Consider the following 288,358-nt stretch of genomic DNA (forward strand, 5'->3'; position numbering starts at 1 on the left):
TCGTGCTGAAGATGCCCTCTCGGTGAGCGCATATTTCACCCCTCATCTTTTAAGAGGTTCAATACATACAAGCATTTGTCTAGCAAACCAGATTTTTTTTCAAGGCAATTTTCCACGTCTCAGTAATTTCTCTCGTCGTATTCGAGTGCTGATTGCCGTGTTATAGTTTGTTAACGAAGCTTTCCCTCAAGTCTAAATATTTTAAGGCAGTTTTCCTAGCCTCTAAAGCCGCTCGAGTTCGCTCTTCTCCTTGAGCGGCCATTTTTCCTATAAAGTATGCCTTCCAACTACTCCGCCCTTAAACTGGCTCTCTCAACTACTACACGCAGAGACAAAGCAACAGCGCGCGCATTAGATCCCATAGATGAGATGAATATTTACAATTAGTATTAGGGTTATAATTATATTCGAGTGCTGATTGCCGTGCTATCGTTTGCTAACGAAGCTTTCCCTCAAGTCTAAATATTTTAAGGCAGTTTGTCGTGTGCGTATCATGGCTACGCACGCTTATATCGCATTCCGTTTCTCTACCACGGGTGCGCTTTAAAACCACGGCGCTGCAGTTTTTTGCTTTTCTCTTCTTTCTTCTTCTCCCCCCTTAAACTGGCTCTCTTAACTGTACTACACGCAGAGACAAAGAAACAGCGCGCGCATGCGATTCCATAGATGAGATGAATATATATATATATATATATATATATATATGTATATAGAAAACTATCAGTCATAGCTCTCGTAGTATAGCCCTCTGGGCCGTTTCCTTTTTTTTTTTTTTTTCGAAAGTAGTCCTATTAGGGTTATTATAATTACACGAAGGTATTTCGCCCTCATCAGCAGCAGTCCTTGGTATAGGTATTCTGGCGGCTAGCTTCCCACGCTATGCGTGCCGCCATCGCACCTGGTTGAGCTTTTCCTAGACGCTAGAATTATGCTTTGTCCGCGCAACCTTGAGCGATCGGAAAGCGCGTTTCCCCCTCTTGGCCGGCGGAGAGAGAGCTTCGTTCCGGCCGCGAAGCTCTCCACATCTCTGTAAGGTGCCTTGGGGATGTCTCGTGCTGAAGATGCCCTCTCGGTGAGCGCATATTTCACCCCTCATCTTTTAAGAGGTTCAATACATACAAGGATTTGTCTAGCAAACCAGATTTTTTTTCAAGGCAATTTTCCACGTCTCAGTAATTTCTCTCGTCGTATTCGAGTGCTGATTGCCGTGTTATAGTTTGTTAACGAAGCTTTCCCTCAAGTCTAAATATTTTAAGGCAGTTTTCCTAGCCTCTAAAGCCGCTCGAGTTCGCTCTTCTCCTTGAGCGGCCATTTTTCCTATAAAGTATGCCTTCCAACTACTCCGCCCTTAAACTGGCTCTCTCAACTACTACACGCAGAGACAAAGCAACAGCGCGCGCATTAGATCCCATAGATGAGATGAATATTTACAATTAGTATTAGGGTTATAATTATATTCGAGTGCTGATTGCCGTGCTATCGTTTGCTAACGAAGCTTTCCCTCAAGTCTAAATATTTTAAGGCAGTTTGTCGTGTGCGTATCATGGCTACGCGCGCTTATATCGCATTCCGTTTCTCTACCACGGGTGCGCTTTAAAACCACGGCGCTGCAGTTTTTTGCTTTTCTCTTCTTTCTTCTTCTCCGCCCTTAAACTGGCTCTCTTAACTGTACTACACGCAGAGACAAAGAAACAGCGCGCGCATGCGATTCCATAGATGAGATGAATATATATATATATATATATAGAAAACTATCAGTCATAGCTCTCGTAGTATAGCCCTCTGGGCCGTTTCCTTTTTTTTTTTTTTTCGAAAGTAGTCCTATTAGGGTTATTATAATTACACGAAGGTATTTCGCCCTCATCAGCAGCAGTCCTTGGTATAGTTATTCTGGCGGCTAGCTTCCCACGCTATGCGTGCCGCCATCGCTCCTGGTTAAGCTTTTCCTAGACGCTAGAATTATGCTTTGTCCGCGCAACCTTGAGCGATCGGAAAGCGCGTTTCCCCCTCTTGGCCGGCGGAGAGAGAGCTTCGTTCCGGCCGCGAAGCTCTCCACATCTCTGTAAGGTGCCTTGGGGATGTCTCGTGCTGAAGATGCCCTCTCGGTGAGCGCATATTTCACCCCTCATCTTTTAAGAGGTTCAATACATACAAGCATTTGTCTAGCAAACCAGATTTTTTTTTTCAAGGCAATTTTCCACGTCTCAGTAATTTCTCTCGTCGTATTCGAGTGCTGATTGCCGTGTTATAGTTTGTTAACTAAGCTTTCCCTCAAGTCTAAATATTTTAAGGCAGTTTTCCTAGCCTCTAAAGCCGCTCGAGTTCGCTCTTCTCCTTGAGCGGCCATTTTTCCTATAAAGTATGCCTTCCAACTACTCCGCCCTTAAACTGGCTCTCTCAACTACTACACGCAGAGACAAAGCAACAGCGCGCGCATTAGATCCCATAGATGAGATGAATATTTACTATTAGTATTAGGGTTATAATTATATTCGAGTGCTGATTGCCGTGCTATCGTTTGCTAACGAAGCTTTCCCTCAAGTCTAAATATTTTAAGGCAGTTTGTCGTGTGCGTATCATGGCTACGCACGCTTATATCGCATTCCGTTTCTCTACCACGGGTGCGCTTTAAAACCACGGCGCTGCAGTTTTTTGCTTTTCTCTTCTTTCTTCTTCTCCGCCCTTAAACTGGCTCTCTTAACTGTACTACACGCAGAGACAAAGAAACAGCGCGCGCATGCGATTCCATAGATGAGATGAATATATATATATATATATATAGAAAACTATCAGTCATAGCTCTCGTAGTATAGCCCTCTGGGCCGTTTCCTTTCTTTTTTTTTTTTTCGAAAGTAGTCCTATTAGGGTTATTATAATTACACGAAGGTATTTCGCCCTCATCAGCAGCAGTCCTTGGTATAGTTATTCTGGCGGCTAGCTTCCCACGCTATGCGTGCCGCCATCGCACCTGGTTAAGCTTTTCCTAGACGCTAGAATTATGCTTTGTCCGCGCAACCTTGAGCGATCGGAAAGCGCGTTTCCCCCTCTTGGCCGGCGGAGAGAGAGCTTCGTTCCGGCCGCGAAGCTCTCCACATCTCTGTAAGGTGCCTTGGGGATGTCTCGTGCTGAAGATGCCCTCTCGGTGAGCGCATATTTCACCCCTCATCTTTTAAGAGGTTCAATACATACAAGCATTTGTCTAGCAAACCAGATATTTTTTCAAGGCAATTTTCCACGTCTCAGTAATTTCTCTCGTCGTATTCGAGTGCTGATTGCCGTGTTATAGTTTGTTAACGAAGCTTTCCCTCAAGTCTAAATATTTTAAGGCAGTTTTCCTAGCCTCTAAAGCCGCTCGAGTTCGCTCTTCTCCTTGAGCGGCCATTTTTCCTATAAAGTATGCCTTCCAACTACTCCGCCCTTAAACTGGCTCTCTCAACTACTACACGCAGAGACAAAGCAACAGCGCGCGCATTAGATCCCATAGATGAGATGAATATTTACAATTAGTATTAGGGTTATAATTATATTCGAGTGCTGATTGCCGTGCTATCGTTTGCTAACGAAGCTTTCCCTCAAGTCTAAATATTTTAAGGCAGTTTGTCGTGTGCGTATCATGGCTACGCACGCTTATATCGCATTCCGTTTCTCTACCACGGGTGCGCTTTAAAACCACGGCGCTGCAGTTTTTTGCTTTTCTCTTCTTTCTTCTTCTCCGCCCTTAAACTGGCTCTCTTAACTGTACTACACGCAGAGACAAAGAAACAGCGCGCGCATGCGATTCCATAGATGAGATGAATATATATATATATATATATAGAAAACTATCAGTCATAGCTCTCGTAGTATAGCCCTCTGGGCCGTTTCCCTTTTTTTTTTTTTCGAAAGTAGTCCTATTAGGGTTATTATAATTACACGAAGGTATTTCGCCCTCATCAGCAGTAGTCCTTGGTATAGTTATTCTGGCGGCTAGCTTCCCACGCTATGCGTGCCGCCATCGCACCTGGTTAAGCTTTTCCTAGACGCTAGAATTATGCTTTGTCCGCGCAACCTTGAGCGATCGGAAAGCGCGTTTCCCCCTCTTGGCCGGCGGAGAGAGAGCTTCGTTCCGGCCGCGAAGCTCTCCACATCTCTGTAAGGTGCCTTGGGGATGTCTCGTGCTGAAGATGCCCTCTCGGTGAGCGCATATTTCACCCCTCATCTTTTAAGAGGTTCAATACATACAAGCATTTGTCTAGCAAACCAGATTTTTTTTCAAGGCAATTTTCCACGTCTCAGTAATTTCTCTCGTCGTATTCGAGTGCTGATTGCCGTGTTATAGTTTGTTAACGAAGCTTTCCCTCAAGTCTAAATATTTTAAGGCAGTTTTCCTAGCCTCTAAAGCCGCTCGAGTTCGCTCTTCTCCTTGAGCGGCCATTTTTCCTATAATGTATGCCTTCCAACTACTCCGCCCTTAAACTGGCTCTCTCAACTACTACACGCAGAGACAAAGCAACAGCGCGCGCATTAGATCCCATAGATGAGATGAATATTTACAATTAGTATTAGGGTTATATTTATATTCGAGTGCTGATTGCCGTGCTATCGTTTGCTAACGAAGCTTTCCCTCAAGTCTAAATATTTTAAGGCAGTTTGTCGTGTGCGTATCATGGCTACGCACGCTTATATCGCATTCCGTTTCTCTACCACGGGTGCGCTTTAAAACCACGGCGCTGCAGTTTTTTGCTTTTCTCTTCTTTCTTCTTCTCCGCCCTTAAACTGGCTCTCTTAACTGTACTACACGCAGAGACAAAGAAACAGCGCGTGCATGCGATTCCATAGATGAGATGAATATATATATATATATATAGAAAACTATCAGTCATAGCTCTCGTAGTATAGCCCTCTGGGCCGTTTCCTTTTTTTTTTTTTTTTCGAAAGTAGTCCTATTAGGGTTATTATAATTACACAAAGGTATTTCGCCCTCATCAGCAGCAGTCCTTGGTATAGTTATTCTGGCGGCTAGCTTCCCACGCTATGCGTGCCGCCATCGCACCTGGTTAAGCTTTTCCTAGACGCTAGAATTATGCTTTGTCCGCGCAACCTTGAGCGATCGGAAAGCGCGTTTCCCCCTCTTGGCCGGCGGAGAGAGAGCTTCGTTCCGGCCGCGAAGCTCTCCACATCTCTGTAAGGTGCCTTGGGGATGTCTCGTGCTGAAGATGCCCTCTCGGTGAGCGCATATTTCACCCCTCATCTTTTAAGAGGTTCAATACATACAAGCATTTGTCTAGCAAACCAGATTTTTTTTCAAGGCAATTTTCCACGTCTCAGTAATTTCTCTCGTCGTATTCGAGTGCTGATTGCCGTGTTATAGTTTGTTAACGAAGCTTTCCCTCAAGTCTAAATATTTTAAGGCAGTTTTCGTAGCCTCTAAAGCCGCTCGAGTTCGCTCTTCTCCTTGAGCGGCCATTTTTCCTATAAAGTATGCCTTCCAACTACTCCGCCCTTAAACTGGCTCTCTCAACTACTACACGCAGAGACAAAGCAACAGCGCGCGCATTAGATCCCATAGATGAGATGAATATTTACAATTAGTATTAGGGTTATAATTATATTCGAGTGCTGATTGCCGTGCTATCGTTTGCTAACGAAGCTTTCCCTCAAGTCTAAATATTTTAAGGCAGTTTGTCGTGTGCGTATCATGGCTACGCACGCTTATATCGCATTCCGTTTCTCTACCACGGGTGCGCTTTAAAACCACGGCGCTGCAGTTTTTTGCTTTTCTCTTCTTTCTTCTTCTCCGCCCTTAAACTGGCTCTCTTAACTGTACTACACGCAGAGACAAAGAAACAGCGCGCGCATGCGATTCCATAGATGAGATGAATATATATATATATATATATATATATATATAGAAAACTATCAGTCATAGCTCTCGTAGTATAGCCCTCTGGGCCGTTTCCTTTTTTTTTTTTTTTTTCGAAAGTAGTCCTATTAGGGTTATTATAATTACACGAAGGTATTTCGCCCTCATCAGCAGCAGTCCTTGGTATAGTTATTCTGGCGGCTAGCTTCCCACGCTATGCGTGCCGCCATCGCACCTGGTTAAGCTTTTCCTAGACGCTAGAATTATGCTTTGTCCGCGCAACCTTGAGCGATCGGAAAGCGCGTTTCCCCCTCTTGGCCGGCGGAGAGAGAGCTTCGTTCCGGCCGCGAAGCTCTCCACATCTCTGTAAGGTGCCTTGGGGATGTCTCGTGCTGAAGATGCCCTCTCGGTGAGCGCATATTTCACCCCTCATCTTTTAAGAGGTTCAATACATACAAGCATTTGTCTAGCAAACCAGATTTTTTTTCAAGGCAATTTTCCACGTCTCAGTAATTTCTCTCGTCGTATTCGAGTGCTCATTGCCGTGTTATAGTTTGTTAACGAAGCTTTCCCTCAAGTCTAAATATTTTAAGGCAGTTTTCCTAGCGTCTAAAGCCGCTCGAGTTCGCTCTTCTCCTTGAGCGGCCGTTTTTCCTATAAAGTATGCCTTCCAACTACTCCGCCCTTAAACTGGCTCTCTCAACTACTACACGCAGAGACAAAGCAACAGCGCGCGCATTAGATCCCATAGATGAGATGAATATTTACAATTAGTATTAGGGTTATAATTATATTCGAGTGCTGATTGCCGTGCTATCGTTTGCTAACGAAGCTTTCCCTCAAGTCTAAATATTTTAAGGCAGTTTGTCGTGTGCGTATCATGGCTACGCACGCTTATATCGCATTCCGTTTCTCTACCACGGGTGCGCTTTAAAACCACGGCGCTGCAGTTTTTTGCTTTTCTCTTCTTTCTTCTTCTCCGCCCTTAAACTGGCTCTCTTAACTGTACTACACGCAGAGACAAAGAAACAGCGCGCGCATGCGATTCCATAGATGAGATGAATATATATATATATATATAGAAAACTATCAGTCATAGCTCTCGTAGTATAGCCCTCTGGGCCGTTTCCTTTTTTTTTTTTTTTTTCGAAAGTAGTCCTATTAGGGTTATTATAATTACACGAAGGTATTTCGCCCTCATCAGCAGCAGTCCTTGGTATAGTTATTCTGGCGGCTAGCTTCCCACGCTATGCGTGCCGCCATCGCACCTGGTTAAGCTTTTCCTAGACGCTAGAATAATGCTTTGTCCGCGCAACCTTGAGCGATCGGAAAGCGCGTTTCCCCCTCTTGGCCGGCGGAGAGAGAGCTTCGTTCCGGCCGCGAAGCTCTCCACATCTCTGTAAGGTGCCTTGGGGATGTCTCGTGCTGAAGATGCCCTCTCGGTGAGCGCATATTTCACCCCTCATCTTTTAAGAGGTTCAATACATACAAGCATTTGTCTAGCAAACCAGATTTTTTTTCAAGGCAATTTTCCACGTCTCAGTAATTTCTCTCGTCGTATTCGAGTGCTGATTGCCGTGTTATAGTTTGTTAACGAAGCTTTCCCTCAAGTCTAAATATTTTAAGGCAGTTTTCCTAGCCTCTAAAGCCGCTCGAGTTCGCTCTTCTCCTTGAGCGGCCATTTTTCCTATAATGTATGCCTTCCAACTACTCCGCCCTTAAACTGGCTCTCTCAACTACTACACGCAGAGACAAAGCAACAGCGCGCGCATTAGATCCCATAGATGAGATGAATATTTACAATTAGTATTAGGGTTATATTTATATTCGAGTGCTGATTGCCGTGCTATCGTTTGCTAACGAAGCTTTCCCTCAAGTCTAAATATTTTAAGGCAGTTTGTCGTGTGCGTATCATGGCTACGCACGCTTATATCGCATTCCGTTTCTCTACCACGGGTGCGCTTTAAAACCACGGCGCTGCAGTTTTTTGCTTTTCTCTTCTTTCTTCTTCTCCGCCCTTAAACTGGCTCTCTTAACTGTACTACACGCAGAGACAAAGAAACAGCGCGTGCATGCGATTCCATAGATGAGATGAATATATATATATATATATAGAAAACTATCAGTCATAGCTCTCGTAGTATAGCCCTCTGGGCCGTTTCCTTTTTTTTTTTTTTTTCGAAAGTAGTCCTATTAGGGTTATTATAATTACACAAAGGTATTTCGCCCTCATCAGCAGCAGTCCTTGGTATAGTTATTCTGGCGGCTAGCTTCCCACGCTATGCGTGCCGCCATCGCACCTGGTTAAGCTTTTCCTAGACGCTAGAATTATGCTTTGTCCGCGCAACCTTGAGCGATCGGAAAGCGCGTTTCCCCCTCTTGGCCGGCGGAGAGAGAGCTTCGTTCCGGCCGCGAAGCTCTCCACATCTCTGTAAGGTGCCTTGGGGATGTCTCGTGCTGAAGATGCCCTCTCGGTGAGCGCATATTTCACCCCTCATCTTTTAAGAGGTTCAATACATACAAGCATTTGTCTAGCAAACCAGATTTTTTTTCAAGGCAATTTTCCACGTCTCAGTAATTTCTCTCGTCGTATTCGAGTGCTGATTGCCGTGTTATAGTTTGTTAACGAAGCTTTCCCTCAAGTCTAAATATTTTAAGGCAGTTTTCCTAGCCTCTAAAGCCGCTCGAGTTCGCTCTTCTCCTTGAGCGGCCATTTTTCCTATAAAGTATGCCTTCCAACTACTCCGCCCTTAAACTGGCTCTCTCAACTACTACACGCAGAGACAAAGCAACAGCGCGCGCATTAGATCCCATAGATGAGATGAATATTTACAATTAGTATTAGGGTTATAATTATATTCGAGTGCTGATTGCCGTGCTATCGTTTGCTAACGAAGCTTTCCCTCAAGTCTAAATATTTTAAGGCAGTTTGTCGTGTGCGTATCATGGCTACGCACGCTTATATCGCATTCCGTTTCTCTACCACGGGTGCGCTTTAAAACCACGGCGCTGCAGTTTTTTGCTTTTCTCTTCTTTCTTCTTCTCCGCCCTTAAACTGGCTCTCTTAACTGTACTACACGCAGAGACAAAGAAACAGCGCGCGCATGCGATTCCATAGATGAGATGAATATATATATATATATATAGAAAACTATCAGTCATAGCTCTCGTAGTATAGCCCTCTGGGCCGTTTCCTATTTTTTTTTTTCGAAAGTAGTCCTATTAGGGTTATTATAATTACACGAAGGTATTTCGCCCTCATCAGCAGCAGTCCTTGGTATAGTTATTCTGGCGGCTAGCTTCCCACGCTATGCGTGCCGCCATCGCACCTGGTTAAGCTTTTCCTACACGCTAGAATTATGCTTTGTCCGCGCAACCTTGAGCGATCGGAAAGCGCGTTTCCCCCTCTTGGCCGGCGGAGAGAGAGCTTCGTTCCGGCCGCGAAGCTCTCCACATCTCTGTAAGGTGCCTTGGGGATGTCTCGTGCTGAAGATGCCCTCTCGGTGAGCGCATATTTCACCCCTCATCTTTTAAGAGGTTCAATACATACAAGCATTTGTCTAGCAAACCAGATTTTTTTTCAAGGCAATTTTCCACGTCTCAGTAATTTCTCTCGTCGTATTCGAGTGCTGATTGCCGTGTTATAGTTTGTTAACGAAGCTTTCCCTCAAGTCTAAATATTTTAAGGCAGTTTTCCTAGCCTCTTAAGCCGCTCGAGTTCGCTCTTCTCCTTGAGCGGCCATTTTTCCTATAAAGTATGCCTTCCAACTACTCCGCCCTTAAACTGGCTCTCTCAACTACTACACGCAGAGACAAAGCAACAGCGCGCGCATTAGATCCAATAGATGAGATGAATATTTACAATTAGTATTAGGGTTATAATTATATTCGAGTGCTGATTGCCGTGCTATCGTTTGCTAACGAAGCTTTCCCTCAAGTCTAAATATTTTAAGGCAGTTTGTCGTGTGCGTATCATGGCTACGCACGCTTATATCGCATTCCGTTTCTCTACCACGGGTGCGCTTTAAAACCACAGCGCTGCAGTTTTTTGCTTTTCTCTTCTTTCTTCTTCTCCGAACTTAAACTGGCTCTCTTAACTGTACTACACGCAGAGACAAAGAAACAGCGCGCGCATGCGATTCCATAGATGAGATGAATATATATATATATATATAGAAAACTATCAGTCATAGCTCTCGTAGTATAGCCCTCTGGGCCGTTTCCTTTTTTTTTTTTTTTTCGAAAGTAGTCCTATTAGGGTTATTATAATTACACGAAGGTATTTCGCCCTCATCAGCAGCAGTCCTTGGTATAGTTATTCTGGCGGCTAGCTTCCCACGCTATGCGTGCCGCCATCGCACCTGGTTAAGCTTTTCCTAGACGCTAGAATAATGCTTTGTCCGCGCAACCTTGAGCGATCGGAAAGCGCGTTTCCCCCTCTTGGCCGGCGGAGAGAGAGCTTCGTTCCGGCCGCGAAGCTCTCCACATCTCTGTAAGGTGCCTTGGGGATGTCTCGTGCTGAAGATGCCCTCTCGGTGAGCGCATATTTCACCCCTCATCTTTTAAGAGGTTCAATACATACAAGCATTTGTCTAGCAAACCAGATTTTTTTTCAAGGCAATTTTCCACGTCTCAGTAATTTCTCTCGTCGTATTCGAGTGCTGATTGCCGTGTTATAGTTTGTTAACGAAGCTTTCCCTCAAGTCTAAATATTTTAAGGCAGTTTTCCTAGCCTCTAAAGCCGCTCGAGTTCGCTCTTCTCCTTGAGCGGCCATTTTTCCTATAATGTATGCCTTCCAACTACTCCGCCCTTAAACTGGCTCTCTCAACTACTACACGCAGAGACAAAGCAACAGCGCGCGCATTAGATCCCATAGATGAGATGAATATTTACAATTAGTATTAGGGTTATATTTATATTCGAGTGCTGATTGCCGTGCTATCGTTTGCTAACGAAGCTTTCCCTCAAGTCTAAATATTTTAAGGCAGTTTGTCGTGTGCGTATCATGGCTACGCACGCTTATATCGCATTCCGTTTCTCTACCACGGGTGCGCTTTAAAACCACGGCGCTGCAGTTTTTTGCTTTTCTCTTCTTTCTTCTTCTCCGCCCTTAAACTGGCTCTCTTAACTGTACTACACGCAGAGACAAAGAAACAGCGCGTGCATGCGATTCCATAGATGAGATGAATATATATATATATATATAGAAAACTATCAGTCATAGCTCTCGTAGTATAGCCCTCTGGGCCGTTTCCTTTTTTTTTTTTTTTCGAAAGTAGTCCTATTAGGGTTATTATAATTACACAAAGGTATTTCGCCCTCATCAGCAGCAGTCCTTGGTATAGTTATTCTGGCGGCTAGCTTCCCACGCTATGCGTGCCGCCATCGCACCTGGTTAAGCTTTTCCTAGACGCTAGAATTATGCTTTGTCCGCGCAACCTTGAGCGATCGGAAAGCGCGTTTCCCCCTCTTGGCCGGCGGAGAGAGAGCTTCGTTCCGGCCGCGAAGCTCTCCACATCTCTGTAAGGTGCCTTGGGGATGTCTCGTGCTGAAGATGCCCTCTCGGTGAGCGCATATTTCACCCCTCATCTTTTAAGAGGTTCAATACATACAAGCATTTGTCTAGCAAACCAGATTTTTTTTCAAGGCAATTTTCCACGTCTCAGTAATTTCTCTCGTCGTATTCGAGTGCTGATTGCCGTGTTATAGTTTGTTAACGAAGCTTTCCCTCAAGTCTAAATATTTTAAGGCAGTTTTCCTAGCCTCTAAAGCCGCTCGAGTTCGCTCTTCTCCTTGAGCGGCCATTTTTCCTATAAAGTATGCCTTCCAACTACTCCGCCCTTAAACTGGCTCTCTCAACTACTACACGCAGAGACAAAGCAACAGCGCGCGCATTAGATCCCATAGATGAGATGAATATTTACAATTAGTATTAGGGTTATAATTATATTCGAGTGCTGATTGCCGTGCTATCGTTTGCTAACGAAGCTTTCCCTCAAGTCTAAATATTTTAAGGCAGTTTGTCGTGTGCGTATCATGGCTACGCACGCTTATATCGCATTCCGTTTCTCTACCACGGGTGCGCTTTAAAACCACGGCGCTGCAGTTTTTTGCTTTTCTCTTCTTTCTTCTTCTCCGCCCTTAAACTGGCTCTCTTAACTGTACTACACGCAGAGACAAAGAAACAGCGCGCGCATGCGATTCCATAGATGAGATGAATATATATATATATATATATAGAAAACTATCAGTCATAGCTCTCGTAGTATAGCCCTCTGGGCCGTTTCCTATTTTTTTTTTCGAAAGTAGTCCTATTAGGGTTATTATAATTACACGAAGGTATTTCGCCCTCATCAGCAGCAGTCCTTGGTATAGTTATTCTGGCGGCTAGCTTCCCACGCTATGCGTGCCGCCATCGCACCTGGTTAAGCTTTTCCTACACGCTAGAATTATGCTTTGTCCGCGCAACCTTGAGCGATCGGAAAGCGCGTTTCCCCCTCTTGGCCGGCGGAGAGAGAGCTTCGTTCCGGCCGCGAAGCTCTCCACATCTCTGTAAGGTGCCTTGGGGATGTCTCGTGCTGAAGATGCCCTCTCGGTGAGCGCATATTTCACCCCTCATCTTTTAAGAGGTTCAATACATACAAGCATTTGTCTAGCAAACCAGATTTTTTTTCAAGGCAATTTTCCACGTCTCAGTAATTTCTCTCGTCGTATTCGAGTGCTGATTGCCGTGTTATAGTTTGTTAACGAAGCTTTCCCTCAAGTCTAAATATTTTAAGGCAGTTTTCCTAGCCTCTTAAGCCGCTCGAGTTCGCTCTTCTCCTTGAGCGGCCATTTTTCCTATAAAGTATGCCTTCCAACTACTCCGCCCTTAAACTGGCTCTCTCAACTACTACACGCAGAGACAAAGCAACAGCGCGCGCATTAGATCCAATAGATGAGATGAATATTTACAATTAGTATTAGGGTTATAATTATATTCGAGTGCTGATTGCCGTGCTATCGTTTGCTAACGAAGCTTTCCCTCAAGTCTAAATATTTTAAGGCAGTTTGTCGTGTGCGTATCATGGCTACGCACGCTTATATCGCATTCCGTTTCTCTACCACGGGTGCGCTTTAAAACCACGGCGCTGCAGTTTTTTGCTTTTCTCTTCTTTCTTCTTCTCCGAACTTAAACTGGCTCTCTTAACTGTACTACACGCAGAGACAAAGAAACAGCGCGCGCATGCGATTCCATAGATGAGATGAATATATATATATATATATAGAAAACTATCAGTCATAGCTCTCGTAGTATAGCCCTCTGGGCCGTTTCCTTTTTTTTTTTTTTTTTCGAAAGTAGTCCTATTAGGGTTATTATAATTACACGAAGGTATTTCGCCCTCATCAGCAGCAGTCCTTGGTATAGTTATTCTGGCGGCTAGCTTCCCACGCTATGCGTGCCACCATCGCACCTGGTTAAGCTTTTCCTAGACGCTAGAATTATGCTTTGTCCGCGCAACCTTGAGCGATCGGAAAGCGCGTTTCCCCCTCTTGGCCGGCGGAGAGAGAGCTTCGTTCCGGCCGCGAAGCTCTCCACATCTCTGTAAGGTGCCTTGGGGATGTCTCGTGCTGAAGATGCCCTCTCGGTGAGCGCATATTTCACCCCTCATCTTTTAAGAGGTTCAATACATACAAGCATTTGTCTAGCAAACCAGATTTTTTTTCAAGGCAATTTTCCACGTCTCAGTAATTTCTCTCGTCGTATTCGAGTGCTGATTGCCGTGTTATAGTTTGTTAACGAAGCTTTCCCTCAAGTCTAAATATTTTAAGGCAGTTTTCCTAGCCTCTAAAGCCGCTCGAGTTCGCTCTTCTCCTTGAGCGGCCATTTTTCCTATAAAGTATGCCTTCCAACTACTCCGCCCTTAAACTGGCTCTCTCAACTACTACACGCAGAGACAAAGCAACAGCGCGCGCATTAGATCCCATAGATGAGATGAATATTTACAATTAGTATTAGGGTTATAATTATATTCGAGTGCTGATTGCCGTGCTATCGTTTGCTAACGAAGCTTTCCCTCAAGTCTAAATATTTTAAGGCAGTTTGTCGTGTGCGTATCATGGCTACGCACGCTTATATCGCATTCCGTTTCTCTACCACGGGTGCGCTTTAAAACCACGGCGCTGCAGTTTTTTGCTTTTCTCTTCTTTCTTCTTCTCCGCCCTTAAACTGGCTCTCTTAACTGTACTACACGCAGAGACAAAGAAACAGCGCGCGCATGCGATTCCATAGATGAGATGAATATATATATATATATATAGAAAACTATCAGTCATAGCTCTCGTAGTATAGCCCTCTGGGCCGTTTCCTTTTTTTTTTTTTTTCGAATGTAGTCCTATTAGGGTTGTTATAATTACACGAAGGTATTTCGCCCTCATCAGCAGCAGTCCTTGGTATAGTTATTCTGGCGGCTAGCTTCCCACGCTATGCGTGCCGCCATCGCACCTGGTTAAGCTTTTCCTAGACGCTAGAATTATGCTTTGTCCGCGCAACCTTGAGCGATCGGAAAGCGCGTTTCCCCCTCTTGGCCGGCGGAGAGAGAGCTTCGTTCCGGCCGCGAAGCTCTCCACATCTCTGTAAGGTGCCTTGGGGATGTCTCGTGCTGAAGATGCCCTCTCGGTGAGCGCATATTTCACCCCTCATTTTTTAAGAGGTTCAATACATACAAGCATTTGTCTAGCAAACCAGATTTTTTTTCAAGGCAATTTTCCACGTCTCAGTAATTTCTCTCGTCGTATTCGAGTGCTGATTGCCGTGTTATAGTTTGTTAACGAAGCTTTCCCTCAAGTCTAAATATTTTAAGGCAGTTTTCCTAGCCTCTTAAGCCGCTCGAGTTCGCTCTTCTCCTTGAGCGGCCATTTTTCCTATAAAGTATGCCTTCCAACTACTCCGCCCTTAAACTGGCTCTCTCAACTACTACACGCAGAGACAAAGCAACAGCGCGCGCATTAGATCCAATAGATGAGATGAATATTTACAATTAGTATTAGGGTTATAATTATATTCGAGTGCTGATTGCCGTGCTATCGTTTGCTAACGAAACTTTCCCTCAAGTCTAAATATTTTAAGGCAGTTTGTCGTGTGCGTATCATGGCTACGCACGCTTATATCGCATTCCGTTTCTCTACCACGGGTGCGCTTTAAAACCACGGCGCTGCAGTTTTTTGCTTTTCTCTTCTTTCTTCTTCTCCGAACTTAAACTGGCTCTCTTAACTGTACTACACGCAGAGACAAAGAAACAGCGCGCGCATGCGATTCCATAGATGAGATGAATATATATATATATATATATAGAAAACTATCAGTCATAGCTCTCGTAGTATAGCCCTCTGGGCCGTTTCCTTTTTTTTTTTTTTTTTTCGAAAGTAGTCCTATTAGGGTTATTATAATTACACGAAGGTATTTCGCCCTCATCAGCAGCAGTCCTTGGTATAGTTATTCTGGCGGCTAGCTTCCCACGCTATGCGTGCCACCATCGCACCTGGTTAAGCTTTTCCTAGACGCTAGAATTATGCTTTGTCCGCGCAACCTTGAGCGATCGGAAAGCGCGTTTCCCCCTCTTGGCCGGCGGAGAGAGAGCTTCGTTCCGGCCGCGAAGCTCTCCACATCTCTGTAAGGTGCCTTGGGGATGTCTCGTGCTGAAGATGCCCTCTCGGTGAGCGCATATTTCACCCCTCATCTTTTAAGAGGTTCAATACATACAAGCATTTGTCTAGCAAACCAGATTTTTTTTCAAGGCAATTTTCCACGTCTCAGTAATTTCTCTCGTCGTATTCGAGTGCTGATTGCCGTGTTATAGTTTGTTAACGAAGCTTTCCCTCAAGTCTAAATATTTTAAGGCAGTTTTCCTAGCCTCTAAAGCCGCTCGAGTTCGCTCTTCTCCTTGAGCGGCCATTTTTCCTATAAAGTATGCCTTCCAACTACTCCGCCCTTAAACTGGCTCTCTCAACTACTACACGCAGAGACAAAGCAACAGCGCGCGCATTAGATCCCATAGATGAGATGAATATTTACAATTAGTATTAGGGTTATAATTATATTCGAGTGCTGATTGCCGTGCTATCGTTTGCTAACGAAGCTTTCCCTCAAGTCTAAATATTTTAAGGCAGTTTGTCGTGTGCGTATCATGGCTACGCACGCTTATATCGCATTCCGTTTCTCTACCACGGGTGCGCTTTAAAACCACGGCGCTGCAGTTTTTTGCTTTTCTCTTCTTTCTTCTTCTCCGCCCTTAAACTGGCTCTCTTAACTGTACTACACGCAGAGACAAAGAAACAGCGCGCGCATGCGATTCCATAGATGAGATGAATATATATATATATATATAGAAAACTATCAGTCATAGCTCTCGTAGTATAGCCCTCTGGGCCGTTTCCTTTTTTTTTTTTTTTCGAATGTAGTCCTATTAGGGTTGTTATAATTACACGAAGGTATTTCGCCCTCATCAGCAGCAGTCCTTGGTATAGTTATTCTGGCGGCTAGCTTCCCACGCTATGCGTGCCGCCATCGCACCTGGTTAAGCTTTTCCTAGACGCTAGAATTATGCTTTGTCCGCGCAACCTTGAGCGATCGGAAAGCGCGTTTCCCCCTCTTGGCCGGCGGAGAGAGAGCTTCGTTCCGGCCGCGAAGCTCTCCACATCTCTGTAAGGTGCCTTGGGGATGTCTCGTGCTGAAGATGCCCTCTCGGTGAGCGCATATTTCACCCCTCATTTTTTAAGAGGTTCAATACATACAAGCATTTGTCTAGCAAACCAGATTTTTTTTCAAGGCAATTTTCCACGTCTCAGTAATTTCTCTCGTCGTATTCGAGTGCTGATTGCCGTGTTATAGTTTGTTAACGAAGCTTTCCCTCAAGTCTAAATATTTTAAGGCAGTTTTCCTAGCCTCTTAAGCCGCTCGAGTTCGCTCTTCTCCTTGAGCGGCCATTTTTCCTATAAAGTATGCCTTCCAACTACTCCGCCCTTAAACTGGCTCTCTCAACTACTACACGCAGAGACAAAGCAACAGCGCGCGCATTAGATCCCATGGATGAGATGAATATTTACAATTAGTATTAGGGTTATAATTATATTCGAGTGCTGATTGCCGTGCTATCGTTTGCTAACGAAGCTTTCCCTCAAGTCTAAATATTTTAAGGCAGTTTGTCGTGTGCGTATCATGGCTACGCACGCTTATATCGCATTCCGTTTCTCTACCACGGGTGCGCTTTAAAACCACGGCGCTGCAGTTTTTTGCTTTTCTCTTCTTTCTTCTTCTCCGCCCTTAAACTGGCTCTCTTAACTGTACTACACGCAGAGACAAAGAAACAGCGCGCGCATGCGATTCCATAGATGAGATGAATATATATATATATATATAGAAAACTATCAGTCATAGCTCTCGTAGTATAACCCTCTGGGCCGTTTCCTTTTTTTTTTTTTTTTTCGAAAGTAGTCCTATTAGGGTTATTATAATTACACGAAGGTATTTCGCCCTCATCAGCAGCAGTCCTTGGTATAGTTATTCTGGCGGCTAGCTTCCCACGCTATGCGTGCCGCCATCGCACCTGGTTAAGCTTTTCCTAGACGCTAGAATTATGCTTTGTCCGCGCAACCTTGAGCGATCGGAAAGCGCGTTTCCCCCTCTTGGCCGGCGGAGAGAGAGCTTCGTTCCGGCCGCGAAGCTCTCCACATCTCTGTAAGGTGCCTTGGGGATGTCTCGTGCTGAAGATGCCCTCTCGGTGAGCGCATATTTCACCCCTCATCTTTTAAGAGGTTCAATACATACAAGCATTTGTCTAGCAAACCAGATTTTTTTTCAAGGCAATTTTCCACGTCTCAGTAATTTCTCTCGTCGTATTCGAGTGCTGATTGCCGTGTTATAGTTTGTTAACGAAGCTTTCCCTCAAGTCTAAATATTTTAAGGCAGTTTTCCTAGCCTCTAAAGCCGCTCGAGTTCGCTCTTCTCCTTGAGCGGCCATTTTTCCTATAAAGTATGCCTTCCAACTACTCCGCCCTTAAACTGGCTCTCTCAACTACTACACGCAGAGACAAAGCAACAGCGCGCGCATTAGATCCCATAGATGAGATGAATATTTACAATTAGTATTAGGGTTATAATTATATTCGAGTGCTGATTGCCGTGCTATCGTTTGCTAACGAAGCTTTCCCTCAAGTCTAAATATTTTAAGGCAGTTTGTCGTGTGCGTATCATGGCTACGCACGCTTATATCGCATTCCGTTTCTCTACCACGGGTGCGCTTTAAAACCACGGCGCTGCAGTTTTTTGCTTTTCTCTTCTTTCTTCTTCTCCCCCCTTAAACTGGCTCTCTTAACTGTACTACACGCAGAGACAAAGAAACAGCGCGCGCATGCGATTCCATAGATGAGATGAATATATATATATATATATATATATATATATATATATATATATATATATATATATATATATAGAAAACTATCAGTCATAGCTCTCGTAGTATAGCCCTCTGGGCCGTTTCCTTTTTTTTTTTTTTTTCGAAAGTAGTCCTATTAGGGTTATTATAATTACACGAAGGTATTTCGCCCTCATCAGCAGCAGTCCTTGGTATAGTTATTCTGGCGGCTAGCTTCCCACGCTATGCGTGCCGCCATCGCACCTGGTTGAGCTTTTCCTAGACGCTAGAATTATGCTTTGTCCGCGCAACCTTGAGCGATCGGAAAGCGCGTTTCCCCCTCTTGGCCGGCGGAGAGAGAGCTTCGTTCCGGCCGCGAAGCTCTCCACATCTCTGTAAGGTGCCTTGGGGATGTCTCGTGCTGAAGATGCCCTCTCGGTGAGCGCATATTTCACCCCTCATCTTTTAAGAGGTTCAATACATACAAGGATTTGTCTAGCAAACCAGATTTTTTTTCAAGGCAATTTTCCACGTCTCAGTAATTTCTCTCGTCGTATTCGAGTGCTGATTGCCGTGTTATAGTTTGTTAACGAAGCTTTCCCTCAAGTCTAAATATTTTAAGGCAGTTTTCCTAGCCTCTAAAGCCGCTCGAGTTCGCTCTTCTCCTTGAGCGGCCATTTTTCCTATAAAGTATGCCTTCCAACTACTCCGCCCTTAAACTGGCTCTCTCAACTACTACACGCAGAGACAAAGCAACAGCGCGCGCATTAGATCCCATAGATGAGATGAATATTTACAATTAGTATTAGGGTTATAATTATATTCGAGTGCTGATTGCCGTGCTATCGTTTGCTAACGAAGCTTTCCCTCAAGTCTAAATATTTTAAGGCAGTTTGTCGTGTGCGTATCATGGCTACGCGCGCTTATATCGCATTCCGTTTCTCTACCACGGGTGCGCTTTAAAACCACGGCGCTGCAGTTTTTTGCTTTTCTCTTCTTTCTTCTTCTCCGCCCTTAAACTGGCTCTCTTAACTGTACTACACGCAGAGACAAAGAAACAGCGCGCGCATGCGATTCCATAGATGAGATGAATATATATATATATATATATAGAAAACTATCAGTCATAGCTCTCGTAGTATAGCCCTCTGGGCCGTTTCCTTTTTTTTTTTTTTTCGAAAGTAGTCCTATTAGGGTTATTATAATTACACGAAGGTATTTCGCCCTCATCAGCAGCAGTCCTTGGTATAGTTATTCTGGCGGCTAGCTTCCCACGCTATGCGTGCCGCCATCGCTCCTGGTTAAGCTTTTCCTAGACGCTAGAATTATGCTTTGTCCGCGCAACCTTGAGCGATCGGAAAGCGCGTTTCCCCCTCTTGGCCGGCGGAGAGAGAGCTTCGTTCCGGCCGCGAAGCTCTCCACATCTCTGTAAGGTGCCTTGGGGATGTCTCGTGCTGAAGATGCCCTCTCGGTGAGCGCATATTTCACCCCTCATCTTTTAAGAGGTTCAATACATACAAGCATTTGTCTAGCAAACCAGATTTTTTTTTTCAAGGCAATTTTCCACGTCTCAGTAATTTCTCTCGTCGTATTCGAGTGCTGATTGCCGTGTTATAGTTTGTTAACTAAGCTTTCCCTCAAGTCTAAATATTTTAAGGCAGTTTTCCTAGCCTCTAAAGCCGCTCGAGTTCGCTCTTCTCCTTGAGCGGCCATTTTTCCTATAAAGTATGCCTTCCAACTACTCCGCCCTTAAACTGGCTCTCTCAACTACTACACGCAGAGACAAAGCAACAGCGCGCGCATTAGATCCCATAGATGAGATGAATATTTACTATTAGTATTAGGGTTATAATTATATTCGAGTGCTGATTGCCGTGCTATCGTTTGCTAACGAAGCTTTCCCTCAAGTCTAAATATTTTAAGGCAGTTTGTCGTGTGCGTATCATGGCTACGCACGCTTATATCGCATTCCGTTTCTCTACCACGGGTGCGCTTTAAAACCACGGCGCTGCAGTTTTTTGCTTTTCTCTTCTTTCTTCTTCTCCGCCCTTAAACTGGCTCTCTTAACTGTACTACACGCAGAGACAAAGAAACAGCGCGCGCATGCGATTCCATAGATGAGATGAATATATATATATATATATATAGAAAACTATCAGTCATAGCTCTCGTAGTATAGCCCTCTGGGCCGTTTCCTTTCTTTTTTTTTTTTTTCGAAAGTAGTCCTATTAGGGTTATTATAATTACACGAAGGTATTTCGCCCTCATCAGCAGCAGTCCTTGGTATAGTTATTCTGGCGGCTAGCTTCCCACGCTATGCGTGCCGCCATCGCACCTGGTTAAGCTTTTCCTAGACGCTAGAATTATGCTTTGTCCGCGCAACCTTGAGCGATCGGAAAGCGCGTTTCCCCCTCTTGGCCGGCGGAGAGAGAGCTTCGTTCCGGCCGCGAAGCTCTCCACATCTCTGTAAGGTGCCTTGGGGATGTCTCGTGCTGAAGATGCCCTCTCGGTGAGCGCATATTTCACCCCTCATCTTTTAAGAGGTTCAATACATACAAGCATTTGTCTAGCAAACCAGATATTTTTTCAAGGCAATTTTCCACGTCTCAGTAATTTCTCTCGTCGTATTCGAGTGCTGATTGCCGTGTTATAGTTTGTTAACGAAGCTTTCCCTCAAGTCTAAATATTTTAAGGCAGTTTTCCTAGCCTCTAAAGCCGCTCGAGTTCGCTCTTCTCCTTGAGCGGCCATTTTTCCTATAAAGTATGCCTTCCAACTACTCCGCCCTTAAACTGGCTCTCTCAACTACTACACGCAGAGACAAAGCAACAGCGCGCGCATTAGATCCCATAGATGAGATGAATATTTACAATTAGTATTAGGGTTATAATTATATTCGAGTGCTGATTGCCGTGCTATCGTTTGCTAACGAAGCTTTCCCTCAAGTCTAAATATTTTAAGGCAGTTTGTCGTGTGCGTATCATGGCTACGCACGCTTATATCGCATTCCGTTTCTCTACCACGGGTGCGCTTTAAAACCACGGCGCTGCAGTTTTTTGCTTTTCTCTTCTTTCTTCTTCTCCGCCCTTAAACTGGCTCTCTTAACTGTACTACACGCAGAGACAAAGAAACAGCGCGCGCATGCGATTCCATAGATGAGATGAATATATATATATATATATAGAAAACTATCAGTCATAGCTCTCGTAGTATAGCCCTCTGGGCCGTTTCCTTTTTTTTTTTTTTCGAAAGTAGTCCTATTAGGGTTATTATAATTACACGAAGGTATTTCGCCCTCATCAGCAGCAGTCCTTGGTATAGTTATTCTGGCGGCTAGCTTCCCACGCTATGCGTGCCGCCATCGCACCTGGTTAAGCTTTTCCTAGACGCTAGAATTATGCTTTGTCCGCGCAACCTTGAGCGATCGGAAAGCGCGTTTCCCCCTCTTGGCCGGCGGAGAGAGAGCTTCGTTCCGGCCGCGAAGCTCTCCACATCTCTGTAAGGTGCCTTGGGGATGTCTCGTGCTGAAGATGCCCTCTCGGTGAGCGCATATTTCACCCCTCATCTTTTAAGAGGTTCAATACATACAAGCATTTGTCTAGCAAACCAGATTTTTTTTCAAGGCAATTTTCCACGTCTCAGTAATTTCTCTCGTCGTATTCGAGTGCTGATTGCCGTGTTATAGTTTGTTAACGAAGCTTTCCCTCAAGTCTAAATATTTTAAGGCAGTTTTCCTAGCCTCTAAAGCCGCTCGAGTTCGCTCTTCTCCTTGAGCGGCCATTTTTCCCATTAGCATGTGCCATAGCGCAATTTGGCCATAAATTGCCCTTGCGCCATGAGACACCACACAACATCATTAAAACTTAATAGATCAAAGTGGTTAAATCCTGTTGACAGCAAGGGAGGAGAGTAGCATATCGACAGGTGCACTTATTTATCGGGCGTTGTTTATTATATTGTCACTACCACGTGACAATATAAAGAGACGGTGGCAATAAGCACGGTGACTACCGAACGCTCCTTGATCGCAATGTGTTTCTTAATGCTGTGACTGCCTAATGTATTGCTAGATTGCACAGACAATCTTATTCCAGATACTTTACATGAGAGCTTTAATGCATTCTTTTCTTCCGGGCAACAAGTTCCTTTGTCTGACAATTGAGCAGTCTAGATTCGAGCACTTCGCAATGAAGAAAACTGAATTCATGAAAGGAGATTGACGGCGCTTAAGTAGACAGAAGGAAAATGCCAGAGCACTCTGCAGCATAACTGCTCTTTCTTTCGTGCTTTACTAGCGCACAGGTTGAAGTCATCATATAAATGACGGCCTCTTAAAAGGTGTAGAAAACGTCGTGATTTTTTTCATGAGCTAATGTTCCTTGTGTAAAAGTTCAAAAGAGTTCTAAACAAAAATATCGAAGCTACCTATTTTACCCAGATATTGAAATGACAGCCCAAATGCAGAAACCATCAAGGCTGTCATTTGTGCTTAATTTAGGAGCACAAATGCTGATGTAGATTTATGCTGTGCTTAATTTTATGAGCACTGCTGATGTAGTCATTTCGCCACTGTTTGTCTTAATTTCTAAAATATTTGTTTCGAAATATGTCATTCCAAATGCTAATGCCTTTAAAAGTCTTCGTGTATAGATGCGTTTCTTCCTAACCCGTATTGCAAACAGTGGTTGCCAGAATACGATTCTGCAAAGCAGCTTTGAGCTACAAGTTGTGTTCTGGTTCGTGTGAGATTTCATCCGTGCCCACTTCCATTTCCGTGCACTAATGCAGTTGAATAGCAAATTGCTCACACTGGACTGGGTTACGTTCCTCGAATTCAATGAATAGGTACTATTATACTGAGGCCTCACTGTGTCAACAAGACATTACAGAAAAGCAAGCTGCGCTTCCGTGGTTCCAAAGTGAAATGCAAAAAAAAAATATTTCATGGAGAGCGCCATTCGCATTTCATAAGGAATATACGTGTTGAAGTTTGTAGCACCCGTGAGAGCATAAATCAATTAGTGGTTAGACGGACGCTTTAAGCTTCCTGTTACCTATACCTTACGATTTGTTTGCTATTAAAGCAACCTAGAGCAAGGGTGCCCAGCAAAATAAACGTAGGGTGTTATGATGCTAGGCTACATTAAAAACAGTCTACAGGGGTGTTGGAAGGGCGTAGGCCTCTTTGTTTCTAGTGAGCACGGAAGGCATATTCGGCAGTACACCCCTTATATTACTGCTATTGAGAACGATCGACGTGTAACTCTTGGGTGTGCCGGAAGGTTACAGTTCGGCTACCACATACGCCGTCTAATAGCCCAATTTGAAGCTTCAACATGTACGCACAACATATGTACGTCTGTATCACATTAACTATTAGTATTTGAGGATGTATACTGACAAAGCTGTCTTCACTACGAAAATGCAACCTAGAAAAATTATTACTTTGGAGCATGTGTACCGAAAGCAATGATTCTCACGATTTCTATATTTGTATAACATGCAACATCGACCGTCAAGACGTATGCTGCATATTCAGATAAACTGTAAATATATTTATAACCTGCTGGAATACAGAGTACAAGACATAGTTAAATCACAACAAGCCAAACATGCGAGATCACAAACACGTTTGTAAGTAGAAGAGCATTTAAATTTCTCATATTAGTATGTTGAGGATAGGAGCTGATCAAAGCTGTCCTTATTAAAGGATAAAATATATAGCAGCACAGAAAGAGGCTACGTTTGCCTTAATGTGTTTTGCGCCACCTAAGGAAATAAATTTTCAGTATTAAAATGCAAGAACGAATGTTCTGATGCTTTGAAAAAAGAGGGGGAACTTATTGCAAATGTCAATTAGGGAAGCATATGAAATGCAGAGCAAGAATACTACACGAACCACACCTGTTATTTTTTACACCAATATCATGGCAAAGTAAAACAAAAATTTTGTTTGAAATGTCCATGTAAAAGTTCACTGGCTAACATCTTTGATAAAGTGAAACAATAATTTGCTAATGTAAACTAACTTTAATGAAGGTTTGGGCCATGTGAACTATTTTAAATCTTCACTTTTCAACAAGATTACTTGAGCAAGAAAATTATGCAGAATTTTTTGTGCCTCATAAATTTTTTATGCGAAAGGAATATTCTCTGGGATAAAGGCTCTGCGTAGAAAATTTTCCAATTACAATTCCGTGTTTTGTTTTACTTCTTGTAATGCGAAGACACTGGTCTGTTATACATACGTCGTTGGAAATGGATCCTTTTCTTACTCTAAAGCACAATTGTGAAATAATGCACATTTACTACTTACAGATGCTAAGTGCAGTATCAATGGGGGCCTCATAAAGAAACACTGTTCATTATAGCATACTGCTGACCACAACATGTGGATGAAGTGTTTTATAATATATGGCGACTTTCTAAATTATTTGCGCTTACATGCGGTAATGCAAGATTATTGCTTGTTTGACATCATCATCGTTATCAGTATCATCATCATCATCATCAGCCTGGTTACGCCCACTGCAGGGCAAATGCCTCTCCCATACTTTTCCAACTACCCCAGTCATGTACTAAGTGTGGCCATGTTTTCCCTGCAAACTTCCTAATCTCCTCCGGCCACTTTACTATCTGCCACCCCCTGCTACGCTTCCCTTCCCTTCCCAGGGTAAACGCTAAAAACGTTTACCCTGCGTAGAAATATTCGTAAGCCCTGGATTACACCCGCACTGCGCAGCAAGATTAACTACAAGAACTCGCTTTACCATAGTTTTGTTAAAACAAAAGATCCGATTCTTCATAAGAAATATAAGACATATCGAAATAAGCTAAGCACAGATATTAGAACGAGCAGATCTCGTTACCTTTACTCTGAATTCGAGAGTTGTCTATACAGAAGTGATCAACTGTGGAAAAAACTAAATACCTTTATAAGGCCTAGAAAATCGACACCAGGTATCTGGAAATTGTCATTGGATGGCAGAGAAGTAAGCGGCAACGCACCTGCCAGTTCCTTTAAGGACCACTTCCTTCAGTATTCTGATTTTGGAGTACTCAATGAGTCATCGACTTCATGCCTGCTCACAACCAATGTTGCGCTTTTCTCAGTCCAGTAACCGGATCCAAGGTGATGTCAGTTTTTTCCTCTCTTAAAAATAGTCCAAGCTGTGACGCAGAACTAATGCAAATTCGTCCAATAATATATGTTCATGACATTCTGTGTCCCTTATAACGTCATCTGCTTGTCGAGCGCCTTATTTCTGAAAAGAATGCAAATTGCAAATTGACTGTACTGTTCAAAAAAGGTGATGCGAATGACATGGGTAATTATTGACCAATTTTTGTACTACCCAGATTCTCTAAGGGATTGGAGAAAATTATCCATATTCCAATGTCCAGATTCCTTCATAAACACAATTTAATCTCACCTGCACAGTTTGGATTCAGCAAAAAGAAATCTACGGAAATGGCGTTACTTGAACATGGATGGATGCAAAACTTTAATGAGGGTCCTGAGGTACGCGACTCAGCGCGCTGCGGGCCGCTCCCACGTTGGGACGGTCAGGCCATGCCCGACCGCCGCATCGTGGGCCCTCTGGACAGCCCATAGTTGCGCCCCGGCATCGGGGCTCTTGATAGTGGAGAGCCACTTGTCCTCATTCATTTGTTCTGTGCCTCGTAACGAGGGGCAACGCCAGAGCATATGATCTAGGCTAGCGATGGCATTGCAGTGCCTGCAAGAATCAGTGGCATAGGTGTCGGGATAAAGCTTGTGGAATAAAGCTGGACTGGGATACGAGTGTGTTTGCAATAATCTGAGGGTCAATGCCTGCGCTCTATTTAACTTCTTGTGTGGAAGGGGAAAGTCTCTCCTGCCGAGATAAAAGTGCTGCGCAATATCATTGTATGTGGTCGGTTGATCTCTGTTCTCCACCACTGCGGGCCGGCGTTGGAGTTCTCCATGGTCGCGGAAAGCGAGACCTCGCGCCTTGGAGTGGGCCAGCTCGTTGAGGTTTGTGGGGCCTCCCATGATGGATCCCATGTGAGCGGGGAACCACGTGAGGGTGTGGGTAGCGATGCTTTTGCCGTCGAGGATGCGACAGGCATCCTTACACACAGCGCCAACGCTGAAGGCGTGGATGGCTGCCCTGGAGTCGCTGAAGATATGGGCATGTTTGTCGTCCAAGAGGGCCAAGGCAATGGCCACTTGCTCGGCCGCACGCGACGACGTGCTTCGTACCGAAGCGGCGTTAACGGTCGAACTCCTGTGGTTGATCGACACTACTGTGAAATTGTTGCTGTTGCCATACTGAACAGAAAGAATTTATTTTATCACATTTTGAAAAACAAATCTAGTACTGGGTATTTATGTGGATTTCTCTAAAGCCTTTGACTGTATTCATCACTGTACACTACTTAAAAAACTTCAAATTTATCAAATACACGGACATTTCCTGCAACTAATTCAGTCATACCTAAGTCACCGGCAACAGTTTGTAAAAATTGAATCATATAAATCTGACTTAAGCTCTATAATTGGGGTGTTCCCCAAGGGATCATTCTGGGTTCACTGCTCTTTATCAACGACCTTAGAAATATTTGTACAAAATCAAAATATATTTTATATGCGGATGACGCCAGTATGTTTATAACAGCTCCCGATTGTAATCAACTGGTAAGTGCAGCAAACTTCCTCCTTATAAACCTGAAAAAATGCTCAAAAGCAAACCAGCTGAAAATCAATAACAATAAAACAAAATCTGTTATATTTAGGCCGAAATTGAACCAGTTCAACGCTCCAGCAAACTCAACGTATGGGGGCGAACCACTACAAATGACTGATCACATTAAAATCGTTGGCGTAACTTGTTCCGATAATATGCTTTCGGATAACCACATTGACACTGTTTTGACAAAATTAACTCGTGCAGTTGGCGTCCTATCTCGCCTAAGAACATACCTGCCATTCAAGGTGTAACTTCTTCTCTATAATTCGCTTTTTTGCTCTCGTCTATATTACTGTTTATTGGTTTGGGGCACAACTACTCAAACTAACTTACGGAAACTTTTTGTCATGCAAAAAAAATGGTTAACTGCTTTATGACTTACCATATAACAGCGATACACACAGTTTTTTTTTTCAAAAAACAAACATTATACCAGTAAAAAATATTTATGTCTATAAGCTAACACTAGCCTTCAAACGCGAAGTATTTGAAAATAGAACGTTTCTATGCGACTTATCATTACTAAAAAGAACATTTCCATACACATTACCCGGCACAAAGAAAAATTGAATGTTACAACCCCTCGGGCTAACTACTCTACAGAAAAACTGTCCTTGACCCTGCCCAATCTCCTGAATAATTACAACAAAACTACCACTGATATTTTAAAAATAACTAATGCTGCAATACGGCAACACTATGTATAAGTTATCTAGTCTTTATTTATTTACAATACCCCTAAAGGCCCTCGAAGGAGGGTATTACATAGGGGGGGGGGGGGGGGGGGGGGGCTACAAGAAAAGCAAGTGTACATTCAGGTACAGCATACATAAAAAGAAAAACACTTACAAGACATGTGTTTTTGTTTTTGTTCAACAAGTCAGTGTAGTCAACATAAGGAACTAAAAAAAAAGAAAAAAAAAACGTTACATAAAAACGTCAGGAGCAAGCAGCAACTCACAAAGCATAAAAATTATCAGGGAAACACACTTAATAAGGAAACGCAACATTTTAGCAGCTTCTCACAGTAGTGCAAATTGTTTCCTTAAATTTGGCTATGTCAGTTTCCATGGCTATGTATGAGGGTAAATCGTTCCAATCGATGATAGTGCGTGGTACGAAGGATTGAGCGAAAGTTAATGACCGACACAAAATGCGTTTCACTTTGTTAGGGTGATCGCGGCGAGGAAAGATAATCGATGATCGATGATGATGTATTGGATGATTTTTGTGTTCATTCCCAGTGCCCATTTCGGTGCCTATGTATGTTTTCGATGTTCTTTCCTGTAACCTTTTTACTGCCGCCTTGTAGAGGGGGCTGCGGGCCCCTGTTAAGCTGCCGTTTGTTCGTGCAGCTTTTACCTGCAGCCTCCTCCATCTTTCTTGATGGGAAATAAACATTATTATTATTATTATTATTATTATTATTATTATTATTATTATTATTATTATTATTATTATTATTATTATTATTATTATTATTATTATTAGAAGAAGATCCAAGACCAGGCGAAAGCCGCCATGCAGTGCCCCCAAGACAATTGCAAAGTATAATTAGACACGAACTGAGGAAAGCATCAGGACGTGTGAACCTCCGTCACGGTTCGGGTCACACCATAATTCATGAACATCTCGGTTATTGGCTCTTGTGTTGTGAATGGATGCCCAAGATTTTGAACCACCGCCAGAAGACGGAGAGGTTTGGCGTTGCTTTGACTGATATGATCTGGTGTTACAATGAGGGTGACGACTTCTTGTCTGCAATCATCAGCGCGGAAGAATTGTGGTGCCACTATTACGAGCCTGAAATACGACGCCAATGATTACAGTGGAAACATTCCCCAGAGAAAGCAAATGCCGTCATTCCCGCGGGAAAGGTGTTGTATACTTTTTGGTTTCGAACGTCAGGGGCCATTACTGATCGAATTTTCTAAACCTGGAGAGACTATCATATCGTTTCCGGTATTGTAAAACGACGCATCAGCTGCATGTCGCAATAAAGAATACACGACGTGGAAAATTGACGAATTGAGTCATCTTGCTCCACAACAATGCCCGTCCTCGCGTCGCTGATGTGTTTAACATAAAACTGGCAATGTTCACGTAGGAAACGCTGCAAAATCCGCCATATTCCAAATTTTCGAGCACATGAAACAGCTGAAGGGAACCAGATTTGTGTAGGACGATGACGTGAGAGAGTCAGTCACAGACTTTTTGAAGCAGCACCCCAAGGAGTTTTATCAGGAGGGAATCACGCTAATGGTTAGCCAGTGGGACAAATGTCTAAATGCTCATCGAGAATACTTTTAAATAAAGTATCTGTTTGTCATATATTCGCATTGTCTCACTTTCATTTGACTCGCCCTCGTATATTTTGAAAACTCCGGCTTTTATATGCGCTCTCTGTTGCGACTATAATTTCGGCGCATATAATCACAATACACGACAGGTCACAGCTGCTCCTGCGCCATACATTGTAACAAAGCACAGCTTGACTGAGATTTTTCCCTGGTCGTTGCATATGTACAAAAGTGTAAACTAGGTTCCTGAATGTCAGAGAAAGAGAGAGAGAGAGAGAGAGAGAGATGCAAATGAGAGAAAGGAAAGAGGTTAACAAAGTTGCATTAAAATATTGGTCCTCTACTTGTTCATGCCATGGGCTTTATATTTTTCACATCAGTGGCATGCACTGCTTTACTGCATTCAAACTAATACAGTTCTAACGTTCGTGTGATATGCTTACTAAATATGCAGAAAACATGTAAGCATTGATATCCGTTATTTCGTGCCCAATTTTTGCGACCATACTAGTAGATTCTTTTATGAAAAAATACATATTTTGCTTGCCTTGACAGTTCGTAGCGTTCAAGAATCTGTTTGGAGAATCTTTGGCAACAGTAATGCAGTTATTATTAATGTATTTGATTCCTTGGCAAATTCTATAAGGAGGAGAGAGAGCTGCAACGTGACCCTCCCCCCGAACGACATTTTTATAGCTACGCCACTGAAATGGGGATTATACATACATACAGAGGGAGGTCCCACAGTCCGCAGACTGTACAGGGGACCTCTCATTTCAAATGAGTAGGATGTGTAAATAAAAAGCAGTTATATGCAAGCAAGAAGACACCATATTAAGTTGGTCACTAGCTAACGCTGTAAAATATTTAATGACACAAAGTATTTATTAATATAATGATAACGATCACATCGTTTATTGAGTGCAAAAATTTATAAAGGTTTGATTTGAATGTGTAAAAAAGAGAGTATCTTAATGTGACACGGGAATGAGTTTCAAAAGTAGTGTGGCTAAGAAATTAGTGGAAATTTAGCATAATTAGTTCTAGGTTTTGGTAGCAAAGAGCTGTTGGTAGAAGTGAAATGGGTAGACGTGGAATATGGATACTGGCTGTTAGTAAATATAGTCACAGTAGAGAAAGCTTTGCGCAAACCATGCTGGTGAGGAGACAGTACATAGTTTTCACTTATGAATTTGGTTATTTCATTGTCTGTGATATGTTAGATTAAGTTCTAATTTGGTAATGTTAACAATATTAGATAATAAATGGCCACTAGGGCTGTGCCTCCTTTTTAGGTATGAGGACGACACGTGCAGTTAGCCAAACTGTAGGAAAGTAGCAGAAGATAACCAGGAACCAAAGATAAGGAGAAAAGGGGCAAACACTTAGCATATCTGCGCAGAAAAGCTTTCGGTATGTTGTCTTATCTTGGAGATGATCTAGCCTTGAGGTTCAGTAACATCGACATTACACCTGGTTGCGATACAATATCAGGGATCGAGTGATACGGCATGTGGTTAGGCTTTAAACCACAATCGATAGTTGAAAAAAAAAGCGCTGTGAAAATAATGACTGGCCTGCTCCGCGATACGTTGTTTTTTGAAAAAGACAAGGCCATCCTCAACAATTTAGTCTATTGACTTAGTTTTATTGCTTAGAAAAGCCCACGATTTTAGAGGTGTGGTTTGAATTAAATTTGGCAATGTGCGGTGGAAATACCAGGCACTTAGTTTGCCATACTCTTTAACTTAGCTTATTTTGAATTTCGGCAACTGAATGAACTGAAATATGGGAGGCACATCGTTGCCTTAAGCGTTTAACGTTTTTTTATGGTGTAAGGTCTCTCTCGTTATCCAGGGAGTAGTCTTGAAAATATTTGTACTTTCACTGAGGATAAAGTTGCTAATGCTAAGACAGTAAGTGATAATTTCTTTAAATTTATCCCAAAGCACAGTAGCAATGTTATTATGAAAATTATGAAGGTACCGTTCAACATAATCGAAGAAACTTTGGTCGCTAATGCGACCGAAATCTTTACCAGTGGTTGTTTTCTGGTCTACCAAATTGTGATCAGGAATTCTAGGTTCAGTAGAAAGAAAAAAAATTACCTAGTGAACTACATGCAAAAACGACGTCGAGTATGGTGGCTGACGTGCCACAGATGCGCGTTGGAAGATGCGCGTTGGAAGGTTTAGGAAGGTGTAGATTGTAAGAAAAAAGGATGTCATGTAAGTAACCTATATAGGATTTGTTCAAGGTGCAGAAAAGTTCATCCACCAAATCAATGTCTAGCAGGTTAAAGTAGCCTATAAGCAGTACTTTATCTTTGAGAATGACACCACGTGATGAAAAAGATAATGAAAGAATTTTGGGGGCGAGCGAGGTGCCCAATAAACGGCGATTATATGAAATTAGATTAGAACTTTTACTCCCTTTTACTCGACGGGAAAGAAGCTTACTGTGCCGCCTGCGACTAGGAGTTTATTTCATCTTAGCCTACTTCTTCGTAATTCGAATGGCGCACAGTGGCTATTGCATTTGAATAATGTAACATCGCTAACACATGCAACCACCAAGGAATAAGGACGAGACACAAGATGAGACAATCCTTCAAAAGCTAAAACTAGGAACACGAAGAAAAGAAGATGACCGTCAGAAGACCGACAAGCCTTTGGTTGTGCTGTACCTGCGCAATACTTCTCACAACCTCAAGAAGGCGGCCAAGACGCATGGGGTGTCCGTTGTTTTTCGGCACCGAACAAGTCGGCACAGTTATGCCCACGCATTGCAAATGCAAAGAAAGAGGTTGTCAGGTAAAACATGACAAGCCATTCGTGAAGTGTTCCACAGGAGTGGTCTATGCTATTCCCTTGAAGTGTGGAAGGCTTTATGTCGGCCAAACCGGCCGCTGCATCAATGACCGCTTGGGAGACCATCCCCGAAATGTAAGTGATTTAAAGGACAAGTACGCACATTCGGTCGCGCAGGTAATTAAATACAGAAGATGTGAGGATTGGTTGGGAGAGACGAAGATTTCCGGTAAGAGTACCGACAAGACGGCGCGCGTCAGTTTGGAAGTGTACCACATAAAGAAATATGGCAGAAATTGCTTAAGCACCCCCTGAGTAGCGCTATTTGCTGGTGAGCTTGAATACTTACAAGGGACCAAATTTTGAATTCGTTGTCTTTTAGTATCTCTTGCCTCTTTCTTTTTTTTCTTTTTTACTGTTTGTGTTGATTGCCTGCGTGTACGTTCATCGATGCGCTGTGTGGTTTTTCCCGATTGTATCGCTCCCTCTCACTTCACCTCTGCCTTTCGCCCTATATAGGGTGTCCATCTTCTGTCAATAAAATTTAGTTGACAGTGAGCGCTTGTGTCTCGTCCTTGTTACTTTGTGGTTACATATGTTAGGGCTGTTCGATTTGTTAAATCAAGTATGCACCAACTCGCCCAGAAAGAAGCTTTAATGAAGTGGCAATTGCAGCAGATGTGGCTTAAAAGAAACAATAAAACATATCCTGTGTGACTGACCAACCTAAAATAACGAGAGGATTGTTCCTCGGGCAGCTTTAGGCGACTTATATGACAGCCATTTCAGAGAAGAGAAGGTCTTGGGATCATGGCATTGTTGTCTGCTCTGTTTGTTGAAATGCGCCAGCCTATATTCGCGCTGGTGATGAACTGAGCGAGGAACGCTCGATTCTGCGAGTAACAGTGCAAAGTGCGAACTTATCTTCCTTCACGTCTTTCAATTCCCTTTCCTCATAGCAGGGTAACCTACCTGGCCTAACCTAGTTTGCCTCACTGCCTTTGCCTTATGACATCTCTCACTCTCTCGCTCACAACAAAAATGGCACATGTAAAAACGGCACGGCTCAGCCAAACAATTGAGGTAATGCGCACAAAATATTGCCGTTGCAATTTTTAGTAAGTTTGCAAATTCAGGTAATTGACTACTGCTAACCGTTGATGTTGCCATTCTCGGCTGAGTAACGAAAGGGGAAAATTGACGTTCTAGAAAAATTTTGGTTACGTGCAATTGGAATGCTTCGTTGCTTCAGGAACAGTAGAGGAATCGAAGAGTTCGTAAAGTAGCAGTGCCTGACGATGAGTCCCGTTTGCTGTTGACGAGTGGCACCGCTGATGTTTCATTCAATTTACAGCGCACAGCGTGTAACACGCTTTGCAACTTTCTTACCGTCGCTGGCATATATGAAACTGAAGCAGACGTTTTGGAACCATGGCAGAGCTAATAAAGTACTCTCGCAAAAAAACAAGGCTCCTTGTACAACGAAGCTAAGAGGAATGATTGCGAAGTGAGCAAGCAGCAGAAATACTTTGTCTCTATTCTACGATATTAAGGAGAGACAGGAAAGCGCTCTTTCCCGACTCTCGTTACACCTTTCTTTGTGTATTATTCGCGGTAAGTTGCCCGTTCGGCAAGCAGCACTGTTGAGTGTGGGCAGCACTTTGAGAAAAGGAGAATATACAGGCAAATAGAAATTAAAGTTTAATCATTTAATTCGTTAAGCATTGAAGCGACAGTTCAGCAAAGGTGAAGAAAGTCCGAGGAATACTTCAGTGTGGTCGGATTCCAGGTTGTCGTGGAGGTGTTTTTTATGTTGTGGCGTACGAAACGGAATGAAAAAAATAACTTGAATCCAGACTCTGGGAATGCAGCCGTGATGCGTCATGCCCGGGCATAAATTTGCGCACTACTAAGTGCGCTTAATCCGGCACTGTGCATGACAGTTCGATGGACAGCGCAAATTTGAAACCTTCGTCATCTCAACGAAAGACGTGTGCAAAAAAATTACGCGGTCTCTTCAGATCTCTCTCAAGAGGTGAAAGGCGAAAGTGTACTCTTCCTCCTCTTATCATTCACCTCTTTCTCATTCACCTCTTCTGTTTCTGGTCTTTCTTTTAGTCATTACTGCTCACTACTAAGCATTTTTAGTCATTTGTAATAAATTGTGGTCAATACAAGCCGTCGTTAGACAGGCTGGTCGTATCATTGTCAATAGTAATCATTACAAGTCGTTTCAGTCACTATTTATTTATTTACTTATTTATTATACCATCAGGGCCAAGGAAATTACAGGGCGGGGTGGGTAGTATAGGTTACAAAGACAATAAATACAATACAGTAAATTTTGTTGGAACATAATTTAAACAAACTCCAAAATAAACAAATGTTGTTAGTGCATCGCGAAATCATTGATTAACTGCGATGGCTGCAATATCGGGAGGGAGGCGGTGAAATTTGACAAATGTTTGGGGTAAGTAGGACTGAAAACAATCTTTAGTATTGCATTTTTTGATGCCAACCTTGTGCTGATGATCAATGCGATGGGAGATGTATTTTGCTGGTGAAAAAAAATCGTCGTGTAGCGTGACGTGATGATATACCTTGTAGAATAGAGTAAGGCGACTGATTTTGCGGCGAGATTTTAGAGGTGGAAGAAAAAGGTTAGTTTTCATGGCTGTGATACTTGCGGTACGGTTGTAATTTGAAAAGACGAAGAGAACGGAGTTATTTTGTATAAGTTCGAGAGAAGACACAAGATTTTCATGCCCAAGGTCCCATTTAGATGACGCGTATTCAAGTTTGGGTCGTGTTAGTGATTTATAAAGTAGGTGTTTAAAGGACGATGGAGCAGCAGAGAAGTTGCGACGTAAATACGCTAGCATGCGATTAGCGTTATTGGCAACGTATTCAGTATGGACATTCCATGGTAAGTTTTGTGATATATGTACGCCTACATATTTATATGAAGGGACGGAATCAAGAGAAATGTCATTAAGACTATAAGAAGGGGAAGTGTTAGAACAGCGAGAAACGCGCATCAACTTACATTTTTTAATATTTAATTCCATTTTCGAAGTTTTGGACCAGTTAGAGATCAAATTAGGATCGGTCTGGAGAGTATTAAGTCGTTGAGGTTACGTATTTCTCGGAAAATTACGCAGTCGTCAGCAAAAAGGTGGCTGGCAGAAGATAGGGTCTTCTGCCAGCCGCCTTTTTACACGGAAGGTCATTAATATAAATTAAAAATAGAAGTGGTCCGAGGACGGATCCTTGTAGTACACAAGATAGCACGTTAGTAAGCGATGAGGGTGCGCTATTAGTGAAAACAGACTGCCAGCGGTTGAGAAGGAAAGATTAAATCCATTTAAAGACATGTGGATCAAGATTAAGATGACCTAATTTATAAAGCAACAATTGATGGCACACTTTTCAGAAGCTTTCGAGAAATCTAAAAAGATTCAATCGTCACCAGATAACTGCTCAAGAATGCAATGTAATTTATCAGTGGCTGACAGTAACTGCGTTTCGCAGGAATAAGTTTGACGGAAACCATGTTACACAGAAGAAAGAAAGAAGAGTTATCATCAAGAAAGGTGGCGATGTTTTGCAGCATGTGCTAGTGAGTGAAATGGGATGATAATTCTGAGGTAAGTGCTTATTACCGGATTTGTGAAGTGGAACCACCTTCCCGATTTTACAGTCATTAGGAAGGCCTGATGAATAGACCGAGTGCTGGGGTGCTATGCAGGATGCGCCGAGTTTCTCGTTCACCCGAGTTTTACCCGAGTTTGCTCGACGGCAGTCAGTGAACGGAGATAGCGTGAAACGCGCAAAGGCTGCAGGCAAAAAAATATGTAGACAAAAAGCCGCGTATGAAAACATGAGCGCACCCTGCGCGGCACGCTGCTTCCACGTTTCAAGCGCAGACGGCTGCACAACGAAACTCGCGAGCGCCGCGTATTGTTATCAACGGATTATCGCAACTTAGCGATACCGTGACTGTCCCGCTGTCTGTCTGCAGACTTGCCGTGAGCCGCTTGCCACGCCTTTCCCGGGCGCGTCAAGGGCGTGCCTCCTCTTTCGGCAACTATCTTTATATCCTCGATCGAATGCGAACAGGGTACATGCGGCGCATTCTTGCACCTACCCTTTCGCTGAAACGAATACGTTAAAATACAACAAATAAAATAACGAACATTTTTATTTCTTTAAGTGTCTGTTTTTTGTTTTGAATGCTAGAAATTTCTGATGACAAACGGAGATCGAGCAAATTATTAAATTTTGCACTTCTTGCCGCGAGTGGCGACAGTGAGGCGAAAGCTTAGAAGCGGATACATTGAAGCGGGTCGCACGCACGAGGCAGTTCATACGGTGAGAAGTCGCCTAGGGGCGCTACAGTGCTATTCTCAATAATGTCAGTGATCACCACTCTTTCTCTATTAGGGGAATAGAAACGCAGCGCCGTGGTACGGCTGTTCATCGCAGGTGCCTTAAGGCCCCCGCTTTACCAACTAAAAGCGATACACTAGTCATAAATACGGGAGCAACGGCTGTCGATGCAAAATGGTGGTCCGTAGTGCCCGTAGTGACGCAGTTTAGTGAAAATGTACCAGTTTATCTTTGTGCGCGAAGGCTCGGCGATGCATTGCGAAGAAGTGCGTGCTTCCCATCGACACAATTCATCGCTTGTCATCGCTTGCCCAGTGAAAGTGCCTCTGAGCGCATGCACGCAGTATTTGAGTGTTTTGTGCGCACCAAGGTGCTTGCGGATTACTTATGCTGGAGCCAGCAGCGATCGCAGAAGGATATCGTAACGACACCGCAGCAATCGCATTTTGGCAGGTAAGGGCTCTTGTGTGCGGCTATGAAATTAGACTTCGAACTGAGGAAGGTGGTGGAACTGTTGAGTGCGCAGTGCTTGTGATGAAGAAATGCCATTGCACTGGGTCTAGAAGAGCGAGCGATTCTCGGACGCTGATCGTGTTTACGACGTTGTGGCTCCGATATATCACCGATGACAGAGCAGCCATCTCAAACGACTGCTGCGATACGCACTCCTCAGCATCGTCGCCACCCTCGGCGCATCGACGCTTTGCAAGCAGCTACAGTGACGTGCCGATAATTATTTACTGTGCGCTACGTCGCCACAATGCAGGCAATGAAACCGTGCTGTGGGGCCATCTCAGCCCGAGAAGCCAGCGACAGTCAACGCTTTGTTTTTGATAGTAGTGCGCAGTACATCACCGATGACAGTGTGTTGTGCGTGTTTTATGTCGGTGGTGAATATTGTTGATGCCTCTCAGCTCGGCACCGCATCGCTGTTGCCGAAAGATAAGTTGGGCGTGGCCCAACCGTGGTGGGTGCGCGCACAAGAGTTACATGCCTCGCGCGGGGCGTGACCTCTGGCTTTGATTGACAGGCGAACTCGTGCTAAACTCGTACATCGCGAAACCCCCTCCGAGTTCAACTCTGGAACATGGCGGCGGCAGCAGCAGCCTGTGTTATTGCAGCCAGCGGCAGCAAGCGTCAGTATGACCGTCTGGACCCGTTCGCGTACATGACCGCCGTGGAGTTTCAGCGTCATTTTGGCCTGTCGAAGACATCAGTGCGCTGGCTGTGTCACGAGCTAGGCGAAGACTCTCGTCTGTGGAGACAGCGTGGCGGGCTTCATTCGCTCACCGTTGAAGAGCAAGTCCTCTGCGCCCTCCGTTTCTACGGGACTGGGAGTTTTCAGGGAAGCGTCGGCGCCGAGCGTTACATTGGACGTCATCAAACTATTGTGAGCCTCTGTGTCAGAGATGTCTGATGCGCTTATTGATGCGGCAGTGCGGAAGCGGTGGCTGCCTTTCCCGAAGACTGCGGCTGAGCGGGCATTTGTAAAAAAACGCTTCTTCGCGGAAACATTACGAACGTAGTCGGGTGTGTCGACGCAACGTACGTAGGAATTAAGGTGCCTTCAATGTCAGCGTTACTGTGATTAGCATTGAAGCAATGTCTAGACGCACCATATTGCCAAATTTGTCACTTCTCTGTAGCCGACTTAAATTTTGTGTTTCCGACGTCACACATGCGGCAGCCTATGATACTGACTTTTTCGCTGGTTGCTGACTTTTTACCGATTGTTCTACTTGTCTCAGGGTGCCTTCCAAATGGCTCACTTTCTTGGGAAAGAGGTTAATTAAGTATAAATAGATAATTGGATATCACAAATTGTGTGAAGTAACCTATGAATGCTAATTTCATAAAAAACTTGGAGTTCTTCATTGGTGAAGTAACTGAGTATGCGCAATGCTGAACTTTGGTCATGCGTAATCTATCGTCCGCACAATGAAACAGCGAGGCATTGCACAATTTGTTGCAGCGCGAGATGTGGATGTTGCGCCAAGCCGGTTGTGCCTATGCATTTGTGGCGAAATGAAAATGCATTAAGAATCTTGGTGTGTTGGCTTGCATGAAGAAAATACTTCAGAGTGTTTGCTCTGTTCACTGTCGATGCATGTGCCAGAGGGTCAATGCATCTTCTTTTTTTTTGGAGGGGGGGGGGGGGGTCGGCGTTATTCTGGATTGATTTTCGTCTCATAATGGGGCTCTAATTCATAAGCAGTAGAACAATGCACTTCCAATGCTCTGCAGAACTCTCTGTACGTGAAGATGTCATGAAGCACCAAGGCAAAATTACATATCGGGAGAAATGTGGTGCAGATGCCAATGAAAAGTGGGTCTTTAACCCACCATGATAAAAATAAATATTGCAGAGCATATAGACCGTTTGTACAGCTTTAGAGCAATGATTACACAAAATGTGATATGCTCAAATGAGTAAACACTTGCCACAATGCCAAAGTAGGATGAGCGACATGCAGCATATATTGGCATTGAACATGTCTCGTAACCGTTATTTTTATTGTAAGCCCTCTCTGTCACACCTTTCCCTCCGGCACTCCCTTTACTGAAATGTGGCACTGTCTTTCCGTTGGTGTCATGATGGTAATGGTAACGGCAGCAGCAAGGCTGGTTAATGCTTGCCCCTTTGATTCGTGTGAGTTTAGTGGTAAAAAATATGGCACGTGCATACATACACCTGTGCTGCAAAATTTAACACTTGTGATTTTTTGGAGAGCTAATTTGTGTTGGGGTATTTCAAAGATGTGCGCCATTGTGGCCTAATAACTAGAGCATTGGTGAGGTTGAAGACTGGGTGTATTGGTATAGAAGCTTGACATTGAATTGCACAACAATTCGACGGGACACAAAGAGAAATACAGACAGCAGAATGCTCTGCTGTATGTGTTACTCTTCTTGGTGTGCCGTTGAATTGTTGTGCGATCCAACTTCAAATAGAGCATTGGGCCTCTTTGGTGCAGGACCGAGGAAGTGTGAGCTATTCGACACCATGCCAGTGCCTTGCCGCACAATTACGGAAGTCTGAAGGTTTGCAAACAAAGCTTTGCTTTCAAATCCACCTGCTCATGTAATACAAGCACTGATTGAAAGAACCATCATACAAAAATAATGGTGAAATGAATGGCCTTTGAAAATTTGTATGTTGACACTAATGACATAATAGGTGCCACAGCAAACTCGACAGTTGTACTGGACAGAGCACTTTGTTTCCTATGTGAAGCACAAGCTTTCATTACATGCTGTGCAGATAACCAAGCTCAGTTTGTTTTCACGTGGTACACAACATTCACTGTAATCTGTTTTTGATTCTAAAGTGCCCAACACCACCTCTTTTTCAAGGATGTCATGGGAATATTTGGTGAGAACTGTTTACAGCCCCTCATAGGAAGTGTGGCCAGCCAGCTTTGCTTGGGTACCTTTATAGATTTCTGTTCCTGATCATTGTGTGCTATCAAGTTGCTAAAGTCTATGCAACCAGTGCAAGGCATTACGTGATCCTATAGTCGGATACAACTTTAGGAGGCCGCAGAACCTGCACTTCAACGGCAGGTGAACGCAAGCCTGCACCAATGGGCACACACTCTACACTGACGTCATGCCGCTGGACGCACTAATACCCGCTCATTGGAGAGGGACTATTTCTTTAGACGTGGGGGCAATCGGCTGCTGCGCTTTGGTCATCTGAGCGGGGCCTCTCCTGTCTTGTGAAGTTCTATCCGACTAGAGGATGCCGCTTTTCATACAACACAAAAGGACAAAGTGTACAATTATTTGGCCTATGAAATGGATACATCGCAAGTGAGCTATGCATGCACTTAAGCTGTGTGAAAATTAGTACATGCAAATATATGACATTGTTAAAGAATATGTGGTATCGAATGTGCATGTAATGGCACGTTTAAATCGGGGAGTGTTGCATTCGTGTGCACAGTCTATAGGTGATAGCATTATTAAGGTCATGCCGTTTCCTGTCTTCTCATTGTGAAATACACACACCGTTCATCTTGTGGCTAATCAATACCCACTGTATTCTTGCACATAGAAAGAACAAACAGCACAATGACGTATATGCTGCATTAGTGTCTTTTTCATTTACACGGTCCAGGTTGTCTTATGTGTTTGCCCATATTGAAGAGACATCAAGTGCATGTTACAAGTGTCCCAATATGCACAGCACAATGTTTACTGCAATAATTTTATTTATGCTCTTGAATAATAAACAAAATAATAAACTGAAAGCTCCCTTATAAGGTGTGTTCTGGGGGCTCGACTGGAAAGCAGTGAGTGCACTGATCCTACTGTTGCAGAGCAGCCCTCTGGACCTTGCCACACTCTCAAGAGTATGTGCCTGGCGCTCGCCTACTGCCACCAGGCGGTTGAGTGCCTCCAGCAGCAGAATGTTTTGCTGCAAAAAAAGTGGATTGTTGGAATGAATCAACCGCATATAAACCATTATTTACAAATAAAAACGCTCATTGCACTATTGGTACTAACTGCCCTTGACTGTGGAAGCCTTTAGTGTATGCATAATAAAACAATTTGTCGGGACAACATTGCTTTATTTTTCATAACGGGTTGTATTTTTCAGAGCCAATTGTAATGTTTATTAGTGTGCCAACAGCTGACGTGTCCTCGAGCCTTCACGAGTCTCTACTGTCAGCACCACAAATCTATTTTTGTTCACTTCAAAATCAATGGCGCTCCCTACAATCCCGTCTTATGCGAGCTGATTGCATCCTATGCCTACAAATATCATATTTTTGTCCCATTACGCAATTTTCTACCATCCTCGGCTTCAGTTCTCTCTCCTTGACATCCATTCTGTCACGCTTATGTAATCACCTGTTATAAATTGGCAACAAGTGATTGAAGATGTGCATGGCCTGCCCACCGATTCCATTTTTTTTTCTTAATCTCAACTAGCATATCAGTTGCTACGGTTTACTACGCCACTGTCTTTCTGCCTTAATGCTATCTCCAACAATTTTTGTTCCTTCGCTTTCTGTACAGTCCTCGACTTCTCAAGTTTCCTTGTTTACCTCCAGGTTTATGTCCCATATTGCATAACCGGTAGAATGCAACGATTCTAAACATTTTTCAAGGATATCGGTAACGTGGCGATCACGATTCGGTAATGCCTCCCATGTGCTGTTCAACCCATGAAATTTTTGTATACGTTTCCTGCTTTATATCAGTACCTGCGATTGATATTTCACCTGGTAAAGATACTCTTCTGTAGATTCTGCGGGCTGAATGTCACTGATGAACTTCTGTCATATCCCTAAGTTAGTGAAGGTTACCTTTATCTTTTCCATATTTTCGCGGGCCCACGTACATGTAAAAGCACGAACACTCATTGGCTCTCAATGCCTTTTTTAAACTGGAGGATATTCAGTTCATTACTACGAAAGTGACTTAATCCGTGCACTATTATTATGCTAAATATGAAACAGTAGAAGTATACTTATCTGCAGTTTTTCGATGCCTCCGTCACTGTGTTGGTTGCGAGATCCATCGTCAGCATCACCTCCTTGTCGCATCGTAGCTATATCGGCTGTCTTCCTTTTGCACACACTATGCAATATTCGTGACACTCGCAGTCACGCAGAGTGGAGGAACTCAGCGCACTCACATAAGCAGCACCGGATAAGTTGTTTGTTCAGGATTGTGCGGTGAACAGTAAGTACGCGTTGCGATCTGTAAAATCGCCTAAGCTATTCGCAGTCTTTCTGGGTGCACGGAAAGATTGCTCACGGAGGAACAGAACTATCCAAGAAATAGTGGTCATCGTCGAGCCCGATCACTACGTCGCGCACTGCAAGCTCGTTGTACGAGTTTGTTTACACTGGGCCTCTTCGATGTTTAGCCGCCATGCTCGCCCGATGAATGTATGTGATGACGCCACCACAGCGTTCCCTCGTGGTATAATGTGAAGCGTACTAAATTACAAATTAGTCGAATACATATTCAGTGTACACGTTGTAAGCTTTAAAATGCTTTTAAACCACGTTAAGCTAACTAATAATATTGTATTAAATGCATTTGTTTTATAACTCACTTGTGCGTGTAATGCACTTGGTGGAACGACAAACAAGTGAAAGAAGGCGCGACCATGCACCGACGGTATGGTACGTGAGCCCCAGTTTGTCGACCGCCCAGAAGGCAACGCCCAAGGAATGATAGCCGCCCAGAGTGAATCTAGATAAACCAATGTTACTGGAGGCTTCTCGAAAGATAAACTGTGTCTCGGTACCATTTGTGCTTTCATCTTGGGGTGCCGCCAGAGCTCGTCAAGATCCCGAGTTTCGCCAAACTCGGCGCATCCTGCATAGCACCCCTGGAACAGTTTTCTTAGTATTGTAACGTGGTGGTGTCGTTGAATAACACAGTAACAATACTGTGAACGACAAAACTAACTTTTATTGGGCGAACCTGTGCCCACAAAACAGGTTACACTTATAGCACAACGATAGCGGCGAACACGGTCGGCGATCGTCGAAAATCTGATCAGCGGGTCCAGCGCGTCGGCTTTTATACAGTAGTCATCGAATGTTCCAGACTAATCGTTGGGACCCGCGTGCCTTCCACAAAGTTCTACACCATTCGCGTCACGCGATGAAATCAGATAACACAAGGTTTGGCGACAACAGACAGTGGATTGAAGCATCGATAACTTTCCAGAAACTTCGGATACATGCAGGCGCGTCCCGCGCTGTGCGATAACATTTGTTAGGCGGCGAAACGTGGTCGCCCGATAAAGATACGTTCACGTGCCAGTATACTATAAGCGCAAGTACTTATTTAGAAATTTAGAACCAATTTCATCACACCCCGGCAATGAATCGTGTTTTAATGACTCAATTAAGTTAGCAACGCCTGGAGCATCAATAGTTATTGGTGGCATAATGGAAAATCTGTAGTGTGGCATATCTGTAAGATCAACTGTCGTGCTCGAGGAAAACCTTTCAATGAATGTTCTATTCAGTATGGTAGCAAAAAGATTATTTGTGGTTAAGTTCCCGGAGGTATGTTTCATTGCAATAAAGGATCGTGTGCAGGGTGTATAGTGCGCCAGAACGTTTTAACATTTGTTTTCAAAATACATGGTAAAGTAGAAGACAAAAAGTTGTTCTTTGCAAGTTTCAGGGTTTTCACGTAGGCGTCGGAAGCAGTCTTGTATGTGGACCATCGCTCAATAGAAGGTGAAAGTTTGCCAAGACGGAACAAACGTTTGTGTTTGTTAGATAGTCGCCTGGTGTATGAAATATACCAGGCTGCTTGAGGGTGAGAGGCGACGACGCGCTTAGAAAATATTTGTGTAATAGTTGGTTTACCTTCGTTTTGAACAGTAGCCAATTTTCTTCGACAGAGCGAATATCGAAATGAACAAGAAAATGATCAATAAATGCAGATAGTTCATTATTAATAGCGGCAAAGTTAGGCCGTTTGTAATCAAGGATGGATTTGTTTTCTTTTATTCGTTTTAGGACGTGGCGTATTAATGGCGAAATTGAGCAGAAGATGATCACTGATACCTGGCAGAGATGTTTGATCTGTAGCTAGTTCTGGATTTGTGGTTACGATTAAATCTAGAGTATTTGCAGTAGTTGTTACAGTCCTTGTGGCTTGCGTTACCAAGTGTGTTAGCGAAAACAATGTGCATAGATCTAAGAAATTTTTAGCTTGTGATAAGAGCGTCGATGAATAAGGCAGATGAGCAGTCCACAAGATACTTGGAGAGTTAAAGTCTCCGAGCTTAAAAAGCGGTGATGTAGGATAGCGTGTGCGAACCAAGTTTATAGCATCATGGAGTTCGTTAGTAAATGTGGACGAATAGGATGGAGGTTGGTATCATACACCAATAATTATTTTCAGATGATCGACGACTACGAAAGCGAAAACTAGTTGCAACTCGCTGCAGATTTTAATGCCTGTAAAAGGAATATCTTCTGAAATGGCAAGCAGAACACCACCACCACGTCTTGCCGTCCTTATCAGAACGATACATGGAGTTACGATGAACGTCGTGGAAGATTTCAGAATAAGGCACGTGCGTTGGGAGCCAGGTTTCTGTTAGTGCAATAATGTGAGGTGCACATGTATCAATGGCGGAAGATAAGTTAGTATGTTTATTAAGAACGCTTCTAACATTGGTGTAAAGGACAGACACAGGAGATAACTTCCCATTGCCCCTCGTGATTTCCTACGAAAGAACTTCCGATGCAGAATCGGTATCTAATCCACTGGCTTCGCCACGCGTGACAATCCCATTGGCAGTGTCTGCGGTCACTGTCCCCTGTCCACCATGTTCGCCACGTATCACGACCTTGCCAACAGTGCCGGTGATTGCGTTGTACATAAAGCATCGGTTATTGAAGTATAGCTTCTTGTATCGTGGTTTAAAAGAGCGAGGGCCAGTGTGGATGCTACCGAATTCAAACAGCTTTTTCGAGCCAAGCGTGTTAGTGATGACTGATAGCGATGCCTGTTAGTGATGCCTTTCGACTCGAATTCATTGCACAATCATTACGCATTCATTACTGGCCATTACTAAGCATTTTTAGTCATTTCTGATCCATTGGGGTCATTGTAAGCCGTCGTTAGACATGGTGGTCTTATTCTAGTCCTCAGTAGACATTACAGGTCATTGGTAGTCATTTTTTTTTTAGTCATTACTATTCAATACTATATATTTCTAGACGGCACCATTGGGTTCTTGGCTTTTCATTCTCGCGATCATGGATGCAAACCTATTGAGGACGAATGCACGATTGCTTCCCATGAGAAGACGCAACTCATCCGTGAAATAACTGAAGCGCAGATGATTTAAAAATTGGGTGATAAAGGTGTTATCTTCCCTTCACTGTCTCTCATACAAAAAGACTAAGTTTCTTGGAGGCGGCATCACATGACACGTAACTATGTTACACGAATGCGCAGTTCATTTTCACGTAAGCGCATGCGCAGTCAACACTGCTCCACATGTATAAAACCGTATATAAACTTAGTTGAAAGTTTGAGCTTGGTGTGTCTTCTTCTCTTACGTTCATGTCGTTTTTTGTTGCGCAATATCACTTGAGTAATTTCTAGTCATTTCTAACCAGTCGTGGTCATTAGAAGTCGTTGTTATGCATACTGGTAATTTCTGAGTCAAATAATAGCCATTGCAAGTCATTAGTAGTCATTATTAGTCATTACTAGTGATTGTTAACATCTACCAATCTCTATCGTAACGTTATCATTCACTAGCTATCACTTTCAATCATTTTTCATTCTTTATTCAGTCTTCACATGGCGTGATGACGCTTCGACGGACCGTCCAGCGGTCAGGTCTGCACAAACTTCACGATGAGCCTAGAAAGGCTTTCGCCTTAATATCTCTTTCAGTTCAACTAAGCGAGGGAGCTTATCTGAAGAACGTGATTTCCTCGGGCTGCTCAGATCTCGTGTGTGGTCTTGACACGCTGTCCTGAATGTGTATGTTGGGGTGCGGTGATGACTACTCGCCTTCTTGATTATGGTTTACGTGCTTCACATGCACTTCTTATATTTTGTTTATTCGTGGCATAGTTTGAACCCCGTGCTTTAGTCGCTGTGTCCATAATCTCAGTGCGATAAAAGGCTATGAATCAAAACTTGAAGTAGGAAAGCAAATACTCTGTCGCTAATATTTATTTATCTTGTGGCAGAGAGAAGTTCTAATTTGCTTTCAAAGGAAACCAATTGCTGTTTGTAGTAGGCTTATAAAAATACCCACAAGCTCGTGAGGTACATTTATTTACAAAACTTGCTACTATCTGAGAATGCTGCTTTTCAGCAAAAGGTGCTTGACTTTGCCCTACATTGCACTGTTAACTAGGGCGAGGAGTAGCCTGGGACTTCGGAGTCCAACATTCCAAATACAGCCCATTTAAATCGCAGATGCTACCGCTGCACCTGCCAACAGGACAATTATATCCCAGGTGGGGTTGCATCTTTCCCGCAGCGTCAGTTGAAATATTCTGCAAAATAAAAACGGAAAAAAGATGCAAAGACAGAGTAGGCATGATCGAATTTCAATATACCTAACGTACCAGATTGCTAAGGAAATGTATTATGAAAATAGCAGACGATGACGATAAAGTACATACACGGACAAGCGCAAACTTTCAACAAAATTTTATCTCAGGCAAAGTCGTGAATGTAAGAACATTACCATGCATGCGCATTGAGGCACCGCCCATTCACCAATAAAAAAAGTGACTAGCCATCCTGGTCCTGCGAGAGGGGATATTCAGCGAAGTTGTTAAAACACACAACTACAACTGCAAGGGGGGAGGGGGAGGTATTCAACGCTGTATGTCTCATATTCCTAATCCGGTGCATTGTTCAGCCATAGGAGAAGGTGCACATGCTGACTTTCCCTGTACATGTACTGCATGGCAATGCAACCAGCGGCAGCACGCCGTCGATGATCTTATTGCCGTATCTTTTTCCTTAGCTGCTTCTCGTAGTCACGATGCCTCTCGGGAGTCCTAACTATGCATGGCCTACCTAGAGGGGTGCTGCAACAACAATGAAATCGGTTGGTAGCCTCTTTATTGTAGGTATGAAAGGCTAGCGACGTCTCACCCCACATCGCAAGCTGCCGTTGCCGCGGCACCTTGTGAATAGCAATCTTTACTTTTAAATGTTTGGGGAGCTCCACGTGCTTTGCAGTGTTAATAATAAGGTTTGGATGCCTGTTTTGTGCTTAATATTTATTGAAACAAAAGCTCTGCTTAACCTTGTATGCGTTACTAATAATGAATACGCTCTTCGCCTCAATCGCTGCAGGTATCTTTTTTTTTTTTTTGTGAGGACGACGTCGCGTAAAATTCCTACCAACTACAGGCTAAGAGCTTCGCTGAAAAACCCGTGAAATACGTGCAAATTAATGATCGCGTCACCACAACCTACCCCTCCACTAACATTACTGGAAACAAAACAAAAAAGTCGACGTGTAGCTTACACACGGAGGCAATATAATACGAATACATCAGCTCACTGGTAGTAGGATTCCTTATTCTTCCGAGAGTCTTGATACCCTGAAGTGGTGGCGCGCTCATGCAAACTGGACAATGAGTAGGCAAATGCGATCCGTTGCACAATAAATTAAGCGGCGCTCCGTTTACCCAAAATATGGAGTTGCGCTTTTGCCTACACATTATAGAGTTAGCATGTGTGGCTCGCGACTCCAAGGGATGAAGATTTTTGGCAGAAGCAAATATTCACCCACCACAGCACTAATGAAAGCATTAGATGTTACCGCTAAAGTTAATGCATGCGTAAGCAATAGGCCTGCTTATTTGTTCGGTAGCAACTAGATGTGCTTGGTGCAGCATATTGCCGTTGACACAATAGCTTTTCACGTTTTGACCAGCGTATTACACAGTGAATTCGACTTGCCTCGTCACGCAAGTGTGGTAATATTCCTATGTTGACAGCTGACTTAAATAAGAGTTTACTAAAAGTGTGGGCTTGTCTTTGCCTGTGCTCACTCCTGCTTGTCTGCTTTATTGGTGCAATAGCTTTTTCCTTAGCGTTATGAGGTAACTAGCCCAAGAACAAGTTTTTAGGCACAGTGTTGCAGAACGCAGGGGGCCACCTATTGGAGATTCACACACGGAAAATTTCACATGCGTCTTTATTCAATTGTGCGGTCTTCGGTAAGATCTTAACGCTCTTTTACTAATGTGTTACAGCGCGGCGATAATAAAAATTAGGATAACTTAAAATCTAAAGCCAACGTAAAATAAATACAATAAGCCACAAAATATATTGTTGAAATTTAGTTCCACAGCTGGTTCAATTACTACTGCATTGCTGCTTTCCTTGTGCAATGAATATATATTATCGACAGCAATGCTACGCGCATACATGATCGTGTAAAGATTGTTCAGTTCTGTTCTCTCACTTCTATTCCCTGTTTCGCGGGACTGGCCGCAACGCTACCAATAACCTTGAGAGTTGTTGTTTTCAGGAGCAGGCACAAGAAAATGCGGCGAATAAAATTTAATCATCATACTAAACTGTGGCTGACTCACACGACGTTGCGGACTGGGTGCTGCTGTTCGCACGCAGCAGTAGCGTTTACCTGAGATGTCCTTTCCTGGTGTCGTTTCTGCAACTAGTTAGAGGGACTCCTTCCTCCCGCGCGCTACCCACCCGCCTAAAAATAATAATAAGCTGATTTATAATTGGAGCCCCCAATGATAAAGAGCCCCTAATGATTGCCGTCTCGCCACAGCACATGCGCCGAGCCCAAACGGCATCGTTGGGTTTGAATTATCGCACGCCCCTGAAATTGAATTTGAAAAATGCGCTGAAATGCCCCAAATCTCTTTCTAGCCGGTTTAATGTCACTGCGAACATTTCAAAAACACGTCAACGCCTCATCAATGAAGATAATGAACTGCCAGATACCCGTTCCATTCTGTAAAACAATATTACATATGGCATCATTTCATGTTTCCCGTTTTTCCTGGTATTTTTTTCATGTTACTTCCGCGTGCGAGAAGGACGCTGCAATCGCGTGGCCCTAACGCAAGTCGGAAGCCCAATTCTGAAGCTACTTCTCGGCAAGGCCAATCACGAACACAAAGCGGTCACATATTTGGGCACCCTAAGCACTAGGCCCGTATTATAAATCTCCCTAATAGTACGTCACGCAATCGAGGAGGCATGAGGTGTATGCTGCTGCTCTAACAGGATTCGGTTTCACCGGGGCTCATCTTGTGACGTCCGACGACTGCCATGAAAGTTCCGTCCATACATCTAAGCACTTCTGGAGACGGAGAGAAAAACAACTTTGTTTGAACAATGAATTTGTTGCACGCCGGTGCACGGCATCCGCTGCACTACGTGTTCATGATTTCACGCAGTGGCTTGAAGCGCGTAGCCCGGTCAGTGGAGAACATCTGCCTGGCTGGGTCCGTAAAGCTCAGCAGGGTCTCACATTCGCCCCAGGTGGTCCGCAGCTCAGGACTCCGTGCAGGAGTGTCCGCCGGGCATTCAAGGAGAATGTCGCCTAGGGCAGCGTGGGGTGGGTGCATTGTGCACAGGAGGGGTGTATGCTCCCCAGTGGATGCGGTGCCTGAATGTAGCGAGTTACGGTTGCCTGCTCTGAGTGGGGAATTTCGATCTGCGATGCGGTGAATTTTCTGTAGTATTGCATAGAGGGTTGCCATGACCTGGTGTAGTGTGTTGTGACTATAAAGATCGGTGATGTGTTATGCTTCATGGAGATGATTTCATTGAGGACACAAGGGGTGGAGGAGGTGATTGTAAAAAGATCTCTAAAAATCGTCTCTTTCCCTTTTCATTGCTGCTTGAATAATCACGCTGTGGGTCGGTTATGTAAGTATAAGTATCTCAGCGTCATTTTTACGCATAACATGTCATAGTCTAATCACATTGACTACATTTATAAAAAAGCACTTAAAAAACATGATTACCGACGCCATACATCATCCAATTCTTTAACAGATACTAGGCTACTAGTACATAAATCACCAATCTGTCCCGTTGTTGACTACGCATCTGGTGTCTGGAACCCTTACATGCAGTATGAGATTAACATGCTAGAATCAATTCAGAAAAAAGCTGCAAGGTTTATATTTCAGCGTTAAGATGGTGACATTTCACCACTCTTCTGCACTTTGCTCCTTGAATTGGATTTAACTTCATTGACGTCGCCGCGTAGCGTCATTGTATTTCCAGCACATAATCGTAAATTCTTCCGTTAGAATTTCCAAAAAGAACTTAAAATTAAAAGAACTTTCAAAAATCACAACTTAAGCAACATGCCCGACTTTGTAACCATTATTAAATTTAAATTAAGCTTTATCCCTCGTTCCATAGAAGAGTGCAATTCTTTACCCGTGTCTACTCGCTCAAGTGCACCCCAAAGCTCTGTATCTGCCATCCAAGGTGTATGGTTTTAGCACATCCTTATCGCTGTATGGTACGTTGTTTTCTAGTATTTTCGCTCTATTAACACACTCCTACTGTAGAGTTTATTGCTATGCAATATGTATAAATAAATAAATAAATAATCATAGAGACAAACAAATACACAAATAAGTAAATAATCTTTTTTTTGTTTTGGTGGGTAATGATGCGATGTATAAGTGCTGACACTCCGCGAGTGTCAAGGTGCCCGACTGTACCGCATGGTAGCAAGGGAGCTCGGCCTAATGTTCTGTGTCCTGTAATAGGCGAAGTTTAGGTATGACAGGGAGTTTATGTTTAGGTATTACGAGTTCCAGCAGCGTGCGCAAGCCCCGAAAACTACGGTAGTCCCATTGGATTTGTGATATGGGGAAGATGAATTATACCGACCCAGCCTGGGGAAAGTGCGAGGATAGGTTGTTGTGGTGGTAGTAAAAGCAGGCCAGGCATGTAGGAGTGGATAATGGAAGTAAAGGGCCCCTCATGAGTCGATTTAGTAATGGTCTCTAGCCTCTGAACGCAAGTTTCAAATTGCCTAAATCTGTGTTCCAGAGTTTTGGGCTAGGCGTGTGAAGCACGTGCCCATCTGTTCTTCAAGGCGCATAGGTAGATTCTCGGCGACAGTTGTGAATTTATCTTCGAGGCATGCCTCTTGAACTACCAATTTAGTCTGATTTGTCTTCCAAGTTCATGAGATGAGGCAGGTAATCTCAGATGGTGTCCGAAGTGCACGTCTTCTTAAGGAGGGAGAGGGCGTTAGGCTGTCGGGGAGGGTTAAAAATTACATTATGCGGTTTGACGTGCCATAATCACAATCTGAGTATGAGGCACGCCGTAGAGGGGGACTCCAGAAATTTTGACTACCTAGGTTTCTTTAACGTACACCTAAATCTAAGTACACGGGTGCTTTCGCATTTCGCCCACATCGATATGCGGCCATCGTGGGCGGAATTTGATCCCGTGATCTCGTCCTTAGCATGTGTGGAGGGTTGTTGGGTTACTTACTCTTCAGTGGGCAAGAGTATTGGTTCCGGTGAGACATGTTGAGTGTGGGAGAGGGTTACAAGGTTGACTGTTAAAAGGGTCGTGAAGTGGATTACCTCATCACGCATGGCCCTGAGCTCCTGGTTAGAGGGATTCGGGGTAGGCGGGATGTGGCTAGTGTATGTTGCGATTGTATTGGGAGTCTTGAACTTGTCGTCCCATATCAGGCGGTCCGAGCTCTTGGAGCTTCCTGATCGTTGCCCGACATCAGGTGGTTCAGTGTGTTTGGCGCCCGCATTGCATCGTGAGGGGTGTTCAATGAGTCACCGGGATTGTGCTTCGCGCTTGGAGTTTGGCTTGGTTGTCGTAGGTGGATGTCGGTACTTGCATTTCTGTATCACAGAAAAATTTGGGTCCTTGTGCGCGTATTCATGTCGGCTCCCTTGGGTGTGACTGGTCTCATCTGGGGCACTTGTCAGGTCTAAGTTGCACACAAACTTCCACGTGGTGACCGATGGCCAAGTAGTTCCTACAGGTCGCGAATTTACGTGTACGGGGCGGCCGTATATACAGTCCTCCGTCACAAAAAAAAATTTTGTCTAACGGCGGCATGAACGAAGGTCATAAGTATGGATCGTGTGGGTCCTGTCCGTCGAGCGTCTATTATAGTTGTAGTCTGTCAGTGTTCTTGAGGGAATGTCGTCTAGCAATGTTCGCAATAACTCACCTGACTCTGCCATTGGGGGGGGGGGGGGGGGGGGGGAGGGTGCAACATATGCCGTCATGGCATGCTCACGGTGGTTGGAGGTGATTTCATAGAGTTGCGCTAGCTTCAGTTGGCCATCTTGGTTCGCCGCTGACATTGTGCATGTGTTATCGACGGGGTGACTCCGAAGTTGCTGAGTAGATGGCTCGGTCCGCGCAGTTGTCTACATGATAGCTGTGAGGAGGAAGTCTGGTTTTGGGCGTCGTCAGGTCAATGCATCCCTGGGAGTGGATAGACAATATTTCCTTTTCTGGGTAGGAGCCTAATTTGCTTGGTCTTTTCTCCAATTGCACGGAACGTGCGCAGCTGCGTCGTGGAGCTGTGTAATGCATTGTTGCGGCGGTCTACCGCGGCTCCCGCGACTGAATCCGCGTCGCCCGCTGAGCAGGATCGGTGTGTGCACATTGGGCCCCGTTTCTGCTTTTGCGGTGGTTCACCTGGGATTTCAGGAATTGGGTCCCCTACCCAGGGCCGTACCAGCGCGTATCCATGATCGTACCGTCACATGAACGCCCATGCTGGCCAAAGTCTTCCACCACTGAATCTTTGTTGTCCGAGAGATTCATCTAGCTCATCGCAAAGCCCCTTGAATGATCTGTGTGCTAAAATGCCTTCGAAACTAAGCCTAGCTCAGTAAAACTTACTGCCGACTTAGTTGGTACACGATAACCGGCGTGACATACATGCCCAATAACTATGGAAGGAAGTTGAGAAGATATCTTTTTCTTTCATGTCTTCCTTCCGTGATTATTGGGTGTCTGCTTCACACCGGTTAAACCTGACTCATGTCGAACGTGTCACCCTTTTGCCTCCCGATGCCGTTGTCGATCGCCAACGCTCGCAAGCAACCCAGCCAAAGGAGGCGTCATTGGTGTCTCTGTCTTGTCATGGCAGCCAGCGCGAGACTAGCAGGCAGCCAAGGTTGCCTTCGCAACCCTCAAGATCATGCTCCCGAACAGGCGCTATTCCCGAGCGAACCACTTCTCCGCTGCTCGGCTTGTAGTGAGCGACGAGTTTGACGACGGGTTCGACGGGTTCAACCTGTGCGACGGCAGCCCAAATTGTAGACGTGCCCACAAGGGATGACGGCGAGAAAGCGCTGGTCAATGGAGTTCGTGAGAGTGAACTGATTCCACAGCAAACCGTTAAATAATACGGCGCCTGGGCTAGCATTGCATACCCGCCTGCTGTCGACTGCAGCGCTCATTTTTGCAGCGGCAGGCAAAAACAACTGCTAGACGACCCTAATCATTGAGTAAGAGTCTCTCAGGGGCATTCAAAACTCGGTGTTGCTGTTTATTTATTTATTCGGAAGAACCTTACAGGCCCTATGGCAGGGCATAAAGTAAGGGGGCATTTTAAACAGTAAAGATATAAAAAGTACAAATTTCCAACAGGAACAGTGCAATAAAAAGATTTCCATGTTATACGATATTGAAGGCGCAGGAAATACAGAGCAATATCTTAATGCACACGAATATTTTTTACCATTACCAGAGCAAAAGGAATAGTGTTCATGAAAATAACATACAACATTACCAAAATGCGCGATCAAATACGCTAGGCTGGGCATTCATGAGCGGTATTAAATGGGTAAAACGTGAGTAGCTGACAGCGGAGCGTGTCGTGGTTAGATATGAATGCTATGTTATCAGGGTTGTCATTCCAGAGACCAATGGCACGAGGTAGTGCAGATGAATTAAAAGCATTTGTTATGCCGCATATGAGCATGAAACTGAACTGATTATGTAATCTGCGTGAAAAAGAGTGGGGTATTTGCAGTTGTAACCGGGTTCGTTTATTAGTAGAAATATTTTGTGGAATAAGCATAGAAGAGCGATGTTGCGGCGGGTATTTAATGGCGGCAGTAGAAGGTATAGTTTAGCTTGTGTAATGCTGGAGTTTATACCGTAGTTACGTAGTATGAACCAGGCTGCTCTATTTTGTATCCTTTCCGTCATATTGATTGGTAATATTGATCAGGGGACCAAATTGAGGAGGCGAATTCTAACTGCGGCAAAATGAATGTTTGGAAAGCGAGTTTTCGATTGTTTGTCGGGTCATTTCACACGTTGCGTCGTGGATAGCCAAGAGAACGTGATGCATTGGACCATGTAGAAGCGATGTGGGGAAGCTATGAAAGATTATCTTAAGAAGGAGACCAAGATACTTGTATGATGAAGTGTGGGAAAGCATAGTGTTATTAGGGTGGTAGAAAAATTTAGAATTTAGACATTTTCGGCTGAAGCAAATCCCCTCGCACTTTGTAAATTTATTGTCATGAGCCATTTGTTACACCAGTTAGCGATAAGGTTAAGATCTGCTTGAAGTGCCAAGTGATCGTCAGTCATGTGAATAGGATTGTATATTATGTAGTCATCGGCAAAGGGCGCATGCAGGAAGTAATCTGGGTGGGTACGTCGTTAATGTAGATTAAGAAGAGTATGGGGCCGAGGACGCTGCCTTGTGGCACACCAGAGCTAACAGAAGAAGGCGGGGAAGAGAAATTGTTAACAACAATAAACTGTTCTCGACAAGAAAGAAAGTTACGAATCCAGGATAATGTTGAAGAGTCAAGTGGCACGGCAGATAACTTAGAAATTAGGCAGCAGTGAGGCACGTGGTCAAAAGCTTTAGAAAAGTCAAGAAAAATACAGTATTCAGATTAACTTTAGAACAACGCAACGGACAAATCCAACTCCGAAGCAACTGTTTTTCATTAATTAGCTGGTTAAATATCATGTCACTTTCTTGTGTGTGACGCCATTAGTGACGTAAGAATCACCGCTTTATAATTCCCTGTGTCCGGGGATTTCGCTTCAGTTGCGCACACGTGCCGGGTCTCCAAAGACTGCGATTCTCTGCTTTGGTGTGCGGTAATCAGTTATTTCGAATGTATTATATTTATTCCAGGCACTTCACTAAGTCATCTTGTAACTAAAGCTATGCTCTGGTATCATATCTATTATCAAAATTATGAATTTTGTGCGCTATTATTTTTTACTATTACCTTTCAAATTTATTTTAATTTGGTCCCCGGTCGTCTGAGTGATTGCTAGTTCTAATTATTCCAGACATTTCAGTGCCTCAGCTTGGAACTAAACTTATGCTGTGATGTCATATCTCTAATCAAACCCATGAATCTTGTACTGTAATTTTTTTCTGTTTTGTTGTGATTTATTGTCAATTTGCTCCATGATCGTCTCAGGAGGTGAGCCGTTAATGCTGCTGAAGGAACAATAGTGTCCCTCGACGCTCGTGCCAATTGTAAGCTGGGAGATATTACCAACGTCTTTAGCATGGTAAACACGTTTTTTATAGAGTTATTATTCCAAAATTTCTTAGTAAGGTGGCTTTGCGAATTCCACTGCAAATCTTTATAACGGTCTATTTACAAATGCTTTTCCACGCCACTAATATATTGGCGCATTCGAGCATGTGAATGTATAACTGATGAGGAGCAAAATATTGTAATGTCGTCAAAATTACGAAACATACAGTACACTCTACGCCGTCTTGCTTGGCAGTCCCCACTTGTGAGCTTGAACAGCTTGGCGCGCATCCCACATGGATCTGTAAAGGAAAAGTCATAGTAATTACGTTTACAAGAATTCAATGACGCCAGCAATAAAGCAACTCTTGTTTCTGCTTTTTCGCATCACTTGGGGCATCAGAATTTTTGTAACCTCATTAGCATTATTGACATATAACCACTTAATAAATGAGGCGAGAAGGCTCTAGTGAGACGCGGAAAATATTCCAGTTGAATCTTGTACTATTATCTCTTCGCGTACTTTAAACAAGCCCTACAAGGTACATTTCAGGCAATCATTACCATTTCCTGCGTGACATTGTTAGCAGTAAACTGTTATTCCTGGCACGTAAATAATTTTCTGGCCTCTCCAAATGGCCATCCTGCAGACACAATTATTCTGCGAATGTCAGCACAGTCAAACATCAGCATGATTGAATTCTGAGACATATAGGACGCTACCAGTATCTTCATATTTTGAGGAGTAATTACTACACGTGAAGGCAGTTTGTCTCAGGGACAAGCAAATTCAATACGAATGTTCAGCAGCACAATAATTCTTTTGGAAGACAGCGAAAAAAAAAGAAACCTATGGAGGCCATGGGCTATTAGAATAGTGCAATGCGATGATTTATTCGTCTTTGCGAACGGCACTGTTGCTCCTTAGCGGTCATTTTCAAGCAGGGACAACACGTGCAGATGAATACATTTCCACTGGGACGCACCTCGCTCAAAAACAACCCATTGCTTTTGATCACGTACATGCCACACATGAAAATGACGATGTGGAGATGACTATGACTTCGGTGCAACGACAAATGAATGGGACGATGGCATGACCAGAATCGCATGATGGCGACTACAATTGCGATGTGACGACGATCGCGTGATGACCATGGAATGAGGACGCTAGAGTTACGACGATGGTGAGACGACACAGTTGTCACGTTGGAAAAAATATGCCCATGGCGCTGCGACAAAGGCAAGAAAATAACGATGTTACGAAGGTAATTTGGAGCTGGACTGAAGAAAATAACATCACGACGGTACCATCACAATTTTACAATGATTACAACAAAAGAATGACGACACTAGCATGACGATGCTTGAATAGGGACGGCGGTAGGTGACAATGAGAATCAATACAACAAAATCATGACAGTGAAAATACCTTGACAGGAGCACGACCACGATGTGCTGACAATTACACGAAGACAGAGGTAGGATAACGGTGAGATGACGACAGCGTGGCGCTGAAACCGGAATGTTCCCTATAATGGCGATGACGGCTTGACGGCGGTGCTGCGAAGACAGGAATAATGGAGCTGGAATGATAAGCAACGATGACAATATTAGGATGAAATGACGAAGCTTTAAGATATTACGGTATGATTACGCTGGCGTGACAGCAATGGTATGAGGCAGCGGGATTGGCGACGAATGTATGACGAAGACAGCGCGTCAACAATGGCATAACGACAATTAGAAGACAAAGGCGGAATGACGACAATGCTATGTTGACAACGCAAACATGACGTCGGCGTGACGACAAGGGGATGACGACAATAGAATCAACACCACAAAGGCACAGCTATAGAACGAGTACGACAGCACGAGGACGATGGATTGACGACAAAGGGCTGATGATGGTGGACAGACGATGAGGGTCCCCGCAGGGGCGTCTGCGTAAGCAGGCGTTTGGTGTGTTGCGCCACCACGTACCCCAGCACACGAGGGTTGGACCCTCCCGCGTGTAGCCGTGCGCGGCTTAGCCGTGTCCGGGGAAAGGGGGATCCTGGAGGTTGAGCCGATGCCGGGTGTTCGGACCTTTAAGGCCCCTCGGCGGAGGCAACACACCTCTTTGGCCTCTGCTTCACGTAGACGGCACCCCCGGACTGACCCACCCGGGGGAAATCGGCAGTCGCCTTTTCCTGTCTCTCTCTTCCTACAACCTTCGTCTTTCCCTTACTTTCCACCTTTCCTGTCTCCTTCTCTCTTCTATTTACTTCCTTCTTCTTGGTGGCAAGGGTTAACCCTGTGTGGCTATCCAACCTTGGGTACACCATATTTGGTTATAGTGGCGGCGTACGACTGGCGTCGTGCAGACTTGTATGCAAGCTCTGCCGCGTCCCCGCGTTGGGCTCCGTGGTGGGCGGTCGGCGCTGTTGCCGAATTTTTATATATCTTCATGGAAACTGGTTTCCCCAAACTTCCTGATCGCCCTCAGAAACGAGGGCGCACCGAAGATGTCTTTAAGTTTTTTGGCAATCGTACACAGAACTTTCCCCGCTTTCATGTCATCCACTCCGATAAGCCTGAGAAGACTGTAAGAATGATCTCACCTTTCATTGTCTCGAAATCTCTGACAGAAGTTTTTGGTCCTGGATACAAAGCATCGAAAATGGCTAGCGGTGATCTTCTCCCAGAGCTCCGCGATCAGAAACAATTTGAAAAACTGTCCAAACTTGTATCTTTTGGGGGTGTTCCAGTCACAGTGACCCCACACCGTACCATGAATACTACCCGTGGCGTTGTATCGGATGCTGATCTGCTTGAATTGTCTGAAGCTGAACTTCTAGAGGGTTGGAACGATCAGAACGTGATCAATGTTAAGAGAATTAAAATAAGACGTGACGGAAAAGAAATCAATACCATGCACCTAATACTTACATTTGGCTCAAGCAACCTACCAGACACTATCGAGACAGGCTATGTGAAAATCCGAGTGAGACCGTACATTCCAAATCCCCTACGATGCTTTAAGTGCCAGCGATTCGGCCACAGCTCACAGAACTGCCGAGGCCGCCAGACATGTGCAAAATGTAGTTCCCGTGACCATGCCTCTGAAACGTGCGAAAACGCTCCACACTGCGTAAACTGTGATGGCGAGCATGCCGCATACTCGCGGTCATGCCCGTCTTGGAAAAAAGAAAAAGAAATAGTCACTATCAAAGTAAAAGAAAACATATCATTCAAAGAGGCACGCAGGCGGGTTGCATACCTTCCTAAGGCCAGCTTTGCCGAAGTGGCGCGTCAGGGGGCAGCGTCACAACGGCCTCCGGCGGCTGTCCGACCCACAAGCAGTGAGTCGGCAGTCACGCCATCTGCCCCCGCGACGGTTGCAGCTAGCGCTGCTCCGTCAACCGAGGAGAAGGAACCATCGACCCCGAAGGAGGGCGCAGCCGAGGCTGCCCCAACTTCCGAGGTTCCTTCCTGCGCTGGCAACGGCCGGCGTAGCCAAATCCCTCTGGGAGCCCCATCGACCTCCGGGCTGGTGGGCGCAGGGGTCTTGCCCTCCAAGGCGGGACTCCCTCTGAAATCTTCCCGCTCTCAAGAGCATGTGTCCGGCGCCTCACAAGAGGCAATGGACACTACACCTATCCTCAAGGCGCACCAAGCGCCTAAGGAGCGGCGAGGCTCCCTCGAACGCTCCAGAAAGGGCAGAACTCCCGTTACAGGGCCTCGAAAGGGCTCTGTAATTTAATCTCTGTAATCTCTATAATCACTACTTCTGTTTCTGTACACACAGCACTTATTGACCTCCAATATGGATACACAAATAATTCAATGGAACGTCAGAGGCCTTCTTAGAAACCTTGACGACGTGCAGGAACTCATCCACAAACACAATCCAAAAGTGCTGTGTCTACAGGAAACACACTTAAAATTTAAACACACAAATTTCCTGCTACAGTATGTTACGTTTCGCAGAGATCGCGATGATGCTCTCGCATCATCGGGCGGTGTTGCCATTGTTATTCAGAAAGGCATAGCGTGTCAACGTTTGCAGCTACAAACGCCCCTTGAGGCAGTGGCGGTTCGTGCTGTTCTCCTCAACAAACTTATCACTGTCTGCTCGCTCTACATACCCCCCCATTACAAATTAACTAAACATGAATTTCAGTCCTTCATAGACGAATTGCCAGAACCTTACGTTGTGCTTGGGGATTTCAATGCGCACAACAGCCTGTGGGGAGACTCTCGTATCGATGCGCGAGGTCGCCTTGTTGAACAGTTCCTTTTTTCGTCCGGTGCGTGCCTGCTGAATAAGAAGACATCCACATATTATTCTCTCGCAAACAGAACATTTTCTTCAATTGACCTCAGCCTAGTTTCCCCTTGTATGCTGTCTGAACTCGAATGGGAAGTCACCAAGAATCCTTACGGAAGCGACCACTTCCCCATACTGCTAAAAACACATAAAGAAAAAGAATGTCTACCACAGGCTCCTAGGTGGAAGATCGATACAGCCGACTGGGAGAAGTTCCGAAACTTAACAAATATCTCATGGAATGACATGTCTTGTTTAGGAATTGATGCTGCTGTGCAGTATCTCACAGCCTTCATTATAGACATGGCATCTAAATGCATATCAGAAGCACATGGCTTGGCATGTAAACGGCGGGTCCCGTGGTGGAACGAAGACTGTAGGATCGCTCGAAAGAAACAAAACAAAGCGTGGGGGTTGCTACGCGCTTCTCCCACTGCAGAGAATCTAGTCAACTTTAAGCAAGTAAAATCCCAAGGCAGGAGAACCCGCCGACTGGCCAGAAGAGAAAGCTGGCAGAAGTATTTATCGAGCATTACCTCGTTTACAGACGAGGCCAAAGTCTGGAACAGGGTAAATAGAATTAGAGGGCGACAAACATATTCACTCCCTCTGGTAAATACACAAGGCGATACACTAGAAGATCAGGCAGACTCACTTGCGGAGCACTTTCAGAGCGTGTCAAGTTCAAACAATTATTCGCAATCTTTTCTCATACATAAAGAAAGAGAAGAACGTAAGCCTTTAACAAGAAAAAGCCGAGAGAATGAGCCTTACAACCGTCCTTTCAGTATTGCCGAATTGAGAGCTGCCTTGAGCGCATGCAAGAGTTCCGCACCAGGATCTGATAGAATCATGTATGAAATGCTCAAAAACTTACACAATGACACGCAACTTACACTACTCACACTTTTCAACACCATCTGGGATGCAGGGTACCTTCCAACCGCGTGGAAGGAAGCCATTGTAGTCCCTGTTTTGAAACAAGGCAAAGACCCTTCCTCAGTGGCAAGTTACCGCCCGATAGCCCTCACAAGTTGCATTTGTAAGGTGTTCGAAAAAATGATAAATCGGCGACTCATTCATTTCCTTGAACAGAGCAAAATGCTTGATCCTTATCAGTGCGGCTTCCGAGAAGGGCGCTCCACAACCGATCATCTCGTGCGTGTTGAAGGGAATATCCGGGACGCATTTATACATAAACAGTTCTTCCTATCGATATTTCTCGATATGGAAAAGGCGTATGACACAACGTGGCGTTACGGAATCTTAAGAGACCTGTCAGAAATGGGCATCCACGGTAATATGTTTATTATAATAAAAAGCTATCTGTCAAATCGTAGCTTCCGGGTAAAAGTCGGCAATGCACTCTCACGTCCTTTTACGCAAGAAACGGGTGTACCCCAAGGAGGCGTGCTCAGCTGCACGCTATTTATCGTGAAGATGAACACGCTTCGTGCTTCACTACCACCCGCCATCTTTTACTCTGTCTACGTGGACGACATTCAAATAGCTTTCAAATCTTGTAACCTCGCAGTCTGCGAGAGACAGGTACAGCATGGCCTGAACAAAGTGTCAATGTGGGCAGACAAGAATGGGTTTAAGATCAACCCTAACAAAAGCTCTTGTGTTCTTTTTACAAGAAAGAGAGGACTTATCCCAGATCCTTGCATAGAACTGCGTGGACAACAGATACCTGTAAACAAAGAACACAAATTTCTAGGTGTCATACTTGACTACAGACTCACCTTCGTCCCCCACATTAAACATCTCAAAGAAAAGTGTCTAAAAACAATGAACATAATCAAACTTCTATCCCAGACTACGTGGGGTAGTGACAGGAAATGCTTAATGAATCTCTATAAAAGCCTCATTCGATCACGACTAGACTATGGCGCCGTGATTTACCACTCTGCCGCCCCGAGCGCACTAAGGATGCTAGACCCAGTCCACCATCTAGGAATCCGACTGGCCACTGGCGCTTTCAGAACGAGTCCCATACAAAGTTTATATGTAGAATCAAATGAGTGGTCACTTCATCTGCAGAGAACATTCATCAGCCATACATATTTTCTGAAAGTCCACTCAAACCCCCAACATCCCTGTTTTAGTACCATTAATGACATGACATGTGCTACACTCTTTCGCAATCGTACGTCCGTAAGACAGCCTTTCTCGCTGCGTGTGAGAGAGCTTAGCGAAGAAATGCACGTTCCACTCCTCGAGCTTCGCCTAATGCATCCAGCCAAGCTGCTACCTCCTTGGGAGTGGCAGCTCATACAATGTGATATATCGTTCGTGGAAGTCACAAAGCATGCCCCAGAGATTGAAATAAAGATGCATTTCCGGGAACTCCAGCACAAATACTCCTGCACGGAGTTCTACACAGACGCATCAAAGTCACACGACGGGGTATCCTATGCAGCCGTCGGCCCATCCTTCTCGGAATCCGACGCACTGCACCCGGAAACTAGTATCTTTACGGCTGAGGCCTACGCACTGCTGTCGGCCGTAAAGCATATAAATAAATCACAACTCCAGAAATCAATTATATATACGGACTCCCTAAGCGTCGTGAAGGCCTTGATGTCACCCTATAGAGACAAAAATCCAGTACTTAATAAACTATATTCCGTCTTGTGTAGAGCGTACATATCTAACCAGCATATCATTATATGCTGGGTGCCTGGCCATAGGAGCATCGAGGGCAACGTTCTGGCGGACGAGATGGCTACGTCTATAGCATCGCAAGCCGTTAACCCTACCGCTGAGGTGCCTGTCACAGATCTGAGGCCTTTCTTGCGAAGGCGGCTGCGTGCCCACTGGCAACGCATGTGGGACGCGGAAAAAGATAATAAGCTCCACCTAATAAAGCCACAGTTAGGACTCTGGCCTTCCGTAACAAAATCACGCCGGACAGATGTCCTATTCTGTCGTCTAAGAATAGGACACACATTTGGCACACATAACTTTTTACTCACCGGAAACGAGCCTCCAACCTGTGGTAGATGCGGGGAGAGGCTGACCGTCCTCCACGTCCTTCTGGAGTGTTGGGCAGCCGAATCTGAAAGAAAGAAACATTTTCCATTAGCATACCGCCAGCACATCCCCCTTCATCCAGTAATGTTACTCGGCCCAGAACCGCTGTTTGACTCCAGCGCAGTCCTGGGCTTCCTGAAAGATGTTGTCTTGCATGTTCTTAGCCCCACATGTTCGTAGCGGGTCCTCTCTTCAGAGGATACCGCTGTGATAGCTCTTTCGTGTAGCACGCGCCTCTAGGCCCTTGTGTTTCAAGGGCTCTGGCGAGGCAGCAGTGCTCCAAGTAATTTTACTATCTTATACATTTTCCATTTTGCATCATTCTCCTACGATGGATTTTAATGGTCATAGTTTTCTTCATAAATCATCGCCATAATTTTATAGCACGTAGATTTTACGCAGTTTACAGCGACTATTTTTAGGCCACTTTACAGCCAAGTCACATCTTCCATAATAAATCAACATTAACACTTGTCATGGCGCTCTTTGGCCAAACCTGGCCCTTGCGCCACTAAACACAACACATCATCATCATCATCAGACGATGAGGGTGTCAAGGTGCTAAACCTCTCGTCCGAGCTTATGTGCATCACTTGGCATCTCGGACCTCCTCGATTGGTGTCATGTCCCATGTTTATCCGCACTCTGTGTGGTACCGGTTTATCGTCCAAAACTATAGCCAAGAGCCTGCAGAAATGGCTATGGCACGAAGATTACGGCGTGATGACGACATTAGTTTCAGTACGACCACATTCGGAAAAGTTCATCGGCCAGACAGCAGGAGCAGCAGAAGAAGCAGCAGCACCAGTAGAAGCAGCGTGAATGAGCTGGCTTAACCCCCACACCTCCACTCGCGCTTCAGCACCGCTTTTGCAAAGTACCGCCAACATTGGATGTGGGCCGCTGTTCCTTGATTCGTCTCTCATAACAGATCCGCTTCCGAAATTTCCATATCCAGGGTTTCTGTTTCCAGTCCTTCCGCTTCCGGGATTTCCATTTCCTGAATGTTCATTTTATTTTAAATAAATACTTTGCTTTTTGAAAATTATGGCAGGAAAACAGCTCAAATTCTTTGTACCGGAATTCACGATTGCACAAGATTTTATCTGATGGCAACAACGACTCTACACCTGGACAAAGAAAATTTTGACAAACTTCGTGCATAAATCGACGCCAAATACCCAAGGAAGCTATAATACTCAAAGCCAACGAAAAAGTGCTAGAATAAAGGTCGGTCAGCCGAAAATCCCTCAATTACTGCTGTCAAAATCTAGGTGTGTAGTCAAAGGGTCATAGAATAGAAGAACACGCACAGAACAGGGAATCACAGCGGCTTCCCGCATGCAACACAAGGAAATAAATTATATTCCTCGGTGCCCCCTCGGTGCAAATAACTGGCGGATCTAAAAACACTAAATATATTTTCTGTTGTTACGAAGTTGGGGGCCTTTGTAACAACACTTGTGACGCCAAAAAATTTGGTATGCTGAGCAAAACGGAAATATTGTCATGAAATCGGTAGAAGAAATCAAGGCATTTCTAGATATCAACCTTCTAATGAGCTATCACGTCCTGTTCGCCCAAAAGTAACTTGAGATGTGGACTGAAAGTTAAAAATACTACCTTCAAGTTTTCCTCCAGTTCTTGGGCATTGGAGTAAAAACCACTGTCTACATCACGTACTTCAAGCTGGAAGCTGACGAGCCCAAAATGGCCACTGTTGGATCGGCCCGCGGGGAAGGCGAAGTGCCAGCCTCTCCTGCCCTTCTGCAATGAATCTCTTCCTGAGGTACACAATATGTCGCCTCGAACAGATCAGGAGGTACACCAAGGCGAGACACGTTTGACGATTACCGGGTTGAAGGATGGCATCTGGACCGCGACCACGACGTTGAGACTAAGGAATTCCTGTGAAGGTGCGTTATGCGCCATTCCGTTGTGGCCGCTGCTAACCATCACAGCCGATCGAAAGACAACCAGGTAATTACTGGGCCATACCAGGAGCGAAGACGCGAAAATGGAGTCAAGCGCGGCACTCCTGTCTTGGAGCAATCCATTCTTTCTCTGGGACAGTGAGTCGTGTGCACCCGGAGATATTTTCTCCCCTGGCGTCCGCGAAGAAAGGCTCTGGAGTGACAGTGCGCACTCTCGCCATCAAGGCAACTACGAGCGCCCCTATGTAGATGTAGGTAGCGTGTTCTGGTGTACTGATGTGCTCTGATGTGTGCTCGCCAGAAAGGTGTAGCCGTCTGACCTGTAGCTCATGCTACTAGAACGAGGTACTGCGCACCATGCTTGTTCTACGTAAGTTTGCTGTTCCTATGTAAATAAACCCTCTCTGCCATTCCTCATCCTCTCGACATCGTGATATTCACGAAAAAAACAACCGTCGTCAAGAAAGCTCGGACCACGTGGGCCCGCTCAGCCTCCGTGTGACGCCCCGGTAGCCAAGGCCAGCTACCGGTTAGGAGACGCACCGGTGGCGTACGCTGGAGAGCGACCCTGTGTTGGCCGTCAGTGGTGTTAGAGTCCCACAGAGGGTTTTGCTAAGCAGTCGCAAAGGATATTGAGGAAATGTTCTGTTCTGAGAGCGGACCACATGTCTTGAGCAGAAATGCATGCGCACAAGACTGTGCGCAAGCGAACAAGCTCCCTCACAGCAAATTGAGAAAGCACCCACTCGAAAGAAGACCACGGATTGTACCAAATCAAAACTCAAAAAACGCGTATTTACCCGTGACAACATTTGCAATGTTCGCTTGTGCCTCACTGCAACAAGAAATTGCTTCTTGGAGTTTTAGAGTGGAGGCATCTAAGAAGACCTCGTAAGTTTTGGACTCCCTTAAATTATATATGGAAAGATTGGATGCGCTTTGTAGACAATCACAAGAAAAAAGACGGGAGAGTGTCTTCTTCCTTGTCCCGTCTTCTTTCTTAGGATCGTCTACAAAGCGCATCCAATATTTCCATATACGTAGAACCAACGTGCCCAACAACGCATTCTGCTAAACTGCACTTCCCTTAAATTAGATAACGACACATATATTCCTGGTGACGCATATAATCTATCAGAAATATAATTTTCAAAAGTGTTTCATCATTTTTTAGGAGGACCTAATGAAGTAACAAGTACATAATTTGTTTGCTTAATGGCTTATGTACATCAGGAGGCTACGGCGGCCACAAGGAACTCGGACGTTCGTTCGGTGCCACTCGGAGCTTCGTTGACGATAAATGGTGTTTTGACTAAGTATCGGGTGATTTCAGGTTTATAAGTAACCTAACTTTAGTCCCTGATTTTTTTTTTGCATTTCTGACGTCAGCCGTCTAACGGTGATGCCGAACAATTCTGGTCACGCGCTATCCACCTGGTCAGTATCCCTGCCACCTAATGAATTACCTTTAGACTTGTTTTTTTGCGGTCGCACCAGCACTATACTGGTGGCGCTCCTGCCTGCCAATAGAGGTTCTGTCAGGCTCATGAACCCGCAAGCGCTCCAGAAGGAACTTAAGACCATGTCTTGTTACTTTCCGTCCACCAGAGACACGTGAGCGTTTGGACGGGGACATAAAGTCACAAGACCAGACCTGCGTTGAAGATCTATTGAAATGCACATCATTTACTTCCAGCCCGGTTGTTTTATTGCCCCACACCTTCCGTGCAGCAAGGGTTTCGTATGGGGCGTGCACTCCCCCTTAAATCCAGATGCAACCCTGGACAAAATTTCCGCAGCAGGCGTCTTTGTTATTTGTTGTTGCACTTGTCTTGTAAATAAACAGATAATTCCAACTGAATCCGTCATTGCAACCTTTGCGGCCGCACATGTACGTCAGAAATAAAGGTGTGGCCTCTTGTCTTCTTTGTAGAATCCCTCGCGTCACGTACAATACAATGCTTGAATAGTCAGCTATTTGAGCACAGCGCAGACGGATGTAAGTTGCATTTTTTTTTGCCGCACCTGTGCAGGTGATCGTCCTTCAAGCGAATGTTCCGCACTATCTCAAAAGTGCTGCCTCTGTGGGGCAACAAATCCTGCAGACTATTCTAACTGATCCGCTCATTCCCAAGAAATACAAATTCTTGAAGTAATAGACCACCGACGATGCTTCCAAAGAGATGCACTTTTAGTTTTTAAAGACAGGGCTTTCGGATACTGTGTTGTTACAGCGCGCAACACTCCAAGCATGCAGAGTAATCTCTCGGAAGCTATGGGAAGCTATGCTGTGGGAAGCTATGGATAATTTGATGTACAGCCTACACGAATGCTTGGCGGAAATCATTACCAATTAGATGATGCAAATAATGCAAGCCGCCAAGCTACGGCTGCCATCTTCAGTACCTAAGCTCCAACCTCGAATCGCCTGCGTCGAAGTAGACACAATTTCTACTTCTATGGGCCAATCGACGGACACTACTACTCGGCCAGTACAACCAGGCGAGAGTGAGTGCTTTCATTCGGTCTTGACGCTGGAGCTCACAAACATATGTGATCCTCAATTTCTATGCTTATAGAAGAGAAATAAAAAAAGATTCAATCATCGCCCATGAATAAAAAATGTATTGTTAAGGCGGCAGTTCTCTATGCAGTACCATCGACAACATTGGACAGACGAAAGTATTATAGAGGAACTGCCGCACAATATTCTCGGATTTAAGATTTGTTTTACCTATCTAATGAACTTCACCCAGATGTTATAATTCAGGAAAATCGGCTGGCTTTCAATAGAGAAAATTTTCATTTAAAAGCTATTCGGTGTTTCTGAGTAGGTGGAAACTCGCGACGTAAATGATTATTGATACTTGTTTCCAGTTAAATTTCGCACGGGACAAAAATTTGTTTTCTAACCAGATTCTCCTACTGCGAAATTTTGGGAACACATTGATGTCTCGCATAACCGTGACCCCTTTTCAATTATAGATGCTTATTTTCCCACAGGTGTGCAAAGTACGCATCATTGGTATCCACCAAGTTGATAGGACTTTGGCTGCTTGTAAAAAGGAAATTATGTTGCAGGGGACTTTAATTCGCATTACTTGTCATGGGGGTAAAACATATTTGTGTGCTAAATGATTATGGGAGTGAACTATTGACAGCCGCCATTCATGTTAGAACACAGGAAATTCCCCATTTACTTGAAGTCAATTTCGTTCAGTGTTAGATTACCATTTTGTAGCGCAGACTTCAATGTTCCGTCACGGTCAGAGGTTGACTTAGCAACCAACAGTGACCATCTTCCTGCGTCATTCGAAATCATTTGCTCAATAACGTCTTTAGAGTGTCAAGCGTGCACATTCGTGAATCACAGTAAATGTCAGACTGTCTTGCAAACAGCTGCATTCAACATCGCCTGTGCCGAAGGAAATGAAACTGTTTCAATGATTTGCTCCGTTCTAGAGGGTTCCGGGAAGCCAGCTGAATTTGTCATCCCTTTGGCGAAAAGCACTGCTTGTCGTTAGCGGAATCATGAATGCACACGTGACTAAGGAAAAAGAAAACCCACTCGCAAAATGACAATGCATCCGCCGCCAAGGTTTGTGAGTGGTGGCGTTCGATAACACTCCCAGGGTTCTACTAGGAAACATAAATATCCAAGAAAGAGCATGGGGAAATGGCGCCGCGGTAGCTCAATTGGTAGAGCATCGCACGCGTAATGCGAAGGTTGTGGGATAATTCACTGCCTGCGTCAAGTTGTTTGTTCATTCACTTTCATTTCCATTAACTTATTTTCTTTATTTCATTTATTAAGCACAAGTAATTACCCCTCTGTCGTCCTTGGTGTCAGCGTTTGTTTGCTTCTTATGATATGACTACTAAAAATCGGTCCCCTCGGTTAACCTCCTTTCTTTTTGGAAAATGCTTTTATTTACTCAATGCCCTACAAATTATAAAAATTATCACCTTCACGCTTATGTACTTAGGTGTGTTGTGTTAACCAAACCAAATATAAATATTGCATAAGACAGTACGAGTATCTGTCGAAATCGGAAATATTGCGTGCTATGTTTGCATTTCTTCCTGCTAGGAAGGTGCTACAAAACCGCTAACATTACGCTTAATAGTTTTTAGATCCCATAGAAAATAAGCGCCTCCCTAGAAGAGATTTCCAAAGGTTTAGAAAATTGATTTGCAGCGAAGCTTACGGCAGTTCATTTTGCACTGACCCTCCGCATGGCTTCGCCACATTTTCATTATACGTGCAGAATTACACGGCGCTATGCTTGCTGAATACAGCGCCTGGCTCTGATGAAGTCAAAGTAGAATGTTAAAAATATACTGTTGCATGAATTCCCTAACGTTCTTTCAGACCTGGTAAATTATTCAATTAAAAATGCGTGGATGTTGTTGCAATGAAAGCTTGCCAAAATAATACGAATGCATATGAAACAAACGTGATAGCACACTTTGGGGAACATTAGGCCCACTGCACTTACATCAAACGTATAAAAAATTATTGAGGAGCTTCAACCATTCCTATGAGGAAATTTGTAAATGATGAAATAATTATTAGTCCCTGTGAGGTTGGTTTCAGGGTGGCCTGGTACATCTGACATTATCATGTGGATTTAGAAAGCCAAATAAAACTCGCACGACGTCATAAGCGATACGCACCTTTAGTCATGTTCGATATTGCTAAAGCATATGATACCGTGGAGCACACTCTTAGAATAAATTAGTTAACTTCGTCTGGAGTTCCCGGCTACATAGGATCGAGGATTGAGTCAATTTTATGTGAAATTGGATTATATTGCTACAAAAGCGGCTTTCCTTCTTCTTCATATAAACCAACAAGAGGAGTACCGCAAGGCACAGTCCTTTCCACGATGTTCTTTAATATGGTTGTGAGCACAACTCGCCGCATGAACAAGCAACTACTTACCTTTATGCAGACAATATTGCATTTTTCGCATTTGCAAGCGACATCCACATTGTATATCGACGACTACAAAGTTACCTTTGTGCCCCGGATAGGTAGTTAGATATTAATCAGTTTTTATTCAATGCCAGGAAATGTGCCATTCTTGTTTTTCCAATACATGGCCTTGTGCACCTCTCATTCTCTTACCACCTTAAAGACATACCCCAGGTAGAGTCTGTAAAATAATTTGCAGTGATTTATAACGCCTCTGTCAACAGGCACCCACACATATATCGTGTGACTGCAGAAAGTATGGCATTTTTTCTAATTATATTAGGTTAGTCCACATTATATCCAAGACGGCATATTACAAGATCAGCTGCGGAGCCTTGAAACAATATCGTAATTGTGACTAATGCTTCACAATGTGAAGAAAAGCCAGGTGTCGGTATATTTTCCCTAATACTTGATTGGACGTTTTCTCTTCTGCTGTGATATTTTATGCTCATTGTTCTGGTCTCATTCGTGGCAGAAGTGCCGGCTCTAGGCAAACTAAGCCCACCAGTTACATCCGTCATGATAGTCGCTGATTCGTAATCATTTTTCTCATCCCTTACTCCTTCTCGTGACTCTGCTGTAACGAGGACGTTTCATTCGTTGTTTCCTCGATACTTTAGAAGTGTGCGGTTAATTTAGATGCCTTGCCCTAAAGCTATAACGATAAACGAAATTGCAGATTCTCCAGCCAAGGCATGAATAAGCTGCCTGATTCTCCCATATTGTCTTTTGACTCCTCATGTCACAGCTGCTAGATTTTGCAGGAGTGCCATATGCAGGCAGTGTCAGGATCCGCCATAACTATGTAGAATACTGACATCTTCTATACTCTTCGCACCGAGATTTTTGCCAAACACAAAGAATTGGTTAATAAAGGAAAAATCAGACATCCACCCGTTCGTAGCAACCTGTCCTTTTCTTTATTAATTACTTCTCTCCGCCTTGCGGGTTTCCGCAGAACTGTTACGACAAAAATTGGCGATCATCACGAGGCTGCGCTTTCGTATACCTACGTCAAATGTCTGTCTACACAGGTCTGGTCTGGTCCACTTACAAGTATGCCCATCCTGGGACGAAGCGGAGACAATATGACTATTCTCGTTGTGTTGTAGGCGTTTTCATGCAATACGGAAAAAAATTGCTGGAAATTGCGATTCGCAGTATCGGCCTAGATTTATCGATGCCTGTAATTCAATCTTTTGGAGCGTGTATTACTTATTGTCTTTAGCCACAAAAATGTTTCTTTTGCAATGCTCAATTACCAGATGGAATCTCATCGATTACCATGCTAGACTTATCAACCTTCTCCCCAACATAGTTTCCTTCTATTTATTCATTTATTTATCTATCCTTCATTTCATATTTGAATTCGTGGTTTTCTTGTGATGATTTTCTTTCTCTCAGAAAGATTTTAATTTCTAATTTCGGACGTTCAAATTATTAATTCCCTTGGTTTTATCCACCTAATTTACCCACTCGTTCATGGTATATGTGGGTGTATGTATGTATGCTGAGGACAATAAGAACAACAGCGTTCGAGACAGCGGTGGTGGGGGCTTCGCATTGTAATATTGCCCTCTCATTATTAATTACGTGTGCGAGTATGATCAACAGACTAATATGCGACATTTGTAGGCCCCTATAGTCACGAAAGTTCACTTCGCAAGATTCTTCACGAATGCAAAACTCAGTGCTAAATTTTTTTGTGTTCGTCCTGTCAGTTATATTACGACAGAAGCTGCTCAATACTTTGTAGTAGGCTTGCATAGAAACGATTATTTTATAGCGATAACGCTTCAGGAAATGCATAAGCCATGCAAGAAGATTAAAGTAACGACAGCTCTCTCGCTTCTAGAAAATCACAAAGAAAGATTCTCGGAATAGGTGTGCCTTTGATGCTCCAGTGACTTTACTTGGGATACAAAGGTTTCAACACAGCAGCAGTTCATCTGCATATGTACTTTGAACGGTCCACGAATAAATGTCTTAGAAAAAAGCATGGGTGCATTCTTGTTTTCGACGGAAATATTCCAAGAAAATGACAAAAAGACTCTTGCGCTATGGGCTCTACCCATATACGTGCCGATAAAGTGAATTTTATTGAAATTATGTCCTACATTTTCGTCCTAGAATCATAAAAATAAATACGTTGTAACAAACTGTATTTTTTTCTCTAAAAGTATGCCCGAAACCTGCTGATAAGCGCCTCACGCAATAACTCATTAAAATACCGAGCAATAATGGAATATAATAGTTACACTATGCAATTTATTTAAATGCTATAAGAAGAAGTTCTGTAAAGTTCAAATTTTTTTTATTTGTGTATTCAGCCATCTATTTTCCAATTAATTTATTTTGTATCATATTACATAAACAAAGCACTGAATAGACCTTCTCTCAAAGAAACAATCATTGAACAATCAGAAGACATCACAGACCGGTCTTCCATGGGTACTGAGCAACATTGGGCTGCAGTCAGCTGTAATGCAGAAAAAGCATAGAGATCTAATATTATTATTAGGGTTATTGTCTTTATGTTTTTAGGCAGAACGCCTGCAGGTGCACCGAAAGAAAGGTACACACGAAACTGGTTAAAAAGAAAGAATACAAAATACGGTAAAATACAAAATATGAAAACACGCAGTCAGAGAAGGGAAGTGATAATAGGAGAGTTAATTATAAAGAAAGAAATTTATCACGCATACAATGCATGGTGCGCACAACACAACAGATTTTTGTTAGAAATTACAGTGTGGTTCCCAACAACAGCAGTTGGTAGAAAAATCGCTAAAAATCATTCTACGCCAGTCGTCCAAATATTTGAATGAAACTGGGAATCTATGTCTTCCGTAATAAGAAATAAGAGAAGTGTACTTCATTGCGTCCGCACTCATTCCCGTCTCTAGACATCTGCAAGACGTTGCACTCTTTTTGGCATCCCGCTATCCACGTGTAGGGTAGCAAACTGCACTCAGTCTGCTTAACGTCGCTGGATTTCATTTTTCCTTTCTCTCTTTTTCTCGTTCTTGAGCATCCACTAGAAAATAAATGTCATCCACGTACATTAGCGAGGACCACGTGCTCCAGGCTATCTCGTCGAAGAAGACTCCGATGTCTCCCATTAAAAAAAAGTTCACCGAGGATTACGATACTCCATAATGCGAAATTTGAACGCAGCTCTATTTGTGCTTTCATTTTGCATGTGAATATCTTGTATTATGATTATATAGCTACGCAGTTTATATTAGGAAGAGAATGTTGAGAGTAGTGTGCATTGTTTGCATACAGACGACCCGCACAACTCTGGCGCCATATCGTAGCCGTCTTCGCCCGTCTTGCGCTGCACTACGCTGTTCTCAGCAACATGCTCAACTACGCTCTTCTCAAGAAGACCTAAGGCAGCGTCACATGGAGCCTTATTCGTAGCTGCTCGCCATTGCCCATTGCAGCAGCAGTGGTCCCCGTCACACACGCTGCTACCGCGGACTGACAGCGCCGCTGACGAGCGTAACACTCCCCGCCTCATGCTACCCTGCCCGGATGGCCACGGCAGTGACTGCGTATGGTGTGACCGCGTGGGCCCTATCTTGACTTCTATGTGCGATGAGGCAGGGTACCGCGAATGCCGATAGCTTTACGGGCGCTGTTTTCTCGCCGCGTGGTTAGGATTGAAGCGAGAGACCCCAGGCCATTCTTATTCTTCTGTTATTTCAGTCTCATGATCCGGATCTGCGGTCACTATCTGCCCTAAGTAGATGTATTCTCTTACCACTTCCAGTGCTTCGCTACCTATCGTAAACTGCTGTTCTCTTCCCAGACGGCCAAACATTAGTTTTCTGCTGAGCAATTTTTAGACCCACACTTCTGCTTTGCCAGACTAGGTCACTGAGCATGCATTGGAATTGGTCCCTTGAGTTACTAAGCAAGGCAATATCATCAGCGAATCGCAAGTTACTAAAATATTCTTCATTAACTCTTATCCCGAATTCTTACCAATCCAGGTCTCTGAATACCTCCTGTAAACACGCTGTGAATAGCATTGGCGAGATCGTATCTCCCTGTCTGACGCCCATCTTTATTGGGATTTTGTTGCTTTCTTTATGGAGGGCTACGGTGGCTGTGGAGCCACTATACATATCTTTCAGTATTTTTACATACAGCTCGTCTACACCCTTATTCCGTAATGCCTGCATGACTGCAGAGGTTTCGAGTGAATCAAACGGTTTCTCGTAATCAATGAAAGCTATATATAAGGGTTGGTTATATTAAGCACATTTCTCTATCACCTGACTGATAGTGTGAATATGGTCTATTTTTGAGTAGCCTTTACGGAATCCTGCCTGGTCCTTTGGTTGACAGAAATCCAAACTGTTCCTGATTCTATTTGGGATTACCTTAGTAAATACTTTGTAGGCAACGTACTGTAAGCTGATCGGTCTATAATTTGTCAAGTCTTTGGCGTCCCCTTTCTTATGCATTAGGGTTATTGTTGTTGTTGTTGTTTTATTTCTATTCTTGCCATACAAATTATCAGACACTGACTGAACCCATAGCCAAAGGCTAGTGTGGGGTTCAGATACAAAAATACACGATGGCAATGACACAACACTTGTGTAAAATAGAAAGCCCAAAATCACGGCGAAAGACCAGAGTACACTATACAATGAGGAGAAAATAATACAATATGCATTTTATAGGAGAATGAATAAAGATCTGTAATGAACAACACTGTACAACAAACACAAACCGTGAACGACTATCATATAAGGCTCAAAAAGTATGTTCTTAATGCTTTATTAGTTTCGTGGGACTGTTTTATTTCTGGGGGTAAAGCATTCCAAACCTTGGCTCCTGAAAACTGCACCAATCTTTCACTGTAGATGTTATTATTCGGTGGCAGATTAAAGTTACTATGTGTGAGGTTTCTCGTGAGTCGAGAAGGAGAGCGAAACAGGGAGGCATTGAAAGGTTGGTTATATTTTACTATGTTGTTTACACACAGCGCTATCTTTAAAGACCGCAAAAGATCGAAAGGAAGGATATTTAATAACTGGAAAATTGGTTTATTGGTTCAGTATACTTGCTTTGTGTTATAATTCGGACGGCCCGTTTTTGTAATCGCCGGATAGGATCAAGGTAAGTGTTGTATGTTAAACCCCATGATTCTACACAGTATGTTAGATGACTGTTAATAAGGGTAAAATAAAGGGTACGCAGTGTATGTGTGTAAAAATAATCACGGGCCTGTAATAAGGCATAACAGCCAGAAGCCAACTTTGAACAGACTGCGCTAATCTGATTTTTCCAGTGAAGATGTTCATCTAGAATGACACCAAGATACTTAAATGAGTGTGTTCGCTCTAGTGAGTGGCCGTTAATGGAAATGTCAATTTGGAAGCTGTCAATGACTTTTGCTCGTGAACTAAATACCATATATTTGGTTTTGGTTGAATTAATCGTTAGCTTGTTGGTAAAAAACCAGCGTGTAATTTTTTCCAATTCAGCGTTTGTCTTTGCTTCTAGATCCTCATGGTTGTCTGCTGTCACTATGATCGCAGTGTCATCAGCATACATTAAAATATCACAGCAACTTAGGACCTTCGGCAAATCATTCAAGTATAACGAAAATAACATGGGCCCTAAAACGGATCCTTGAGGAACCCCGGTCTGTAAATATTTAAGTGATGATATGATGTTATTGATAACTACAGCTTGTTGACGGTTTTCGATGTAACTGGAAAGTAAGCTGTAGGCTTCACCGCGAAATCCATAGTGGTTTAATTTGTTGAGCATAATAGCGTGATCCACAGTATCAAACGCTTTCTTTAAATCAACAAATACAACAGCGGCCAGTTTGTTTTCATGTAATGCTGTGTTAATTAATTGAGTCAGGCTTAGGACTGCAGATGCCGTTGAATGATGTTTTCGAAATCCATGTTGCTGTTGACAGAGTAGGTTATATTTTTCTAAGAATTTGCAAATATTACTGGATAAAATCTTTTCGTAAATATTATTAATAACACTTAGGACAGAAATGGGTCTGTAGCTTGACGGGTTGGATCGGTCTCCATCTTTGTATACTGGGACAACTTTGGCAATCTTTAGTACAGAGGGGTACTTTGCACATTTTAATGAATGATTAAAAAGTTTGCATAAGATGGGGACCAAGATATCAGTGTTTTCCTTAAGTATGCGTGGGTAAATACCGTCCAGTCCGGCAGATTTATTGCCTGGTAAGCTGAGAATAATGGATGTAATTTCCTGGGGTTCGATTTCAAACATTACAAAAGTATTGAGAACTGTATTGGATGCAGCATTTTGTTGTGATTCGGGAAGTTGAGCAGCTAATGATGGGCCGATATTGGTGAAAAAGGAATTAAATCTTTCTGTAGTATTGTGATCTATTTCTTCTGGGAGAACACGGAGGAAACTGGCTTTGCCAGCAACTTCGTTTATTATTTTCCAGACCTTTTGTGAATTGCCAGAAGCCTGTTCAACGAGACGCATGTAATATGATTTTTTTCGTGCCCTCATCATCGACACGGATCTATTGCGCAGATTCTTAAATTGTTTGGAATAGTAAACATTATCCTTGTGTTGCTTCCACTTACGGTACCATGAATCCTTCTCTTTTAGAACGGCGAGGATTGGCTCAGTCATCCAAGGGCATAGTGGTGCTTCGTAAGAGCGAACACTAATATTTCTGCTGCAGGTAGTAACCATTTGCGAAAGCGTGTCTATTAGGTTACTAAACTCTGTATCGACGTCATCATGGTATATTACACTGGGGTCAATGGCCAATAGATTTTCTCGCAGTAGGGCATAATCTATTTTAGATACATACTTCTTAATCTCACGCTCTGGTTTTATGTCAATGTCAGCAGCAACAAAAAGTGGGAGGTGATCGGAGATGGGTTCGCTGTAAACCCCAGCGCGTATCCCAGTCGGTATATTTGTTAATGCATGATCAATAATAGATGAAGAAGAGGTAGTTACACGCGTCGGTGTATTAATCATATTTCGGAAATTGTACGATGTTAACAGGTTCATGTAATCTTTGTGGCATTCAGCACTTGTATCAATGTTAAAATCGCCAACAATAATTATGCCTTCCGAGTGTGTAGAAAGCGTTTCAAGAATTCCTTCGAGTTTATCAAGAAAGGAGGAAAGGCACGAATTTGGTGGACGGTAAATAACTCCAACAGTGAATGAATGGGGCAGTTTTATGAACAGTGTTTCTATGTCTGCATGACTGAGGGGGACTGGCGCCAAAGACGAGAAAGGTAGACCATTTTTGAGAAAAAGGCAACACCACCACCGCGGTTTTTTGATTCTCTCGGATGAGATATCATAACATAGCCAGGAAGCATAACTTTCTCATCTTCTTGCAGCCAGGTTTCTGTAAGTGCTACAATATCAAAAGATTGGGTATATCTTGTCAAGGAAGCCACTAGAAGGTTCAGGTTCTTCCTCAGACTGCGGATATTAGAGTAAAATATTGATGTGTTTTTGTCGCTGCTTAACAGGTCATCTTCATCTATGGCCAAAGACATTGTAAGAGTGTACAAGTACTAAAACACAAGAGCATTGGTAATCAAACAATTTTTCCCAGGTCATCTTCACAGGTTATGTGCATTACCCTCGAGCTTTCCGTTTTTCTCATCAAGATTTTGCCTTCAGAGACCCATGCGAACTTCCAGCCTCTGGCACGCTTTATGCCAATAGCTTTGCCGAGCAAAACCTTTTTTTCTGGACATAAATGTTCGTTGACAAAAACGGGATCGTTCTCTGGGAAGCCAAGCACGGAAGTATTTAGCCTGTTCTTTTTCGCAGCTTGCAATATTTTGTCACGTGGGGACCTTGACTTAAACTTCACAATTACATTGGGAGGTCCCTTCGACTTGGTTGGAACACGATGTACAGCGTCGATTTCCTCAGGAGAAAGCTTAACTTGTAGATAAGAAGTTATCTGTGTCATCATGCTACCGATGTTAGCGTTCTTCCAAGATTCCGGTACGCTCGAGGTCTTCGAGCACTTTACTGCTTTACATGCCTTGTAATCGGTTTTCGCACTTGTCCCAAACAGTATAGGCCCTTATGAACCCTTATTGGTAATTATCGACCTCATCGGATTTGATACAACCCCGCATCGACTCTTGCCATCCTTTATCTTTCGTTATCAACCTCTAGCGGACTGAATCCGACTCTTATTTGTATTGATCAATCTTATCGGAATCGCTCTGACCCTTATGAACTCTTGTCTGTCCTTATCAATCTTATATCACATGATCCGACCCTTTTCACTTTTATATGTCCTTATCAGCATTATCAGATATTATCTGACCCTTATCAACACTTATAGAACTTAATCAGACTATTATCAACCTTCATCACTTCTTACAAATTCATGGAGTCCTTATCTGGCTGTGTTCTCGTCCACACAGACAACGCGGTAAAACGCCTTCATGGGGTACAGATATATTCCCCGTCTTCAAGTGTGGGTGTTGAGCCCAATGGGTAAGACACTCGGCTTTAAGTGTCACGTGTCATGAAAGGTTTTCCTCAATAAGTCGACACAGAAATGCTTACGAATTTATAACATTTTACAACTCTCAGGTTTCTGGAGAGACTAAAACTTTACTCTGTAAGCGTCTGACAACTGTCGCGTGCTTCACTTTTAAGCCTTAATGACTGGGAAACAAACAAGACCCCTGATTTTTGCTTTCCCGAGTGCGATGTGTGGAAAACAAATGCTGATGGCACGTGCTTGTGACCGAAAACGTGTTCTGAGAGTTCTTGTACCACAGATTGCTTCTCTGCTGCTTAGATCGATGCGGATAAACAACAGCCATTTTACTAGCTCATGGCACGACGATGATTGTGTGTAGCGTTCGATGTCGTCGGAGGCCCGACTTCATTGATTTGGGTGTGTGCGGGGAAAATAAAGATGATATTTTGCAGAAGGAGCTTATCATATGGAAGAGCGGAAGAGCTGCTTGTGACTATATCGAGAATATTGGAACAACGCACGTTCATCTGGACTTTTTAATACAAACTGTGCACGTTCTTTACATCAGAATTCAGTCGCACGCATGAAAGCTCGTGCCAGTGCTTGTGAGGATGGTTGCTGGATTATTATTTGTACCTGAGTCGCATTTTCGTAGCTCACACCTGAAGTCAAAAATCAAACTGCCACCGCTGCTTGCTTTTCAAGGTATTTTTCAAAGTACTTGCTCTTTCCTAACAGTGTGGTTCTCCCGTTACATTATCAGGAAGCTGTGTACCTTCCAGTTAAAGATATTTAGATGAATAAAAACACGATGATGAAGGTCACCGGAAATGACGAAGCCGCCATTTAAGACCCACAACAAACAGGCTTTACTTAAAGCATCAAGGGCAAGCAAACTGAAAACACACAAGAAAGAGAGTTGAAGTGCATGCAAGTGTTTAGGGTACACGAAGATTATTAGGTACACGTTTAGGGTACACGTAGACACGATGTAGAGCCAGGACAATTAGCAGGCGAACAGAAGATTGGAGCGCGTCCTGGTGACGGAGCTCGGCACAGCGTCGATCCTTGTGTACGTTGGCCGCGGCTGGACAGCCCTGTCTACGTTCACTAGCCGGAACTTGACTGATGTATTGGAGGCGCTGGAAAGGGCCGGCTGGACGACCTGACAGCGTTGCCAGCTGGAGCCTTCGGTTGGGACGAGATGAGGCGTCTGCGTCCAGGTGGGAGCGTGTCGCAAACACAAGCTCAGAAGTCGAGTAGTCGTTACCCTCGCGCCCCGGACGCTATCTTGAATATCCCGCCGCATCTTCAACGATCGCCGGCTTCTCCCCGAAGCCCTTTGGCTTATTGTGCGCCTAAACGTAGATGGCCCTTCTGTGAGAAATTGGCGAGATTACGTTTGAAGCCGCGAGGCAAATGGAGCGCTGGAGGAAAACGGCGCCTGGAGGTGGAGTAGAGGATCGCCGCGTTCATGCCCTTTCCGTTTGTCCTTCGACAGCTCGGTGCTCGCTATGCATGTTCGCTGCGTCCACAAGCTTGCGCGAAGCCCGCATTCACGTAGTGGAACGTCACTGTGACTTTTTATACTCCGTGTGGAGGCTGCTGATTCGTTTGGATTCTCATGTATCCTCGTGCTGCAGCTTCGTGACAAATTTGTCCTCGAAAAATTTTTGTTGATGCACACACGCCAGCATTCTCCGCTGTCGACGTCGTCTTCGCAGTGTAGACTTCGCAACGCAACCGCGCGCATCATGACAGGGTTGTAGTATTGAGTACCTTACAGGAATACTCTAGAACTTGTTCTCTATGCTTGTCACACACCTTTAGTCACTCAATATACTATATTACCCTGCCGGGACGATATTGCCTAAACGAGTTCAAAACACTATATCAATTACGGTACCGCGAAAAGATCGTTACAAAAGCAAGCGTACTTTTGTTTTCAGTCAACTGCTTTCTTTGAACACAGTGTTATTGCCTGTAATAACGAGACTGTTTCTTGGCATATCATTCAGCGGACTGCAAAGTTTTTGTTAAGAAATCTGATACTGCGTGATAGCGCTTCTCTACTTCTCATGAAGACGTACAACTTGATAGGTTTTCCGTTTTCTTATGAGGCAATTGTTGTGAAAAGCATGTGAGGTGGAGCTTGGAAGGACGCTTTATTACTAAGTCAACGCCAATTACTTTGAACGAACAAGTGCGGAACGCAGGGTGCTCTCACTACAACTTTCCTAAACCAGCTCGAATCAAATTTGTTTTATGATAGAGAGGGAAATGCATTCCAACAATTCCCGGAACCTTTTTAAAATCATTACCACACATGCACGAACAGCGAGTTTGATGGTTTTCCGGTGTTTATAATATTGCTTACAATACTATTTAGAGATATATCTTGTGATATCGTTTACGCGAGTTTTTTTTTACGAGAATGATTATAAATAGTTTAGGTAATGTATTTATTACCAAAAAAGAGCATCTGTTACTCAATGAATAGAATACGCGGCTTCTTTATAAAACGTCTTTCGTCTTAGTCTAGCTGATGCTTCTTTACATATGGTTGTGCTATACCTGAAATAAAGCATAACTATTTCACCGTTACCTTACCTATAAAGGAGTAATATTGTCTAAACGTTAATTGCGCTATTCACACCACCCAGTCACCGATGTTCAATGAATGCAATCGAAAAACATGCACTTACCCTGGTTCGGAGACAAATCGGCAAACAGCACTTGAGCAGCTGAAAAAACAGCAAACGTTAGTCGATCGCGAAATGTAAGTTTGCACAATTTAATCAAAAGTTGTGTGGTAACAGAAAATATGGTCCACAGAAACGGGGCATACGTGCACGCGAACTAAACAAGCATGCGCCTTGCTTGTGTTGTCTAATAATCATGTAAATATGCTTGTGAGGAGTGCGGTTTTGTGCACCAATTCTATGTTCTAGGACTTCATGTGTAAGTCCAAGATATGTACAATTCCTGAGCTTTACGAGAACATAAACTTGGTGTAAACGTACACACGCTACGCAATAAAACTGTAACATAGTTAAAGAAACTCTGACCAACTGTGTCTCCTGCTCCATGAGCGACTCTTGCAGCAAAATCAGAAACTAGAAGCTCTACATATACTATACAGCGCATGCTATTACGTTCGTTTTATGCGAGCTATCCCATGCACAGATTTACTTGAATGTTAAGCACCGGCTGCAACTATCTGCTTATTCGCGGTTTGTATGTTGAAGTCGCCTTAAATTTTAGCAGTTGTTGGGCCCAGTGCTCGTCAAAATAGACCATGCGCATGGCTGCGCGTTTAAGGCTTTATATATTTTTTCAGCCACGTTCTTTCAAATGGCGGATACAAGCTTTAAAGCAAGTATGTACTTTGCTCGCAGTATTTTTTTTATTCTGCCGCCAAATTTGACTGTTTCAATCATGATATTATTGCAATAGCAACGATATGGATACTCCAAGCAAAAATAAGACATATGCGTAGGCGCCTCCAGGCTAGATCGCGTAAAGTGCAAGTGCGATAAGGCCGCATCGCGGGCCGATAAGGCCGGCGCACCTTGTGTAGTTTATGTGGCGCATATTGTGCGAGAATAAGCCGAGAAGAATAGGGACAAGGTTGGCTCGATGACCGACGTCTGCCCAAGCGCTCACGCGCCCACTGTTAGAGGTCACGTGATCAAGGAAAAGGGGGGGGCGTGGTAGCTAAATTAGGCGCCTGTTAAGTGAGGCAGTAAGCCTGGAATATGTACAGGTGTACGCTAATGAAGGCCTATTACTTAAATTAGAAGAAAAATGTACAGAAAATAAAACACATTGGAGTGCGTCCGGCAGGCATTACCAAATCCTCACTGGAAGCTAACCACTGTCGTTGAAACGAAAAGTGCACAGCCATTGCACGCTACCTGCGTTAACATATTGGGCATACACATGGTGGTTAACAAAGGTGCTCCAGAACAAGTAAAGGACCACGCAAAGGGTGGTGTAAACTTTGGAGGCTGCTATTTGTTAAGAGGGGCATCGATCACATTAGACATAGCGATAGCCGATATTCCACTTGACATAAGATAAAAAAAAAATGAATCTGGACAGGCTATGTAATGAATAGGGCAGATAACTGGTGGATCATTAGAGTTACAGAATGGGTGCTAAGGGAAGGGAAGCGCAGCCGAGGGCAACACAAAATTAGATGGGGCGCGTGTGTTCTTGCATTGACGTGGCTGAGACGGAGGTGGCGTAGCGCTATCGTGTCCCATGCACCCTAACTTGAAGTAATCGACGGCAGGTGCAACGTTTCGCCGAACCGATGGCTGGTAACTGACTGTGCGCTATCTTCCCACGCACCCTGTGTTAGAGGTCACATAATGTCAAGTTTCCAAAATGCGTTGTAGCGCCACGAAACACGAAGCATTCACTTACCCAAGCTGGTGTGCCATCATGCCAGCTTCTGACAGCGACTCTTAGCGATCATCAATTAATGTATGTTCTCGCATTCCTGCACTCAAGTGACGGCATGCTTGGTAATTTAATTAGCAATCGAATGCCTACACCCTTATTTCGCGTAGTGGTCTAATGCTGTGTTGCCGTTATCTATGCGGAATTATCGTTTTCCGATAATTATCTTTTCAAACGAGATCACCAGCAAGAAGGCTGATGTGAACATGTCGGTTGTAGTAGTGAGTCTTTGTTCGAGCTTGTGATGATACCGTCCTAATGCAAGCAAGTCGCCGAGCGTCTTCTGAGCGACAGATTCTCTTGGCAATCTGGTTCCCTATGATCTGAAGATAGCCGAATGCTAGAACATTTTCTGGAGTGCGATCACAGAGGTTATAAAATGGTGAATGCCAGGTCGCGTATGGTTTGGCAGTGTTATAAGCATATCCCTAGAAAGCCAGTATGTTATTCCATTATTATGATCAGAATAGACATATGTTGATAATATATGGAAGAGGATGCGGTCTTGGCGTTCACTGAGGTGGTTGGTTATAGGCTGGTACGTAGAATCGCGATTATCAGATTCGATTAGGTTTAGGAGGCATTCAACGACATCAGCCATGAAGTGTGTTCATATATAACTAATAGTAACACAAAGAGCTGTTAACTTCAACTCTGGCTTTTAACGCACCAAAACTGAAATTTCATTATAAGGCAGGCTGTAATAGGGCACCCCGTATGGCTGCTACCTCTTATAGTCCGTTGGTGTGCAGTTAAACTTCATGCGCGAATGTTTTTGCATTTAGCCCTCTTTTTGTCTCGTTCTCCGACGTGTCAGCTGTGCGCACGCTTGTCATGTTCGCACAAGGGAGCACGACCATCCATTGCTTCAGCACTTGGAGGAACCGCAACATTCTTCTTCAGCGTGTTTACGTAACGAGGTTAAACTAGTCGATGGAAGCTACTCAAACAGACGCACGATCATGAAACCCTGACAAGCTCCACCTTCAGGGAAGCAAAAAACACAAATTTGGTCACAAGAACTTTCCTCCTCGGTGTCGCAAAATTCCTACAGCTTCGTTGTGTGCATTTCGCTGCGTAGAGAAGTCACGTAAGTAAGGCAATGCAGACTCACACGTCAGTTAAATAGAATATTCGTCATATAACGCGATCAGTGGCGTGTAGCTGTACGGCATTTTCAGTGCAAAGCCGTAGGTTTCTAATGGCGACCGGAACAGAACAGACTCCAGCGGAGCACTACATTTTGCTGCCGATTTTACGAAATGTAGCAATAGAGTTAGTTGGTAACATGTTTTAAGGCAATTCGCAAATGCCGCACGCTTCACAGAAGATGCAGGGCCGGCTCAGACGAGAGCGGCTGTACTAACACCATTTATTTAAAGACGTACTTTCTTTTTCGGCAAGACAACGCACAGAGGTTCTCCTCAAAATTATCGTCTTGCAACTACGTTGTGATTGGTCGCACGATGTAGTTAGCCAGATACGATTGTGCACGCAAAAGGAAGCTAGGCGGTGATTGCGAAAAACGTTACCGTGGCGGCGCCGGTATGTCACTACGAAATGAGACTCATTAATTAGTTCGAAAATACGAGGTAGTAACCAAGGTTAATTCACACGCGTGAATGGTCGACAGCCGGAAAACCGGGGATTTCGCTGCTGGCGATGTCTGCAGCACCTGAAGATGAGTCCTGGAATTGCGCTGCTGCAGCAGACACATGCTTCACGTATTCACCTCCGTTTAAACAATCGAACACGGAGGCCCGTTCTAATTTTGAATTACTCGATGCAGAAAGGAAACCTTTCTGAGGGTTTTCTTTCTACGTTTTTGATAGCTGAATTGGGGTTTGTTACAAAAGTGCGCATAATCAAGCGCGTGCCGCGCGTATCGCCCAATCCTGCACAGGAGCACGTTGGCACCGCGACTGCTTCAACAGTGGGAGAGAACATACGCCCCATACAGCCTCGAAGCAACTTCTACAAGATGAGTGAAGTTTACGGTCTCGAAAGAGAGAGTGAGAGGGCACGCGCCGAAACATCCGCTCAGAACTCGACACACGCCGAGCAGAGCGAGAGGAGGGCGACAGTTCGAGCGTGCGCCAACGGATGAGTCAACTCCCTCCTCGAAGACGTTTCAGTGGCCGCGGCCTACAATACGAAAATGTTAAGATTCCTAGGATTTGTTCATGCTATAGGAGCACTACTCCGTCACAAAGTCGGAGGAATCAGACCGCGCCGTTGAAGAGACGGGACGCGTAGGCCGACCGTCTGCAGAAGAAGCAGATTCCCCGACAAACTAGCCGATGGCTAGTTCCTCGGGCGTCTGCATTTCCGGAAGCATTCAGCGAGATTTGCCCATAGTAGCCCCCAATTACGTCGATGATGTCTGGCTCAAGACCGGCACAGGTGAATGCGAGTGGACACTTGGCATTCCTATTCATTCTGTTCTGTACGCGTTGAACTCTTAGTTCATCTGGCTAATTATTTTCCAGAGCTTTGTTAACGCTCACCGTAATTGCATTGTGATGCGCTTAGCGGAAGTGAACATGTGTGTACGTAACCGCCTTATTTAAAGAAAATATTTTGTTGAGTTTGGACAACTGTGGCCTCTGACTCGGTCTTTGCACCATGCCCGGCTTTCGCTGACGCACCAGCAGGCCTCTCATTGTTTCTACGTGCTTTCGTGGGGTTATTATCGGAAGCTGATAAGCCGTTTTTGAAATGTGGCCCGGCCTTGCCGCCTAGTTCATGGGGTGTTTGACAGGGTGTAAGGCACACTACGGGCTTGCACATTCTGTGCGCAAATACAGAGGGTTTGGGTAGCAAAGGATTTCGCGACTCTACGGGGAAGGGCGTTGGGCCACGGCTGACTTTTGTGTGCCCAGCCCGAGCGAGCATAGAGTGCCTTGTACAAAGCACCTTCCCTACAAACCTGTGTTCTTGGTTGGATAGCCTTCAACTAGTTTGACGAATAGAACGTCGATTTGTCAGAACGCGCGAATGAAGTACGCAGGCCTGAGCCTGTGGCATTGCCAGACCGAGGTCAGTAGATAAGAATGTCTAGCCGGTGCCAGGTGTGTGCCGCCCAATGGAACCTGATGGTGCAACTCTATATCGAGGGCATGCTGAGGACATCGCTCGAGCATAGCTTGATCAAAGTAATGTTGTAAATATATTCTCTACCGAGAAGAGCGTTGTCTTCTTTGGCGGCGACCAAAAAGTGTTCCTTTACGAGCCCCATTCAGCGGACCGAGTGAGCTCACCGTCTCCACACGGACGGGTGAGAGCCGTAAAAAAACAAATTATTGGGTTTGATGGGTCAAAACCACGGTCTGGTTATGAGGCACACCGTGGTGGGGGACTATGAAAATTTGGAACAGCTGAGGTTGTTTAACGTGCAGCTACATCTAAGTACACTGGTGCGTTCGCATTTCGCCCACGAGAAAATGCGGCTGTCATTGCCGAGATTCGACCCCGCGGCATCCTGCTTAGCAGCCCGGCACTAAGCAGCAGCCACTAAGTAATTATGGCGGGTTACAGTGGGAGCCGTATGCAAACCCAGCAGACTGCATGTATTTTACTTGCGGCTACGGTTTCCTGCTTCCACAATGATCGTCTTTAGTCGTGCGACGCTCTCTCTGTAATTTGTATGAGTCCTTGGTTCCTTGCTCCTTTGACAGGCTTCTTGAACCAAACGTAACCGTGCAGCTTCACGCTACCGTATGTGTCTGGTAAACTTGTTCACCTGACACCCCCCCTCCCCTTTATTTTTTTAGGAGCTCAACTCCAAACGTCAGCGAAAAAACAGGCATAACAATATTTGTATTCATTGTGGGAGACTGCAAATGCTTTACGCTCTCTCTACACGAATACGAAATACTTCAGTAAATATGATTTTGTTTAAGTACCTTTTAAAAATTATGCCATCATATGCGACCAATGGTATTTCTCTCCAGCTTAATATCGACATAATTATATTTTGTTGCTGACTAGGGACTCAGGCCTGTCGATCACAGTCTTTAATGCACTCACTGCACCTAGATGTTCTGATTTCTGAATGAGCAAATAAGGGTAAGCGACGGTAGGAAAGAAGGAAACACAAGCACTGTACTTTCGCTCTCTTCTCTGTCTTGTCTCACTCGTCCTATCTGTCCTTTTCGTGGGCAACTCCCAGGCAGTTCAGCAACCGCGGAACCCTGACTAGCCCAATGCCGCACCATCGGTATTTCAGCGCTTAAATCAGTTTCTTTTTTTCATGTTAGAGCAACGTTTCGCCAGCCAGCCAAAGCAACCACCTTTTTCAAGCATTTCTAATACCGAGGCTTCTAAGGAAGGAAGACAAAAAAACATAGAGGAAACTTTTGTGAATTCTATTGCAATGTCGAATCATTATTGTTTATAAAGAAAACAAAAGTGAATGAAAACGCCACTCGCTATAGCTGGGAGACAAACCCAGATCTTGTGCATTTCATGTGCGGTGCTTTACCAAATACGCCATGGGAGGATGGATTCTACCCATCCCTAAATGATAAAACACCTCGTGCTCTGCACAAGATATGGGTAATACCATCTACGGAAAGATATCTTTACATGAACTATCATTGTCGTTTTTCAATCGTTTTCATGTTACGAATAAGCCTTACAATAAATTTTCCCTGTGTGTTCTCTTGCTTAGTTGCCTTTTCATTATATGATCGTGGCTATCCAAATATACAGCCTTTCTAATTCCCTTATTCTGTCGTTGTACGATGAAAACTTTTAGCATACCAGTGGCAATTAACTAAGGTAAGCTCTTAAAACTGAATAAGTCAAGGTTGGTAAATAATTCTCACTACATAGGAAGACAAGAGCACAGAAACAGACGGTGGCCATAAGCACGGTGACGGTGGAACGCTCCTTGATGAAAACGTGTTTCTGGTGCCTCCGACTACCTATATATAACTGATTTATTAGAATGAGCAGACCACCCGCCGTGGTTGCTCAGTGGCTGTGGTGTTAGGCTGCTGAGCACGAGGTCGCGGGATCGAATCCCGGCCACGGCGGCCGCATTTCGATGGGGGCGAAATGCGAAAACACCCGCGTACTTAGATTTAGGTGCACGTTAAAGAACCCCAGGTGGTCAAAATTTCCGGAGTCCCCCACTACGGCGTGCCTCATAATCAGAAAGTGGTTTTGGCACGTAAAACCCCATAATTAAAAAAAAAAAGAATGAGCAGACCATCTTATTATATGAACTCTACATCACAACTTTATTGTGTTTTTATTTCTCGCGGGCAAGAACATTCAATCTCTGACATTTCAGAGGTTTACATTCCTGCACTTCGGAATGAAGAAAAGTACAAATCAATAGGAGGGGAATGAACACGCGTTAGTAGACAGAAGACAAATGACAGAGGACTCTGGCGCACAATTGTCTGCGCGTCATTTCGTGCTTTACGAACGTACATGCACAAAGACGTCAAACGAATGACGTCCTGTTTCGAGTTCTAGAAGTTCTCGTGGTCTTCGTCATCGGCTAACATGCCTTTGTGAAAGTTCAATGAGATCTTAAACAAAATAGTAAGGCTACCTACTGTACCAAGACGCCTGAATATCATACCACAATTGCAAAAAACATCACGGCTGTCATGTGATGAGTGAGTGAGATAATTTTGTCTGGAATACGGCGATTGGGAGACCCGCGCTGGGACCACGTAGATGAAACACTGGGAGCTCTTGCTCTCGTACGGTCTCCGTGATTCGCTGGGCACCCCGAATTTGCCCTTGGTGTACTCAGCTGAGCAGCGCGGCCAACCAACGCTGCCATATATTTTTCGGGGAGACACCCATTTTAACTTGATATACTTTACATGCCCACAACATGTGTTGAAGGGTGGCTCTAGCAGACTTGCATAGCTTACACATATCCATCTCGTATATCTAGGGATAGAAGTAATTTAATTGCACGGGACTCGTATAGATTTCTCTTTGTATTCGTCTCCAAGCAACACACCCCGCTCTGTTCAGTTTAGCGTGAGGCGGCGATAATATTCGCCTCCGATTTTTATAGAAATCGGCATTACCGCTAAATCTTGTCAATCTGTCTTTTTATCTGACATCTCCTCCTCCGCGTTATTTTGACAGATGGAGGTCATTCCTTGCTTAGCTCGGTGAGTAAGATGACCTCGAGCATCGCGGTGGGCTACCTTGTTGGTGTTGATTGCGGGAATGGCTGGAGTCGTATGTGCTTGGAACCAGAGCCTTTGTTCGTCTCTGCGTTACAGAATTTCCCTTCATTGACTCTGATGATACGCTACGCCTCAAGAGAGATCCTGCCCTAAGCACAGTTGTTAATGGCTGCCTGCGAATTGCTAATGATGCGCTGAGCATTCATGGAGGCCAATGCTGGTGCAACGCTGCATCCTTTATTGTGTCGGTCTGTTTGTATTAACGAATACCCTTGTAAGGGGCTTTTTGGTGAGATGTACGACTACTGCCACGTAGCTATTTCTTTGTAGGTATTCAGCCCCGCCTATGAAGGTTGCTCTGTCGTCTGATCCACAGCTCTGGGTCATTTTTTTTTGCTCCCTTCGTGTGTCTACCCTCGTTGTAACCTGAATGCATGTGCTTGGGCATATTTGGTACTAGGATTTGGTCACGAATTTCTCTCGTTATTGTCCCCTTTCCCCGTATACATTGTCGTAATTCATTCCTAGCTTGCGTTGTATATGCCGCCCCATTTAGCTTTTGGTTGGACGTTCTATCTGAGATGTTTGATGTGCTTGTATGAGTTCGTGCAGTCTGTTGTGGAGTCCTAACTTTAGCAAGTACCAACTAGGTCGAAATGAAGTGTTAAAGAAATCCATGTTCGTCTTGTTGGGAAGCCCAAGGCCTAAGATGGCCCTTGCAGAGCGTGACTTATAATCGATTATCTGATGCTTTAGTTGAAGCGTCACATCTTATATCGAAAGGTGCTTTCGAAACTCTATTATTGTATCTAGGTATATGTTATTATCCCATAACAAGTTATCTACTCTATTTAAAATTACTTGCTCCATTAGGAACCGACGCATGATGTTAGAGAGATTGGTCCGAGGTTGTAGACCTCAAGCTTCTTACCAGGTTGTGTAATGAGACTTATCGTCGAGTTATTCCCTTGAGTTGGTGCTTCTCCTTTAATGCAACACTCGTTTACGCATTCTGTTAGTCTGGCGATTGATTTATCAGCGAGGTTCCTGAGTCTTGTTGGTTAAACTGTCCGTTCTAGGGGCTGATTTGGTGTTTACCTTTTGTAGGGCCGAGTGTATTTCGGCCCTACCAGAAATAAGCGGAACATCATGGCCACGGACTGCCTCACCCGCTTCGCTGAAACGAAAGATCTGCCGAAAAGTAGCGCAGGCAAAGTAGCGAAATTCTTCGTCGAGAACATTCCGCTGCGACCGGGCGCCCCAGAAATCTTCATCACCGAGAGACGAACGGCCTTCACAATGAAGCTCACCCAAGCCATTCTGCAGTACAGCCAGACAAGGCACAGGAAGAGAACTGCGTACCACCCACAGACTAATGGTCTTACGGAACACCTGAACAGGACCCTCGCCGACGCGCTAGAAATGTACGTCGACGACAAACACAAGACCGGGGATGCAGTCCTGCTGTAGGTAACCTTCGCTTAGAACACGGCGGTGTAAGAATCAGCAAGATCACGCCGTTAAGTTGGTTTACGGTCGTTACCCGACGACGACTCTCCACGACATCTTTCCGCACGTCGCCGATGAAGAGAATCTTGACGTCGTCACGTATATCCAGCGCGCCGAAGAAGCCCGACAGCTCGCCCGCCTACGGATCAAGAACCAGCAGCGTACCGACAGCCGACACTACAACCTCCGACGACGCTACATCGAGTACCAGCCCGGCGACCATGTTTGGGTTCGGACCCTGATACGCCGACGAGGATTCAGGGAGAAAACATGTCGACGCTATTTCAGACCCTACAAGATCGTCCGACGTCTTGGCGAACTGGACTGTGAGGTCATGCCAGGCGGCATTTCCATTCACAGCGGCGAAGCGCACAATCTGAGACGCACCACGTGGTGCGTCTGAATCCCTTTTACGCGCGCTGACAAACTTCATTATTTTGTTGTTTATTTGCTTCCGGGGGCGGGGGGGGTCGTTTATGACATTCGTTTGTTTGCAGTATCGCGTCGATGCTTTCGAGAGAGGGGTGTTCACACGGTTACTTGATTTTTATCGGGTGGCCCCATTTCACCGCCTAACCAATGTTCTGGCACAGCGCAGGACGGGCCTGCATGCATCGGAACTTTCTAGAATGTCATCGCTGCTTCCATCCGCTGTCTCTCGCCGAATCTTGTGTAATCGATTTCATATGTGCGCGACGCGAACGGCGTAGAACCTTCTGGAAGACACGTGGGTCCCAGCGATTACTCTGGAATATTCGATGGCTGATGCATGAGAAGCCGACGCGCTTGACCGGCTGATCTGATTTGCGACGATTGCCGACTGTGTTCGCCGCTATCGTTGTGCTTTGAGTGTAGTCTATTTTTGAAGGCCACAGGTTCGCCCAATAAAACACTAGTTACGCCATTCACAGTTTTGCGGCTTTCTTCACCTTCACTACCACGTGCCAATACTTACCCACTTCTCAACCGTACAGCTATATAAGATCAGCTTCTCTTAAACGTCTCCCTCCCTTGGTGGCATCCGAAATGAGGCGCTAAAAGTGTTGAGAATATGTAAATGGAATTAAATTAAATTACGATGTTTTACGTGCCAAAACCACTTTCTGATTATGAGGCACGCCGTAGTGGAGGACTCCGGAAATTTAGACAACCTGGGGTTCTTTAACGTGCACCTAAATCTAAGTACACGGGTGTTTTCGCATTTCGCCCCATCTAAATGCGGCCGGCGTGGCCGGGATTCGATCCCGCAACCTCGTGCTCAGCAGCCTAACACCATAGCCGCTGAGCAACCACGGCGGGTTATATGGAAATGGAAGTGCAGAAGTCACGAAAACAAAAAGTCAGTTGTGCTGCAGTATTTAAAAGGTATGGATACACCAGACGTCATAATTCTGAAGGAAACACAAGGGGTCGCAAAGCTAGCAGGATACAAATCATCTGGCTGTGCCGAAGCGGACACCAGGACATTACTTACTCTGGTAAAAAGAAATATAACGTGCGTGCAACACAGCAGAGGTAGGCGCACATGGACAACATTATTTCGGAACTCATCGCGCAAAGGAAGACAAGACATAGCTTATTTATTCTCAACGTTTATAGCAACGTCATGATACATAAACACAAATTCAAGAACCTATTCCAAGAAACGCTCAAACTAGCTTGCGAAAATATGGTAGTTTTGGGAGGAGATTTTAATGCTCCAGACACCACGTGGGCATATTTCATATCAGACCAAAAGGAAGGTACTTATTGAACGGCTCGAAAAAATTAGGCCTCGCATTTGTCACAGACCCTGGTACACGTACCAGAGTAGACCCGTCGCTAAACAGGGACACAACTCCAGACCTAATCTTTACCAAGAAGGTTGAAAAAGCGATGTGGTGCAACACAATTGAAGGCTTGGGTAGAGACCACCACATGCCGCAGTTAAATGCCAGAGAAGGGCTGAATAGACGCAAAGAACAACAGATCAAATTAATAGATTGGAACTAGTTCGTAGAACGCGAGACACTACACAGCAATGATTCATCACAGACATATACCAATGTACTAAGGAACTGAGCGATGACGTCAAAGCTGCCTCAAAAATGCCGCCACCTGAATTTACCTTGAAGATATGCGACAGCAGACTTCTCCACATCTGGGAAGCTAAGCGGTCGCTTCAATATAGACTTAAATGTCAGAAGCATGAGCGACAGTTAGGAAAGTGCATAGCACTCCTCAACAAAGAAATAAAAGAATATGCTAAGCGATTGACGTAGCAACAATGGGACGAGCAATGTAATTCTATGAACGGGCCATTTAGGCACCGGAAAAACCTGGCATATGCTCAGATTCTTGCTTGACCCTGAAAATAACAAGAAAGGCCACAGTCAAGCCAGTAATAAGATAATAGACGCATATGACCTCGCAGAAGAGGAATTTCTCAATGAATTAGAGCAGAAATACATAGCACAGGCACCTCCTTGTAGCCATCCTACCGACAACGGTAATATCGCCCCAAAATTAGATTAGGAACTCACAGAGGGACAAATACGCTCGGGTCTACAAAATATAAACACCAAATCAGCCCCTGGAACGGGCGGTTTAAGCAACAAGACTCTCAGGAACCTCGATAATCAATCAATCAATCGCGATACTAACAGGATACATCAGCTACGAGTGTTGGATTAAGGGAAGAGCACCAGCTCAATGGAAGAAATCGATGGTAATTCTCAATGCCAAACCTCGTAAGAAACTTGAGGTTTACAACCTCGGAATGATCTAACATCCCGCCTCAGAGGTTAATGGAACACGTAATTTTAAACAGAGTACGTAACTTTTTAGAGGATAATAACATATACCTAGATGCAACAATAGAGTTTCGCAAGAACTTTTCGCCATAAGATGCGATGCTTCAAATTAAGCATCAGATAATCGATAATAAGTCGCGCTCTAGAAAGGCCATTTTGGGCTTCGATCTTAAAAAAAGGCTTTTGATAAAGCCAACCATGCAACCATATTGGAAAACATCGAATGAATAGGACTAGGCCAGCGGACCAGGCAATCATCTGCGCCGTAGGGCTTACATCGCCTGAGATCGGCACAGGGGTTGCCGGCACGTCGCAACGCGCTGTAATCCCCCGATGCTGTTCAATCTCGCCTTGTTGGCACTCCCCCCCCCCCCCCCCCCCCCCCCAAAAAAAAAGTTATATGACTCGCTTAATTACTCAATCTACGCAGACGCTATTACTATCTGGGTCTCTGATGCTAGTGACGGATCAATAGAACAACGACTCCAGGCCACAGTATACACCGTCGACGAACAAGGCGAACAACTCGGAGGAATAGGCCTCCCATTCTCTGCAGAAAAATCCGAGCTTCTATTATACCGCTCAGCACATAGGGCAGGACTTCCAAAGAATAGGATAGAAGCGAGGCTCATGAAGAAGTCAAGCTACACGCCACTAACGGACGGAATATCCCCATAGTCAACCAGCTCAAGGTGTTGGTTCTAGTTATCAAGGACAAAGGTAAAATAGGGAGAACATAAGTAAGCTAGACACAAAAAGAACAAACACCATGAGATAAATCAAACTAATTACTAACAAGCACACTATGTGAAAAAAAAGAACTGCAATACGGCTGATACAATCATTCGTAACCAGACAGATCACATACATAGCAGCCTTCCGTCTGAAAAGATCACCATTACGAACCCGAAAAAAGTCATAAAAACAAGCACAGGGATTGCGATCAGTACGAGCACTCATTTGTTACTAAACTTAGGACTCTACAGCTCAGTGGACGAACTCATACAATCACAACAAACGTCTGAGGCGGAACGATTAATTAAAATTTAAACGGAACGACACATACTAGGCAAACTAGTAATGAATTAGCACATTATATATGGGGAAAAGAGGACGATAACGAGAGAAATTCGTGACAAACTGCTAATACCAATGTTAACAAAGAACATGCATCCAGGGGCCCTATAACGTAAAACTATTCCAATATGTTTTTATTCCAATCTCCTGATGTTAAATGTGCGTAACCGCCGACGCAAGCACCGGGTGGTCAACTGCAGGGTTGTCGGGACAGACCAATCAAGCGCTCTCCTCGTTCATAGGAGGTCACTTTTGTTTGCTTAAAAAGCGAATAGCATTACCTACACTGAGCGGCTTGTCTTATATAGTTGACTGACAAGAGGCGAGGAGCACGCTCAAGTGGAGAGGAATTCGATAGGGTGGAGCCACTGCACTGAAAGTCGATAACCGGATGTAGAAGCTGATGGCGGCGTCTGCGATTAGTCCGCTTTCCCTTACTTAGCTTGTGGTGGCTGGTCGAAAATCACGGCGGCATGCAACCGAAGCTTAATATTGACGCTAAAACTGATTCTCAGCTAAGAAGAGTTGGCAGAATGAGGTCGTAAACGTGCCGAAAGGGCTCGAAAACGTTATATGGCCCCGCAAAAAAGATTTATATACGCAAATAAATCCATGCTCTGCGGCAGGTGCGAGTACCCAGCGCCTGAGCGATTGGCGGCAGCCATCTTTTATTCCTTTCAGAACGGATCAGCCTGCGGCTATTGAGACGAAAATTCAGTTTTGCTCAGCATATTAATGCATCTTTAATGCGTACACGTCACTTTGACGAGTTAAGTTTTTACGGTTTTGCGACATCGCGTGACAGGCAGGTGAAGTGGGTGCAGCCCGACAACTTTTGACCAATAGCCAGGGGCTAATGACGAAAAGGCATCGTATCAGAAATAGCTATTTTTGTTTTGTTCAGTGAAATTACGCCTAATAAGTGTGTGCACGTCATATCAGATGGGGAGCTATCGCGGTTTTCGTGACGTCGCGTGACAGACAGGTGAAGTTGGGGTGGTCCAAAAAAGTTTTTCATCAATGGCGCAGGGCTGATTACAGAATTGTAATACAAAGTTTGGAATAGTTTTACGTTATAGCACCCCAGATTACAACGAGAGTAGCCGCAAGAGCAAAGTAGAGAGAAAATTATTCAAATATATGAGTCAGACGACAGATCAAGCTTGGTAGACGCGGCTGAATATCCCCACAGAAATAGCTACCATGCAGATAGCTCCTAGATCACACCAAACACCCCCTTACAAAAGAATACCAAACATTCCCAGACATCAGACAAAGTAGCTATTGCACTATAATTCGTCTCCACGAATGCTCAATACATCATTAGCGATTCCCAAGTGGCCATAAGAAATTATGTTAAGGGTAGCATCTCTCCTGAAGCGTACTACAATACATCAACAGAGTCAAGGAAGCGAAATTCTCGAACGCTGAGAAGGACGCAGGCAACTGCTCTGATCGACAGCGCATACAACTCCAGACATTCCCGCAATCAACCCGAACGGGGTAGAACACCGGGAAACTCGAGGTCTTATTGGCCGATCTGAGCAAGGAGTGACTTCAGACGGTCAGGAGAGCGCGGAGGAGGAAATCTGGAGAGAAAAAGACAGATTAGGAACATTTAGCAATATGAGCCATTTATATCAATATTTGAGGGAAATATTACCTCCGCCGCACGCTGAACAGAGCTGAGGCCGTTGCTTCGAGGCCAATACAAAAACTATACCAGTACCGTGCAATTATACACGCTCTACTCCGAGACATATGAGAGATGTTGTGGGGATATAAAATAAATTGAGTCAAAATGGCAGTCTCCCAGGAAACAACCTTGATCTACTCACCTTTCCCAGCCTGCTTCATTGAAGTGCTACTCGTACAATAGAACTTTTCATAAGAAGAAAGAACAAGGGGATTTGCCATGCTGTATATTTCTATAGCCACGATCATAGAATGAAAGAGACCTTTAAGCGAGATAATGCGCCGGGAAAATTGATTGTCAGGCATATTCGATGCATCAAAACGAGAATGAAAGTTCATGCAAAAGGCTTTATATATTTTTTCAGCCACGTTCTTTCAAATGGCGGATACAAGCTTTAAAGCAAGTATGCACTTTGCTCGCAGTATTTTTGTTATTCTGCCGCCAAATTTGGCTGTTTCAATCATGATATTATTGCAATAGCAACGATATGGATACTCCAAGCAAAAATAAGACATATGCGTAGGCGCCTCCAGGCTAGATCGCGTAAAGTGCAAGTGCGATAAGGCCGCATCGCGGGCCGATAAGGCCCGCGCACCTTGTGTAGTTTATTTGGCGCATATTGTGCGAGAATAAGCCGAGAAGAATAGGGACAAGGTTGGCTCGATGACCGACGTCTGCCCAAGCGCTCACGCGCCCACTGTTAGAGGTCACGTGATCAAGGAAAAGGGGGGGGGGGCGTGGTAGCTAGATTAGGCGCCTGTTAAGTGAGGCAGTAAGCCTGGAATATGTACAGGTGTACGCTAATGAAGGCCTATTACTTAAATTAGAAGGAAAATGTACAGAAAATAAAACACATTGGAGTGCGTCCGGCAGGCATTACCAAATCCTCACTGGAAGCTAACCACTGTCGTTGAAACGAAAAGTGCACAGCTATTGCACGCTACCTGCGTTAACATATTGGGCATACACATGGTGGTTAACAAAGGTGCTCCAGAACAAGTAAAGGACCACGCAAAGGGTGGTGTAAACTTTGGAGGCTGCTATTTGTTAAGAGGGGCATCGATCACATTAGACATAGCGATAGCCGATATTCCACTTGACATAAGATAAAAAAAATGAATCTGGACAGGCTATGTAATGAATAGGGCAGATAACTGGTGGATCATTAGAGTTAGAGAATGGGTGCTGAGGGAAGGGAAGCGCAGCCGAGGGCAACACAAAATTAGATGGGGCGCGTGTGTTCTTGCATTGACGTGGCTGAGAGGGAGGTGGCGTAGCGCTATTGTGTCCCATGCACCCTAAGTTGAAGTAATTGACGGCAGGTGCAACGTTTCGCCGAACCGATGGCTGGTAACTGACTGTGCGCTATCTTCCCACGCACCCTGTGTTAGAGGTCACATAATGTCAAGTTTCCAAAATGCGTTGTAGTGCCACGAAACACGAAGCATTCACTTCCCCAAGCTGGTGTGCCATCATGCCAGCTTCTGACAGCGACTCTTAGCGATCATCAATTAATTTATGTTCTCGCATTCCTGCACTCAAGTGACGGCATGCTTGGTAATTTGATTAGCAGTCGAATGCCTACAGCCTTATTTCGCGTAGTGGTCTAATGCTGTGTTGCCGTTATCTATGCGGCATTATCGTTTTCCGATAATTATCTTTTCAAACGAGATCACCAGCAAGAAGGCTGATGTGAACATGTCGGTTGTAGTAGTGAGTCTTTGTTCGAGCTTGTGATGATACCGTCCTAATGCAAGCAAGTCGCCGAGCGTCTTCTGAGCGACAGATTCTCTTGGAAATCTGGTTCCCTGTGATCTGAAGATAGCCGAATGCTAGAACATTTTCTGGAGTGCGATCACAGAGGTTATAAAATGGTGAATGCCAGGTCGCGTATGGTTTGGCAGTGTTATAAGCATATCCCTAGAAAGCCAGTATGTTATTCCATTATTATGATCAGAATAGACATATGTTGATAATATATGGAAGAGGATGCGGTCTTGGCGTTCACTGAGGTGGTTGGTTATAGGCTGGTACGTAGAATCGCGATTATCAGATTCGATTAGGTTTAGGAGGCATTCAACGACATCAGCCATGAAGTGTGTTCATATATTAACTAATAGTAACACAAAGAGCTGTTAACTTAAACTCTGGCTTTTAACGCACCAAAACTGAAATTTCATTATAAGGCAGGCTGTAATAGGGCACCCCGTATTGCTGCTACCTCTTATAGTCCGTTGGTGTGCAGTTAAACTTCATGCGCGAATGTTTTTGCATTTAGCCCTCTTTTTGTCTCGTTCTCCGACGTGTCAGCTGTGCGCACGCTTGTCATGTTCGCACAAGGGAGCACGACCATCCATTGCTTCAGCACTTGGAGGAACCGCAACATTCTTTTTCAGCGTGTTTACGTAACGAGGTTAAACTAGTCGATGGAAGCTACTCAAACAGACGCACGATCATGAAACCCTGACAAGCTCCACCTTCAGGGAAGCAAAAAACACAAATTTGGTCACAAGAACTATTTCCTCCTCGGTGCCGCAAAATTCCTACAGCTTCGTTGTGTGCATTTCGCTGCGTAGAGAAGTCACGTAAGTAAGGCAATGCAGACTCACACCTCAGTTAAATAGAATATTCGTCATATAACGCGATCAGTGGCGTGTAGCTGTACGGCATTTTCAGTGCAAAGCCGTAGGTTTCTAATGGCGACCGGAACAGAACAGACTCCAGCGTAGCACTACATTTTGCTGCCGATTTTACGAAATGTAGCAATAGAGTTAGTTGGTAACATGTTTTAAGGCAATTCGCAAATGCCGCACGCTTCACAGAAGATGCAGGGCCGGCTCAGACGAGAGCGGCTGTACTAACACCATTTATTTAAAGACGTACTTTCTTTTTCGGCAAGACAACGCACAGAGGTTCTCCTCAAAATTATCGTCTTGCAACTACGTTGTGATTGGTCGCACGATGTAGTTAGCCAGATACGATTGTGCACGCAAAAGGAAGCTAGGCGGTGATTGCGAAAAACGTTACCGTGGCGGCGCCTGTATGTCACTACGAAATGAGACTCATTAATTAGTTCGAAAATACGAGGTAGTAACCAAGGTTAATTCACACGCGTGAATGGTCGACAGCCGGAAAACCGGGGATTTCGCTGCTGACGATGTCTGCAGCACCTGGAGATGAGTCCTGGAATCGCGCTGCTGCAGCAGACATATGCTTCACGTATTCACCTCCGTTTAAACAATCGAACACGGAGGCCTGTTCTAATTTTGAATTACTCGATGCACAAAGGAAACCTTTCTGCAGGGTTTTCTTTCTACGTTTTTGATAGCTGCATTGGGGTTTGTTACAAAAGTGCGCATAATCAAGCGCGTGCCGCGCGTATCGCCCAAGCCTGCACAGGAGCACGTTGGCACCGCGACTGCTTCAACAGTGGGAGAGAACATACGCCCCATACAGCCTCGAAGGAACTTCTACAAGATGAGTGAAGTTTACGGTCTCGAAAGAGAGAGTGAGAGGGCACGCGCCGAAACATCCGCTCAGAACTCGACACACGCCGAGCAGAGCGAGAGGAGGGCGACAGTCCGAGCGTGCGCCAACGGATGAGTCAACTCCCTCCTCGAAGACGTTTCAGTGGCCGCGGCCTACAATACGAAAATGTTAAGATTCCTAGGATTTGTTCATGCTATAGGAGCACTACTCCGTCACAAAGTCGGAGGAATCAGACCGCGCCGTTGAAGAGACGGGACGCGTAGACCGACCGTCTGCAGAAGAAGCAGATTCCCCGACAAACTAGCCGATGGCTAGTTCCTCGGGCGTCTGCATTTCCGGAAGCATTCAGCGAGATTTGCCCATAGTAGCCCCTAATTACGTCGATGATGTCTGGCTCAAGACCGGCTCAGGTGAATGCGAGTGGACACTTGGCATTCCTATTCATTCTGTTCTGTACGCGTTGAACTCTCAGTTCATCTGGTTAATTATTTTCCAGAGCTTTGTTAACGCTCACCGTAATTGCATTGTGATGCGCTTAGCGGAAGTGAACATGTGTGTACGTAACCGCCTTATTTAAAAAAAATATTTTGTTGAGTTTGGACAACTGTGGCCTCTGACTCGGTCTTTGCACCATGACCGGCTTTCGCTGACGCACCAGCAGGCCTCTCATTGTTTCTACGTGCTTTCGTGGGGTTATTATCGGAAGCTGATAAGCCGTTTTTGAAATGTGGCCCGGCCTTGCCGCCTAGTTCATGGGGTGTTTGACAGGGTGTAAGGCACACTACGGGCTTGCTCATTCTGTGCGCAAATACAGAGGGTTTGGGTAGCAAAGGATTTCGCGACTCTACGGGGAAGGGCGTTGGGCCACGGCTGACTTTTGTGTGCCCAGCCCGAGCGAGCATAGAGTGCCTTGTACAAAGCACCTTCCCTACAAACCTGTGTTCTTGGTTGGCTAGCCTTCAACTAGTTTGATGAATAGAAGGTTGATTTGTCAGAACGCGCGAATGAAGTACGCAGGCCTGAGCCTGTGGCATTGCCAGACCGAGGTCAGTAGATAAGAATGTCTAGCCGGTGCCAGGTGTGTGCCGCCCAATGGAACCTGATGGTGCAACTCTATATCGAGGGCATACTGAGGACATCGCTCGAGCATAGCTTGATCAAAGTAATGTTGTAAATATATTCTCTACCGAGAAGAGCGTTGTCTTCTTTGGCGGCGACCAAAAAGTGTTCCTTTACGAGCCCCATTCAGCGGACCGAGTGAGCTCACCGTCTCCACACGGACGGGTGAGAGCCGTAAAAAAACAAATTATTGGGTTTGATGGGTCAAAACCACGGTCTGGTTATGAGGCACACCGTGGTGGGGGACTCTGAAAATTTGGAACAGCTGAGGTTGTTTAACGTGCAGCTACATTTAAGTACACTGGTGCGTTCGCATTTCGCCCACGAGAAAATGCGGCTGTCATTGCCGAGATTCGATCCCGCGGCATCCTGCTTAGCAGCCCGGCACTAAGCAGCAGCCACTAAGCAATTATGGCGGGTTACAGTGGGAGCCGTATGCGAACCCTGCAGACTGCATGTATTTTACTTGCGACTACGGTTTCCTGCTTCCACAATGATCGTCTTTGGTCGTGCGACGCTCTCTCTGTAATTTGCATGAGTCCTTGGTTCCTTGCTCCTTTGACAGGCTTCTTGAACCAAACGTAACCGTGCAGCTTCACGCTACCGTATGTGTCTGGTAAACTTGTTCACCTGACACCCCCCCTCCCCTTTATTTTTTTAGGAGCTCAACTCCAAACGTCAGCGAAAAAACAGGCATAACAATATTTGTATTCATTGTGGGAGACTGCAAATGCTTTACGCTCTCTCTACACGAATACGAAATACTTCAGTAAATATGATTTTGTTTAAGTACCTTTTAAAAATTATACCATCATATGCGACCAATGGTATTTCTCTCCAGCTTAATATCGACATAATTATATTTTGTTGCTGACTAGGGACTCAGGCCAGTCGGTCACAGTCTTTAATGCACTCACTGCACCTAGATGTTCTGATTTCTGAATGAGCAAATAAGGGTAAGCGACGGTAGGAAAGAAGGAAACACAAGCACTGTACTTTCGCGCTCTTCTCTGTCTTGTCTCACTCGTCCTATCTGTCCTTTTCGTGGGCAACTCCCAGGCAGTTCAGCAACCGCGGAACCCTGACTAGCCCAATGCCGCACCATCGGTATTTCAGCGCTTAAATCAGTTTCTTTTTTTCATGTTAGAGCAACGTTTCGCCAGCCAGCCAAAGCAACCACCTTTTTCAAGCATTTCTAATACCGAGGCTTCTAAGGAAGGAAGACAAAAAAACATAGAGGAAACTTTTGTGAATTCTATTGCAATGTCGAATCATTATTGTTTATAAAGAAAACAAAAGTGAATGAAAACGCCACTCGCTATAGCTGGGAGACAAACCCAGATCTTGTGCATTTCATGTGCGGTGCTTTACCAAATACGCCATGGGAGGATGGATTCTACCCATCCCTAAATGATAAAACACCTCGTGCTCTGCACAAGATATGGGTAATACCATCTACGGAAAGATATCTTTACATGAACTATCATTGTCGTTTTTCAATCGTTTTCATGTTACGAATAAGCCTTACAATAAATTTTCCCTGTGTGTTCTCTTGCTTAGTTGCCTTTTCATTATATGATCGTGGCTATCCAAATATACAGCCTTTCTAATTCCCTTATTCTGTCGTTGTACGATGAAAACTTTTAGCATACCAGTGGCAATTAACTAAGGTAAGCTCTTAAAACTGAATAAGTCAAGGTTGGTAAATAATTCTCACTACATAGGAAGACAAGAGCACAGAAACAGACGGTGGCCATAAGCACGGTGACGGTGGAACGCTCCTTGATGAAAACGTGTTTGTGGTGCCTCCGACTACCTATATATAACTGATTTATTAGAATGAGCAGACCACCCGCCGTGGTTGCTCAGTGGCTATGGTGTTAGGCTGCTGAGCACGAGGTCGCGGGATCGAATCCCGGCCACGGCGGCCGCATTTCGATGGGGGCGAAATGCGAAAACACCCGCGTACTTAGATTTAGGTGCACGTTAAAGAACCCCAGGTGGTCAAAATTTCCGGAGTCCCCCACTACGGCGTGCCTCATAATCAGAAAGTGGTTTTGGCACGTAAAACCCCATAATTAAAAAAAAAAAAGAATGAGCAGACCATCTTATTATATGAACTCTACATCACAACTTTATTGTGTTTTTATTTCTCGCGGGCAAGAACATTCAATCTCTGACATTTCAGAGGTTTACATTCCTGCACTTCGGAATGAAGAAAAGTACAAATCAATAGGAGGGGAATGAACACGCGTTAGTAGACAGAAGAGAAATGACAGAGGACTCTGGCGCACAATTGTCTGCGCGTCATTTCGTGCTTTACGAACGTACATGCACAAAGACGTCAAACGAATGACGTCCTGTTTCGAGTTCTAGAAGTTCTCGTGGTCTTCGTCATCGGCTAACGTGCCTTTGTGAAAGTTCAATGAGATCTTAAACAAAATAGTAAAGCTACCTACTGTACCAAGACGCCTGAATATCATACCACAACTGCAAAAAACATCACGGCTGTCATGTGATGAGTGAGTGAGATAATTTTGTCTGGAATACGGCGATTGGGAGACCCGCGCCTGGGACCACGTAGATGAAACACTGGGAGCTCTTGCTCCCGTACGGTCTCCGTGATTCGCTGGGCACCCCGAATTTGCCCTTGGTGTACTCAGCTGAGCAGCGCGGCCAACCAACGCTGCCATATATTTTTCGGGGAGACACCCATTTTACCTTGATATACTTTACATGCCCACAACATGTGTTGAAGGGTGGCTCTAGCAGACTTGCATAGCTTACACATATCCATCTCGTATATCTAGGGATAGAAGTAATTTAATTGCACGGGACTCGTATAGATTTCTCTTTGTATTCGTCTCCAAGCAACACACCCCGCTCTGTTCAGTTTAGCGTGAGGCGGCGATAATATTCGCCTCCGATTTTTATAGAAATCGGCATTACCGCTAAATCTTGTCAATCTGTCTTTTTATCTGACATCTCCTCCTCCGCGGTATTTTGACAGATGGAAGTCATTCCTTGCTTAGCTCGGTGAGTAAGAAGACCTCGAGCATCGCGGTGGGCTACCTTGTTGGTGTTGATTGCGGGAATGGCTGGAGTCGTATGTGCTTGGAACCAGAGCCTTTGTTCGTCTCTGCGTTACAGAATTTCCCTTCATTGACTCTGATGATACGCTACGCCTCAAGAGAGATCCTGCCCTAAGCACAGTTGTTAATGGCTGCCTGCGAATTGCTAATGATGCGCTGAGCATTCATGGAGGCCAATGCTGGTGCAACGCGGCATCCTTTATTGTGTCGGTCTGTTTGTATTAACGAATACCCTTGTAAGGGGCTTTTTGGTGAGATGTACGACTACTGCCACGTAGCCATTTCTTTGTAGGTATTCAGCCCCGCCTATGAAGGTTGCTCTGTCGTCTGATCCACAGCTCTGGGTCATTTTTTTTTGCTCCCTTCGTGTGTCTACCCTCGTTGTAACCTGAATGCATGTGCTTGGGCATATTTGGTACTAGGATTTGGTCACGAATTTCTCTCGTTATTGTCCCCTTTCCCCGTATACATTGTCGTAATTCATTCCTAGCTTGCGTTGTATATGCCGTCCCATTTAGCTTTTGGTTGGACGTTCTATCTGAGATGTTTGATGTGCTTGTATGAGTTCGTGCAGTCTGTTGTGGAGTCCTAACTTTAGCAAGTACCAACTAGGTCGAAATGAAGTGTTAAAGAAATCCATGTTCGTCCTGTTGGGAAGCCCAAGGCCTAAGATGGCCCTTGCAGAGCGTGACTTATAATCGATTATCTGATGCTTTAGTTGAAGCGTCACATCTTATATCGAAAGGTGCTTTCGAAACTCTATTATTGTATCTAGGTATATGTTATTATCCCATAACAAGTTATCTACTCTATTTAAAATTACTTGCTCCATTAGGAACCGACGCATGATGTTAGAGAGATTGGTCCGAGGTTGTAGACCTCAAGCTTCTTACCAGGTTGTGTAATGAGACTTATCGTCGAGTTATTCCCTTGAGTTGGTGCTTCTCCTTTAATGCAACACTCGTTTACGCATTCTGTTAGTCTGGCGATTGATTTATCAGCGAGGTTCCTGAGTCTTGTTGGTTAAACTGTCCGTTCTAGGGGCTGATTTGGTGTTTACCTTTTGTAGGGCCGAGTGTATTTCGGCCCTACCAGAAATAAGCGGAACGTCATGGCCACGGACTGCCTCACCCGCTTCGCTGAAACGAAAGATCTGCCGAAAAGTAGCGCAGGCAAAGTAGCGAAATTCTTCGTCGAGAACATTCCACTGCGACCTGGCGCCCCAGAAATCTTCATCACCGAGAGACGAACGGCCTTCACAATGAAGCTCACCCAAGCCATTCTGCAGTACAGCCAGACAAGGCACAGGAAGAGAACTGCGTACCACCCACAGACTAATGGTCTTACGGAACACCTGAACAGGACCCTCGCCGACGCGCTAGAAATATACGTCGACGACAAACACAAGACCGGGGATGCAGTCCTGCTGTAGGTAACCTTCGCTTAGAACACGGCGGTGTAAGAATCAGCAAGATCACGCCGTTAAGTTGGTTTACGGTCGTTACCCGACGACGACTCTCCACGACATCTTTCCGCACGTCGCTGATGAAGAGAATCTTGACGTCGTCACGTATATCCAGCGCGCCGAAGAAGCCCGCCAGCTCGCCCGCCTACGGATCAAGAACCAGCAGCGTACCGACAGCCGACACTACAACCTCCGACGACGCTACATCGAGTACCAGCCCGGCGACCGTGTTTGGGTTCAGACCCTGATACGCCGACGAGGATTCAGGGAGAAACCATGTCGACGCTATTTCAGACCCTACAAGATCGTCCGACGTCTTGGCGAACTGGACTGTGAGGTCATGCCAGGCGGCATTTCCATTCACAGCGGCGAAGCGCACAATCTGAGACGCACCACGTGGTGCGTCTGAATCCCTTTTACGCGCGCTGACAAACTTCATTATTTTGTTGTTTATTTGCTTCCGGGGGCGGGGGGGGGGGGGGTCGTTTATGACATTCGTTTGTTTGCAGTATCGCGTCGATGCTTTCGAGAGAGGGGTGTTCACACGGTTACTTGATTTTTATCGGGTGGCCCCATTTCACCGCCTAACCAATGTTCTGGCACAGCGCAGGACGGGCCTGCATGCATCGGAACTTTCTAGAATGTCATCGCTGCTTCCATCCGCTGTCTCTCGCCGAATCTTGTGTAATCGATTTCATATGTGCGCGACGCGAACGGCGTAGAACCTTCTGGAAGACACGTGGGTCCCAGCGATTACTCTGGAATATTCGATGGCTGATGCATGAGAAGCCGACGCGCTTGACCGGCTGATCTGATTTGCGACGATTGCCGACTGTGTTCGCCGCTATCGTTGTGCTTTGAGTGTAGTCTATTTTTGAAGGCCACAGGTTCGCCCAATAAAACACTTGTTACGCCATTCACAGTTTTGCGGCTTTCTTCACCTTCACTACCACGTGCCAATACTTACCCACTTCTCAACCGTACAACTATATAAGATCAGCTTCTCTCAAACGTCTCCCTTCCTTGGTGGCATCCGAAATGAGGCGCTAAAAGTGTTGAGAATATGTAAATGGAATTAAATTAAATTACGATGTTTTACGTGCCAAAACCACTTTCTGATTATGAGGCACGCCGTAGTGGAGGACTCCGGAAATTTAGACAACCTGGGGTTCTTTAACGTGCACCTAAATCTAAGTACACGGGTGTTTTCGCATTTCGCCCCATCTAAATGCGGCCGGCGTGGCCGGGATTCGAAACCGCAACCTCGTGCTCAGCAGCCTAACACCATAGCCGCTGAGCAACCACGGCGGGTTATATGGAAATGGAAGTGCAGAAGTCACGAAAACAAAAAGTCAGTTGTGCAGCAGTATTTAAAAGGTATGGATACACCAGACGTCATAATTCTGAAGGAAACACAAGGGGTCGCAAAGCTAGCAGGATACAAATCATCTGGCTATGCCGAAGCGGACACCAGGACATTACTTACTCTGGTAAAAAGAAATATAACGTGCGTGTAACACAGCAGAGGTAGGCGCACATGGACAACATTATTTCGGAACTCATCGCGCAAAGGAAGACAAGACATAGCTTATTTATTCTCAACGTTTATAGCAACGTCATGATACATAAACACAAATTCAAGAACCTATTCCAAGAAACGCTCAAACTAGCTTGCGAAAATATGGTAGTTTTGGGAGGAGATTTTAATGCTCCAGACACCACGTGGGCATATTTCATATCAGACCAAAAGGAAGGTACTTATTGAACGGCTCGAAAAAATTAGGCCTCGCATTTGTCACAGACCCTGGTACACGTACCAGAGTAGACCCGTCGCTAAACAGGGACACAACTCCAGACCTAATCTTTACCAAGAAGGTTGAAAAGGCGATGTGGTGCAACACAATGGAAGGCTTGGGTAGAGACCACCACATACGCAGTTAAATGCCAGAGAAGGGCTGAATACACGCAAAGAACAACAGATCAAATTAATAGATTGGAACTAGTTCGTAGAACGCGAGACACTACACAGCAATGATTCATCACAGACATATACCAATGTACTAAGGAACTGAGCGATGACGTCAAAGCTGCCTCAAAAATGCCGCCACCTGAATTTACCTTGAAGATATGCGACAGCAGACTTCTCCACATCTGGGAAGCTAAGCGGTCGCTTCAATATAGACTTAAAGGTCAGAAGCATGAGCGACAGTTAGGAAAGCGCATAGCACTCCTCAACAAAGAAATAAAAGAATATGCTAAGCGATTGACGTAGCAACAATGGGACGAGCAATGTAATTCTATGAACGGGCCATTTAGGCACCGGAAAAACCTGGCATATGCTCAGATTCTTGCTTGACCCTGAAAATAACAAGAAAGGCCACAGTCAAGCCAGTAATAAGTTAATAGACGCATATGACCTCGCAGAAGAGGAATTTCTCAATGAATTAGAGCAGAAATACATAGCACAGGCACCTCCTTGTAGCCATCCTACCGACAACGGTAATATCGCCCCAAAATTAGATTAGGAACTCACAGAGGGACAAATACGCTCGGGTCTACAAAATATAAACACCAAATCAGCCCCTGGAACGGGCGGTTTAAGCAACAAGACTCTCAGGAACCTCGATAATCAATCAATCAATCGGGATACTAACAGGATACATCAGCTACGAGTGTTGGATTAAGGGAAGAGCACCAGCTCAATGGAAGAAATCGATGGTAACTCTCAATGCCAAACCTCGTAAGAAACTTGAGGTTTACAACCTCGGAATGATCTAACATCCCGCCTCAGAGGTTAATGGAACACGTAATTTTAAACAGAGTACATAACTTTTTAGAGGATAATAACATATACCTAGATGCAACAATAGAGTTTCGCAAGAACTTTTCGCCATAAGGTGCGATGCTTCAAATTAAGCATCAGATAATCGATAATAAGTCGCGCTCTAGAAAGGCCATTTTGGGCTTCGATCTTAAAAAAAGGCTTTTGATAAAGCCAACCATGCAACCATATTGGAAAACATCGAACGAATAGGACTAGGCCAGCGGACCAGGCAATAATCTGCGCCGTAGGGCTTACATCGCCTGAGATCGGCACAGGGGTTGCCGGCACGTCGCAACGCGCTGTAATCCCCCGATGCTGTTCAATCTCGCCTTGTTGGCACTCCCCCCCCCCCCCAAAAAAAAAGTTATATGACTCGCTTAATTACTCAATCTACGCAGACGCTATTACTATCTGGGTCTCTGATGCTAGTGACGGATCAATAGAACAACGACTCCAGGCCACAGTATACACCGTCGACGAACAAGGCGAACAACTCGGAGGAATAGGCCTCCCAGTCTCTGCAGAAAAATCCGAGCTTCTATTATACCGCTCAGCACATAGGGCAGGACTTCCAAAGAATAGGATAGAAGCGAGGCTCATGAAGAAGTCAAGCTACACGCCACTAACGGACGGAATATCCCCATAGTCAACCAGCTCAAGGTGTTGGTTCTAGTTATCAAGGACAAAGGTAAAATAGGGAAAACATAAGTAAGCTAGACACAAAAAGAACAAACACCATGAGATAAATCAAACTAATTACTAACAAGCACACTATGTGAAAAAAAAGAACTGCAATACGGCTGATACAATCATTCGTAACCAGACAGATCACATACATAGCAGCCTTCCGTCTGAAAAGATCACCATTACGAACCCGAAAAAAGTCATAAAAACAAGCACAGGGATTCCGATCAGTACGAGCACTCATTTGTTACTAAACTTAGGACTCTACAGCTCAGTGGACGAACTCATAGAATCACAACAAACGTCTGAGGCGGAACGATTAATTAAAATTTAAACGGAACGACACATACTAGGCAAACTAGTAATGAATTAGCACATTATATATGGGGAAAAGAGGACGATAACGAGAGAAATTCGTGACAAACTGCTAATACCAAAGTTAACAAAGAACATGCATCCAGGGGCCCTATAACGTAAAACTATTCCAATATGTTTTTATTCCAATCTCCTGATGTTAAATGTGCGTTACCGCCGACGCAAGCACCGGGTGGTCACCTGCAGGGTTGTCGGGACAGACCAATCAAGCGCTCTCCTCGTTCATAGGAGGTCACTTTTGTTTGCTTAAAAAGCGAATAGCATTACCTACACTGAGCGGCTTGTCTTATATAGTTGACTGACAAGAGGCGAGGAGCACGCTCAAGTGGAGAGGAATTCGATAGGGCGGAGCCACTGCACAAAAAGTCGATAACCGGATGTAGAAGCTGATGGCGGCGTCTGCGATTAGTCCGCTTTCCCTTACTTAGCTTGTGGTGGCTGGTCGAAAATCACGGCGGCATGCAGCCGAAGCTTAATATTGACGCTAAAACTGATTCTCAGCTAAGAAGAGTTGGCAGAATGAGGTCGTAAACGTGCCGAAAGGGCTCGAAAACGTTATATGGCCCCGCAAAAAAGATTTATATACGCAAATAAATCCATGCTCTGCGGCAGGTGCGAGTACCCAGCGCCTGAGCGATTGGCGGCAGCCATCTTTTATTCCTTTCAGAACGGATCAGCCTGCGGCTATTGAGACGAAAATTCAGTTTTGCTCAGCATATTAATGCATCTTTAATGCGTACACGTCACTTTGACGAGTTAAGTTTTTACGGTTTTGCGACATCGCGTGACAGGCAGGTGAAGTGGGTGCAGCCCGACAACTTTTCACCAATAGCCAGGGGCTAATGACGAAAAGGCATCGTATCAGAAATAGCTATTTTTGTTTTGTTCATTGAAATTACGCCTAATAAGTGTGTGCACGTCATATCAGACGGGGAGCTATCGCGGTTTTCGTGACGTCGCGTGACAGACAGGTGAAGATGGGGTGGTCCAAAAAAGTTTTTCATCAATGGCGCAGGGCTGATTACAGAATTGTAATACAAAGTTTGGAATAGTTTTACGTTATAGCACCCCAGATTACAACGAGAGTAGCCGCAAGAGCAAAGTAGAGAGAAAATTATTCAAATATATGAGTGAGACGACAGAGCAAGCTTGGTAGACGCGGCTGAATATCCCCACAGAAATAGCTACCATGCAGATAGCTCCTAGATCACACCAAAAACCCCCTTACAAAAGAATACCAAACATTCCCAGACATCAGACAAAGTAGCTATTGCACTATAATTCGTCTCCACGAATGCTCAATACATCATTAGCGATTCCCAAGTGGCCATAAGAAATTATGTTAAGGGTAGCATCTCTCCTGAAGCGTACTACAATACATCAACAGAGTCAAGGAAGCGAAATTCTCGAACGCTGAGAAGGACGCAGGCAACTGCTCTGATCGACAGCGCATACAACTCCAGACATTCCCGCATCAACCCGAACGGGGTAGAACACCGGGAAACTCGAGGTCTTATTGGCCGATCTGAGCAAGGAGTGACTTCAGACGGTCAGGAGAGCGCGGAGGAGGAAATCTGGAGAGAAAAAGACAGATTAGGAACATTTAGCAATATGAGCCATTTATATCAATATTTGAGGGAAATATTACCTCCGCCGCACGCTAAACAGAGCTGAGGCCGTTGCTTCGAGGCGAATACAAAAAGAAAACTATACCAGTACCGTGCAATTATACACGCTCTACTCCGAGACATATGAGAGATGTTGTGGGGATATAAAATAAATTGAGTCAAAATGGCAGTCTCCCAGGAAACAACCTTGATCTACTCACCTTTCCCAGCCTGCTTCATTGAAGTGCTACTCGTACAATAGAACTTTTCATAAGAAGAAAGAACAAGGGGATTTGCCATGCTGTATATTTCTATAGCCACGATCATAGAATGAAAGAGACCTTTAAGCGAGATAATGCGCCGGGAAAATTGATTGTCAGGCATATTCGATGCATCAAAACGAGAATGAAAGTTCATGCAAAAGGCTTTATATATTTTTTCAGCCACGTTCTTTCAAATGGCGGATACAAGCTTTAAAGCAAGTATGTACTTTGCTCGCAGTATTTTTGTTATTCTGCCGCCAAATTTGGCTGTTTCAATCATGATATTATTGCAATAGCAACGATATGGATACTCCAAGCAAAAATAAGACATATGCGTAGGCGCCTCCAGGCTAGATCGCGTAAAGTGCAAGTGCGATAAGGCCGCATCGCGGGCCGATAAGGCCCGCGCACCTTGTGTAGTTTATTTGGCGCATATTGTGCGAGAATAAGCCGAGAAGAATAGGGACAAGGTTGGCTCGATGACCGACGTCTGCCCAAGCGCTCACGCGCCCACTGTTAGAGGTCACGTGATCAAGGAAAAGGGGGGGGGGGGGGGGGGGCGTGGTAGCTAGATTAGGCGCCTGTTAAGTGAGGCAGTAAGCCTGGAATATGTACAGGTGTACGCTAATGAAGGCCTATTACTTAAATTAGAAGGAAAATGTACAGAAAATAAAACACATTGGAGTGCGTCCGGCAGGCATTACCAAATCCTCACTGGAAGCTAACCACTGTCGTTGAAACGAAAAGTGCACAGCTATTGCACGCTACCTGCGTTAACATATTGGGCATACACATGGTGGTTAACAAAGGTGCTCCAGAACAAGTAAAGGACCACGCAAAGGGTGGTGTAAACTTTGGAGGCTGCTATTTGTTAAGAGGGGCATCGATCACATTAGACATAGCGATAGCCGATATTCCACTTGACATAAGATAAAAAAAATGAATCTGGACAGGCTATGTAATGAATAGGGCAGATAACTGGTGGATCATTAGAGTTAGAGAATGGGTGCTGAGGGAAGGGAAGCGCAGCCGAGGGCAACACAAAATTAGATGGGGCGCGTGTGTTCTTGCATTGACGTGGCTGAGAGGGAGGTGGCGTAGCGCTATTGTGTCCCATGCACCCTAAGTTGAAGTAATTGACGGCAGGTGCAACGTTTCGCCGAACCGATGGCTGGTAACTGACTGTGCGCTATCTTCCCACGCACCCTGTGTTAGAGGTCACATAATGTCAAGTTTCCAAAATGCGTTGTAGCGCCACGAAACACGAAGCATTCACTTCCCCAAGCTGGTGTGCCATCATGCCAGCTTCTGACAGCGACTCTTAGCGATCATCAATTAATTTATGTTCTCGCATTCCTGCACTCAAGTGACGGCATGCTTGGTAATTTGATTAGCAGTCGAATGCCTACAGCCTTATTTCGCGTAGTGGTCTAATGCTGTGTTGCCGTTATCTATGCGGCATTATCGTTTTCCGATAATTATCTTTTCAAACGAGATCACCAGCAAGAAGGCTGATGTGAACATGTCGGTTTTAGTAGTGAGTCTTTGTTCGAGCTTGTGATGATACCGTCCTAATGCAAGCAAGTCGCCGAGCGTCTTCTGAGCGACAGATTCTCTTGGAAATCTGGTTCCCTGTGATCTGAAGATAGCCGAATGCTAGAACATTTTCTGGAGTGCGATCACAGAGGTTATAAAATGGTGAATGCCAGGTCGCGTATGGTTTGGCAGTGTTATAAGCATATCCCTAGAAAGCCAGTATGTTATTCCATTATTATGATCAGAATAGACATATGTTGATAATATATGGAAGAGGATGCGGTCTTGGCGTTCACTGAGGTGGTTGGTTATAGGCTGGTACGTAGAATCGCGATTATCAGATTCGATTAGGTTTAGGAGGCATTCAACGACATCAGCCATGAAGTGTGTTCATATATTAACTAATAGTAACACAAAGAGCTGTTAACTTAAACTCTGGCTTTTAACGCACCAAAACTGAAATTTCATTATAAGGCAGGCTGTAATAGGGCACCCCGTATTGCTGCTACCTCTTATAGTCCGTTGGTGTGCAGTTAAACTTCATGCGCGAATGTTTTTGCATTTAACCCGCTTTTTGTCTCGTTGTCCGACGTGTCAGCTGTGCGCACGCTTGTCATGTTCGCACAAGGGAGCACGACCATCCATTGCTTCAGCACTTGGAGGAACCGCAACATTCTTCTTCAGCGTGTTTACGTAACGAGGTTAAACTAGTCGATGGAAGCTACTCAAACAGACGCACGATCATGAAACCCTGACAAGCTCCACCTTCAGGGAAGCAAAAAACACAAATTTGGTCACAAGAACTATTTCCTCCTCGGTGTCGCAAAATTCCTACAGCTTCGTTGTGTGCATTTCGCTGCGTAGAGAAGTCACGTAAGTAAGGCAATGCAGACTCACACCTCAGTTAAATAGAATATTCGTCATATAACGCGATCAGTGGCGTGTAGCTGTACGGCATTTTCAGTGCAAAGCCGTAGGTTTCTAATGGCGACCGGAACAGAACAGACTCCAGCGGAGCACTACATCTTGCTGCCGATTTTACGAAATGTAGCAATAGAGTTAGTTGGTAACATGTTTTAAGGCAATTCGCAAATGCCGCACGCTTCACAGAAGATGCAGGGCCGGCTCAGGCGAGAGCGGCTGTACTAACACCATTTATTTAAAGACGTACTTTCTTTTTCGGCAAGACAACGCACAGAGGTTCTCCTCAAAATTATCGTCTTGCAACTACGTTGTGATTGGTCGCACGATGTAGTTAGCCAGATACGATTGTGCACGCAAAAGGAAGCTAGGCGGTGATTGCGAAAAACGTTACTGTGGCGGCGCCGGTATGTCACTACGAAATGAGACTCATTAATTAGTTCGAAAATACGAGGTAGTAACCAAGGTTAATTCACACGCGTGAATGGACGACAGCCGGAAAACCGGGGATTTCGCTGCTGACGATGTCTGCAGCACCTGGAGATGAGTCCTGGAACCGCGCTGCTGCAGCAGACATATGCTTCACGTATTCACCTCCGTTTAAGCAATCGAACACGGAGGCCCGTTCTAATTTTGAATTACTCGATGCACAAAGGAAACCTTTCTGCAGGGTTTTCTTTCTACGTTTTTGATAGCTGCATTGGGGTTTGTTACAAAAGTGCGCATAATCAAGCGCGTGCCGCGCGTATCGCCCAAGCCTGCACAGGAGCACGTTGGCACCGCGACTGCTTCAACAGTGGGAGAGAACATACGCCCCATACAGCCTCGAAGGAACTTCTACAAGATGAGTGAAGTTTACGGTCTCGAAAGAGAGAGTGAGAGGGCACGCGCCGAAACATCCGCTCAGAACTCGACACACGCCGAGCAGAGCGAGAGGAGGGCGACAGTCCGAGCGTGCGCCAACGGATGAGTCAACTCCCTCCTCGAAGACGTTTCAGTGGCCGCGGCCTACAATACGAAAATGTTAAGATTCCTAGGATTTGTTCATGCTATAGGAGCACTACTCCGTCACAAAGTCGGAGGTATCAGACCGCGCCGTTGAAGAGACGGGACGCGTAGACCGACCGTCTGCAGAAGAAGCAGATTCCCCGACAAACTAGCCGATGGCTAGTTCCTCGGGCGTCTGCATTTCCGGAAGCATTCAGCGAGATTTGCCCATAGTAGCCCCTAATTACGTCGATGATGTCTGGCTCAAGACCGGCTCAGGTGAACGCGAGTGGACACTTGGCATTCCTATTCATTCTGTTCTGTACGCGTTGAACTCTCAGTTTATCTGGTTAATTATTTTCCAGAGCTTTGTTAACGCTCACCGTAATTGCATTGTGATGCGCTTAGCGGAAGTGAACAGGTGTGTACGTAACCGCCTTATTTAAAAAAAATATTTTGTTGAGTTTGGACAACTGTGGCCTCTGACTCGGTCTTTGCACCATGCCCGGCTTTCGCTGACGCACCAGCAGGCCTCTCATTGTTTCTACGTGCTTTCGTGGGGTTATTATCGGAAGCTGATAAGCCGTTTTTGAAATGTGGCCCGGCCTTGCCGCCTAGTTCATGGGGTGTTTGACAGGGTGTAAGGCACACTACGGGCTTGCTCATTCTGTGCGCAAATACAGAGGGTTTGGGTAGCAAAGGATTTCGCGACTCTACGGGGAAGGGCATTGGGCCACGGCTGACTTTTGTGTGCCCAGCCCGAGCGAGCATAGAGTGCCTTGTACAAAGCACCTTCCCTACAAACCTGTGTTCTTGGTTGGCTAGCCTTCAACTAGTTTGACGAATAGAAGGTCGATTTGTCAGAACGCGCGAATGAAGTACGCAGGCCTGAGCCTGTGGCATTGCCAGACCGAGGTCAGTAGATAAGAATGTCTAGCCGGTGCCAGGTGTGTGCCGCCCAATGGAACCTGATGGTGCAACTCTATATCGAGGGCATGCTGAGGACATCGCTCGAGCATAGCTTGATCAAAGTAATGTTGTAAATATATTCTCTACCGAGAAGAGCGTTGTCTTCTTTGGCGGCGACCAAAAAGTGTTCCTTTACGAGCCCCATTCAGCGGACCGAGTGAGCTCACCGTCTCCACACGGACGGGTGAGAGCCGTATAAAAACAAATTATTGTGTTTGATGGGTCAAAACCACGGTCTGGTTATGAGGCACACCGTGGTGGGGGACTCTGAAAATTTGGAACAGCTGAGGTTGTTTAACGTGCAGCTACATTTAAGTACACTGGTGCGTTCGCATTTCGCCCACGAGAAAATGCGGCTGTCATTGCCGAGATTCGATCCCGCGGCATCCTGCTTAGCAGCCCGGCACTAAGCAGCAGCCACTAAGCAATTATGGCGGGTTACAGTGGGAGCCGTATGCAAACCCAGCAGACTGCATGTATTTTACTTGCGGCTACGGTTTCCTGCTTCCACAATGATCGTCTTTAGTCGTGCGACGCTCTCTCTGTAATTTGTATGAGTCCTTGGTTCCTTGCTCCTTTGACAGGCTTCTTGAACCAAACGTAACCGTGCAGCTTCACGCTACCGTATGTGTCTGGTAAACTTGTTCACCTGACACCCCCCCTCCCCTTTATTTTTTTAGGAGCTCAACTCCAAACGTCAGCGAAAAAACAGGCATAACAATATTTGTATTCATTGTGGGAGACTGCAAATGCTTTACGCTCTCTCTACACGAATACGAAATACTTCAGTAAATATGATTTTGTTTAAGTACCTTTTAAAAATTATACCATCATATGCGACCAATGGTATTTCTCTCCAGCTTAATATCGACATAATTATATTTTGTTGCTGACTAGGGACTCAGGCCTGTCGGTCACAGTCTTTAATGCACTCACTGCACCTAGATGTTCTGATTTCTAAATGAGCAAATAAGGGTAAGCGACGGTAGGAAAGAAGGAAACACAAGCACTGTACTTTCGCGCTCTTCTCTGTCTTGTCTCACTCGTCCTATCTGTCCTTTTCGTGGGCAACTCCCAGGCAGTTCAGCAACCGCGGAACCCTGACTAGCCCAATGCCGCACCATCGGTATTTCAGCGCTTAAATCAGTTTCTTTTTTTCATGTTAGAGCAACGTTTCGCCAGCCAGCCAAAGCAACCACCTTTTTCAAGCATTTCTAATACCGAGGCTTCTAAGGAAGGAACACAAAAAAACATAGAGGAAACTTTTGTGAATTCTATTGCAATGTCGAATCATTATTGTTTATAAAGAAAACAAAAGTGAATGAAAACGCCACTCGCTATAGCTGGGAGACAAACCCAGATCTTGTGCATTTCATGTGCGGTGCTTTACCAAATACGCCATGGGAGGATGGATTCTACCCATCCCTAAATGATAAAACACCTCGTGCTCTGCACAAGATATGGGTAATACCATCTACGGAAAGATATCTTTACATGAACTATCATTGTCGTTTTTCAATCGTTTTCATGTTACGAATAAGCCTTACAATAAATTTTCCCTGTGTGTTCTCTTGCTTAGTTGCCTTTTCATTATATGATCGTGGCTATCCAAATATACAGCCTTTCTAATTCCCTTATTCTGTCGTTGTACGATGAAAACTTTTAGCATACCAGTGGCAATTAACTAAGGTAAGCTCTTAAAACTGAATAAGTCAAGGTTGGTAAATAATTCTCACTACATAGGAAGACAAGAGCACAGAAACAGACGGTGGCCATAAGCACGGTGACGGTGGAACGCTCCTTGATGAAAACGTGTTTCTGGTGCCTCCGACTACCTATATATAACTGATTTATTAGAATGAGCAGACCACCCGCCGTGGTTGCTCAGTGGCTGTGGTGTTAGGCTGCTGAGCACGAGGTCGCGGGATCGAATCCCGGCCACGGCGGCCGCATTTCGATGGGGGCGAAATGCGAAAACACCCGCGTACTTAGATTTAGGTGCACGTTAAAGAACCCCAGGTGGTCAAAATTTCCGGAGTCCCCCACTACGGCGTGCCTCATAATCAGAAAGTGGTTTTGGCACGTAAAACCCCATAATTAAAAAAAAAAAAAGAATGAGCAGACCATCTTATTATATGAACTCTACATCACAACTTTATTGTGTTTTTATTTCTCGCGGGCAAGAACATTCAATCTCTGACATTTCAGACGTTTACATTCCTGCACTTCGGAATGAAGAAAAGTACAAATCAATAGGAGGGGAATGAACACGCGTTAGTAGACAGAAGACAAATGACAGAGGACTCTGGCGCACAATTGTCTGCGCGTCATTTCGTGCTTTACGAACGTACATGCACAAAGACGTCAAACGAATGACGTCCTGTTTCGAGTTCTAGAAGTTCTCGTGGTCTTCGTCATCGGCTAACATGCCTTTGTGAAAGTTCAATGAGATCTTAAACAAAATAGTAAAGCTACCTACTGTACCAAGACGCCTGAATATCATACCACAACTGCAAAAAACATCACGGCTGTCATGTGATGAGTGAGTGAGATAATTTTGTCTGGAATACGGCGATTGGGAGACCAGCGCTGGGACCACGTAGATGAAACACTGGGAGCTCTTGCTCTCGTACGGTCTCCGTGATTCGCTGGGCACCCCGAATTTGCCCTTGGTGTACTCAGCTGAGCAGCGCGGCCAACCAACGCTGCCATATATTTTTCGGGGAGACACCCATTTTACCTTGATATACTTTACATGCCCACAACATGTGTTGAAGGGTGGCTCTAGCAGACTTGCATAGCTTACACATATCCATCTCGTATATCTAGGGATAGAAGTAATTTAATTGCACGGGACTCGTATAGATTTCTCTTTGTATTCGTCTCCAAGCAACACACCCCGCTCTGTTCAGTTTAGCGTGAGGCGGCGATAATATTCGCCTCCGATTTTTATAGAAATCGGCATTACCGCTAAATCTTGTCAATCTATCTTTTTATCTGACATCTCCTCCTCCGCGTTATTTTGACAGATGGAGGTCATTCCTTGCTTAGCTCGGTGAGTAAGAAGACCTCGAGCATCGCGGTGGGCTACCTTGTTGGTGTTGATTGCGGGAATGGCTGGAGTCGTATGTGCTTGGAACCAGAGCCTTTGTTCGTCTCTGCGTTACAGAATTTCCCTTCATTGACTCTGATGATACGCTACGCCTCAAGAGAGATCCTGCCCTAAGCACAGTTGTTAATGGCTGCCTGCGAATTGCTAATGATGCGCTGAGCATTCATGGAGGCCAATGCTGGTGCAACGCGGCATCCTTTATTGTGTCGGTCTGTTTGTATTAACGAATACCCTTGTAAGGGGCTTTTTGGTGAGATGTACGACTACTGCCACGTAGCCATTTCTTTGTAGGTATTCAGCCCCGCCTATGAAGGTTGCTCTGTCGTCTGATCCACAGCTCTGGGTCATTTTTTTTTGCTCCCTTCGTGTGTCTACCCTCGTTGTAACCTGAATGCATGTGCTTGGGCATATTTGGTACTAGGATTTGGTCACGAATTTCTCTCGTTATTGTCCCCTTTCCCCGTATACATTGTCGTAATTCATTCCTAGCTTGCGTTGTATATGCCGTCCCATTTAGCTTTTGGTTGGACGTTCTATCTGAGATGTTTGATGTGCTTGTATGAGTTCGTGCAGTCTGTTGTGGAGTCCTAACTTTAGCAAGTACCAACTAGGTCGAAATGAAGTGTTAAAGAAATCCATGTTCGTCCTGTTGGGAAGCCCAAGGCCTAAGATGGCCCTTGCAGAGCGTGACTTATAATCGATTATCTGATGCTTTAGTTGAAGCGTCACATCTTATATCGAAAGGTGCTTTCCAAACTCTATTATTGTATCTAGGTATATGTTATTATCCCATAACAAGTTATCTACTCTATTTAAAATTACTTGCTCCATTAGGAACCGACGCATGATGTTAGAGAGATTGGTCCGAGGTTGTAGACCTCAAGCTTCTTACCAGGTTGTGTAATGAGACTTATCGTCGAGTTATTCCCTTGAGTTGGTGCTTCTCCTTTAATGCAACACTCGTTTACGCATTCTGTTAGTCTGGCGATTGATTTATCAGCGAGGTTCCTCAGTGTTGTTGGTTAAACTGTCCGTTCTAGGGGCTGATTTGGTGTTTACCTTTTGTAGGGCCGAGTCTATTTCGGCCCTACCAGAAATAAGCGGAATGTCATGGCCACGGACTGCCTCACCCGCTTCGCTGAAACGAAAGATCTGCCGAAAAGTAGCGCAGGCAAAGTAGCGAAATTCTTCGTCGAGAACATTCCGCTGCGACCTGGCGCCCCAGAAATCTTCATCACCGAGAGACGAACGGCCTTCACAATGAAGCTCACCCAAGCCATTCTGCAGTACAGCCAGACAAGGCACAGGAAGAGAACTGCGTACCACCCACAGACTAATGATCTTACGGAACACCTGAACAGGACCTTCGCCGACGCGCTAGAAATGTACGTCGACGACAAACACAAGACCGGGGATGGAGTCCTGCTGTAGGTAACCTTCGCTTAGAACACGGCGGTGTAAGAATCAGCAAGATCACGCCGTTAAGTTGGTTTACGGTCGTTACCCGACGACGACTCTCCACGACATCTTTCCGCACGTCGCCGATGAAGAGAATCTTGACGTCGTCACGTATATCCAGCGCGCCGAAGAAGCCCGACAGCTCGCCCGCCTACGGATCAAGAACCAGCAGCGTACCGACAGCCGACACTACAACCTCCGACGACGCTACATCGAGTACCAGCCCGGCGACCGTGTTTGGGTTCGGACCCTGATACGCCGACGAGGATTCAGGGAGAAAACATGTCGACGCTATTTCAGACCCTACAAGATCGTCCGACGTCTTGGCGAACTGGACTGTGAGGTCATGCCAGGCGGCATTTCCATTCACAGCGGCGAAGCGCACAATCTGAGACGCACCACGTGGTGCGTCTGAATCCCTTTTACGCGCGCTGACAAACTTCATTATTTTGTTGTTTATTTGCTTCCGGGGGCGGGGGGGGGTCGTTTATGACATTCGTTTGTTTGCAGTATCGCGTCGATGCTTTCGAGAGAGGGGTGTTCACACGGTTACTTGATTTTTATCGGGTGGCCCCATTTCACCGCCTAACCAATGTTCTGGCACAGCGCAGGACGGGCCTGCATGCATCGGAACTTTCTAGAATGTCATCGCTGCTTCCATCCGCTGTCTCTCGCCGAATCTTGTGTAATCGATTTCATATGTGCGCGACGCGAACGGCGTAGAACCTTCTGGAAGACACGTGGGTCCCAGCGATTACTCTGGAATATTCGATGGCTGATGCATGAGAAGCCGACGCGCTTGACCGGCTGATCTGATTTGCGACGATTGCCGACTGTGTTCGCCGCTATCGTTGTGCTTTGAGTGTAGTCTATTTTTGAAGGCCACAGGTTCGCCCAATAAAACACTAGTTACGCCATTCACAGTTTTGCGGCTTTCTTCACCTTCACTACCACGTGCCAATACTTACCCACTTCTCAACCGTACAGCTATATAAGATCAGCTTCTCTCAAACGTCTCCCTCCCTTGGTGGCATCCGAAATGAGGCGCTAAAAGTGTTGAGAATATGTAAATGGAATTAAATTAAATTACGATGTTTTACGTGCCAAAACCACTTTCTGATTATGAGGCACGCCGTAGTGGAGGACTCCGGAAATTTAGACAACCTGGGGTTCTTTAACGTGCACCTAAATCTAAGTACACGGGTGTTTTCGCATTTCGCCCCATCTAAATGCGGCCGGCGTGGCCGGGATTCGATCCCGCAACCTCGTGCTCAGCAGCCTAACACCATAGCCGCTGAGCAACCACGGCGGGTTATATGGAAATGGAAGTGCAGAAGTCACGAAAACAAAAAGTCAGTTGTGCTGCAGTATTTAAAAGGTATGGATACACCAGACGTCATAATTCTGAAGGAAACACAAGGGGTCGCAAAGCTAGCAGGATACAAATCATCTGGCTGTGCCGAAGCGGACACCAGGACATTACTTACTCTGGTAAAAAGAAATATAACGTGCGTGCAACACAGCAGAGGTAGGCGCACATGGACAACATTATTTCGGAACTCATCGCGCAAAGGAAGACAAGACATAGCTTATTTATTCTCAACGTTTATAGCAACGTCATGATACATAAACACAAATTCAAGAACCTATTCCAAGAAACGCTCAAACTAGCTTGCGAAAATATGGTAGTTTTGGGAGGAGATTTTAATGCTCCAGACACCACGTGGGCATATTTCATATCAGACCAAAAGGAAGGTACTTATTGAACGGCTCGAAAAAATTAGGCCTCGCATTTGTCACAGACCCTGGTACACGTACCAGAGTAGACCCGTCGCTAAACAGGGACACAACTCCAGACCTAATCTTTACCAAGAAGGTTGAAAAAGCGATGTGGTGCAACACAATGGAAGGCTTGGGTAGAGACCACCACATGCCGCAGTTAAATGCCAGAGAAGGGCTGACTAGACGCAAAGAACAACAGATCAAATTAATAGATTGGAACTAGTTCGTAGAACGCGAGACACTACACAGCAATGATTCATCACAGACATATACCAATGTACTAAGGAACTGAGCGATGACGTCAAAGCTGCCTCGAAAATGCCGCCACCTGAATTTACCTTGAAGATATGCGACAGCAGACTTCTCCACATCTGGGAAGCTAAGCGGTCGCTTCAATATAGACTTAAAGGTCAGAAGCATGAGCGACAGTTAGGAAAGCGCATAGCACTCCTCAACAAAGAAATAAAAGAATATGCTAAGCGATTGACGTAGCAACAATGGGACGAGCAATGTAATTCTATGAACGGGCCATTTAGGCACCGGAAAAACCTGGCATATGCTCAGATTCTTGCTTGACCCTGAAAATAACAAGAAAGGCCACAGTCAAGCCAGTAATAAGTTAATAGACGCATATGACCTCGCAGAAGAGGAATTTCTCAATGAATTAGAGCAGAAATACATAGCACAGGCACCTCCTTGTAGCCATCCTACCGACAACGGTAATATCGCCCCAAAATTAGATTAGGAACTCACAGAGGGACAAATACGCTCGGGTCTACAAAATATAAACACCAAATCAGCCCCTGGAACGGGCGGTTTAAGCAACAAGACTCTCAGGAACCTCGATAATCAATCAATCAATCGCGATACTAACAGGATACATCAGCTACGAGTGTTGGATTAAGGGAAGAGCACCAGCTCAATGGAAGAAATCGATGGTAACTCTCAATGCCAAACCTCGTAAGAAACTTGAGGTTTACAACCTCGGAATGATCTAACATCCCGCCTCAGAGGTTAATGGAACACGTAATTTTAAACAGAGTACATAACTTTTTAGAGGATAATAACATATACCTAGATGCAACATTAGAGTTTCGCAAGAACTTTTCGCCATAAGATGCGATGCTTCAAATTAAGCATCAGATAATCGATAATAAGTCGCGCTCTAGAAAGGCCATTTTGGGCTTCGATCTTAAAAAAAGGCTTTTGATAAAGCCAACCATGCAACCATATTGGAAAACATCGAATGAATAGGACTAGGCCAGCGGACCAGGCAATCATCTGCGCCGTAGGGCTTACATCGCCTGAGATCGGCACAGGGGTTGCCGGCACGTCGCAACGCGCTGTAATCCCCCGATGCTGTTCAATCTCGCCTTGTTGGCACTCCCCCCCCCCCAAAAAAAAAAAAGTTATATGACTCGCTTAATTACTCAATCTACGCAGACGCTATTACTATCTGGGTCTCTGATGCTAGTGACGGATCAATAGAACAACGACTCCAGGCCACAGTATACACCGTCGACGAACAAGGCGAACAACTCGGAGGAATAGGCCTCCCATTCTCTGCAGAAAAATCCGAGCTTCTATTATACCGCTCAGCACATAGGGCAGGACTTCCAAAGAATAGGATAGAAGCGAGGCTCATGAAGAAGTCAAGCTACACGCCACTAACGGACGGAATATCCCCATAGTCAACCAGCTCAAGGTGTTGGTTCTAGTTATCAAGGACAAAGGTAAAATAGGGAGAACATAAGTAAGCTAGACACAAAAAGAACAAACACCATGAGATAAATCAAACTAATTACTAACAAGCACACTATGTGACAAAAAAGAACTGCAATACGGCTGATACAATCATTCGTAACCAGACAGATCACATACATAGCAGCCTTCCGTCTGAAAAGATCACCATTACGAACCCGAAAAAAGTCATAAAAACAAGCACAGGGATTGCGATCAGTACGAGCACTCATTTGTTACTAAACTTAGGACTCTACAGCTCAGTGGACGAACTCATACAATCACAACAAACGTCTGAGGCGGAACGATTAATTAAAATTTATACGGGACGACACATACTAGGCAAACTAGTAATGAATTAGCACATTATATATGGGGAAAAGAGGACGATAACGAGAGAAATTCGTGACAAACTGCTAATACCAAAGTTAAATAAGAACATGCATCCAGGAGCCCTATAACGTAAAACTATTCCAATATGTTTTTATTCCAATCTCCTGATGTTAAATGTGCGTAACCGCCGACGCAAGCACCGGGTGCTCACCTGCAGGGTTGTCGGGACAGACCAATCAAGCGCTCTCCTCGTTCATAGGAGGTCACTTTTGTTTGCTTAAAAAGCGAATAGCATTACCTACACTGAGCGGCTTGTCTTATATAGTTGACTGACAAGAGGCGAGGAGCACGCTCAAGTGGAGAGGAATTCGATAGGGCGGAGCCACTGCACTGAAAGTCGATAACCGGATGTAGAAGCTGATGGCGGCGTCTGCGATTAGTCCGCTTTCCCTTACTTAGCTTGTGGTGGCTGGTCGAAAATCACGGCGGCATGCAACCGAAGCTTAATATTGACGCTAAAACTGATTCTCAGCTAAGAAGAGTTGGCAGAATGAGGTCGTAAACGTGCCGAAAGGGCTCGAAAACGTTATATGGCCCCGCAAAAAAGATTTATATACGCAAATAAATCCATGCTCTGCGGCAGGTGCGAGTACCCAGCGCCTGAGCGATTGGCGGCAGCCATCTTTTATTCCTTTCACAACGGATCAGCCTGCGGCTATTGAGACGAAAATTCAGTTTTGCTCAGCATATTAATGCATCTTTAATGCGTACACGTCACTTTGACGAGTTAAGTTTTTACGGTTTTGCGACATCGCGTGACAGGCAGGTGAAGTGGGTGCAGCCCGACAACTTTTGACCAATAGCCAGGGGCTAATGACGAAAAGGCATCGTATCAGAAATAGCTATTTTTGTTTTGTTCAGTGAAATTACGCCTAATAAGTGTGTGCACGTCATATCAGATGGGGAGCTATCGCGGTTTTCGTGACGTCGCGTGACAGACAGGTGAAGTTGGGGTGGTCCAAAAAAGTTTTTCATCAATGGCGCAGGGCTGATTACAGAATTGTAATACAAAGTTTGGAATAGTTTTACGTTATAGCACCCCAGATTACAACGAGAGTAGCCGCAAGAGCAAAGAAGAGAGAAAATTATTCAAATATATGAGTGAGACGACAGATCAAGCTTGGTAGACGCGGCTGAATATCCCCACAGAAATAGCTACCATGCAGATAGCTCCTAGATCACACCAAAAACCCCCTTACAAAAGAATACCAAACATTCCCAGACATCAGACAAAGTAGCTATTGCACTATAATTCGTCTCCACGAATGCTCAATACATCATTAGCGATTCCCAAGTGGCCATAAGAAATTATGTTAAGGGTAGCATCTCTCCTGAAGCGTACTACAATACATCAACAGAGTCAAGGAAGCGAAATTCTCGAACGCTGAGAAGGACGCAGGCAACTGCTCTGATCGACAGCGCATACAACTCCAGACATTCCCGCAATCAACCCGAACGGGGTAGAACACCGGGAAACTCGAGGTCTTATTGGCCGATCTGAGCAAGGGGTGACTTCAGACGGTCAGGAGAGCGCGGAGGAGGAAATCTGGAGAGAAAAAGACAGATTAGGAACCTTTAGCAATATGAGCCATTCATATCAATATTTGAGGGAAATATTACCTCCGCCGCACGCTAAACAGAGCTGAGGCCGTTGCTTCGAGGCCAATACAAAAACTATACCAGTACCGTGCAATTATACACGCTCTACTCCGAGGCATATGAGAGATGTTGTGGGGATATAAAATAAATTGAGTCAAAATGGCAGTCTCCCAGGAAACAACCTTGATCTACTCACCTTTCCCAGCCTGCTTCATTGAAGTGCTACTCGTACAATAGAACTTTTCATAAGAAGAAAGAACAAGGGGATTTGCCATGCTGTATATTTCTATAGCCACGATCATAGAATGAAAGAGACCTTTAAGCGAGATAATGCGCCGGGAAAATTGATTGTCAGGCATATTCGATGCATCAAAACGAGAATGAAAGTTCATGCAAAAGGCTTTATATATTTTTTCAGCCACGTTCTTTCAAATGGCGGATACAAGCTTTAAAGCAAGTATGTACTTTGCTCGCAGTATTTTTGTTATTCTGCCGCCAAATTTGGCTGTTTCAATCATGATATTATTGCAATAGCAACGATATGGATACTCCAAGCAAAAATAAGACATATGCGTAGGCGCCTCCAGGCTAGATCGCGTAAAGTGCAAGTGCGATAAGGCCGCATCGCGGGCCGATAAGGCCCGCGCACCTTGTGTAGTTTATTTGGCGCATATTGTGCGAGAATAAGCCGAGAAGAATAGGGACAAGGTTGGCTCGATGACCGACGTCTGCCCAAGCGCTCACGCGCCCACTGTTAGAGGTCACGTGATCAAGGAAAAGGGGGGGGGGGGCGTGGTAGCTAGATTAGGCGCCTGTTAAGTGAGGCAGTAAGCCTGGAATATGTACAGGTGTACGCTAATGAAGGCCTATTACTTAAATTAGAAGGAAAATGTACAGAAAATAAAACACATTGGAGTGCGTCCGGCAGGCATTACCAAATCCTCACTGGAAGCTAACCACTGTCGTTGAAACGAAAAGTGCACAGCTATTGCACGCTACCTGCGTTAACATATTGGGCATACACATGGTGGTTAACAAAGGTGCTCCAGAACAAGTAAAGGACCACGCAAAGGGTGGTGTAAACTTTGGAGGCTGCTATTTGTTAAGAGGGGCATCGATCACATTAGACATAGCGATAGCCGATATTCCACTTGACATAAGATAAAAAAAATGAATCTGGACAGGCTATGTAATGAATAGGGCAGATAACTGGTGGATCATTAGAGTTAGAGAATGGGTGCTAAGGGAAGGGAAGCGCAGCCGAGGGCAACACAAAATTAGATGGGGCGCGTGTGTTCTTGCATTGACGTGGCTGAGAGGGAGGTGGCGTAGCGCTATTGTGTCCCATGCACCCTAAGTTGAAGTAATCGACGGCAGGTGCAACGTTTCGCCGAACCGATGGCTGGTAACTGACTGTGCGCTATCTTCCCACGCACCCTGTGTTAGAGGTCACATAATGTCAAGTTTCCAAAATGCGTTGTAGCGCCACGAAACACGAAGCATTCACTTCCCCAAGCTGGTGTGCCATCATGCCAGCTTCTGACAGCGACTCTTAGAGATCATCAATTAATTTATGTTCTCGCATTCCTGCACTCAAGTGACGGCATGCTTGGTAATTTGATTAGCAGTCGAATGCCTACAGCCTTATTTCGCGTAGTGGTCTAATGCTGTGTTGCCGTTATCTATGCGGCATTATCGTTTTCCGATAATTATCTTTTCAAACGAGATCACCAGCAAGAAGGCTGATGTGAACATGTCGGTTTTAGTAGTGAGTCTTTGTTCGAGCTTGTGATGATACCGTCCTAATGCAAGCAAGTCGCCGAGCGTCTTCTGAGCGACAGATTCTCTTGGCAATCTGGTTCCCTGTGATCTGAAGATAGCCGAATGCTAGAACATTTTCTGGAGTGCGATCACAGAGGTTATAAAATGGTGAATGCCAGGTCGCGTATGGTTTGGCAGTGTTATAAGCATATCCCTAGAAAGCCAGTATGTTATTCCATTATTATGATCAGAATAGACATATGTTGATAATATATGGAAGAGGATGCGGTCTTGGCGTTCACTGAGGTGGTTGGTTATAGGCTGGTACGTAGAATCGCGATTATCAGATTCGATTAGGTTTAGGAGGCATTCAACGACATCAGCCATGAAGTGTGTTCATATATTAACTAATAGTAACACAAAGAGCTGTTAACTTAAACTCTGGCTTTTAACGCACCAAAACTGAAATTTCATTATAAGGCAGGCTGTAATAGGGCACCCCGTATTGCTGCTACCTCTTATAGTCCGTTGGTGTGCAGTTAAACTTCATGCGCGAATGTTTTTGCATTTAGCCCTCTTTTTGTCTCGTTCTCCGACGTGTCAGCTGTGCGCACGCTTGTCATGTTCGCACAAGGGAGCACGACCATCCATTGCTTCAGCACTTGGAGGAACCGCAACATTCTTTTTCAGCGTGTTTACGTAACGAGGTTAAACTAGTCGATGGAAGCTACTCAAACAGACGCACGATCATGAAACCCTGACAAGCTCCACCTTCAGGGAAGCAAAAAACACAAATTTGGTCACAAGAACTATTTCCTCCTCGGTGTCGCAAAATTCCTACAGCTTCGTTGTGTGCATTTCGCTGCGTAGAGAAGTCACGTAAGTAAGGCAATGCAGACTCACACCTCAGTTAAATAGAATATTCGTCATATAACGCGATCAGTGGCGTGTAGCTGTACGGCATTTTCAGTGCAAAGCCGTAGGTTTCTAATGGCGACCGGAACAGAACAGACTCCAGCGGAGCACTACATTTTGCTGCCGATTTTACGAAATGTAGCAATAGAGTTAGTTGGTAACATGTTTTAAGGCTATTCGCAAATGCCGCACGCTTCACAGAAGATGCAGGGCCGGCTCAGACGAAAGCGGCTGTACTAACACCATTTATTTAAAGACGTACTTTCTTTTTCGGCAAGACAACGCACAGAGGTTCTCCTCAAAATTATCGTCTTGCAACTACGTTGTGATTGGTCGCACGATGTAGTTAGCCAGATACGATTGTGCACGCAAAAGGAAGCTAGGCGGTGATTGCGAAAAACGTTACCGTGGCGGCGCCGGTATGTCACCACGAAATGAGACTCATTAATTAGTTCGAAAATACGAGGTAGTAACCAAGGTTAATTCACACGCGTGAATGGTCGGCAGCCGGAAAACCGGGGATTTCGCTGCTGACGATGTCTGCAGCACCTGGAGATGAGTCCTGGAATCGCGCTGCTGCAGCAGACATATGCTTCACGTATTCACCTCCGTTTAAACAATCGAACACGGAGGCCTGTTCTAATTTTGAATTACTCGATGCACAAAGGAAACCTTTCTGCAGGGTTTTCTTTCTACGTTTTTGATAGCTGCATTGGGGTTTGTTACAAAAGTGCGCATAATCAAGCGCGTGCCGCGCGTATCGCCCAAGCCTGCACAGGAGCACGTTGGCACCGCGACTGCTTCAACAGTGGGAGAGAACATACGCCCCATACAGCCTCGAAGGAACTTCTACAAGATGAGTGAAGTTTACGGTCTCGAAAGAGAGAGTGAGAGGGCACGCGCCGAAACATCCGCTCAGAACTCGACACACGCCGAGCAGAGCGAGAGGAGGGCGACAGTCCGACCGTGCGCCAACGGATGAGTCAACTCCCTCCTCGAAGACGTTTCAGTGGCCGCGGCCTACAATACGAAAATGTTAAGATTCCTAGGATTTGTTCATGCTATAGGAGCACTACTCCGTCACAAAGTCGGAGGAATCAGACCGCGCCGTTGAAGAGACGGGACGCGTAGACCGACCGTCTGCAGAAGAAGCAGATTCCCCGACAAACTAGCCGATGGCTAGTTCCTCGGGCGTCTGCATTTCCGGAAGCATTCAGCGAGATTTGCCCATAGTAGCCCCTCATTACGTCGATGATGTCTGGCTCAAGACCGGCTCAGGTGAATGCGAGTGGACACTTGGCATTCCTATTCATTCTGTTTTGTACGCGTTGAACTCTCAGTTCATCTGGATAATTATTTTCCAGAGCTTTGTTAACGCTCACCGTAATTGCATTGTGATGCGCTTAGCGGAAGTGAACATGTGTGTACGTAACCGCCTTATTTAAAAAAAATATTTTGTTGAGTTTGGACAACTGTGGCCTCTGACTCGGTCTTTGCACCATGACCGGCTTTCGCTGACGCACCAGCAGGCCTCTCATTGTTTCTACGTGCTTTCGTGGGGTTATTATCGGAAGCTGATAAGCCGTTTTTGAAATGTGGCCCGGCCTTGCCGCCTAGTTCATGGGGTGTTTGACAGGGTGTAAGGCACACTACGGGCTTGCTCATTCTGTGCGCAAATACAGAGGGTTTGGGTAGCAAAGGATTTCGCGACTCTACGGGGAAGGGCGTTGGGCCACGGCTGACTTTTGTGTGCCCAGCCCGAGCGAACAAAGAGTGCCTTGTACAAAGCACCTTCCCTACAAACCTGTGTTCTTGGTTGGCTAGCCTTCAACTAGTTTGACGAATAGAACGTCGATTTGTCAGAACGCGCGAATGAAGTACGCAGGCCTGAGCCTGTGGCATTGCCAGACCGAGGTCAGTAGATAAGAATGTCTAGCCGGTGCCAGGTGTGTGCCGCCCAATGGAACCTGATGGTGCAACTCTATATCGAGGGCATACTGAGGACATCGCTCGAGCATAGCTTGATCAAAGTAATGTTGTAAATATATTCTCTACCGAAAAGAGCGTTGTCTTCTTTGGCGGCGACCAAAAAGTGTTCCTTTACGAGCCCCATTCAGCGGACCGAGTGAGCTCACCGTCTCCACACGGACGGGTGAGAGCCGTAAAAAAACAAATTATTGGGTTTGATGGGTCAAAACCACGGTCTGGTTATGAGGCACACCGTGGTGGGGGACTCTGAAAATTTGGAACAGCTGAGGTTGTTTAACGTGCAGCTACATTTAAGTACACTGGTGCGTTCGCATTTCGCCCACGAGAAAATGCGGCTGTCATTGCCGAGATTCGATCCCGCGGCATCCTGCTTAGCAGCCCGGCACTAAGCAGCAGCCACTAAGCAATTATGGCGGGTTACAGTGGGAGCCGTATGCGAACCCTGCAGACTGCATGTATTTTACTTGCGACTACGGTTTCCTGCTTCCACAATGATCGTCTTTGGTCGTGCGACGCTCTCTCTGTAATTTGCATGAGTCCTTGGTTCCTTGCTCCTTTGACAGGCTTCTTGAACCAAACGTAACCGTGCAGCTTCACGCTACCGTATGTGTCTGGTAAACTTGTTCACCTGACACCCCCCCTCCCCTTTATTTTTTTAGGAGCTCAACTCCAAACGTCAGCGAAAAAACAGGCATAACAATATTTGTATTCATTGTGGGAGACTGCAAATGCTTTACGCTCTCTCTACACGAATACGAAATACTTCAGTAAATATGATTTTGTTTAAGTACCTTTTAAAAATTATACCATCATATGCGACCAATGGTATTTCTCTCCAGCTTAATATCGACATAATTATATTTTGTTGCTGACTAGGGACTCAGGCCTGTCGGTCACAGTCTTTAATGCACTCACTGCACCTAGATGTTCTGATTTCTGAATGAGCAAATAAGGGTAAGCGACGGTAGGAAAGAAGGAAACACAAGCACTGTACTTTCGCGCTCTTCTCTGTCTTGTCTCACTCGTCCTATCGGTCCTTTTCGTGGGCAACTCCCAGGCAGTTCAGCAACCGCGGAACCCTGACTAGACCAATGCCGCACCATCGGTATTTCAGCGCTTAAATCAGTTTCTTTTTTTCATGTTAGAGCAACGTTTCGCCAGCCAGCCAAAGCAACCACCTTTTTCAAGCATTTCTAATACCGAGGCTTCTAAGGAAGGAAGACAAAAAAACATAGAGGAAACTTTTGTGAATTCTATTGCAATGTCGAATCATTATTGTTTATAAAGAAAACAAAAGTGAATGAAAACGCCACTCGCTATAGCTGGGAGACAAACCCAGATCTTGTGCATTTCATGTGCGGTGCTTTACCAAATACGCCATGGGAGGATGGATTCTACCCATCCCTAAATGATAAAACACCTCGTGCTCTGCACAAGATATGGGTAATACCATCTACGGAAAGATATCTTTACATGAACTATCATTGTCGTTTTTCAATCGTTTTCATGTTACGAATAAGCCTTACAATAAATTTTCCCTGTGTGTTCTCTTGCTTAGTTGCCTTTTCATTATATGATCGTGACTATCCAAATATACAGCCTTTCTAATTCCCTTATTCTGTCGTTGTACGATGAAAACTTTTAGCATACCAGTGGCAATTAACTAAGGTAAGCTCTTAAAACTGAATAAGTCAAGGTTGGTAAATAATTCTCACTACATAGGAAGACAAGAGCACAGAAACAGACGGTGGCCATAAGCACGGTGACGGTGGAACGCTCCTTGATGAAAACGTGTTTCTGGTGCCTCCGACTACCTATATATAACTGATTTATTAGAATGAGCAGACCACCCGCCGTGGTTGCTCAGTGGCTATGGTGTTAGGCTGCTGAGCACGAGGTCGCGGGATCGAATCCCAGCCACGGCGGCCGCATTTCGATGGGGGCGAAATGCGAAAACACCCGCGTACTTAGATTTAGGTGCACGTTAAAGAACCCCAGGTGGTCAAAATTTCCGGAGTCCCCCACTACGGCGTGCCTCATAATCAGAAAGTGGTTTTGGCACGTAAAACCCCATAATTAAAAAAAAAAAGAATGAGCAGACCATCTTATTATATGAACTCTACATCACAACTTTATTGCGTTTTTATTTCTCGCGGGCAAGAACATTCAATCTCTGACATTTCAGAGGTTTACATTCCTGCACTTCGGAATGAAGAAAAGTACAAATCAATAGGAGGGGAATGAACACGCGTTAGTAGACAGAAGAGAAATGACAGAGGACTCTGGCGCACAATTGTCTGCGCGTCATTTCGTGCTTTACGAACGTACATGCACAAAGACGTCAAACGAATGACGTCCTGTTTCGAGTTCTAGAAGTTCTCGTGGTCTTCGTCATCGGCTAACATGCCTTTGTGAAAGTTCAATGAGATCTTAAACAAAATAGTAAAGCTACCTACTGTACCAAGACGCCTGAATATCATACCACAACTGCAAAAAACATCACGGCTGTCATGTGATGAGTGAGTGAGATAATTTTGTCTGGAATACGGCGATTGGGAGACCCGCGCCTGGGACCACGTAGATGAAACACTGGGAGCTCTTGCTCCCGTACGGTCTCCGTGATTCGCTGGGCACCCCGAATTTGCCCTTGGTGTACTCAGCTGAGCAGCGCGGCCAACCAACGCTGCCATATATTTTTCGGGGAGACACCCATTTTACCTTGATATACTTTACATGCCCACAACATGTGTTGAAGGGTGGCTCTAGCAGACTTGCATAGCTTACACATATCCATCTCGTATATCTAGGGATAGAAGTAATTTAATTGCACGGGACTCGTATAGATTTCTCTTTGTATTCGTCTCCAAGCAACACACCCCGCTCTGTTCAGTTTAGCGTGAGGCGGCGATAATATTCGCCTCCGATTTTTATAGAAATCGGCATTACCGCTAAATCTTGTCAATCTGTCTTTTTATCTGACATCTCCTCCTCCGCGGTATTTTGACAGATGGAAGTCATTCCTTGCTTAGCTCGGTGAGTAAGAAGACCTCGAGCATCGCGGTGGGCTACCTTGTTGGTGTTGATTGCGGGAATGGCTGGAGTCGTATGTGCTTGGAACCAGAGCCTTTGTTCGTCTCTGCGTTACAGAATTTCCCTTCATTGACTCTGATGATACGCTACGCCTCAAGAGAGATCCTGCCCTAAGCACAGTTGTTAATGGCTGCCTGCGAATTGCTAATGATGCGCTGAGCATTCATGGAGGCCAATGCTGGTGCAACGCGGCATCCTTTATTGTGTCGGTCTGTTTGTATTAACGAATACCCTTGTAAGGGGCTTTTTGGTGAGATGTACGACTACTGCCACGTAGCCATTTCTTTGTAGGTATTCAGCCCCGCCTATGAAGGTTGCTCTGTCGTCTGATCCACAGCTCTGGGTCATTTTTTTTGCTCCCTTCGTGTGTCTACCCTCGTTGTAACCTGAATGCATGTGCTTGGGCATATTTGGTACTAGGATTTGGTCACGAATTTCTCTCGTTATTGTCCCCTTTCCCCGTATACATTGTCGTAATTCATTCCTAGCTTGCGTTGTATATGCCGTCCCATTTAGCTTTTGGTTGGACGTTCTATCTGAGATGTTTGATGTGCTTGTATGAGTTCGTGCAGTCTGTTGTGGAGTCCTAACTTTAGCAAGTACCAACTAGGTCGAAATGAAGTGTTAAAGAAATCCATGTTCGTCCTGTTGGGAAGCCCAAGGCCTAAGATGGCCCTTGCAGAGCGTGACTTATAATCGATTATCTGATGCTTTAGTTGAAGCGTCACATCTTATATCGAAAGGTGCTTTCGAAACTCTATTATTGTATCTAGGTATATGTTATTATCCCATAACAAGTTATCTACTCTATTTAAAATTACTTGCTCCATTAGGAACCGACGCATGATGTTAGAGAGATTGGTCCGAGGTTGTAGACCTCAAGCTTCTTACCAGGTTGTGTAATGAGACTTATCGTCGAGTTATTCCCTTGAGTTGGTGCTTCTCCTTTAATGCAACACTCGTTTACGCATTCTGTTAGTCTGGCGATTGATTTATCAGCGAGGTTCCTCAGTGTTGTTGGTTAAACTGTCCGTTCTAGGGGCTGATTTGGTGTTTACCTTTTGTAGGGCCGAGTGTATTTCGGCCCTACCAGAAATAAGCGGAATGTCATGGCCACGGACTGCCTCACCCGCTTCGCTGAAACGAAAGATCTGCCGAAAAGTAGCGCAGGCAAAGTAGCGAAATTCTTCGTCGAGAACATTCCGCTGCGACCTGGCGCCCCAGAAATCTTCATCACCGAGAGACGAACGGCCTTCACAATGAAGCTCACCCAAGCCATTCTGCAGTACAGCCAGACAAGGCACAGGAAGAGAACTGCGTACCACCCACAGACTAATGATCTTACGGAACACCTGAACAGGACCCTCGCCGACGCGCTAGAAATGTACGTCGACGACAAACACAAGACCGGGGATGGAGTCCTGCTGTAGGTAACCTTCGCTTAGAACACGGCGGTGTAAGAATCAGCAAGATCACGCCGTTAAGTTGGTTTACGGTCGTTACCCGACGACGACTCTCCACGACATCTTTCCGCACGTCGCCGATGAAGAGAATCTTGACGTCGTCACGTATATCCAGCGCGCCGAAGAAGCCCGACAGCTCGCCCGCCTACGGATCAAGAACCAGCAGCGTACCGACAGCCGACACTACAACCTCCGACGACGCTACATCGAGTACCAGCCCGGCGACCGTGTTTGGGTTCGGACCCTGATACGCCGACGAGGATTCAGGGAGAAAACATGTCGACGCTATTTCAGACCCTACAAGATCGTCCGACGTCTTGGCGAACTGGACTGTGAGGTCATGCCAGGCGGCATTTCCATTCACAGCGGCGAAGCGCACAATCTGAGACGCACCACGTGGTGCGTCTGAATCCCTTTTACGCGCGCTGACAAACTTCATTATTTTGTTGTTTATTTGCTTCCGGGGGCGGGGGGGGGTCGTTTATGACATTCGTTTGTTTGCAGTATCGCGTCGATGCTTTCGAGAGAGGGGTGTTCACACGGTTACTTGATTTTTATCGGGTGGCCCCATTTCACCGCCTAACCAATGTTCTGGCACAGCGCAGGACGGGCCTGCATGCATCGGAACTTTCTAGAATGTCATCGCTGCTTCCATCCGCTGTCTCTCGCCGAATCTTGTGTAATCGATTTCATATGTGCGCGACGCGAACGGCGTAGAACCTTCTGGAAGACACGTGGGTCCCAGCGATTACTCTGGAATATTCGATGGCTGATGCATGAGAAGCCGACGCGCTTGACCGGCTGATCTGATTTGCGACGATTGCCGACTGTGTTCGCCGCTATCGTTGTGCTTTGAGTGTAGTCTATTTTTGAAGGCCACAGGTTCGCCCAATAAAACACTAGTTACGCCATTCACAGTTTTGCGGCTTTCTTCACCTTCACTACCACGTGCCAATACTTACCCACTTCTCAACCGTACAGCTATATAAGATCAGCTTCTCTCAAACGTCTCCCTCCCTTGGTGGCATCCGAAATGAGGCGCTAAAAGTGTTGAGAATATGTAAATGGAATTAAATTAAATTACGATGTTTTACGTGCCAAAACCACTTTCTGATTATGAGGCACGCCGTAGTGGAGGACTCCGGAAATTTAGACAACCTGGGGTTCTTTAACGTGCACCTAAATCTAAGTACACGGGTGTTTTCGCATTTCGCCCCATCTAAATGCGGCCGGCGTGGCCGGGATTCGATCCCGCAACCTCGTGCTCAGCAGCCTAACACCATAGCCGCTGAGCAACCACGGCGGGTTATATGGAAATGGAAGTGCAGAAGTCACGAAAACAAAAAGTCAGTTGTGCTGCAGTATTTAAAAGGTATGGATACACCAGACGTCATAATTCTGAAGGAAACACAAGGGGTCGCAAAGCTAGCAGGATACAAATCATCTGGCTGTGCCGAAGCGGACACCAGGACATTACTTACTCTGGTAAAAAGAAATATAACGTGCGTGCAACACAGCAGAGGTAGGCGCACATGGACAACATTATTTCGGAACTCATCGCGCAAAGGAAGACAAGACATAGCTTATTTATTCTCAACGTTTATAGCAACGTCATGATACATAAACACAAATTCAAGAACCTATTCCAAGAAACGCTCAAACTAGCTTGCGAAAATATGGTAGTTTTGGGAGGAGATTTTAATGCTCCAGACACCACGTGGGCATATTTCATATCAGACCAAAAGGAAGGTACTTATTGAACGGCTCGAAAAAATTAGGCCTCGCATTTGTCACAGACCCTGGTACACGTACCAGAGTAGACCCGTCGCTAAACAGGGACACAACTCCAGACCTAATCTTTACCAAGAAGGTTGAAAAAGCGATGTGGTGCAACACAATGGAAGGCTTGGGTAGAGACCACCACATGCCGCAGTTAAATGCCAGAGAAGGGCTGACTAGACGCAAAGAACAACAGATCAAATTAATAGATTGGAACTAGTTCGTAGAACGCGAGACACTACACAGCAATGATTCATCACAGACATATACCAATGTACTAAGGAACTGAGCGATGACGTCAAAGCTGCCTCGAAAATGCCGCCACCTGAATTTACCTTGAAGATATGCGACAGCAGACTTCTCCACATCTGGGAAGCTAAGCGGTCGCTTCAATATAGACTTAAAGGTCAGAAGCATGAGCGACAGTTAGGAAAGCGCATAGCACTCCTCAACAAAGAAATAAAAGAATATGCTAAGCGATTGACGTAGCAACAATGGGACGAGCAATGTAATTCTATGAACGGGCCATTTAGGCACCGGAAAAACCTGGCATATGCTCAGATTCTTGCTTGACCCTGAAAATAACAAGAAAGGCCACAGTCAAGCCAGTAATAAGTTAATAGACGCATATGACCTCGCAGAAGAGGAATTTCTCAATGAATTAGAGCAGAAATACATAGCACAGGCACCTCCTTGTAGCCATCCTACCGACAACGGTAATATCGCCCCAAAATTAGATTAGGAACTCACAGAGGGACAAATACGCTCGGGTCTACAAAATATAAACACCAAATCAGCCCCTGGAACGGGCGGTTTAAGCAACAAGACTCTCAGGAACCTCGATAATCAATCAATCAATCGCGATACTAACAGGATACATCAGCTACGAGTGTTGGATTAAGGGAAGAGCACCAGCTCAATGGAAGAAATCGATGGTAACTCTCAATGCCAAACCTCGTAAGAAACTTGAGGTTTACAACCTCGGAATGATCTAACATCCCGCCTCAGAGGTTAATGGAACACGTAATTTTAAACAGAGTACATAACTTTTTAGAGGATAATAACATATACCTAGATGCAACATTAGAGTTTCGCAAGAACTTTTCGCCATAAGATGCGATGCTTCAAATTAAGCATCAGATAATCGATAATAAGTCGCGCTCTAGAAAGGCCATTTTGGGCTTCGATCTTAAAAAAAGGCTTTTGATAAAGCCAACCATGCAACCATATTGGAAAACATCGAATGAATAGGACTAGGCCAGCGGACCAGGCAATCATCTGCGCCGTAGGGCTTACATCGCCTGAGATCGGCACAGGGGTTGCCGGCACGTCGCAACGCGCTGTAATCCCCCGATGCTGTTCAATCTCGCCTTGTTGGCACTCCCCCCCCCCCAAAAAAAAAAAGTTATATGACTCGCTTAATTACTCAATCTACGCAGACGCTATTACTATCTGGGTCTCTGATGCTAGTGACGGATCAATAGAACAACGACTCCAGGCCACAGTATACACCGTCGACGAACAAGGCGAACAACTCGGAGGAATAGGCCTCCCATTCTCTGCAGAAAAATCCGAGCTTCTATTATACCGCTCAGCACATAGGGCAGGACTTCCAAAGAATAGGATAGAAGCGAGGCTCATGAAGAAGTCAAGCTACACGCCACTAACGGACGGAATATCCCCATAGTCAACCAGCTCAAGGTGTTGGTTCTAGTTATCAAGGACAAAGGTAAAATAGGGAGAACATAAGTAAGCTAGACACAAAAAGAACAAACACCATGAGATAAATCAAACTAATTACTAACAAGCACACTATGTGACAAAAAAGAACTGCAATACGGCTGATACAATCATTCGTAACCAGACAGATCACATACATAGCAGCCTTCCGTCTGAAAAGATCACCATTACGAACCCGAAAAAAGTCATAAAAACAAGCACAGGGATTGCGATCAGTACGAGCACTCATTTGTTACTAAACTTAGGACTCTACAGCTCAGTGGACGAACTCATACAATCACAACAAACGTCTGAGGCGGAACGATTAATTAAAATTTATACGGGACGACACATACTAGGCAAACTAGTAATGAATTAGCACATTATATATGGGGAAAAGAGGACGATAACGAGAGAAATTCGTGACAAACTGCTAATACCAAAGTTAAATAAGAACATGCATCCAGGAGCCCTATAACGTAAAACTATTCCAATATGTTTTTATTCCAATCTCCTGATGTTAAATGTGCGTAACCGCCGACGCAAGCTCCGGGTGCTCACCTGCAGGGTTGTCGGGACAGACCAATCAAGCGCTCTCCTCGTTCATAGGAGGTCACTTTTGTTTGCTTAAAAAGCGAATAGCATTACCTACACTGAGCGGCTTGTCTTATATAGTTGACTGACAAGAGGCGAGGAGCACGCTCAAGTGGAGAGGAATTCGATAGGGCGGAGCCACTGCACTGAAAGTCGATAACCGGATGTAGAAGCTGATGGCGGCGTCTGCGATTAGTCCGCTTTCCCTTACTTAGCTTGTGGTGGCTGGTCGAAAATCACGGCGGCATGCAACCGAAGCTTAATATTGACGCTAAAACTGATTCTCAGCTAAGAAGAGTTGGCAGAATGAGGTCGTAAACGTGCCGAAAGGGCTCGAAAACGTTATATGGCCCCGCAAAAAAGATTTATATACGCAAATAAATCCATGCTCTGCGGCAGGTGCGAGTACCCAGCGCCTGAGCGATTGGCGGCAGCCATCTTTTATTCCTTTCACAACGGATCAGCCTGCGGCTATTGAGACGAAAATTCAGTTTTGCTCAGCATATTAATGCATCTTTAATGCGTACACGTCACTTTGACGAGTTAAGTTTTTACGGTTTTGCGACATCGCGTGACAGGCAGGTGAAGTGGGTGCAGCCCGACAACTTTTGACCAATAGCCAGGGGCTAATGACGAAAAGGCATCGTATCAGAAATAGCTATTTTTGTTTTGTTCAGTGAAATTACGCCTAATAAGTGTGTGCACGTCATATCAGATGGGGAGCTATCGCGGTTTTCGTGACGTCGCGTGACAGACAGGTGAAGTTGGGGTGGTCCAAAAAAGTTTTTCATCAATGGCGCAGGGCTGATTACAGAATTGTAATACAAAGTTTGGAATAGTTTTACGTTATAGCACCCCAGATTACAACGAGAGTAGCCGCAAGAGCAAAGAAGAGAGAAAATTATTCAAATATATGAGTGAGACGACAGATCAAGCTTGGTAGACGCGGCTGAATATCCCCACAGAAATAGCTACCATGCAGATAGCTCCTAGATCACACCAAAAACCCCCTTACAAAAGAATACCAAACATTCCCAGACATCAGACAAAGTAGCTATTGCACTATAATTCGTCTCCACGAATGCTCAATACATCATTAGCGATTCCCAAGTGGCCATAAGAAATTATGTTAAGGGTAGCATCTCTCCTGAAGCGTACTACAATACATCAACAGAGTCAAGGAAGCGAAATTCTCGAACGCTGAGAAGGACGCAGGCAACTGCTCTGATCGACAGCGCATACAACTCCAGACATTCCCGCAATCAACCCGAACGGGGTAGAACACCGGGAAACTCGAGGTCTTATTGGCCGATCTGAGCAAGGGGTGACTTCAGACGGTCAGGAGAGCGCGGAGGAGGAAATCTGGAGAGAAAAAGACAGATTAGGAACCTTTAGCAATATGAGCCATTCATATCAATATTTGAGGGAAATATTACCTCCGCCGCACGCTAAACAGAGCTGAGGCCGTTGCTTCGAGGCCAATACAAAAACTATACCAGTACCGTGCAATTATACACGCTCTACTCCGAGGCATATGAGAGATGTTGTGGGGATATAAAATAAATTGAGTCAAAATGGCAGTCTCCCAGGAAACAACCTTGATCTACTCACCTTTCCCAGCCTGCTTCATTGAAGTGCTACTCGTACAATAGAACTTTTCATAAGAAGAAAGAACAAGGGGATTTGCCATGCTGTATATTTCTATAGCCACGATCATAGAATGAAAGAGACCTTTAAGCGAGATAATGCGCCGGGAAAATTGATTGTCAGGCATATTCGATGCATCAAAACGAGAATGAAAGTTCATGCAAAAGGCTTTATATATTTTTTCAGCCACGTTCTTTCAAATGGCGGATACAAGCTTTAAAGCAAGTATGTACTTTGCTCGCAGTATTTTTGTTATTCTGCCGCCAAATTTGGCTGTTTCAATCATGATATTATTGCAATAGCAACGATATGGATACTCCAAGCAAAAATAAGACATATGCGTAGGCGCCTCCAGGCTAGATCGCGTAAAGTGCAAGTGCGATAAGGCCGCATCGCGGGCCGATAAGGCCCGCGCACCTTGTGTAGTTTATTTGGCGCATATTGTGCGAGAATAAGCCGAGAAGAATAGGGACAAGGTTGGCTCGATGACCGACGTCTGCCCAAGCGCTCACGCGCCCACTGTTAGAGGTCACGTGATCAAGGAAAAGGGGGGGGGGCGTGGTAGCTAGATTAGGCGCCTGTTAAGTGAGGCAGTAAGCCTGGAATATGTACAGGTGTACGCTAATGAAGGCCTATTACTTAAATTAGAAGGAAAATGTACAGAAAATAAAACACATTGGAGTGCGTCCGGCAGGCATTACCAAATCCTCACTGGAAGCTAACCACTGTCGTTGAAACGAAAAGTGCACAGCTATTGCACGCTACCTGCGTTAACATATTGGGCATACACATGGTGGTTAACAAAGGTGCTCCAGAACAAGTAAAGGACCACGCAAAGGGTGGTGTAAACTTTGGAGGCTGCTATTTGTTAAGAGGGGCATCGATCACATTAGACATAGCGATAGCCGATATTCCACTTGACATAAGATAAAAAAAATGAATCTGGACAGGCTATGTAATGAATAGGGCAGATAACTGGTGGATCATTAGAGTTAGAGAATGGGTGCTAAGGGAAGGGAAGCGCAGCCGAGGGCAACACAAAATTAGATGGGGCGCGTGTGTTCTTGCATTGACGTGGCTGAGAGGGAGGTGGCGTAGCGCTATTGTGTCCCATGCACCCTAAGTTGAAGTAATCGACGGCAGGTGCAACGTTTCGCCGAACCGATGGCTGGTAACTGACTGTGCGCTATCTTCCCACGCACCCTGTGTTAGAGGTCACATAATGTCAAGTTTCCAAAATGCGTTGTAGCGCCACGAAACACGAAGCATTCACTTCCCCAAGCTGGTGTGCCATCATGCCAGCTTCTGACAGCGACTCTTAGAGATCATCAATTAATTTATGTTCTCGCATTCCTGCACTCAAGTGACGGCATGCTTGGTAATTTGATTAGCAGTCGAATGCCTACAGCCTTATTTCGCGTAGTGGTCTAATGCTGTGTTGCCGTTATCTATGCGGCATTATCGTTTTCCGATAATTATCTTTTCAAACGAGATCACCAGCAAGAAGGCTGATGTGAACATGTCGGTTTTAGTAGTGAGTCTTTGTTCGAGCTTGTGATGATACCGTCCTAATGCAAGCAAGTCGCCGAGCGTCTTCTGAGCGACAGATTCTCTTGGCAATCTGGTTCCCTGTGATCTGAAGATAGCCGAATGCTAGAACATTTTCTGGAGTGCGATCACAGAGGTTATAAAATGGTGAATGCCAGGTCGCGTATGGTTTGGCAGTGTTATAAGCATATCCCTAGAAAGCCAGTATGTTATTCCATTATTATGATCAGAATAGACATATGTTGATAATATATGGAAGAGGATGCGGTCTTGGCGTTCACTGAGGTGGTTGGTTATAGGCTGGTACGTAGAATCGCGATTATCAGATTCGATTAGGTTTAGGAGGCATTCAACGACATCAGCCATGAAGTGTGTTCATATATTAACTAATAGTAACACAAAGAGCTGTTAACTTAAACTCTGGCTTTTAACGCACCAAAACTGAAATTTCATTATAAGGCAGGCTGTAATAGGGCACCCCGTATTGCTGCTACCTCTTATAGTCCGTTGGTGTGCAGTTAAACTTCATGCGCGAATGTTTTTGCATTTAGCCCTCTTTTTGTCTCGTTCTCCGACGTGTCAGCTGTGCGCACGCTTGTCATGTTCGCACAAGGGAGCACGACCATCCATTGCTTCAGCACTTGGAGGAACCGCAACATTCTTTTTCAGCGTGTTTACGTAACGAGGTTAAACTAGTCGATGGAAGCTACTCAAACAGACGCACGATCATGAAACCCTGACAAGCTCCACCTTCAGGGAAGCAAAAAACACAAATTTGGTCACAAGAACTATTTCCTCCTCGGTGTCGCAAAATTCCTACAGCTTCGTTGTGTGCATTTCGCTGCGTAGAGAAGTCACGTAAGTAAGGCAATGCAGACTCACACCTCAGTTAAATAGAATATTCGTCATATAACGCGATCAGTGGCGTGTAGCTGTACGGCATTTTCAGTGCAAAGCCGTAGGTTTCTAATGGCGACCGGAACAGAACAGACTCCAGCGGAGCACTACATTTTGCTGCCGATTTTACGAAATGTAGCAATAGAGTTAGTTGGTAACATGTTTTAAGGCTATTCGCAAATGCCGCACGCTTCACAGAAGATGCAGGGCCGGCTCAGACGAAAGCGGCTGTACTAACACCATTTATTTAAAGACGTACTTTCTTTTTCGGCAAGACAACGCACAGAGGTTCTCCTCAAAATTATCGTCTTGCAACTACGTTGTGATTGGTCGCACGATGTAGTTAGCCAGATACGATTGTGCACGCAAAAGGAAGCTAGGCGGTGATTGCGAAAAACGTTACCGTGGCGGCGCCGGTATGTCACCACGAAATGAGACTCATTAATTAGTTCGAAAATACGAGGTAGTAACCAAGGTTAATTCACACGCGTGAATGGTCGGCAGCCGGAAAACCGGGGATTTCGCTGCTGACGATGTCTGCAGCACCTGGAGATGAGTCCTGGAATCGCGCTGCTGCAGCAGACATATGCTTCACGTATTCACCTCCGTTTAAACAATCGAACACGGAGGCCTGTTCTAATTTTGAATTACTCGATGCACAAAGGAAACCTTTCTGCAGGGTTTTCTTTCTACGTTTTTGATAGCTGCATTGGGGTTTGTTACAAAAGTGCGCATAATCAAGCGCGTGCCGCGCGTATCGCCCAAGCCTGCACAGGAGCACGTTGGCACCGCGACTGCTTCAACAGTGGGAGAGACCATACGCCCCATACAGCCTCGAAGGAACTTCTACAAGATGAGTGAAGTTTACGGTCTCGAAAGAGAGAGTGAGAGGGCACGCGCCGAAACATCCGCTCAGAACTCGACACACGCCGAGCAGAGCGAGAGGAGGGCGACAGTCCGACCGTGCGCCAACGGATGAGTCAACTCCCTCCTCGAAGACGTTTCAGTGGCCGCGGCCTACAATACGAAAATGTTAAGATTCCTAGGATTTGTTCATGCTATAGGAGCACTACTCCGTCACAAAGTCGGAGGAATCAGACCGCGCCGTTGAAGAGACGGGACGCGTAGACCGACCGTCTGCAGAAGAAGCAGATTCCCCGACAAACTAGCCGATGGCTAGTTCCTCGGGCGTCTGCATTTCCGGAAGCATTCAGCGAGATTTGCCCATAGTAGCCCCTCATTACGTCGATGATGTCTGGCTCAAGACCGGCTCAGGTGAATGCGAGTGGACACTTGGCATTCCTATTCATTCTGTTTTGTACGCGTTGAACTCTCAGTTCATCTGGATAATTATTTTCCAGAGCTTTGTTAACGCTCACCGTAATTGCATTGTGATGCGCTTAGCGGAAGTGAACATGTGTGTACGTAACCGCCTTATTTAAAAAAAATATTTTGTTGAGTTTGGACAACTGTGGCCTCTGACTCGGTCTTTGCACCATGACCGGCTTTCGCTGACGCACCAGCAGGCCTCTCATTGTTTCTACGTGCTTTCGTGGGGTTATTATCGGAAGCTGATAAGCCGTTTTTGAAATGTGGCCCGGCCTTGCCGCCTAGTTCATGGGGTGTTTGACAGGGTGTAAGGCACACTACGGGCTTGCTCATTCTGTGCGCAAATACAGAGGGTTTGGGTAGCAAAGGATTTCGCGACTCTACGGGGAAGGGCGTTGGGCCACGGCTGACTTTTGTGTGCCCAGCCCGAGCGAACAAAGAGTGCCTTGTACAAAGCACCTTCCCTACAAACCTGTGTTCTTGGTTGGCTAGCCTTCAACTAGTTTGACGAATAGAACGTCGATTTGTCAGAACGCGCGAATGAAGTACGCAGGCCTGAGCCTGTGGCATTGCCAGACCGAGGTCAGTAGATAAGAATGTCTAGCCGGTGCCAGGTGTGTGCCGCCCAATGGAACCTGATGGTGCAACTCTATATCGAGGGCATACTGAGGACATCGCTCGAGCATAGCTTGATCAAAGTAATGTTGTAAATATATTCTCTACCGAAAAGAGCGTTGTCTTCTTTGGCGGCGACCAAAAAGTGTTCCTTTACGAGCCCCATTCAGCGGACCGAGTGAGCTCACCGTCTCCACACGGACGGGTGAGAGCCGTAAAAAAACAAATTATTGGGTTTGATGGGTCAAAACCACGGTCTGGTTATGAGGCACACCGTGGTGGGGGACTCTGAAAATTTGGAACAGCTGAGGTTGTTTAACGTGCAGCTACATTTAAGTACACTGGTGCGTTCGCATTTCGCCCACGAGAAAATGCGGCTGTCATTGCCGAGATTCGATCCCGCGGCATCCTGCTTAGCAGCCCGGCACTAAGCAGCAGCCACTAAGCAATTATGGCGGGTTACAGTGGGAGCCGTATGCGAACCCTGCAGACTGCATGTATTTTACTTGCGACTACGGTTTCCTGCTTCCACAATGATCGTCTTTGGTCGTGCGACGCTCTCTCTGTAATTTGCATGAGTCCTTGGTTCCTTGCTCCTTTGACAGGCTTCTTGAACCAAACGTAACCGTGCAGCTTCACGCTACCGTATGTGCCTGGTAAACTTGTTCACCTGACACCCCCCCTCCCCTTTATTTTTTTAGGAGCTCAACTCCAAACGTCAGCGAAAAAACAGGCATAACAATATTTGTATTCATTGTGGGAGACTGCAAATGCTTTACGCTCTCTCTACACGAATACGAAATACTTCAGTAAATATGATTTTGTTTAAGTACCTTTTAAAAATTATACCATCATATGCGACCAATGGTATTTCTCTCCAGCTTAATATCGACATAATTATATTTTGTTGCTGACTAGGGACTCAGGCCTGTCGGTCACAGTCTTTAATGCACTCACTGCACCTAGATGTTCTGATTTCTGAATGAGCAAATAAGGGTAAGCGACGGTAGGAAAGAAGGAAACACAAGCACTGTACTTTCGCTCTCTTCTCTGTCTTGTCTCACTCGTCCTATCTGTCCTTTTCGTGGGCAACTCCCAGGCAGTTCAGCAACCGCGGAACCCTGACTAGCCCAATGCCGCACCATCGGTATTTCAGCGCTTAAATCAGTTTCTTTTTTTCATGTTAGAGCAACGTTTCGCCAGCCAGCCAAAGCAACCACCTTTTTCAAGCATTTCTAATACCGAGGCTTCTAAGGAAGGAAGACAAAAAAACATAGAGGAAACTTTTGTGAATTCTATTGCAATGTCGAATCATTATTGTTTATAAAGAAAACAAAAGTGAATGAAAACGCCACTCGCTACAGCTGGGAGACAAACCCAGATCTTGTGCATTTCATGTGCGGTGCTTTACCAAATACGCCATGGGAGGATGGATTCTACCCATCCCTAAATGATAAAACACCTCGTGCTCTGCACAAGATATGGGTAATACCATCTACGGAAAGATATCTTTACATGAACTATCATTGTCGTTTTTCAATCGTTTTCATGTTACGAATAAGCCTTACAATAAATTTTCCCTGTGTGTTCTCTTGCTTAGTTGCCTTTTCATTATATGATCGTGGCTATCCAAATATACAGCCTTTCTAATTCCCTTATTCTGTCGTTGTACGATGAAAACTTTTAGCATACCAGTGGCAATTAACTAAGGTAAGCTCTTAAAACTGAATAAGTCAAGGTTGGTAAATAATTCTCACTACATAGGAAGACAAGAGCACAGAAACAGACGGTGGCCATAAGCACGGTGACGGTGGAACGCTCCTTGATGAAAACGTGTTTCTGGTGCCTCCGACTACCTATATATAACTGATTTATTAGAATGAGCAGACCACCCGCCGTGGTTGCTCAGTGGCTGTGGTGTTAGGCTGCTGAGCACGAGGTCGCGGGATCGAGTCCCGGCCACGGCGGCCGCATTTCGATGGGGGCGAAATGCGAAAACACCCGCGTACTTAGATTTAGGTGCACGTTAAAGAACCCCAGGTGGTCAAAATTTCCGGAGTCCCCCACTACGGCGTGCCTCATAATCAGAAAGTGGTTTTGGCACGTAAAACCCCATAATTAAAAAAAAAAAGAATGAGCAGACCATCTTATTATATGAACTCTACATCACAACTTTATTGTGTTTTTATTTCTCGCGGGCAAGAACATTCAATCTCTGACATTTCAGAGGTTTACATTCCTGCACTTCGGAATGAAGAAAAGTACAAATCAATAGGAGGGGAATGAACACGCGTTAGTAGACAGAAGACAAATGACAGAGGACTCTGGCGCACAATTGTCTGCGCGTCATTTCGTGCTTTACGAACGTACATGCACAAAGACGTCAAACGAATGACGTCCTGTTTCGAGTTCTAGAAGTTCTCGTGGTCTTCGTCATCGGCTAACATGCCTTTGTGAAAGTTCAATGAGATCTTAAGCAAAATAGTAAAGCTACCTACTGTACCAAGACGCCTGAATATCATACCACAACTGCAAAAAACATCACGGCTGTCATGTGATGAGTGAGTGAGATAATTTTGTCTGGAATACGGCGATTGGGAGACCCGCGCCTGGGACCACGTAGATGAAACACTGGGAGCTCTTGCTCCCGTACGGTCTCCGTGATTCGCTGGGCACCCCGAATTTGCCCTTGGTGTACTCAGCTGAGCAGCGCGGCCAACCAACGCTGCCATATATTTTTCGGGGAGACACCCATTTTACCTTGATATACTTTACATGCCCACAACATGTGTTGAAGGGTGGCTCTAGCAGACTTGCATAGCTTACACATATCCATCTCGTATATCTAGGGATAGAAGTAATTTAATTGCACGGGACTCGTATAGATTTCTCTTTGTATTCGTCTCCAAGCAACACACCCCGCTCTGTTCAGTTTAGCGTGAGGCGGCGATAATATTCGCCTCCGATTTTTATAGAAATCGGCATTACCGCTAAATCTTGTCAATCTGTCTTTTTATCTGACATCTCCTCCTCCGCGGTATTTTGACAGATGGAAGTCATTCCTTGCTTAGCTCGGTGAGTAAGAAGACCTCGAGCATCGCGGTGGGCTACCTTGTTGGTGTTGATTGCGGGAATGGCTGGAGTCGTATGTGCTTGGAACCAGAGCCTTTGTTCGTCTCTGCGTTACAGAATTTCCCTTCATTGACTCTGATGATACGCTACGCCTCAAGAGAGATCCTGCCCTAAGCACAGTTGTTAATGGCTGCCTGCGAATTGCTAATGATGCGTTGAGCATTCATGGAGGCCAATGCTGGTGCAACGCGGCATCCTTTATTGTGTCGGTCTGTTTGTATTAACGAATACCCTTGTAAGGGGCTTTTTGGTGAGATGTACGACTACTGCCACGTAGCTATTTCTTTGTAGGTATTCAGCCCCGCCTATGAAGGTTGCTCTGTCGTCTGATCCACAGCTCTGGGTCATTTTTTTTTGCTCCCTTCGTGTGTCTACCCTCGTTGTAACCTGAATGCATGTGCTTGGGCATATTTGGTACTAGGATTTGGTCACGAATTTCTCTCGTTATTGTCCCCTTTCCCCGTATACATTGTCGTAATTCATTCCTAGCTTGCGTTGTATATGCCGCCCCATTTAGCTTTTGGTTGGACGTTCTATCTGAGATGTTTGATGTGCTTGTATGAGTTCGTGCAGTCTGTTGTGGAGTCCTAACTTTAGCAAGTACCAACTAGGTCGAAATGAAGTGTTAAAGAAATCCATGTTCGTCCTGTTGGGAAGCCCAAGGCCTAAGATGGCCCTTGCAGAGCGTGACTTATAATCGATTATCTGATGCTTTAGTTGAAGCGTCACATCTTATATCGAAAGGTGCTTTCGAAACTCTATTATTCTATCTAGGTATATGTTATTATCCATAACAAGTTATCTACTCTATTTAAAATTACTTGCTCCATTAGGAACCGACGCATGATGTTAGAGAGATTGGTCCGAGGTTGTAGACCTCAAGCTTCTTACCAGGTTGTGTAATGAGACTTATCGTCGAGTTATTCCCTTGAGTTGGTGCTTCTCCTTTAATGCAACACTCGTTTACGCATTCTGTTAGTCTGGCGATTGATTTATCAGCGAGGTTCCTGAGTCTTGTTGGTTAAACTGTCCGTTCTAGGGGCTGATTTGGTGTTTACCTTTTGTAGGGCCGAGTGTATTTCGGCCCTACCAGAAATAAGCGGAACGTCATGGCCACAGACTGCCTCACCCGCTTCGCTGAAACGAAAGATCTGCCGAAAAGTAGCGCAGGCAAAGTAGCGAAATTCTTCGTCGAGAACATTCCACTGCGACCTGGCGCCCCAGAAATCTTCATCACCGAGAGACGAACGGCCTTCACAATGAAGCTCACCCAAGCCATTCTGCAGTACAGCCAGACAAGGCACAGGAAGAGAACTGCGTACCACCCACAGACTAATGGTCTTACGGAACACCTGAACAGGACCCTCGCCGACGCGCTAGAAATGTACGTCGACGACAAACACAAGACCGGGGATGCAGTCCTGCTGTAGGTAACCTTCGCTTAGAACACGGCGGTGTAAGAATCAGCAAGATCACGCCGTTAAGTTGGTTTACGGTCGTTACCCGACGACGACTCTCCACGACATCTTTCCGCACGTCGCTGATGAAGAGAATCTTGACGTCGTCACGTATATCCAGCGCGCCGAAGAAGCCCGCCAGCTCGCCCGCCTACGGATCAAGAACCAGCAGCGTACCGACAGCCGACACTACAACCTCCGACGACGCTACATCGAGTACCAGCCCGGCGACCGTGTTTGGGTTCGGACCCTGATACGCCGACGAGGATTCAGGGAGAAACCATGTCGACGCTATTTCAGACCCTACAAGATCGTCCGACGTCTTGGCGAACTGGACTGTGAGGTCATGCCAGGCGGCATTTCCATTCACAGCGGCGAAGCGCACAATCTGAGACGCACCACGTGGTGCGTCTGAATCCCTTTTACGCGCGCTGACAAACTTCATTATTTTGTTGTTTATTTGCTTCCGGGGGCGGGGGGGGTCGTTTATGACATTCGTTTGTTTGCAGTATCGCGTCGATGCTTTCGAGAGAGGGGTGTTCACACGGTTACTTGATTTTTATCGGGTGGCCCCATTTCACCGCCTAACCAATGTTCTGGCACAGCGCAGGACGGGCCTGCATGCATCGGAACTTTCTAGAATGTCATCGCTGCTTCCATCCGCTGTCTCTCGCCGAATCTTGTGTAATCGATTTCATATGTGCGCGACGCGAACGGCGTAGAACCTTCTGGAAGACACGTGGGTCCCAGCGATTACTCTGGAATATTCGATGGCTGATGCATGAGAAGCCGACGCGCTTGACCGGCTGATCTGATTATCGACGATTGCCGACTGTGTTCGCCGCTATCGTTGTGCTTTGAGTGTAGTCTATTTTTGAAGGCCACAGGTTCGCCCAATAAAACACTTGTTACGCCATTCACAGTTTTGCGGCTTTCTTCACCTTCACTACCACGTGCCAATACTTACCCACTTCTCAACCGTACAACTATATAAGATCAGCTTCTCTCAAACGTCTCCCTTCCTTGGTGGCATCCGAAATGAGGCGCTAAAAGTGTTGAGAATATGTAAATGGAATTAAATTAAATTACGATGTTTTACGTGCCAAAACCACTTTCTGATTATGAGGCACGCCGTAGTGGAGGACTCCGGAAATTTAGACAACCTGGGGTTCTTTAACGTGCACCTAAATCTAAGTACACGGGTGTTTTCGCATTTCGCCCCATCTAAATGCGGCCGGCGTGGCCGGGATTCGAAACCGCAACCTCGTGCTCAGCAGCCTAACACCATAGCCGCTGAGCAACCACGGCGGGTTATATGGAAATGGAAGTGCAGAAGTCACGAAAACAAAAAGTCAGTTGTGCAGCAGTATTTAAAAGGTATGGATACACCAGACGTCATAATTCTGAAGGAAACACAAGGGGTCGCAAAGCTAGCAGGATACAAATCATCTGGCTATGCCGAAGCGGACACCAGGACATTACTTACTCTGGTAAAAAGAAATATAACGTGCGTGTAACACAGCAGAGGTAGGCGCACATGGACAACATTATTTCGGAACTCATCGCGCAAAGGAAGACAAGACATAGCTTATTTATTCTCAACGTTTATAGCAACGTCATGATACATAAACACAAATTCAAGAACCTATTCCAAGAAACGCTCAAACTAGCTTGCGAAAATATGGTAGTTTTGGGAGGAGATTTTAATGCTCCAGACACCACGTGGGCATATTTCATATCAGACCAAAAGGAAGGTACTTATTGAACGGCTCGAAAAAATTAGGCCTCGCATTTGTCACAGACCCTGGTACACGTACCAGAGTAGACCCGTCGCTAAACAGGGACACAACTCCAGACCTAATCTTTACCAAGAAGGTTGAAAAGGCGATGTGGTGCAACACAATGGAAGGCTTGGGTAGAGACCACCACATACGCAGTTAAATGCCAGAGAAGGGCTGAATAGACGCAAAGAACAACAGATCAAATTAATAGACTGGAACTAGTTCGTAGAACGCGAGACACTACACAGCAATGATTCATCACAGACATATACCAATGTACTAAGGAACTGAGCGATGACGTCAAAGCTGCCTCAAAAATGCCGCCACCTGAATTTACCTTGAAGATATGCGACAGCAGACTTCTCCACATCTGGGAAGCTAAGCGGTCGCTTCAATATAGACTTAAAGGTCAGAAGCATGAGCGACAGTTAGGAAAGCGCATAGCACTCCTCAACAAAGAAATAAAAGAATATGCTAAGCGATTGACGTAGCAACAATGGGACGAGCAATGTAATTCTATGAACGGGCCATTTAGGCACCGGAAAAACCTGGCATATGCTCAGATTCTTGCTTGACCCTGAAAATAACAAGAAAGGCCACAGTCAAGCCAGTAATAAGTTAATAGACGCATATGACCTCGCAGAAGAGGAATTTCTCAATGAATTAGAGCAGAAATACATAGCACAGGCACCTCCTTGTAGCCATCCTACCGACAACGGTAATATCGCCCCAAAATTAGATTAGGAACTCACAGAGGGACAAATACGCTCGGGTCTACAAAATATAAACACCAAATCAGCCCCTGGAACGGGCGGTTTAAGCAACAAGACTCTCAGGAACCTCGATAATCAATCAATCAATCGGGATACTAACAGGATACATCAGCTACGAGTGTTGGATTAAGGGAAGAGCACCAGCTCAATGGAAGAAATCGATGGTAACTCTCAATGCCAAAGCTCGTAAGAAACTTGAGGTTTACAACCTCGGAATGATCTAACATCCCGCCTCAGAGGTTAATGGAACACGTAATTTTAAACAGAGTACATAACTTTTTAGAGGATAATAACATATACCTAGATGCAACAATAGAGTTTCGCAAGAACTTTTCGACATAAGGTGCGATGCTTCAAATTAAGCATCAGATAATCGATAATAAGTCGCGCTCTAGAAAGGCCATTTTGGGCTTCGATCTTAAAAAAAGGCTTTTGATAAAGCCAACCATGCAACCATATTGGAAAACATCGAACGAATAGGACTAGGCCAGCGGACCAGGCAATCATCTGCGCCGTAGGGCTTACATCGCCTGAGATCGGCACAGGGGTTGCCGGCACGTCGCAACGCGCTGTAATCCCCCGATGCTGTTCAATCTCGCCTTGTTGGCACTCCCCCCCCCCCCAAAAAAAAGTTATATGACTCGCTTAATTACTCAATCTACGCAGACGCTATTACTATCTGGGTCTCTGATGCTAGTGACGGATCAATAGAACAACGACTCCAGGCCACAGTATACACCGTCGACGAACAAGGCGAACAACTCGGAGGAATAGGCCTCCCATTCTCTGCAGAAAAATCCGAGCTTCTATTATACCGCTCAGCACATAGGGCAGGACTTCCAAAGAATAGGATAGAAGCGAGGCTCATGAAGAAGTCAAGCTACACGCCACTAACGGACGGAATATCCCCATAGACAACCAGCTCAAGGTGTTGGTTCTAGTTATCAAGGACAAAGGTAAAATAGGGAAAACATAAGTAAGCTAGACACAAAAAGAACAAACACCATGAGATAAATCAAACTAATTACTAACAAGCACACTATGTGAAAAAAAAGAACTGCAATACGGCTGATACAATCATTCGTAACCAGACAGATCACATACATAGCAGCCTTCCGTCTGAAAAGATCACCATTACGAACCCGAAAAAAGTCATAAAAACAAGCACAGGGATTCCGATCAGTACGAGCACTCATTTGTTACTAAACTTAGGACTCTACAGCTCAGTGGACGAACTCATAGAATCACAACAAACGTCTGAGGCGGAACGATTAATTAAAATTTAAACGGAACGACACATACTAGGCAAACTAGTAATGAATTAGCACATTATATATGGGGAAAAGAGGACGATAGCGAGAGAAATTCGTGACAAACTGCTAATACCAAAGTTAACAAAGAACATGCATCCAGGGGCCCTATAACGTAAAACTATTCCAATATGTTTTTATTCCAATCTCCTGATGTTAAGTGTGCGTAACCGCCGACGCAAGCACCGGGTGGTCACCTGCAGGGTTGTCGGGACAGACCAATCAAGCGCTCTCCTCGTTCATAGGAGGTCACTTTTGTTTGCTTAAAAAGCGAATAGCATTACCTACACTGAGCGGCTTGTCTTATATAGTTGACTGACAAGAGGCGAGGAGCACGCTCAAGTGGAGAGGAATTCGATAGGGCGGAGCCACTGCACTGAAAGTCGATAACCGGATGTAGAAGCTGATGGCGGCGTCTGCGATTAGTCCGCTTTCCCTTACTTAGCTTGTGGTGGCTGGTCGAAAATCACGGCGGCATGCAACCGAAGCTTAATATTGACGCTAAAACTGATTCTCAGCTAAGAAGAGTTGGCAGAATGAGGTCGTAAACGTGCCGAAAGGGCTCGAAAACGTTATATGGCCCCGCAAAAAAGATTTATATACGCAAATAAATCCATGCTCTGCGGCAGGTGCGAGTACCCAGCGCCTGAGCGATTGGCGGCAGCCATCTTTTATTCCTTTCAGAACGGATCAGCCTGCGGCTATTGAGACGAAAATTCAGTTTTGCTCACACTGTAAGCAAAAGTTAGCCGACATTGGGGTTTTTGCGGCTCATGAGCTTTGAAGACTACCTTGCACCAGAAAATTACTCTGGCATGAGGCAGTAAAATGCGTTACATTACATCGTTTTACTACCATCTCTGAGAAACGTAGTAAAAGGATGTCATGAGCCGGCTTTACGACGTACGGAGTTTTAGATCACGTGACCAAAAACCATCTATTGAGAGTTTAAAACCACGTGATCTTGAACCAACCTGAAGATCACGTGATTAAATACTACCACTTTACTCCCCAAGGTCTCTATCATTGCAAGCTACGCCCAATCCAGTTAAGCCTATGCTCGGCGACAGGCACGGCCGCGGCAGAAATAGCAAAGATCGATGCCGTGGCGGTGCATCCACCAGCGGAACGGCAGAACGTTGGAAACTTGGAACGTATGTACGTCGCGTAAGAGGTGCCTCAAGTGGACGCGGCTTCCTGCCGGCGCGCCGCCCGTTGCACGACCGACGAGCCAAGCGACTGCATTGCGTCAGTGCGAACTCATCGAAAAATAATGTTCCGATTCCGCTCTGCACGGCGAACCGGCGTGGCCATGCTCGCATTCAGCGACAAAAATCGCCTCAAGAATCGTTCCTGGACCGATCCTCTCTACGGCAGGTAAATATCTTGCCGTTCGCGAGGGATACCGCCATCGGCCGGCAGCCTACAAACGGCGAGTTGTCGCGTCTGCTGCTCCGGCCGGAAGCAAGCGTGTCGGTCAAAGTTCATTGCCAAGCACAAGCCCACTTTTTCATGCTTCTACGAGCTAGAAAACGACTGTCTCTTGTCCACTTTGAAGCTGTGAACGGAATCGTCACGACCCACTGTAGCACAAAATAAACAAAACGTTGGTAAGTTGTAGTGACAGTCAATGGAAAGCCTCACGCACTAGAAATAGATGCGATCATGTCGAGCGGTCTCACCAATTCAAGATGAGGGCATATAATCTCGTAAACACGACAGCTAGCGCTGTAGGAAGCGTGTAGACGAGCGGTGATCATGAATTTGTGCTCAGTAGGCGTCAAAGAAGCCCGTAGGCCATCCACCATTGCAAGCAGACGGAGCTGCACGGACGGCGCGCTGATGGGCTCGTGTTCGCAAGCTAAAGCGGGAGACACACGGTCCGATTCGGTGTCCGATCCGGCGTCCGACTCGCCTGAACGGCAGCCGGAATCGAGGTGTTTTGCCGTGCCGAACCGCCGGATCGGACGTCCGGCGTGCGACAAACCGGGCAAATTTTCATCGTCTGATGTGTCCGACAACCGCACTGACCGCACCGTCGTTTGGCCGCAGCTAATGTGACGTTCTCTGACGTTCCCTCCACGGAGGCGGCGCTGGCAGGCCGGTTTCTCGCCGTCTTTTTTTTTCCTTGCCTGCTGCAGTTTGTTGCCGACACGAAATAGTTACCAGTTCAATAACGTTATCTCGAACGTGTGCTTATTATGCAAAACAGCGCCTAGTACACTAGCACTAAGCTACCGTCGAAATCGGGAGCCGCGACGCGAGGGCCTTTCCGCGGGCAAACAGCACACACCGACCGTCTGAGCGAGGCTGCTCGCTTCGCTTGCACGTTTGCCCTTCGCAACGACTGCGTCGAGTAAACCAATTGTATTTAATTACGGCCTACCTAAGTGCACAGCGTTAATTGTTTTGGCAAAAATAAGCCCTCTTCATCGAGCTCGGGCTGAATCAAGCGCCGTCGGCCGCAGCGTCCGCCTAGCTATGCCAGCCGGCCGTATCGCTGGCTGTCACCGGAGCCGTCAGTGGACAACGCGCCGTCGTGAAGTGTTCTGTCATTTGCAGGGGCATAATTTTATTGACAGTGTTCACGTAAAGCGAAGCAGTGTTGTGCAGAGTTGTTTATATTGCGTTTCTCGACGTGAATATGTACTCAAGCGGGGGGAGGGGGGGGGGGGGGCTGGATCTGGGCGGAGCTTACGCGCCGCTCGACCGTTCGGATACACGCACGTTGGATCGGATGCCAAATCGTACCGCGTGTCCCCTGCTTAAAGCTCGCACATGGTTCGGCGTAAGTCCCTGTATATTCTTTATAAATAAGGAAGCCTACCTAGGCACTGTAAACCCAAGAATTGGGGCCTAAATGCCTGCCCTCCTCCCAGCTACGGCTTCGTTTGAGCGACAAAGTCCGATTTCGAAGGCCGTGCTTTTGTAAACTGCATGCCACTGAAGCGGTTGCGAATCTTGAAGGCGACATCCGCTTCATTTTTTTTAATATATACAGTACATTTTCTTAAACTTCGTATAAAAAATTGCATATTTATACAATGTTAACACTTTTGGACCCAAGAAATTTGTTAAAGTGTCCCTACCGATTGTTGTTAGGAAAAAACACGTAATTTTATCATTTACGATACATTTTTCTAAAAACCGTAGAGTGGCGCAACTGCAGTATTTGTTTGGTCGACATACCACGTTGGTTGTAGTGAATGCACCTTGCAGTAAGGCGGTATTTGAGTTATATTTTAGAAGTGCCTAGACAAAATCTGCTCCTTGTCGTGTGCAGTAACCATCGCAAACCCTCCGGACTTGTGTAACGCCGTTAGTTCGCCGTGTGTTTCGTGCGATCTACCAGTGTCGACAGTGAGTGTCTTACTACAGCGCCCGTCCGAGCTGCCTTTGTTCTGCCGAGCTGCCTGCCCGCGCTCTCGTGAAAAGTCTGGTACTGGAGCTTCGAATCGTAGTGTATGGAAGACTGTTGAAGGTTGTGCTTTTGTGGAGCTGGAGTTCATCGGAAGTTCTACAGTGCTTGCGCCAGAAAAACGTCGGTGCCTCGGTACCTTTGAGACGAAGGACCGTTGGCCAAGTCTTTTTTAAAGGTAAGCAAGTTTGGCCCTTGCGCGCATTCTTGAACTTATGATTTACGTAATGAACGTTGTGTAACTAGCTAGAGCAACGCGCTTTCTGATCGTAGGTTGGCCGTCTTGCTGTGCACATTTAGCAAACAATTTCACGAAGGCTTCCTCTGATGTTACAGCGCACTTGCATTCTGCTGTAAAATATATGCTACCCGCCTTGATTGCTATGCCTGAATGGGCACACAATTATGAAAACACTGAAAGTTGCTGTTCGTTCGGTAGTTTTCTGGCAAGAAGTTATTCGTTATATATGCATTCCCGCAAGTACAGTACATGTGTAATGTATCCGTCGATGTATCATGGGCTTCGCGCGTTGGCACACGATTCCTATGTTTGACGCTTAAGCAGATAGAAGCTTGTATGAAGATTTTTCTATGTATACAGTTTGGTTTGGATGACCACGTCGCGAGAACGTGTGTATTGTTTATGTTCTTGAGTGTCTTCGCGTATTTGTCTTGTATGTTGCAGACCCGACATAGGCCGATATTTCAGTAACGAAGTTTATTTTTAATCGAGACATTTCAGACACCGGCCTTTAAGAAAGACATAGACCAACCAATTCTTACGAACGGGATGCCAGCTCTTGCAATCGTAGGTTATACGGCAGTGCGTAATAAAGTAAGGGCTGCGATTTTGTAGCGATACTTACCCCTCGATTCTATACCACTCTTGTCGCCCACCGCAAACGGCGGGCTGTTCCAGTACGTAGCACGGGCCGGGGCGACGGTCAAACCACTAACGAATAACGAAAAGGAATAGCATCGCTACAAAATCGCGATCTAGCTTTCAGAATGCTTTTCATGTGCTTAATATTTTTGTTTAATCCAATGCGCCACGTTTTACTGCATATTTGAGTTTTGTTTTTGATTGTCCTGGTAGCCTGTTGTTGCTGATTTCGTTCCTTCCTGAAACTTCGCTTGTTACAAAATATCAGTGTAACCTCCTTAGATATAACAAAGAGACATTTGTGCAACCAGACGCAAATTCATGCAGCTGGCTGTGTGAGGCTCTCTTTGCAATTCCACACGACACTGGTAAATCACAAATTCCCAGGTTCACAACACAATAAATTAAACATTTCTTACTTTTGAAGGCTATGCGGATTCTGGAGGCATCCCTACATCAAGCAGGAACCTGCTGCACTGCTGGAAGCTGGACAGCACGACAATAAAGCACGTGATCTGTGTGCTTTCTCAAAGGTGCGTACAAAACTGGCGCTGCCTTTCGAGTTGTAGGATACATTTGTGTAATATGCAATCATTTTACTGTATTGCCATTTTCAGGATTTCTAGTGGCTGATCACGAATTTTATGTTTTGGTGGAGTGCCCTCAGTTTAATGAATTTACCTAAAGTAGCCCCCTCTGAGTTAAATATAATTGGACGCTTGAGTAATTATGCCTTATATACTCCATATAGACTATATTAATCTAGCCAAAATGCCTTTTTAAGAACCATGAATTGAGGTTTAGTGTCTAGAAAAATGCGTTGTACCGCCTAAAGACATGGTTTAGGCAAAAGTGCCTTAAGCAATGCTTTCGCACAAAAGTTGTATCATCAAGAGTTTCATAGAAGCCTGTGTGGTCGGTATGAAACATGACAAAGAAAGACATAGACCAACCAAATACAACATTAAAAGCAATACATTTTGGCTTCCATATGGAAGCCTTGTTCACAATAAGGCTAAAAAAAGTGGAAGTGCATATTTAATTAAGTTTTAGCATAAGATGGGCGTGGGCTCCTTGTTTTCAGATAAACGTGTGTCCTGTTGATTGCATCTCCAGGGAATCCGGGTACAGGCATGGCTTCCAATTTCTTTCCTGGCCGATTATGCTAGACACTATCCAGTCACTACTGTGTTTAGTCATTGCTGCATGCTCTGCCAAAGCATTTGATGCCACTCTTTTCTCATCCACGTAGTTCTGATGTTGGCGTAGCCATTGTTTAAAGTTGCCCATTGCCCTAATGTAGATAGTATTCATATACACATGTTATGTTTCAAAGGTCAGAATTCATGTCAGTAAAATTTTTCATGCGGGTTGTTACTGGGATGGCTACCTCGTTGGTTTAGCATGGCTTGTCACTGGGATTGCTCTCTTGTTTGTTTAGCTTCTTGTCGGGTTCTTATGGATTTGATTTTGTGCACAATGAGATGTTACACACACACCTTGCATATACATGAAAAAAAGGTTTACAGCAGAGATAACATATATGCATGGGCATATATATGTGTCAATAAAATACCCGAGCCTCATTTCTGCCTACAGAAAAAGAAGTTATTTCTCCTCGAGGGCATGACTGCTTCCAATAATGAACCTCCAAGGGAAGGTTTTCTCTAATCCCCATTTTTGATATCTACATGCTTATGTGGCATGTACAAACTGGACGAGTGGTCTAAATTTTAAATTTGAGTAATAATTGCAATAAATAACTCATTTCACCTGTCTTCTAATGACTGAAATTCTATGCTTCTACCTTGCCAAACCTTTTATGAAATTAGTTTGATGAGGCCCAATATACAGGGCTTTCTAAATTGAAGGTATCAGTACCTAATAAAGACTGGGCTATCTGTGAAAATGCTGCTTGTGTATGTGGTTTATTCATTTCTCAGACAAAAGCTTTACACCCAAGTGCAGTCAGTAAATCGAAAACAATTGCGTCTTGTTCAATAGTTCTCGAGCACTTGTGCGTCACTATAGTCGGATACAACTTTAGAAAAAAGGGGAGGCCCCGCCCAGATGACTGAAGCGCGACGTCCGATTGCCTCCGCGACTAAAATAATCCCGCTCAAAAAATCGTGTTTCGGAAACGCGCAATTCTCGGTATAAATAAAGACTTTGATGACTGGTTTAGTAGAGCTCTCATGTGCTACAGCACATGCCAGATCGCGACAGAAAAATAACCCCGTGCCTTCCACAACGCTGCCCGTCGTCTGCTCTTTAGCTTCATTGCAAGTGGCAAAAGTAGAAAGAGCAACTCTGCATGGCATTTGTGCTTGTTTACATGTACACGGTACATTTACTACTCCTGTTCTGAGCTTCAAATGAATCAGTTGCTACTGAACAAGTACTTATATAAAACAATGCATTTATCGCAACCGTTACAAACCCAAGATGCTCAGTGTCAGCGAAAGCACCGTGTTAAAGGTGAGGAGGGAGGTCAAAGCTTCGCATATTTCGGGTGGCAAACTGTCGACACCCTCGTGAAAACGCCCACAAAATGTGGAGAAAAGAAGAAGCAGCACGAAGTAAGACACATGTGCGCTGAGGTCGTGTGCACGATTTCTTTCACCACAACGAGATACCGACGATCGAGAAGATCACTAACGAGTTCTCGAAGCGTATGTGGTGTTGTTTGTGCCCTGGGATTTGCCTGACGGAAGGCCAGTGCTATGGTTTGTCGACCGTGGAGGCAGCATTCATCCCTGCATGGTGCCTGCCTGCTTCGGACACGACTACGTGCACGGCTCGGGTTTCCTCGCGGCTGCACGGCGTCCACGACGGAAGCAGCCACCGGATCACGGACTGCTTTTCGGCCCCTACCCATCCCGGCAGCAATGCAACCCCCCCTCCCCCTCGTTTGTCCGGCGGCGCCCGCACCACAAACGACTCCCGCTGTGTTTGGGACAGTTACCAAAGGAGGGCTGTGTTTCGACCCAGTGCCTTGCAGTTGGTTCCCTTTGTCCTATGCAGGCCATGAAGCTTGACCGGCACACCATTCTGACCGACCGCCAAATCGTCCCGACGCCGCAGCGCGGTTCAAGGAAGCGCCGGCCACCGAGAGCGGCATTAGGACCCCGGAGGCTGCCCGGACCCTCTCTCTCTCGACCTTGTTTCGTCCTTGGGGACTGTCTGGGGGATCTTTGGACTGAGGGGTGTTATTTAGGCAGCTTGCAGCTGCTCTGTTGGTCTCTGTCCTGATAACGACGACAACATGTAAACATTGTATAAAGAATTATTCGCAGAGAAAACTCTCCTCGTCTCTGACTCTGCATGAAGCGAGGTCCAGACCTCCTGCCAGCCACACATACCTCGGCAAACGCAACAATGGATCTCCCATCACTGAAGCGGTGTACTGTGTGTCAAGCACAGCAGCCAAGCATTCTCCCATGGCCTCTCAAATAAATAAGCAGTTCATTTGATGACATATTCCTTTTAATGGAAGCCCGATTCTGAAAAAGCAACGTCCTGCACAGATCATGCTCAATATAAGCGTTGGCATGGAAACGTGCTGAAATGCCGGAAAATCTGAATGCAAATGCAGTTATTAACCCTGAATAACTATGTGGGGTCCAAAATGCTCATTCGGGCATCCACTGTCCAGCTTCACACGAAAAAGCAGTAGTCAACGTGAATGAAATTGACAGCCACTCTTAGCAGCCTGCACGCCAAAGCACATTGTGCTTTGCGTGCAGTTGTGCTGCCCCTACTGTTTTTTCCAGCCCGTTGAGATGAATAATGCCAATGTCAGAAGGCCCAAAATACTCTATTGGGCAGCCACCTATGAGCATGACGGGCCCTGTGATGAAATAACAGTCATCAGGGCACGCTTCAAAGGCACCTTTAGCAGTCTGCACGTCAAAGCCCAGTCAAGCCGTCACCACTGTTGGTGAAACGGCAGCAATCAATGCGAGAATGACAGCCACTGTTGGCAGCTTGCATGCAAACACACATTCATGTGGTGGCATTGTTTATTTTGGTTACCTGGCCTAGGCAAGTAATGCGAATATGACAACAATTATCAAACATCATTAGCTTAGTTAGGCCCAATATACTCAGTCGGGTAGCTATTAATAGCAGTAGTCGAGGGCACGCTTGAAAGGCACCATTAGCAGTCTGCACGTCAAAGCGCAGTCAATCTGTCGCCACTGTTGGTGAAATGGCAGCAATCAATGGAGAATGACAGCCACTGTTGGCAGCTTGCATGCAAACACACATTCATGTGGTGGCATTGTTTATTTTGGTTACCTGGCCCAGGCAAGTAATGCGAATAAGAGAACAATTATCAAACATAATTAGCTTAGTTAGGCCCAATATACCCAGGCGGGTAGCTATTAATAGCAGTAGTCAAGGGCACGTTCAAAAGGCACCATTAGCAGTCTGCATGTCAAACCACGGTCATACCGCAGCCATTGTTGTATTTGTTTATCTGACCGGGCAAGTAACACCAATGTAAGCACAATTATTCACCCTGAATAGCTCTGCTAGCATTGTGCTAAAATATGCTGAGTGAAGTTGAATGTGTTTTATTGAGGCAATTATTTAATTCACAAGCCATCGGCATGTCGATCAACGGCCAGGTTCAGACAATGTCATTTGTGAAGTAAATGGTGAAAGTTGCAAAAGCTCTTAGTGCACTGCTTTGCTGGGCTCCATTCACTGAATAATGTCTTTGCAACGGCGAAAGCGTCAGACAGAAATCACACCCCACTGCATATTGTTATTCGTGCTGAAAATTTTCACCATCATATGTGATAGGCAGTGAAACCGTTTGTTTACTAAGACTGCATGCATGAAAAATTCAACAGCATAGCAAGGTGTTTCACAATATGCAGCCTTTCATGTGCACTTCTGGCTAGCTGCCACATGCACTGACGCATAAACATGAACAGAGGTAAGAGGCAAAGTTACTGTGCAACCCACATGACGCTTTTAAGAAAATGTATCTCTAAACCTTTCTGTTTTGATAGGCGATCAAAATTTGTTTTGAGCAAGTTGGTTAGTCACATTGCAGCAACAGCACAAGAAACAAGGACAGAAAACGCAGCGAGTAGGCAGATTGAGAAGACGAGGTAGACCAACGAGAAAGGTTTTAATGAGATGGAAGAGGCCAGTCGTGCAGTGTACAGGAGTTAGTGCTTTGAATGAGATTGGCTAATGAAAATGTGTAAAGACTTTGCTGAAAGAAAACTAGCAAAAACAAATGCTAATATAAAATAAAAGGACAAATATGAGTAAGTGCAAACACGCATGGAAGCAGGAACGCTGGCAACACAACTTATGCGTGACTGTGCCACAGCACGCATTCTACAGCTTGCGTGAGCGGTGAGCACTGGTGGAAAGAAATCAATCGACGGTGCTATACACAACGCTCGAACACCGCCGTTAGACGCTCGGCTATCTCACTGTTGACAACAATCATTCACGCTAAGTTGACGGCGACAAATCTTTGCATTGGAGGCTTCTTTTGCAAATATTTTCTGTTGAGACGCTCGTAGGTTTGTTTCACGCACGCACGCTTTTCTAATTTCTCCTCAGAATGGTTTTGCTCCATCACTTTACCCCGTCCGACGGAAAATGCAGCGACACGGTACACGAACTCACCCGCAGCTGACAGCAGGCACCAGACTTTGGCAAACTTTTCTTGTCCTAACTTCACTCGGGAGCGAAATAAAAAACATGGAACAAACAGGCAGTATGTGTGTATGCAGCAGTCACCGAGGCATCCTGTTTTCAGGCAAAGCATAGCGAAGCATCAGCAATGCTCGATGCAATGTTTCTTCGCCGGATCACGGCTTAGAATACACGCACGCGGCACAGATGCCGCATCGTAAGCTCGCAGTAATATTTCCGGCATGATAGACAATGACAAACTGTTTGGGAATTCACTGTGACGAGGCATTGACGCGCACAGCTGACGCAACTTGGCCTAGTTCGAAGCTCGGGCGGCCATCTTCTCCGACGGCAGGCCACCGGCCGTCCGGCGCATGACATCAGTCCAGAGTGCGCAACCATTAGTGGATGCTCGTGTGCATCCGCCTCGGAGGAGTAAACGCCCCTGTTTTTCTAAAGTTGTATCCGACTATAATCGAGCACAGCTTGACCCTTGGCCTAATACTAAATCAGGCTTGAAGCTTTCAATGTCTGCTAATCGCTAGAACAGCACCAGATCTCATTCTGTGCCAAGGGGTGGAACGCATTCGCTTAGAGCTAGGCAGATGAATGTCTTTCTTTCGCATTGAAGTTCCCAATACTTTCTAGTCTTAGGTGAAAGTACACAGCTCAGCACAGCGCACGTATGGTATACGTAAGGGTACTTTGTTCTTTAAACCATATCAACGAGAAGCAGCTACTTCCGTTTTTGCAAACCTTACCCTATTTCCTAACCTTTCCTTGATCAAAAGTGTAGAAAATTAATCTGTGCTTGTTCTATTGTTTCACAGGTAGACATCGGCGACGGTGTATATGTTGAAAAGTGCCTGCTGAAGAGGCTGCACCTGGATGCTAACAACTCAGGCTTTCAGTTCGCGGGGGGCCTCCTTAAGGCTCCTTTTACAAAAGAAGAGGTTGAAGGGAGGCGCTACACATGGATGCGCAGCGATTGTTTGTGACATCGTCACTGCTGGCAGGCCTGGCCTGCCTTTTCGCTTCGTTCTGGGTCTTCCACGTTATCTACTCGAAAAGGCCCACAGGGTTTTGACATTTATTGAGCACTGCTTTCTGGATTTGAGCTACACAAAGCTGCAGGTGAAAGCATTGGATTTAGTCAGTATTTACAAGAACTATTGCTAGGCAAAAAAATTTTCAGATGCATATCCTCAAGAAAGTTTCTGGAAAAATTATTTTGCCTAACAAAAGCACTCGTGGGTTCTGTGGCTGGCAGGTTGCCCAAGCCATGTAGCACAGTGCTTGCTTTAAAGGGACACGAAAGGGAAAATTTATTTGAGGTTTATTAAATCATTTTTCTACAACACTGAAAAAACAACTCCCTCCATGAGAATTGGCTTGATAAGCCAGATAACTTGCAAAAATGAAAACTGGTGTCGCCACCACCACCTTATAATTCCTGCACCAGCTCGCTGTGATATGGAATTTGACGGTGTCTGTTCGGGTCTAGCTAATGTTCTACTGGCCAATATTGATGAATTCTGTTGTAAAGGTCTCAAAGAATATACTTAGTTGAAGTATGACTCCACACTGATGTGCGGGCACTGCATAAAACTTGAAAGTTAAATCTTCATTTTCTCATCTATTAATCCGCTTATTGCCACAATGTTCATGAATGCAGTTCTGAAAGATTGTTTTATCAGTCTAAAATGATTTATTGTTTCTCTTTAGTATCTCTGTAATGGACCTTTAGCAACAAAATGTGTGTTAGTTTGCGACAGGTATTCTCAGCGGGGGCAAGAGCGCCAGCAGCATGCTCAGTGATTCTGTACCAACTGATAATTTGAAGGATGTCCTGTGCCACTAGGGTTAGGCCAACATGGCTCTGTGTTAATCACCACAAGTGTATTATGCAAAACTTAATGGCCCAGAAATTGGTAATTCAGGGGGGAGTTGAATTAGCTGTTTATTTTTTTTTCTTTATCATGGACTTCTCACATTACACTTTGTCACAACGCATTCACTTTAAAGTAACTGTGGAAAATAAGGTGGTTTGGTATTCAGACATGCCTTCTGTGTGTAAACAGTGTTAGATGAGCAATACAAAGATACACCATAGATGCTGACTGGCAACATGAAGGGGTTTGAGGGCAGCTACAAATATACATCCTTGTAGTCGTACCTATAGCACTATGTTCAATTTGTCACACAAGCATATGGCATCCATCACAACTGCATGCCTAGAAAGAGACAAGGGCAACACACTCAATTTCCTTTTATTCTATCTAAGAAGCACTACAATATTTAGGCAACGAAATTGACATCTGGCTTGTACCCATAAGTACTGCAATACAGTTGTGCAACATGTTCCTCTTGTGTGGAAAAAGGGCTGCATACGTTTTCTTTGAGCACCAGGGGGAGTGGTATCAGTTAAAGCCCCTCCATCCACGCGCCACTGCCGCTTTCTTAAGTAGCGACAACCTTTGTTGTGCGCCGCCTTTTCCCCTCACATCAAATCCGGTTCCAGCATTTCCAGTTTCAAAGTTTCCGGTTCCGGCGTTACCGCTTCCTGGAGTTGTGCTGCGGGAATTTCCGCTTTGACTGCCGATGGTGAGATGCCCACGCGTGCTTAGCAGAGCTGTGGTAGTCACCATGAGAAGAATGCAAAGGCGACAAGCTGTTGTATTCCGCTGAAGTAGTAATTCGCGGTCGCTGTTTTCTAAATGCACGAAAAATGGCAGTGGTCTCCAAGCGCCCAGGCACTACATTCCACTGTACGTTGTCTCGTGGCACAACCCGTCGCAGGTTGACGCGAAACAGCGAACACGATCAGATCGCTGGTTACAATAGGCGGTGGTACTTGGATGGAATCGCATTCACAGTTTAAACCGCAGCTGGTGCAATTAAAGCCTCTCCATCGACGCGAAAGTAAACAACGTTAAGAAAAACATAGCGTTACTTCCACTCGGAACAGGAAGCTGCAGCTACGGAAGTTCCGCTTGGCGCCGGAAGCTAAGGGGGCGAGTGGCAGAGGAACGTGGAGGAAGAGGGTAGGTGGCGGTACTTAACCTGGTCGGCGGAAACGTGTATGGAGGGGCTTTAGTATCAGTTAATGGCTGTTTTCACATATATGTTTTGTCGTGTGTATTAGCAATCACCACTTTCCTTATCTGAGTGAGGTCATTTTTTAGAAAGTTTGAAAGTTTATAGAACATGTTGCTCATGGTTGTTGCAGTTTTCTTCCTAAATATCCATTCATTGCACTGTGCACACATGTCTTGGGCAACTAGCTGTTTGAAGGTCAGCATGCTATCGATGGGTCTAATGATAATCTCTAGTGCCCTCTCATTTGCTTGTTGCAATACTTAAGAGTTAGATTTTGTATATTGTGTCACTTGTTTATTTTCACTGTACTTTAGTTTCACTACATCTTGAATGTGTTGTGATAGTTTTTCTTTTGCAATGAAAGATATGGTGGGCAGTTGCCAACACTAATGTTTCGCTGGGGCAGTAATGGTCATTAGCAGCAGATGCTAGCTGCCCTTAAGTGCAATGTTTTTATGTTGCATAGTATTGTTCATGATCCATTGAATGCACTGCACGCGCATGTTGTGGACAACTGCCTGTTTGAAGAAATTATCTGCATATTCAGTGGGTCTAATGTGAACATCTCTACTACTGACTTAGCTTCACTACATCTTGAATGTGTTGTGATAGTTTTTATTTTGCCGTGACAGATGTGGTGGGCAGTTGCCGGCACTAATGTGATAGTACGAATGCTTGCTGTATTTACCACATGGTTGTTTCATTTCGTCTGAGGCAGTAGTGGCCGTTAGCAGCAGATGTCATTTGGCCTTAAGTGCAATATTTTTATGTTGCATAGTTTTGTCCATAATCATCCATTGAATGCACTGCAGACCCATGTTCTGGACAACTGCCTGTTTGAAGGAATGATCTGCATATTCAGTGTGTCTAATGTGAACATCTCTAGTACTGCCTGTGTATTTGTGAGTTAGATTTTGTATTGTGTGTCATTTTGTTTTCGCTGTGCTTTAGTTTCACTACATCGTGAATGGGTTGATAGTTTTCCTTTTGCAGTGAGAGATATGATGGGCAGTGGCCGGCACTAATGTGATAGTACGAATGCTTGCTGTATTTACCACATGGTTGTTTCATTTTGTCTGGCGCAGTAATGGCCGTTAGCAGCAGATGCCGTTTGGCCTTAAGTGCAATATTTTTATGTTGCATAGTTATGTTCAAAAAAAAAATTAAATTATGGGGTTTTACGTGCCAAAACCACTTTCTGATTATGAGGCACGCCGTAGTGGAGGACTCCGGAAATTTCGACCACCTGGGGTTCTTTAACGTGTGCCTAAATCTAAGTACGCGGGTGTTTTCGCATTTCGCCCCCATCGAAATGCGGCCGCCGTGGCCGGGATTCGATCCCGCGACCTTGTGCTCAGCAGCCTAACACCATAGCCACTGAGCAACCACGGCGGGTTAGTTATGTTCATACTAATCCATTGGATGCACTGCACACCCATGTTCTGGACAACTGCCTGTTTGAAGGAATGACCTGCATATTCAGTGGGTTTAATGTGAACGTCTCTAGTACTGACTGTATATTTATCAGTTAGATTTTATATTGTATGTTGCTTGTTTTCACTGTACTTTAGTGGGATTGCACATTGAATGTGTTGTGATGTATTTTATTTTGCTATGAGAGATCTAATGGGCAGTTACCAGCCCCCAGTCTGTGTTTTAGTACAAATATTTATTATGCTTATCACAGCATTTTATAAGGCTATAGTTTTGTGATGATTAACTCATGCCTGACTTTTTTTATGAAAAACATGTCACAACTAATAAACAATCACTCATGCTTGGGATCCATGAAATCATCCTTGTAATCTTTCAATTGTCTTCGAAATACTTCCACATCAGGCCCAAGAAACTCCAGAACGCGCTTGAAGAATTACTCTCGGAAAGAACCGAGAAAACCTGATGAACGAGGTAAAAAAATACTCCGAGATCAGCTCCAAGAAACCACAGAATGGGCTTGAAAATTCCTCTCAGGTAGAGCTACGAAACCTTGATAACGAGGTAAGAAAATACCCCGACATCAGTACCAACAAACTCGAGAATAGGCCTGAAAATAACTCCCAGGAATAGCCTAGAAAACTGGATGAATGATGTAAAAAAGTAATCCCACATCACCTCCAACAAACTCCAGAATGGGCTTGAAAAATTACTATCAGATAAAGCTGAGAAAAGTTAATGAAGGAGGTAAAAAAATACTCTCACATCAGACCCAAGAAACTCGCGAATGGGCTTGAAAAATAACTCTCAGGAATAGCCGCTAAAACTTCGTGATGGGAGTAAAAATATAGTAGCACTATCGTCCCTATAAACCTTCCCGCAGATTAAAAAATTACTCTCGTTTCTACATACAAAAAACTTGGTCAGCATGGTAGTAAATTTTTACCTCGACTGGTACGTAGTAAAAAAAACCCAGAAACGGGAATGCGATACAGGACGAGCGGTTTACTCCCGTTTCGCGTTATTTTTGTTTAGTGTGCAGCATATTAATGCATCTTTAATGCGTACACGTCACTTTGACGAGTTAAGTTTTTACGGTTTTGCGACATCGCGTGACAGGCAGGTGAAGTGGGTGCAGCCCGACAACTTTTGACCAATAGCCAGGGGCTAATGACGAAAAGGCATCGTATCAGAAATAGCTATTTTTGTTTCGTTCAGTGAAATTACGCCTAATAAGTGTGTGCACGTCATATCAGATGGGGAGCTATCGCGGTTTTCGTGACGTCGCGTGACAGACAGGTGCAGTTGGGGTGGTCCAAAAAAGTTTTTCATCAATGGCGCAGGGCTGATTACAGAATTGTAATACAAAGCTTGGAATAGTTTTACGTTATAGCACCCCAGATTACAACGAGAGTAGCCGCAAGAGCAAAGTAGAGAGAAAATTATTCAAATATATGAGTGAGACGACAGATCAAGCTTGGTAGACGCGGCTGAATATCCCCACAGAAATAGCTACCATGCAGATAGCTCCTAGATCACACCAAAAACCCCCTTACAAAAGAATACCAAACATTCCCAGACATCAGACAAAGTAGCTATTGCACTATAATTCGTCTCCACGAATGCTCAATACATCATTAGCGATTCCCAAGTGGCCATAAGAAATTATGTTAAGGGTAGCATCTCTCCTGAAGCGTACTACAATACATCAACAGAGTCAAGGAAGCGAAATTCTCGAACGCTGAGAAGGACGCAGGCAACTGCTCTGATCGACAGCGCATACAACTCCAGACATTCCCGCATCAACCCGAACGGGGTAGAACACCGGGAAACTCGAGGTCTTATTGGCCGATCTGAGCAAGGAGTGACTTCAGACGGTCAGGAGAGCGCGGAGGAGGAAATCTGGAGAGAAAAAGACAGATTAGGAACATTTAGCAATATGAGCCATTTATATATATTTGAGGGAAATATTACCTCCGCCGCACGCTAAACAGAGCTGAGGCCGTTGCTTCGAGGCCAATACAAAAACTATACCAGTACCGTGCAATTATACACGCTCTACTCCGAGACATATGAGAGATGTTGTGGGGATATAAAATAAATTGAGTCAAAATGGCAGTCTCCCAGGAAACAACCTTGATCTACTCACCTTTCCCAGCCTGCTTCATTGAAGTGCTACTCGTACAATAGAACTTTTCATAAGAAGAAAGAACAAGGGGATTTGCCATGCTGTATATTTCTATAGCCACGATCATAGAATGAAAGAGACCTTTAAGCGAGATAATGCGCCGGGAAAATTGATTGTCAGGCATATTCGATGCATCAAAACGAGAATGAAAGTTCATGCAAAAGGCTTTATATATTTTTTCAGCCACGTTCTTTCAAATGGCGGATACAAGCTTTAAAGCAAGTATGTACTTTGCTCGCAGTATTTTTGTTATTCTGCCGCCAAATTTGGCTGTTTCAATCATGATATTATTGCAATAGCAACGATATGGATACTCCAAGCAAAAATAAGACATATGCGTAGGCGCCTCCAGGCTAGATCGCGTAAAGTGCAAGTGCGATAAGGCCGCATCGCGGGCCGATAAGGCCCGCGCACCTTGTGTAGTTTATTTGGCGCATATTGTGCGAGAATAAGCCGAGAAGAATAGGGACAAGGTTGGCTCGATGACCGACGTCTGCCCAAGCGCTCACGCGCCCACTGTTAGAGGTCACGTGATCAAGGAAAAGGGGGGGGGGGGGGGCGTGGTAGCTAGATTAGGCGCCTGTTAAGTGAGGCAGTAAGCCTGGAATATGTACAGGTGTACGCTAATGAAGGCCTATTACTTAAATTAGAAGGAAAATGTACAGAAAATAAAACACATTGGAGTGCGTCCGGCAGGCATTACCAAATCCTCACTGGAAGCTAACCACTGTCGTTGAAACGAAAAGTGCACAGCTATTGCACGCTACCTGCGTTAACATATTGGGCATACACATGGTGGTTAACAAAGGTGCTCCAGAACAAGTAAAGGACCACGCAAAGGGTGGTGTAAACTTTGGAGGCTGCTATTTGTTAAGAGGGGCATCGATCACATTAGACATAGCGATAGCCGATATTCCACTTGACATAAGATAAAAAAAATGAATCTGGACAGGCTATGTAATGAATAGGGCAGATAACTGGTGGATCTTTAGAGTTAGAGAATGGGTGCTAAGGGAAGGGAAGCGCAGCCGAGGGCAACACAAAATTAGATGGGGCGCGTGTGTTCTTGCATTGACGTGGCTGAGAGGGAGGTGGCGTAGCGCTATTGTGTACCATGCACCCTAAGTTGAAGTAATCGACGGCAGGTGCAACGTTTCGCCGAACCGATGGCTGGTAACTGACTGTGCGCTATCTTCCCACGCACCCTGTGTTAGAGGTCACATAATGTCAAGTTTCCAAAATGCGTTGTAGCGCCACGAAACACGAAGCATTCACTTCCCCAAGCTGGTGTGCCATCATGCCAGCTTCTGACAGCGACTCTTAGCGATCATCAATTAATTTATGTTCTCGCATTCCTGCACTCAAGTGACGGCATGCTTGGTAATTTGATTAGCAGTCGAATGCCTACAGCCTTATTTCGCGTAGTGGTCTAATGCTGTGTTGCCGTTATCTATGCGGAATTATCGTTTTCCGATAATTATCTTTTCAAACGAGATCACCAGCAAGAAGGCTGATGTGAACATGTCGGTTGTAGTAGTGAGTCTTTGTTCGAGCTTGTGATGATACCGTCCTAATGCAAGCAAGTCGCCGAGCGTCTTCTGAGCGACAGATTCTCTTGGCAATCTGGTTCCCTGTGATCTGAAGATAGCCGAATGCTAGAACATTTTCTGGAGTGCGATCACAGAGGTTATAAAATGGTGAATGCCAGGTCGCGTATGGTTTGGCAGTGTTATAAGCATATCCCTAGAAAGCCAGTATGTTATTCCATTATTATGATCAGAATAGACATATGTTGATAATATATGGAACAGGATGCGGTCTTGGCGTTCACTGAGGTGGTTGGTTATAGGCTGGTACGCAGAATCGCGATTATCAGATTCGATTAGGTTTAGGAGGCATTCAACGACATCAGCCATGAAGTGTGTTCATATATTAACTAATAGTAACACAAAGAGCTGTTAACTTAAACTCTGGCTTTTAACGCACCAAAACTGAAATTTCATTATAAGGCAGGCTGTAATAGGGCACCCCGTATTGCTGCTACCTCTTATAGTCCGTTGGTGTTCAGTTAAACTTCATGCGCGAATGTTTTTGCATTTAGCCCTCTTTTTGTCTCGTTCTCCGACGTGTCAGCTGTGCGCACGCTTGTCATGTTCGCACAAGGGAGCACGACCATCCATTGCTTCAGCACTTGGAGGAACCGCAACATTCTTTTTCAGCGTGTTTACGTAACGAGGTTAAACTAGTCGATGGAAGCTACTCAAACAGACGCACGATCATGAAACCCTGACAAGCTCCACCTTCAGGGAAGCAAAAAACTCAAATTTGGTCACAAGAACTATTTCCTCCTCGGTGTCGCAAAATTCCTACAGCTTCGTTGTGTGCATTTCGCTGCGTAGAGAAGTCACGTAAGTAAGGCAATGCAGACTCACACCTCAGTTAAATAGAATATTCGTCATATAACGCGATCAGTGGCGTGTAGCTGTACGGCATTTTCAGTGCAAAGCCGTAGGTTTCTAATGGCGACCGGAACAGAACAGACTCCAGAGGAGCACTACATTTTGCTGCCGATTTTACGAAATGTAGCAATAGAGTTAGTTGCTAACATGTTTTAAGGCAATTCGCAAATGCCGCACGCTTCACAGAAGATGCAGGGCCGGCTCAGGCGAGAGCGGCTGTACTAACACCATTTATTTAAAGACGTACTTTCTTTTTCGGCAAGACAACGCACAGAGGTTCTCCTCAAAATTATCGTCTTGCAACTACGTTGTGATTGGTCGCACGATGTAGTTAGCCAGATACGATTGTGCACGCAAAAGGAAGCTAGGCGGTGATTGCGAAAAACGTTACTGTGGCGGCGCCGGTATGTCACTACGAAATGAGACTCATTAATTAGTTCGAAAATACGAGGTAGTAACCAAGGTTAATTCACACGCGTGAATGGACGACAGCCGGAAAACCGGGGATTTCGCTGCTGACGATGTCTGCAGCACCTGGAGATGAGTCCTGGAACCGCGCTGCTGCAGCAGACATATGCTTCACGTATTCACCTCCGTTTAAACAATCGAACACGGAGGCCCGTTCTAATTTTGAATTACTCGATGCACAAAGGAAACCTTTCTGCAGGGTTTTCTTTCTACGTTTTTGATAGCTGCATTGGGGTTTGTTACAAAAGTGCGCATAATCAAGCGCGTGCCGCGCGTATCGCCCAAGCCTGCACAGGAGCACGTTGGCACCGCGACTGCTTCAACAGTGGGAGAGAACATACGCCCCATACAGCCTCGAAGGAACTTCTACAAGATGAGTGAAGTTTACGGTCTCGAAAGAGAGAGTGAGAGGGCACGCGCCGAAACATCCGCTCAGAACTCGACACACGCCGAGCAGAGCGAGAGGAGGGCGACAGTCCGACCGTGCGCCAACGGATGAGTCAACTCCCTCCTCGAAGACGTTTCAGTGGCCGCGGCCTAGAATACGAAAATGTTAAGATTCCTAGGATTTCTTCATGCTATAGGAGCACTCCTCCGTCACAAAGTCGGAGGAATCAGACCGCGCCGTTGAAGAGACGGGACGCGTAGACCGACCGTCTGCAGAAGAAGCAGATTCCCCGACAAACTAGCCGGTGGCTAGTTCCTCGGGCGTCTGCATTTCCGGAAGCATTCAGCGAGATTTGCCCATAGTAGCCCCTAATTACGTCGATGATGTCTGGCTCAAGACCGGCTCAGGTGAATGCGAGTGGACACTTGGCATTCCTATTCATTCTGTTCTGTACGCGTTGAACTCTCAGTTCATCTGGTTAATTATTTTCCAGAGCTTTGTTAACGCTCACCGTAATTGCATTGTGATGCGCTTAGCGGAAGTGAACATGTGTGTACGTAACCGCCTTATTTAAAAAAAATATTTTGTTGAGTTTGGACAACTGTGGCCACTGACTCGGTCTTTGCACCATGACCGGCTTTCGCTGACGCACCAGCAGGCCTCTCATTGTTTCTACGTGCTTTCGTGGGGTTATTATCGGAAGCTGATAAGCCGTTTTTGAAATGTGGCCCGGCCTTGCCGCCTAGTTCATGGGGTGTTTGACAGGGTGTAAGGCACACTACGGGCTTGCTCATTCTGTGCGCAAATACAGAGGGTTTGGGTAGCAAAGGATTTCGCGACTCTACGGGGAAGGGCGTTGGGCCACGGCTGACTTTTGTGTGCCCAGCCCGAGCGAGCATAGAGTGCCTTGTACAAAGCACCTTCCCTACAAACCTGTGTTCTTGGTTGGCTAGCCTTCAACTAGTTTGACGAATAGAAGGTCGATTTGTCAGAACGCGCGAATGAAGTACGCAGGCCTGAGCCTGTGGCATTGCCAGACCGAGGTCAGTAGATAAGAATGTCTAGCCGGTGCCAGGTGTGTGCCGCCCAATGGAACCTGATGGTGCAACTCTATATCGAGGGCATACTGAGGACATCGCTCGAGCATAGCTTGATCAAAGTAATGTTGTAAATATATTCTCTACCGAGAAGAGCGTTGTCTTCTTTGGCGGCGACCAAAAAGTGTTCCTTTACGAGCCCCATTCAGCGGACCGAGTGAGCTCACCGTCTCCACACGGACGGGTGAGAGCCGTAAAAAAACAAATTATTCGGTTTGATGGGTCAAAACCACGGTCTGGTTATGAGGCACACCGTGGTGGGGGACTCTGAAAATTTGGAACAGCTGAGGTTGTTTAACGTGCAGCTACATTTAAGTACACTGGTGCGTTCGCATTTCGCCCACGAGAAAATGCGGCTGTCATTGCCGAGATTCGATCCCGCGGCATCCTGCTTAGCAGCCCGGCACTAAGCAGCAGCCACTAAGCAATTATGGCGGGTTACAGTGGGAGCCGTATGCGAACCCTGCAGACTGCATGTATTTTACTTGCGACTACGGTTTCCTGCTTCCACAATGATCGTCTTTGGTCGTGCGACGCTCTCTCTGTAATTTGCATGAGTCCTTGGTTCCTTGCTCCTTTGACAGGCTTCTTGAACCAAACGTAACCGTGCAGCTTCACGCTACCGTATGTGTCTGGTAAACTTGTTCACCTGACACCCTCCCTCCCCTTTATTTTTTTAGGAGCTCAACTCCAAACGTCAGCGAAAAAACAGGCATAACAATATTTGTATTCATTGTGGGAGACTGCAAATGCTTTACGCTCTCTCTACACGAATACGAAATACTTCAGTAAATATGATTTTGTTTAAGTACCTTTTAAAAATTATACCATCGTATGCGACCAATGGTATTTCTCTCCAGCTTAATATCGACATAATTATATTTTGTTGCTGACTAGGGACTCAGGCCTGTCGGTCACAGTCTTTAATGCACTCACTGCACCTAGATGTTCTGATTTCTGAATGAGCAAATAAGGGTAAGCGACGGTAGGAAAGAAGGAAACACAAGCACTGTACTTTCGCGCTCTTCTCTGTCTTGTCTCACTCGTCCTATCTGTCTTTTTCGTGGGCAACTCCCAGGCAGTTCAGCAACCGCGGAACCCTGACTAGCCCAATGCCGCACCATCGGTATTTCAGCGCTTAAATCAGTTTCTTTTTTTCATGTTAGAGCAACGTTTCGCCAGCCAGCCAAAGCAACCACCTTTTTCAAGCATTTCTAATACCGAGGCTTCTAAGGAAGGAAGACAAAAAAACATAGAGGAAACTTTTGTGAATTCTATTGCAATGTCGAATCATTATTGTTTATAAAGAAAACAAAAGTGAATGAAAACGCCACTCGCTATAGCTGGGAGACAAACCCAGATCTTGTGCATTTCATGTGCGGTGCTTTACCAAATACGCCATGGGAGGATGGATTCTACCCATCCCTAAATGATAAAACACCTCGTGCTCTGCACAAGATATGGGTAATACCATCTACGGAAAGATATCTTTACATGAACTATCATTGTCGTTTTTCAATCGTTTTCATGTTACGAATAAGCCTTACAATAAATTTTCCCTGTGTGTTCTCTTGCTTAGTTGCCTTTTCATTATATGATCGTGGCTATCCAAATATACAGCCTTTCTAATTCCCGTATTCTGTCGTTGTACGATGAAAACTTTTAGCATACCAGTGGCAATTAACTAAGGTAAGCTCTTAAAACTGAATAAGTCAAGGTTGGTAAATAATTCTCACTACATAGGAAGACAAGAGCACAGAAACAGACGGTGGCCATAAGCACGGTGACGGTGGAACGCTCCTTGATGAAAACGTGTTTCTGGTGCCTCCGACTACCTATATATAACTGATTTATTAGAATGAGCAGACCACCCGCCGTGGTTGCTCAGTGGCTATGGTGTTAGGCTGCTGAGCACGAGGTCGCGGGATCGAATCCCGGCCACGGCGGCCGCATTTCGATGGGGGCGAAATGCGAAAACACCCGCGTACTTAGATTTAGGTGCACGTTAAAGAACCCCAGGTGGTCAAAAGTTCCGGAGTCCCCCACTACGGCGTGCCTCATAATCAGAAAGTGGTTTTGGCACGTAAAACCCCATAATTAAAAAAAAAAGAATGAGCAGACCATCTTATTATATGAACTCTACATCACAACTTTATTGTGTTTTTATTTCTCGCGGGCAAGAACATTCAATCTCTGACATTTCAGAGGTTTACATTCCTGCACTTCGGAATGAAGAAAAGTACAAATCAATAGGAGGGGAATGAACACGCGTTAGTAGACAGAAGAGAAATGACAGAGGACTCTGGCGCACAATTGTCTGCGCGTCATTTCGTGCTTTACGAACGTACATGCACAAAGACGTCAAACGAATGACGTCCTGTTTCGAGTTCTAGAAGTTCTCGTGGTCTTCGTCATCGGCTAACATGCCTTTGTGAAAGTTCAATGAGATCTTAAACAAAATAGTAAAGCTACCTACTGTACCAAGACGCCTGAATATCATACCACAACTGCAAAAAACATCACGGCTGTCATGTGATGAGTGAGTGAGATAATTTTGTCTGGAATACGGGGATTGGGAGACCCGCGCCTGGGACCACGTAGATGAAACACTGGGAGCTCTTGCTCCCGTACGGTCTCCGTGATTCGCTGGGCACCCCGAATTTGCCCTTGGTGTACTCAGCTGAGCAGCGCGGCCAACCAACGCTGCCATATATTTTTCGGGGAGACACCCATTTTACCTTGATATACTTTACATGCCCACAACATGTGTTGAAGGGTGGCTCTAGCAGACTTGCATAGCTTACACATATCCATCTCGTATATCTAGGGATAGAAGTAATTTAATTGCACGGGACTCGTATAGATTTCTCTTTGTATTCGTCTCCAAGCAACACACCCCGCTCTGTTCAGTTTAGCGTGAGGCGGCGATAATATTCGCCTCCGATTTTTATAGAAATCGGCATTACCGCTAAATCTTGTCAATCTGTCTTTTTATCTGACATCGCCTCCTCCGCGGTATTTTGACAGATGGAAGTCATTCCTTGCTTAGCTCTATGAGTAAGAAGACCTCGAGCATCGCGGTGGGCTACCTTGTTGGTGTTGATTGCGGGAATGGCTGGAGTCGTATGTGCTTGGAACCAGAGCCTTTGTTCGTCTCTGCGTTACAGAATTTCCCTTCATTGACTCTGATGATACGCTACGCCTCAAGAGAGATCCTGCCCTAAGCACAGTTGTTAATGGCTGCCTGCGAATTGCTAATGATGCGCTGAGCATTCATGGAGGCCAATGCTGGTGCAACGCGGCATCCTTTATTGTGTCGGTCTGTTTGTATTAACGAATACCCTTGTAAGGGGCTTTTTGGTGAGATGTACGACTACTGCCACGTAGCTATTTCTTTGTAGGTATTCAGCCCCGCCTATGAAGGTTGCTCTGTCGTCTGATCCACAGCTCTGGGTCATTTTTTTTTGCTCCCTTCGTGTGTCTACCCTCGTTGTAACCTGAATGCATGTGCTTGGGCATATTTGGTACTAGGATTTGGTCACGAATTTCTCTCGTTATTGTCCCCTTTCCCCGTATACATTGTCGTAATTCATTCCTAGCTTGCGTTGTATATGCCGTCCCATTTAGCTTTTGGTTGGACGTTCTATCTGAGATGTTTGATGTGCTTGTATGAGTTCGTGCAGTCTGTTGTGGAGTCCTAACTTTAGCAAGTACCAACTAGGTCGAAATGAAGTGTTAAAGAAATCCATGTTCGTCCTGTTGGGAAGCCCAAGGCCTCAGATGGCCCTTGCAGAGCGTGACTTATAATCGATTATCTTATGCTTTAGTTGAAGCGTCACATCTTATATCGAAAGGTGCTTTCGAAACTCTATTATTGTATCTAGGTATATGTTATTATCCCATAACAAGTTATCTACTCTATTTAAAATTACTTGCTCCATTAGGAACCGACGCATGATGTTAGAGAGATTGGTCCGAGGTTGTAGACCTCAAGCTTCTTACCAGGTTGTGTAATGAGACTTATCGTCGAGTTATTCCCTTGAGTTGGTGCTTCTCCTTTAATGCAACACTCGTTTACGCATTCTGTTAGTCTGGCGATTGATTTATCAGCGAGGTTCCTGAGTCTTGTTGGTTAAACTGTCCGTTCTAGGGGCTGATTTGGTGTTTACCTTTTGTAGGGCCGAGTGTATTTCGGCCCTACCAGAAATAAGCGGAACGTCATGGCAACGGACTGCCTCACCCGCTGCGCTGAAACGAAAGATCTGCCGAAAAGTAGCGCAGGCAAAGTAGCGAAATTCTTCGTCGAGAACATTCCGCTGCGACCTGGCGCCCCAGAAATCTTCATCACCGAGAGAAGAACGGCCTTCACAATGAAGCTCACCCAAGCCATTCTGCAGTACAGCCAGACAAGGCACAGGAAGAGAACTGCGTACCACCCACAGACTAATGGTCTTACGGAACACCTGAACAGGACCCTCGCCGACGCGCTAGAAATGTACGTCGACGACAAACACAAGACCGGGGATGCAGTCCTGCTGTAGGTAACCTTCGCTTAGAACACGGCGGTGTAAGAATCAGCAAGATCACGCCGTTAAGTTGGTTTACGGTCGTTACCCGACGACGACTCTCCACGACATCTTTCCGCACGTCGCCGATGAAGAGAATCTTGACGTCGTCACGTATATCCAGCGCGCCGAAGAAGCCCGACAGCTCGCCCGCCTACGGATCAAGAACCAGCAGCGTATCGACAGCCGACACTACAACCTCCGACGACGCTACATCGAGTACCAGCCCGGCGACCGTGTTTGGGTTCGGACACTGATACGCCGACGAGGATTCAGGGAGAAACCATGTCGACGCTATTTCAGACCCTACAAGATCGTCCGACGTCTTGGCGAACTGGACTGTGAGGTCATGCCAGGCGGCATTTCCATTCACAGCGGCGAAGCGCACAATCTGAGACGCACCACGTGGTGCGTCTGAATCCCTTTTACGCGCGCTGACAAACTTCATTATTTTGTTGTTTATTTGCTTCCGGGGGCGGGGGGGGGGGGGTCGTTTATGACATTCGTTTGTTTGCAGTATCGCGTCGATGCTTTCGAGAGAGGGGTGTTCACACGGTTACTTGATTTTTATCGGGTGGCCCCATTTCACCGCCTAACCAATGTTATGGCACAGCGCAGGACGGGCCTGCATGCATCGGAACTTTCTAGAATGTCATCGCTGCTTCCATCCGCTGTCTCTCGCCGAATCTTGTGTAATCGATTTCATATGTGCGCGACGCGAACGGCGTAGAACCTTCTGGAAGACACGTGGGTCCCAGCGATTACTCTAGAATATTCGATGGCTGATGCATGAGAAGCCGACGCGCTTGACCGGCTGATCTGATTTGCGACGATTGCCGACTGTGTTCGCCGCTATCGTTGTGCTTTGAGTGTAGTCTATTTTTGAAGGCCACAGGTTCGCCCAATAAAACACTAGTTACGCCATTGACAGTTTTGCGGCTTTCTTCACCTTCACTACCACGTGCCAATACTTACCCACTTCTCAACCGTACAACTATATAAGATCAGCTTCTCTCAAACGTCTCCCTCCCTTGGTGGCATCCGAAATGAGGCGCTAAAAGTGTTGAGAATATGTAAATGGAATTAAATTAATTTACGATGTTTCACGTGCCAAAACCACTTTCTGATTATGAGGCACGCCGTAGTGGAGGACTCCGGAAATTTAGACAACCTGGGGTTCTTTAACGTGCACCTAAATCTAAGTACACGGGTGTTTTCGCATTTCGCCCCATCTAAATGCGGCCGGCGTGGCCGGGATTCGATCCCGCAACCTCGTGCTCAGCAGCCTAACACCATAGCCGCTGAGCAACCACGGCGGGTTATATGGAAATGGAAGTGCAGAAGTCACGAAAACAAAAAGTCAGTTGTGCAGCAGTATTTAAAAGGTATGGATACACCAGACGTCATAATTCTGAAGGAAACACAAGGGGTCGCAAAGCTAGCAGGATACAAATCATCTGGCTATGCCGAAGCGGACACCAGGACATTACTTACTCTGGTAAAAAGAAATATAACGTGCGTGTGACACAGCAGAGGTAGGCGCACATGGACAACATTATTTCGGAACTCATCGCGCAAAGGAAGACAAGACATAGCTTATTTATTCTCAACCTTTATAGCAACGTCATGATACATAAACACAAATTCAAGAACCTATTCCAAGAAACGCTCAAACTAGCTTGCGAAAATATGGTAGTTTTGGGAGGAGATTTTAATGCTCCAGACACCACGTGGGCATATTTCATATCAGACCAAAAGGAAGGTACTTATTGAACGGCTCGAAAAAATTAGGCCTCGCATTTGTCACAGACCCTGGTACACGTACCAGAGTAGACCCGTCGCTAAACAGGGACACAACTCCAGACCTAATCTTTACCAAGAAGGTTGAAAAAGCGATGTGGTGCAACACAATGGAAGGCTTGGGTAGAGACCACCACATGCCGCAGTTAAATGCCAGAGAAGGGCTGAATAGACGCAAAGAACAACAGATCAAATTAATAGATTGGAACTAGTTCGTAGAACGCGAGACACTACACAGCAATGATTCATCACAGACATATACCAATGTACTAAGGAACTGAGCGATGACGTCAAAGCTGCCTCAAAAATGCCGCCACCTGAATTTACTTTGAAGATATGCGACAGCAGACTTCTCCACATCTGGGAAGCTAAGCGGTCGCTTCAATATAGACTTAAAGGTCAGCAGCATGAGCGACAGTTAGGAAAGCGCATAGCACTCCTCAACAAAGAAATAAAAGAATATGCTAAGCGATTGACGTAGCAACAATGGGACGAGCAATGTAATTCTATGAACGGGCCATTTAGGCACCGGAAAAACCTGGCATATGCTCAGATTCTTGCTTGACCCTGAAAATAACAAGAAAGGCCACAGTCAAGCCAGTAATAAGTTAATAGACGCATATGACCTCGCAGAAGAGGAATTTCTCAATGAATTAGAGCAGAAATACATAGCACAGGCACCTCCTTGTAGCCATCCTACCGACAACGGTAATATCGCCCCAAAATTAGATTAGGAAGTCACAGAGGGACAAATACGCTCGGGTCTGCAAAATATAAACACCAAATCAGCCCCTGGAACGGGCGGTTTAAGCAACAAGACTCTCAGGAACCTCGATAATCAATCAATCAATCGCGATGCTAACAGGATACATCAGCTACGAGTGTTGGATTAAGGGAAGAGCACCAGCTCAATGGAAGAAATCGATGGTAACTCTCAATGCAAAACCTCGTAAGAAACTTGAGGTTTACAACCTCGGAATGATCTAACATCCCGCCTCAGAGGTTAATGGAACACGTAACTTTAAACAGAGTACATAACTTTTTAGAGGATAATAACATATACCTAGATGCAACAATAGAGTTTCGCAAGAACTTTTCGCCATAAGAAGCGATGCTTCAAATTAAGCATCAGATAATCGATAATAAGTCGCGCTCTAGAAAGGCCATTTTGGGCTTCGATCTTAAAAAAAGGCTTTTGATAAAGCCAACCATGCAACCATATTGGAAAACATCGAACGAATAGGACTAGGCCAGCGGACCAGGCAATCATCTGCGCCGTAGGGCTTACATCGCCTGAGATCGGCACAGGGGTTGCCGGCACGTCGCAACGCGCTGTAATCCCCCGATGCTGTTCAATCTCTCCTCGTTGGCACTCCCCCCCCCCCCCCCAAAAAAAAAAAAAGGTTATATGACTCGCTTTATTACTCAATCTACGCAGACGCTATTACTATCTGGGTCTCTGATGCTAGCGACGGATCAATAGAACAACGACTCCAGGCCACAGTATACACCGTCGACGAACAAGGCGAACAACTCGGAGGAATAGGCCTCCCATTCTCTGCAGAAAAATCCGAGCTTCTATTATACCGCTCAGCACATAGGGCAGGACTTCCAAAGAATAGGATAGAAGCGAGGCTCATGAAGAAGTCAAGCTACACGCCACTAACGGACGGAATATCCCCATAGTCAACCAGCTCAAGGTGTTGGTTCTAGTTATCAAGGACAAAGGTAAAATAGGGAAAACATAAGTAAGCTAGACACAAAAAGAACAAACACCATGAGATAAATCAAACTAATTACTAACAAGCACACTATGTGAAAAAAAAGAACTGCAACACGGCTGATACAATCATTCGTAACCAGACAGATCACATACATAGCAGCCTTCCGTCTGAAAAGATCACCATTACGAACCCGAAAAAAGTCATAAAAACAAGCACAGGGATTCCGATCAGTACGAGCACTTATTTGTTACTAAACTTAGGACTCTACAGCTCAGTGGACGAACTCATAGAATCACAACAGGCAAACTAGTAATGAATTAGGACATTATATATGGGGACAAGAGGACGATAACGAGAGAAATTCGTGACAAACTGCTAATACCAAAGTTAAGAAAGAACATGCATCCAGGGGCCCTATAACGTAAAACCATTCCAATATGTTTTTATTCCAATCTCCTGATGTTAAATGTGCGTAACCGCCGACGCAAGCACCGGGTGGTCACCTGCAGGGTTGTCGGGACAGACCAATCAAGGGCTCTCCTCGTTCATAGGAGGTCACTTTTGTTTGCTTAAAAAGCGAATAGCATTACCTACACTGAGCGGCTTGTCTTATATAGTTGACTGACAAGAGGCGAGGAGCACGCTCAAGTGGAGAGGAATTCGATAGGGCGGAGCCACTGCACTGAAAGTCGATAACCGGATGTAGAAGCTGATGGCGGCGTCTGCGATTAGTCCGCTTTCCCTTAATTAGCTTGTGGTGGCTGGTCGAAAATCACGGCGGCATGCAACCGAAGCTTAAGATTGACGCTAAAACTGATTCTCAGCTAAGAAGAGTTGGCAGAATGAGGTTGTAAACGTGCCGAAAGGGCTCGAAAACGTTATATGGCCCCGCAAAAAAGATTTATATACGCAAATAAATCCATGCTCTGCGGCAGGTGCGAGTACCCAGCGCCTGAGCGATTGGCGGCAGCCATCTTTTATTCCTTTCAGATCGGATCAGCCTGCGGCTATTGAGACGAAAATTCAGTTTTGCTCAGCATAATAATGCATCTTTAATGCGTACACGTCACTTTGACGAGTTAAGTTTTTACGGTTTTGCGACATCGCGTGACAGGCAGGTGAAGTGGGTGCAGCCCGACAACTTTTGACCAATAGCCAGGGGCTAATGACGAAAAGGCATCGTATCAGAAATAGCTATTTTTGTTTTGTTCAGTGAAATTACGCCTAATAAGTGTGTACACGTCATATCAGATGGGGAGCTATCGCGGTTTTCGTGACGTCGCGTGACAGACAGGTGAAGTTGGGGTGGTCCAAAAAAGTTTTTCATCAATGGCGCAGGGCTGATTACAGAATTGTAATACAAAAGTTTGGAATAGTTTTACGTTATAGCACCCCAGATTACAACGAGAGTAGCCGCAAGAGCAAAGTAGAGAGAAAATTATTCAAATATATGGGTGAGACGACAGAGCAAGCTTGGTAGACGCGGCTGAATATCCCCACAGAAATAGCTACCATGCAGATAGCTCCTAGATCACACCAAAAACCCCCTTACAAAAGAATACCAAACATTCCCAGACATCAGACAAAGTAGCTATTGCACTATAATTCGTCTCCACGAATGCTCAATACATCATTAGCGATTCCCAAGTGGTCATAAGAAATTATGTTAAGGGTAGCATCTCTCCTGAAGCGTACTACAATACATCAACAGAGTCAAGGAAGCGAAATTCTCGAACGCTGAGAAGGACGCAGGCAACTGCTCTGATCGACAGCGCATACAACTCCAGACATTCCCGCAATCAACCCGAATGGGGTAGAACACCGGGAAACTCGAGGTCTTATTGGCCGATCTGAGCAAGGAGTGACTTCAGACAGTCAGGAGAGTGCGGAGGAGGAAATCTGGAGAGAAAAAGACAGATTAGGAACATTTAGCAATATGAGCCATTTATATCAATATTGGAGGGAAATATTACCTCCGACGCACGCTAAACAGAGCTGAGGCCGTTGCTTCGAGGCGAATACAAAAAGAAAACTATACCAGTACCGTGCAATTATACACGTTCTACTCCGAGACACATGAGAGATGTTGTGGGGATATAAAATAAATCGAGTCAAAATGGCAGTCTCCCACGAAACAACCTTGATCTACTCACCTTTCCCAGCCTGCTTCATTGAAGTGCTACTCGTACAATAGAACTTTTCATAAGAAGAAAGAACAAGGGGATTTGCCATGCTGTATATTTCTATAGCCACGATCATAGAATGAAAGAGACCTTTAAGCGAGATAATGCGCAGGGAAAATTGATTGTCAGGCATATTCGAAGCATCAAAACGAGAATGAAAGTTCATGTAAAGATATCTTTCCGTAGATAGAATAACCCAGGTTTTGTGCAGAGCACGTGGTATTTCCCCATTTTGGCCTTCGCAGAAGCCATCCCCTTATGGTGTAATTGGTAAAGAGCCGCACATATATCGCCAATCTGGGTTTGGTTCCAAGCTTTGGGAAGTACTGTTCTCGTAGACAATCATTTTCTTTATGAATACTGATAAATATATATTTCATTAGAAATCACAATAGATTCATCTATGCATTCTTTGGCTTCCTCCTTCAGAAGGCTCGGCATTAGTAACACTTAAAAAGGGTGTTTGCTTAAGCTGGTAGTGACACACTACTTGAACATGAACAAAAAGATTATCTTGGGGCGCAGTGCATAGGGAGGAAGAAATAAGGCGGACATACTGGGCACGCTTTCTTGGTTTACAATACATTGCGTGGCAAATAAAGCTTTTTTGCGTTTTTAAACAATACTAGTAGTTTCCCTTGTGGGTTTTACTACAGTAAGGAAAAGGCAATTTGGAGTTAGGCAATGAAAATATTTGTTTGTTCATTTTAATGAAAAGAGTTGGCTCAGACATGCTTTTTTGATGTTAAGGGAACAAGGTAGCCCACACTGATTATTTGCTTAGAGCAAAGCGATTTCCGTAAAAAATAATACAAGATCAGAGGACGAAATTCCAGAGTACGTGATATAATGCCAGCTTGTGTTCCATGGTTGTTGAAGTTTGTGATAGGTACACATAATAACGGCAAATAGGATGATTAAGACACGACAGAGAAAACCGCGACAGAATAGAGTTCGTGTTTCATTTATTCCTATCTTTGTACGGCCTGATGCGCTGTTTCGCAAATCAGAACATCTAGGTGCCACTGAGTAGGCTAAAAACTGTTGCCTACAGGTCTAGTCAGCAGCAAAATATAAATATAAATATAAATTCCGGAGAGAAACACCATTGCTCGCGAGAGATGATATGAACTTTAAAAAGCGTTTAAACATAATATTAGTTACCGCAGTATTTCTTATTCGTGTTGAGAAAGGGTAAAGCGTTTTTGGCCTCTCAAAATAAATACAACTATGAATAAGCGCTGTTTTTTCTGTCTTTGTTGGCTCTGAGTTATTACCCCCCCCCCCCCCCCACCAAAAGAAGAGAGGGGGTCAGTGAAAGCAGATTTACCAGAGAGATACGGCAGCGCGAAGCTGCGCACATAACTTCGGTTCAAGGAGCCTGTCAAAGAAGGATGTGGTCAAGGAGTCGCACAAATTAAAGGGCAAGAGGGTCGCACGACCATAGACCATCATTTCGCAAGCAAGAAACCGTAGCTGCAAGTAAAATACACACAGGCTGGTGGGTCCACATATGACTCCCACTCGAGTGGAGACTGTGAGTTCTCTCGGTCCACCAAATGGTGCTCACAATTGAAAACTGTTTGCTCGCCGCGACAAATGGCAACGTTCTTCTTGGCACAGAATATATTTACAATATTATTTACTCAAGCAACGCGAGGGAGATGCATTCAGTATGCGCTCCATATACAGATGCTCCATCAAGCTCGCCTAGGCGACACACAGCTGCCGCCGGCTAGATTCCTGTCTCCTGGCCTCGGTGCGGTAATGCTACGGGCTCAAGCCTGAGTACCTCACTCTCCTGTCCTGACAAATTGACATTGTACTCGTCAAGCAAATTTAAGGCTAGCGAAGCAAGAGTCAAGAAAGGCGCTTTGTACAAGGCAAAAAAATATGGGGTTTAACGTGCCAAAACCACTTTCTGATTACGAAGCACTCCGCAGTGGAGAACTCCGGAAATTTCGACCACCTTGGGTTCTTTAACCTGCACCTAAATCTAAGTACACGGGTGTTTTCGTATTTCGCCCCCATCGAAATGCGGCCGCCGTGGCCGCGATTCGATCCCGCGACCTCGTGCTCAGCAGCCCAACACCATAGTTGTACAAGGTACTCTATGTTCGCTCAGGTTGGGCACACAGAAGTCACAGGCTTCTGGACGCCCTTCCAGGTAGGGGTCACGAGGACCTTTGGCACGCAACCCCTCTGTGTGTGACGACACGCAACTTGAATTCAGCCATCACAGAAGCTGAGCGAAAACGATGCAGAAAGGCTTCTTCAATTCATCCATTTCCTTTAAATTGCAAGCGGTATCCGAGTTCCATTGTTTCAAGGTAGGGGAATACGTGAAGCCTCCATCTGCTACAGATGCGTTATTCCAGGGTGCATATACAGGTGCTGCCATAGACGTCAGCAGCGAACTCCACGGTGTCCCAGTGCAACCACTCACGCTGGCGCATTAGCCTATGTCACTACCTCATCCTTTTCGAATTTAATAAAAAAACACCTCATGGGCTCTGAGTCGCTTGTTTCATTTCGTAGCCTCAAGGTGCCAACGACCTGGCAAAGCCTTGCCCCTTCTTTCGTCTGTAATCGAATATGTGCGCCGAAAAACAACTATACGCGGAATAAGGATAGCGGCGAACACACTTTTGCATCCTAGAGAATCTCATCAGCGGATCAGGTACAGGGGTCGTGCCCTATTCGTATTTAATTCTGGGTTTTACGTGCCAAAACAATGGTTTGATGATGAGGTACACCATACTGCGGTATTCCAGATTAATTTTTTACCACAAGAGGTTCGTTAACGTACACCCAATGCAGTTGGCATGGGCGTTGTTGCATTTCCACCCATCGAAAAGGAATCTAGCGATCTGATCCTTAGCAGTGTACCTCAAGAGCCTATGAGGCATCTCGGCGGGTAGCACACTATTCGCGTCTAGCTTACAATCTGATTAAGAAGTTCGGCGACAACACCTGCGGCAGATTGAATAGGCTGCTATAATTAATAATTTTCCGATGCATACAGGCGGCATCTTGCGCGGAGCGATAACGCTTAACAATTGTTAGCCGGTGAAATTTGGTTCCCGGAAAAATACAAGTTATACGTGTTAGTATCGTCGTTCGTTTTATAGTACCTAACTAACCAATTGGTTAAACAGCAACTTTAGAGGGATTTTAGCATGGGCGTGAGTTTTGCAGAAGTTTTCGAATTTCGAAAACAATATTGTTAGAAGAATGTGTTCTCAACATCACAGGTGATGTATTTTGCTGTGCCATTAGTATAAAAATTCTAACTTCCATACGACACTCAACATTGGTTGCATATTTTGCATCCGAGTGTATGTCTTCATGAAATATATATGCAATTTACTTGGAAAACTAAGGAAGTGCAGTTTGCTTTTGTGCAATGACCTTGTTGACACACTGGTACTCCAGAAGAATAGTAGCGATTTATTGAATTCCAGAAACGTAACCCAGTCTTGTTTGAACGATTTATTGTTGAAAGGCTTTAGTGCAGGACAATGGTTGTAGGCACGGTTGCAGTCTCATTTCTACCGGAACAAAACTCAGAGTTGAAAAGTTCTTTGCATAATTTGATTTTAGCAACCACTTTTCGGACTAAAGGCCATGTAAAAGAACATCTTTGCCGCTAGAATTTAAAAAGCATTAGCCTTTCCTATTGTTAAAAATAAAATAATCGTTAAAAAATATCTAGGAGGGGGGAAGTTACATCACAAATCCTCCTGGTATCAAGCGCAATAACCCAGACAGTTTTGGTCGTTATTATATGGATATGTATGTATCATCCCCGACAATAAGATTTTTGTGGAATCTGGAACAACAAATGCAGACAAAGACCATAGGTACCCGTATAATTTCCGATTATGCGGCGAGGACCGGCCGACCACAAATAAGACAGGCAGAGCCAAATTCAAGAAGCTCTTCATCGTTAAACAGAGACAAATGCACATAGTCGAACGAGCATGGCAAAGCTAGATGCTACATCAAGACAGGGCAGTCTCGTGGAAGGCCTGGCCTTCCAAACGCAAGGGAATGACGCTCCAGATCAAGAACAAGATCTCCATCGAGCTCCATCCTTATCCTGGTTCGGCTTCAGGACACCGGGGACACGACCCAGATGCAGATCCCGGTCCAGAAGTAGGCTATCCTCTTCAGCAAACCAGACAACCATGGTGAGCTCAGCAGACGTGGACGATGGTGAGCGCCCGGGAGCTGGCAGGGACACTTCGAATAATAATAAAGAGATAAAGGAACTAAAACGCGAGAGCACGCAATTAACGATTATGCTAGCACGTACGAGCGATGAAATAAAAAGTGTCAAGGAAGGACAAAGCCAAATAAATCCGATAATTCCCGCTTCACACTCAAGCACGAACGAGCCAACTGAAATCCTTGGCAAGATGGACCAAGGGGATTACCCACTACACTCAAACGCAAGTCCTAAGACATCCGTGATCAACAAGATAACACGTTGGAAGAATTAGCATTAGCCGATATCGAAAAGACTCTAGTAGAGGCAGAAAAGGAAAATGAAAATCGGGGCGAAGTGATGATCCAAATGGCTAAGGCAATAACAACATATATAACTAGCCAGACATGCTAGAGTCAAACGAATCACGAGGAAAAGTACTGTCCTTTGCTGCATTAGAAGCACTTCAATCTTTACCCACTTCTCAACCACATATTTATATAAGAACAGCTTTTTTCCAACCTCACTTCTCGCTCCCATGGCCACACCCGAAATGAGGCGCTCGAAAGAAGTGTTCAGAATATGGCAATCGAACTGCAGAAGTCGCGAAAATAAAAAGTCAGTTTGCAGCAGTATTTAAAAGACATAGATAGACCAGACGTCATAATTTTGAAGGAAACACAGGAGGTGGCGAAGTTAGCAGGAAACAAATCATTTGGCTAGGCCGAAGCGGAGACCGGGTACTAATCATGCTGGTAAAAAATAAATGTAACGCACGGCAAAGCACAGGATATGTGTGGCGCACATTCGTAATATTGTTTTGGAAGTCATCCGGCGAAAGAAGACTAGACTAGGCTTACTTATTCTCAGCATTTATAGTAACCTCATGCTACATGAACTCAAATTAAAGAACTTATTCCAGATAACACTTGGTATATCTCTATACCAGACCAAAAGGAAGGGGCTCATGCAAGGACTCGCAGAAATTAGGCCTCACGTTTGTCACACACCCCGGCACTCCAACCAGAGTAAGCACGGCGCTAAACAGGGACACATTAAACCTAATATTTAACAAGAATACTGAAAAAGAGACGTGGCGCAATACAATGGACGATTTTAGTAGCGACCACCACATGCCGGAGAGAAACGTCAGAGAAGGGCCGAATATACCCAAGGATCAAATTATTAGACTGGGAACTACTTTGTAGAACGCGAGAAACCACACAGCAACGATCCATCACAGACATAAAACAATGGACTAAGGATCCAAGCAATGACGTTAAAACTGCCACAAAGGTAGCCCCACCTGAATCTAACCTGGAGAAATGCGACAGGAGACTTATCCACATGTGGGAAGCTAAGCAGTCGCTTCAAAATGTCGCTTTAAGTACCGGTGGCGACTGTATGCGTCGTTTGAGCTCTTCAAATGCGTCGGCCTAAGGCGTGTCCCACTTGAAGTTGACATAACACTTAGATGTGCCAACGGCTCAGCCATGAGTTAAAAGTCCTTGACAAAACGCGTGTAGTAGGCACACATGCCAAGGAGTCTACGCACTGTTAACTTGTCGGTGGGCTGCTGGAACTGTGCGATGGCGGCTCTCTTCTGTGGGTCGGGGCGGACTCCCGGTTTTCTGATGACTTGGCTCAGAAACAGAAGCTCATCGTAAGCGGATTGGCACTTTTCCGGCTTCAGAGTGAGCCCTGATGACTTGATGGCCTCTAGTACTGTCGAAAGCCGCCTGAGGTGCTCGTCCAAATTTACGGTGAAGACGACGACGTCATGCAAGTAAACAAGACAGGTCTGCCACATCGATCCTGCTAACACCGATTTCATGACACCGTGTCCAAAAACGCTTTTTTCTTTCTCGATGCTTGTTCCCTACAAACATAGTCGCGCTTAAATCACTGCTCCCATAACTACCCTTGCCTGATGTCGGTGACAATGTTTACTGAACCGCTTTTCGCCCGAATCTTCGCGACCTATTTGGATCGACTTTGCTAACACCTCCACCAGATGTCACGTGGTAGTGACGGTAAAGAAAGCAGCAAATCTGTGAATGGCGAAGATAGGGTTTCATTGGGCGAACCTGGGCCCTCAAAAATAGACTACGCTCAAAGCACAGCGATAGCGGCGAGCACAGTCGGCGATCGTCGAAAATCAGATGAGCCGGTCAAGCGCGTCGGCTTTCTGTACACCAGTTGAATGTTCCAGCGTAATCGCTGGAAACCGCGTGTTTTCCACAAAGTTATACGCCATTCGCGTCGCGCATACATGGAATCAGATTACACAAGGTTTGGGGACAGACAGCGGATGGAACCGTCGATAACATAACAGAAACTTCTGATACATGCAGGCGTGTCCTGCGTTGTGCGATAACATTCGTCAGGCGGTGAAACGTGATAACCTAATAAAGATGAACATGTACACGTGTCATTATTATGGTTGTCCTTGTGCACCAACAGGGAGTCAATTTCCTGGTGACTCATTTGCCTGTAGGATGTCAATATACTCATATTTGTTGGTATTGCCTTAGCCATTTGCTTTATCATTTCGTCCCATTTTTAATGTTTCGTTTGTATTTCTTCTAGAGCCTTTAGGATATTGGCTAGTGCCTAATATACCACCGTATTATCGTGTTTATCACTTCTCTCTTCGGACTTGTGTTTGAGTGGAGTGGGGTTACCCCTTCGTCCATCTGATTGTCCGGCGTTACAGTTGGCTCTCTCCTGCTCGTGCGTGGAACGGGAGTTGCCGGATTTATTTTGCATTTTCCTTCCGTGACACTTTTTATTTCATCACTCGTATGTGCTCCTACGTGCTAGCCTAATCCTCAATATGGTCTTCTCGTGTTTTAGTTCCTTTATCTAGTTAATAATGGCAGTGTCACCGCCACGTCCCGGGCACGCGCCATCGACCACGTCTGACCAACTCAGCGTGGTTGTCTGGTTAGCTGAACAGGATGTCCTAGTTCTGGACCTGAATCTGGATCCGGGTCGTGTCCCCAGTGTTCTGAAGCTGGGTCAGCATGATGATCTGGTCGTATATGGAGACCTTGTTCTCGATGTGAAGCGTAATTCGCTGGCGCTTGGGAGGCCAGGCCTCTCAGGATACTCTGCCCTGTCTTCTCTAGATGTAGCGCCTTCATGTTCTCCTTGTCGTTCTTAAAAAAAAAAAAACCCGAAGAACCGTAAAACCCCCGATTTCCATGCGAACAGTACATGACCCTCACGCGATTGACCCGCTTATCAGATTTTCTAGGGTCCAAAAGTATGTTCGCTGCTATCGTTTTTCCGCCTATTACTTCTTTTGCAGTGCGCAGGTTGGATTGGAGACAGGAGAGGACGTAACGCTGGAATTCCTATAAAGGTTGCCATGTCGGCACAGCGTGTGAATACGAAATGGGTCAAGCGACTCAAGACACATGAGGTGTTCTTTTAAGAACTTCGAAATGAACGAGACAGTGAACGAGGCTAATGCACATGCGTGAGCGCGCGGCAGATGGAAAACCATGGAGTTCGCTGCTGACGGTGGCGACAGCGCTTGGAAATGCATCCTCGAATGCCGCAGCTGTAGGAAACAAATGCTTTGCGTATACCCCTCCCTTCGAACACTGTAAAACAGAGGCTAGTTGTAATTTCGAAGAAATAGATGCGCCAAAGAAACCTTACTGCAGGGTATCCTCTCGGCGTTCGTGACGGCTTAATTGAGTTAGGCTTCGTTACGTGCATTGGGGTTGAGTAGCAAAGGACCTCTGACCCCTACATGTTAGGACATTGGGAAGCGGTTTACTTCTGTGTGTACAACCAGAGCGAGCATAGAAGGCCTTCTACAAAGCACCTTCTGTAGAGTTTGTGTTCTTGATTCTTGGTGGATCAGCCTTAAGCTTGTTTGACGAGTAGAAAAGTCGATTTGTCAGAACGCGAGAGTGAGGTACCCAGGCCTCAGCCCGCGCGCATTGCCACACCGAGGCCAGCAGATAAGAGAGTCTAGCCGATGCCAGGTGTCGGCGCCTCTCATTCTTTGCTCAGCAACCATCCGATATGGAGGTTAGCATTGTTGATCCCGCGAAATACGAGTTTCACTCCGTAATTCGCTTTTTGCACGTCAAAGGGATTCCACGTGTAGATATACATCGTCAGTTGACAGAGGTGTATGACGAGAAATGTGTGTCGGTTCAACACGTCCGCAAATGGTGCAGGGAATTTATGCCGATCGGAAGGAAGTTCACGATGAAGGACGGAGTGGAAGACCGTCAGTCTTGGAGGTGGCAATCGAGATGGCCCAACGGGAAGTGCTTCGAAACAGGAGTATCATCGTCTGTGAACTTGCGCACATTCCTGGGACTCCTTACGGTACAGTGGAAAGTGCTTTTACTGGAAAATTTGGGTATCACAAGTGTTGTGCTCGATGGGTACCGCGGCTATTGGCATCAGACCACAAGGAGAAATTGTTTCCAGTGCAATTTACAGACGTCCGGATTATCATTCTACAGCACAGCATTAACGTGGTGTCATAGATACAGCAATTACCCCCCAAAAAATACCACGTCTGTAATTTCATTCCACTGCACCACAAAATCATGCCGCTACATTTACATCAATATGCGGTACAAATACAGCAGTGTAATTTCATTCAATGGTACCACAATAACAGGTCTCCGCATTTGCAGGAATTGCCCTTAAAAATGCTGGCATCTGTCATTGCATTTCATGGCACCACAATGAGATGCCGTGGTAATTACAGCAATTTCGGCACTTTTGCTGTATAATCCCGAGCTATGCTTTTCCATGAATAGAAACCTGCTACACTTATTAATCATTATTAGAGACTTTCCTTTATACGAAAAGTGCCCTTTATTACCCTTGCCTGAAATCTTTCCTGCGTTACTTTAGAAGGTACCAGTTACATTTTACTTTACTAGTTTTACATTTCATCTGAAACAATAAAAACGAAATTAAAATCACTCTGAAAAAGGTACCTGGCAATAAAAAAAAACTAAGCAACAGCTGATACCACTCTGAAAGTATTTAACTGTACTTGAAGTATATTAGCAATCACTGTAGCTGAAGAAAGAAGTAGGGAAGCATTATGAAAAAGTAAGCAAGGTAAATCGATTAAATATGCAACGAAGGATTGTAATTGTCTAGTGTTTGGCTATAGTACACCATTAGATACCAATACTTTTAATTGGCAACTATGTAACGTATCCTAAAATGCACCGGATCCACGTAGTACAAAAGTGCCTTAGCTCAGTGTTCTTTGAAGAAAATACACAAGAAGAAAGACTTTACTCGCCATCGCTGCCCCTGTAAATGCGCATGTCCAGCGATGCTATTGAAATCCACCACTACAACTGTTGAGGGGGTAGTCAATGCTTTAGTGCTTTAGGTTAATGGTAGTACTGGTAATTTATAGTGATGGGAGTTAAGGCAATTTGGACAGCACGCCGCCACCCATAGCGGTGCCGCAAGAACATTAAAATCAGTTGCTAGGCCGATTATTCTGTATACGAAATGCCACGGACGTCACTCCCCGCGTCGCAAGCTACCGTAGGCGTGGCAGCTTGCGGAGCAGTAACTTTTTCCGGGAATCGTACACGGGGAGCGCGACGTGCTTCGCATTATTAACAGGAGCACCTTATCATCAATTATGTGGTTCAGATGGCGGTTTTTAGCATCGTCTTTACTGAAACGTGCGCTGTTGTGTAAGCTACACATGTGGTTCCGATTGTGTGCGTGATTCCAAAGAATATATGCGCTGTTCGCTTCACTTCCCTGCCTTCACTTTTGCTGACGGACGCGGACACGAAAGCTATGTTTGTCGAGCTGCTCTCGTTACCGAATGAACCTGCATGTCCTAAAAGTGCACCTGCCGGAAATCGGCAAGCTGTCCTGGTGTTCTCCCGCGAGACACGGACGACAAATGCAAGAAATCTCGGAGCCATGCTTCGTGGTACGCACTATATACAAAGCGGAGAAACGCGACTAAGGAAACAATGCTGGCGCATTTACAAAAAATAGAAAAACGGCTCAGTACACTTGTGCCACTCCACTCGAACGATTAATCAATCAGATGACGCCGCCTGCAGCACAACGTGACGTCATAGAGTCACACATCACCAACAACTAGTTCGGCGAACAAGTGTGTTGTAATGCAAATACAATATATTATTTCTACTCTCCCAGCGCCAAGGAATTTTTTTTAACATCGAAGCTGTTAGCCTCTTGTGGGTCGGTAATTTTTTGTGTCTGCGTGCGCGGTGCTTACACAAAAAATGTTGGCCAATCCTGGCGACAATGCAAGGAAGCGGGAAGCGCAATGTGTGCAGCTTGTCCAAGAGGCATCACATAAAGTCCTCAGATAACAACATCACTTGACGAATATGTCATCGCGTGACGTAAAATTTGACGAGATGAGGTCATTGCATTACGTCATCAGATAATATCGTCTTTCGACGATGCTGTTATTCTTGTATATTTCAATTGCAATTCAAATATTTAGTGTCTGCAGTGGTAGTTTACAAATTCTCTGAGGTAAATTACTTTGAAAAAATTGATTATTTCAATAAGACACGCGTTTGGCGAAGGGCCTCATGTATGTGGCACTTCTGAACACATAGGAGCGCGCGCATGACGTACAGTTAACCACAAAATTTTACTGAACACGAGGTCTGAGAAGAAGCTGAATATCTGCGCAGCCTCACAACGCAGCCTAGCATTCGCATTTACAGCCTCTACCAGTGTAAGTTAACAAAATTCTGATTTTCCGTTTTACTGACTACAGTTGCAGGCGGCTCCAAAGTTATAAGTTTTCTGAGATCCCGTGGTCCGTAAACTTTTGCGGTTGACTGTGCGTCGCTGGTGGTGGTGATGCTTGTCTAGCGTCATCTAACGTTGGTCGTGCGTGTCTAATGTCGGGAACAGCTTCACCTCTTGGAGGAGGTTGCAAACAGGAACATACCCAAACCTAAACGCACTAAGCAAGTTGTTTCCCACCCATTATAGAGACATTTGCCCCTGGTGCGGCGCCAAGCACACCTTATATCACATTACATGGGGATGCGTTCGCAATCAACAATTCCTTCAAATAAAAGACCCGATTGCGGAGCAGTTGGAGAGGGTGCTGTCCAGCAGCGACCCCAAAGTCCAGCATGGACTAGTAAGGCACGCTCACCGAGTAGCCACCCTCAGTGGTGCCCTGGAATAGGGGCGTCGACCCTGCGGAGATGGGGAAGAAGACCGTGAAGACGGCCGACCACATCCGCAACCGCTAATTTCTGAGCAATCAGAGCAAATAAAGATTTTCCTACTCCTCCTCGTTGTACATACACTTTCTCAGGTTTGAATGGAGGACGATTTGTTTGCGTTTTTTTCAGTAAGGGGAACTTTCGAAATACACTCAACTCCAAGCGTAGTCACGGAACTTTAGCTGCTCGACAGATGCAGGAGACACAATCCAGACAATGAGCGGAATACTTCGCAGCCAAGAAGCTGCAAACAAACGTCTATGCTCAGCGCTCCTTCGTTTTACACAAACGACGTTACTAAAGGTATATCAACGCGAGTGTCGCCGCAACGGAGTGTCATTTATTCAGGCTCACTTTGCAGCCGCTGATATCGCTGTGAGCCACTAGGCTTAGAACCTATATTCGTCACGACAATTAACGTCTCTACAATTTTGTCGTGTCTAAATGAAAATGCAGCTGGTTGACATCGTTGGCAACGATGAGCAAACACGCACGCAAGCTACGCGAACCACCACGACTCACGATCGCTGTGCTACCCTCCTGTATAGGAGTCAACTTATATCGCGAATCTCGAGTGGTCGGTAAATTAATTACCGTCGTGTCTCAAAGATGGGCGGGTCACTTTTGAAACACCGGGCCCTATCGGAACTGGCTACTTATAAAAGGTCGAGGTGGTCTTTAAGCGCAGTAGCAGAACCAATGAACCAAGAAAAATTGCCGTCAGCCGACATTGTCTGGCCATCACATAAATAAACTCAGCCAACATATTTAACCAAAGCACGTGTAATCACGCAACTGTAACCGGAGATGAGGAATAGTGTGACCCAGTATCTCATGCTACTAAAGCCATATATGCTATGGTGAAAGAAATTTCTATCAATTATGCCAAGATAAACTCCCCTAATCTAACTGAACATTGAAAATTGAAGCTATGCTTTAATAACATCACATTTACATGTTTGACAGGTGGGCCAGTGCATTGATTCACCCTAGCTTATGGAACACGCTTACCTACCGAAACTCCTTCAAAATATAAGCTGCTATATCATATATAATGCCCGTCACACTGGACATTTTAATGTCATTACATGCAAATCACATTCAGTGCAATGAATGCCATTTGTACCGTGGTGGTGCTACTTGGCAAAAATTAATGTCTTTCGGTCATGATATCAATGAGAATCATTGCAAAAAATTTGGTGAGAAAACAGGAGCGAGGTACTTGTAAAATATCTGAAAAGTCAATCTATATATTTTAATCCAAATATGGAGGGTCGCTTCACCAAAATAACACGCACATAAAACTTCTAATTCCAGAATTTCTGGCATAGCCAATAAATTGAAGAGAAACAATATGAGTGACATGGCCGCACTGGAGGACGTTGAGTTGCAGTAGATGAAGCAGTCAGTTGATGTTTGCTTTGCTTTGTGGCAAAGCATACTAATGAGGGCAGGAGGTTCGCCGGTAAAATAGATGCATACAGGTGCCCGATTGCTCACAGTATGGCTGGCTAGTAAACCTACAGCCACCAGACGCCACTGCGGTGGAGAATAAAAACATTTTTTGAAAGCCTGCCGCACAGCTTTTCTCCAGTTAAAATAACAGATGACTTAAACCACTCAAAATAATTACCTCTTTACCTCAATGCTTCTGAAATTATGAAGGCTCAATGTCATATTTAGTCATTAGCCTCGAGTGCGAAGCCGAAGGGTTTTCTCGTATTCATTTGATTGCGGAAGCCATTCGATTATAATGGCATTAAATATCGCTGTGTAGCAACCGAATAATCCATTCGATTCGAATGAAATTAAAATGTCCAGTGTGGTAAGGGTATAACATACTCATGTGTGAGCCACGGGCCATGTTACCGCTATCCATTAATCTTTACAATATTGTATAATTATGTTTGCGAATGATTTCATTAAGTATGCTAGTCGTATTCCCGAGCCTGTGTGAATCAATCACTTTGAAATTAAGGGACGTTCCATTTTTCTGTCAAGTATGGGTGATGTTGCTGCATCAGTGCATGTAGGGTACCAGAAATCGTTTCTACCCGTCAAGTGAGGAGGCACAAGTCCACTGTTACCTTGATTGCCGTCTGTTGTTTATTGAAATTTTTACATTTCACCTATTGTGCAAAGTATGAACGGCGCTGCAGCTTTTCGAAACTGATTCAGCATCAGCTATTTATTTGGAATATGTATTTTGCTCATGCTTCCCATCTCTTTACAGGAATTGCTAAATGAATGTGAGCAGTAGAAGCAAAGCCAAGGTAGGTCTCTCTATCGCAGACTGTTAGAAAAACATTCGAATATGAGGTATATTGCAAGCAATCAGAGCAAGGTGAAATTATTTATTTGCTTCATGACTTTCAATCAAGAGCAGATATAGCAATCAGATTTTCTGTATTCATATAGATACTTAAAAAGAGTAACTGTGCATGGAACAACATATACTACTCCTGAATTCATCTCGAAAGATTGTAACGCATAGTGTTGTGTAATATTTCATTGTCTTTTTCACTATAGAAGTAAACAGTGCACCCACAAAACCTTTGTACTTGGAACAAATGATATGAAGAAATCATTTACACTACTTCAGATGAGTAGACAACTGCATTTGCCTTTAACATAGTGCACAGCCCTCTGCACTGCGAACATGCTAGATATTGACACGTCATACCAAGATTCACATACTGTAACAAGTTTACATTTAGTGCTCTATAGCTTGATATCCAGAGCTGGATTGCTATGATCTTGTAAAATTACCACACACGCCAATTTTCATGGAATAAAACGCCAGATTATTTCAGCCCGATTACAGATATTTTTATTATCAAGCTAGAACATCTCCAAAAGGCCACTTGTTGAAAACGCAAAGAAAACAGAAAATTCCACCATCGCCGTGTAAGGTCATCCAAACGCTTTGTGGGTTCTATCGCAGATGGAGGTAAATCACAGAGATAATGATGAAACACTGTAACTCACTGCAGCACATGGCTGCAAAAACATCGTACACCACCACACATTTCTGGCACACACCACATAGGAGACATGTACGCTGCAGACACAAGTGTTTTCTTTTTCTGAGGAATCTTCGTTAGTCACACGATAAACACAGAAGGCACGGACGACAGGGGCACATTTACCACAACGACACGAAAGCAAATCCGGACGAAAGCGGTGTAACCAGTGCTACATGAGTCATGAACCCTCGTAGATTTGATGCTTTCCGCCTGAACATATACAACACGCACGGCAACATCGAACACTGCAAAATCGTGCTTCCGATACCGCGTCAACAATTCCTGAGGCTACACGTGATGTTGACGACAGCAGAAAGTTATTTAAAACAAAGTGACGATGCAGGTAGCACAGGCAGGAACGCATAACGTCATGAAAAAACTTCGATACAAATGACCGAATTCCAGATCTCGAAGGCCACGCTTTTGCTGGCTGCATAGGCAGAAGTTATTCAACATCGAAAATGCGTTACAAATTTCGCTCTAGGCTGAACTATAGCGGACAATACAGATGCTTCAATGTTTCTTTTTGCCTCGCGACAGCTAAACGTCGTTTGGCGCCACTCGGCACAAAACGAGGGTGTACAGGGGCACTATACCTCAAAACGATTTCAAAATTTTCTATTCCAATTCTGCAATCAGCCTCCGCGATTGGTCAAAAACGTGTTTGGACCATCCCCACTTCACCTGTGTGTCACGCGACGTCACGAAAACAGCGATAGCTCCCCATATGATATGACGCGTACACACTGATTATGTATGATTTGATCGAAGAAGAGAAACAATAGTTATTTTTGATTCGACGCCATTTCGCCACTAGCCCTCGGCTATTGGTCAAACGTTTTCGTGGTGCAGCCATTTCACCTGCCTGTCCCGCGACGTCACAAAACCGCAGAAACTCACCGCGTCAAAGTGACGTGTACGCGTTAAAAATGCATTGTTTGCCGAACAAAACTGAATTTTCTTCTGAATAGCCGCAGGCTGCCCCGTTCGGAAAGGAATTAAAAATGACTGCCGATGATTGCTGAAGCACTGGCTACTTGGACCTGTCAGAGAGGATGACTTTATTTACGTATAATAAAACTTCTTACGTGGCCGTGTAATGCTTTCAAGCACTTTCGGCACGTTTAGGACATCGTTCTGCCAACTCTTCTTTGCTGAGCATCCGTTTTAGCCCCATTCTTAAGATTTCGTTGCATGCCGCAGCGATTGGTGACCAGCCACCACAAGCTGAGTAACGGAAAGTGCACCAATCGCAGGCGCCGGCACTACCTTCTTCATCCTGTTATCGTTATTCGGTGCAGTGGCTCCGCCCCATCGAATCTCTCTCCACTTCAGCGTGCTACTCGAGTCTTGTCAGCCAATTAGATAAGACAAGCCCCTCAGTGTGGGCAATGTTATTCGTTTTTCAAGCGAACAAAAGTGACCTTCTACGAACGAGGAGAGCGTTTCATTGGTCCGTTGAGAGAATCCTGCGAGTGACCGCCCGATGCTTGCGTCGGCTGTTACGCAAATTTGACGTCAGGAGATTAGAATGAAAACATATTGGAATAGTTCTACGTTTAGGGCCCCTGGATCTGAGATCAGGCTGCACGCCCAACCCTTCCAAAACGTTTCGCGACTAATTCGCTTGGAAAGGGTGTACGTGGTGTCACGCCGTGAAAATGCCCGATTCTCAGCGTTCGCAAGCATCAGTACGTCAGACTTCTCGTCTAGGACGCCATGCGCAGGCTTCTCGGCAGTGCCACTAGATGGCACATGATGCCTAGGAAGAAGCGCAAGAGACGGGCCCGCTTGCTTCGTGACGAATCTTTCAGTGTTCGCAAGCAGCGACGCACCATGCATTTCGGAGGACCAGCGCAGCCGGCGCTAAATGGAGCCGATTATTCTTAGGTAAGCGCGAAAGCTGAGTCCCACTGCAGTACACGTCTCATACACAACTCGTTCTGACGGTGGCCATACGTTATGTCGATATATTGATTGAAGGCTACCGCATCACCCTCGAAAGTCATCGTGAGATGGGTTCTGCCGGAATTATTTCGTTATTGTTGAGAGGCCTTTTACCAAGGTTAGTGGCCAAGATGCTCGCTGAAGACCAGCGCACAAAAAGTGGCAGCAACGCAGTGCTTCCAGTCGGCCTCAAAGTGTTTCTGCCAGCAGCGGCACGTACCCAGATCCGGACCTAGTGTGACCATCTGGGCACAACCTAGGTTTACTGAAGGCACTGTGTAGATCTATGCACAGTGCGACATACTCAGCGACGAAGTGCAAGGTTGTTCTGACCGTTTGTCAAACCCTGTGTCCTCCGCACAGGAGCCCTATTTGACCACTGACTAGCTAGTGACCCGGTTTGGTGGGACAATGGTTAGATACAAACATACAGGTACAAACATAGACACAAGCATATATAGCTAACTGGCCAACTGAACGGAAGTAAAGTATCACAAGAATGTTAATGGTAATAAAAGGTACATTCAAGAGTGGCACATAAGCACTCGCACATACACAGTAACAAAGTTGATGCGAAACGGCTTAGCTGACGGGCGCGCATACGTCATGTCACATATGCGTGATTAAAGTCAGCCTGATGACAGGTTTCGAACCGCGCTCCCAATCACAGTAACCAGATGCACTAAAGGTTACACCGAACGACCCAATTTGGCGAAAAATGGTTAGAGACAAAGATTGGCAGAAAGGCAGGCACCCTAAAGTGCGCGAAGTACCCCAAGAATGCTAATCACATCAAAAACAGTTAGCTGCGAAAGGGACGCAGCAAGTGGTGCAACATATCTTACCTTTGAATGATAAATTTAATACGCTTGTTGTGGACTACCAGCAGAAATGCTAGAATCAAATGCTGCGTTATAGAAGTTCGTAATGCTTGACATCTTCGTTGAGTTACGGGCGCACTACTTCACGACCAAGTGTATATGAGAGAACATGAGTCAGCAGGTAGTTTAAACAATAAGAGTGAAATTCAAAACCATCCCTACTCAGCGTTTGAGTCATTTAAAGCATTGGGTTCTTGGATGGCTGGCTCGGAAATTGAAAGTTCGAGATATCAAGAGAAGCAGTAATGCAATTTAAGAGCTTCAACAAGTAAATCGTTCCAAGCTATCCTTATTTTCTAGATGCGAAACCAGCGGTGGTACACCGAGGTTTCGATCAAAGTAAAGAAGCCTCTATAGAACTGGGAGGCTCGGTTTAGCATTTCTGAATGAGTAATTCAGGCACGCAAGATATAAAAGGCTTTTGGATGACGCAAACATTGCAGTCGTTCACATTTTGTGAAAGTGGATGCTTTAAATGGCGTCTTCGATGTGACAGAAGAAAAGCAGTGATTATCAAAAATTTGTCAGCCTTTCAGTACTCGCCAGTGTTATTTGCCATATATCCCGCTATTGTATATAGCTTTATGTTTTTTCATAGCAAACGGACGTAAACAATCTTAATGTCACACAGATCTCGCTAGGCTGGAGAGAGCCTTTTGTGCTTCTGCTATTATTTACTTTGTGTCATTCTTGTTTGCGCTCTACGTAAAAGGTCAGACAGATGTGGCTGTTTCAGCACACACCATTGTTATTCGTCAGATATGCCACTCCTTTTTTTTTCGCTATACATTTCCTTGCGGTACAGCAATGTAAACAATTTAGGCAATGTAAACGTCAAAACGATCTTGCTGGATGGAATGGGCGCTTTGTACGTGTGCGTGCGTCTGTTTGTGCATGTGAAAACTTTTATTTAGATGAGGTCCGGAGGCTCTACATTTAAAGCTAAGGCCTTAGCTTTAACATCCAGAGCGCCCGTAAGGCGCTCTGGATGGCGCTTAGTTGGTCTTCAGACAATGGGCTTTGAAACCTGCTTTACCACTGTTAAATTAAATAAATTATGGGGTTTTATGTGACAAAACCACTTTCTGATATTGAGGCACGCCGTAATGGAGGACTCCGGAAATTTCGACCACCTGGGGATTTTTAACGTGCACCTAAATCTAAGTACACGGGTGTTTTCGCATTCCGCCCGCATCGAAATGTGGCCGCCATGGCCGGGATTTGATCCCGCGACCTCGTACTCAGCAGCCGAACACCATAGCCACTGAGCAACCACGGCGGGTTTTACCACTGTGTCTATTCTTCGACGAGGCTGGGGAGCGTCGCGGGACACCCCGCCAACATATTTCTGATTCCAATGATGCTATTACAATCGTTGCAGTCCATCTTATCTTCCTCTCTGGATATATTTTAATGTGATACGGCGTGGCATATGTACATACATACGTGTTCGCAATAAGCGCAGTTAGACGGCATGGGCCCAGTTCCCTTTGCAATGTGGTAAGGGGAATTGCCTGCGTCCCAGATAGTAATGTTTGCTAATGTCATTGTAACTTATTAAATAATCTCTATATTCGCTGGCTTGATGGTGAACGGCTCGGTTCTGACTGTCACGGTTAGCAAGTCCTGGTGCCAAGTTATGAGCAACCTCATTGAGGTTTACCCGAGTCTTATCCACTTTCCCTATATGCACAGAAAACCATCGGATTTCAGTTCTCATAATCCCATTGTTTTCCAAATGTTTAGCAGCAACTCCAGCTACGTGGCCTTTATCGAAACCCTTTATAGCGGCTTTGAATCATTGTAAAAGCTGGCTCACTTATTACTCCTGATGGCTATTCAGCAATTGCCGCTTGTTCCGCCACTATGACGTCCTCGGTAAAAATTGGGATAGCGTCTTGCACCTTCCCTTGAGAATTTGATACACTTGCCATATATGCGTCTTTACTTCTCAGCGAGGAAGCACCAACTGTAGCTGCCAGTTGGTTCTGCAGCTCTATTTCTTGCAAGAGAGCTTTAGCAGTAGCCTTTCTCCTTTTGATATTGTATTCTGGATGCATGTTTTTGGGGATAGGGTTGATTGTTATCTTATTCTTAACTTTAGTTGTTAATTCTACTTCACTTTACACGCATGCTTATGCTTGTTTTTGTCTCGTGCGTGGGTGCGCTATACCTAAAAGGCCAAGGAAATCTGCCTGACAACAAGAAATACAAGAAATAAAATGTGTGGATCATTTGCCTCAAACTCATTACGCGCTAAGCATTGAGGTATAAATTGGCACTTTTTGTATTTTAGGGCATAGCTAGAACTGCTTGTTAGTCACAGTATTAATGGTGTTATAAGCCTATGGGTTCATAATATTGTGTAAGTACGCTTTATCGCACTTGCTAATTTTATTTATTATAATGCCTTCAAGAAATGCCGCTATTACAGAACATCTGGGTCACTATACAAGAACCGCTAAATATAACGAGATGAATTGTTTCGTCGGAAGGTTTCGCATAAGCCGTTAAAAAGAACATAAGAATAATTGGTGGTACACCATGCTCGTTATTTATTACGTGCTGTTTGAATTAAAATAGCCGATCTTACGAGCGACTTTCTTAACCATTACGATATTCCTCATAATTCCTCCTCTTTTCAATACCATAAATATTGAACAGAATAAAGAATAAGTTCAAACATAATCACGTTTAGTAATAACCGTTAAAGGAGGTATGTTGGATTATCTGCCTCAAATAAATAAAAAGTACATCCACAATACGACGAAACAACTTAATATTTAAAGAACGACATGGTTCTACGCGTACATAGTGTTTGATTACGATGATTTATATTGGATGACCTCTAGATTGCATTGAACAAGAAATAATCATACAGCGAGGAAGATGGCATGAGTGTAAAGCGGTTTCACATATTTCACATGGATATCATGGACTTGCAGTCATTCAAATATATCTACTGTGCTATTTCTTTTAGGCTTGAGAAAATAGGGTTGCCACAACCAGCTTGCTAAACAAAATTTACATGGTCATCATGGATTTGCACAACAATGAGCTAGAAATGTTGGGCGGGCTGGAGAGTGTTTTCTGAAGGTAGACACATCTATGCTTCACGTTATCCCTGATGCAAGTTGTGTGGGATGAGATCAGCAAGACGACGAGGAGATTGATCGTTTGACGGACACGGCAGGATTCATACCCCGGCCGTTCGACGCGCGATTACGACATGCCGATTGTGGCGTTCTACATGAGTGCTTGACGAGCGTGAGTAGGAGGAACACCGATTGCTGCGTTACTTGCGGGTAAGCTCCATACAATTGTACGCGCTTATGGCTGTGTCAGGCGGTCTATGGTAAAATGAAGATGACATTTGATGGCGAAGCAACGCTAGGAGTTCAACTTGTGGCGATCATGTACACGGCGCAACGTCCCACCACTGCTACCTAATGGTAGCTGCTAGAAGAAAATATCTGCGCAGTCTGGCTCGAATCCGAAGGTGGAACTACCCCTGCCACACGGGCATATTTAGTGTTATTTTTCTAGAGTGGGCTTCCCCCGCTTGTGTAATTATCAAGCCGTCACACGGGAACGCTTAGTGACAGTCGCTGGTGAACGCACTCGGCAGCGAATCTGTTCCGCGAGCTCACCTCGCTGCGTCGAATTATGTAGCCTCGTTAGCGATGCTTGACAGATACACACACTAAGATTAAAAGAAGCAGATTCGGCAGTCATTTTGACCATATTTTTCGTCATTGAAAATCTTATAAGCTAATAATATGTATTTTGCTGCGAAGAAACAAATTAATTTAGTATTCTCAGCGCGTTAATGTGTATTGTTCAAAAATGTCATTACGCGAGTGTATGCCGGCGCTAGCCACCGTCGTTTGTCCCGAGTTTAATGTATGGAGATGGAAGTAGTGCATCAATGGCGACATGATGGGTCGAGGAAACCCAGGCACTCATACGCGAGGTACATCGACACTACCACTTTTGGTTGTTTATGATCGTTGCGAGCTCGTAGTTGTTGTAGAACCGCCGCATAGTCGCACCGCTGCGGATAATTGGACGAGTCTGGAATTCACGTCCCTTGCGCGCTCGAACGGTGCGATCCCTCATCGAGCGTGCGTAAAGGTAAATAGCTGCACTCGCTCAGCTGAAGATCAAGTCTAGCGGAGCATGACAGTGTGTCCGATTACTTCTTTGTCGTCTTACAGCGCGGTTTTAGCAGACGCGCTCTTGAATATCCAAACTCGTTGCACTTCTCTTTATTGTCACGTTGTCATGCATCAGATGGCGTGAAAGGTGAGTGGATTCTCCGAGTGACCTATATGTAAGTGGCAAATAAGGGCTGCCGTAAAACACTTTAAATGCTCGTGATCCGTACTTGTGCCATCTTTAATGGAATCCGCCACTTCCATCGACGGCGTCTAAGAAGATGTCGAGCTCGGCTCAATAAAGTTGTTTCTCTCTCTCTCTCTATTAAGTTTTAACAACCTGCGTAATTGAAATGCTACTCGTACACCAAAACTTATCTTCACAAAAAGAGAGAACAAGGCGATTAGCAGGGCTGTATATTTGGACAACCACGATCATACAATGAAAGAGATCTATAAGCGACACAATGCACAGGGAAAATTTATTTTCAGGCACATTCGAATGATCAAAACGAAAATACAATTTTATGCACAGTTGTCTTTCCGTAGATAGAATAACTCACGTTTTGTGCAGAGCGCAAGGTGTTTTACTATTTTCGCTTGGGCAGAAGCCATCCTCCCATGGCGTCATTGGCTCCAAGCTGTGGGAAGTAATGTTCTCGTCGACTTTCATTTCTTTTATCAGTAATAATATATATGCATTCAATTAGCAATCACGAAAGCTTCCTTCATGCTTTCTTTGGCTTCTTTCGTTAGAAGGCTCGGCATTACTAACACTTCAAAAGGGTGTTTGCTTGGCCTGGCTAGTTAAAAACTGCTTAAACATGAACAACAGCAAATTATTTAAGGGCACTATACCTAGGAAGGAAGAAAAAAGGCGGAAGCACAAGGCACAATTCTTCCGTGGTTGCAGTAAATTGCGAAGCAAATGAAGCCTTTTTGCTTGTTGAAACGGTACTAGTACTTTCCCTAGGGGCTTTTATAACAGTAAAGAAAATGCAATTCGGAGCTAGGCAATGAAAATATTCAATTGTGCATTTTAGTAAAAAGGGCTGGCTCAGACATGCTTTTTTGGTGTTGAGGGGAAAATGGTCACCCATACTGATTATTTGCGTAGAGCAAAGCGATTTCTGTGAAGAATAAAACAAGGCCAGACGACGAAATGCCACAGTACGCGACGTTGGGCTAATTAGGGTTCCGTACGGGTTGAAGTGTGTCAAAGTTAGATATCGTAAGGGCAAATAGTATTATTAAGACAAGACAGAGTGGACAGCGAGAGAACAGAGCTTGTGTTCCGTTGCTTCCCATCTTTGTACGCCTGCACGTGCTGTTTCACAAATCAGAACGTGTAGGTGCCGGTGGGTAGGTCAGAGACTGTCGCCTACAGGTTTGGGTCGCTAATCTTTAACAAGATATGAATACCTGGATACTATGCCGGATAGAAGCACCACTGCTCACAAGAAATCATATAATCTTCATAAAGCATTTAAACAGAATGATATTTACCGCAGTATTTCATATTCGTATTGAGAGAGGGTAAAGCGTTTTTGGCTTGTCACAATAATTACAAATATAAATAAGCACACTTTTTTCTGTCTCTTTGGCTGCTGAGTTTCAAACTCCTCCCCACCCTTAGAGAAGGGAAGGGTGTCAGCGAAAGCAGATTTACCAGAGAGATACGGCAGCGTGAAGCTGCGCACGTAACTTCGGTGCAAGCAGCCTGTCCAAGGACCAAGTAGCCCACAACTCGTACAAATTAAAGAGAGAAAGCGTCGCACGACAATTGACGATCAATTCGAAAGCAAGAAACCGTAGTTACACACAGTAAAATACACACAGGTTACACACAAGTACACATACACACAAGTAAAATACACACAAGTAAAATACACACAGGTTGGTGGGTCCACTTACGACTGCGGCTCGTGCGGACACGGTGAGCTCTCTCGGTCCACAGAATGGTGCTCGCAATATAGCACTTCTTGGTCACCGTGAAATATGGTGACCTTTTACTTGGTGGATAATATATTTACAACAATATTTACACCAAGCAATGCGTGAGAGATGCACTTTTATGCGCTGGATATAGAGTTACGGTGCGGCAATGCCGCGAGCTCAAGCCTGTGTACCTCACTTGCGCGTTCTGACAAATCGACCTTAAACTCGTCAAACAGGTTTAAGGCTGACCAACCATAGGTCAACAAAAACTAAAGCTCCAGAGAAGGTGCTTTGTAGAAGGCACTCTTTGCTCGCTCGAATTGTACACACAAAAGTTACCTGCTTCCCGATGTCCTTCGATGTAGCGCTCACTAGGTGCTTTGCTACCCAACCCCTCTGTGTATCGTATCAGTTCAACGAGCGCAAGCTATCTGTGCGTGCTGGAACTACACGTGCCTTTCCTTGCCCTCTATTTCCGTTACCCCCTTTCCCTCGCTCTGGTATAAATTACTTAGCGCAATATACATAAGGTTTCACTGGTGTCTTGACACGCGTGCTGTTGGTTTCTTCGACCGGGACCCGGTCGATACATGGTGTCAGAAGTGGGATGCTGAAGCTCTGCATGCCTGCAACTGAAGACCAAGGACATGAAGTACGTCAAGCCATCGGAACCTCTGGGCCTCGTGGCCAACGGGGGAAGGACGTGGAAGCTGTTCAGGCAAAAGTTTTATTTCTTTCGGGCAGCCACAGAATGCGCGGAAAAACCGAGGTCAGAGGCATCGAAGAAAGCACTCTTCTTCAGCGTGGCTGGTGAAGAGGCCCTCGAAGTTTATAACTTCGCTTTCAGCGAAGGCGAGGACAAGCAAGACTTTGCAACTGTCATAGACAAAATTGAGGAATACTACGTCGAGCAACAAAACATAATTCACGAATGTTACGTCTTCCACTCTCGACTCCAGAACGAAGCTGAACCTTTTGAACAGTTCCTTAGCGCGCTGAAGAGACAAGCACAGTTCTGCAATTCCGGAACGATGATGAACGAGATGGTGCGGGACAAAACTGTATTTGGTACTAACTCGCCGAAGCTCCGAGAGAAGATACTAATGAGACAAGTTGCTTACCCTGGATAAAGCTGTTGCTCTGTGCAAGGTGGCGGAAATGTCTGCACGCGAGAACGCGCTGTGTCGGAAGACAGACGGGGAACTTTACGTGCTTGCAGAATCGTCGAGCCGAAGCGCTGCGCAACGACCACGGCAGGTCTTTAAATGCTCCCGCTGCAGCCGAACACATGCAGCATGACGCTGTCCACCCTACTGAAAAAACATGCTACTTGTGCAAAGGGCGCGACCATTTTGCCTCATGCTGCGAATCAAGAGAAACCGTCCGTGAGGTACCGCACAAAACGAAGGCGCAGGACCCAAACCACGATGTCAATGCGTTGGACGTCATCATCGGAAATATTATCAGTGACCGGGACTGGAACATGAGGGCACATATTGAAGGCAAGGACATCAACGTCAATATCGACACAGGGTCTCAAGCAAACCTTATACCTCTGTCGCTTTTTCGAAAATAGAAAGCCTGTTCGCTGAAGACAAGTCACGCAGTTCTACGGTCGTATAGCTGCAGCGTCATCAAACAGCTCGGCATTTTCGACGCACGTTACGATTGGTGACCGTGTGATATACAGACTTTTTCGTTCTTAAGAAAGGCCACAGCTCCCTCCTGGATATAAAAGCCTCCGAGGACTTGGGGCTTATCAAGCGGAGTGTTGCTGCTGTAAGAACGAGCAGGAACTTAGCGGTTGTCGAGGGATTTCCGCAGCCCTTTACGGGAACAGGCCGCGTACAGCGCGAATACAGGATCACGCTGCGTGAGGATACTGTGCCCGTCCTCCAGCCAGCCAGACTAGTGCCTTTAAACTGAGGTTAAGCAGTGCGAACAAAACAAGGACACAAAGAAACAAACACCACATACAAGCGCTTGTCTGTGGTGTTTGTTTCCTTGTGTCTTTGTTTTATTCGCGCAATTTAACCTCAGTTCTAAATATGAACCAACTAGCCCTCATCAAGATCTTACTAGTGCCTTTGGCGCTTCGAGACCCTCTCCGTGTGGAACTACAGCAAATGGAAGCGGCGGACATCATTCAAAAAGTCAGCAGCCCGACAGATTGGGTAAGCCCACTGGTCATCGTGCCTAAAAAGACAACAAGTTGGTGCTATGTATGGACCCGAGAAAAAAAATGAATGCCTTAAGAGGGAGCATTATCATATGCCCCACCGAGAAGACATAGAAGGAGAGCTGGCAGGCGCGAAGAAGTTTTCTCGCCTTGACGCTAACGACAGATTTCATCAGATCCAACAGTCGTTAAAAATATGCACGTTTGCAACTGTCTTTGGCCGTTATCGGTTTCTTCGACTGCCTTTTCGCATTTCATCGGCAAGCGAAGTGTTTCAGAAGGCGCTCAATTAGATATTAGACGGCCTGCCGGGTGTGCGTGTACATGTGGATGATCTGTTCATTTGGGGCGCTACCAGAGAACAACACGATGACAGGCTGAGAAACGCACTACGAGCAGCAGCAAAAGCGGGGCTGAGATTTAATGCGTCAAAATGCATCTTCGGCGTTGCGGAAGTTTTATTTATTGGCGACATTGTCAGAAATAGGGGCATGCTGCGTCCTGGCCCTGTTTTGGTGGAAGCTCTGCTGAAATTTCCGGCACCACAGAACAAGCTAACGGTATGGAGGATCTTAGGAGTTGTCAACTACTTTGGCAAACAGGTGCCATCGCTTTCCAAGCGCACTTCCATTTTGCGTTCGCTGCTAAAAAACGATGTTGTGTTTGATTAGACGCCTAATCATGAGAGCGAGTGGGAGGCTGTATGCAAAAAGCTTAGTAACTCGCCACTTCTAGCAATTTTCGAGCCCGACAGAGAAACCAAGATAACGTAGGACGCTTTGCAGTATGGTGTCTGCTTGGCGCTGGTGCAACGTCACGGAAGTAGCTGGAGGCCTGTGACTTACGCTTCAAGGGCTCTGAGCGAATCGGAGCAACACTATTCCCAAATCGAAAAGGAATCTCAGGCGTCGGTTTTTGGATACGAAACGTTTTATCACTTTGTATACGGTCACCCGTTCATTCTTGAGAGCGACCATCGCCCATTAATCGACATACAAAAAAGGCATTGCTGATATGCCACCAAAAGTACATTTCCTTCTGCGGTAGTTGAAATATAATTACACCTTGTCTTTTGTTCCCGGAAAGCAGATGGTCGTGGCAGACATGCTTTCCAGGCCACCTCCTCCTCAAGATGACACATCCTCGCCCACAAGTGACGTCGAAGTTCACGGAGTCACCGTAGTATCGGCACTCGTAAGTGAAAGAACCGCTTCAAGAATTGCAAGTGAGACCGAGCATGGCATATATCTCAACCAGGTACTACAAAACCTGGCGCAGGGGTGTGCTGTGGAAGGTCCGCCAAAGCATGTTGCTTTAGAGCTCTCTGTAGTAAAATTAATCCTTGTGAAAGTAAAGAAGGTGGTAGTGCTGAGTAGCATGCGCTGGGACATATTAAAGCACATTCATGCAGGGTATCTCGGCATTGGAAAATGCAAAGACTGAGCAGGACAGTATACTGGCCAAACCTAAATGCTGACACTGAAATGCTAATCCACAAGTGTCCAGTATGCCAGGCTTATACGCATAAGCAGCAGTCAGAACCACTCATCTTGCGCCCAACACCTACGCAAGCCTGGTACCGTGTTGGTGTTGATTTGTTTCCGTACGGCGGCCAACATTACCTGTGTGCCTATGACCCACTGTCGAACTTCCCTGACGTGGAACTATTTCCTATTACCACAGCAAGTTCTGTGGTACAAAAATTGGGAACAATATTTTTCCCCTTATAGTAGACCAATCGAAGTTTTTCACAGATAATGACCCACAGTTTGCCAGTCACGAATTTGCGCTATTTGTTCCGCAGTATGATTTCAAACATGTTACATCCAGCCCAGAGTACCCTCAGTCAAACGGTCTTGCCGACAAAGGTGTACAGATAATAAAACGCCTTCTAAAAAAGACAAAGGAGGCGGATCACAACTTTGGGCTTGACGTCGTGAATTTCAGAACAAGTCCACTGGAGGATGGCCGCTCACCAGGGGACCTGATACAAGGAAGACGTCTGCGCTCGCCCATACCGGATCTCGGAGCGCTTGCTGTCACGCGAGTCAGAAAGCTTAAGCTGGGCAGGCACATCAGACGCGTACTTCCAGGCTTCAAGAGCTACGACGTCGTTCGCATAAAGTTGACGTCATGGGCCCAAAAGTCATGGTGCTTGGATCAGCCTGACCCCGTTCCTACTACCTGGAAACGCGCGACCGTAACACCTTTCGCCGTAATCGGCAGCACCTCTTGGCAACGAGTGAATTTTTCGAGGTCACTGCAGACGAAGAGTATTATGATGAAAACCAGGTTCCGCCCTCTCTAGAATCTCGCACATCCATCTCGTCAAGTGCGCCAGTGGCAAGTTGTACACAGCCACCTTCGCAACCAGTTAGTTGTACACAGCCACCTTCGCACTCAGTTAGTTGTACACAGCTACCTTCGCAACCAGTTCTGCCACAACGAAGGTGGCTGCGTAACACCCATCCTCCTGAACCTCTGGGATACGATCCAAACTTCCAGCAGGCAAACCAATGGCGTTGGATGGGAAGATGTATCGTATCAGTTCAACGAGCGCAAGCTATCTGTGCGTGCTGGAATTACATGTGCTTTTCCTTGCTCACTATTTCCCTTAAACTCTTTCCTTCGCTCTGGTATAAAATGCCTAGCGCAATCAACGTAAGTGTTCACTGGTGCCTTCACACGTGTGCTGTTGGTTTCTTCGACCGGGTCCCGGTCGATACACTCTGCAGGTAAGAAAACCTAACTCAATTCAGCCATCACACACGCCGAGAGGAAACCCTGCGAAAAGGTTTCTTTGTCGCATCCATTTCATGAAAATTACAACCGGCTTCGGTGCTACACTGTTCCAAGGGAGGGGAATATACTAAGAATTTGTCTGCTACAGCTGCGGCATTCGACGGTGCATCTCCAGCTGCTGCCGCTGCCGTCAGCAGCGAACTCCACGGTTTCCCATCTGCCAATCGCTCACGCGGGTGCATCGGCGTAGGTCACTATGTCATCTCCTTTGAATTTATTAAAAGAACACCTCATGTTCTCTCAGTCGCTTGACTCATTTCGTAGTCTCACGCTGCGCCTACATGACAACGTCATGGCGCCTACGCTCCCGTGACATATCGAGCATGTGTGCCGCGATACAAGTAATACGTGGAACGATGATAGCAGCACATGCACTTTGCGATCCTAGAAAAGGTCATCAGATGGTCAATTGCAGGGGGGTCATGCAGTATATGTATTGAATTCTGGGTTTTACGTGCCAAAACCATGATTTAATTATGAGGTACGCCGTAGTGGGAGACTCGGGATTAATTTGGACCACAAGCGTATCTTTAACGCACCCATATTTCAGGCGACAGGGCCATTTTTGCGTATTGCCGTTATCGAAATGCAGCAGCCGCGGCCGGGAATCTATCCCGCGACGTTGCCTTTAGCAGCGCAAGACCATAGCCTCTAAGCCACCTCGGCGGATTGTACACTATTCGCGTGGCGCATACAGTCTGATCAGGAAGTTCGGCGACAACACAGACGACAGAGTGATCTACTACTCTAATAGATAATTTTCCGATACATGCAGGCGGCTTCTTGCACGGAAAGATAGCGCTTAAACAATTGTTACCCCGTGAAATGTGGTCGCCGGAAACACAAAAAAATTGCGCGTGTGTGTATGATCGTTAGTTTTATTGTTTAATTAAATTTTATTTAACTAGAGCTTCACAAAGATTTTAGTAAGAGCGCAAGTTTTACATAGGTTATGGAAGTTAGAAAAAGAGAAAGTGTTGTTCGAAGAATGTGTTCCAAATCTCAAAGACAGAGTATTTTGCTCTGCCAATAGTGTAAAAAATTATAACTTCCTTCGGACACTCAACATTCGTCGCATATTTTGCTCATGAAATCTGAATCTAGCTCTCAATCGAATATTTATGCCATTCACTTGGAAAACTGAGGCAAAAAAGCTTGCTTTTCTGCAATGTCTTGTTGACACAGTAGTACGTAAGAAAAGTAGTAGTTGTTCATTGAATTCGCGAACCGTAACCATGTACTGTTTGAACTAATTTGTGTTCTACTGCATTAGTGCATGGAAATGGAAGTAGGCACAGTTGCTGTATCACTCTCGCCAGAACACAACTTCGAATTCAAAAGCTATTTAGAGAATAGGATTTCAGACACCACTGTTCGGACTAAGGATCATGTAACAAGTATTCTTGCGGCGACTCTAAGTATTAGCCTTTCCTATGGTAGAAAAGAAAATCATATATTTATTGAGCAGTGAGGAAATGACTACAAAATGAGTCCTTATGGTATCAAGCACACCAACACATACAGTTTTGGTTTTTATCACGCGGAGACGTATGTCCCCACCCCGACAACAATATTTCTGCGGGTTACCAGCCTAATTGCCACTTACGCGCTGAGCATCATCCGACCTCCTCCCGACCAAAGATAGGACGCCCAAAGCCAAATTCAAGAAGCACTTCATCGTTAAACAGAGACAAATGCGTAGACTACAACGAGAACTACAAGGAGAACATGAAGACGTTACATCAAGTGAAGGCCGGGCGAAGTCTCGTGGAAGGCCTGGACTCCAAAGGCAAGGGTATGAGGCTCCAGATCCAGACCAAAGTCTCCATCCCGCACCAGACCGTAATCCTGGTCCGGCTTCAAAACACCGGGCACAGGATCCGGATCCAGATCTAGGTCCAAAACTAGGCCATCCTCGTCAACAAACCAGGCAATGACAGCGAGCTGAATAGACGTGGGCGATGCCGCACCCGGGAGCTGGCAGGGACACTGCCATTAACAAAGACACAAAGGAACTAAAACACGAGAGCGCGCAGTTGAGAATTACGCCAGCACGTGCGAGCGATGAAATTAATACTCAAAGAGGACGAAAGCCAAATAAACCTGGTAACTACCACTCCACACTCGAGCAACAAAAAGCCAACTGAAATTCTGGAAAAGCAGGTGGACGAAGGGGATGACCCGCCCCACTCAAACGCATGCCCCAAGACAGAAGTGATAAAAAAAGAAAAAAAAAACGCTGCTAGTTTGAGCATTAGCAGTTTAAGCAAAGCGCACAGCGCTCCTCAACAAAGATATAGAAGAATATGCTTAGCAATTTACTAATAACAATGAAACAAGATATATAATGCCATGCACGGGCAATTAGGCGCCGTCAAAACGTGCCATATTCTGTGCTTCCTAGTTGACCCTGAGGGTGACAAGAATCACCCTAGGCAAACCATTAATTAGGTAATACACGCATATGAGGGCACATAAGTGTGCCCTCAGATGCGAGAACACACAAATAGCTGAAATACATAACACAGGCAACCTCTTGCAGCCAACCTAGCTACAACAGGATTATAAACGCAAAATTAGACCAGGACCTCACAGAGGCAGAAGTTCCCTTGGCGCTACAAAATGTAAAACTCCAATTCAGCCCCTGGAATGTACACTTTAACCAACAAAACTCTGAGGAACCTCAACGATGATTCGATCTCGACACTAACAGAATACATGATCGAGCGTTGGATAAAGAGAGAAGCACCAGCACAATGGAAGACATCGACTATAACGCTCATTGCCCAATAATGTAAGAAGCTTGAGATCGACAATCTAGGACTGATCTCCCTGCCATCCTGCGTCGGCTCCTAATGGAACATGTATTTTAAAGAGAGTAGATAACTTATTAGAGGATAAAAACATATACCCAGATGCAATGATAGAATTTTGCAAAAACATTTCTATACAAGAAGCCATGCTTCAACTTAAGCATCAGATAATCGATTATATAATGCGCTTTACAAGGGTCATTTTGGGCCTTGATTTTAATAAGGTTTTTGATGATGTCAACCACCCAAATATATTAGAAAACATCGAACAAATAGGAATAGGGCAACGGCCGTATTGTTACATCAAGAGATTTCTATCAGACAGGGGAGCAGTCATCTCCGCCGGAGGGCTGACGTCGCCCGAGATCGACACAGGGGGTGCCGGCACGCAACAACGCGTCATGTCCCCGACGCTGTTCGATTTCGTTTTCACGGGACTCCACAAAAAACAAAATCACATAGAGTCGCTGAATCAGACACACTATGCGGGCGATATTACTATCTGGGTTTGTGATGCTAGTGATCCATCAATAGAACAACGACTCCAAACCGCAATATACGCTGTTGAGGAACGCCTCATAAGAACATCCGTCACGGGCTCTGCAGAGAAATCGAACTTTTCTTATAACGCCCCACACTTAGGGGCAGGCCTCCAAAAGGATACGACATGAACAAGAGAGAGAGAGAAAGGTATAATGATACGAAACGCAGAGAGGTCGGTGTGCCCAAATCTTTAACTGGCATGCACGAGCGGCGACTTTTCCGTGTGTCAGCGCCGTATGACGTCCTTAAGAACGAACAGCCTAGCAGACAATGGGCCTACCTGAGCGCGCTTTGTCCGCATGCGCTTAGCCTCAGACTGTTTCCAGCCTCGCCACGCCATACGCCGCTGACACACGGAAAAGTCGCCGCTCGCGCACGTCAGTTAAAGATTTGGGCGCCTCTACATATCTCTATCTAGGCACTCTGCGTTGGGGGGAGGGGAAGTGGGAAAGAAAGAGGGAAGAAAAAGGCTTTTCGTGGCTGGCGATGATGAGGGATTAAGTAAAGCATATAGGGGGCTTTTTCGACTACCTAAAGCCTTTAGTCTTGGCCTGTGGCTTTTAAAAAATAATATAGGCCTGGATAGCCTTAAAATTCAATTTACCGTCTGGCCAAGGGCATTAAATAAGGTCCTCCTACAGAAGTTGGCTGCCAGGGCCCGTAAGGACATTGTTAAACTTTTCAAGCTCTTCCACGTACTAATTTCAGTCACACAACACGTGACCTATATTCTCTTTCACATTCTACAGTTCACAGTCTCAAAGCTCGCTGCGGCGCAGGAGGTGCACGTGCCCACATGTAAACGCCACCCTAGCCTAAGCCTGTGCAGGAGGCTGACACAGCTGCAATGAATTTCGGGTAGTAGCCTGATTTTCATGGCAGGATCCAACCTTTGGAGTCGTTTGAGGTGAATATCCGGATTCTCCCAGAACATTTCTGTCTTTGTTCTAATGGCACTTGAGAGAAGGCAGTTGGTGTCCGCTCTTGGAGTCCCAGTTAATATCTGGAAGATTAAAGTCTCCTCCCATTATTATGGCGTTCCGGAGCGTGTGTTGATGCATGTACTCTAGAAGCTGCTCGAGATACGAGACTTCGTCTTTGGCCGGTCTGTAGACGCCGCCAGCATAGACGTGGGTCTGGCCCAGCTGAGTTCGGCACCAGATCGCCTCAACACCAGGGACATCTGGCATCACTGAGTAATTTATGCCTTGGCCTATGAGCAAAGCAACACCACCGCCTCTAGTTGTTCTGTCTTTTCGGACAATGGAGTAGCCCGGAGGGGCCACTTCACGGCTTCGATGTGTCAGCGTACAGCCATGTCTCACTCACACAGATAATGTCAAGTTCAAGAGCGATCAGAATCGCCTCTAGCTGTTCCAGTTTGTTCAAAAGGCTGCGCGCATTAACATTGAGAACAACTAGGGACGACGGCGGTTTCGAGTTCGCGTGGCTGGTCCATTGTGCGTGCTTTCGTTCTTTGGCAACTTCCAATATGTCTTTCGCTTGATCCTCCCAGGTGTACAGGCGATTATTTGTTTTTACTTTATCGTAGGACAAAAAACTTTCTCTTTCTGGTCACGATGTACTTTCGTTCTTTCGCATAGCTTCTTTCTAATTTGTCTAACTGCAGGCGTATAATCCTCACTAATTGAATATTCAGTTCCTTTAAGCTTTCTGCAATTGCTAAGTATGTTAGCTTTATCCGGGTAGTCAAATAACTTCAAAACTACAGGTTTGTGCTTGGGATTATCAGTTGTTTGTTTTTTTCGCCTAAGGCGGTGGATTCTTTCGATGCCAGCCGTTTTTATGCCTATCGTATCTTCAAAGATTGTTTTCTCAACAGCATCGAGCAAATAGATCTTGATGGCTCTCGTTTTCGAGTTCCTTAACACCGTATACGACAAGATTAGACCTGCGGCCTCTGTTATCTAATTCGTCGACCTTCTTAGTCAAGGACAGTACCAGGTGATCGAGTTTGTCAACCCTTTCCACGCATTACAAGATCTGCTTTTCCATTTTGTGTGTTTTTTCCACGTTTTTATCTACCGCTCCAAGTTTTTGATTGGTCATCAGTTTTTCATTGTTTATCTCTTGGATGTATTTCGCAATCATTTTGAGCTGCACTTCAATCGCAATATCACCGGGCCCAGGATTAGTCTCGACGTCCCCTGCCAGCAACAAGAACCGCAAGGAGTCCGACAGATCACAGAACCACTCAAGCAAAGCGTGTGGGCACGACAGCAAAACCAGACAAACATTACTGCTACGAAAGGATTTGCCGAACCGCTTCCTCACTTGGATCGCAAACAAGAATGGATTTGAGGGATGCATCTCGGCACTGCTGCCGCGCCCGCTGAAAGATCCCTCGCAGAAGCAGGTCCTTAAATCGCTTTCCTGTGACGTCATGGTCTTGCCCTCTGATAGAGTTGAACTGGTCGAGGGCAATCAGCCTCTGGCACCATCTGGTGTCCGACGATAAGGCCAGTCACGTCCCCGGATATCAGGTAGGCGGAACACTTGCGTCGACGAATTCCCTGGTGAAGATCTGGTTACAGTAAGCAGCAAACCAAGCGCAACCTGGATGGCAAACAAGGATGGATTTGACCGATGCATCTCGGCACTGATGCCGCGCCAGTTCAGTATAGAGCGCATTCTTTTCCATGAACCACTCTAATCTAGTTAGCAGCATCTGTTCCATCACCTTACCGACACAGCTAGCTAAAGCTACCGGTCGGTAAGATGACAGTTCATAAGGCGCTTTTGCTGGATTTAGGAGGTTCATTAAAGGGATGGTTCTTCACTATTTCGGAAATGTACTGGACGACCACGTTGCGTTCTAGTGCGACAGCAGTGGTCTCCATCCTTCCAGCTCAAAGTGGCACAAAGCAGTATATGAAACGCCGTCAGGTCCAGGTGCAGAGGTTTGTTTCACAGCAGCGAGTGCAGCGTCCAATTCTGGCATCGTTAATGGAAGGTCAAGATGAGCATCTTTAGGAGGTGGTGCGGGTCGATCAAATGTAAGACATGTTGGCATGTCTGTACTCGTAAATCTCCTACAAAAGTCCTCGGCAACCTGCACTTCCGCCACACACATATGTGAAGGGCTAGAGCATGGAAAGAATGTTTTTGCTGAGGAGGGACATGAAGACTTCGTTCCATCCGCTAGATACTAGAAAGGGAGTTTCCAGAATCCAGCGACGAACAGAATGTTGTCCATAGGCGATTTCCCATTTTTGAAGGTGACGCCTTTTTTTGTTGAGCTTGTCGACATAAGACAGTTTAAAACAATTTTTTTACTACAATTCCTTTCCACTGGACGACGGATCGCTCGGAGCCGGTCATACTCAATATCCATTGTCGTTCTTTTTGTAGGTGCACTGATAAACTTTGTTGTCTTCTGCACTGACAATACAATATTATCCTCTATATCAGATGGTGAGTTGATGCCTTCGCAATACTATTCTACACACGAAGACGATGCGGACCAATCATGTAGTGTACGGCAGATGCAGTTGGTTGCAGAAACCACTTCATCGGTGCATATGTTGGTATATGATCGCTCCCTTGCGTTTCTAAGTCAGAACACCAACGGACAGAAGGCAGGAGGCTCCGAGACACGATAATGAGGTCTAAGGAATTGCCGTAGGAAGCACTGCGGTTGCAGTTGGGAGACCCATCGTTGGTCACAGACAGACCTTCTGTGTATATGAAATCCATCAAGTTCCTACCGTGACAGTTCATTGCGGCACTTATCCAAAAACGAAGGTGAGCATTGTAGCCTCCAATAACGACATGAGAGCCAGGAGAACCTTGTAATACAGTCGATAGGTAGGAGAGGTCAAGTTTTTGTCTAGGAGGAATGTAGGCACCGATGATCGAAAACACTGTAGATTAAGTTTTGATGTCACACACACGCACACGCACACGCACGCACGCACACACACACACACACACACACACACACACACACACACACACACACACACACACACACACACACACACACACACACACACACACACACACACACACACGCGCGCACACACACGCACACACACACACACGCACGCACACGCACACACACACACACACACACAGGCACGCACGCACGCACACGCACTTGCGCACTCATTGCTGTCATGTGGAGTGACTGTATGCCTAACTGACGTCACGACATTATCTATGCAAAATAACACTTTGGTCTTAAGTCCATCTTCGCGTGGCCATAGCTGGACGTACTCGGAAAGGCGAAGTGGCGATGTGAGACTTTGCTTGCACATAGCGCTCACTGGGAAGTGGTATTTCAGAATCCATTGCCTTAAGCAAGGCATGCAGCGACTTAGACCTCGAGCATTCCATTGTATTATAACAGAATGATGCACCTTCTGTTGCAATGTCCAGTGCTTTATCGTGAGAGCCATGATAGCCTCCCTTACTTTAGGGCCGCTAAAAGCGGCTCAATAACATCTAACGCCTTCACTACAGATACTGCAGTTGGCGTTGCCACCCCGCAGAGCAACATTCCCATAGTGTTTATTAGGTGTTTAAGCATACCTATCACCTTTTCATTTTCAAGCCTTTCATTACCCTCTTGGTTCTTAGGAAATGCAAAAGAAATATTCCCACCTGATGCCCTCTTAGGTAGAGAAGGCCACTCAGCAGCCGAAGAGGGTGGACGCACGTTGGAGGACGCCTGATCCTTTGACGGGTGCGCAGATACTGGGGAAGGCACACCTTGCGTGTTTGGCCCTTGCCCCCTCTGTGACACATTTTGCAACCAAGGACGCAAGGGAAGTGCCTCTTTCAAGCGGGACTTACACTGCGAATAGCGACGACGTTGCCGCAGCCGGCGTCTTTTCTTGGGGAAGGAATCTCTTTCTGCGTGGAGTTCTCTCTGACCATTTTTCTCAGAACTTGTTTATCCTCTGCCACTTTGGGGCAGTCCTTGGATGTCGCTTCATGGATTTAGGAGAAATTTCCACATTTCATAGTTTCAGTCGCACAGAATTCTATCTGATGAGTACCAGCACGTCTTCGGCACGATGACCCGTTCACCACATCTGCTTTTATGAGTGGAATCACTGCCTCTTGACGTCCTTGGAAGCTTGCGCTTCAAGGGGCGCGATTGGACTAGCATACAATCACTGCACAAGTCCATCTCTGCTGCTGTTAAGCGTTTCAATAAGTGGGGAAGCCTATAATGCATGATGTCGCCGTTTCCCAAGGGCTGGGCTACTGCCGTAGGGCTGGCCTTGTCAGGAGGGCGCAGAGGTTCTCCCTCCCACATCCCGAAGGACGACGGCTCCGGTGAAGCATTTAATAGCTAGGGCTTCTTCCGAAAGAAAAGAGCCTCCTGAGGAAATGAAACTACACACAAAGAATGAGCACAATATCCGCATAGTCAACCAGCTCAAGGTGCTCGGTTTACTAATTGAGGACAAAGGTACAAAGGTCAAAACCATAGGGAAGTTAAGAACAAAGGTAGCAAACATCATCAGATTGATCAAACGGATATTAACAAGCGCCAGGCTAAGAAGGAAGAAACTACCATACGGCCGATACAATCATTCGTTATCAGTCAGATCACATACATAGCAGCCTTCCACAAATGCTGTGCACATGAAACGACCAAAGTTACCAACCTGATAAAAAAGGCTAAAACTAGAGCTAAGGCTTCCCAACAGAACGAACACGGATGCCTTGCTAAAGTTAGGTCTCCATAACAGACTGGGCGAACTCATACAAGCACAACAACCATCTCAGGCAGAACGACCAACCAAACCCTAAACGGGACGGCGTATGCAAAGCAAGCTAGGATTGAATTACGACAATGTATGCGGAGAAAGAGGACAATAACGAGAGAAATTCCTGACCAACTCCTAGTACCAAATATTCACAAGAACACGCATCCAGGTTACAACGAGGGTAGACGCACGAATAGAGCAAAGGAAATGGCCGAAAGCTATGGATCAGACGTCAGAGCATTTTTTGTAGACGTGGCTGAACACCCACACAGAAATAGCTACGTGGCAGCAGTATATCTCACCAAAAAGCCCCTTACAAGGATGTCCGTTAATGCAAACATTACGACAGAGCAGAGGAGGTAGCCGTTGTACCAGCATTGATCTCCATGAATGCTCAGCACATCATTAGTGATTCGCAGGCAGCCATTAGAAACTATGCTAAGGTTAGGATCTCTCCTGAGGCGGGGCGCATTTATCAGAGTCAACGAAGCGAAATTCTTGAACGCAGAGACGAATACAGACAATTGCTCTGGTACCAAGCGCATACGACTCCAGCCATTTCCGCAATAAACACCAACAATGTATCCCACCGCGAAGCTCGAGGTCTTACTAGCCGAGCTAAACAAGCAGTGACTTCCATCGGTCAGGAGAACGCGGAGGAGGAGACCTGGAGATATAAAGACAGATTAACAAGATTTAGCCATATTACCACTTTCTATCAAGACCGGAGGCGAATATTATCGCCGCCTCACGCTAAACTGAACAGAGCCGAGTCCGTTGTTTGGAGGCAAATACAAAGAGCAACCCATACGATTCCTGTGAAATTAAAGACTTTCTATCCCGAGATATACTAGAGAGATATGCACAAGCTGTGCAAGTCTGCTAGAGCCACCTTCCAACGCATGTTGTGGGGATGTAAAATATATAAATGGCAGTCTCCCCAAAAAATGCGCGGGAGAGGTAGTCGGCCGCGCTGCTCAGCTCAGAACACCAAGGGTAACTTTGGGCTGCCCAGCAAACTATGAAGGCGGTACGGGAGCAACAGCTCCCAGTGGAAAATCTAGGTGGCCCCAGGGCAGCTCTCCCAATCCCCGCATTCCAGATGAAATTGTCTCACTCACTCATCACATGACAACCGTGATGTTTTCTGCAGTTGCGGTATGACATTCAGACGTGTGGGTAAAGTATATAACTTTACTATTTTGTTTAAAATCTCAGTGAACTTTAACAAAGGCATGTGCTGATGACGAAGACCCCGAAGACTTCTAGAAATCGAAGCAGGCCGTCATTCGACTGACGTCTTTCAGCCTGTACGCTAGTAAAGTATGAAAGGACGTGCAGACAATTGTGTGCCAGAGTGATCTGTCATTTGTCTTCTGCCTACTAACGCACGTTGATTCCCCTCCTATGAATTTGTACTTTTCATCATTCCGAAGTGCTCGAATGTAAACTTCTGGAATGACAGACATCGAAAGTTTCCCTCGAGAAATAAAAATAATAATGAAGCTGTGACGTTGAGTTCATATAATCAGGTGGTTTGCTCATGCTATTTAATCAGGTATGTATGGGCAGTCAGAGGCATCAGAAACAAATTGCCATCAAAGAGCGTTCCACCGTAACCGTGCTTATGGCCACCGTCTGTTTGGGTGCTCTTGTCTTCCTATGTGGTGAGAATGATTTAACAACGTTGACTTATACAGTTTTAGGAGCCTACCTTAGTTAAGTGCTACGGGTACTTTCAAGATTATCGTCGTACAACGACAGAATAAGGGGATTAGAAGGGCTGTACATTTGGATAGCCATGATAATACACTGAAAGAGACAACTAAGCAAGAGACATAGCATATGGACAATTCATTGTAAGGCTTATTTCAAACATGTAAATGATTGGAAAAAGAAAATGGAAGTTCGTGTGAAGATATCTTTGCGTTGATGGAATTACCGAATTACCAATGGAATTACGGAGCACGTGGTGTTTTACCATTTAGGGATGGGTAGAAGCCATCCTCCCATGGCGGATTTCGTAAAGCGCCGCACATACAATGCACAAGATCTGCGTTTGTCTCCCAACTGTAGCGCGTAGTGTTCTCTCCAATTTCGTTTTCTTTGTTAACAATAATAATTCTACACTGTAATAGAATTCACAAAACTTCCCTCTATGTTTTTTTGTCTTCCTTCGTTAGAAGCCTCGGTATTATTATTAGTTGAAAAAGATGGTTGCATTGGCTCGCTGGCGAAACGTTGCTCTAACATGAAAAAACAAACAGATTTATGTGCGCCATTCACAGGTAGGAAGGATGAATGGGGCAGGACCGAGCATACTTTCTTTCTTGGTTCCTATGGATTGCTCAGTAAAAAACGCGTTTTTTCGTTGTTTGAACCATACTAACACTTTCTCTAAGGCTTTTGTTACAGTATCAAAAATGTTATCTGGAGTTAAGCAACGGAAATATTCGTTTCTCCATTTCAATAAAACGTGTTGGCTGCGAGATGCTGTCTTGAGGTTTTGTGAACAATGGTACTCCAGACGGAATGTTCACGTAAACAAAGTGATTTGTATAAAGATAGTAAAAATCAGACGCTCAAATACTGATGGCGCGACATTGGGCTAGTCAGGGCCCCACGGTTGCTCAACTGCCTGAGAGTTGGGCATGAAAAGGACAGATAGGATGAGTAAGACAAGACAGAGAAGACTGCAGAAGAACGGCATTTTTGCTACCATTCTTTCCTGCCTTTATTCATTCTTATTTGCTCTTTCAGAAATCAGAACAATTAGGTGCCAGCGAGTGCATTAAAGACTGTGACCGACAGGTTTGGGTCCCTAGTCAGCAACAAAATTTAATTATGTCGATATTAAGCCGGAGAGAAATACAATTGATCGCATATGATGATATGATTTTAAAAGGTATTTAAACAAAATCATATTTACCGAACTAATTCTTATTCGTGTAGAGAAAGCGTAAATCATTTGCCGTCTCCCACAATAAATACAAATATTGTTAACCTAATTTTTCTCTGAATTTTTTTAGTTGAGCTCTTAAAAAATAAAGGCGGGGAAGGGGGGGTGTCAGTTCAACACGTTTGCCAGACACATACGGTAGCGTGAAGCTGCACGCTTACCTTCGGTTCATGAAGCCTGTCAAAGGTTCAAGGAACCAACGACTCGTACAAACTACAGAGAGAGCGCCGCACGACGAATGACGATCATTTTGGAAGCAAGAAACCATAACCGCAAGGAAAATAACGCGGTCTGCTGGGTTGACTTACGGCTCTCACTCTAAGCCGCCATAATTGCTTAGTGGCTGCTGCTTAGTGTCGGGCTGCTAAGCAGGGTGTCGCGGGATCCAATCTCGGCAACAACTGCCGCATTTTCATGTGGGCGAAGTGCGAAAGCACCAGTGTACTTAGATGTAGGTGCACGTTAAACAACCTCAGCAGTTCTAAATTTTCAGAGTCCCCCACTATGGTGTGCCTCATAACCAGACCGTGGGTTTGGCACGTAATACCCCATAATTTATTTTTTACGGCTCCCACCCGTCCGTGTGGAGACTGTGAGCTCCCTCGGTCCACTGAATGGGGCTCGTAAAAGAACACTTTTTGGTCACCGCCAAAGATGACGACGCTCTTCTTGGTCGATATTATATTTGCAACATTAATTTGATCAAGCTAGTAATAAGCGATGTGTTCAATACGCGCTCTATATAGAGTTGCGCCACCAGGCTCCCTTGGGCGACACACAGGTTGCACTGCCTACCCTATCTTATCTACTAGCCTCGATGCGGCAATGCCACGGGCTCAGGCCTGCGTACTTCACTGTCGCGTTGTGACAAATCGACCTTCTCCACGTCAAAACAGTTGAAGGCAAGCCAACGAAAAACACAGGTTCTAGGGCAGGTGCTTTGTACACACGGCAGTCTACGCTCGCTCAGACTGGTCACACAAAAGTCCACCGTAGAGTCGCGAAATCCTTTGCTACCCAACCCCGATGTAATTGCGCACCGACTTAGCAACCAGGTAGTGTGCCTTACACCGTGCCAAACACCCCACGGCCGGGTCAAATTTTAAAGACGGCTTATGAGCTTCCGATAATAACCCCACGAAAGCACGTACAAACAATGAAAGATATATAGATATCTTTCAGTATTTTTACATATGGCTAGTCTACACCCAATTTCCGTAATGCCTGCATCACGGCTGATGTTTCTACTGAATGAAACGCTTTCTGCGTAATCAATGAAAGCTATATATATGGGTTGGTTATATTCCGCACATTTCTCTATCACCTAATTAATAGTGTGAATATGGTCTACTATTGAGTAGCCTTTACGAAATCCTGTCTGGTCCTTTGGTTGACAGAAGTTTAAGGTGTTCCTGATTCTATTTGCGATTACCTTAGTAAATACTTTGTAGGCAACGAGCACTAAGCTGATCGTTCTATAATTTTTCAAGTCCTTGGCGTCCCCTTGCTTATCGATTAAGATTATATTGGTGTTCTTCCAAGATTCAGGTACACTCGAGGTCATGAGGCATTGCGTATACAGGGTGGCCAGTTTTCCTAGAACAATCTGCCCACCATCGTTCAACAAATCTGCTGTTACCTGATCCTCCCCAGGTGCCTTCCCCTTTTGCATGGCTCCCAAGGCTTTCTTTACTGCTTCCGGCGTTACTTGTGGGATGTAATGGGTGCGTAATGCGTGCGTAATTTGCGTAATGGGTGCCACTGGTACTGTATAAATCTCTATACAACTCCTCAGCCACTGGAACTATCTCATCTATATTTGTAATGATATTGCCGGCTTTGTCTACATATGATACATACATATGATTCTTGTCTATACCTAGTTTTTTCTTGACTGATTTTAGGCTTCTTCCGTTCCTGAGAGCATGTTCAATTCTATCCATATTATACTTCCTTATCTCAATTGTCCTGCGCTTGTTGATTAACTTGGAAAGTTGTGCGAGTTATATTCTAGTTGTAGGGTTAGAGGCTTCTATACATTGACGTTTCCTAATCAGATCTTTCGCCCCCTGCAACAGTTTACAGGTATCCTGTCTAACGAAGTCACCACCGTCTTCTATTGCACACTCCTTAATGATGTCCATAAAATTGTCACTCATTGCTTCAACACTAAGGTCCTCTTCCTGAGTTAAAGCCGAATACCTGTTCTGTTGCTTGATCCGGAATTCTATTTTCCATTTTCTCTCTTACCGTTAACTCATTGATCGGCTTCTTATGTACCAGTTTCTTTCGTTCCCTCCTCATGTTTAGGCGAATTCGAGTTCTTACCATCCTGTAGTCACTGCAACGCACCTTGCCAAGCACTTCCACATCTTGTATGATGCCAGGGATAGCGGAGGGTATAAAGACTATTTCATTTCTAGTCTCGCCATTCGCGCTTCTCCACGTCCACTTTCCGCTATCCCGCTTTCGGAAGAAGGTATTTATTATCCGCATATCATTCTGTTCTGCTAACTCTACAAATAACTATTCTTTGTTCCCCTGCATTGAAGTCGCCCATCAGTATGGTGTATTTTGTTTTGACTTCACCCATCGCCGATTCCATGTCTTCATAGAAGCTTTGGACTTCCTGGTCATCGTGAAAGGATGTAGGGGAGTAGATTTTTACGACCCTCACTTTGTACCTCGTATTAAGTTTCACAACAAGACCTGCCAATCTCTCATTACTGCTATAAATTCCCTGTATGTTACCAGCTATATCTTTAATAATCAGGAATCCGACTCCAAGCTTTTCTATCTCCGCTAAGCCCCTGTAGCACAGCACGTGCCTGCTTTTTAGCACTGCACATGCTTTTTTTTGTCCTCCTAACCTCACTGAGCTCTATTATATCCCATTTACTGCCCGCTAACTCCTCCAAGAGCACTGCTAGACTCGCCTCACTTGTTAACGTTCCAGCGTTAAACGTTGTCAGGTTCAGATTCCAATGGCGCCCTGTCCCGACCCACAGATTCTTAGCACCCTCTGCTGCGCCACAGGTCTGACCGACGCCGTGGTCAGCTGCTTCGCAGCTGCTGGGGACTGAGGGCCGGGGCTTGATTGCTGTATTCATGTAGGAGGTTGAGGCCAAGTGCTGCACCAGGGTGGCCAATCCTGCTCTGATGAGGTAGTGCGTTACAGGTTCTGGCCACCGGGATCAGGCCGCACTGCAGGCGTGTTTATGCAATTTTATCAATATGCTGATTTTTTTCTTTCTTTTAATCCGGTGGAAAATTGCGCGGCATCGGGATCCAAACATTGGTCCTCTTGCACGGGAGGCGGATGCTCTACCTCTGCGCCACCGCTGCATCCCTCCTCGACGTAACTAGGGGTAAATCTCGAAGAATGCTTCCGGAAATGCAGAAGCCCGAAGAACTAGTCGTCTAGTTTGTCGGGAATCTGTTCTGCAGACGGTCGGTCTACGCGTCCCAGCTCTTCACCGGTGCGGTCTGATTCCTCCGGCTTTGTGACGGAGTGGGGCTCCTATAGCATGAACAAAGCCAAAGAATCTTAACATTTCTCGCGTTTTAGGCCGCGGTCACTCAAACGACTTGGAGGAAGGTTGCTCATCCGTTGGCGCACGCTCGGGCTGACGTCCTCCTCTCGCTCTGCTCGCCGTGTGTCGAGTTCTGAGAGGAAGTTTCGGCGCTTGCCCTCTACCTCTCTCTTTCGAGACCGTAAATTTCGCATTTATTGTAGAGGAAGCTTCTAGGCCCTGTTGATCGGGTTGGTTGCCTGAGGCGTATGCGCTCTCTCCCACTGTTGAAGCGGTCGCGGGGCCAACGTGCTCCTTTGCTGAGATGGGTGATACGCACAACACGCGCTTTGATTATGCGCACTTTTTGGACACACCCCAATTCAGGCATAAAAAACGCCAAACGAAAACGCTGCAGAAACGTTTTCTTGGTGCATCCATTTATTCCAAATTACAACTGGCCTCACTGTTCCATTGTTCCAAAGGAGGGGAATATGCGAAGCATGTGTCTGCTGCAGCGGCGGAATTCCAGGAGGCATCTCCAGGTGCTGACTCAGTCGTCAGCTGAAAACTCTAAGATTTTCCAGCTGTCACCGTTCACGCGCGTGCATTAACCTAGGGTACTACTTCGTCCCTTTCAAAGTTATTGACAAGAACGCCTCATGTGCTCTGAGTGGTTTGCCTGTTTTCATATTCAGACATCGGCGCCACCATGGTAACGTTTCTCGCAATCACTGCTTAGCGTCCTCTCCCGTTCACAAATGCATCGGGCTAACTACCTAGTGCGATCAGTGGCACTGCTGTTGCAAGACGATAATTTTGAGGAGAACCCCTGTGCGTTGTTTTGCCGAAGAATAAAATGGGTCTTTAAATAAATGGTGTTAGTACTGCCGCCCGAGAAGAGAGAGAATAAACATTTATTTCGCAAAGCAAGTAGAAAATTTCCTCGAAGAGCGGGGCCCTCAGTCCAGGGCTCCATTGCCATGGGCGACTTCGCGAGCCCGCTGGAGCAGCCGTTGCTGTTCCTGCTGGCTTGTGCTGAGCAGCAAGAGGAAAGCGTAGGGTTGGGTATAGGAGGAACACCTGAAGGGTTATGGCATTCCCATATGGAGTGACACACCATGGGTTTGGCCCCACAGTGGGGACAATAGGAAGGGGATAGGGTGAGATGAAAGATATGTAGCATGTGGAGACAAGGAAAGGAATTGGTCTGCAGTTGCCGCCAGACAGCGGCATCTGCCCTATTAAGCGAAGGATGAGGAGGGGGATAGTTATGGCGACTTTGTTGGTATTACTCGAGCGTCTCGGTGTACTGTAGGAGCTCTGGCGGTGCGTCGTCTGGGTTGGACAGCTCTTCCGATGGTGCCCGGCCAGTAAGACCTCGGGCTATCGCATTAACGCGTTCATTACCATGTAGAGAGGCGTGTCCTGGAGTCCAGACGATACGCACCCTGTGTAACGTGGGAGGGGGGACAGAGGAGAGAATTCGGTGTGTGTGTGCAGTCACGCGTCCTTGCGCGAAGGCCCGGCAGGCAGCCTGTGAGTCTGTCACTATGGTGATGGGGGTGTCTTGTGCGGAAAGGGTCGCGGTTGGGATAATAGCCAGGGCTATTGCTCCTTCCTTTGCTGAGCAGGTTTGCGTTGTTAGAACTGTGGCACACACCCTAAGCGCGTCTGTATTGTCAGTCATTATCAGGCCCGCTACCCTCTCTGGGTAGCGGGCCGCGTCAGTGTACAAAACCGGTGTAATTGTGGTGCGGTCTCCAAAAATGCGTGCCAGGGCTTGAGTTCGGGCGCGTCTACGGCCGGCGTGTCGCACGGGATGTATATTGCGGGGGATCGGAGCTACTTGTATGCTAGCGCGTAGAGTAGAAGCGAGGCGATATTGTGGGACGTGTGTGGGTGTCTTAGGGACAGGGTAGCCAAGGCGAGAGAGTATAGCGCAGCCCTGACGACTACGTCTGAGACGTTGGAGCTGACCATTGCGATGAGCCTCCAAAAGCTCGCCTATGGTGTTGTGGATACCAAGCTGAAGAAGCCGTTTTGTGGAAGCATGTGGAGGCAGCCCAAGAGCCGCTTTCACGGCCTTCCGTAGAAGGGCATCCATCTTCTGAGTTTGAGTGAGGGTGAGATTGTGATAGGGGAGGTGATATGTGAGCCGGCTGATTATCAGAGCCTGTACTACGTGGAGGACGTCTTTCTCAAGAAGGCCTCTTCTACGATTAGTAATGCGGTTTATTATATGTGTGACTTGTGCTATCTGCTGACCCAAAATGTGCGTAGTGTGCTGGGCTTTGCCATCAGACTGAATGTGGAGGCCCAAGATATGGAGTCTAGCTACCTGAGGGATGGGGCTGCCGTGTAAAAACGGATATATTAGGGGATTCGTCGGTTCTGCGGCACCGCCTGTGCACGAGGAGCAATTCGGACTTTTCGGCTGCACAGGCAAGGCTTCCCGTGGCTGCGTAGTTTTGCATGACACACACAGCTTCCTGGAGAGCATCCTGGATTCCCCCGACGGATCCCTGTGTTGCCCAGATCGTAACGTCGTCGGCATAGAGAACGTGCCGGATTGTGGGTATCTGGTCTAGTAAGGGGGGCAGCTTAGCCATAGCCACGTTGAAGAGAGTGGGCGACAGGACCGAGCCCTGGAGTATTCCTCTACCTGTGAGTGTGATGACGTCCGACCGGAGCTCTCCTATGCCAATAGTGGCTGTGCGGTCCGACAGGAAAGCTCTGACGTAGATATAGGTACGTGTGCCACATTGCGAAGAAGCCAGATTGTCGAGAATTAGCTCGTGGAAGACGTTGTTGAAAGCCCCCTTGAGGTCCAGGGCCAGAATAGCTCTGACCTGTGCCGCAGTGGGGCCATCCACAACGTCCTCCTTAAGCTGCAGCAAAACGTCCTGCGTAGAGAGGTTAGGGCGGTAGCCGAAGAGTGTATCCGGAAAGAACTGGCTGTCTTCGAGAAAGGGTTGTAGCCGCGTAAGTACAATGCGCTAGAAGAGTTTACCTACACACGAAGTTAAGGATATAGGTCGGAAATTCAGGAGGGACAGTGGCTTGCCTTGCTTAGGAATTAGTATGATGTCCGCATGGCGCCATTCCTGTGGCGCCATTCCTGCCATTCCTGCAGTGGTCTTTACAGAATGCAGTCAAGTCTTTAATGGCCCCGTCATCTAGGTTGCGTAGGAGTGTGTATTGAATGCCATCAGCCCCGGGTTCAGTGTTGCGCCTAATACCCTGTAAGGCCGCCCTACCCTCAGCTTCTGTAATATCGGCGTCAACGGAGGTGGCGTCTATGTGTGGGTAGTCTCTGTAGGTGGGGCGGGTGCCTGCAGCAATGTAGCGTTGCTGTAGAGTGTGAAATAGAGTAGTGTCATCAAGACCTGATTTCTGGAGGATGGTGCGGACTCTGTTGCTAGTGTGTATTTGGTTTGCGTAGGGTTTAATAATGCGCGGAGTAGCGACCAGGTCCGAGGTGTGCTTAGCGTGCCGCTGAGGCGATCGCAAAGCCTATGCCAATTGTTGTTAGTGAGGGTGCTCGCGTAGTCATCTGTCTCCGTAGTTAGGCGGGCGATACGCAAAGTTTCCGATTATGTTTTTGCCGCCACCACCGCCGGGTCAGGCATTCACGGGCCTCCTAGAGATGGAGCATGCTCGCGCAGTGATGTGTTGAGTTGCACTTTTCAGATCAGTTTCAAGTTGTTTGATCCACTCCTGAAGGGAGAGGGTGTCCTGAGAAGCTAGGGAGGACCGATTACGCCTAAATTTATCCCAATTTTTTAGCTTAATAGTACATTCAGGAGTGCGTGTTGGTTGTACTTGCAGTTCAGTAGCTAGAATGTAATGGTCGCTGCCCAAGTTCTCCACGAGATTGCTCCAAGAGTGTTGACCTACCCCTCTGACCATCGTGAGGTCAGGGCACGTGTCTCTGCTTACGCTCTTGCCTAATCGTGGTGGTTGATCTGGTTCTGTCAGCAGAGCCATGCGATGGTAGGCAAGAACTTGAGCAAGCCGGCGTCTTTTCAGTGTTTCGGTTTGGTAAACCCAGGTTGGGTGCGGGGCATTGAAGTCGCCTACAATGACCATTTGTTTAGCCACGTTTGCATAGATGTGCAAAAAAATGTCCCCAACTCATGCTTCCTCGCATTAGGTGCGCTGTAGATATTAGGCACAAACAGGCTGCTATGGGAGCGAGAGCACGGGACCAATTCGAGAAGTACGTGCGGTATGGATGAGGTTTCGAAGGTGTGTTCGATAACGGCCGAATGTTTGGACACTAATGTGGCTGTGAGGTGTGGTGTGTTGCTATTTATTGTGTCTATGTGTTGTAGCCGGGAAGTGTAAGAGTACAATGCACTTCCTGCAACGCTATTACATCGGGGGGATCGGCCTGTGTGGCCATGAATTGTGTAAGAGATCCGCGTTTTCGGCGGTAGCCCCTGCAATGCCATTGCCACACGCTTAGGAGTTGGGGGGTAGCGGGTGTCCCTTTACGGTTTCTGGCCATGATCGAGTATTATTTGTGTGTGTTTTATACCCGGGGAATGTCCGGGTGGCGCCTCATCAGCCTGGGAGGTGCCGGGAAGTGAGTGTGCTGGGCCCAGTGAGGCGGGTTTTCGGTCCGGTTACGGTAATCAGGCAGGACGAAGGTAAGGATGTGATCTTTGTGTTTCACGTGAAGGGGACAGGGAGCGTTTGGATGAAGGCGGAGGGATCGAAAGTTGGCCAAGTGCAGCCGCTATTTGTTGTTTCATATCCGCCACTATTTGCTGGACAGCAGGTTGCAGGGCCTGTTGTATTAGCTGTTGAAGTGGCGCTGTGTCTTCAGCCATAATGAGCTCCTTCATTTTTTGCATTTCTGCCTGCATTATAGCAACCAATTCTGTCTTTAGAGAGACGGCCATTTCGTTCAGTGCCTGTTGTGTACAGTAGTCGGTGCGAGAGGTTTGTGCAGTCATTAGGATGCGGCTCATTGTCGGTCATCATGGGTTGCGGCGTGGGTTTGGGCTTAAAGTGTTGTGTGACTGAAGGGGTGTGGAGATGCGGAGAAGGGATTGAGGTGGGAACGGCGCTGCCCAGCTTACCGCTTGCCCCTTCTTGGCAGATCCATTTCCTTTACGGCCACGGTCCCTCGAACGGCTGGTACTGGGAGTCCAGCCCTTGGAGTGGCCCTTGGAGCGACTCCGGTCAGTTTGGTGGTGATCCCCAGATGATCCGCGACTGCGGCTGCGTCCTATAGTCCAGGGGTTCTCCACCGAGCTCATCGGTGTCATTGCCGCTTGGGTCATATTTTGCTGAGCGCTCTGCTGAGTCGTCGTCCCAGGCTGGCCTTGCGCTGATTCGGGCGGGGGGCGCTGGTCCTTATGTTTGTTTTTTTCACGGAACATGCGCGATTTGTTGTGTTGCGGCAATTGACGCGATGAACAGCGAGGGTCAGTAGCGGGATGAGCGCTGTTGCAGTGAATACATTCAGGTGCACACTCATGTTCCTTCGGTGGGTTTGAGAGGCCACACGCCGGGCAACAGGGTTTCTCGAGCGTGGGACAGACGTCCGCCCGATGGCCCATCGACAAGCACAAGCTACACACCTGTTGGCGCGGTCGGTATACGTGGCAGCGGAGTTCTGCTCCGTACATACGGACGTAGAGGGGTACGTGGGTGCCGGAGAATGTTATCAGGCAGGATTCGTAGGTCCCATCGTGCGAGCGTGTAAGACAGGGGCTCCTCAGCAGCGGAAGTTTTCTAACAGCGTCGTCGTAGGGGTGGTGGGCTCAAGTCCTGAGACTACACCCTTGCAGGAGTTGTCTGGGGCGGCTACGTACGCTTCGACGGCGTGTTGAGTGAGGCCCATGGAGAGGAATCCAACTTTCTGTAGCCGTGCCGCGAGGTTCTCGTCCAGTGTGCTGAGCACCGCAAGATTTTGCTCAGTGTGGATGCGAATGACGAGTTCGTTGAGCACGGCGCATAGCACGGCACGGCCCACTGCTATGCCGATGGCTCGGGCAACAGAAGTATGAGGCCACGCACCGAGGTTCGCGAACACAATCTTGCAGTCGTCGACAGGCAGTGGCGGGAGTCGCGCGTTCGTCTTACGGGGTGCCTCGGGTGTCGGAGGAGGCGGCAGGATCGCAGTAGCTTCTGTTAATGCGTTTCTTTTTCCGAGCCACGAGAAACCAGTTGGTGTCCTCCTCGGCCTGACCTGGATAAAGCGTCGGCGTCCATTGTGTCAGGGGAGTGGGTGCCGTCGGTCTCCATCTGAGCGGAGTAAATTGGCATGGGAAAGGACGCGCGCCCGCGTCTAGGCGGGTGAGGTGAATGCAGGTAAGGCTCAGCGCGGTGGCAGTCGGTGGTCCAAAATTTTCAAAGCCAATAAAATGTGAGGATCTCACCAGATCTTAGAGAAATTGGGCTCGATCGATGCCGTTCGCTGAGCTGCGTCGTTTGATGGTATTTTCAGTGCTCAGCAGGCAGGGCAACCACTCGCTGATGGTTCGAAATGCGGAGCCCATACAGAGTGCGGCCAGTCACTACGGCAGCAGGTGGCGCCCCCTGGCGCCGGAGCCAGACCACCCTGCTTCTTCAGTGACCAGTCCGGCATTTGCGAATCCCTTTAAAAGAAGTTTGCAACGAACTGTATTGCTACTTTTCGTGCACTCGGCGGTAAGATGTAGTGCCCGGCTGGAGTCTCTTCTGTGTCTTTCACCGTTAGAAATCTACGGTTTTGCACTGAAGATGCCGTACAGCTAGATGCCACTCATCACATTATAGGATGAATGTTCTATGTAAATGAGCCGCGAGTCTGTATTGTCTTACTTCCTAGATTTTTTTTCGCAGCGATATGCATACAACGAAGCCGTAGGAATTTTGTGACACTGAGGAGCAAATAGTTTTAATGGCCAAATTCGTGTTCTTGCTTCATGAAGGTGTAGTTTGTGAGCGTTTCACGATCGCGTGTCCGTACGAGTCCCTTCTATCGCCTAGTTTAACCTCAATAGATGAACACGCTGAAGAAGAGTGTTGTAGTTTCTCAAAGTGTTCAAGCATTGGATGGCCGTTCTCCCTTGTGCGAGCATGACAAGCGTGCGCACAGCGGACACGCCGGAGAAGGATTCAAAATTAGGGCTAAATGCAAAAACACCCGTGATGAAGTTTAACTGCACATCAACGAAATCTTAGAGGTAGCAGCAATTCAGAGTGCCCTATTAAGCGTACCTTGTAATAATATTTCAGTTTTGGCGCGTTAAACGCTATACTTTGATTTCACTGCGCTTTGTGTTGGTATTAGAGGATATATGAGCACACTTCACGGCTGATGTCGTTGAATAGCTGCTACACCTAACCGAATCTGATAACCGAGATTCTACGTGCCAGCCTCAAACCAACCGCCTCACCGAACGCGAAGCCCGCATCCTCTTTCATTTCTTATCAACATATGTCCAGTCTGATCATATTAATTGGGATGACCTACTGTCTTTCAAGTCATATGCTTACAACACTGCTAAACAATACGTGACCTGGTATTCACCGTTTTATATGCTATGTGATCGCACTCCAGAAAGCGTTCTATCAATCCGCTATTTTCGCATCATAAACAGACAGATTGCCAAGAGAATGTGTCGCTCAGAAGACGCTCGGCGACTGGCTTTTATTACGACGATATTATCACAAGCTCGAAAAAACCTCGCAACTACGACCGGCATGTTCCCATCAGCTTTCTTGCTGGTGATTTTGTTCGAAAAGATAATTATCATGAAGCGATAATTCCGCACATATAACAGCAGTAAAGCATTAGACAACTACACGAACTAAGGCTGCAGACATTCGACTACTAAATAAATTACCAAGCATGACGTCAAGTGCCTGCAGGAAAACACGAACATAGATTAATTATTGATCGCGAACAGTCGCTGTCATAAAATGGCATGATGAAGAACACCAGCTTGGGGAAGTGAATGCTTCGTTTTTCAAGTCGTTTCAACGCATTTCTGAAACATGACATTCCGTGACCTCTAACACACCGCGCATGGGAAGACAGCGCACAGGAAGGTACCAGCCATCGGTTCGGCAAAACGTTGCAGCTGCCGTCGATTACTTCAAATTTGGGTGCATGGGCCGCGTAAGGGCCCCGCCCCTTCCTTCTCCGCCACGACAATGAAAGAAGAGGTGCGCCCCACGTAATTTTGTGTCGTCCTCGTCTGGGCTTCTCTTCCTTTGGCACCCATTCTGTAAATCTAACGATCGACCGGTTATCTGCCCTACTGATTGCATAGCCTGCCCAGGTCCATTTTTCCCCTTATGTCAGCTCCAACATCGTCTATCGCTGTCCGTTATGTGAGCCACACCGCTCTTAACAAATGGCAGTCTCCAAACGTTACGCCACCCTTTGCGTGGTCCTTTACTTGTTCTGGACCACCTTTGTTAATCACCATGTGTGTGCCCAATATATTAGCACCAGTAGAGTGCAATGGCTGTGCACTTTTCGTTTCAACGACAGTGGTAAGCTTCCAGTCTGGATTTGGTAATGCCTGCCATATGCACTCGAACCTATTTAATTTTTCTGTACATTTTCCTTCCCACGTAATATGCCTTTATAAGCGTACACCTGCACAGACTCCAGACTGACTGCCACACATAACACGCGCCTAATGCAGCTATCATGTGCGCCCCCTCCCCCCTCTTCCTCGATCACGTGGCCTCCAACAGTGGGCGGGTGAACGCTTAGTAGATGTCGGTCGTCGAGCCAACGTTGTCGCTAACCTTCTCGGCTTATTCTCAGACATTATTCACCACATAACCTGCACAAGGTGCGCGGGATGCGATACGACCTTGTCGCACTTGCACTTTACACGAACTATCCCGGAGACGCCGACGCCAATGGCTTAATTTTATTCGGAGTATCCATATCGTTGCCATGGCAATAACAGCGTGGTTGAAAGAGCCACAAATGTGTCGCCAGAAGAAAAAATAATACTGCGAGCAAAGCAGATACTTGCTTTAAAAGTTGTATCAGCCATTTGAAAGAACGTGGCTGAAAAATATATAATGTTTTAAGCGCGCAGCTGGACGCCCCAGCAGCTGAAATTTAATATGACTTTAATATACAAACCGCGAATAAGCAGATAGTTGTCGCCGGCGCTTAACGTTCGAGTAAATCTGCACATGGGATGGCCCGCATAAAACTAACGTAATGGCATGCGCTGTATATTGTATGTAGGGCTTCAAGTTTCTCATTTTGCTTCAAGAGTCTCTGATGGAGCAGAAGACACAGGTAGTAAGAGTTTCCTTAACTATGTTATAATATTATTGCGTAGCGTGCGTACGTTTACGCCAAGTTAAGGTTCTGGTAAAGTTCAGGGATTGTAACTATCTTGGACATTCGGATAAAATCCTACAATATAGAATTGATGCACAAAACTACACCCCTCACAAGCATATTCACATAATAAGTAGAGAACACAAGCAAGGGGCGTGCTTCTTTAGTTCGCGTGTCCGTCTGTCCCGTTTCTGTGGGCCGTATTTTCTTTTACCACACAACTTTTGATTAAATTGTGCACACTTACATTCCGTGATCGACTAACGTTTCCTGTTTTTTCAGCTGCTCAAGTGCTGTTTGCTGATTCGTCGCTGAACGAGGGTAAGTGGATGTTTTTAGATTGCGTTCATTGAACATCGGTGACTGTGTGGTGTGAATAGCACCATAATTGTTTCCACAATATCACTCCATTATCGGTAAGGTAACGGTGATATAGCTATGCTTTAGCTCAGTTAGAGCACAACCATATGTAAAGAAGTCTCAGCTGAACTAAGACGAAAGACGTTCTATAAAGAAGCCGCGTATTTTATTCACTGAGCCACAGACTCTCTTTTTTGTTAATAATTACATTAGCTAAATTATTTATAACCGCTCCCGTAAAAAAAAACTCGCGTAAACAATATTACGCGATATATATCTAAATAATACTGTAAGCAATTTTATAAACACCAGAAAATCAGCAAACTCGCTGTTCGTGCACGTGTGGTAAATGATTTTAAAAGGCTTCCGCAAGTCTTTGGAATGCAGTTCCTTCTCTATAATGCAACAAATGTATTTCGAACTGGTTGAGGAAAGTTGTAGTGAGAGCTTCTTGCGTTCCGTACTGGTTCGTCTAAAGAAATTGGCGTAGACTTAGTATTAAAGAGTTTTTCCAAGCTCTACCTCGCATGTTTTTCGCAAGTATTGAATCCTAACAAAACAGAAAACATATCAAGCTGTACATTTTCATGAGATGTAAAGTGCTGTCCCCCATTACGAGGCTTTTCAACAAAAACATTGCAGTCCGCTGAATGATATGCCAGAAAAAATAGTATCGTTGTTACAGCCATGAGCCATGAGCTTGTAAAATGCCATCGTGCTTGTCGTACCATGAGCTAGCAAAACGGCTGTTGTTTATCCGCATCGATATAAACTGCAGAGAAGCAATCTGGGGTACAAGAATTGTCAGAACCCGTTTTCGGTCACAAGCACTTGCCATCAGCGTTTATTTTCTACACATCGCACACGGGAAAGCAAAAATCAAGGGACTTCTTTTTCGCCAAGTCATTAAGACATAAAAGTGAAGCGCACGAAAGTCGTCAGCCGCTTACAGAGTAAAACGTTTGTATTTCCAGAAACCTGAGAGTTGTAAAGTGTAAAGTATAAATCCGTAAGAATTTCTGTGTCGACTTACTGAGGAAAACGGTCCATGACGCGTGATACTTAGAAGCCGAGTGTCTTATGCACTGCGCTAAACACCCACACTTGGAAATATATCTTAAAAGCACTTATTAGTTGGCGATTTAAGAGCACAGGCTTCCCAGCTTCCTTGGGGCTGAAGACACAAGCGGGATGCCATGTATGCTCGCTACCGTCTCCAGATTATGGGCCACCTTGGGCATATACGGCACGGCCACCGCTCTCACCTCTCGCCAAGGGGCCTCTGCTCCAGCTCTCATCGCTTTTGTCTTCATTCTTTATAACAGGCTTTCGGCTACTGCTGTTAAGAGCGAACCAGGGAACCAGCCTAGCCATTTGATTGTCGAAACTCAATGCCATCTTGTGAACACATGACTTCCTCAGCACGCACTCAAGGCAGAGTGACGCAATTCCTCTCTTCACTAACATCGAATGCGCTGAGTCAAATGGCAGAAGCCCTTTCTTTGGAGGTGGAGCATAGCTCGAACGGACGTGATCCTTACCAAACTCAATGATAAGATCTAAAGACTGTAAAACATTTCCTTGCGGCAGTTCATGTGTAAAATCCAAGCCTCTTCCATGTTGTCTAAAAACAGATAAAACATTAGCCACTACTACAACGGAATTTCGCAAAAAGAAAAGAAAAAGGAACTGAAAAAGGCTGTGGGGCCAAACATAGGCAACCTTTCATAAATTGTGCCGAAGGGGTTTCTATAAGATCCCCCTCTCGTGCAGTCGTTCCTATATAGGTCAGACTGTCTTAATGAGCGTGTCAGGGAGCATGAAAGAAATGTTGAGCAAATGAAAGAGGGCCGAAATTTGTCTAAGCACATCGGGACCTGTCCCTCATGCTCTAGTGAACCACGTTTTTCAGATGTGCGGATTCTTGCCCGAAGTACTGATGCTAGAGCAAGCCTATCACATAGGCAAGAAAGGCAGTTCGTGCCTTGGCGAAACTTCGTTTTCATTATAAAAGGCCAAGAAGAGGTTTTTTGAGCGTTGTGTGTCATGGATGTTTGATTAGATGCTTGAATCAAAGTTTTCTCTGTGCGCATGTGTTGACCGACGGTATATATGTGCCTGCATTCTGTGAATAAAACAGTTGCGAGTGGCGCCCTGTCTCGTTCTCTTCTCTTGTGTGTGTTTGTTTATTTCGCGTCTTTATATTGTATAATGACCCGCACTTGGAGACGGCGAATATATCTGAACCACATGAATGAACCACATATTGACGACCCATTTTTGGTCAGAAGCTCTGCAGAAATCGTAGATTTCCTAAAAGAAAATTCTGACAGAAGCTTATCAGCCTGCTCCTTGGACATAAAGGACTTGTACTACTCCTTGCCTCAAAAGAAACTAATAACTTGCGTAGAAATGTGCATAGATGAGTATGGCGAGGTTTCATTTAAAAATTCAGCCGGTTTATCCGTTCAGGGCTTTTTAGATATGCTTAGTTGCTACTTTCACTCGACGTATGAAGCATGGAATGACGACATATTCATTCCAAAGCAGGGGGTTTGCATCGGTTCATGTTTGGCGCCAATACTAAGTGAAATCTTTCTAGCTCGCCATAACAAAAACCTGTCCCGTACCTTGTCGGAGCACAGGGTGGTTAAACTTGTAAGGTACGTTGATGACTATCTCGTCCTTTTCGAACCAGACGCACGTTTTACAGTAGGCAAGCTTTACGAAGTTTTTTCTGCAGGCCTTAGCCCACTTTCTCTCACGATTGAAGAGCCCACCAATAACGTGCTGCGTTTCTTAGATATTCAGCTCGGGTTCATGAAACAGCACACGTGTTGGGAATATAAACGTAGAGCTAATAAGTCCCTGTTGCCGTATCGGTCAGCCCAATCGAAGCTCGTCAAGAGGACCATTGCCAACTTATACTTTGGAAATGAATTAAAGAAATCTTGCCACCATAACATCCATATGAATCTTATGGATCAGTCGGGAAGGTTATCAGTAGCAGGGGTTCCGGAATCAGTGAACGTTTCCGTCGTAGAGGGGCTGCTAAAAAGGTGCGGATCAGATAGCCCAATTCGGGACGCAGCAAATCAATGGACGGAACGCAGACGGAAGGTAGCGGAAGTGCTCTACCTGCATACAACGGCACATAGTCTTAATAAAATGGTAGCCGGGTGGACACAAATGTGGTCTTTTCAGCACCAGAAAAGCTGGCAAAAATATGTCGATTAACGGACCCGTACCGTAAGCCAGCTGCCGGATGCTCTACGAATCATCAAAAAGCACCAGTGGGTTGCGTAGAAGCTGTTGTTTATGAGCTTCCGCTGTCTTGTGGGAAAAATACATTGGACAGACAGGAAGATGTCTTAATGAGCGAACACGGGAACATAGCCTAAATTTGAAAAATAAGCAATGCGGTCATCTGTCAGCTCACTCTCAGGTATGCAGCTGTGCATTGGTGCATGGATCCTGCCGGGTTCTTGCGAAGCACAAAGGTAAAGATGTTCGAGAAATTATTGAGGCTCAGGCTATCTGGCGGAATAGTGATACGTGTGCTGGTGCCCCTTCGGTTGACTTGTTAGATAAGAAGACGGCTTTTTTGGATGGATGAGGTGGCACCACTGTGCATGGGTTAAATAGGTGTGTTTCCTGAATATGGAGTTGTTGATGTTGGCGCATTGGGGTGTCGTCTCCCTTCCGTCCTCGTTTGCTGGCGCTAAAAATGCTTTCCAAGATATGAATGCGTTTTACCGCGTTGTCTGTGTGCACGGGAACAGAGCCAGATAAGCACTCCATGAGTTTGTAAGTAGTGATCAGCGTTGATAATAGTCGGATAAAGTCTGATAAGGGTTGATAAGGGTCATATCATATCTGATAATGCTGATAAGGACATATAAAGGTGAAAAAGGTAGGATCATGTCATATAAGGTTGAAAAGACAGAAGAGTTCATAAGGGTAAGAGCGATTCCGATAAGGTTGATAAAGACCAATAAGAATCAGATCCAGTCCAATGGAAGTTGATAACGACCGATCAAGTTTGATAAGGGCCGATGCAGGGTTGGATCAAATCCGACGAGGTTGATACCGACCGATAAGGCTTGATAAGCGCTTAAACTGTTTGGGTGAAGCGCGAGAACCAATTACAACTCAAGTAAAGGATACATTTTTTAGCAGTCTACTGCTTCGTCCATCGAGCTAATCAACATGCGTCGCGTCGTATGCCTGTTGTTGAGCAAGTGGCAAATGCTTATTACGTATACTTATACAACTCCAGAAGTGTTCCTCCTGCATGTTTTCTTTTTTTTTTTGCAGGAACTGCTCTTACTGGACGTTCAAAAAATACTTAGATCTTAAGCCATCCCCCATTTCACTATTCTAATATATTGCCGAACGCAAAGCACTTTAACTGAAATTCGTTCAATCTAGAATAAATTGGCTGAAATTCACAAATAAAGCTGAAATTTACCGACTATCGTAATCATTTAAAAAAATATTTCTAACGTACCTATAATCAGTGAGTGTGAGGATGTCCCTGTGTGTATAACTTTTTTAACAACCTAATTAGATAGAATGTCAGTACCTTCTGCATGCAAGTTTCCTAACGAGAGCGTTAGTAAATATTTGCCTACTGTAGTAAGTGAAACTAAAGGTAATTATTCTATGGCAAATTTAAGAAAATGCTGTTCTCGAATATTCAACGCTGTTGCTCCAGTCCGAGACAAAATATCTTTTTGTAAGTCATCATGCAATACCTGGTATAAAGCATGGCCTATGAATAGCCTATTGCCTGACCTATGAATACTCTTCGCAGTAAAAACACTTGACTTTGAGGTTCTCAATCTTGCGACAACCTTGAATATCCCATGAATACCGTCTAATTGCTTATCTTGACGCCCAAAAAGCAAAAAATCTCAAGCTTAATCTCGTCCTTGGCTGTAACACCAGGCTTTCCTTGTGGGGCTGAAAGAAATAAAAATATGATATAATCTTTTCGGTGATGTAAGCGCGCTGAATTGATTGCGTCATTGGGACGCAAAATTTTGCGTTTTGCCTCGAAGTTACACACTATCTTTTGCCACCACAAAAACTGCTGTTGTCCTTTTCACTCGCGCCGTCCACCACGTTCAATTCAGTAATGCCATGGCATCACAAGTGCCCGATAACGTTTATAAGGACAGATAAGTGTTGATAAGGCTCAGAGCTATTCAGATAAGTTTGATAACGACCGATAATGGTGGGTAAGGCTTGTATCAAGTCCATAAAGTTGACAACGACAGGTGAAGGTTGATAAGGGTTGATAATTGTTGTATAAAGTGCGATCTGCTTGACAACGACAAATAAGGCTTGATAGGCGTTTATACTTCTCTAATCAAGAGACAAATAGTTTACGACGTAAATAAAGCATACATTGAATGAACCGCCTACTATTTCGTCAGTCGCAATAAACAACATATGCTTATTGTATGCGTGTCGTTGAGCAAGCGGCAGCACGCTTACGCAAACTTAGAGAACGCCAGTGGAGTATCTGCCGTTTTTAATTTTTACTTCGAACACAATACATATAAAGCTTCCAAACCTTACCCTAATCACTAAGTACACTTGAATAATGCACACAATCTATTTTCCGTAAAAAAAAAACCAAAGCAACTAATCAATATATAAATAATTGTAATAATTATTACATAACAGCAAAGACTGCTACATAAGTTTATCATGATAGTAGACGAGAGTCGCCTCAAGATCAAGATACGTTTCTCTATTTAAGAATGGTAATGCATATAGAAATAACTAGCATCAAATTATTCGTTCAACTCACAAGAGTAGGCGCCTGACACCACAAATTGTGGCTGGTGGTGCAATCTCTCTCTGACGTACCAGGGCAGCGTAAAATGAAGTTTCCCATGTTGTCCTATAGGGCAGTCTACCTCGGCCATGATGCTTAAGTGACTATGCTTCGAACTGCGACTTGCAAAAGTCGTCAATTGGAAAAGGGGCATGGGAAAATCTGAGTGCAACGAGAGCTTCATTTTACGCCGTTCTTCTATGCCACAGGATTGTTGGACAGAGAACCGCGCTTAGTGCTTCAAGTTGCGTGCTCAGGTTTATAAAATATGTTGATGCATGTGTTTCGGCCGACATGGTTATTTTGAAATCTGTAAACGGGCAACTGGACCTTTAACACGAGTTTCTTAAATTTTGCAATATAAACATGTACCTGTATGCTTGTAACTATGGAATTAGTTATGTAATTACTCTAACAAGTAAACGAATTCACTTGTTTTGCAAATGGCATCATCCACAGCGAATAATTTATGTGTAGCGACGCAATACGACTAATTTTCTTGCTAATAAAAATCATGCAAAAGCCTTTAAAAGACGTTCTATACCGACGCATCTTCCAGATATTGCCGACAGCGTATACACTGCATCTCACTTAAAAACACAAGCATCGAAACCATGTGCAACCGTGACATGATTAACAGTAACAGCAAAGTTCAAGATGGAGTGCCGTAACGAAAAGCCAGATTTATGAAGGCATACATTTAGAAACATTTTCTTTCGTGATTTCCGTTGGAATGAGAATTGCGACAGCGTTCTTTTATAAAGGAATAATATGCTACCGGCCTCCATCATAAAGTTCTCAACAATACAATCCTAACCATAAACACGCTTGCATCTGAAGTATCTGCTCAACCACAGAAGAGTAATACTGCTGAAGTATGTGTGAAAAGGCAGTTTTCTGACAATGAGCAAGTCATTAAATCCATCACAACGCCGACTATTTGTGAAGACTTCGCTCTCTAAAAAAATTCAATTTTTTCTCTTTGGTACGAAGCTTTGAGAACTAAGTGTGAAAATTGATGCGCGTACAGTTCCTTTGGTACGCAACGAGCGTAGTATAAGGATACTTATCAGGTGGATGCAATAGTATTAAGAAATCACCGTCTAAGCCCTCCATACAGATGGTAAACCAGCAAAGCTGAAATGTGCAGCCCCGGTGTTTATCACTGGGTTAATCTCGACGGTTCATTAATCAATGGGTTCATAGAATGCCGGGTCCTCGGTACGGAGTTGGTGCTTGCGCTCGGCTGCATGATCCTGTTCTTGTGCACTGGCTAGAGCATCGGCACTGCGAAGACGAGCTCGTTCCCGGTTCTGCGCGCGGCTTTGCAGATCGAAAGCGCCCTGCTCCTAAGGAGTGCGCATGACGTGTGGCCTGCCCATATCGAAGACGGGGAGAAACTGTTGCACGCGCGCTCGCCTGCGACAGAGAGCAATGACCTCACTACTGGCGCAGTTAATCTAATACCACCTAGATAGCAGAGGGCCTTTTCACTCCAAGTCATGAATCATGTTATCTGTTCCCACTTTCATAGAATTTAATGGGGATTCCACCGAGTAGGCAGCAGTGATTTTCATGTCACAGAATTCATCACTCCAGCCTTGTCAATGAAAATTTCGGGCCTTGCGGCTTGACGACATGGATCGGAGTAAACAGTCCTTGTGACCTAGGTGTTGTTGGCTATTCGCGTGCTTTTTTTTCTCTATTCCTTGCATGCATGCACATGGGGTTGCACGGGAGGAGTTTTCGGCGTACAGGTGACCGACAGACGGACGGAGGAAACGGCTAGCCATATATAGCTTCGCTGTACAAACTTCGCTGGAAGAGGTCACGAGAAGACCAGAAATGAGGGTTTTCCGCTTACGTGCAGAAACGTTTATATTTGACAATCCGGCCGATGCGTCAGCGATCGGACGCGAGAACATGAGAAATCTGTAGGCGAGAAAGCTTCATTTCATTTGCCTATGCATTGTATAGTTCCTGTCCCTGCAAGCCAATTTTTTCCGGTATACGAATTATAGGCAGGAGAGGCAATGACTTGGCAAGAGAAATAATCGAGGCATGTCATAGTAGAAAAAAAGAGAGCGCCTCTTGTAGCGATTTTCGACGTTTGAGCTGCGCAACGCGGCCGTCCATCGCGCCGCAGCCAGCAAGCCCATGAGGCGGCGAGGAGACAGGATCTCCGGACCTCCTCGAGGGCGGCCTAGGCCCAGGCCACGAATTTGCCGGATTGTTAATAAAGTTGTCACCACCACCACTGTTGTAGCGATACGCCGGTCGTTTTGCGCAGCAAGAAAAATAGTTTTTAGAAATGATGCTGTAATCTGTACGCTCTTTGAAATGACGCATTCGTTGGCTTGATGGACAGAGCGCTCGCGCGATCCTAGTCTGCTGTGTATTTAGGTAGGCGAAATCTTTAAAACAAAATATAGTTAGGTGTAGCGCTTGTGCTGTGCGTCAGCGTACTTTTCTTGACCCGTCTTGAAACTGCGCTTACTAGTATCCATTTATTACTCGGCAAGCAGTTGATTGCTCGGTTGGTATCAGTGGTATATTAAGCTGAACTTTGCAAGGTGTCGTGAAGAAGAGAAGCTTTGTGCACGGCACATCCAGTGTCATGATCTGGATACTAAGAACAGACGTGACAAGTGCAAAAGGAAACCAATGTTCATCTGCAATCATTCCTAACTTTAGACGTTATGGGCATCTCTTCAGGGGAAGAACAACTGGTATCTTCAAACCGTGTGCACATTTTTGAAGAGTATTGCGAAAAAAGATCAGCAGTGGGAAGTGGCATTACCTTGTTGAGGATCTGACAATGAGCTCCTAGTGAAAAACTAAACTCCTCCATGTAAACCTGAGCAGAGCCTAGGTCCACGAAACTGCGAAAGAGCGGTTGCTTGAGCGCTATGACCTCGCAATCTCTGAATACGCATACTATTTTAGTACACGCCGAAGTAGTCTTCAGAATGTCCCAATGAGAAAGCCAGATAGTAGGTAGGCGGAATGGTGTGTTTTTCTGGCTGAATGAGTGCCCGAAAATCATTATGCTGCAATGAACACTACCTTCCTGCACTGCCTCAACGTGCTGGCTTAAGGTCAAGGATGAGCACATTTAACTCTCTAACCTGGGCTGCTCGTAGTGGGGTAGTGAATTGTCACCGAATCAGCCCGACCATTTGTCGTCATTTGCACACACCTGGTCACTTCACCGCTTCGCACCAGTTGAATTGTTAATTGTTGCTGTGGCCGGATTTCAAATCGCGAATCACCAGCCATGCCTGCTGCTATGTCGGTTTGCCGTCGAGACTGTAGGTGCAAAAGACCGACTTTTAGAACGCAAATAATCAAGCAAGCTTCAAGGCAGGCGAAGCAGTCAGCATGGCGCGTAGTTTCGCTTAACCAGCGCGAAGAACTCCAGCTATCCAGCACGCCCAATGCTCCGCTTCGTGAGGCCTTGAAGGAAAATGGTAGAATCTGGTGTTGGGATTCAGGCCTTCTGGTTCATGGCAGCCCATGGCAGCCCATGGCAGCCCTTTTTCGAGGCTGAGCTAGGTCTCTCCGGATCGGCATCACCGATTGCTTCTGCTTCCAGCATTACGTCTCACGGAGAGTCCGTTTTCGTTAAACTATAGGCTGCGGCTAGCTCGCAGCGTGGTCTGTGAGAAGGGACGAGCCTTTTCACACTCGCAACAGGGCAAAAAAAAAAGTGCGAATCGACGCAAAACTCAGGCTAGAAACGTGCTTCGCCACAGCCAGGGCTCAATACTACCCAAGCTGGTACTACCCAGATAACGTTCCGCGCGCCGCCACCAAGCGCCGCTACTGTACCTCAAACTCCAGCGCAAGACGCCCATTCTCGGGAAACGTTCTACTGTCGGTTGCAGGGCGCCGATCTCATCGTTACTGCGTGAAATGAGCCGGTATTCTTTACTAAGCGTTGTGCGAAGCACACTGCCAGCTCGAAGCTAAGTTCATCGCTGCAGGGCAGTCATAGACGACGTACTGATTCCATACATTCTTGACGGCCCGTTTCTGGAAGGCGACTATATATTCTAACGCGATAGGTCGCTGATCCACAGTGCTCGAGTTGTGCAAGAACTGCTGGAAGAACGTGCAGTCACTCTCTTGGAGTGGCCGCCTCAATCTCCGGGGGCCAACATCATTTAATATATCTGGGGCTCGCTGAAAGTATCGCTGCCGCGCCATCGCCTCTATCAGTCGCCCGAGCATAGGCTTCGATCCACCATCGGCAGCGACTGAGACGTGCTGCGAATTAACACATCCCTGATAAAGTCATTCTACACTTCACTGCCTTCCAGGATGAGCGCTGTCATCGCGGCCGCTGGGGACATGACGAGATAATAACTGAAGTTCCGAGCGTGACGTGTTCAACTCCCCGCCGGCGAGCAGGGTTTGTCTGTTGTCGTGAATGATTGTTGAGAAAAATCACTTCCAGGTCATTGTCTTAACCTAAAACATTCCTTTAATCGTATCCGTTTGTTTAATCGTGTTCGACCCCCATAGTTATCATTGTTGAGTGCTTTGTTTTCCTTTCGAGTCAAACAAAGACTGAGCACGATGCGCACACATCTTGGGGCATTTTGTCGCTGCTCATTACGGTAGCACACACAGTGAACAAATATACGTGCACGCGCTCAGTACCGCGGCCTTTCGAAAGAACAAACGAAGCATGCTGTCAAAAGAAGTTTGTCAAACTCCATTATCGCCAATGAAGGCTGAGAGTTTGGCGACGCACAACGTTTATTAAAGAATATCTGCTCAGTTCCCGCAGTACCGATGGAATCGGTGCACTGCCCCTGACAGTAGCACGCTTCCCGACAATGCGGCCAGCGCGCGCCGCCGTAGCAGACGACGCAGATCACGACACCGCCCCTCGAGTGTCTGCGCCTGCTCGAGCTGCTGCCACCGCACGACTCCATTGCTTGCCGCATCGCGATGTAATACGTTTTGAGTTTTTCCCTAAGTGTGCAACAGACTGTACACGCTTCCATTTGCCTTTAAAAAGATCGGTACGCTTGACGATTATTTTTATGGCTGCAATTTCATGGCTGCAAGTGACGTTGAGCAAGTAATTGGAAACAACGTCGTATGTGCCACCGGAAAAATCGTCAGCACATACGATGCGGCACATACATACGGCACATACGAGCTAAAGCCATTTTTGCAGTCTCTCACAATATGTTTACTACAAATCCGTGTTGTCTCTGATGGCGACAACAGACTTCCATCGACACTGTGCGGAAATAAACAAGATATGTCACTGCATAGCACAAGTACGACATGCGCACACAACTTTAACTAGCACGTCCACTACAATATGGAATAGAGGCAGCAGTGTAGATAGCTTGGCCATTTTTAACAGTGCTCAAGAGACAGAAGTTGAAAGTATTAGTAATCATTCCTCCTTCAGCAGTGCCAGCACGACCAAGACACGGGCGTGTATCGTCCAGTAACTCGATCGATCGATGCAGTGGTGAAGCGGGAATAAACTCCCGCCGTGTTCAATGCATCGTGCACATAAATTCTCGGCACCCGTGAACTTCGGCCACTGCTAGCGCATACAACAGAAGTGGTTTCCATTCTTGGGCAGCGCACACACAAACGAAACACGAGAAAGAAGACAGGACAAGCGCTCGTCGAACAAATTAATGTTTTTATATGAATAAAAGGATTATCACCGAGTAATTATTAAATTCATGTGGGTTACGCGTAAACCGTCGTACACTCAGCAGTGATCAATGAACGAGCTCGCTTCGTTTGCCAGTTGTTTGCTTTGCTCGGCGCACCGCAGTAATCGATGTCTGTCGTCTGCTTTTTTCGTACCATTTTCTTGTGAATCGGCAGAATTTCATTGGTGGCCTCAACCCTTTCGTGTTTACATTGCTGTCGTGACAGTTAACAACACAATAATAATTTCCGGTCATCCGAAGAGGCGCCGTCGCAAACAAGAGACGTTTCGCGCGCAGCGCGAACTGAACGCGGGCGCGACCGCTAAGGGAAGCGGCGGCGGAAACCTACACCCGTAGGAGATGAAATCGTTCCACCAGGGGTGAAACGAACGCTGGCGTCTAGGATGAAACTTGGCGTGCGGTCGTCCTTACGCAGTCGCTGCCGGAGTGGAGAACGTGCTTCCGTTCTTCTCTCCACCCGCAGCCTTGCACGCGATGGAGGAAGGCAGTGCGCTACGTCCACGCTTTGCTTTTGTACAGCCGCGTCATACGCAGTCGCCACCGGAGTACGGTCCATCACGGTTGATAATGAACTGACGCGGATCGGTAAGGCTCTAGCGATAACGGCTTGTAATAATCTGAAAGACATCAGCGCACCTGACGCCGCCGCCTACAGTAGTTTGCTTGCGTCCTCAATTTATTCTGCGCTGCCGTCTGCAGTAGTACATACGTGTCGCTACAGCGTTGTCGTTTATACTGGTCGGATCAAGTTACATAACATTAGTAATGACACCGGGCTGCCTGGGGATTAGCACATGGCACAATGCTTACGCATACTTAGGCAACTACCAGAGAAGTTTATAAGTGAATTTCTTACTTTCACATTTGGCAGTGCTCAATCCTTCACAGTGAATACAATGTGATATCATTATAATAATCAATAATTATTCTGCAAGCTACAGTTATTTGGCCCTCCACCGACTGGTGCGCCTGCCATGGCACTACATACGGAGACTTTGCCTTGAATGCAGGCTACTGCGTATGTGTTAAATTGTTAATTTTTGAGGATACGACGTTGATGAACACTCACGAGTGTACAGAAGATTCTGTACGATTCCCTTGTTTCGGGATACAGCCGCAAATATACCTGTTTCGTTCGTTTTGTTCATATAAAATATTTCCAGGTGTATCTTCAGGCGTGAAAGAATTGCTTTGTTAATTTCTGATGCCCCTATTATTGTGAAACAATGAGAACGTTTCCCCAATTAAGAGACAATGAAACATGCGTAACACGTTTTCTTTATTGAATCGTACTTCGGTGTGCAATTGAAAAGTAATAGAAGGCATCTCATATTTAGTGCCGCAGGAGTTAGGCGCCCGTTTTCGCGTTGAGCGTCGGCGTCATACCTCGGCGGCGTAACCGACCAAACGAGTGCAGCAAATAATGAAAGTGAACGCGGAGCGCAGCGGGACAGAAGAAAGAAGAAAGAAAGAAACTTTTATTGACAAACGATTTACGTGCATTGGTCGGAGACCCTTTAGTCCAAGGCCCCGCTGGCCTGGACCTGGACACCATAGGATCCGGTGATGATGGGCGAATTTCGTCGGTATTATGGCATGTCTTGGTCACGTGGCCCCTGAGAAAAAGGCGACATGCTTCTTGAGAGTCTGTTATTATGGTGACGCTCTTTTGCGTGCGTTCCGCGTGAGCGAGGGCCATTGCCACGGCGAAAGTCTCGGCAGCCGCCGGAGTACCTACCTTGACGGATGCCGTAAATTGTTGTTGTGCTTTCGTATCGACGATTGCCACTGCGTACCTCCAGATGTTCTTTTGGTCATCACTGGCGTTCGAGTGTACGTTCGGATACGCTGCTGCGTCCGTGTATATTGTGTTTGACGTGGGATTATTTTCATACATTCCTCTAATATGTTGTTCGCGTGCTTTTCGCCTTGCTTTATTGTATTCAGGGTGCATGGTTTTGGGTATGGGGGCCACTGTTATTCGAGCTCGTGTTGAGGTTGGTAGTGGTAATACGTGTTCGCCGATAAATTGTGGGTGTGGGGAAATACTAGCCCTTGTCAGTAGGGCCCGTCCTGCGTGAGTGTAGCTCAAGCGTTCCCTCTGGGAGATTAGTGTGGCTTGTTTTAGTTCTTCGAATGTGTTGTGTACTCCTAAGGCTAGCCGGTGATCTGTGGACGTCCCCTTGGGTAGACCGAGCGCCGCTTTGTATGCTGATCTTATTATGATGTCGACCTGCCTTTTCTCCTCGCGACTAAGGAAGTGGTAGGGCAGGCCGTACGTGACTCGGCTTATTACTAGTGCTTGGATGAGCCTCAGCGTGTAGTGTTCTTGCATGCCCACTTTCCTATAAGTTACGCGACGGATCATTTGCGCAATGTTATTTGCGGTAGTTTTCAATGTTTTGATGGTGTGGGATGCGTTCCTGCTACTTTGGAGCCAGAAGCCCAAGATCCGCATCACCTTAACTTCTTGGACCGTGTGTCCTTCCACAACGATGTTGACAGGTCTGTTGGTTATGTAGCCCCTCGAGTATACCCGAATGATCTGCGATTTTTCGGGGGCACATTTGAGGCCACTGCTCCTCGAGAATTTGTCTACTTCCTCGGCTGCTTGTTGTAGTACTTGTTCTTTGTGTCCCAGAGAGCCCCTTGCTGCCCACAGCGTTATGTCGTCCGCGCACAATGTGTAACCCAAATCGGGGATTTGGTCCAGCTGTCGCGCCAAGCGACACATCGCTATATTGAACAGCAAAGGTGATATTATTGCCCCTTCGGGTGTTCCTCTACTGGGCACATTGAACTTTTGGGAAGCGATCTGACCGATTCATATTGTGGCGGTGCGTTTGGCGAGAAAGCCGTTCGTTCTCCCATCCGTGCGTTCGTTCTCCGCATCCCGTCAATTCGAGTTCCTCCAATATTGTTTTGTGCGAAACGTTATCAAATGCTCCCTTGAGGTCTAGTGCAAGCACTAGTCTTTCCTCTCCGCGGGCGATGTTAGCTATAACTTCTTCTCTGATCAGTAAGAATGCGTCTTGACAGGATAGCCCCGTACGGAACCCTATCATGGTGTTTGGAAACCATCTTATTTCCTCAAGGTACCGCTGCAGTCTTATTTGTACTATTCGTTCGTACAGTTTACCCAGGCAGGACGTGAGAGAAATGGGCCTCAGAGCGTCTATTGAGGGAGTCTTTTTAGGTTTGGGGATCATAATAATTTTAGCGTGTTTCCATTCCGGGGGCAATTGGCCTTTGAGCCAGCTCTCGCCATTGAACAGTTCTGTGACTTAATCAGGACTCTAGCGTCCAGGTTCCGAAGCATCGCGTTCGTGATGGCATGAGGGCCAGGAGCCGAGTTTTTGGCTGCTGCTTGAGCTGCCTCAAAGACTTCTGCATAGGTGAAAGATTCATCTAATTTGGAATTCGCCTTTCCAAGGTATGGTCGCGTCTCGTTTGGGGCGTCTGTGTTTAGTGGTGGTCCTATGTATCGTTCTTTCAGTTTGTCTAGTAGTTCCGCGTCTGTGCCTGGGAAACTGTCCGAGATGATTTGGAGTCGTTTGTTGTTTTATGTGCGTGTGCTATCCGGGTCAAGCATTGCACGAAGGATGCGCCACGTGCCAGCCGTTCCCAAGGTCCCCGAGAGGGGCCCGCAGAACGTAGCCCACTCATTTTTCGCTAATTCGTCAGCGTGTCATTGCGCTTCCTCCGCCAGAAGTGTTATGCGGGCACGTAGCTGTTTGTTGAGGCATTGCTTTTTCCAACGCTTAACTAATCTGTGTCTTTCGTCCCACAAGTTTACTAGGTGGGCATCTACCACGGGGGCATCCGACGTGCGCTCTATGGTTTTGGTAGTGTCCTTGTGTGTCGACTGGATGACTTTTGTCCATTCTTGTATGTTGTCGGGAGTCTTTGCTGTGTCGAGGTTCCGTTGGAGCTCCCTGTATTTTTACCAGTCGGTTAATTTCGTTGTGCCAATCGTTCTACGTAATTTGGGGGTCGAAAGTGAAATACGAATCAGATCATGATCACTCCCCAAGTTTTCGTTTAGTGATGCCCACTGTGCGCCTTTGATGTACGCACGATCGGGTGTTGTGTCCCTGCTCACGCTGTTACCTGTGCGTGTGGGCGTGCCTATGTGGTTTGCTGTCTGCATGCCGAGGTTCTCAACCGATTGCTCAAGTAGGTCTCCTTTAGGGGATGTGGACGCGTAGCCCCACATTGTATGTGGCGCGTTGAAATCGCCCAATATCACCATTCGGTCTTTGGTGCCCGCTATGGTCTTAGTGTCCGATAAAATTTGGGGTAGGTGCAGACCTTTGCTTTTGGGAGGGCTGTAAATGTTTGTTATGATGCTGTGTGCTTTGCCTCTTTTCCGCGGTAGCACGCTGATCGTTACGGAATTGGTTTCCCCGTTACGTTGGGGGAGGATTATCATTTGTGCCCTGATTGTCTTGCTCACAAGCGTGGCAACATTAGGATTTTGGGGGTCGCTCAGAACATAATAGCCCTGTAGTCGGGCCGGTTTGGGCCCAACCTCCTGAAGGCATATTATGTCCGGAGCAACCGGAGAGCTTTTAATAAATTGCTGGAGGGCTGCCGCCTTTCTCGCGAAGGATCGGCAGTTCCATTTCCAGATCTCTAATTGTTCCGGGTTGTTTGGTTTTGTTTTCTCTTTAAGTGTAGTAGCCATGGTTCCCACTCGTTATTTAGGCTTTTGACATCTAGATGTCCGAGCCGTCCGTATCAATTATGCGGTGGGCCGTCTTGGTCTTGGCCCATCCGGCGCCGACTGCTATGGCGCGTTTCTTAGTCGTTGTGGTTTTGGCTGCGGTCTTTAGCTGCTCCGTCACTTGTTGTTTGTGCTTCTCGAATTCTACCAGCACTTGTGATTGGAAATCGAGGAGTTTCTGATTCACGAGGGTTATCATCTCGTGCATTAGTGATTTAGAGGTTTCTGCCAATAATAGTTGGATTTGGGCCATTGCGGGTGGCGCTTCGGTATTTGGTGTTTGTGGTGTTGGCGTTGGTGATTTTGGTTCACTACGTGTGAGAGTGTTCGTATTTGAGGTGATTTGTGTCGGTTCTGTGGCCGATTGTCTACGATCTGATTCTAGCTGTTGTATTTTTCGTGTGAGGCGTTCCTCTAGCTCCTTAATTTTCTCGTCGGATCGCTGTCGTTTGCGTTCCTCGTCTCGAAGTTGTGCGCGTAGCTGCGCGCTTTCCTGTTTAAGTACTTCGTAACCGGGATCTCGCTGTGTATGTGGTGTGTGTTGCGGAGCATTGGGAGATACAACCATCGCCCAGCTCACCTGAGGCGTTTGTGACTTCTGGTGCTGCGGGGGCACTGGCGCTTGTGCGGCCCTGGATGGCTCCCTGGATGGGCTCCTACTTCTTTTGCCATTAGGAGATGTGGATTTGTGGCGATGGCTCTCTTCCTCGTCCTCTGAGCTGAACCATCGCAGTTTCTTCTGGTCCACTCGCTCTCGTGAGCGGGACTGACGATTGGTGTTCTTGGAACGAATGTTCTTTAGCTTCTGTGGACATTTGTTGCTTCCAGTCTCGTGGCCTGCCGCCCCGCAAACTGCGCATTTGATCACACACTCGTGTCCAAGGGCGGGGGGATCCTTCAAGCCGCATTTTTTGCAGATGTTGATCGGGTGGGGGCACACATCCGGTCGGTGTCCCGCTTGGAAACATTCCGTGCATATTTGAACAGTGGGCTTGTATGGATGGAGTCGCATCTCTCCTCCCATGTAATAAATACATTTGGGAAGGGAGCCACCGGTGAAAGTGATGAGTGCCGTGGATGACTTGCCTAGCATCCGAGCTCGTTCAATTTGAACTCCGTGTATCCGTACTCGCATGTTGGCTACTAAATATTCCATGGGTGTGTCCGCTGGAATGCCGTGAACCACACTTCGATAGCAGTTGTGGGGGTCAGCTACGTATGTGTTGAATTGGTGCACGCGTCCGTTCAATTCGAGTTGCGTGATGCGGTGGAGTACGTTGGCCACTTCCGTGGTGCTCATCGATAGAATTATAATGTTCGATCCGGGGTGAGTGCGGAGGATGAAATCCACGCCTGTGATTCTCTCCCGCTTCACGGGTCCATCTTGAGTTCGACTGAGATGGTCTTGGATTGGTTGGCTTGCCTTGAGAATGGCAGTCGCCAAGGTTAGTATTAGTATGTCTTTGATTGTTAATCCCTTTGTGGGACGCATGATAAATTTTACATCATCCTTTGGTAATGCTAGCAGAGGTTTGCGCTTTGGATGGTGGAAGCGATTTCCTTGGTTGTCAGCCGCACCATATGGATGGTCGTCGCGCTCCCCTCTCCTGAAGTTTGCCTGACTAGGTGAGCCGCGTTGCTTCGGAGAATTGGCTTCCTTGCATTTTTCGTTCTTCTTACGTTGTTTCTTAGCTCTTTGTGATTCAACAATGTGCCAACTAGCGCCAGTGCGGTCGGCCTTTGTCGGGTCGGTTTCGATGAGGTACTTGTCGAAGTGGTGTTCCATCTCGGTGGATGAAGATTGTTCGTTGTAGTCGTTCAGTGAGTGCCCTGAGGTGGAGCACATTGGTGCCGGTGTTGTGCCGGTAGCCGTCGTTGGCTTTTGAGAGGCCTTCTCGGGCATATTCTCTATCGTTGAGGCGGCAGCGGTCTCATAGGCGTAGCGAACGCCGTGCGTTTCTGTGAGCGTTCTTGCCGCGCTTGTTACCCGACGCAGCTGCGCCCGCTTCGGATCTTGAAACTTCAATATTGAGGTAAAAAATTCGCCTATCGGTTTGAAAATGATGTCCGGGTGTAGAACTCGTCGAGTATAGTCCAGTCGATATCTTGGCTGTTGTCCTACGGTCATTAGAACGGGCGTAAATCGGGCTTCGGTGGAGCCGATGTGAGGCACGTCCACTCCGTCTGGCCCCCTCTGGCCCCCTCTGGCGTCCCCCGGGACAGAAGCATAGAGAAAGAAAAAAAAGGTTAAGAGCGGACACTCCCATACACCCCCAGCGGCCCAATCCACTCTAGCGCGCCTGGCGGTTGGTGAGAGCAACTGGCCTGCACTTCCGGTTTCGGTTTCACAGGCGCGAAATTTGGATTACCGCGCGTAACTGACATTAGGCTGTAGCGGAAGCTTGTCATTTAAGACCACTTTTCGTCACCCAAATGGAAACGATTTTATTTGTCGTTTTGGTTTAGCGATTCCCTATTTTGTGTAGTTCAATTGTTGGTGTGAAGTGAGGTCGTGACGCAATTTTTATTTCTATTAAGTTATAAAAGATGGAGATAGAGGTAACCATAATTCACTACGGCTTTTCCATCGCGCTTGTCTTCTTTATTTTAGTACAAGCGGTCATATGTATCACAGAGACAGAGTTCCCACAATGTTTTTATTCCAAGGCAACATATAGGCTGAGCAGAGAAAAGCACAAAATGAGAAGAGCATCGTACAGAAATGCAAGGTGTAGAAATATACCTGCATCTTTGCTTACAAAGTTAACAAATATTGCAACAAATACACAGAAAACACAAATGTTGGCGGAAGCCGGCAAGCTGGTGAAGTATGGAGCGCTGATCAGCGCCCAGTGGGCAAGAATGCATGGAACAAACGCGGCGCACAAAAATCATGAAGGAAGGCGCAACATACACACAGCACTTAAGTCACTAGTCACGACTGTGGTTAACCAAAATAATGCACAGAGAAAGAAAGATGGTGCAAAAACCACACGACGCAAGATATCAGAAAAGCAAAGATAGAGTGCGTAGTCTGTCCTTAAAAGCAGCTAGCCCAAAATGTAAAAAAAAAAAAATTGCTGCTCGAACATTCGCTGGTTGCTCTCGAAAAGGTGATGCTTTGGAGCTTGCCCATTACATGAAAAACAAACGTTCTGCTACAACAGTGGCTGGCATTTTTCCTCTTATGTGTCGCTTTCATGAAAAACTTAGAGCCTAAGTGATTTGCTACTGAGTGTTGCTGTTACGTATTGGCAGCGTTCAAGGTGAAGGTGAAATACACTGCAGTCTTCACTTCTCCAAAATTCTGCACCTTAACTGGTGCTACAAGTGCGCTATTACGCGGCTAATAGCCGAAGTAAACCTCTTTACCACTATATGTACCACTATATGTTCCTTACCACTATATGTACTAACCGCTTTAACGCATTTCAACAAGTGCTTTTGTTATCAATGTATTACTTGAGCTAGAGAGATAAAGCGCACACAGTGACTTACCGACCCACAATAGCATGTAGAGTTTGCCAGCAGATGCTACAAATATACAGACAATATACGAAATTTCTTTTCAAGGTCATGCAAATCCCTTCGAGCAAATACAGGTAGTGTCCCTACTCCTCATAGTGGGTGAAGAAAACAATGGATAAAACGAAGGAGCGCCTACTTCCCTTGAACTCAATAGAAGGCCATAATGAAGTCTGCTATAACGAGTGATGACTTCAGCAAAGTGATTGCGGGACTGGGTTTAACTCCAATACCTTTGCGTAAAGCTGCCGCTAACTGCTAACCTTTGAACTTGTCTAGTTGTATTCCAGAGATTGAAGACTGGAACCTAACCTTATCCAAGTTTCGGTTCACGAAACGCACATGCCAGCATAAACGAACCCGGCAAAACATTTTCAGAAACTCCTTGCAACACCCAGCAGAGCAGAAATGAAAATTGCCAACGCTCGACAGATGGCGATACAGAACGTCGCACACTTTCGAGTGATGTGCGGTGGCCTCAATTATGGCAAGAAAGTGAGATTCAAGTTGTACGTATGCAAAAGCTGCTTCCGATGGCACAGTCAGATTCCCAAAAAGTTTGCTAGGGACATGGTATGCTTTGATCATTGTGAAATACTGGTGGGGACCCTTGATTGTCCCGCTGTCGTCTTTCAATAACTGTGGGCAACTGCAAGTTTCACCTGCGTTCCGAAGAAAGTATTTGATCAGAAAGCCAGCTACATAATATGCAGCGGAGTCATCAATAACATGGGAGTGAATGTTAGTCGCAAGTTCGGAAAGATCGTCCAGAGCGGGAAAGTCGTCAGGATGTGGCTTTGCCCACTCCTCATTATTCACAAGAGACTCACTGGTGAGGGAAAATGGCGAGAGCTCCTGAAGGAGGTCACATTCATCATCCTCGACATTTCCGTATTCTGACAGTTTGAAGAGCTTTCTTATGCAGATGTGCTTCAGGCCACAGATAAATTGTGCTACATTCGGGTTGGTGTTGCAACCTTGTTTTTGCCTAATGTGGCCGAATATGTTCTCCAGGGGATCCTGTTGAAGTCGGCGTGTTAGAAGGTATTGAAAATTGTAATTTTTGGAGAGATCGTCCCACAGTTGACAAATGGCCTGAATTGTAATCTGCCAACCAACAATGGTTTGTGGTTGACGTCTGGCATCAAACTTCCATGATGCAATCCAAGGAAGCTGGCCTTGAAGGAAGTCAATCAGTTCTGGATTCTCTTTGATGATTGCATGCCGGAGCTTTTGCGAAGTTTTTTTTTTACTCGAGCTGTTCAGGGAATCGAAAATCCTGTCCATACGATCACAAAATTGTGCTGTAGCGATGGCTGAGGCAGGCAGCACGTTTGCATACACCAATGCCGTGATAGCAATGGATACCGATGCACTGAGGACCTGCGTTGCTCTGCTGACCTTCATATTGGCAAAAGGTTTCTGATGAACGTGCCGTTCAGTCAACTTTGGAGCCAGTCGCAACCGCAACTCATGCGAAGATTGGTAAAGGCTTACAATGTGTGACCAGTCAACAATTTCATCCCCTATGTACAACTTGTGCGCTTGGACATTATTGCGTGTTGTTTTAATTAAATGTGGTACATCAAAGATGAAATATACCCGCTCACCATCAACGTCAAAAAAAGGCTTTGCGGCAGTCACTCTTAGTTGGTTAGCGAGACTGACATTAGAACTACCCTGATCACATAATAATGCTTTCACTGTAATATGAATGCATCTAAGCTCCACAATGAGTGACAACAGCAGGTTATGCATAACAGATGATGGTGTTGATGTGTGCCCTATAGTAAAAGCAACCGGTTGAACCCACTTCTTCGAAACACCAGCAAGGAGAACAACCATTGCTCGGTCAGCAATGGTTGAAGTGCGGTGAGCGCCATCACCTGTGAAACCATGGACAACGTCCCGTGCAACATCATAATGCAAATTTTTTTTCAGTGCTATCTCGTCAAAAACTAAAGCACACACTCGGTCACGTTCATTCCAAGCTTGAGTATTTGTTGCAATGGAAGAAATGATTCCAGGAATCGTGCCTGGAGTCATCTTTACATTTGCTAGCCACCTTCTTAATGAACGCCGGGAGGGCAAAGAGAAATATGGAGCCAGAAACGGTATGCTCGCGGGCCACGGAAGTTTAGGTGTAGAGCGAATTTCTTCAACCAAACGGGAAACCGCTTGCCTTTGCCTTTTGGCCTCAAGCGAACATGTGTCGAAAGAAGTTTAAAAACCTCCTCGGTGACGTATGGTCGGATAATGCCAAGAGCCTTTGTAGTCGATGACGGTGACTTGTGAGGCTGTCTCAGCAGTCTTTTGATAGTTTTCCGCTGTGCTGCTACTTTGGCTTGGAGACGTTTGATCGTTTGCTTGTACATTTTTGATGCACAACTTGTCGTTGGCACGCAGGAAAGCTCTGCAATGAACAAAAGAAATCAATGTAAAAGCGAACAGCAAATAATTCCGCACAAGCATTTTCCTCGATTTTTCAAACCCAAGATACCAAGATGCCCAACTTCCCCCCCCCCCCCAGCACCCCTTTCCACAAAACTTCATAAACCGAGATTTATCATGTAGTCATGGGAAAATAGAAGCCTAAATTATACACATCCTAATTTCAAGCTATGCAGGCAATACAAAGAATGATTTAATAGCTCCTTAATAGTCTGCACTGCTTCCAAAGGAGCCCATTTATGTTGCAGGTTCCTAATGCACTTCCATTCTGCTTCCAGCAGAAGTTTTTGTTGGGCTAGTTGGTGCATGTTACTGATGTACTAAAGCGCCAAAGAGACGACTCAAGAAGAGACACGGACGAGCGCGGCATTTGGAAGGATCAGTAGACAGAACCTTGCTGTGTGCTTACAGACTGTGTCAGATGTACAATCGGAGAGCCATGCGCGATAATTTCATAACGATGCGAATGCAGGTGTGCGTAAGCTTCCCTCAGCTGGCGGTGGCAATTTGGTGGTCGATTAAACGATTAATTTTTCCTTTGAATTTCCAAGCTCTTATTCCTTAAGTAACCACTAAATTGTGGCACACACATTCTCTTTCTTGATGAGTCACGCAGAACAATTGGAAAAGAAATGTTCCATCGTTCCTGTTGTGACAGAATTAGAAAAATTAAAAGCATCATTGAGAGCTCATTCTAACAATTTGTTGTTGCACACACAGTGTCCTTTTGAGGATAGTTTGCTTAGAATGTTCTGAACATAAAGTATCACGTGAAAGACAGCTACAATAAAGGCATAGTTACCATTTGCAGTAGGGCACTCATTCATGGAGCTGTTGGCAGACACATCTTCTAGGGTGTCCTGTGAAGCTTGTTCAGCGCGTCGGACACTGCTGTCGGAAGAAAGTTGCAAGGTGCCTGCGGAAATCTCTGTATCAATACAATCTGTCGCAGAAATCAACATCAAACTCACCGATCACAGAAGTTCCTTCTGTCACAACTGAACGATTGGTCAAGGTTTCCTCCAGCAGGCCGAGATCAGCATATGCCCCTTTGCCAGCTACAAGGGAGTCGCCAACTTCAGAGGTTTGGTAAGCAGTCAATTTCGCGCAAAAGAAGCAATCTCAGCGCTGAACTCACCCTGCTCATCAGGGCACCTCAATGTGTGGGGGTCGCTGTTTGAAGCCTCTTCCGCAGATCCTGAAGAAACGAAACACCAACGATTTGTCAGTAACATGTTTAAAAAAGAAACAACCTCATCCTCACCTTGTAGTGCAGCTTCTGCAGTCATACGGCAGTCACTAGTAGAAGCGACGCTCAAAGAACCTGCATATATGTGTAGTTGGTACAAGTTGCAAAGCTTGTAACATAGGAAAAATTAAACAGCACTTCCAAGCGTATTGCTTGGCAAGTGAAAAAAAGAGTAGAGAACCAACCAACTGAGAAGCAAGCAATTATGATCTGTGGAATTATCAATAGCGCAACGTTACATTGGTGTGAGGTATATATACAAGTACACGCATACCTCAAGTAAACGTGCAATAGACCTTAGAGGTCTTTCAAAACAAGTTAGACAGGCCAACAGCATTAAAAATGGCAAATGTCTAGCTGGAAGGAAGGTAATAGCCCACAATTCAGAGAATTTAGGAGTTTCGAAGAGATACTGCTCCCACAGCGAGGTTCGTCCATCGGCTGCCAACACCTTCGAAATTATTTGTCGCCACTGCTTCTATTGCATAGAATCGAGTTTTTGTCAACTACTTACAAGGTGCAACTGGGTGCACACTCGGCACAGCCATTTTTGTAAGCCTTGTATGCCCAGGGTCCATGAAACTTTCAGCCGTGAAATGGTCGCTGCAAACTCTGTAGGTCGCGTACAATACGCTGCCCGGCTTACTCAGAAGATCGTCTCTTCCAGCGTACTGCATCCATGCTGTCATCCTGCATTGGCAATGAACTATCAGCGGAAAGCGGAACTACTTGAATAGTGATCTTTTTGTATTGTGCCCCTTACTGAGTAAGGACAAACAGTCAGCGTGAAGACATGCAAACCATACAGGAGCTTTAACGCACCTGCCGTCCCGTGGTATGCGGAAGAAACTCGTTCCTGGCTTCTTCTGGGTTTTGCCGTTGTTGAAGCACCACGACACACAGCAGTAGCTGCCGTAACTTGGACCGCCGGACGGCATGGCATCAGCACGCTCTGAAAATGTCAATAAGTGCACGCTTCGTTAATTACCAAAAACATATGTAGAAGTAATATGTTTGAATGAATAGCGAACCGATGCACAATATGAAACCACCGACACGTTCTGACCTCTGACCCATAAAAGTCAGACATACAAGAATACATGTTAAGACCACATACAGAGGTGTCCAAAAGTTCCCAGGCCGTCATCCTATGTAATCCCATGGCATCGCGACTTGTGAACTTTTGAACACCCCTGTACATCATATGTAATCTCATGGCATCGCGGCCTGTGAACTTTTGAACACCCCTGTATGTACTCAGTATAGGGAGTGCATTGGGAGGCAAAATAGCAGCTCACATAAGCGTGGTAAAGATCATTTCAAAACGTCCAAATACGAGGCCTTTGTTCAAATGTACGCCACGCCACGCCTACGCGACAATACGTTGTGCAATGTATTCCGCCACGAAAAAATAATAAGGAACCGAAAGTTACATGAATGCGCAGTACTTCCCAACACGGCCGCCGCAATAAGTACATGCAGTAGTCATTGGGAAATTTTTCCCATCGTTACTTTTCTGTATAAACAATCCGCACGGACGTATACACCCCCGTCCGTCCGTGCGCCGTAGATACACAGCTCACTGCAGTACAAAACGCAATAAGCTACGCTCGCTGTTTATGTCACATGCGATTGTTTTCAAGCAATATTACTAAAATATTCAGGAGCCCTTACTCTATACGGGAAACGAGCAAGCAAAGCTTGGCTACAGCGTGCCTAACGTCCTGCTTTTCTTTATTTAGGTAGCGCCCGTCCCCGGAACGCCATTTTTCAGTCTGAATCGGCGTGGCGTCTATTATGTTCTTTCCAGCGTTCGTCAGCCTCTAGAACGAGCTAACGAATGCACCGTCAACCGTCACGCGGTCATATAAGCGCAGGTTAGGAATTCAATTTTCTCGGAACCGGAATTTTCCTGAAATGCGCAATTCCCGATATTGACCTTGAGCGTTTTTGAACACTAACTATTCGCCGAAATGAAACGCCGATACCGCGGTTATCGCAAACAGCGATAAGAACGGTTTACCCTCGCAAACCGAGACGCAGCGTCTCGATGGCGTCTGACAAGCTGCGAGTCGCAGCGCAGTGCACAGCCGTGAACCGGTGCAAGTTAATGGCAACTTCGCGTCGTTTGATTATTTTCACGGAACGCAACCAACAAAGATTATGCCGTTCTCGGTGGGGATAGCAAGAAAGTACAGCTAGTACAGCCCTCTTGCTACGCGTTTCTTGAGGGGGCATGCTTTTCGCATTGTTCGCGTCTAGCCGCCTCATATAGAGCCGCAAACTGCTTTTTTTAGCGAACCTCATCGCGCTCACAAGTCAATTACTCCAAGCTTCGCTTAAAAACGTGACTCACCTTTCTCACACACAAGAACACCGCCGCAGCCGACGCTCACGAGACGTTAGACGTTCCCGCTGGCACGCCACTGGTGTCGTTGATTTCTGCTCGATGGACGAATGGTGATTGGTGTTGATGGCAGTACGAATGAAGAACAAAAAGCACGGAAGGTGTCTTCGATAAATTCTGTTTTTATGTATAAAAAACACGCCAAATTTGGGTGTATAATTATTATTTTGTAAAGTGACTGAGCAGAATTCATTACAAAATTTTCTTTTTTTGCGCCTGCGTCCCCTGGCGTTTGATGAGAGCATTAGTTCGTTACGTAGCCGTGACGTAGTTCCTGAGGCCAGATTTCTCGGAGTGTCCGCTCTTAGTCTTTTTCTTTCTCTATGACAGAAGAGCGTACGAGGAGGAATGTGGAAGTACACTACATTGAAAGCATAAGGAATAGAATGAGTGGAGAGGAGGCGGCCGGCGCATGCGCTGATGTGCCGGCGGCCATGGCCATCGCAGCTACGTGGGCAATCTGCGCTTTGAGGGGCGAGGGGGGAAGGATAGCGTGAGGTGGGGAGCGCTACGCTCGTCCGCGGCGTTGTCAGTCCGCGGTACCAGCGTGTGTAACGGGAATAACTGCTCCTGAAAAGGGTGATGGCGGGCGGCCATCAGTAAGGCTTGATCTGATGCTCCACTGGGTGTTGTTGTGAAGAGCGTAGTTAAATAAATAAAGTAAGTTTAATAACTGCTGTAAATAACTGCTGTAAGTTAAATCACTTACAGCAGCGCAAGACATGCGCAGGTGGCTACGATGTGGAGCCAGAGTAGCGCGCGTCGTCGGTGCGCGAACAAAACCCTCTACTCACACCGTTCTCTTCCTAATGTAAACTGCGTACCTATATAATCGTAATACAACATATTGACACGCGAAATGAAAACGCGCACAGAGCCGCGCTCAAATTTTGCATTAGGGAATATTGTAATCGTTGGGGATTCCTTTTTTTTATTAGGAGACATTGAAGGCTTCTTCTCCGAGACACCCTGGAGCAGCGTGGTCCTGGTTAATGTGCGTGGATCTCGTTTCATCCTCATCATCATCAGCCTAGTTACGCCCACTGCAGGGCAAAGGCCTCTCCCATACTTCTCCAACTACCCCGGTCATGTACTAATTGTGGCCATGTTGTCCCTGCAAACGTCTTAATGTCATCTGCCCACCTAACTTTCTGCCGCCCCCTGCTACGCTTCCCTTCCCTTGGAATCCAGTCCGTAGCTCTTAGTGACCATCGGTTATCTTCCCTCCTCATTACATGTCCGGCTCATGCCCATTTCTTTTTCTTGATTTCAACTAAGATGTCGTTTACCCGCGTTTGTTGCCTCACCCAATCTGCTCTTTTCTTATCCCTTAACGTTACACCCATCATTCTTCTTTCCATAGCTCGTTGCGTCGTCCTCAATTTCAGCAGAACCCTTTTCGTAGGCCTCCAGGTTTCTGCCCCATATGTGAGTACTGGTAACACACAGCTGTTGTACACTTTCCTTTTGAGGGATAGTGGCAACCTACTGTTCATCATTTGAGAATGCCTGCCAAACGCACCCCAACCCATTCTTATTCTTCTGGTTATTTCAGTCTCATGATCCGGATCAGTTGTCACTACCTGCCCTAAGTAGATGTATTCCCTTACCACTTCCAGTGTTTCGCTACCTATCGTAAACTGCTGTTCTCTTCCGAGACTGTTAAACAGTACTTTAGTTTTCTGCAGATTAATTTTCAGACCCACCCTTCTGCTTTGCCTTTCCAGGTCAGTGAGCATGCATTGCAATTGGTCTCCTGAGTTACTAAGCAAGGCAATATCATCAGCGAATCGCAAGTTGCTAAGGTATTCTCCATCAACTTTTATCCCCAATTCTTCCCACTCCAGGCCTCTGAATACCTCCTGTAAACATGCTGTGAATAGCATTGGAGATATCGTATCTCCCTGTCTGACGCCTTTCTTTATAGGGATTTTGTTGCTTTCTTTGTGGAGGACTACGGTGGCTGTGGAGCCGCTATAGATATCTTCCAGTATTTTTACATATGGCTCATCTACACCCTGATTCCGTAATGCCTCCATGACTGCTGAGGTTTCGACTGAATCAAACGCTTTCTCGTAATCAATGAAAGCTATATATAAGGGTTGGTTATATTCTGCACATTTCTCTATCACTTGATTGATAGTGTGAATATGGTCTATTGTTGAGTAGCCTTTACGGAATCCTGCCTGGTCCTTTGGTTGACAGAAGTCTAAGGTGTTCCTGATTCTGTTTGCGATTACCTTAGTAAATACTTTGTAGGCAACGGACAGTAAGCTGATCGGTCTATAATTTTTCAAGTCTTTGGCGTCTCCTTTCTTATGGATTAGGATTATGTTAGCGTTCTTCCAAGATTCCGGTACGCTCGAGGTTATGAGGCATTGCGTATACAGGGTGGCCAGTTTCTCTAGAACAATCTGACCACCATCCTTCAACAAATCTGCTGTTACCTGATCCTCCCCAGCTGCCTTCCCCCTTTGCATAGCTCCTAAGGCTTTCTTTACTTCTTCTGGCGTTACCTGTGGGATTTCGAATTCCTCTAGGCTATTCTCTCTTCCACTATCGTCGTGGGTGCCACTGGTACTGTATAAATCTCTATAGAACTCCTCAGCCACTTGGACTATCTCATCCATAGTAGTAACGATATTGCCGGCTTTGTCTCTTAACGCACACATCTGATTCTTGCCTATTCCTAGTTTCTTCTTCACTGTTTTTAGGCTTCCTCCGTTCCTGAGAGCCTGTTCAATTCTATCCATATTATAGTTTCTGATGTCCGCTGTCTTACGCTTGTTGATTAACTTAGAAAGTTCTGCCAGTTCTATTCTAGCTGTAGGATTAGAGGCTTTCATACATTGGCATTTCTTGATCAGATCTTTCGTCTCCTGCGATAGCTTACTGGTTTCCTGTCTAACGGCGTTACCACCGACTTCTATTGCGCACTCCTTAATGATGCCCATGAGATTGTCGTTCATTGCTTCAACACTAAGGTCCTCTTCCTGAGTTAAAGCCGAATACCTGTTCTGTAGTTTGATCCGGAATTCCTCTAGTTTCCCTCTTACCGCTAACTCATTGATTGGCTTCTTGTGTGCCAGTTTCTTTCGTTCCCTCCTCAAGTCTAGGCTAATTCGAGTTCTTACCATCCTGTGGTCACTGCAGCGTACCTTGCCGAGCACGTCTACATCTTGAATGATGCCAGGGTTCGCGCAGAGTATGAAGTCGATTTCATTTCTAGTCTCACCATTCGGGCTCCTCCACGTCCACTTTCGGCTAACCCGCTTGCGGAAAAAGGTATTCATTATCCGCATATTATTCTGTTCTGCAAACTCTACTAATAATTCTCCTCTGCTATTCCTAGAGCCTATGCCATATTCCCCCACTGACTTGTCTCCAGCCTGCTTCTTGCCTACCCTGGCATTGAAGTCGCCCATCAGTATAGTGTATTTTGTTTTGATTTTACCCATCGCCGATTCTACGTCTTCATAAAAGCTTTCGACTTCCTGGTCATCATGACTAGATGTAGGAGCGTAGACCTGTACAACCTTCATTTTGTACCTCTTATTAAGTTTCACAACAAGACATGCCACCCTCTCGTTAATGCTATAGAATTCCTGTATGTTACCAGCTATTTCCTTATTAATCAGGAATCCGGCTCCTAGTTCTCGTCTCTCCGCTAAGCCCCGGTAACACAGTACATGCCCGCTTTTTAGCACTGTATATGCTTCTTTTGTCCTCCTTACCTCACTGAGCCCTATTGTATCCCATTTACTACCCTCTAATTCCTCCAATAACACTGCTAGACTCGCCTCACTAGATAGCGTTCTAACGTTAAACGTTGCCAGGTTCAGATTCCAATGGCGGCCTGTCCGGAGCCAGGTATTCTTAGCACCCTCTGCAGCGTCACAGGTCTGACCGCCGCCGTGGTCAGTTGCTTCGCGGCTGCTGGGGACTGAGGGCCGGGGTTCGATTGTTGTATTCATATAGGAGGTTGTGGCCAAGTACTGCACCAGGGTGGCCAATCCTGCTCTGGTGAGAGAGTGCGTTACCGGTTCTGGTGACCGGGATCAGGCCGCACTCCAGGCCTGTTTGTGCAATTTTCTCAACACACGGTTTTTTCTTTGTATTTTCCGGTGGAGAATAGCGCGGCACCGGGATTTGAATCACGGTCCTCTTGCACTGGAGACGGATACTCTACCGTCCCCGTAGGAGTTAAATTAAAAATTAATTTATGGGGTTTTACGTGACAAAACCACTTTCTGATTATGCACGCCGTAGTGGAGGACTCCGAAAATTTCGACCACCTGGGGTTCTTTAACGTGCACCTAATTCTAAGTACACGGGTGTTTTCGCATTTCGCCCCCATCGAAATGCGGCCGCCGTGGTCGGGGTCCGATCCCGCGACCTCGTGCTCAGCAGTCTAACACCATAACCACTGAGCAACCACGGCGGGTCCCGCAGGAGTTGTACGCCTCATTTAACCTACAGTGGTGCCCTATTTGGTCAGTCAAGGTGGACCAATCTGAGCTCGGTTATACCGCATGGGTGGCACTCGGTTAGAGAACCTGGTATTTATGACCTGCACATGTGAGTGTGAGGCCATACATATTTGAACATATATATCTTTCTTTTCTTTTTTTAGGAGGGTTTCCGTACAGTGATAAAATAAAGGAAAAGACATTAAAAGAAAGAAAAAAAAGAAAGAAAAAGGGGCGAAAAAATAAAAAGGAACATAACAGGTGATTTGAACTCGTGACCCTTCGGTGTTGCCCGGAAAGATAGCCCAGTCGGTTGGTTCGTCAGGCCCCAGGCTACTTTCAAGCGCCACAGCTCCTGCTCCGAGCCTCACACTTACGTGGAAAGAGACTCATGTTGTCCGCGATAGTCGGTTTCCGGTACGCTCGGTTTCCAAGTAGTTGGAAGGCATACTTTCTAGGAAAAATGGCCGCTCGAGGAGAAGAGCGAACTCGAGCGGCTTTAGAGGCTAGGAAAACTGCCTTCAAATATTTAGACTTGAGGGAAAGCTTCGTTAACAAACTATAACACGGCAATCAGCACTCGAATACGACGAGAGCAATTACTGAGACGTGGAAAATTCCCTTGAAAAAAAATCTGGTTTGCGAGACAAATGCTTGTATGTATTGAACCTCTTAAAAGATGAGGGGGGAAATATGCGCTCACCGAGAGGGCATCGTCAGCACGAGACATCCACAAGGCACCTTACAGAGATGTGGAGAGCTTCGCGGCCGGAACGAAGCCTCCCTTCTCCGCCGGCCAAGAGGGGGAAACGCGCTTTCCGATCGCTCAAGGTTGCGCGGACAAAGCATAACTCTAGCGTCTAGGAAAAGCTTAACCAGGCGCGATGGCGGCACGCATAGCGTGGGAAGCTAGCCGCCAGAATAACTATACCAAGGACTGCTGCTGATGAGGGCGAAATACCTTCGTGTAATTATAATAACCCTAATAGGACTACTATCGAAAAAAAAGGAAACGGCCCAGAGGGCTATATTACGAGAGCTATGACTGATAGTTTTCTATATATATATATATATATATATATATATATATATATATATATATATATATTCATCTCATCTATGGGATCGCATGCGCGCGCTGTTGCTTTGTCTCTGCGTGTAGTATAGTTAAGAGAGCCAGTTTAAGGGCGGAGAAGAAGAAAGAAAAGGACAATAACTCACGGACAAAGGATCACGTTTATTCTCTAGCAAATGCTCAAGAGAGAGAAAGATAGAGAAGAGAGGAAGGAAATGCAGAGACGTTAAGCACACTGAGTCCAGTTTGCTACCCTACACGTGGGGAGGGGGATGCTCAAAAATATGGCAACGTCTTGCAGATGTGGAAAGGCGGGAATGATTGCGGACGTGATGAAGCGTACTTCTATTATTTCTTATTAAGAACCATTTAGATTCCCAGTTCTATTTAAACATTTGCACAACTGGCGTCGAAAGAGTTTTAGGAAATTTCCTATCAACTGATCATTGTTGAGACCCGCACTATGATTTCTAACGTAGATTTGTTGTGTTGTGCGCACCATGCATTATTATATTCCTTTCTTTATAGTTATCACTGCTATTTTCACTTGCCTTCTCTGACTGCGTGTTTTCGTTTTTTATATTTTACGGCATTTCGTATTCTTCATTCTTTATTCCGGTAAAGCCGCAGGCGCTGTGCCTTAAAACATAAACGCAATAACCCTAATAATAATCCTTTCTGCTTTCTCTACAATACAGCTGTCTGCCTTCCAATGTTGCTCAATACGCATGGAAAACCGGTATGTTATGTCTTTAGATTGTTCAGTGCTTGTTTCTTTGAAAGAAAGTTGAGGGAGGGCTCCGTTTCTTAAACATGATACAAAAATAAGGAAATTAGGGACTAAATAACTGAATGCATAAATAAAAGAGATTTGAGCTTTACTGAACTTGTTTTTACAGCATCTAATAGAATTGAGCAGTGTAAGTCATTTATTTCATTATGGTTCGGAATTTTGATTAGTTATTGCGCAAGGCGCTAATCAGCAGGTTTCCACACATTCCTAAAGAAAGAAATATGCAGTTTGGTACAACCTATTTATTTTAATGATTCTAGGACAAACATGTAGGACACACACTTTATGCAATTCACATTATTGGCACGTATCTGTGTGGAGCTCACAGTCCAAGAGTCCTTTTATGAATTTATTTGAATATTTCCGGAAATTTGAAAATAAGGATCTACCACTGCTTTCTTCGTAAGGTATTTACTCCTGGACCATCATATGCACTTATGCAGTTCAACTGCTACTACGTTGAAACCTTTTTCTCCAGAGTTAACTCAGTGCAGGCACACCTCTTCTAAGAATCTTTGTTTGTGATTTTCTAGAAGCCAGGAAGGTGTCGTTACTGTAATATTCTTGCATGGCTTTGCATCCTCCGAAGCGTACTCGCTATAAAACAGTCATTAGTATGCATGGCTACTACGAATTATTGAGCAGCTTTTGTCATAATAAAGCTCACACGACGTATATGAACAAATGTAGAAGTGAGTTTTGTATTTGTAAAGAATCTCACGAAGCGAACTTTGGTCACTGTAGAGGCTTACAAATGTCCAACATCATTCGGTTATCATACTCTCATAAGTAATAAACACAGGGTTAAACGTACGATGCAAAGCATCCACCATCGCTGTCTCGAACGATGTTGCTGTTATTGTCCTCAGAGGTGGCGCATACATCAATACAGCAATGAATTGGGTGAGTAAATCAGGTGGGCAGAAAACAGTTTGAACTAATAATTTGCACGTTACAACTAGGAAATTAGAATCTTTCTCACAGAAAGAAAACAGTCACATGAAAACGGCGAATTCAAATAAAGATGGATCAATAGGTAAATAAATAAATACATAGAAAAAACCATGTTGAGGAGTGAACACTCAGTCTATCACGATAAGCGATTAGATTCCATCTGGTAATTTTAGATTGCGAAGTAAACATTTTCGAGACTGAGTACAATAATAGAGGCTGCGAAAGATAGGATCACATGCACCGATAAATCTAGCCCAATACTGGGAAACGGGATTTCCAGTAGTTTTTTTCGTATTACATGAAAACGCGTACAAGACAACGAGAATAAGTATATTGTCTGCGCTTCGTGCCAGAATGAGCATAGTTGTGAGTGGACCAGACCACACCTGTGTAGATAGAAATTTGACGTAGCTATACCGCAGCGCAGACTCACGATGGACCGTTCAATTTTCTCGTTTGGCAAAAATCTCTTTGCGAAGAGTACAGAAGCTATCGGTAATCAACATAATTATTGCGGAGCTTGACACTGCCTGCATATGCCACTACTACGACATCTAGTAGTAGTGACATGAGCAGTCAAAAGACAATACACGCGAATCGGCCAGCTTATCGATGCCTTAGCTGGAAAATGTGCAATGTTGTTTATCATTAGTCCTTTATGACAGGGCACCCAAACTACCCGCAAGCTTCTAAAGTATCCACTTACCAATGAAAGAAACGTCCTTGTCACACTAGAGTCACGAGAAGCAGTAAGGGAGTAGCAAAATGATAACGAATGAGCGACTATCATGGTGCATGTAACTCTTTGGCTTAATTAGCGTAGAGGTGCCGCCACTGCCACGGTCTGGCCAGAAAGATGGGCATAAATTCTCAGAGCGGATGAGAAAACGTTCAATCAAGAATTGGGGAAAATATACCTAGACCTGACTTTTCGTCTCATTGCGAAGCATCTGCCACAATTAACACATTTGTTTCAAGCCTCTGGACCTAATCTTGTAAAATATTGTCTAGAATATAATGTGGAAGTCATTTTACATTATTAGGGCCAGGGTCATCAAATTTATTTTATTCGGCAAGATATCACAGTCTTTTTGTAGTCACATGATCTATGTGTGGGCGCCTGTTAACAGAGTTGTTCTAAATCACTCCAAGGTATTTTACAGACTTTACCTGTGGTATGTCTTGAACGTGGTAAGAGAATGAGATGTGCACTAGGCCACGTATTGGAAAAGGAAGAATACCGCATTTCCTGACATTAAGTAAAAAAACTTAATAACATCTGACTTACTCTTTAGGGCACAAGGTAACCTTGTAGCCGTCGATATAGGGTGTGGATGTCGCTTTCATATGCGAAAAATGCAGTGTTGTCTTCATAAGCGTAAGTAGTTGCTCCTTGATGCGGAGTGTTCTGCTCATAAGAATAGTAAAGAACACCGCGGAAAGGGCTGAGGCTTGCGGTACGGCTGTCGTTCGTTTATATCTAGAAGAAAAGTCGCTTTTGCAGTAATAGATTTCTGTTTCACATAAAAATGACTGAATCTGCGATACTATATAGCCGAGAACATCACAGGGTGTTAACCTATTTATCCAACTATTATGCTCCGCGGTGTACTATGCTTTAACGATGTCAAGCATCACTAAAGCATCGCATTGCTTATGACGTCGAGCGAGTTGTATTGCGCTTTCTAATTCAACATGAGAATGTCAGATGGAGCAGCCCGCCCTGAAACCAATCTAACAGAGACTAAGAATTTAATTATCATTTAGAAATTTCATGATCCGAAGGTGAAGAAGCCTTTTTAATAAATTAAACTACGTTTGATGTAAGCTCAACGGGCCTAATGTTCACCAAAGTACATCGTGCTCGTTGTTCCTTAAGCATCCGTATTACTTTGGCAAGCTTTCATTGTAACAGAATCCAAGTATTTTTCATTCAATAATTTACAAGTTCTGAAAGAACGTTAGGGAATTCATGTAACAGTATATTGTTAACACCATCTTTTGACTTCATCAGAGCCAGGAGCTGTATTCGGCAAGCATAGTGCAGTTTAATTTCAATGGACTCCCGGAAGCCTAGCTGCAAATTGATTTTCTAAACACTTGCGAATCTCTTCTAGGGAAGCGCTCATTTCCAAAAATAATTGAATCTAATATTAACGGTGTTCCTAGCGCTTTTCTAGCAGGAAGAACTGCGACTAGACATTACACTTGTTTCTTTTTTTATTATTACAGATAATCAGAATGCCTATTCTCACATTCATCGTTCGTTTGCTTAACCCTAGGCTTAATGACATGAGCTTGCAACTAATAAAGTTTACAACTTGTCGGACATTGATTATAGAGAAGTATCTTCCAAGCGACTTCTTTTGTCCTTGGTCGCGTGTACACTCATCATTCCACCAACGAACGACAAGCGGTGCTTTTAGCCTAACGGGCGACAATTTCAGCTTGCTTTCCAGAAACGTCTGGAACTAAACAAATCGTTCAAACAATTTAATTTCTTTCAGCATAGACAAGTTTCGAAACGACTGATTGCAAGAAAGTCTGAAATTTATCATGGTTCACAAATGTGCACGCTTGTAATTCTAAAGATGTTATTGCATAAATTATTTCTAATGACCGAGCAAGGTGATACCTGTTGGTTGCTGAGTCAACTGCTAACCACGACGAAGTTAAAAACAACGAAATTGACCTCTAGCAAATGTTATATGCCTTTTGTTCTAACATGAAACACTGCTGTGAATAGTCCACTCTCATAGTCGCTAAGCACACAAACCTGTTTTTGGCCCTCACGACATGCGTTGCGAATTAACTTCCCGTGCAAACAGAATTTCCTTTTTACAAGCAGCCACAGCCTTATCGACTTGGTGCGTACTTTGCACACCAGTGGGATAATAAGCATGTATAATTGAAAAGTTATAATACCCTAGAAGGCGTAAATGTATTGTCCATGTTTCGCAGCCGGATACAATTGTGTTGAAAGAAAATATTTGCCGTAACAAATTTTGCTTGAAAGAAGTGTCAGTAATCTTCCGCTTTGCTAGCTTACATCTATTCAAAAAGAACGAAAACCTTTTCAATGAAATTACTTCTCTGGCGAAAGCCAAGTTTCCGGATGAAGTATAAAATCTGGGTTAAGTTGATTGGATAGGTAAAACGAATCTGTTAAATCCGAGGATACATGGTGACAGTTAAACTGCAATACTTTCATCTGTCCGATCGTGCTGATGGTACAGGAGAGACAACTGCCGCAATTATGATATTGTCTTTGATATTAAGCGATGGTTAAATATCTTGTTATCGTGCATGCGCAATCATAGAAATGGGGGGATCCCATTCGTTTGTGACCTCGAACGTGAAGTTTCATATCTTTAACACTAGAGTAGTCTGAATGAGAATACTCAACCTCGCCTGGTTGCACTGGCGGTGTAGTGTCCGTCGACAGTTCTATAGATATAGAATACGTGTATGCCTCCTTGCCAGCCATTCGAGGTGTGACCTTAGGTATTGAGAATGAGGAGAATGAGGAGGAAAAGAAAGAAAGGTAGGGAGGTTAACCAGACGCGCGTCCCGTTTGCTATCCTACATAGGGGAAAGGCTCTAAGGGAAGAAAGAAAGAAAGGAGATGGAGAGAAGGCGCTATCAGTGTGAATACGTGCGGTTTTCTCTAACTTCTATAATCTATAACTTCTATAACTACTATAATTTTCTATAATCGGTCACTGAAGCCAGTCAATTTCATGAAACGTAGCAGTTCCCGCCTCGCTTTGTAGCTCTGCGACGCGTGGTGTCATGGTCCGAGAATCTGGGTCTCTGAAAATGGTCTGTTATTTAATGGATTTAACACCCTGCGAAGCACGTCGCATTCGATGTCAGGAAATTTACGAAAACAGAACGCGTGCTCGATCGTCTCTTCCCAGTTACATGAGTCACAAGCCGGTGTGTCAGACATTCCAATAAGGAATGCGTACGCTTTCATACGCATTCGTACCCTTACCAGAGGCGCCAAAATAAAGTTTCATCATGGTGGGAGAAGTTCGATGGAATCTGTAGCTGCAATGTAGGTATTGAGGATTTCAGCCGTGGCTTACTGGCCTACAAAATTTGCATAATCTAACTGGTACTGATTTGCACCAAGCACACGGGTGGGCGGAATATTAATTTATTCACAGCTGTTCACAGCAGAGTCAGTTACTTCCGAGACATTAATATCGATGTAGGGGGGGGGGGGGGGGCTTCATGCGGTTACACCAAAGTATCGGAAAGCCTTGTCTGTAACAATATACAATACAATCTTTATTGTGCATAAAGAAAAACAACGTACATATAGCAGGCCTACCAAAGCCTCAGAGGGCTTGACTGGCACTGCCTGACAGTCAGGTCACAAAAAATTGCACAGGGTTAAAGTTAGCTATTAGTGGTTCAGCAAAATGTTGAACAGTTATACAAAATGTTACATTAAACATCGACAATTCTAAGTAGTTTCTTAATCCCACGTCTTTTGTTGGCTTCTAACACCGGCGTTGGCAATTTATTAAATATGGCTGGAACATAGTATTGCCGCGTTCTCCTTCCGTACTTTGTCGCAGTGTTGGCTCGGGGATACGTGAGGTTCCTTCGGTCTTAAGGAGCGGACAGGCGTATGTCGTGTTTTAAAATCATTATTCCAGAAGGGTTTAATTACAACAATTTCGACAATGAGGGAAGTGAACTTTGGCAAATTTAACAACCTAAAGACGTCTGCATCTTGCTTTGGACACAAATCGTAAGCTACTGTTGAAAGCACTGAATGTAAAATTGAATTAATTCTTGAGCTCCACCTGAGAACAATGGCCATATACAGTCAACCCATCACGTAGCACACTGTAGACTAAAGTATGAAGAATAATTTTTTGAACGGAGATTGGCATAAGACATCGTATATTGTATAATACACAGGAGACCGCGCGCAGCCTTTTACAGACGTGGGATAATTGCGAGTTCCATGAAAGATCACAGTCAAAAAGCAATCCAAGATACTTAAAAGAAGATGCCTTTTTAACAGGTTGACATGTACATTCATAACAGTCTGATGTGTGTAAGAATAGTGATGTCGTAGGCAGGATTTTTTTCTTGGGGTTATGGAAACAGACAAGGCGCGTTTTAGAAGGGTCGATGCTTATTAAATTAGCCGCAAACCAGTCCATAGCTTTAGTTGCCTCATTCTGTAAGGAGCTGATTGCATCAGAGTAATTAGTTGCACAGGATAGAAGAACATTATCATCGGCATATGGATATATGTAATCACTTACTACACTGGACAAAACATTCACATAAATGTTAAAACGCAGGGGGCTTAATATTGAACCCTCAGGGACTCCAGAATGAAAACTGATAAAAACACCTAAACTATTTCCCACCTTTACACACTGTCGTCTATCCTGCAGAAAGTTAGTTAGTAAATTCAAGAATGATCCACGAAGGCCTAGGAGAGACAGTTTCTGTAACAAAATGTCATGACAAACACTGTCAAATGCCTTAGAGGCATCCATGAAGAGGACACATGCTACCTGATTACGGTCTAGTGTTAAGTTTAAAAGATCAGAGAAAGCTTCTAACAGTGTACGTGCACCCTTCCCCTGTACAAAGTCATACTGATGTGATGATAATACACTATGCTTATCTAGAAACTGTGTTACCGTAAGAGCCACATGTTTTTTCTAATATTTGAGCTATACAGGGAATTATCGAAATAGGTCTGTAATTTTCAACACTATTGCGTGCACCTTGTTTATGAAGCGGAATTACAACTGCGGTTTTCACATCAACTGGAATCTCACCACCATCCAAAAAAAAGATTAAAAGGGATAGCAATACGTGTTTAATTGCGTCAAAATTTCTCTGGAGTTTACTGACAGAGATTTTGTCAAAGCCAGGTGATCTGTTCGTCTTAAGGTTGAAGACAATGGACTTTAATTCTTCAAGCGATAGTAAAGGAAGATATGCGGAATCTAGCAAGCTATTTGTTAAAGTACACACCGATGGTCGCCGTGTCCTCGATCCCCAGACACTTGAAAAGAACTGATTAAATAAGTTTGCCAAAGTTTCATCGTCTGCAGAAATATAAGATGAAAGGCGCTGTTTAGGCGTTGAAATGTTGCCGCCTCTAAGATTATTGATTAGGGAGCATGTTTTCATTATGTCAGATTGAGCTTCCTGAAATTTCTAAAATAAACGGGCTTCTCAAGTCTGATCATTGGATTCACCTTGTTTCTGGCACATCTATATTTAAGTGCGTGTCATTGCAGTTTGACGACCGCTTTGCCTTAGTCCACAACAAGTCTTCTTCCTTTATAGCTGCTAAGATTTCAGTAGTCATTCATTTCTGGCTCAGGTTACGTTGCCCGATTTTAACAACGCGTGTTGCCGCCTGCCTAAAAGCATCAAACGCGGCTACGAATTCGCGGTACATGTTTTCCGGTGACACAGTACATAAAAATTTATCCCAATAATTTTTCTGGACTAGTTTATGGAAAAGCCTTGGATCACTTATACAAATTTGTTTGATAGCGTTAATAGTCTTTGATAACAAAGGATTCCCAGTCTGTTTCAGTGAACAGCAAACGAAGTAGTGGTCATAAAGCTTAACCAGTGCAATAGTAGATTTTACTTCCAGATTATGGGCTCTAACATTTACATGATCAATGCAGGATGAAACAAGGCGTTGAGATAGAATTTCCTCGCGAGTTGCTGCATGGATTGTCATTTCAATTCCCCATTTAGATAGTGTATCTAAATAATCAGCAACTATTCCTACTCCTGGACGTAACGTATCTATATTAATGTCACATGTGACGCAAATACATTCATCGGTTCCTAGACGTGATAACGCAGAGTCGAGCTCAGCGAAAAAAACACGCCTGTTACCACATGGGGGACGATATACAGAAAGCAAGGCCAATGAAAATCGAGGATTAGAGAAGCGGAGAGTAACAGTTTCGGCATGGTCGAAAGGCAACTTGAGTTCGGAGACTGACCAAGTGTTTTTTACGAAGACAACCACGCCTCCACCCTTCCGGACCGGACGAAAAAAGGAGAATGACTGATAGCCCGGTAGCGCGAAACTAGAAAATAGACCTGGCGAGATATTTATCTTGGTGAGTACTACGACATCAAAAAGCAGTGGACCAGAAGATAGAATGGCTACAATATGGTCCCAGTGCTTACGAATGCTTCTGATGTTTACCTGAGTAACATGGAAAGCGTCGTTACCCGGATAACAAAATACCGAGAAACTTCTAAAAGGTCATTGCATGACTAGACCACCCATGACTAGATAAGCCTCTCAATGTCCAATTTTCTATTAATTCTAATGAGTGGACCGCCGTCTGCTTTCCTTGCAAACACCTTGGCATTTCTTGTCCAGACGTACTTGAAGCACATTTCCTTTGCTTTAGTGCGAGCTAGCCAGAACAGCTCACGTTTAACCCGTGTGAGGTTGTCATTGAAAGACAACCGTGGAAAATCATTCTGAACTAATCGTGGCAAGTTTTTACGTGATCGAAGCGATTATTCCTTCGCTTCAACGGAGCACATCTGGACAAGAGTAGTGGGTGCAGTATTGTCCCTACTGGGTGGATAGCAGAGACTTTGAGGTGCTGCAAAATTAGGTACCTCAAGTTGTTGCGCAAGATCACTGAGGAAGGATTGCAAGTTCTCCTTTGGCTTGCTGGGAAACCCATGGATCTCGAAATTCATTCTCCTACTGTACTGCTCCATTTCATTCATTTGCTCACTTATTTTGTCAATCAGGTCTGACTGGAACTAGGCGGTAGAAGACATTGAGTCAACCTTGGAACGTAATTCTGCCACTTCCGTCTGATTTTTGTTGACTGTCTCCAATACCGAGTCATTTTATGGAAAGAAATTATATTGAAGTCTGCATTTCCTGTATCTTTCCAACCGAGTCCTTAAATGTAAGAAGTTCCTGTACCTTCGTGGCGAGTATTTCTACACTAGATGAAATCGGTCTAGTTTTTCATTTACAGCAATAAATTGCTGTGCAAACGATTCTTCTTTTGCTGTCTGTGTCAAGTCTACCTGTGTGCTTTTTTCCGGTCGACATGTTTGGCACAGCCAATTTTCACGTTTAACAGTACTCATTTTTGCGTAGCTGTTTTCAACTACTGTAGGTCATCGTTTTTCATGGTGGAAACCTTCTTGGCAAGCCGAACATGTTAACAATTTCGCATCCAAAGATAACGGCAAAGAGCAAGCAGCACAATCAGAAGGCATTTCTGTGCAGTCAGTGGCAAAAAATTGCAATGATAAAATAAGTAAGAACAAAAGGCTCACCTGCCGAAAGGCATTAAATGATAATTTCCGGGAACGTATTTGCCGCTGACTGCAAAGAAGCCGATCGATGCTGTTCCTTAAGTAGGCATTCCCAAGCGTCTGGGGTGGAGGCTAGGTTATGTGCTGATGAGAGGGTGACAGCTTGCGGACGAAAATTGCAGACGGAATCCCGCTGTCTGCGCAGGCCCTGCACAGATCCAGGCTCACTGATGCTAGCGGCTGCACTGCTCGTGTCTCAGTAAAGCGTCCGATGACCGCATGCAGCACCTGCCGAAAGGCATGAAATGATTAGCTCCGGGAACGTATTTGCCGCTGACTAACAACTGCAACCGTATCTCTTCGGGAGCCGCGACAGCGGTTGATTACATAAAGAATTTATATTTCTTGAGCACCATCTGAGCAGTTGGCGTAGACTGCTTTGTGTGTTGTCCAGCAGAGGTAGCCGTTTTTAGTGTGCGCGGAGCATTCGCTTGAGGGATGACCGCCTACACAGGTACGGCAACGCAAGCTCGACTTACATCCGCCGGCGTTGTGACCGGATCTTCGATAAATTTGACATTTGATTGAGCGAGACGCGAGGGGACCTACAAGGAAGACAAGAAAGAGGCCCCACCTTTATTCCTTGCGGGCATCACGTGCCCACAGAAGTGGCAATCAAGGATTCAGTCGGAATTTTCTCGTTATGTGCAAGACTCTCGCAACGGTAAATAGCAATTACGCCTACTGCACAGAGCTTGTCAAGGGTTTCAGCTAGAATTAGGCGGCAGTCTACGCTTCGTACGAGAGCATTGGTGCACGGAAGATGAGGCGCGATGATACCACTCACTGTTGTGGGAGCGAATAATGTGCATGAGTAGATCTTGAACACAGGTCTTTTCGGATCATCTACACATCATACGTTCCCATCCGAAAGCTCACGTGAGTGATGGTCTGGAAGTGATTGGATGTGGTCTTAAGTTCCATCTAGACAGCTTGTAGGACAGTGAGCCTGATGTACCATCCACTGGTAGGCACGCGCACAAAAAGCATGGTGCTGAAGTCATTGCGAAAAACAATGTCTAAAGGCCATTCATTAGTAGGCGGGGATGCTTACCAGGCGGATCACGTCTGGCCAGAAGGATTGGTCAACGTCACCGAAAAACGGCTTAGGTGAGAAAAGAAAATTTATGGTGGACTAAATTGAGGTTACTTATGAACCTGAAACCACGCAATACTTAGCCAAAATACCACTGCATGTCAACGAAGCTTCGAGTGGCACCCAACGAGTGTCTAAGCTCTTCGAGGCCAAAGCTAAGGCCAATTGTTTTTGCTTCAACGCGTGGCGCATACCGCTAGCTGATTGACGCTGTTGCGGGTTCTTCTTCTGCGGTTGCCGCTGCTGTTTTGCCGACGGGCCCATGCCAATTACGGTCATACTGCAGCTAATGTCGTCAGCACGCGGTAATCTTCGTGCCTTTTTCATTCGTGCTGGCTGCTGGCTAGAGGCTTGGAGATTAGCCGGTACCAGACATAGTGCAGATAAACACACGATATGACACCGATTTAGGTGACCCGAGGTGCCAAGTGATGCACATAAGTGCAGACGAGAACCCCATCACATTGACGTCATCGCCGTCTATCCATCATGAGTTCTTCATCGTCATTCTATAGTCCTCATGCTGACATAGTCGTTCCGTCATCGTACTTTTGTAGCAGTAATTCTACTGTTATGTTATCATCCAATTGTCGTCACGCTGGCGGCACCATTGCGTGGTCATCACTGCATCGTCATCTTTTCGTTATTCCCACGTCAATACGCTGTCGTCGTCATACAGCCGTCTTCATTCCAGCATCATCATACTATTATTTTCACGTCAGCGTCATCATACCGTAGTAATCCTTTAGACATCGTCGTGTCATCCTATTGTCATGCATCGTCGTAATACCAGCTCCACTATTCCGCTCATCGCACCAGCGTCGTCATGCCGTCGTCGCCATCATCGGCAACATTCAGGCTTCGGCACCACGCTGTCATCATGTCATCATAACTCGTCGACTTCTAATTGCCATCAAATCGTCATCCTCTCAAGGTCATTTCATTGTCGTAATACGTTTGTATTGATTCTCATTGTCACATACCGTGGCCATGATTCTAGCATTGTCATACCCTTGTTGCCGTTCTATTTTGTTCATTCTAGAATCGTCATTGTAATGTCGTCATGCCGTTGTCGTCAATCGAGCGTCATAATTCCCTTGTTCACACCATTATCGTCTTCCCTTTGTCAAAGTACCATCAGCATCATTCTAGCTGCCCGACAATGCCGTCGTCACGTTATCACTCCAGCATCCTCATTCGATGGTCATCCTGCCATCGTCGTCACATTGTCGTTGGCATCGTCATTACTTATCCGCCGCCAAACAATTGACGCTATGCCTCATCGCCATTCAGTTGCTGTTGCGTCGAAGTGATTGTCATCTCCATGTTGTCATCATCATGTGTGCCAGGCACATGATCGAAAGCAACAGGCGGCTCTTGAGCGAGGTGCTTCTCGGTGTAAATGTATTCGTTTGGGCCGTGTTGTCTTTGCCTAAATGTTATCGCTAAGCAGGAGCAGCGTACATAACAAATGCCAATAAAGCTTCGCATAAACCGATTCCAACATTTCACAGTCTCCGCAGTTTTTTTTTTCTTTGTTGTCTTCCAAAAGAATTATTGCGCTGCAGAACGGTCGTATTGAATTTGCAGGTGCCTGCGGTAAATATCTTCCCTTTTCCTAATTTCTTCTAAAAATAAGGAGATACTAGCAGCATTCACAATGTCTCAAAATTAAGGATGCTGAAGTTTGACTATGCTGAAATTTGCGCAATTACACTGACTGCCAAATGTCCATATCAAGAGGCCAGAAGATTTTATGCGTGCCCTGTAAAACAGTTTACTCCTAAATAAGTCAGGCAACAAATAATAATGTATGGAATACATTTTATGTGTAGGGTTTCTTGAAGGCATGCGATGAGAGCAACGTGCAACATGCATATATTGGGCTTATCACTAAGCCCTCCTTGCCTCGCGTATCAAGTGACTCTGCGTAAATAATGCTAATTAGGTTGGAAACATTCTGATGCACGAAGTCATGGGAGAAGGCAGCAATAGTTTTATTGCTGGAGTAATTCAATTGTTGTATATGCAGTACTCTGACTGTTTTACAGATCCGTGCGGGATGCAAGACAACCTGTACAACCTCAGGACATACGGTGACAGTCAAGCAAGATGACGCAGAGTGCACTGTATGTTTCGCAATTTTGACAATTTTACAATTTGTGTCTCCTCATCAGGAATGTCTTCACGTGCATATTTATACCACTTTATCAGTATTGCAGAAAAATATTGTATATAAGCCGTTATAGACGTTCCTAAGATCAGCAAGCTCATTTTGCCTGCCACTGCGAAAGAGAGTGCTGTAGTCCATGAGTGGCGTCTATGCAATAATAGCACAGGGGCCGTATTTCTCAATCGTTCGCTTTGGAACAGCTTTCCCCTCACCAAGACCATGAGCTGGCTCTTCCTTGTCGTCATCCCTTGTGGGCGTGACTACAAGTTCCGCTGTCGTGGCACAGGTTGTCAATCATCATAAAAGCGAACCCGTCATTCTCACGGACAAGTGGTTCCCTCGAGGATCACGCGCGGTCACTAGCACGATCTTGAATGTTGTTAAGGCTACCTTGGCGCTCCGCTAGTCTCGCGCTGGATGGCATGAAGAGAAAGGCAGGCCAATGGTGGCTTGTTTGGTTGTGTTGCGGGGGAGCGTTGGTGATAGACAACGACATCGGTAGGCAACGGCGCAATGTATTCAACACAATTGAGGGTTAACTGGTGTGAAATAAATTCATCACTACCATGGAAGAAACACGGCAGAGAAAATTAGATTTTTTTTTCATATCTTTATTTCGAGAGTTAGGGCAATCGCATAAACTAATAAATATACAAATGTAGGCTGGTTTGGGCTATATACATCAATAGTACATAGGGATTGATGCCACAGAGCCAAGATTGATAGCCTGGTGGCCTCATCCTTCAGTCTTCATCTTCTCGACTTCCTTTCATGGTTGTTGCGTGGATATTTCCCTGCAGTTATCATGAACCAGCTAACCCAGCAGCAAGTTTTACTGAGTGAGGGTTAGTTCGGGAGGTTTAGGCTCCTAAAATCCACAGTTTTATGGCTTTACGACGAGCTAGGAGAATCGAACCACGAAGACTTTGTGGTCGAAGACTGTGGCCAGCATGGAGATTTAAGTGCACGGTACGGACTCGGATGCATGCCAGTGCGACGCTCAGGACTGGACCCAATTCCTGAGAGCCCAGTAGAATCACCGGGATAACCTCAACGCGAGCCAGGGTGCACACACCGATCGTCCTCTGCAGGCGGCGCGTATTAAGTCACGGGAGGCGCTTGCGACCGCCATAATTCCCGCATTACACAGTTACTCGATGCACCTGCGCGTACTCTGTACAGCGGTGGAATAGATAAAAAAGCTGCTCCCCCACCCAAAGAAGGACATATTGTCGTTTTCCGCTGCCACATAGGCCTTGACATGACGGCTCTTCAGCCACGCTACCTCCTCACCGCTATCATGAAGGTCGCTGCGCTAACCGAGCATTTACGCTGCAACTTCTGATTCACCCCATTAATAATAGATGCACAATGCCTACGACAAATACATACGACGCCCTGAAGCTAGTGAAACTCCAGCAAGTCACATACGACCAGTGTGAGTATGCCAGTGCGGCATATATTGCACTTCCCCATGACTAAGTAAGGTAGAGTATTACGAACGGTTTCCAAGAAGGAATCCCCACAAGAGCCCCTCACAGACGTATATTCGACCCCGACCCCCATGAAACTATACCATACGATCGACAGACGGGCCTAAGACGATCTATACTTCGCACCTTCGGTCAAGCACCGCGAGCCGAAAAATTATATATGGCGGAGGACTGCATCTGCGCACGCCATATCCACTCAAGGCCGAGACTTGCATCAACTGCCGAGCCATCGGCTACCGCACGGATGTTTGCGTGCAAGCTCCAACTGAGAAGTACCCCATATGCGGCCAATCACAACCCAGGGAGCAAACTTCAACATGTGCTCCAGGGTGCGGTCTTCACAACCCAGGGAATACAAGTACCGACACCCACCTAAGGCAACCAAGGCCATCTCTAAACGCCAAGCCCGATCTCGACCACGTGTATAACGCCACTCACAATGCAATGCAGGCATCAAACACACGGAACCACGTGATGCCGAGCAATGAAAAGAACGCTCCAAGAAGTCGGACCGCCTGATACGGAGTGACAAGTACAAGACACCCAATAAGAGCACAGCTCCAGTAAGCCAAATCCCGCCTACCCCTGACACCTGCGACCAGGAGCTCTGGCGCCAGGTGCGGAGGTGAGCCACCTCACAATAGTCTTTACATGTCACCCTGTAAACTTATTCCCCTTCCCCAACCTTCTACCTAGAATCAATCCTGCCATCCACTGAGGAGTCACCAACAACCCTCCACACCAGACTAACACCTTTCCACGCCTCCCCCCCCCCCTTAAACAGACACGCATTTCCGACCCACTCGACGATTACCAGGCTGATTTCCAAAACATGGAAGCCAGATCTGACTCTAAATTGGTAGCCCTAGGGGCACGCGTCCATGCCGATTTCACAATGCTCGCCGAACAATTACCTACTGGCCTTGAACAGAAAATGAGCACACATTTCACCCGCCTAGCCCAAACTCTAGAACATACGTTTACTCAATTTTTAACGTGCCTCAAGAGGTTAATTATGAAGGGTTCCTTAGCTCCATGCCCCGCTCCTACACCCCTGTCCCACTCCCAGTACCACCACAACAACCTAACCCTACCGTCCCACCAGGCTCCAATCTGGCGGGTCGGGGTAATTCTTCCCACGTATCACTAGACCACTGGAACTGCCACCCTTTTCGGAGCAAGCACACGCCGGTGACTCCTAATACCTACCCTCCCGGTTATAGCTAAACTCCCTCTATTATGGGACACACAACACCAAGCCGAACTTGCTAGCTAATATGCGGTACACTCAGACACTACCGACACCTACCGAGTGTCCACACTCATACATCGCACCATTATCTATGAAGGACACAAAATCATCGCATAACCCCATGTGTCCTCATTGAAATCATCCCCACGAACCATAACACACTTCCAATATTTATAGGTACCACACTCCACACAAGACTATGGCCACCCTCAATGCACAACTCCGGAAAGTCCACGCATGGCGGACCGAAATTTTCTGCTGACAGGAGGCAACCTCAACTCACTGCATTCAGAATGCGCAGCCACTGGGCAGCATACTCCACCACCTGTACCCAATGCACCCACACACGTTACCCCTACGCACATTCTCCTCGAAGGCCGGCGGAGCTTCTCGCACGGGAAGCGGAGCTCCAGGCTGCCGTAGGGAACGGGAGACGCTGCTGTTCTCGACAGTGCCGGCCAGGTCAATATTCGCCACTGATTGGGGTGCCCCCGTCATAGAACTCCATGAACTCATGAATATGTAGTGCAGTGGGGTCACGCTTTATATGTACCCAGGGATCTGCGTGCCGGACATTCCTTAGTAAAATAAAGTTGTTTCCCTATCTCTCTCCCGAAATGATTGGATGTGTGTACGTATCTTTGATCACAATCGTTCGCCTGAAAAAGCTCAGCCCAGGCGAAATAGAATCAAATTAGAGCCACAGCCTACACCTAAAGAAAGAGAGCCGAATTGTTTGCTTGCCGTATTATTAGTGAGGTTTATAATAGGCGCCTAGTGCATATGGTCATCCAACAAGCGACCGCTTTCTGTTCATGATATGCCTTGCCGGGAGCATCCTTTAGAATAGGGTTCCCGACTAGCGTTAGGATCACGAGATTGCAGTGCCGTTCCTGTACGCAGAAGGAAGATGAAAACATAATCCCAGAGAAAAAAAAAAACATGAAACAGCACAATTCGTAATAATATTTTACAGGATGAAAAGCGCATCAGGCGTTCATGTGTTTTTGAGATCTTGGGGGCGACGTTAAAGCATTATGGGGTGATATGAAGTTTAGCTTCAAAGGCTTCCGCTAACTCAAACACAAAGATGCCGTTTGCAATTCTTCGCACCTGTTGGGCTGAGTCACTAGTCATTAGCGGTCCTTTTTATCTTTGGGCAACCCTACTCTAAACCAGCCTATTATTATGTTTTATGCGGGAGGCTAGCGGACGTCCGTTTTACTTGTCGCACTAAAGCCAACAGGAAAGGAGATATAAGGTAAATGCTACTGCTGTGTGCTAACAGTAGCGCCGGTCCGCAATTTCGTCCGAGTCAGCTACTGCTTAGCATAAGCATTTTACTTTATTCGCCCCCTTTTACTGGTGCCTGCTGCAGAAAAAAAAACTGCCCCAGGTTATCGGTGGTGTTGCGGCCGGTCCCTTGCTCCGCTTGCAGCAGCGAAGAGAAGTGAAAGAACACCACAGAACAAAGTTTACACGACCATGTAAGCGCGTAGCATTGCTGTCGATCATATATATTCATTATACGAAGAAACCAGCAACGTAGCAGTAATTGAACGATCCGTGTAAATATATTTCAGTCATATATTTGATCGTTGATGCTATTAATTTTAAGTTGGCTTGACATCTTAAGTTATGCTTATTTTAATTCTTGCCGCCCTGTTTCTCATTCCTGCAAAGCGTTCGCATCTTACCGAATATCGCGCAATTGAGGAAACACGCATGTGAAATTTGACGATTGTGAATGTGCAATAGGTGGCCCCCAAGTTAGCGACAATATGCCTTTAAAATATGTTGTTGGGCTAGTTGCTTCATACTGCTAAGGAAAAAGGTACATGCCAACAAAACAGACGAGCACGAGAGAGTAAAGGCAAGCACAAGCGCAAACTTTCGGTTGACTTTTCATTCAGTCAGTCATCAATATAGAAATATTACCACACTTGCGCAAGGAGGCAGCGCGCATTCACTGCACAGTACAGCGGTAAGTATGTGGCAAGTTATTGTGTCCCCGCAATGTGCGGCGCCATGTACCTCCGGTTGCTACAAAAAAAAAATAAATAAGGCTTTTGCTTGCGCATGCATTGCCTTTGGCGGTAATGTGTAACGACTCCATCAGCCCTCTCGTGGTTGAATATTTGCTTCTTCCGAAAATCTAGATCGCCCTAAGTCGCGGGGCACAGATTCAAACGCCACGATGTGTAAGCAAACGCACAATTTCATATGTCGCGTAAACTGGACGTGACGCTATCGATTGTGCAAGAGAGCACGAACTTTCGATTAGTAACATCGGCATAGCGCATTTGTCTGCGCATTGTCCAGTTTGAATTAATGCTCTGCGACACCGATGGATCAAGACTCTTGAAAGAAGAAAGGATTCTACTGCCAGAGAACTGATGGAACCGTTTTATATTGCCTCCAAAGGTACTCCATGCGTAAGCTATACGCCGATTTGTTTTACTGATTCTCAGTGTATACTACATCGGGCCGGAATGTAGCGGTGATGCAAACATTTTGAACATGTTTCATAGGTTTTAAAGCGAAGCTATCACCATCTGGTTTGTCGGAATTTTTCGCCGCGTCGTCCT

At 45.4% G+C, this 288,358-nt stretch overlaps 1 long non-coding RNA gene across 1 annotated transcript; it reads right to left on the bottom strand.

Annotated features, from left to right (window-relative positions):
• Nucleotides 1–262,311: 262,311 nt before the first annotated feature.
• On the bottom strand, nucleotides 262,312–264,101 carry LOC140217159 (uncharacterized). The gene is made up of 3 exons (XR_011893667.1): nucleotides 264,042–264,101; nucleotides 262,508–262,637; nucleotides 262,312–262,375 (listed from the first exon to the last, which is right to left on the bottom strand). It is a non-coding gene; the product is annotated as an uncharacterized lncRNA (long non-coding RNA).
• Between the last annotated feature and the right edge of the window lie 24,257 nt (nucleotides 264,102–288,358).

This window comes from Dermacentor andersoni, chromosome 4 (genome assembly GCF_023375885.2).
Source record: "Dermacentor andersoni chromosome 4, qqDerAnde1_hic_scaffold, whole genome shotgun sequence".
NCBI classification, from domain to species: domain Eukaryota; kingdom Metazoa; phylum Arthropoda; class Arachnida; order Ixodida; family Ixodidae; genus Dermacentor; species Dermacentor andersoni.